The sequence below is a fragment of the Meriones unguiculatus genome, chromosome 10, assembly GCF_030254825.1.
Source record: "Meriones unguiculatus strain TT.TT164.6M chromosome 10, Bangor_MerUng_6.1, whole genome shotgun sequence".
NCBI classification, from domain to species: domain Eukaryota; kingdom Metazoa; phylum Chordata; class Mammalia; order Rodentia; family Muridae; genus Meriones; species Meriones unguiculatus.
This window is the reverse complement of record NC_083358.1, coordinates 32,515,354-32,774,389: the sequence shown is the minus strand read 5'-3', so window position 1 is coordinate 32,774,389 and position 259,036 is coordinate 32,515,354. Positions and strand designations below refer to the sequence as shown.

The window sequence follows — 259,036 nt, the reverse complement described above, 5'->3', positions numbered from 1 at the left end:
ACCACACTTTGGCCAGGACTGCATGCTTATGCATACCTCTTTCTATCTGTTTAAACCTAAACCTCATGTCAGTACCTTGAAGATAGACTTTGTTCTATCTTCTATCTTCCAGAGGAACAAACTGGACTTTGTTCCTCTTCCCAATGTGGTCACACTGAATGGATCTTTCCGGCTTCACTATTACCTGTTTCTTTCACTGCCCTGCTGAGTAAAAATGACTGAGTCAAGCTTCTTAGGGTTGCCAAGACCCAGATGTTGACTCTCAATATGCTAGTAACTGTTTTGGCAAGCTGAGTTGGGAGAAAAGACATGTTTTAGGTGTCAGCCACCCAGCGGCAGGAACTTTTCTTTCTAGAAACTTTTCTTGTCTTTCTACTTTCTAATTCTATCTCATGACACAGAGAAGGGAGTGTTTTAACTATTATTGGAGACTTGGAGGAAATATGATCAGCTTTGCCTTTTTCTGATCCCAAGGGTTTTGTGGTTTATGCCAGGGTCCAAGAAGCAAGATCAGGATAAAGGGATTGTGGGCATATAATGGATTGACCTTTTGGAATAAGGAGAGCTAACTGAACATACTCTGAAAAGGCAGCAGGCTGTAGGGTAACTAGAATAATGAGCTATGATGCTCCATTTAGAAGAAGTACTTTTCAGTTAAGGTGAGTTTCATGGTATGTGGGTGTGTGGGTGTGTGTGTGTTTCTGGCATGTAATGTATTCCAGATGGTCTGGGATACAGTTCAGAGAGGTTAATATGTGTTTCTGTGTGTGTAATCTCCATTCATACAATCTCTTCAATGTAAGTATGGGCCATAGAAATCAGGAGCATGCAAATAAGGGTGGTCTTGGCTAGTCAGTTCAGAGCAAGTGTGGGTAAGGAGGGTATGCCTCTGCGGTGTCAGGTTGCAGCATCTCTTGTCTGGTTTTGCTATTCCTGGGTCAAAACTGTCAAAAGTTTGGTGGAAAGAGGGTGGGACTGGAGATGTGGCTCAGAAGCTAAAAGCATTAGCCAAATTCTACAGAATGTAAACACCCAGTTTGACATCTTGGTGCAGCCATTAGTCTCCAACTCCAGTTCTAGGAGATCCAGTGCCCTCTTCTGGCCTCCCGTAGAACTAGGTAAACATGGGGTACGCAGAAATGAATGCAGGCAAAAACACCCATACACACACATATTTTTTTAATATTTAAAATATTAAAAGTATTTTAACTCCATTATCTGGTCTATTATTAATGGTCTTCCTTCCATCGCTCTTTTGAGCTCTTTGGGCTCTGTTGGACAATTTGAGCTGTTATGCCATTTGTAGTTTTTTTTGAACTATTTGAATGACAAGGAAGGTTTAAGTGTGTTGATCTTTGGGGCTTTTTGGCATCCTTAGGGTTCTGTGAACCATTTGGGACACAGGGGAACGAGATTGTTGGATATGTCTGTATTGTAATTTGAATAAACCATTAAAAATATTAAGCCAGGTGTGGTGGCACACAACTTTAATCCCTGAGCTTGCAAAGTGGAGGCAGGAGGATTGCTGTAAATTTGAGGGCAATCTGAACCACATAATGAGTTACAGGTCAGCCAGGGCTACATAGAGAAATCCTCTCTGAAGACAAAGGTAAAAGAACAAACTAAAATTTTAAGTCTGTAATGCTCGGTGGTCCCTTGGGAGAATTCTAGCTGAGTAGTGTTTTGTAAACTCGCCTTTATGTAGTCTGAACCAACAGAATGATGTGGAGTGACCAGGAGAATCCTGCTCTAGTGGACACTTGCCATTGTCTCCTTTTCAAAGTTAATCCAGCGGAGGGTGGTGGTGGGTGCCTTTGATCTTAGCCCTTGGAAGGTTAGATCTCTGAGGCAGTGTAAAGAGACAGGAGGTAGAAAGAGACCAAAGTCTGACCTCAACAGACAATTCTGTGTTAATTAGCACATTAAAGAGCAGCCTCTCTCGGCCAGGGTAAAAAGCTAGCCGTGGTCCTTTACAGGGGCATGAGGGGCTTGAGAGTAAGGACGTTGTTGCAGCCATAGGGGGCTCTTTGTCTCCCTTGCAGTCTCTCCTTCCTAAAATTGTTTGCCCAAGGCAGGACACACCATCAGACATTCCTCTCTGGAATGACCAATAAGGGCTGAGCAGGCTCAGCTGTAATCTCACAGGAATCCTATTTTCACATTTTATCAGGAGGCAGTGGCTAGCCTGGTCTACCTAGCAAGACTACATAGTGAGGGGGGAAAAAAAAGAGTTAATCCAGTTGGGTAAAGTCAATCACTTTGCTGTTTAAGCCATGCTAAAGAGATAGAAGGAATAATTGGCCCTTTAACGAAATAATTTTATTTTATAGAATTCCTTCTCCTTAACAGTCTCTTCAAGTCATTCTGTTGGGCCTGCCTACCTTTCTGAGTCCTGACTCAGACAATCATAGTTGTCCTTTGCTTCTCCCCTGTCGTTTCTTTCAAACGGTGGCCAGAATCTAAGCATGCCTTCTCTGATACTTTGGGCTTCCTTACTCTTTCTCCAAAGCTCCCCTTCCTGCAGTACGACTACTTGTCCACCATGTGGCTGACCTCCGTGCCAGCTAAACTCGGTTGCCATGGCTTTCTCTCTTCAGCTTCTTTCTGCACTTAGCTGCACAGATTTACAGACTGCCTGCCCTAGGGGTTTTCTTTTAAAGGCTAATAAAATTACCCTCAAGTTTCTTGAGTCCATTGTTTTCTTATTTGTTTCATTCTGGTTTTGTTTGTTTGTTTTTGAGACAGGGGCTCACTGTGTAGCCCTGTCTAACCTGGAACTCAATATGTAGACCATGCTGACTTCAAATTCATAGTGACCTTTCTACCTCTGCGCCCTTACCCTGAGTGCTAGGGCCGATACCCCACACGTGGCCCAAATTCTTTTATTAGTTAGGCTACGGACCTCAAGAAGGAACCTCAATTTGCTCAGTAACATGTGATGACCATGAAGGAACTCCTCCAAATTTCTATTAACAATTGCTTTGTGCCATTTCGTACCTAAAGCAGCCTATCTCTAACACCCCTGAAAACTGCACTGCAAATTTCCAGTCATTTCACTTTTTAATCTTTTTAAAACTTACTAAATTTCAAATTACATTTTTGCCACACCTAATTTAAAGTGTGTGTGTGTGTGTGTGTGTGTGTGTGTGTGTGTGTTTCAGGGACAATTTTTTGAACTACATTAATATACAGGAGCTTTTGTTTTTTCCTCTCATCCTTTGAAAATGCAGTTAGCTAAAAATAAAGGAATTAACTGTAGGATATTTGGGACTGAAGATATTGAATAGTTAATTTTGAACTTCCTTCCCAGTAGAATGGTTTTGAGTCTGGCACTTTCAAATGTTAATTCTAGAAATAAGCCGAGGAGAAAATCTTGGTACAGGATTTACAAGAACGGTAACAACATAATTTACCGAGAAAGTTTAAAATAAAAGCAGGTGACGTTACGTGTGTCGGGGGTAGAGTTTAGATTTAACTACGTGTTAAGAGACCCGATAAATAAAAGCCACCTGTTACAGTTTGGCTTCTATTGCTGTGATAAAAGACCAACCTTGGGGGAGAAGGGTTTGATTTGTCTTACACACCCCAAGCACAGTCCATCACAGCGGGAAGTCAGAGCAGGAATTCAAGACAGGAACCTAGAGGCAGGAGCTGAAGCAGGGATCACAGAGGCCTTCTGCTAACTAGCCTGCTCCCCGTGGCTTGCTCCTCCAGCTTGTTTATACATCCCAGGACCACCTGCTCAGGGGTGGTACGCTGCCCACAGTGGGCTGGCCCTCTCACGTCAATCATTAGTCAAGAAAATGCTCACAGACCTGACTACAGGCCACTCTGATGGAGGCCATTTCCTCTTGTCTTTTTAGTTGTGAGGCTAGCCTTTAAATCTATCCATCGAGGCCATTTTCTCAACAGAGATTTCCTCCTCCCAGATGGCTCCAGCTTGCGTCAAGCTGACAAAAACGAACCAGCAGAGCTTCTAAGAAGAAGCTCTTCTTAGACGCAAAGTTTAGGAGAAGATGTTACCAAGCTGGTGTCCTCAAACCAGAATTCTTTTTTTTTTTTTTTTATAATTTATTTAATTTTCATTTTATGTGCGTTAGTGTGAAGGTGTCAGATCCCTTGGAATTTGTGTTACGGACAGTTGTGAGCTGTCATGTGGGTGCTGGGAATTGAACCCGGGTCCTTTGGAAGAGCAGACAGTGCTCTTAACCACTGAGCCATCTCTCCAGCCCCTCAAACCAGAATTCTTAATGGTGGTAATCTAAGGCCTGTTGTAATGGTGAATTTGGTTGTCCACTTGACTTTATCTGGAATTGACAAAAACCCCAAAATGGCTGGGCAGACCTATGAGGGATTTTTTCTTTTTCTTTCTTTTTTTTTTTTATTTTTTTATTTTGGCTTAATTAAATAATTTGAATTGGGATCTTTGAGGTGGAAAGATCCACCTCTGATCTGGGCCCCACCTTCTGCTGGAAGCCTATCTAAAGACCATGAATAAAGGAAGCCTCTCTCCTTGCCTGCTTGTTCTTACCCTCACCAGAAAGTCCATTTCTTCACTGGCATCAGAGCCTCCTCCTTTGGGATTCTGGTATATACTGAAGACTAGCTGAGGCATCCAGCCTTGTGGATTGAACCACGACTGGATTCTTGGACCTTCTGTTCATAGGCAGCTGTTGCTGGATTAGCTGGATGGCAGCCTCTAAGTCATCCTAACAAATCCCCTTCACACACACACACAGACACACACACACACACACGAATGAATGAATATGTGTATATTCATATACAAATATATGTATTCATATATATACATACATATTCATATATATATACATATATATTCATTCTGTAAGTTCTGTTACTCAAGAGAACCCTGACTAATACATCTGCATTTATGTGTCCCTAATTGAATTATTGTGGAGAACATTGCCAGTGAGCTGTGAGGCACTTGGCAATAGGATATCCCACAAGATTTGTCTTCGAATAAACTTGGCTTATTCACGCAAATATTCTTTATAACACTGTTGGAATTGGAATGAAAATGTACCCAATAGTCTTATATATTCGAATGCTTGGCTCCCAGTTGGTGAACTTTTAGGAAGGATTAGGACGTGTGGCCTTGTTGGATGGGATTGAGGTTTCAAAAGCCTGTGCTGGGTCTAGTCCCTCTCTCTTCCTTTCTCTCCCCTCTCCCTCCATCTCTTTCCTCTCCTCTTTCTCTCTCCCCCTGTAGATCAGGATGTAGAGCTCTCAGCTGTTACTCTAGGACCACACCTTCCTGTCTGCCACCATCCTTCCTGCCATGACAATGACGGACTCTCTCTGAAATTGTAAGCAAGCCCGTAATTAAATGCTTTCCTTTATAAGAATTGTCTTATGCTGTTTTGTTGTCTTTTCTTTTAATTAGGACTCTTTTCCTTTTTAGTATAGTTTTAATATTAAAAATTTTTTAATTTAAATATATTTTGATCATATTCTTCTCCTCTCCCAAGTCTTCCCAGTTACTCTTCCCCTCCCTACTCACCTAATTTAAGTCCTTTCTCAAGAAGAAAAAGCAATAACCCAATACAACAACTCCTCTCCCCCCCAAAAAAAAGAAAAGAAAACCACATGAAAAACAACAAAAAACTCTTCCCAAATAAAAACACACAAAAAAAAAAAAAAAAAAAAAAAAAGAATTGTCTTGGCTGTCGGGCTTCAGATGAGATGAGCAGCTGAGGTGCCTTTTTAACCAAATCAGACCTGGCCTCCAGGTTCTCCTAGCTTCCCTCAGCCCCTACTTGTCACAGGGCGTGGCTGTCATACTCTACCTTCTTCCCTGAACTTTCCAGCCTAGGGGCTTGGTTTCCCTATGTAATTCAGACATTTTTTGGTTTTCTCTCTCTGCATTTCCCCCTCTCTCTGATTCTCTCTCTCTCCCCCAATCCCAGCTCTTCTGTCTTCCTCTGCACGGCAACTTCCCTGGCCCCATTCCTAGGGCACTGGTGAGCCCTAGTGAGAACTGCTTCCAAGAAACCTGCATTTATAAACTCTAACTCGGCTTGACTTGGCTCATTTCATCAGGTGGAAAGATTATTATTAGTCATGGTGTCTCTTCATAGCAATAGAATAGTGACTAAGACAAATGCTACCTCACCAAATGGAGACCAGGCACTTGGGCAGAAAGCACTACGCAGGCTCCGCTGGGGTATCTTTAGTGAGGAAGCTTCAGAAGCTTGGCAGGCTCAACACGTGTCCACCTTGGTGTCCCTCAGCTGTGGCAGGCCAGGAGGACGGCACTGGGGAGGACCAGGAGGTCCCGGAGAGGATCAGCCAGCAGCTAGTGCTGACGGGTGGGCACGTGTGAGCTCATCTACACTGCCAGAGTTCAGTGGGCACTGGAGCCAGGGCCACACAGTCGGTCACCAGTCTCAAAGTCTTCTTCACGAAGGGCCTCAGCACAGAGGCTGGAGAAGCCATGTCTCAGGAGCACAGCATTTCCATCCTAGGGGCTGCCTCCAGAGTCCTAATTTTTGTCTCATTTCATTGGGTAGCTTTGCACTATCGGGGCTCACAGTTTAAGTGGGGCTGGTTTGCTATCGTATCAGTGCCATCTTGGAGTCAGTCCATTAGCATATTAAGGCCCATCTTGCCTTTGCCTCCTATCTGAGCTGCCTTGGGGTGGGTCCATGAACACATCAGAGCTTGCCCCTGGGGCATCAGAGCTGTCTGGTGGCAAGCTCCCAGCTTACAGGCACTACATTATTCCAAGTCACACAGATGGTTTTTAAGTTACACAAAATGGTTTCACTTACGTTCCTAACAATTATAATTACACGCCCTCACCCTCCCAGGCGTTAGACTTCCGAGGCAGCGTAGAGTTACAGAAGGCAAAAAGAGACAGGAGTCTGACCTTCGGCAGACAGAACTGTGTCTGTCAGTGCACAGAGCGAGGGGCAGCCTCTCTCCCGTAGGAAACTGAGTGGTCTCCCAGGGGCAAAAGCTTAGCCGTGACCCTTTATAGGGGTGGGGAGAGGGGCTTGGGAGTGAGAAAGCTCTTCCAGCTGTAGCCTATTTCTCCTTCCTGAAATTGCTTGCCTAAGGCACTACAGACCGTCTCTGCAGATACCGCTTTCTGTGCTGACCAACAGGGCTGAGCGAGGTCATCTGGGATCTCAGAGGAATCCCTTCCTGCGGAGGCACTCACACCAGCAGAGACCTGCCTGCCTCTGCCTCCGAGTGCTGGCATTAAAGTCCTGGCTGGCATAACTTCTCCTGAAGTAGGACAATTAAACATGCCCCAGCGCTGTGTCCAGGTGGTGCCTCCTAATTATTAGAAGGACACTGGTCACATTAGAAGCACATCTGTAAGCAAATACCTAACTTTCAAGCCATTTAAACGGCCGTTCATTTTCATGCGTGAAACTGTTTAACTATTGTCTGTGGTAACATTCTGCAGTCTTATAAATTCTTATTCTTTTTTTTTTTTCTTTTCTTTCTTCCTTTTCAGGATTTCACCGTGTATTCTTGTCTGGCCTGGAATTTGCTATTGAGATCAGGCTGGTCTATAACTCAAAGAGATACACCTGCTTCTACCTCCTGAATGTTGGATTAGGCTCACCTCAAATTCATAGAGATACTCCTGCCTCTGCCTCCCACGGGCTGGGATTAAAGATGGTTGCCCAGATAAAAAATATAACTTCTAACAAAAGAACTTAAACAGTGCTTTTGAGAGATTATGACACACCCACAGGACAGACACATTTAATTTTTATTTATATTTATTTTATATGTACGGGTGTTTTGCTGATTGTATGTCAGTACATCATAGGCTGATGGCCACAGAGGCCAGAAGAGGGCATCAATCTAACGGACTATGTTAGATTGGCTTGATGGAGGCCATGTGAAAATAAAAGAGGAGTCAGACCTCCACAGAAGCAGGTGGTTCTTCACTGGAACAATGACAGTCTCCTCACAGGAGTGGAGACTTTTCACAGGGCAGAAAAATGGACCTGTTAGTGTGGAAGAGTCCATCTGCAGACATGCTCCCTTGCAATCTCACAGCCATAGACACCAGTGAGGGTGATATGTTGACATTCTTGTCAGGCGCTAACTTGCCAGCTCCCAACTTCCTGCAGTTGTTATCAATATCTCAATTCTTCTGTTTCTTGGCCCCCTGGAGGGTTTTAGGTCACTAACCCTTCAGAGAGTGTCATGTGGGTGCCGGCAATTGAATCTGGGTCCTCTAGAAAGGTAGCCAGAGTTCTTAACCATTAAGTCAACTCTGCAGCCTTCAGGACAAACAGGATTAAATGGATTCCATGTTAGCCTGGCTTTAGAGTAACTCCTATACTTCTTAAATTAATTAAAGTTGGCCGTAAAGTGTTTTAATTACACTAATGTCTTTGCGTCTATCACCCTTCCAGGATGGGATCAGACTCATTCAGCAGTGACAATTGGCAGTCAAAATTAGATGGCCAGATTAATTGATGTCTTCAGAGAAATTTGTTCAGAGAAAAGAGATGATATTTTTAGAATCAAAGTAGAATTCCCCTGGCACATGGTGCTTGCTTTCATCCTAACATTTATTAGGTTATTGAGGGAAGATCATAAGCTTGGTTCTAGCCTCGGCTTCATAAAGAAACCTTGTCTTGAAGCCAATAAAAATGGAGTCACTTGTGCCAGCTTTCCCAAAAAGAACTAGAGCTGAGCGTGGTGGCTCACACCTTTAATCCCAGTACTTGTGAGGCACAGGCTAGTTGATCTCTACGAGTTCAAAGTAAGTTCTAAGTCAGCCAGGAATTCTTAGTTAGATCCCAACCCCCCAAAACAAATAAAACAAAAACAAAACCCAATGACAATAGCAACAAATAACTAAAGCCAAGAGGTCATGGAAAAATAGTTCTTCTGCATGGCTCCCTGCCACTAACTGAAGGTCCTCCGCCTTGGCTTCTTGCTTCTGTTTATGCTGTTTGATTCCGGCACAGGCATATCTCAGGAAATCTCACACCAAATGCCTCAAGATCTAAGTCTGAAAATAGGACTGTAACTTATCCTGGCCAACCTATTCTGGAAAAAAAACGAAACAAAACAACAAGCCCCAAAATTCAATTACCACATTGTTGAGACAACAGACCCCAAAGAACAGGACTTCCCTCAGGAATCTCAGGCTGTAGCAGGAAAAGGCTGAAGCTTGGTGCCAGACAAAGAGCAATCTGTCTCCCAGGAAGAGAGTTCAAACAGTTCTGACAGCTTGTCAAATGCCTTGCAGGACAGGCTGCAGCACAGACACTGAGGGTCAAGAATGGACTGGTGGATGGACCGGTGGGACTGTCACACCTTGACAGCACTACATAGCTCTTGCCCTCTATTTCTTTATTTGTTTGTTTATGTATTATGTTTACAATGTTCTGTCTGCTTATACACCTCCCTGCCAGAAGACGGCAACAGATCTCTCATTCCAGATGGTTGTGAGCCACCATGTGGTTGCTGGAAATTGAACTCAGGACCTCTGGAAAAGCAGACAGTGCTCTTAACCACTGAACCATCTCTCCAGCCCCAGCCCCCTTGCCCTCTATTTAAACCTGAATCCTATGTTCAATATCATCTAAGGAGAGGGATCACTGAACCTCTCCATTGGCTCTTCTATCCAATATGGCCACCTAGAAGAAATTTTTCTCTGCTTTCAATTATTCTCTGTCTCCATAATTGGCCTACTGCAGATGGGTGGTGGGACCTAGTCTGGGTTTGTCCTAGGGACTTTAGGAGAAAAGGTAGACATTGTTTATATCTTCCTTGGGAGGGACTTTTTGCAACAACTCCCATATATAAAAGGACTTAAAGATGTTGATAAAGAACATTCAGGGCTCCAGAGATGGTTCTTGCAGTGGACCTGGGTTCAATTCCCAGCACCCACATGGGCTCACAACCATCTGTAACCCCTGATCCAGGGAATCAGGTACCCTCTTCTAATTTATACAGGCACCAGCTAAGGCCATGTGACCAGTTGCAGAAATGAGCACTATAATTGACATGAGTGTTTCTGTCATGTTTTGTTAAGAATGTGTTTGTACATACACTTGTGTTTTCTTTTGTTGATTTCCTCAGTATGAAATAGGCAATCAATTGCTGTAATATTAGTGTTTATCCTCTTTAAGTTATGAGTCACTAAAAAAATAATCCTTCAAGCAATATTACCACCTATTCTAAAATATATAATGCATTTTCAGTTATAACTGGAATAGTTATATCATGTTAAGTATAAGCATGACCTGGTTATTGCATTCATGTGTAGCTTAAGCATTGAAGTAAGGAGATATGACTGTGTGTCAAGTTGAAAAGGGTGGACTTATGATGTCTATTCTTGGATGTCAACTTGACTAAATCTGGAGCTAACGAATACCCAAGCAGCTGGGCACACGTGTGAGGGATTTTTCTTGATTGGATCATTTGATATTGAAAGCCCCTCCCTAACTCTGGGCCATGGCTTCTCGAGGCAGCTGACATACAGTGTGTGTTAGAAAGGAGCTTTTTCTTTTTGACTGCTTACCCTCACTCTCACTGGCAAGTTCACAAACCTGCTGCAGAGGCCTTCCTTGGCTGGCATTTGAGCCAACTTCATTGGGATTCTGATGTAGGCTGAAGACCAGCTGAGACATCCAGCCTCATGGACTGAACAACTATTGGATTCTTGGATGTTCTCTTGGGAGACAGCCATTGTTGGACTAGCTGAATGATAACCTATAAGCCACTCCAATAAATTACAGATATATTCATTCTCTCAGTTCTATTCCTCTTCCTCAGCGGCTCTCAACCTTCCTAATACTGTGACCCTTTAGTACAGTTTCTCATGTTGTGGTGACCCCCAACCAGAAAATCATTTTGGTTGCTACTTCATAACTGTAATTTTGCTATTGTTATGAATCATAATGCAAGTATCTGTGTTTTCCAGTGGTCTCAGGCAACCCTGTGAAAGAGTTGTTCCACGCTAGAAGGAGCTGCAATCCCCAGGTTTAGAGCTGGTGTTCTAGAGATCCCTAACATACAGCCGCTGACAACTCACCTCTAGCGCTGGTTTTCCTACTTAATCCTCTATGGCTTCTAGGAACATCTGTTTTTACCTTTGTGAACTCTTTAACATTTACAGACTGAAGCTATTGTAAATTTTTCTCAATCACCCTGGTGTGTAAGAGTTGACATTGTGGCTGCAGCTCAGCCATGGCCTCTCCATACACCACTACTGGCTGCTAAGAGAGGCCCCGGCTGGGAAGACCATCTCTACCCACTGGGTTAGCCTTTTGCCTAATCTAATGGAATAATTGCTCACCTCTGGGACAGGCTTGATTTCTATATAAGAAACATTGAACATTTCCTATCAAATACTATAAAATTTGTGTTTGAGACAAGAGATTATTTTTTTTAATCTTCTCCACCCTATAAGGCTTTTATGTAAATGTTTTAATCCTTCCTACCTGGTAAAGCCTTTGTTTACACAAAGGCGTTTTTACATCTGGATTACAGTGGCTTTCCCCTTCTTTCCTGTGTGCCTGTTCTCTTAAGATCCCAGACAAAAGTCGGAAAAGACAGTTACCACCTGCATTAGAATAGAAGCCAATTGCACTTCCTGTTGCTGTATGTTTGCTTTCCTCAGCCCACCCCAGTCTTGATCAAGAGTAAAAATTCTCCAGTGGGATGGTACAAACCTTTAATCCCAGAAACAGAGAAACCTTGCCTAAATAAATACATAAATAAATGATTGCCTTGTCCAGATTGACAATTAGGGAAACACAGAGAAACCTTGTCCAAATAAATAATTAATTAAATTATTGCCTTGCCCAGGTGTTTCAGTTGGAATGATGATCTCTTTCTTTGTGACCCCAAATTTATTTTCAACAATTATTTTTTAAAAAGATTTATTTATTTATTATGTACATGTCTGCATGTACACCTGCACGCCAGAAGAGGGCACTAGATCTCATATAGATGGTTGGGAGCCACCATGTGGTTGCTGGGAATTGAACTCAGGACCTCTGGAAGAGCATCCAGTGCTGTTAACCTCTGAGCTTCAGGACCTCTGGAAGAGCATCCAGTGCTGTGAACCTCTGAGCCATCTCTCCAGCCTCCTAACTATTCTTATCACGATGCCTCCTGTGAACTACTCCTCATCCATTAACACAGAATTTGCTTTTCTGTCAATGTTTATCTCAGGAATTTAAGCTTGAAGCAAATCTTGTCACATTGGCCTTTAAGTAACCCAGAGACCCCTTCCTCTGCTTTGCCTCTCTTATGTCTAGGCTACTTTTATACTTTACAGATTCTTCCCATGCTGGCTGTGATGGTTTTACTAGGAACGGCCCCCCAGTGCTTGGCCCAATGCAAGCGGCACTATTAGGAGGTGTGGCCTTGATGGAGAAAGTGTGTCACTGTGGAGGCAGGCTCGGAGGTCATATATGCTCAAGCTATGACCAGTGTGGCATGCAGTCTCTTTCTGCTCCCTGTGGATCAAGATGTAGAACTCTCGTTTGCTTCTCCAGCACCATGTCTGCCTGCACACTGCCATGCTTCCCGCCATCATGACAATGGAATAAACCTCTGAAACTGTAAGATATTTAACTTCCTTTATAAGAGTTGTCATGGTCATGGTGTCTCTTCACATCAATAAAACCTTAACTAAGACAAAGAACTAAGACCCATAGATTCCCCCAAAGCCTCTTCTACCTCATAAAGACCCTGCCCCATCAGCAGAGCTGCTGATGCTCCATGATGGTCACAGGTCCTCGTTGACTGCCGTCCCCATTACGTCTCTGCTGAACACCATCCTATTGGGCCCTGTGAACTGGGCATTAAGCAAGGTACAGTGAAACCATCAAACTCACCCACTCCATGGGCAGAAAGATCAGCTTGTTGGGGGGCAAACTGCCAGGCTGCCCCAGAGACCAGAGAACAGAATCCACTGGGAAAAGCTTTACCAGTTTTATGAGGAAGGTGGTGGTGGGAGGGGTCGTGTGGCCTAGAATAGCCTGGGGGTTAGCATGGAGACTTTGATCTGTTGCAGGCTGTTTGGGAATCATGAACTAGATGCATTTGTCCAAGGTAGTTGACCATGAAGGTGAATGAGGGAGGTGATGGCTTTCCTGGTAAGCAAAAACCCACCTTGCAGATGCCTGAGGAATGCTGAGTCTAGTTTTCTGTTTGTCCTTCTGTTTATCTGGTCAGAGTTCTGCCTGGATCAGGCCCAGGCTGTCATCCCAGGATACTCTTAGCAGCACAACCATTTCCGGGGCCGGCTTTGGATGTAACGTTCTAAACTTTTGATGGTATGATGGCTGATCGTAAAAGGTGCTGGTAGTCCTCTGGCTGCTTCCTGCTGAGTTGGGGCTTGAGAAGGGAGGTCTGGAATGCTGGTCTAAAGCAGGGGCTCAGGCCTGCAGGCGATGCTAGGAGACCTGAGGAGATTCTGTCAGAAACATCTAGTTTACTGAGCATCAAGTTATTTCACTAATTCTCTTCTGAAAAAAACCTGAAAAGACAGGAAGCAAGATGGGAAGGATGGGTAGGAGCCAAGGCCCCAGAGAGGACCATATGGAAAATTCCACGTTGGAATTGACCCCTGGAGGCAATAGTTTGTGTAAGTTTTTAATACTCTCTTCCACTTGGGAAGACTGGTTCACACAGTAGCAACATTCCTCATTGAGGAAGAGGCAAGTGCCCCCTTAATGGCAGTTAGCAAGTCCATGGCTCCTCGGTAGGGCCACGGAGGCTAGGGAGGTGAGCTGGTTTTGGATTAGTTGCAGGGATGAGGTTGATTCTTGGATCTGCCAGCTGGGTAGAAAACTGCTGAGATAAAAATAGACAGTGACCTGACCTGCCTGTGGCCAAACAGCAGCCACTGAGGCAGACAAATTGATCCCAATCATGATGGGGAGAGCCATGGTCCAGGTGAGTCAGAGGAGAATGTAGAACTTTCCCTCAGGGTATGGGGTGAGTTGGGGAAGGAGCAGAGTGGGGAAACAGGGACCATGAGTGGATTTGTCTATACACTGGGAAAACCTGATGGGACACCAGAAGAGGGTTTCTTCTGGAACCAGCAAGGTTCCTGAAATTGAGATATTTGTTCATACTGATGGAGGACAGGACTGAGAAAGGTTGTTGAAGGGGCAATCACCTGGTATTTCCAGAGTGGGGAGGTACTGGTGGTGATAAGGGAGAAGAAATGGGTTGGGGTTTGCCGAGCACAGAGTTTAGGGTTATATGGGTAAACGGGATTATTGCAGGGGTGTACAAAAAAAGCACGAGCTTGCAGTAAGGTATCCATTGCCACTGCCATAGGTGCAGAGAAGACTCAGATCTAGCCAGCCCAAGCATTGCAGGTAGGGAATGTGAAAATGCCACAGCATTCCTAAGGTCCTTGAAACTAACTGAGGGACTGTAGAGATTAATATTGGGTCATTATCTGATTCTAGAAATCAGATCTAGATAGGACATAGACCTAGGAAACCCAGATCTTGGTAAAATCCCATTCATGGGATGGGAACAGACCACTTCTGAAGTCTCAGCTGTAGAAGGGAAAACTTCCACCCGTTCTGAGAACATGTCTACCATAGTAAGAAGACATTTACGTTTCTTATTAAGAGGCATGTTTGTTAAATCTATCTGTCAGTCCTCCCCTGGAAAATTACCCCCACATTGATGTAGCTTAAAGGAAGGGGGGGGGTCTCAAGGAGGTTTGGGTGCGGGTTCAGAAGGGGGAAAGGCTGGGGTGGAAGACAAGAGGCTGAAGGAAGCAGTAGAGAGGTCAAAATGGGATGGGAAAGAAAGGCTCTGACTGAGCATCCGTGGAGACTGTACCTGTCCTGTAGAGGGATCCAGCCCTGAAGGCCTGTGACATCTCCCATAGCCTGGAGGGCCTGTTGACTCAGAGTTGGTAGGAGTTGGGCTTGGGGGGAGCCAAGAGGAGAATAGAAGAAGAATAGAAATGTTGGCTGGCTCCTTAGCATTCTTGTCAGCGAAAGCACTTCCCAAAGCTATATCATTAGGGGCCTGGTGAGCTCCACAGAGAAGAGCTGCTGCCTGGCCTGCTTTGATAAAAAGAGGCTTATAGCAGCATTGGGATTGGTAATGGATGGACCCTTGGTGGTGAGGAAGCCCTTTCCTGATAAATGGAGGCATGTGGAGGTGGTGTAGGAGGTGGAATGCATATTTAGAATCTCTGTGTGTGTGTGTGTGTGTTTGTGTGTGTGTGTGTGTGTGTATGTTTATATTAGTCAGGGTTCTCTAGAATAACAACTTATAGACTTAATCTCTCTGTATATATAGAAAGGGGATTTATTAGAATGACTCAGGCTGTGGTTCAGCTAGTCTGATAAAAAAAATTCTTATATGGCAGTTATTTATTTTCAGTGCACTTCAATCATTTCCATATCTCTAGACTTAGTAATTGAGGAATTATGGTCTCTTGGGAGCATTGCATTTGCCTTGAAGGTTTGCAATCCGTTGTTTGGATGGACTATCTCTTTACTTAGTGAGTAGCCTACTCCTGAGGGCTCTGTCAGAAGTACCAGAGACAAAAAAGACAAACTGGTAAACCAGCACCACATTGAACGAGGTAGGGAAATAGGCTCAGAATCAGTTAGCCCCAGTGCATACACCACAATGCCCATAGGACAAAAAAAAAAAAACAGTAGCATAGAACATGCCACGAAGTCTAAAATTTGGAAAGAGTGTTGAGGGGGCTCTTCCCTCAGAAGGTGTAAGAGAGAGTTCTGGAAGCCAAACATGCGTGATGGAAGCTCTGGAACATGGAGCTAGGTTAGCCTGGGTCGCATGTCCCACAGGAAGCAGGTTCTGGAGACTTTATAGAAGCAGACAGAGAGATTTATAAATCAAGGAAAAATTAAAATACTTTGGTGTGCACATCAGAGAAGCAGGGTACCGTCAGGCGGTGAGGCCTCGGTGTTATCTGATAGGTAATGTCTATTCACAGGTGTCTCCTAGTCTCACAGGGTTTTGTTACATTCCAAAGATTTTTTTTTAATCTGTTTATCAGGATGTTAGATCTGACACAGAGGTAGGCAGAGAAAGGTGGCTGGGTAGGTTAAAGATCCCCAAGATAAACTATGAATTAGTCTCTGAATTGCAACACTCCAGCCTCTCCACATTAATTCAGCCTTCCACGCACAGCTGCTTTCCAGCAATTTTCCTTCACAGTAAAAATAGCGACTGAATGAAACAAAGGAAGGGGACAAGAAAGGAAAAGCATAGCAAAGCTTAGAAAGGATAAAGAAAAATATTATAAAGAGGGAGAGAGAAGGCCAAGGGGTTAAGAGCTAAGGAGATGGCTCAGCAGTTGAAAGTGTTTTCTGCTCTTGCAGAGACCTGGGTTTATTCCCAGCACCCACAGCAGATGGCTCACAACCCCTGTAGCTACGGCTCCATGATAACCAGCACCTCTCCTGGCCTCTGTGTGTACGCATACGCACGCACGCATGCGCGCGCGCACACACACACACACACACACACACACACAATAAATCTTTTATTTTTAAAGACTGCCCCATCATGAAAAATGCGCGACCAAGATAAATGTAAGAAGGGGAATAAAGAGTAAAAAATGTTTTTTGTTTGTTTGTTGGGTTTTTGGTTTTTCGAGACAGGGTTTCTCTGTGGAGCCTTGGTTGTCCTGGACTCGCTTTGCAGACTAGGCTGGCTTGAAACTCACAGAGATCCGCCTGCCTCTGCCTCCCTGAGAGCTGGGATTACAGGCGTGCGCCACTGATCCCGGCATAAAAAAAATGTTTTAAAAATAAAAGCAAAGTAAATTTAAAAGTATAGTGAAAAGGCTATTACTGTAAAAAGAAAAAATGTGAAATGTTGTGTGCACAAAGTGTGTTTACTAAGAAAACTTTTTTTGTTACAAGGAGGAAGCAGAATAAAGCACTTGAGTGGGTTCCCTCTGGGTCCTCTAAAATTGCAATCTGCTGGGGCGGGGCGGGGCGGGGGTGGGGAGAGGCAGGTGGGGAAGGGTGACAGACGTCACTCTAGCGGTTTCCCTTCTTCGTGGATTATCAGCCTCTGCTGGCTACACTTGGTATTGCAGTCCATGGGCTGGGCGGGTTCCCTCACCGTCTGGAGATAACCCAGCCTCCCCGCTCCCTCCAAAGGGCTAAGACGTTTGAGCAGGGGATGTCCCCCCAAGTGGAGTGCTCTGATATTTGGAGAAGCAAACACAGCTGAGCTCGGTGTGGGAGAACCAGTCTCTAGATCTTCAGAATCCACCCAGCATTAAATCTGCCTCTGGACGGATGGTCGCCGAAGCTTCAGAGAGCTGGTTCCCTATCTGGAACCTCACGGGAGGTCCCGCTCTAGAGGCTGATCCACCCCAGACCTCAGGCTCATAGCTTTCTCTCTGTCTTAGTCACTGTTCTGGTGCTGGGAAGAGGCATCATGACCAAGGCAATTCTTGCAAACAAAATTGGAAGCCTGCTTACAGTTTTACAGGGTTATGGCAGGAAGACACAGGCATGGTGCTGGAGCAACAGCTATCCTGATCTGCAGGCAGCAGACTGAGAGAGCAGGCCACTGGGCCTGGAGGGGGCTTTTGAAACCCCCAAGCCCACTGCCGGTGACACACCTTCTTCAAGGCCACACCTCCCAATCCTCCCAACCCTTCTGGAACAGTTCACCAAGTGGAGATAAAGCAGGCAAATACAGGAGCCTGTGGGGGCCGTTCTCATTCAAACCCTCCACACGCGCTCTCCTGTGCTCAGCAGGAAATCACTCAGCTCTTAGCCACTCAAGGGCGTGTTCACAGTGTCCTTCACTACAAAGCTGGGCCTCCTGCACCTGAATTTTCCATCCTGTCAAGGACTGGCTCTTCCCGTCTCCATGACAGGCTCCTTGTGGCTGCAGTGAGGGGAAGGTTGGTCACAACCTTCCTAACTTGTGACTGTTCCTTGTCATCAGGCCTGTAGGGCCTGTGTTTTTTGAGACAGGGTTTCTCTGTGTAGCCCTGTCTGTCCTGGAGCTCGCTCTGTAGACTAGGCTGGCCTATAACTCAGAGTTCTGCCTGTCTCTGCCTCCCAAGTGCTGAGATTAAAGGCCTGTGCCGCCACTGCGTGGCTTGGAAGTTTGGTCTTAAATATCAGGTTCCATTTCAAAACGCTGGCCAGCCACAACCGTCCTTGGAGAGTAGCAAAATGGATACTGATCCCTCCCTCAGGAGGACAAGGTGTCTCACTAGAACTCCCAGCTGGTGTTTGAAGCCTTCAAGACCCTGAGATCATTCTGCAGTCAGGTTTACCAGCTGCTTTTCACCAGGGCCATCCTGCTTACCTTTAGGATGAGGGAAATTCCACATGCCCCTTGTTTCTCCTTCCTCTCTCTGGAGTCTTATGTAGTAGAGCAGGTTGACCCTGAACTCTGAATCCTCCTGTTTCAGTCTCCCAAGTGCTAGGTATACAGGTATATGCCACCAAGCCAGACTTGTGATTTTTCATTTGTCTGGTTTTGTTGGTGGTGGTTGAGACAAGGTTCCACATACCCAGCTGGCCTCAATAGCAGCTGAAGCTGGCCTTGAACTCCACCCCCCTCCTATTTCTACTTCTGAAGTGTTGGGGTTACAGGTGTGCACCATCATACCCGGTCCCAATTTCCGGCTTTAAAAATGAGTTCACAACCCAGGAACGTTTGTCTAAATGCTTTAATTGAGATTCTCTGTACGGTGAAAGCCAGTGTGTACATATTCATGCTTGCTGAGAAAACAGCTTAGACTAGTTCTGGTGGATGAGCGTGTTTTGATAATGAAATTTTATACAGCTTCTTGGTTGTATTTCTATTTAAAGTATCTGTGTAGTTTTAAAAAGATGCTATGTTATTCATTGTCAGCCAAAATGCAAGACACACTGAGGAGATTAAAAGAGGATAGTCATCAGCCACACACCTCTGTTCTGTTCTGACCTCAGGGCTACAATCTCTGAGCTGTGTCATTCATGCCCCAGTGGCCGGCCAGTCCGACTCAGCTTGGAGAATAATGCCCATCTCGAACTCGGTCTACCCAGTATCTTGTTTCTGGGAGTGTCGCCCTAAGTGAGACAGCTCAGTGAAATTAAGACACTGTCAATCTCATTTTAAAATTAACGTTCTTTCCAGGAACCACAAGGACCTCTGGCTTTACATAATAAGCAGTATTTGTTTTTTCAAGGACTAGCATCTAAAAGAGTAGGTGCGTTCACAGAAAGCAGATTCTGCATGAAGCAGGGTCTCGCCGTGGAGGGGCCAGGGAAACGTTCTGCTGAAGGGCTGCGTGTTTGTTTACCTTACAAAAACACCGGAAACATCTGCTGCGCGTTTTAGAACACCCGCCGAGGCTTTAGAATCTGGGGTGCAGCCATGAGAATGACACATAAGGGTGCTAGGGTTAAAAATAATCTGACTGGATTCTTAGACCACCTCCCCTCCCACCCCCCACCCCCCACCCCGCTTAAAAAAATAAGGTGTACCAGTGAGATTAGGGTTTTTTGCGATTCTTTCTTTTGGTATTGAGGATCAAAACCAAGGCCTCAAATAGGGCAAGCGAGCAAGCCAAACTCCATTCTGTACACGATTTTATTATTGTGAGCTCTCGTGTGTGTGTGTGTGTGTGTGTGTGTGTGTGTGTAGACAACTTCATGGTGCCAATTCTTTCCACCTTCACATGGATTTCAAAGATTTCACTTAGGTCAGGCTTGCACGGTGGGGTGGCCAGGGCCTTTACGGACTGAGCCCTCTCAGTGGCCCTGTGATTTTTCTAAAATTTACTTACGTATATGAGCACTCTATTTGCATGTGTGCTTGCATGACAGAAGAGCGCATCAGACACATGGTTGTGAGCCACTGTATGGGTGCTGGGAACTGAACTCAGGACCTCTGGAAGAGCAGCCAGTGCTCTTAACCACTGAGCCATCTCTCCAGCCCACGGTGTTACTCTTAATAGTGTGAGATTAGAAGCGATCCGAATGCTCACTGATGAGCAGTGCCGAGGTGTCGGCGCATCTGAACAAGGGGCTCTGCTGCCATCACCAATGGACCGCTCCTTCCCCAGCCCCCTTTCCCTTTTTGAGATAGGATATTGTTATAAAGCCCAGGCTGACTTCAAACTTGTCATCCTCCTGCCTCAGCTTCTAGTGCCACACGGTGCCTAGCTACAAGCATACCCTCTAAATGCTGACGGAGAACTACCGGTTGTTTTCATAGCTGCTACTTTAGGCTTGTGAGTGGTCAGGGAGAATGGGTGCTAGGCGCAGCATGCAGGGCTTTTAAATCATTACCTACTAAAGTAAGGTAAGAACGCCGGTCACCGTGGCCTGCGGTGGATAGGCCGCCGGGTCACCCGCCCTGCCGTCGGCTAGATGACGGTGTGTGCTGCTCTGGGATCTGCGGATGCTCAGAGCAGTGGTCCTCAACCTTCCTTGCTGCCTTCCTTACCTTGTCGGGATCCCCAGCCATTGTTTCCATTGCTACTACGTAACTGTAATTTTGCTGCCATTACGAATTATAATGTAAATATCTGATATTTCTGGTGGTCTTAGGCGACCCTTATGAAAGGGTCGCTAGACCCCAAAGGGATCACAGCCCCCAGGTTGAGAGCCACTGGCTGAGAGGCGCTTGGGAACTCCCAAGCTGTTTGGCTATCGGTGTCTTCAGGCAGACTCTCACTAAGTAGCCCTGGCTGACTTTGAACTCAGGACCCTCCCGACTCAGCCTCCCCAATGCTGGGTTTGCAAGTGCGCTCCCCCAGTTCAGCTCTTCCCTATCATTTAAACAAAAGGTGGGTACTGGTGGGGACTTTGCCATATCACCAATCCTTGATTTTTTTAGTAGAGCTGTCCTTGATGCCGAACTCTCTTCTATTCCCTCCTTTAAAAATCTTAAAAGTGCAAGGCAGTTTTCTTGAGAACAGCAGCTGTGGGAGGGAGGCAGGGTGCTCCAGGGATGGTAGGAGTTCAAGTCCACCACCAACATCTGATGAAATTTGAGGGTTTCCACAGCAAGCCTGTGGGGAGGTACCCGTGGGCTAGGAAGCTTGGCGAGGCAGGCAGCTCCACCGCTGGGCGCCCACTGGGGGATGGGATCATAGGGTTCCTGGGGCGCTGAATGTACCTCACTCAGCCTCCTCCTTCTTCTCCGCCAGCATCTCCACCGACAGCGTCTGCTCCCCGGGCTCCGGGCCCGGGCTCACACGGATCTTCACGGAGGGCTCCGAGGGCCCAGCTGCCTCCTCCGTGCCTCCCTCAGGCTTCTCCGGGGCTGGCGGGGGAGAGCTCGGGGCTGGGGGCTCCTTGGGCTCTGGAGGTTCCTGGGGCGCGGGTTGGTCTGCGGCTCCGGAGCCCTCCTCTCCCCCGGCTTCCTGAGCGCTCTTGGCCTGAAACCCGGAGAGCATGATGTGAGAGCATGCCGCTCCACGGGGACAGAGAGGGATCTTGCAAGCCACCTCATCCCCACCTCCTGGGACTTCCAGAGGACAGTGGCTCCAGACAGTGCCTGGCAAAGCGGTATCACCGTTGTGTAGGAGAAACAACATAATATCGGGAAGTTTAAACTTAAAGATGAGAGGCTGGCATGTTTTGGGCAAAGTCTTGGGGATGTAGCTCAGACTGACCCTAAATTTGGTGTGAAGCACAAGTTGGCCTCAAACTTACGATCCTCCTCCCTCAGCCTCTTTGGTGCTGAGATTGCTGGTGTGGGCGGCCATGCCCCACTCTTAGGGATAGTTTAGACTATTATGGGCTGGAAGCCTGTTAAGTTGTACATTCCAGGACAGGTCCATCCCTGACTTGTCTGGGGAGCTGGTAACCATAGGGTTCTCCTCTTGAAGAGCTGAGTCATCCTGACACCCACTCTTCTTATTAGTAATGGATGGTTTTGGGGTGAGAAAAACTAGGAGAGCATAGATAAAGCTGAGGTAGGCAGGAGCACCTGTGGTCCGAACACCTTTCTGGAAGGTTCTAAAAGTTACAGCTCTTACAGGAAGAAAGGAGTGGGATACAGAACAATTAGGCTGAGGTGACCCTGTGTCGAGGGGCTTGGTGGGCAGCTGCAGTCCCTAACTTGTCCTTTCTCCATGAGTGTTGACCACCAGTAAGAATTAAGGAAAAGGCAAGCTTTTGTTTTGTTATGTTCATTTTTTTTTTTTTAATCCCTGGGTCCTCTCCTGCTTGCTCTCTCACCCTAGTTCTGCAAGGAAAGCAGCAGGAGAGGGACCAGCCCTAGAAGGTGATGCCAGCAGCGTGCTCAGCAGGCCAAGACCCAAGGGAGAGCACCCCCTGTGCTCGTGTGGAGCAGAGACCCCTGACATTTGCACAAGCCATAGGTATTAAAGGGGGGGGGGTGTCAGGACGCTTCTAGAACCCAAAGCAGCTCTGGAGACCTGCTGCTTCCTCCATGTTTCTGCGTGTCTTCCTACACTTGCCTGCCCTACCTTGTGCATCCTAAATTCTCAAGGCACCACCCCCCACCCCGGGCAGAGTGTTCAGACGCAACACCTGAAGCTAAGAGCTACAGACCGTAAGGGGAGAATCATGAGAAGGCTGCTCCCATGCTGTGCCATGTTCCAGGAACTTTGAAAGGGAGCCACCGCCTCATCTTTGCAGGAGCAAGAAACCTGTCCTAGCTGAAGCCTTTCAAGGCTGTCAGAGCATCCTTGTGCATAGCTATTGGATTGGGGGGGGGGGGTTCCAAATCATTTAAATGGTCACAGACGCTGTATTAAATAGAACATCACTGTCATCCGGGAGGGGAGATTCCCAGCCTACACCCACTCCTTCCACCAGCACCAAAACCTTCCTCCAAAGAACCTTCTCACAATTCCAGTCCAAGAGTGGGCAGGTGTGGGACAGACACGGTTGTAGTTCCACCGGCAGTGGCTCAATAATTGGCATGTGGCCCAGCCCTGACTGATGATAATGAGTCCTGGGGACTTTGGCTTGACTCTCTGGGGAAGATGTACTTTCTGACTGGGTTGCCACATGAAAGGATGTGGAGCCATCAGCTAAGAAAAGAGAGATGGAAAGCCCAGTCCGGCGGCTTAAATCTAGCCATATTTGAACTTGTCAATTAGCATTTTCCTAGTCTATCAATGTAATATCTCATTCAGTGGTTGTTTGAGAAAGGGCCTCGTAGTGTAGCTCAGACTGCCTTGAAACTCCCTGTGTAGCGCAAGCTGACCTAGAAATCGTAGGAATCCTGTCATGGCTTCTCACCCTTGTGAAATGCCATGCAGGGTTCTCGATCTGGCTTAAACCTGCTTCTGTCACTTGCGACCCAACAAAGGCCGCTGCTGTAAAGGAGACAGAAAGCCCCACCACCAAGAGGGTGGCCAGCTCTTGGAGGTCCCAGGCCCTCTCGAAACAAACCTGCTGAGGGAGAAGGGCCAGGTCCCAGCCACCTTACCTGTTCCAGCAGCTGCTGCTGTCGAGCGGCTGCCTCCAGCGCAGCCAGTTCCTTGAGCCTGGCTCTCAGGTGGGCCAGCTTGCCGCCCTTGGCCCCCTTGGCACCCATCTTTCCTGCTGCAGCGAGGGCTGCATTGAAGAGCTTCGGGGTGCCTGCCCTCGGGGGCAGGATGAGCACACTCTTCTCCTCCTTCGGCCTGTTGTTGTTTCTCAGCATGCGCCTGAAAGAGAGCCACACCCACTTCCATGTGCGCCTGCCTAGAACCCTTTGCTCGGAGCTGGTGGCGTTGGTGCTGCCTTTGGCTGCTGGTTTCAGGGGGGTTGTGCTGGGGCAAGCATGGCTGAGGGTTTATGCATGGACGGATGATTAGGACCGCCATGAATAGGTGGAGCTTACTGTCCGTACTATAGGGAGGAGAGGTTGATGAACTCGCCTGAGGTCACACTGGACATACTGCAGGGCACAGCTATAGTTTGGACGTGGTTTGTGGGTATCTCCAAAGGTTCGTAGACTCGTGGTGTAATTGGGAGGGAGGCAGCATGGTACCTTGGAAAGGCAACGCCTGTTGGGAATTCTTTAGGGTGTTGAAAATTTTTATCTAGTTCTTCTGGGACCCCGGTTAGTTCTCACCAAAGAAGTTGTTATAAAAGTCACCCTCTCTGCTTTACCTGGAAAAGGCTGGGATTATTGTGCCCCTGAAAATGGGGGAAACTGAGGCTCAGAGTAGGGGCTGGGAGAGGCGCTCCAGGTGGCCTGGACCACAAGCCGTCTCGGGTGGGACCCAGGACCCTGTTTGACTAAGTGATAGAATTTTCCATCAACCAGAACCTTCACCTTTACTAGGAAATGTTTATGCTATGAACATGTGATGAACAGCTTGGCTCAAGAACAAATGAATTTTGCCTTCAATCTAGTGGGTGAGACTGCTAACTGGCAAATTCATTCATCAGGGTGCCAGCTTGACTTGTTTGCTTTTTTTTTTTTTTTTAATGAGACTGCTGCCGGCTGCTTATCTAATTAGAGCCAATGGGCTTCGATGGTGTGTTGGTGATATTAATCGACGGAGATTTGCATTTCTCCCTGGGCTTTCCCAGGAGACGCAAGCCTGCATAGTCATCCAGCAGAAGCCTTGGCAGCAGGCTCGCCAGCAGCCCGAGCACTGTCACCTATATCGTGTGAGTCCATAACTCATAGGTGACAGGCAGCAGGAAGGCTCAGTGTGGCGCTGGATGACAAAGAGGAATGCGGGGGACAGCTGCTGGCAGCTGCAGGCGGCTTCTCTTTGAGTCAGTGCAGGAAGACTGTGTCCACAGGAGCAGGATTCTCCGTGATCCAGGCCTCTGCTCTGGAAAGTGCATGAGGCAGGAGAGGAGAGAATAGAGACAGAATATACAGGCGGGGGGGAAAAAACCCCACTGACAAAGAGGTGTCTTTGGGAGTATTGCTTTGAAGAAGAGCTGAGGTTCCAGTCTCTCTGTCTGCCCCTTCTCTCTGTCTGTCTGTCTGTCTGTCTCTCTTTTCCTCACCACAACAAGGTCCTCAGCAAAGGCCAGTTCAAAGCAGCCAGGTCCGGCAACTATGGACTGAAACTTTTGAAGCCAAGAATCAAAACCAAACCAAACCAAAATTTTCCTCCTTTGCACTGATTGTATTAGAGACAGGGTGCCACCTCACTTGCCACCAGCTACAACACACACTAGGACACAGTCTATGGCCACCCTGTGCAAGTCTGTGGGTGACCACAGGAGTCTGCAGTTAGAACCTGGGCTGCTGCTCAGACCACGCCCACCTGCCGCAGCCGCTTTCTTTTGGAATAGAAACAGCAAACCCTTTACCAAGAGCCTGTTTGTGAATCTTTAACCCCTCTTAATGATTGCCCAGGTGCCTGGATTTCAGGAGAATGAGAGGAGCTATTGTCACTTCCCCAAAGACTCAGGTAAGTTCAGCCTCTTGGCTTGAAATCTCCCTAGAGCTCCTGCCATGCTGCTGTCTGCCTGTCTGTCCATGGTGCTAATAACCCTTCTAATAAGTTTTACTCAAAGGACAATCTGCCTCAGTGTCCTCCTTTAACCACAGGCTGGAAAAGTCTACCCGTGAGCACTGATCTCGAAGAAATATTAGCAAGAGGAGGTCTGCAAATACAGAGCCTGGGCTGGATGAGGATTTTCAAGCACTCAGGAGGGAGACACAGGAGGAGCAGGCATTCAAGGCAGGTCTCTGCTATATACAGAGTAAGTTAGAAGATAGCCTGAGCTACGAGATCAAACACTAAAGCGTGTGTGCTACCACGCCCTGTTCAGACTATCTCACTTAATCTCCACAGCAAAGTAGGGGATGGTTACTTTTATTTTACAGATGCAAAAAGTGAAGTAAGTTTTGCAAATTCACCCAGCCAGGACCTCACAGGGAAGGGATTTGGGTGTCACCTGCCTCCCATGCCTCCTGCGGGTTTCCATACCAGAGCGTGCTTCCTTCGCCATTCGGCCTGAAACCTCATCTGAAGGGCTGGAAAGCAGAAGTCGGCTTTTCTACAAATAAAACAACCTATTCCCCAAAACAAGACACAGCCCACATGCACGTACACCTGCATTGCTATTCATAGCCGCGAAGCATCGGCACCGAGTGCTCACTCTGGAGGGAGGGAGGTGCTCTGTGACTACAGCTGACTCTCCAGTATGCTGCCATTCACGTAACAGGAAGTAAGAAAGCAGCTGTGGCCTTGCTGTTAAAAAAAAAGGAACCACAAGACGGAAAATGTATTGCCCAATGAGGTAGGCCAGACTGGGTGGCACAGGCCTGTGAACACTGCTACTTAGGAAGCTGAGGTAGGGGGCAGATGAAGATGGCTGTGCTACCTGGACTACAAAACAACAGGAATGCTAGCCTGGCCAGTCGAACAAGATCCTGCCCCAAGTACAATAAACTTAAAGGCTGGAGGTTAAGTTCAGTGGTAGAGCATTTGCCTCATATGCTCAAGGCCCTGGGTACTAAAGAAAGAAAGAATAAAAATATCCTCCAGACAAACCTAATGCAGGTAGCCCCTTATAGGGCAAGTGACAAGCTCAGGAGGGCTTGTGACACTCTCCTGAACATACAGGAGAGTATTCAGTACTTTGGGAGTCCTGTTAATCTTTCGTATTCTCAAAACAACAATTCTTGCCAATCTCAGCAGCACATCCCACAGGAAGCTGAGACAGGCTGTTCAATGCTAGCCAGGCATGGCGGCACAGGCCTCCAATTCCGGCACTGGAGAGGCAGGTGGGCCTCTGACTTCCAGACCAGGTAGGGCTACACAGTGAGACTCTACCACAAAAACAACATCAATTACGGTCAAGTGGGTTGAGCCTTAGGATAGAATGCAAGCCCAGCAAATCAGCCAGTGCACTGCAGGAGAACTAATCAAATGTCTGCCCGCTCCCACGCTGGGGAGTCCCAGGCACACTAGCCAAGGGCTTTGTCGCTGAGCAATCTTCCAGCCCTTAACCCAAATAACTTCAAACACGGGTTTACCATAGCTACTCTAGCCAACGACGACAGAAAGCACTGTCTGCTCCTTGAAGGCTTGCTTTCTCACAGGGGAGAGCTGGAGCTTGGGAAAGTCTTGGGCATGCTGTAACAATCCCTGTGAGTTAAAAATGGGTCAGAAATTCTGAAACGTTGTATCGTAGGACCTAACAAATGAATATTTATTAGCATAGATAAAGGCGGCCGAATGTTCTCAGTGTTGAGAAGTGTAGAAAGGGAGACAGACTCTAGGGTTGCTCCAGAATTGTTTTATAGACCTACCAATTCATCACTATCTCCAGAAAAACCAGTGTTGACATGTATGTGCACACATACGTGGAAATCCACCTATTGATATACACAGATGGGGTTTTCCTTATGCAGAAACCTAATAGCAGACCCATAGCAGTGAGTTCTCCTGAGGTTCAGATCTTGTTTCAATTTTATTTTTACTTCATTACTTTGGGAAAGGGTTCCACAACATAGCCCTGGCTGGCGTGGAACTTGTGGCACAGACCTGATTGGTCTTGAATTTACAGCAATCCTGCCTCTGCCTCTGGGATTATAAGCACGAGACACCATTTTTTGGTTTGCTTTTTTGTTTTGGTTTGGTTTTTGAGAGAGGGTTTCTGTGTAGCCTTGGCTATCCTGGATTTACTTTGTAGCCCAGGCTGGCCATGAATTTACAGAGATCCACCTGCCTCTGCCTTCCTGAGTGCTGGGATTAAAGTCATGCACCACCACACCTGGCTTAGATCTTGGTTTCTGAAAAAAACCAATGGTGGGCTGGAGCTAGTTACCTCAGTGGTAAAGCACACATGCCTAGCATGGATAAGGTCCTGGGCTCCAGCCCCAGCCCATCCCCCATGAAACTCCTCAAAACACTTCCCACTAGAAGAAATCTGGTTCCTTGGAGAATTTGCTATTTCCAGGAGGGCAGCAGCGTTGGGGTGGTGGTGGTGAGGGAGCCTAGGTTAGCCAGGCTGTCTATTTCTTCCCTGCAGACACAAGGAGATGCTGAATTGTAATGGGGCATCAGCTTGAAGAGGTCCTACTGGACAGGGCAACTGGAGCCTCAGCGTAACTGTAATAGGTGTTCATAAAGTGAACTAATGCCTGCTCCTAGAACAAACAAACAAACAAACAAATAAATAAACGCTCTTCCTTATAGGTGAGCCACGGGAGTGGGAGGCAGGAGGAGGTTAGGCAGTGCGGGCTCAGACCACTGAGGAGCGGAGGGCAGACTAGTATCCACCGAACAGCGGGCGTGAGCGGGCAGGAACGGGAATGTCTGTGTGGTTCCGAAGGGATCCCCCCTAATTGCTCGTCAAGTACAAAGAAACAGTAAGTGTGTAATACCGAAGCTGTGGATTTCGGTGAACTCATTACCTGGGTAGAACCCAGACCTTGTGTCCCTATATGCTGCTTTGAGGGACTCATTCACCCCAGGTCCCATCATCAAAAACCACCAGACATACCTAATCCAAGGAGCATTCTAAAACTTAGCTGCTGTTGGCTGCAAAGAGGTCAAAGCCATTAGTGATAACTATCATAAGGAACTGTCCCAGGTCAGAGGGGACAGGACACTGGGCACCTTAATACAGGGCAGGGCCTTTGACTTGATCCAGGAAGGAAAAGAAGGCTACCAGACACTCAGCACAACCTGAACATGGATTAGAGAAGACAAATGCCCTGATGTTCACAATGTTATTACAGCGATGAGAGAGCACCTGCTTCTCCCAGGCATTGCTCAAAACCTGAAAAGAAGACTAGAAGGGATTCCGTACCTGGCCTTCTTCCGGAGCAACTTCTGAGATTCAGGATAATGCACCAAAATTTCATTCAAGTCCTTCTTGTCCAGAATGAAGAGGTTGGTGAATCCGTGGGCCACCACGTTGGCCGTGCGCCGGTTCCCGCCCCCGACAGCCAGCAAGCTGGAGCAGAAAAGGGAGGGAGATGAGGCCCTTTGGAGGCTGTGGTTTTAGAGAAGTTGTTTTTGGTGTCTGTTTTTTGTTGTTTTCTTTTGAGACAGGATCTCACTAGGCAGTCCTGGCTGTCCTGGAGTTCAGGCTGGCCTTGAACTCTCAGAGATCTGCCTCCTCTGTGCTGGGATTAAAGGTTTGCCTTGGCATTGTTTAGGTTTTCAAATAGAATGTTACTGTTTGTTTCAGGCTGATTCCCTCCCAGCCTCGGTAGTAACTGGGACTACAGGTGTGTGCCACCTAGTGGCTTACGTTTTGTTTACGTTCATTCAAGTCCGCATTTTCCCACTCCCTTCCTGGTGCGCCATGGTTGCTCCCATCCTACACATTCTGGCGGTAATGCTTACAACCCTCAGCCTATCCCCAGGGTACACTGACCTTATCTCTCCAAACACGGACCCGGCTTTGAGTGTCACCAGTACAGCCTTTCCGTCTGGGCCACCCAGCACCTGCACCTGCCCGGCCTGGATAATATACATCTCTCGGCCAATCTCCCCCTGGAAGAGAAGAGGGTTAAGTCCCACACCCCATGGCCACTGAGGCTGCCCCAGCCCTACACCACCAGATCGTGTGGTGAGGTTTTGTTGCTTTCCTGTTGGCCTCCATCATTTCTTTCTTCTCTCCCTCTCTCTGTTTTTTGAGACAGGGTTTCTCTGTGTAACAGAGGCTTGGCTGTCCCGGACTCACTTTGTAGACCAGGCTGGTCTTGAACTCACAGAGATCTGCCTGCCTCTACCTCCTGAGTGCTGGGCCAGTAGCGCCACCATGTGCGGCCATCTTTTCTTCTGAATGTTGGGTACACGATGCTATTTGGCAGTTTCCACTTGTACCCTGTGGTCCACACCTGAATAAGAGTCTATGCCCAGTGCCTCAGGATCCTGGCCAGTGTTTGCAGAGACAGGAGTGATAATAACAGGCTCTACCAAGATCGTGATGCAAGGTCAAACCAGGACTGGGATTTGAAGCCAAACAGCTAGACTCCAGGGTGCATGGTGGCCATGGTTAACCTCTGTCCCCAAACCCAGGCTCTGTCTGCTGACACTCTAACGCCCAAGTCCTCCCAATATTCATTTACTTGGCTGCTTAACCTGCTTAAATTCTATAGACCCTCTGTTGAGAGCTACTTTAGTTCTTGGCATAACCACAGCTCCTCTGTTAACACCTGCTGCTGCCTTTAGCGTATCAGAAGCCATTTTGCCTCCAAGTCTCCATTTTGACTATAAGGTGAAATTAAGTTCAAGTTCTCAGGCCCTACAAGCCTGAGACTGGGACTACAATTCAATAGTCCAACACTTGCTGCTTAGAACAAAATAATAGATGATAAATGCATGTTCTGCCTGAGTTAAAGATAAATGTATGTTCTGTTAGAGTTAAGACCACAGCATCCTGCTATGTTCCTTACTCTCAGAAAGCTGGAAAGCCTCCAAGAGCTCCCCTACCCTAAATCCCAGCCAGTCAGCTTAAAGTGCTTTGTCTAGCTACCTAGATACAATACAATACACTCGGAGCAAAATCGATTATGTTTAGCTGGTCATAATGATGTAATGCTGCCCCCTACTCCCTGCCCCCCATCCCATCCCCTGCTTCCCACACCTGGTTACCTGGTTGTTAGCTGGTTATTTTTTGTTGCATAAAGAGCCTGCCTTAAAAACAGAACGGTGTCATAGTCCGGTTCCCAAGTCCAGATTACGGCCCTAACTGGTCAGTTTTTGTTCATCATTCAATAAGCTTCCATCAGCCTGAGTCAGTGTGCGACTATTCCTGAACCCATAACACGGCAATAAGATCTTGCAGATGTAATTCAATGAAGATGGCCTACTGGAGTAAGTTGTCCCTAGTCCAACTGGGATTCTGACAGAAAACGGTATAGGGCACAGGTATAGGTAGAAGAGAGCCAAAGAGAAGATGTGCGTTGTGCTGCCTGAGGAAATGGGTCATTCAGTTGGTCTGCCGGCATTCACACACAGTGGCCTGAATCCCGGGCTAAGCCCAAGGAGCAAGAAAGGAACAAATGAATGAGGGACTAGACGAATGACTAAGGGAGTGGATGAACGTATAGGCACTCAATCAGAAACAGTAACCTGCCACACGTCTTCCAATCCCCATGCCTTCCAGACCTTGCCATGGAGGCCACCTGCCAGTCACGATTAAAAGGGGTGACAGTAAGACGGTTACACTTTGAACACACACACACACACACACACACACACACACAGCGTTCCCTTCTCTGTTCAGGGTCTCGGAGAGTCACGGCGGAATCAACAGCAGAGGGCGCTGCCTGCACTGCTCTCCAAAGCCTGAGTCACCCGATGTAAACCCTACACCACTACACAGCAAACTGTGATAGCAACTGTGCCACCCCTGAGGGAGGCGCCACTGGTACCTACACTTCATCCAAGAGGAGAACAAGACTCAGAGAGGGCAAGCCAGCCACCCAGTGCTGCCACGAGGAAGTGTCTCTATGGCTCCCAAACTTCTCCCAGCCCCTAAGGCAGCAGCTTTAAGCGCTCAGCCTGCTAAATTTCCTTCTCGTCCCTTGGCTCAGCAATTCACTTCCTGAAATGTTATTGTTGCACAGCATACTGCCCAGCAGACATGCCCAACCTGCAGCTCTCGGAGCTGCATTTGGCCAGGGAGAGCTATGGGTGTGACCCAACACAGATCTTTGGGCTGAACTGGAGGGATGGCTCAGCAGGTAAAGGCATTTGTTGTCCATCTTGGTGAGCAGAGTTTGACCCCCAGAACCTACATGGTGGAAGGAGAGAACCAGATCCCTCAAGCTGTCCTCTGGCTTCGTTCGACATGCTCGTCATGGTATAGCCTTCCCACATACTGCTCTTCCAGAGGACCACACATAAGTAAAAAGAAAATCCTTAACACACACACACACATACACACAGCCAGGCATAGTGGCATACATCTTTAATCCCTGCACTCAAAAAACAGAGGCAGGCAGATTTCTGTGAGTTCAAGGCCAGTCTGGTCTACACAGTGAGTTCTAGGACTGCCATGACTGTCTAGAGAGACCCTGTCTCAAAACCAATAAATAATAATAATTTCTTTAAATGGCTGAATCCATCTGACAGGTTCTAACATACACGTTTCCTATGTGACTCAGAGCAATGAAGGTTGCTGGTGTGGGTGGCACAGAGTGCCGGGGCCTGTGGCATCCGACAGGGTGGGCATCCCCCATCTGTGCCCTTAGAGACAACCCCTGCTCCTCTCAGGCCCACTCTTGCTATTGTAAAAAAGTGGGGCCCGGAGCTAGCCAATGTTCCGTTTCCTCCAGACATTTCAATTTTGCTGTGAGATCTTCCAGCTTTTAAACATGACGAATTAATGCCGCTTAAGTGAATTCACCAAACCACGTCGGGGCTGTAAGCTGCCCATGGGTCACCGGGAGCAGCTGTTAACCTGGCCTGGCCCTTCGCTCACCCTCCTGAGGGGAAGACCAAGACTCCAGCGGTGGTTTCGGGGCTTGGAGCCCCTCCACCCCCTCCTGCCAGGCGGCTCCTCTGTGTGAACAGGGCTTTGGAAGCACTTGGCCGAGCCCAGGGCCCCTCCCCCCCCCCGACCCCGGCCCCGCGGTATGGCGGCTGTGCTAGGCGAGCCGACACCCTCACAGGGGCTCCCTGACCCCAGCCCCGGGGTATGGCGGCTGTGCTAGGCGAGCCGACACCCTCACAGGGGCTCCCTGACCCCAGCCCCGCGGTATGGCGGCTGTGCTAGGCGAGCCGACACCCTCACGGGCCCCCGCAGGCACACCTTCCCCACCACGCTCACCTTCTTGCACACGTAGTCGTTGGGCAGGTAGACGACGGAGCGAAGGCGCTTGAGCATGTCGAAGATCATCTGGCGGTCACAGCCCTGCCCGGACAGAGGGGTCAGAGGGAGGCAGGGGCTTTGCCCCCGACCCCCCAGCGGGAGGGCACCGGTGGGCGGGGTACCTGGAAGAGCGCCACTTTGCTGACAATACTGTAGTTCACGTCAATGGCCAGGTCCAGTCGCATCTTGTCTGGAAGCTGCACCATCAGCTCTGACTCGTCTGGGAAGGAGACCCGGCAGGGGTCAGAGTTCAGACCAGGCCTGCCCCTCCCACGCCCACACACCATCTTGTGGGGCCGTGCCCTGGCTCAGCCAGCTCAGCTCCCCTGCCATAGGGCGCTGCTCCAGACTCCCCCCTGTCAGGAACACCATGGTTCCCCTCCTTTCCAAACTCCTACTCATCCGTCGAAACCAAGGACTAATGCCACTTCCTCCAGGAAGCCTCTGCAGCTTTTGCATGAGTAATCTCTATGCCGTAGCGCTTGCTATCCCTTCTTCAATTTTTTTTTTTTTCAGTGTGTGCATAGGCACACACGCGCTGGACCACGGTGCACATACAGAGGTCAGAGGACAACCTGTGAAGGTCAGTTCTCTCCTACCGTTTGGGTCCGAGGGGTTGAGCTTGAGTCATCAGGCTTTGCAGCAAGCACCCCCGTTGGCTGCGCCATCTCACTGGCCCGCCCACCACTTTATTCATTTGGAGAGGAGGTCTAGCTATGTAGTCTAGCCTTGGCTCAGACTGAAAGCAGCCCTCCTAAGTACTGGGATCCTAGGCCTGGGCTGCCATGATGCTGGCTGCTTCCGTGGTGGAAGCTGCTTCCACCTTGGATAGAAGTTCGTATCTCAAGGTAGATGGAGCAAGAGGAGAGTGGCTGTCCAGAAGCCCCTTAGGTCTTCCGGTCTCCTCGCTGGCCTCAAGAGGTTCCTCTGACATCTATGCCGGGGATGCAACCACAACAGACCCCTCAGGACACAGCTCAAGGGAAGCGCTGGCCAGTCAGGGAAGTGGACGGAGGATAGGTGGGCGAGGTGGTGGGGGGCAGCTAGGGGCTTGGCCAGCCTTACCCAGCATGCCTTGTGAGTGCCAGGTGTACTCGTACCAGGTCTTGACGCGGTTCTGCACAGACCTGGGGATCCTGTAGAAGTTCATGTACTTCACGGTGCTGTCCATGCAGCTTCGGTAGTAGGTCTGCCCCGCTGTGGCAGCTCCCACCACGTCTCTCATCTGGAACAAGACAGCAGTGGGGGGAGGTCAAGGAAGGGGCGGACCCAGCAGGGTGGGTGTGCAGCAGAACTCAGGTCAGGGACCTGTGCTTGTGGGCGAGACACGTAGACGGCCACACGTGCAGCGTGGGCACTAGAAGCAGGAGGAAGGCTGTCAGCCTCCTCCCCGGTCCATCTCAGGTCCCGGGCACAGTGCTGGGGTGGATGTCTCGCTGGGATAAGCTGGGTCTTGGATGCAGCCACTCTCCCCAGGGAAGAACATGTTTCTCACATTGTTTCTCAGAACGGGACCCTTCCAAGGGCCTCGTGCCCTGACTAGAACGCAAGTTACACATCGCATCAAAGGCTGTTACAGCGAACAGCCCGGGTCCCCATCCTTTGAAAAAGCCACGTAGCCACTTGGCTTACTGTGTTCCCCAAAGGAAAGGCCTCGGGCAGTCCTGGGACACAGACATCCTCTGGTCTCACGTGGCCTGAGTCCTCAAGACCACAACACGCAGAGAAGTTTGCAGCGTGGGGTTGGGGGTGTGTGAGCGCAGTGGCCTACCTGCCCAATCATCACGGAGAAAGCGAAGACGCCTGTGAAATAGTTCAGTAGCTGGAAGACAATTTCAAAGAGTGTCTGGGGGTCAGGCAGCCCTCCGATGGTGATGAGGGTTTTCACAGCCCAGTAGTAGCATCGGATGTAACTGGGAGGAGGTGGAAAGGGGACCTTGGTCATTACAGGAGCTGCTCGGCTGACCCCACCATCCTGGTTCAGACGTGCGCAGGGGCCCCACACAGCCACAGGGGCAAGAGAACGCCCCCACCTCCAGCAGTGCGGCACTCTCAAGTGCTACCTGGGTCAAAGCCCTGTGAGAACACGCCATCCCTGGCCGTGGATGCGGAACTGAGCTTCCAGGAGGCACCTGGCCCCGACTCCAGGCTGAGTGCTCCCAGAGTTCAGCAAAGGGGAGGCCGGCAGGGCCAAGCAACCGCACTGACTTCCCTGCCCCACCCCCCTTCACCTGCTGCTTATGCCAGATACTGGCCAAAGCGCAGGCCCCAGGGCCACTTTGTAGACAGTCTGCCTCCTGGGCGCAGCAGGAGAGCATTCTTCACAGGCAATTGTGAGGGTGAAGTGAGTTGCCGGAAGAGTGATCAGGCCCTCGGTCAGCCATCAAGGTCTGTACCAGCGCCTGTGCCTGCCAGGAGCTGCAGTGGGGAACAGGGCAGACTGGCCCAGGTCTTCCAGATGCTTCCTAGAGGAACAAGCATCCAAAGTGCCCTCATGCTGGGAGGGAGCAGAGGCTGCAGAGTAGTAGCGGTGCGTGTGCGCGTGTGTGTGTGTCTGCACAAGCGCTTCAGACAAGCTGTGTTGCCAGTTAGTTGTCAGGACTTCTGAGGACAACTTACCAGTCTGCCTTGACAACCCCTACCATACCAGTACTGGTCACCAGGGGGCGCATGAAGCAACTTAGGCGGAACTGAGCAGCCAGGGACCGCCTTCCCACCGTCCAGCCAACCAAACAGCTCAGGGAGCTGAGAGTTCATGCAGCTGGGCAGCGAACCACAAAAGCAGTGTCCTCAAAGCTCCGGCTTTTTCCTAAATGCTTCTAGTTGGAGTAATCCCCCCTTGACACGGTACATATTGGGACCTCCTGGAGCGGTCGTGTGTGTGTGTGTGTGTGTGTGTGTGTGTGTGTGTCCGTCCCGCTCTGTGCTGCAGGCTGGGATAGAACCCAGTGGACTGCCATAGGCACAAATTGGTTTTCCAAGGCTCTTTGCTCCAGTACACAGCAGAGGGTGATGGCTGATTTTTAGTTTATTTATAGCTATTTGTAATGTATACTAAAACTTATTTATGAACTATAAAAGAGTTATTTATAGTTATAATAATTTATAGCTATTGTTTGTGCTATTGAACTTCTTGAAGAATTTTCTGTCACTGTGTTTTGTTCACGTATTCGGGGTCTCCGGAGCACTCCCCTGGGGAAGAAAGTGTGTCAGCAAGCAGGCCTAGACCCCTGGGTCTTTGGAAGAAGCTCCCAGAGCACAGCCGACCTCTCTCCCTCCAGCACTGCCAGCTTGGCCTGTCACCAAGAAGGGGGTTCTTAGATTATGGGCACAGAGTGCTTTGAGAATTGAAGGAAAGCCAGAAAACTACCTAAAAAAGCTAAAGAATTTAGCTTTTGTTGCTAGGCTGAGGCCGTCAGCGTTCCCGGGAGCCAGGTTCTGAACTCTTTCCCGGCACGCTGGCTTTCACAGCAGGGGCAGGCGCTGGCCAGGCATGCAGGCACCAGCAGAACACTCACATTAATTGTTTTGTTTTGTTCCTCACAAGAATCCTTAGGAGCATTCTAGCAGTTAGGAAGCTAGTCAGGATAGAAAGTTCAAAGCCAACATGAGCTACAGAGTGAATTCAAGGCCCGCCTGGGCAACTTAGAGAGACTGTCTTAAAAATGATTAATTAACCACACAGAAGACCCTGGTTCTGCTGCCAGAAAAAAAAATTAAAAAAAAAATATATATATATAATGAAGCAATGAAAGCAGAGGTCAGAGATTCATGTACAATGATGTAGTGTGTATGAATGTGCGAATCATGCACAAGACTTGAAAGGTGTAAGAGGAAGCACGCCACTGTCTAGTCAACTACCTGTCACTCATGCTTAACACAGCAACTGCATGTAGAGGTGATAATTTTGTCATTGGAATTAAGCAGACACGTTACTAAAATTAATTTCACCTCCTTTTGTGTTTATACGGTAGCTATTAAAGCATTTCAGGCGGCTTGGATGAGTCACACTATGTTGTAATTGCTGAGCCCGGCTTTAGGCAGTGGGAACCCAGCTAAGGTTTTCTGTTTGCTGTCCCTCATATTGGGTATATGTGAATGCATAACACCATATTTAATTCTTTACTGACTCTAAGATAAAAAAACAAACAAACAAACAAAAAAAAAAACCAAAAACCAGGAACACCCACCAGGCTCGGAGGTGCACACTGGTAATCCCAGCACTTGGGGAAGCAGACACAGTCAGATCTCTGTGAGTTTGAGGCCAGCCTGGCCTACAAAGCGAGTCCAGGCCAGCCAAGGCTACACAGAGAAACCCTGTCTCGGAGGGAAAGAAAAAAACAAAACAGGAAAACTCTACTCTCTACTGTTATATTTCTTCAGTTCTAAAATGCAGTAATTGCATAGCACACCAGTAAGTCAATTCAGCTTTTTTTTGGGGGGGAGGGAGGGGTGCTGGAGATTGAGCCCAGAGCTGTGCGTGCTGAGAAGGGCTCTCCCACTGAGCTGCACTGTCACCATAAATTCAGCTTTCTGTACAAAAATAAATATCATGTTTAGGTATCCACACGGATTATCCATAGACCTCAAATTTAGAAATGTTAAAATCTGCAAAAGTAGGTCTCTCACAGGGAGGAGGGAAAAAACCACAATATCACATAGATGCTCCGAAACCGTGCCACTTCCGCCGGCAATCCTCTTTCATTGGTCCCGAGGTCTGTTTCTATTTTTTCCATATGACAAATGGCATGATGGGGAACATCTTTATCCACAAGTCCTGGTCCCCTGCCCTGAATATTTCCTCACACTGAAGTCCATGTAGTGTATTTGCCAACCCTACAGGACTAGGGGATTTGGAAAAGATCTTTCTAGCACAGAGGTTCTCAACGTGTGGGTTCTGACCACTGTGTGTGTGGGTGACATATCAGATATCCTGCATATCATATATTTAGATTTTGATTCATAACAGTAGGGGCTGGAGAGTTGGCTCCGTGTTTAAGAGCACTGACTGCTTTTCCAGAGGACCCGAGCAAGCCTCTGGGAGCAAAGCTCTCTTGGTAACACAATAGCCATGTGACACCTTTCTAGGAACCTCCTTGTTGTGAAGATCAAGGACAAAAATCCCACCCATGTGATGCCCTGGGGGAAGCCTGGCTCACCTGTTCCCCACGCCATCGTAAACCCAGTGAGTGGACCCGATGCCCTGGAAGGCTGATGCCCAGTAATAAAGACAGGAGTTGAGGTGCAAGCTGTACAGCAGGTAGGCAGTGGTCCTGATGACCCTGCGGAGGAAGAGAGTGTGACACAGCCATGGAGGTGACCCTTGCCCCAGGGGCGGGGCTTCGGAAAACTAGAGCTCATCTCCCCCAAAGCCCACCTCATAGGTTTGTTTCTGCTGGAGCCTCACAGCCCTACCTAGCCACCCAAACAGTGGATACCAGGTCCCAGCCATCCAGTCAGAGGATACCTGGTCCCAGCCATCCAAACAGTGGATACCAGGTCCCAACTACCAAATCAGTAGATGCCTAGTCATTTTCTCCTCTCTCTCCCCTCTGCTGGATTCCTTTACTTCTAAGGTGTAGTTAGTTGTATGACACACCATTGATTCAATTCAGGTTTTTCTTGGGAGTTGGGAGGTTGGAATCAAATGCCCTTGACTGGAGCCTTGTCAAACTGCAAGGCTGGAATCAACCTAGCTGTGGCAGAGAAACCTGTATACCTCTGAAATCTGCATACAGATGAATGCTGTGAAAGGTGAGGGGCCAAAGGGGAAACAGCTTGAGGATGGAGCAGGGAGGATTCAGCTGTTCAAAAAGAAATGAACAAGGAGCCTTGCCCTCCAAGCATGGCCTAGTTGGCCTGGTCCACACCTTGAACATCTGTTTTTGCACCCACTGTGTTCTTACAAATTGTCCCTTCTGTTAGAGCTAGGGTGCCGGCTGTCACTGAGTCAGCCTGTGAGTGTCCTTGACACAATGGGTGGGGGAGGGGGCATTTAATAAGACATTCCTGGTTCTATATAGCACCAATCAACCAACCAACCAAATATCCTTTCAGAGAAGAAGTTGGACCAGGAACAGGTCTGGCTTCTGGAGGCCATGGGGACTGGGGAGAATGGCTGAAAAGGGAAGGCTAGAGAGTGTGGTCTGTGTGTGTGTGTGTGTGTGTGTGTGTGTGTGTGTGTGCACTGACATATATATATACACATGTGTGCATGGGAGGTCTTACCTGTAAACGTAGGCTTTGCTGAGGATGGCTTCCAGGCGATTATTAAACTCAAAGAAGGCCATGTACTAGGAGGGAGGAGAAGGTATCAGGACAGCCCTGTGCCTGCTGGGGGCATGGCCCACAGCTCTTGCCTTCCACTCTACCCCATCGTTACCAGTCTCCTTTGCCCTCTTTCTCCAGGTCACCTTGGTTACCCATGTTAGTGATTTTCCGTTTACTGTCTTTGGAAAAGGGCACCAATATCATGTAAGGGGAACAGTAAGTTGAATTGGTTGGCTGGAAAAGTCTGTTTAGGGGATCCTGAGTGCTCTGCACGGCTGCCTACCCGGATCACATTCACTGGCACTTGTCAGATCTCCACCCTGCATCAAGCAGATCCTTCCAGGACCCTGGGTCCAGCCAGCAAAAACATAACAAAACAAAATAAAACAAAAACAACGGATGTACTGATAAAATGGTGCTGTGTGTTCAGCTCTGTCCTTGGCACACTTTTATGTTTGTTCCCTTGGGCAAGTCACCCAGCCACCCCAAGGACCAATTTTCCCATCTTTTGAATGGAGTCCATTATAAAGCAGAAGCTCCTTCCCTGAGAAGCTCTGTAGGGATGGAGTTGGAGGCAGATTGCCTACATCCAAATCCAGACTTCACTCCTGCCTATCTATGTGACGCTGGACAAGTTCCTTAGCTTCTCTGTGCCCCCTTCCTCATTTCTAAGATGGTAAGAACAGCATTCGTGTCCCGGAGTTGAAAAACCAACATCAGTAAAGAGTGTGGATCAGAGACTGACAAGAATTGGCCCCAGATGACCAGCGATTATAGGAAACTTCTTAGTAAGACAAGCTTAGAGGGCACGCACCTCCCCTGGGCCTCCTCTTGGGGAGACACCTTCCCTTCCCCAGTGGCAGTGCCCATGTCAAGCACAGAGGAGCCAAAGTCCTTTGGACCTGCCGATCTTACCTTCAGGCAGCGGGGCAGGCGAAGGAGGGGGTTCACACCAAATTTCAAGTAGAGGAAGTCCAGGGGCAGCAGGCAGATCAGGTCCATCTGAAATCCCAACGGGGCACCATGGGGGCCGAGACACAGAACCCCAGGGGTAGGGGGGGCTCAGGGGCACGACTCTGTCCGCCATCATGGGTCAGAATGCTAGGGGTAGTGTCAGCTGGGAGGGCACAAGGCTTCCCACCAACCCACCCCAGTGTGGCCTCATAGTCCCGGCCAGCACAGCAGTTCCCAACCAACATAAGGAGCCCTGTGCAGCCGCCTCAGAAGTGGAGGCACAGACACAGGAAGGTGTTCTGTGAGGCCACCCAGCCTGGACTGTCCTGGAAAACTTGTGACCTAATGGACACTCCCACAAGGAGATGGGACCAGGCTCTCCTTATGCCACAGAAACCACGTGACGGAGGCGCCAAAAATACCCAGGGACAAGGGCCCGTCCCCACCAGTGTCTACCTTAAACCGGCGAGACTTCAGGTAGTTGTCACGCATCTCCTTTTTGTCTGTCTGGAAGAGGGAGGCACAGAGATGGAAAATGGTGTTAGATTAAGCTATGACCGGAGAGAGACAGTGTCTTCACAGGCGCATGCAGCTGCCCCGCAGGCTTCGGGGGAGGGGAAGGGGGACTAGCCATGGGAACGAGCCTTGCTGGGGTCACCAGCCAGACTCTGATCTCACAGCTGGAGGAAAGTGGGGGCCTATTCTCTCAATGCCTGGCTCTGATGGTGCTAGGGAGGAGGCTGGCCGAGGACTCCTCACTTTTGTCGATGCTTCCATTTTTGGCATTTGCTGTCTGGGGTTAACATAGGCTCCTTAAGCATTTTAGATGCACGTTACACTTGAATTCATGCTACCTGTTGTTATGATAGCATTTGCAGCCTGTGAAACAGCTGTTGGCATAGCATCATCTGCTATGTCTTCCAACACGTATGGTACAATGTCCAAAATTTTAACTGCTAGAACGTTAGATTTTATTTTTGCCAACTGTTATACTGATCCCCTTAACGTGGTACTAAAAAACCTGGACCATGGACTAATTTTACTTCACACAGCTTAATAATTAGCCTCACAAGACTATTGCTTTTCTTTCTTCCGTTCTTTCTTCCTTCCTTCCTTCCTTCCTTCCTTCCTTCCTTTCTTTCTTTCTTTCTTTCTTTCTCTTTCTTTCCTTCTTTCTTTTTCTGTATTGATTTATTATTTTTACTAAAAAGAGTTATTTTTTTCTTCATGTGTATTTGCCTGTGTGTGTGTGCTGGTCCCTACAGAGGCCAGAAGAGGGCATTGGATCCCCTGTAGCTACCCTATGTGGGTGTTGGGAACTGAACTTGCAGGAAGTAAATGTACTGCTGAGCCATCTCTCCAGAGCCCTTAAGCCCTACATTAAGACAGAGGTTGACTACTCGGTTCTACCTCCTGAGTGCTGGGGTTATTGGCTTGGATCAGACTACCAGCATCACAGTTAGGGCTGTGGTTTTATCACAGGTTGGCTCAGGCTGTTCCACATAGCAGATCATCACCATGCCGTCTGCGGGACACACTCAGCTCCCAGAGCCCCCACTCTTCATGCATCATCTAGTTCTTGCAATATTCGCATCATGGCGCTGAAGCTCAGACAGGGGGTTCGGCTAGAATTTGAAGCAGGTGCACCTGCCCCAGAGGCCATTCTCTGGACCACTTCTCCTTTAACTCTATCAGATGGTCTGAGAACCAGTTCATTTAGGAATGGTATCTAATATATATAATTTAAACACATGCAAGGGGTGCAAAAAAAAAAAAATCACAGCTGCTCCCAGGACTTCCTTGCTTATTCTGTCAGTCCCCCGAAGGCCCTGGCAATAGTGTCTTCCCTGGTCACCCCTCCTCCACCACCGGCCTGTGACTCACAATGATGTCCCCGCCTTTGACAAACTGCAGGCGCATCTGGAACACAGTGATGTCCAGGAGGTAGATGAAGTCGCACAGGTAGTCCATAAATAGCCAGAGGTGGATGTTGTCTGGCTGCTGGTACGGGAAGGCCCAGCGCACGGGGATCAGCCAGCAGTTCCAGTTCCAGGCCATCACCACAAAGAACAGCCACAGGATGTACATGAGGTCTGAGGAGGACAGGGGTGGGCTTGAAGGCCAGCAAGAGAGGGCCCTTCGCCCGGGCAACTGGGTGTGATTTCATCACGTGGAAGACAGACAGATGGACAGGGAGGTGGATGAGTAGATGAATGGATTGATGGACATGATAGACAAACAGACAGGCAGGTGAATGAGTAGATGAATGGATAGGTGGATGTGGAGGCCCCTGATAGGCCCTGAAAGATCAAGTCTTCTAAGGAGAGGGTGTGGTGACATTATCAGATAATGACAGTTAAGTAGTGACCCCCTTTTGCTTTCCTTCTTTCTGAAATTAAAAAAAAAAATCATTGCATTCATTTATGGGGAGTGGGGCATATGGGTACTGCAGAGCATTTTGGAGGTCAAAGGTTAACTCTTGGGGGTTAATTCTTTCCTTTCATCATGTGGGTCCTGGGGATAGAACTTGGACTGCCATATCGAATTTGCCCACTGATCTCACCAGCCCACGAACAGGGCTTGACAATATAGTTTCCATCCTAGGAAATCCAGAGCAGTAAATGACACGTGGGGAGTGGACGGATGGCTGGACAAGCAGGTGGGTGGATCACTCGGTATCAGTAGAGATCACTTGGTATGTTAGGAACCTAGTGGCCACCAGGGTTAGAGTCCTGCCCCTGGGAGCCTCCCTGTTTAACTCTGAGGAACTTCCTCTTTGGCGCCTTGGTCTTCTCAAAGCCACAGGAATTTGCCAGCTGAGAAGGCCAGGAACTCAGTGTAAACTCGAAGTGTGGTGAACAGCAGGAGGGCCCTAGGCCGGAGGACTACGGAATGGGCTTACAGAGACTCTGCAGAACTCTGCCCTGCCTTCGCTCAGAGCTGGGGCTCCAGGAAGGAAGACTTGGCCAAGGTCAAGGGGAGGAGTCTAGCTGGCGGCTTCTGAAGGTAGTACACATTCCTCTGTGCCTCGACTTTGTTGTCTCTAAGATGGGTGTGGCCTGTGCTCTAGTCCAGGGATTTGTGTTGAAGACTCGGGCAAGGACTGGTGGAGTTGTTTGGAGAGCACCTGGAGTCATGGACCACAGTCCGTGGTGTTGAGCCCTGCCTCCCCATCTCAGGTTCCCCAGGGAACTCACTGGTCAGCGGGTCGATGCTCTGCGGGAACCGGTACGTCTTCCAGGGCCTGCGCTTGAACTTGCAGCAAAGCATGTCACAGTAGTGCTCCTCCTCTGCCGCCTCTGCCTCCACGGGCTTCGGGGCTGGGGCTGCTTCTGGGGCCTTCTTGGCTGGGGCTGAGGGGTGACATCAGTGACTTACTCAGAATGCTGAAGGACTCAACCAACTTGGGGACCTGCTGATTCAGACTTTTTAGAGTAGGACTCCGCTCTGTCATTATCTGGCTGGCACTCCTCCTCCTGTGGCCCTGTGACATTTGGTGACAGAAGCCATGGCTCCTGGGGCTCCAACACAGCCGTGTGTCTAGTGTTAGGTATGTGACGTCAGGCTCTGCTAACCTGTCATGGGCATTTGAGTCCCAGTACATGACCCTTATCAGAAAAACCTAGAAAACATCCCTGGGAAAAAAAAAAGCTTGTTCACTGGGCTCGCAGGAGGCAGAAGCAGGTGAATCTCAGTGAGTTCTAGACCAGCCTGGTCTACAAAGTGAGTTACAGGCTGGGAAGGGCTACACAATAAGACCCTGTTTTTAAAAGAAAATGTGTTCATTTTTTTTTTCTCTGTCTCTGTTTCTGATAGCATCTCACTATGTAACCCAGGCTGGCCCCAGACTTGTGATCCTCCAGCCTCAGACTCTCAAGTGCTAGGGACTCCAGGCATTTGTCACCTTGCCTGGTGACTCCTTAAAGAAAGGAGAGGTTAGGCCATCTCACACCTGTAATTCCAGCCTGTGGGAGGGATTGCCATGAGTTCCAGGCCAACCTGGGGCTATTGGGTGAATTCAGAACAGCTGGGGCTATAGAGTGAGATCCGGTCTCAAAACAAACAAACAAAAACCAAACAAATAAACAAAACTTGTTCAGGTGGCCCCGGCAAGGCATGGATGTCCCTGAACATTAGTACCACCTGTTTTCCAGAGCAGCTGAGCTATCCCTGAGAGCAAGACTGAGATAGACAAACCAGCTGCTGTGCCCTGTGGGAGAAGGTAGGAGAGTCTATCAACCACCGGCTTGCGGGAAGGCCAAGTTCGCCTTGAAAACCTTCTTCCTCTCCTGAGCACACATATAAGCTCCAAATTCAGAGTTTGGGGGTCTGGGCTTTTCTCATACACCCCCAAACATATGCTTATGTCATGCCTCCCCAGCAGGAGTTGATGGCATTTCTTGAATACCCCACCCTCCTTAGCTGTGGCCACCTCCATCTCCACTCACAGGGCTTGGGGCTCTCCTCATCAGAGGTGACATCAGGGTCAATGAGCTTCTCCTTGACCTTCTCTGTCCGCTCCTTGAACATCTTCACCAGCTCCTGGAGACGGTCATTGATGATGGCGCTGTTCTGGCTGGCTGTGGAGGCTGCACGGTCCTGGTCGCTGTGGAAACACAGCTGAGGATGAATACAGGTCGGGAAGGGTCCCCAGGATCCCAGCCCTATGCTGGGAAACATTCATGCCTCCTCTTCTAGCAGAGCCCAAGGGAGGTCAATCCATTCCTTCTGACAATGTCAGACCCTGTCCACTCTCGGTCCACTCTCTTAGCTTCTGGAGCAACTGAGAGTATAGGCCACCATGCATAGCTCAAGATTTCTCTTTCTAATCTTAGTCATAACATCTACATAGACTACAGCAGAGCCACTGTCACTTGGGTCCCTAAAACTTGCAGGAAACAGAGCCTTTTGCTGACCTGAAATACACAAGTAGTTGACTGAGACTCTCACACATGAGAGCCCAGCTATCAGAATGCGATGAAAATGCATGCAGGATCCCAGGACCACTGTCCAGGGCTGTGTGGAGCCTGGGAATCTGATTTAACAAGCTCCCAGGTAGGAACCTACAGCAGATCCTATGGTTTTATTCTACCTACTGACTTATTTGGGGTTCAGTGCCAAGGTCTTTGGTGGGGAAGGGGAGGCATTCCTTGGTCTCTGACCCCTGCTGAAATGAGCACATCTGGCCTAGAGTCCACCCTACTAAGTCTGTAGCACCCCTGGGCCAACCTGGAAAGTCCTGGGCAGGAGAGCTGGCCCTGCCTCGCTGCTCCAGAACATGAAGTTCACCTTGTGTGGGGTTCTGAAAGCACCCCGGTTCCTGCCCCTCTCATCCTGCTCATCCCAAGCCAGTCTCTGAGACCGGGGGGTGGGGGGGAAGGCTCCACTTACTCGGCCTCCTGTGGGGTGGTTGGGTCTGACCAGGCAACCACTGGGGACTCAGCTGGTGACAGGGCCTTGAGCTCTTCAGCTTCATCATCCTGAGAAGGTAGCTTCTTCCTGTAGAGACCCAGACAGGTAAGGGGCCTTCAGAGAAGGCAGGCTAAGGGAGGTAAATGGCTGCCTTTGAGCTGGTTCCAGGGAGGCAAGATGGCCTCAGTGTGCATAACTCTCAGTGGTCTGGTCCGAGGTGAACAGCATGGGCTTGTATCATGTGTGTGCACTTGGAGTCTGATCTCGGCACAACACCTTAAGCCACCTCCATCTCTTCCTCTGTAAATGGCACTGAAGCTACCCAATGAAATAAAGAAGTATTTGTCCCTCAGTCAAGTCTCTGCCTAAGTGTCCTTCTGCCTCCTGCTTCTGATCTGAAGTCCGCCCCCCCATCATGCCATCCTCCATCTGTGAGACAAAGCCATGGAGTGCAATCCCCACCTCATAGTGTGACCTTGAACAACTCCCCTGCTCTTTAACGCTAGGCTCCCTAACTCGAGAACAAAGCCTATCTGAGGGAGCCCTGTCATCCAGGAAGCCACAGGCTGTTGTTTTTGGAGCCACCAGTAACTTGTCTGATTAGGGCTGAAGGTCCACAGGTCAGAGCCTGTGGGTGGCATGAGCTTGGCACTATCTGACATTGCTCTCTGAGGGCTAAATCTCTGGATTGTCCCAGCCTCTTCCTCAAGAATGGGGATGAGTTGCTTTACGGAAAACTCCAAAGACCTGGGAAAGAGAGAAAGACAGACATTTCTTAACACTACCAAGAGAGCCATCCCCGGGCTCAGAGAAAGAACGGCTTAGGGTGGCATATAGTAAGTCAATACAGAATCATAATGATGGTATCTGCAAGTCAGGCCAGCGTCTAGGAATGATTCTTCTGGGCCTCTAGGGATCTCTGTATGTGTCTGTTTGTGCCTGTGTGTGAGTATGCCCCTGTTTCTCTCTTGTTTTCTTTTTCTTTTTTAAACAGGATCCCTGTCATGTGGCCTGAGATGGTTTCAAACTTGTGATCCTCTTGCCTTAACCTTCTGAGTGCTGAGGTTAGATGCATGTGCGATCCGAGTGCGGCTTAGAAACAAACATTTTATGTTTAACAAATGTAGGAGAGAAGATTGGCCATTTCCTAAAGACTTGTCTAATCATGTAAACACAAAGTACCCAGCTTTAACATATGGAGCCAAGAGTCTAGGGACATAGATAGGCATGCTAGCACATGGAGGCAACACATTAGCCTGTCAAATGAGGATCAGAAGAGCAGAGAAGAAGAAGATGAGGGCTTAGGACTTAAACTTGAGTGAACCCCAAATGGGAATAACATGGCAATGCACATGGATGGGCCCACAGAGGAGGCACAACCTTTTGGATAAAAAAAAAAAAAAATGTTATGATAGGTGTGATGGTATAGCCCCAAAGTCCCAGCACTTTGCAGGGGGTGGATAACAGAGCAGGAAGCTTATGAGGTCAAAGCAAGCCTGGACTCTGCGGTCAGACACTGACTCAAAAAAAGAAAGGAAGGAAGGAAAAAAGGAAAGAGGAGAAAAGACAGAAGAAGAGTGTCGGGACAGAGTGTGGCTACAGCGTTTGCCCTGCGGTGAGGACTGGGTGCAGGGTGCTGAACTCAGTGCTCTGTGATCAGCTAGGGGCACACAGGCTGGTCCAGCTGTGGCCTTTAACCATGACACTGTGGCAACCCAGTGAAGCACTTTGGTGGGTAGATGGAGAGAATCAGTGGCCCAAAGTTGTCTTCTGACCCCTCACATGGGCATGCCACGACACATACACAAGCTAAATAAGTAAATAAGTAGATGTAATAAAAACCTATTCTTGATTAGGATGTGAGATGCTGAACTAACTACAAAAAAAATTAAGAGAGGAAAAATAAACAAGACCCAGCACTCTGGCAACTGATAATCACATAAACAGTTGTGCTGTCAAAATGTAAAATAAAGCAAAATAAGTGGTGGGGCACAGAGGGGCTGGAGAGATGGCTCAGCAGTTAGGAACACCGGCTGCTCTTCCAGAGGACCAGGGTCCAATTCCCAGCATCCACAAGGCAGCTCGAAACTGTCTGTAACTCCAGTCCCAGTGGGTCTGACACCCTCACACAGATGTACATGCAGTCAAACCACCAATGTAAATAAAAGTTAATAAAATTATATAAAAAAAGAGGGGGCAGAAGTTATTTGTCACATTTTGTGTCTATGTAGATGTTAGCATTTACTGCAGTAGCATTCCTCTGTGTCCACACCCAAGAGTGTCTGGGATCGGTCTCCTCTAAGAATGCTTCTTCTGACCATCAGCAGAGGAGGTCTCAGTCCCGCTGTTTCCCATCTCTAACAGCTGCCAAATGGGCTAGAGGCACAGCTGGGACAAGAGAGCAAGCAAAGCATCCTGGGTAACCTTTGGGCGGCTGCGGCAGAGCCCGGAACAGCGAGGGTGTCGGTTTGGCCAGGAGCCGGCGGTGGTCTCTCCGGTGAAGGGAACTTCTCCTCTGGGATGAGGGGCCCACTGTCAGCATCTGTGTCTTCCACCTGGAGCTCTGGGTGCTCTTTCGTGGCTGGTACTGGGGAGAGCGAGGAGGGGAGAGTGAGAGGGAGAAGCCTGATCCTCGGACTCACCGGAGGGTCTCTGGTCGCTTTGCCTCCCTGTGGGCCCCTCAGTCAAGCGCCATGCACCACGAGGCCCTCTGTGTGTCACTACCACCCCAGCCCCAAACCAGGAGCTGGAAAATCCGACCCAATGCCCCAGAACTCTCTCTCTCTTTGCTCTCCAGCACGGAAAACAGCAGCGACCTGGGGAGGCTGGGACCTAAGTGTCACACTGACAAGTCCATCTGCTTCCCTCTCAAGGTAGGAGAAACCGGTCTCCTAAGCCTAGAGGAGCCACGGCCTTGGATTCTTGAAGAGACTCCAATTCAGATGTATTTGCTGTCTTGGCCATGTGTTGACCTGGGGATCAGCTTTGCGGGGTGTTTGCATCTATACCAGGAGCCCCCCAGAAGTCGCCTGCTGCCTAACTGGACCTCTAAAAAGCCTGGGCCTTCTTCCTCAGAATCAGGTACTTCCTGGGGAGCCTGGGCATGGAGGACTCCGGATGCTGGAAGGCTGGCTATTGCAGGGAGCCTTAGAGGCAGCAAGCCACAGGCCTGCTCCACAGTGAGGCAGGAAAGATACTCTGAAATAGGTGTCCCTGGGCTGTTTCTGTTTGTGGCCACCATGAGAAATCCCAAGCATAGCTCACTGCTATACAATGGGAAGGAAAGGGAACCTCAGAACTGGGTGTCATAAGCCCCCTTGGAGTAGGACAGCAAGAATGGGGAAGTTTTTTGTTTGTTTGTTTTTAACTGAGGCAGATGGTTTGCTCGATTGACAAGAGGTGCTCCAGGTTGAGGGGGAAAAGGAGGTCTCACCTACTGCCCACTAGTCCCCATGGGAACAGAAGAGGAAGGACCCTAAAGGTTAGACCTCAGGCTCTCAGTACTGACCCCAGCATGGGATGCTACTCCACTTCACCTGCCCTGCTACCCACCACTACCATCTGAGAGGAGAAAGAACCAGCTGGCAGAGGGCAGTTCAGATGAGACAGGTTTATAGTATATTGATTTCTAGACTAATAATACTAGAAACAGAAACGTTACTGAAACACTGAGAGAGTGTTTGCTCTTGAGCACTTTCAACGTGCTTGTAAGTCAGCATTCCCTTCCTCCCTCTTCTCTTTCGAAATTTAAAAAAATTACATTTATTAAGCCAGGCATTGTGAGGCATGCCTTTAAACCCAGCTCAGGAGGCGAAGACAGGTGAGTATTTTGAGTTCGAGGCCAGTTCCAGAACAGACAGAACTAAACAGAGAAACCCTGTCAGGAAAGGAAATTACGTTTATTATGTGTGGGGTAGAAGCATATACCATAGCTTGTGTTCTCTGTGTGTGTATGTCTGGAAGTATATGTGTGTGTGTGTGTGTGTGTGTGTGTGTGTGTGTGTGTGTGTGTGTAGGTTACAGGACAACTTGTAGAAGTTGGCTCGCCCCTTCCATCATGTGGATTCTGGGGATTGATCTCAGGGCACCAGGCTTGGTGCCAAGCACCTTGGCCCATTGAGTCATCTTGCTAGCCATCCTGCCTTCCCTTTCCCCTTTCCTTCCCTTCGCTTCCTTCCAGGGTCTCACTATGTAGCCCAGGTTGGCATTGAATTCCCAATCTTCCTGCCTCAGTCTACCGTGCTTGTTTACAGGGGCTTCCTGGACCTCCCTTTGTAGCCCAGGCTGGCCTGGGATTCGGAGCTCGGCCTGCCTCTGCCTCCCGAGTGCCGAGGTTAAAGGCGTGCGCCACCACCCGGCTTCTGGTACCCGCTTTTAAATGCCGAGTGTTCACATCTATTCTCTTCCGCCACAGCCCCCGAAATGGGGTCTTGCTGTGTTGGTTTGAGCTGGCTGTGTGTTCCGGGCTCAGTCGGTGTTCTTGGCCGAGCTTCCTGAGAGTCTGGGGCTGTAGGTTCTCAGTACGTCAGGGTGTGTTAACCTCCCAGCAGCTGTGTGGGGCAGTGGTCGCTCTGCTTCCATTTTGTCCATAAGGGAACTGAAAGGTAGGAAAGTTCAGAAACCTGCTGCACATTTAGACCCAGCGCAGATGGGCTAAGGCTGACAAACCAATTGCGAGTTTTGCTGTTCTCCTTTTATTTGGAGGCAGGGTCCTGCTATGTACCCCAGGCTAGCCTCAAACTCGAGATCTTCCTCCTTCAGCCTCCCAAGTGCTGGGATCACAGACGGGCACCGCCACACCCAGAGCAGGAACAACATTCTTGCTGCACCTCTTGGTTTCCACCTGTAGCACCTATAGTCCTTGTGCTGTGGCTGTGGCATTGCTGTGTTAGCCACGTCCTCGTGGCGCTGCTGGGGGTGTTTCCCAGCTGGAGTCCCCAGTGTCCGGGGAGGACATAGGCGATTTGAGACACACAGACCAGAAAAGGGAGACAGAGAATGAGACCGTGACACTACTGTCACTCTCCTTCTTCTTGAGCGTTGAGAGGGCCAGTTTGGTCAGTGCTTCTGTGGCCTTGTCAATGCCTCTTGGGCACAGAGGAATTCCCTCCGGGCTCCAAGCCTTCAGTGAACTCTGTATCTCATGAAAATTTTAGCTCCATTTTTCCCCTGTGTGTTTGTGGTTGCTCCTACTGAGGCTTTCTGCTTCTGTTTCTGTTCCTGGGATTCGTTTCTTTTTCTTTTTCTTTTTCTTTTTTTTTTTATTTTGAAGTAGTCTTGATTTATAGCCCAGGCAGGCATTGAACTCAGGCTCCTCCTGCTTCAGCCTTCCTGAGGGCTGGGATAGGCCTAGCCTCCTAGTTAGCTTTACCTGTCGACCGGACACAGCCCAGAGTCATGTGAGAGTTTCTGGTGGGAGTTGCCTCCATCAGATTAGCCTGTTGGGCATACCTGAGAAACATTTTCTTAATTGCTAACTGATGTGCGGGAAATCTAGCCAAGCCAGGGGGAGCGAGCCAGTAAGCAGCACTCCTCCGTGGTTTCTGCTCCAGGTTCCTGCCTTGAGCTACTCCTGACTTGGTTTCCTTCAGTGATGGACTGGGATCCAGAAGTGTAAGCTAAAATAAACCCTTTTATTCAGTACTTTATCACTGCACACAGAAGCAAACTGTTGACCCCTTCTGTCTAAGGCAAACCATGGAGCAGTAGTGCTGAGACCAGCTACCAGCAGACAGAGCCCAGGTGTCACCCCTCATTGCAGGCATGAGCTCACCCCATTCTGTGCCCACTGTGAGCCAGGAAGAGGAGACAAGGACAACCGGGGCCCTTTCTTATGGAGTGTCCTGTTCCTGCTACTGCTCTGACCTTCAGAGGCAGCCTGGCTCAGTGTCAGCACAAATGCCAGTCACATTAAAAGGGCAGACAGGCTTAAATCAAGGCAGAAAGGGACAGAGGTTACCCTGGAGCACCTGTACTCCCCAAGCACTTTGTCATTAGCCAGTGAGCAGTAGCAGCCCAGGGACTAATTGGAACAGGCCCTCAATCTACGCCAAACCCCAAGAAGCCCTTCTCCTGGCCTGCCTGCACGTGCTTCCTTCTGCCTGCACCTGCCTGTAACTGCCCACTTCTTCTGCCTGCACCTGCCTGCTTCCAATTTTTCTACAACAGGAGCTATGAATGGCCCTCAGAAAGTGCAGTAGACTCTCATGGTCATGCAAGTCTATTTACAATGGACCCCACATCACTCTGCCGTCTGATTTTTCCTCCTTCCATGGCCTCTGGCCATTCTTTGAAAGTATTTTTATTAATTCTTGAGGATTTCATACAATGTATCTTCATCACATTCATTCCCAACTCCTCCCATATCCATCCCGCCACCTCCCTAACTCCCCCAAACTTCATGTTCTTTTTAAATTTTTAGAATAAGCCATCAACTCCAATTTGGGCTGCCCATATAAACTTCTGGGTAGGAGGCCATCCGATGGAGCATCATTGACCAACCAGAAGCCATATACTTAAAGAGAACTGACTCCCTTCCTCCCAGAAGCTATCAACTGTCCATAACACTGCAATTGGGGGTGGGGGTGACTCTTGCCCATTGAAGCGGCATTCCCCCCAGCTTCATGGTCTAGAGAGCTGATTTTTTTTTTAATTAGAGTGGGAATGGCTGCCCATATAAAATGATGTATATGTAGTCGAGGGCCTAAATTGCTAATTGTGAAATTTTAGGCATATTGAAAGAAAAGCACCCCCCCCTCCAGTCACTACAAAGCAGGAGGAAGGTCTGTAGAGGAAGGGGGGTTCCATGAGCACAAAGTATATTCCCACAGCATTGCACACAGGTGGGAAGACAGCCCAAGCCATGCAGAAAACCCTACTATGCCATGTCCCAAGCATGCTGGGGCAAGATCACACTACCCAGGCGACGGATGGAGCTCCTGATCTCCTTGGTGAAGTTGGAGTTTGACAAGGCTGTCCTCCGGGAGACGAGGACAGGGATGCGGGTGACTGTGGGACGGTAGCTGGGCACATTGGGGAGGTGCTCGGCTGGGTTTTGGAGGCCAGGTCTGGGGCCCTCCTGGCCAGGTGGCTGGTCCTGAACCAGGTGATTCAGCTCCATGTTCAGGCCTGGTTTAGCCATGGTACTGAGTCCCGAAGGTGGCAGGCAGAGGCGTGACCCTGGGGGCTGTAATCAGGAGCCAAGTTGAGGGATGGGGTACAGACGGGGCTCCTCCCCATCAGGGACACAGACCAGCCTAACACCTGTCTGCTGTGGCAGCAGTGATGCTCAGTTATGAAGCACCCACTCCTGTCCACAACACTCAACATTAAGAGCATCCCCGAGTTGCTAGGATGGTTCATCCAGTAGCTTCTAGACACTTCCCGGAGCCCTGAGTCTGCTTATCAACCACAGGTGCAAAAGATGCCGGAGATGGAACTTCAGAACCCAGGCTCCAACACGCTGAGCTCAGTGTGATCTTCCCGTTCAAAGAAACCCTGTAGCCAATTCACCATCCTTCCAACCAAAGACAGACAGCTGTGCGAGGGCCCTGGGGTCCACGGGTTGCATTCTAGAATCACTAGAGGATGCTTATGTGGTCCTGACACCCAGCCTTGCTCCAGCTATCAGAGAAGTGGGCCTCAAAGTTATTGCCTCAAATGCTAACACGAAGACAAATCACCAGGAATTAAGCAGGCTCTACAGGGCTTGGTAGAACCTGAATTCTGCATTCCTAACCAGTTTCCAGGGACACTGAAGCTGTCGGCTTTTGAGTAAGGAAGAACTACTTTCCCAGACTACTTGGGAAAGGGGACAAAACCAGCTTGACTACTTCTGTTTGGTCCTAGCTTTCACATCTCTGTAGATGCCCAGTGTCCAGCCTGGACACCAAAGGGCCTTTCCGATGAGTGTTGATGTCGATAGAGAAAACTTTTGAATGACAGGCTGCACCATCATTCAGCCTGTGTGGGAGGTCCTAGCATTGCTGCATTCTGAGAGATCTAGCTCTGGGTCCCCAGCAAGGAGGAGCTAGAAGCAAAGGTAGCCTGTGCCATCACTTTTTGCTTACACTGGGACACAGCATGCCTCAGTTTTGTTATCTGTAAGATAATCTGTTGGCCTCACCAGGCAACTCAAGGGCCAGTAGCTTGAAGAACAGAATGTGGGGGTCCATAAGTAATGCAGCCCTGCAGACCAGGATGTCTTTGTCCAGGGGTGATGGCCAGCCTCCTCCTCCTCCTGGTGATGCACCCAGTCCTTGGGGTTCCTGGGTATGGTGGTTTGAATGAAAATAGCCACCCATAGGCTCATAGGAAGTGGCACCATGAGGAGGTGTGGTCTTGTTGGAGGAAGTATGGCCTTGTTGGAGGAAATATGTCACTGGAGGTGGGCTTTGAGATTTCAAATGCTCAAGTCAGGCCCAGTATCTCTCTCTTTCTTCCTGCTGTCTGCCCATCAAGATGTGGAACTCTCAGCTCCTCTCCAGCACCATGTCTGCTTGTGTGCCACCGTGCTTCCCTCTATGATGATAATGGACTAAACCTCTGAACCTGTAAGCCAGCCCCAATTAAGTGTTTTTCTTTATAAGAATTGGCATGGTCATAGTGTCTTTTCACAGCAATGAAACACTGACAAGATAACAGGCCTGGTTTTGGGGTGGTAGAGAAGACCACAGTAAAAAGCTGGGTATAACTGGAGCTCCCCACCTAGGACATGCACAAAAAGATGAGAGTGTGGCCACAGAGATGGGGCATGGTCACACCATTTACAGGCTCTGCGTCCTCCACCCTCAGGGTCTCTGCACAGGAAATGTTGCATTTTCCCTGAGAGGAGGTGGTATGAGGGACTGGCAGGACAATGCCCCCAACACTCTGGGAGTCATTTATCCAGTATCTTTGGGTGACATCATCCATTTGAAATAATGTGGCTCCAAGACACAGAGGAGGGTCTTTGCCCAGGACAGGATGGTGGGGCCCTAGGCAGGAAGGAGATGGAGGATATAAAAGAGGGCCGCCCACCCTGAGCTGCCACTGGCCTTCAAGTCCTAGAGCATCCTTGTACAGCCTCACTCCTACCTGCTGAGTTCGTGGCCTCCTCCTCCTGCTTCTGCTCCTCCTCCTCCTCCTGCTTCTCCTCCTCCTCCTGCTTCTCCTCCTCCTGCTCCTCTTCCTCCTGCTTTTCTTCCTCCTGCTTCTCGTCCTCCTTCTCCTCCTGCTGCTTCTCCTCTTCCTCCTCCTCCTCCTCTTCCTTCTCCTCCTCTTCCTTCTCCTCCTCCTCCTCCTCCTGCTTTTCTTCCTCCTCCTCCTGCTGCTTCTCCTCCTCCTCTGGCAACTCCTGCAGCAACACATAGAGAGGACAGTGGGTACCCCACTGGGTTCCCCTCAACTCCTATCCCAGTACCAACCAGGGCAGCCATCTTCTGGGCCCTCCAACGAAGTGGCTTATTTCCTGCAGAGGGCAATATGCCTAGGAGCCCAAGGCCCTAAACCCAGGGATATATATATATTTCTAGAATTAAATATATTATAATATATACAATATATTATATAATAATATACAATATATTATTATTATATATAATATATCAATAGTATATATATAATTGAGAGGACCCCCATGAAGCCCTGTTTGTGAGGACAAAGCCACCCCAGGGGCCACATCTCCCTTAGTATGTCAGCCCCTTGGGGTCCCCCTATGATTTCAGCCCCATTCCCACCCCTTCATCAACAGCCCCGGGTTCCCTGGGCTTTGAACACTCTACCTGGAGTGATTCTATCTGTGGCTGAGTCCTGCTTAGCAGGCACTGGTCCTCATCAGCCTGTACCACCAAACAGCTATCCAGCAGGACACTGGAATCCAACAGAGGAAAGAGCCAGGGTTAGCGGAGGTTGGCATTTCCAAAAACCGCTGAAGGTCAACTCTGACCAGGAACAGGGACACAGATGTCAGAGATTACATCACATCCACACTGACAATCTATTGTCCGAAGCAGGGGGCTGCAGTAAAGGCCATGGTTATGCAAGCAAAGGGGCTTTCCCAAGGAAGTGGCTTATGTACTGGGCCTCAAAGATGGCTTCAGACATGGGGAGAGGGCCGGTCCAGAAAGAGGATGCCATAGTGGATGCCCAAGGGAGCATCTCTGGGGTGAAGCCCATTCAGAATATTTACCCTGGGTTTCCCCAGATCTGATAGAAACCTTAGTGGCTGCAAGCAAGGAAAAGAATGTAAGAAAAGCAAGGGCTGGTGGCCCTGGGTTCCATCCCCAGTATGGCGTGGGGTGTGGAGAGAGGTGAAGTGACCCAACCAAAATCACAAACCTTAACCCAAGGCACTCCTTCCCCATGAGCGCAGTGCCAACAGTGCAACGCTGAGGGCTTCTGACGTCACTGGCTCAGATGAGAAGTATACATGAGTGACAGGGCTGGGAATAGGGGAGGCCTGGGGAAGGTCATGAGGAGACTGTGGCAAACAGGGGAACTCTTGTCTGTGCGAACGGGGCCCCACTCTGTTTGGAATGAGGAGCTAGGGATATCAGATCTCCTCACTTTCCACAGAAATCTGAACCAGGTTTTTCTGGTGGAATGTCCTGACATCTGAATCCAGAAGAACTGAGCAATCCCAGGACCCAGGAAGTCAAAGCGGGAGGATCAGAAGTAAAAGACCAGCCTTGGTTTTATATCAAGTTTGAAGCTGAGCTACATAAGAACCTAACTCCAATACCCCATGTCACCCCTGCCTGCCTGCATGCACACGCAAGATTCAGCCTCTAGGCAGAATTGTGTGTGTGTGTGTGTGTGTGTGTGTGTGTGTGTGTGTGTGTGTGCGTGCTCGAACAGGGATATTGTCCAGACCAGTCTAGAACTTGCCATGTATTGGAGGCTGGCCTAGAACTTGTGATCCTTCTGTCTCCGCTTCTCTGGTGCTGGGATCCCAAGCATGCACTGCCAAGGATGGACTCTAACGTGACTTCTGTAGTTAGAACTAGGCTTTGCTTCCTAACGGCCCCACCTGGCCCTCCAGGCCCTATCTCCTCCCAATCACAGCGGATGGTCCAAGGTGTCATGTCTACCCGGGGGCTATGCCTCAGCTCTCCCAAGGTGGGTAAGCAGGGGCTGGGACAGGGTGTGGAGGAGTCTGTGTGAAGCCTGCTGCCAGGGACTGTGAGTGAGCCTGAAATCACACGGCAGCGTCCTTGACTGTGTGCCAAGTCCTGTGCCGAGCTCCTTGCAACATTATCATCTCTCTGCTTCTTTACCCAAACACTCCCTACCAGGGTTGTGCTGAGTTGGTTTCAGTGTTTCAGCTTAAAAAACACAGGCTCAGCCTTCACAAGGTGAGTCCAGCCACGGGCACTTGCTCCGATACCCTGCAGTCACCCTGGATGTCTACACTGCCACCGCCTCACGTCAGATTTTGACCATGTCCTGGGACATTAACCTTCATGGGTCTCTTTGCGCCTAAAAATATGTTAAAATTACTTCACAACAGCATTTGATACAACAGTGTTAATTTGTATCTTGCAATGTGTTCTTGTGTCCAAAATTCTTTTGGTCTGTTTTTAAGAGAAATTAAAAGTTTCTTAGGTTGGAGAGCTTGCCTCTTGCCTAACAGCACAAGGCCTTAGATTCAGCCAAAGAAATGTTCAGTGTTCCCTGGGACCTCTCACATATTTCGGTGCTGTGCCTCCTGCCATCAGCAGAAGCAGGCCTCATGAAGATGGCCTCCTGCGCTAAGGGCCTGAGTGGATTCTTCTAAAAACAGCCACTTCCTCCCAGGGTCAGGGGTCTGTGGCCTTGGGCACCTGGAACCCTGGGGATACCCATGTCTATTTTGGTGTCAAAACAAACAAACAAACAAGCAACAACAACAAAAACAAGGCCTTTTGTGGGCTGCTTGAGGTCAGAGGGTCAGGGGGCTGGAAAAGAATGCCAGATGCCATCCCAGGATTCTTCTCTCTAAACACAGTGAGATGCTGTGGCTTTGTCTGCATTTCGCTTCGGAGGAGCCAGACTTAGCCCCGCACTTCCTGGCGGGGCAGCCAAAAACACCGCTCTGCACCTCAAAGTGCCTGTCTGTGAGGTGGGCGCAGTAACGGACCTGCCACGCCTGCCGTCTCAGCAGTGACTAGCAGCTCTTTTTATAACTGCTCGAATCACTCTTCCAGCTAACCCCAGAGGCGGCAGGTTAGGGCACCACAGACATGTTCTGATAAACAACCTCGGCTAGCAAACAACTTACTGGTGCAACAGTGGCCCTGACCACATTGCCAGAAGCTGCTGAGGGCTCTCTACCGAAGCCATGCTGCTCCTACTCCACAGTGTGCCCCATACTTCTCGTGGCTCCCTCTTGTCTAAGCAGGCGCCCCCTCAACTTCTAGAAGGTTCCCAAGTGCCAGGGATCTCTGAGCAGAAGAGGTCTGGGCTGAGGTAGGCATCTCGCAGGCCTCTGACTCCTGGATTAAGGATTATGGTTCCACCGTGCAGTCTTCTCCTCCCCGCCCCCACTGCCACAGGCCGTGCCCCCCAGGTCACCTTCAGCATGCTTCTCCTCTGAAATCCCAGCTCAGAAGGAAGAGAGGCCAAGAGCCCAGAGACAGGAGCAGCCACCTACTTGGGTCTTTCGGGCTCTGCTGGTCGGGAGGCCCATGCTGCAGTAGGTCAGTTTGGGGCCGTGACAGTCACACCAAGCCTGGGACTGGAGCATACGAGTGGAGCCGGGAAGAGTGCTGGGTCAGCCAGGACAGCAGTGGCTGTGATGCTGTGATTGGCTCGGCATGGAGCCACTGGCCCTTCCTGGTTCCAGCCACACCAAGGGGCTATGCAGGGAACTGCAGGAAGGCCCCAGGGAGGGCAGGTAGGGACCATGGGCCAAGGTTGCTAGGAAAAGCAGAGCTATTGCCTGCAGAGACAGGGTTGCTAGGCGACTGTCTGTGTTACCGGGGCCTTCACGTCATCACTAACCTGTGTCTCTGCAAAGCTGGCCAAGGGCATCCCTCCCTAGAGAGTAACAGCCCAGCCCAGCCTGTCCCCAGCCTCACATCTTCTGAGTGTGTACCTGGGACCACTGACTGTCAGCAAAGCGCTGTTCTTCCCTGAGCCCAGGCCCAAAAGCTCTCTGACTTTAAAACTGCGGGTGACCACTCGTGTGGGTATATGTGTGCTCAAGGTGTCTGGGCTCTGTGGACACATGCCAACACATACATGGGTACCTCTATGCACACATGTGAGCCTGTGTGATGATGCATGTGTGTAAATGTGTATGTGAGTGTGTGTGTATATGTGTGATACACAGACACAGGCATGCTCAGCTATACGTGGTGTTTGAGCGCACATGTATAGCTGTATGAACATTTGGGTAGGCCTGTATGGCCACTGGCCTTTGAAGGTGTCTCAGTTCAAAAGCAGGACATATTCTAGAATTTTCAGACACACAGGGGTCAGTGGGGGAGCGACCCAGAGACAGCACTCTGCACAGAGCTGGGTGGAAGGCAGAACACACACCAGGCTGCACAGTGGAAGAGGCCATCTCTGGCACTCCCACCTGGCTCTGGTGTGAGGGGAAGACCCAGAGGGCAGAAATGGGCGGCACACACTTACCTTTCCCAACAGAAAGACTTTCTCAGTGCTAGGGATGGGATGGAAAGGTTTCAAAAAATTTTTTGCATATGTATGTGTGTGGTGTGTGTGCACATATGTAAGCATGTGTACACATGTGTGGTATGTTGAGGCATGTACTCTCCCTCCATCACCCTCCACTGTATTCATTAAGATTCTCTCAATTGAACCCAGAGCTAATCTAACTGACTAGTCTAGCTAGCCAGCTTGCTCTGGGAACCTCATTTCTACCCTTCAAGGGTTAAATTACAGGCAGGCTACCATGTCAGTTGACATTTATGTGGATTCTGGAGATCTGAGCTGCCTGTCCAGTCCCTAGAGAGACAGCTCTTGAGAGGAGATGAGGCAGACACTGAAGAAGATGGAGGCAGACAAGGAGACAGTGGGGTTTTCTGTCAAGGTTGGGAAGACAGAGTGTAAACTGAGCAAGAGACCAGAGAACTGATGCTGACCCATAGAATTCTACCTCAGCTGCTAAGCTGGGCTCACGGTTAACTGTTTCTTGCCTGGGGATGAAGTATGCCTTAGTGGGAACAGAACATTAGTCACCGTGGGCCCTTACTCCAGACAGACTCCGCAGCACCCACTGACTACTGTCTCTGTGGCCCCTCTGCAAAGGCTGCTGCTGTCGGCCCCCTACAGCTGCGGGGGCGGACACTGGAGAGGGAAGCCAATCGCCAGGGAACCCTGATGACAGGCATGGTGCCATTTCTGGAGCGAGGCTGTGCTCTGAACGCTGTGGTGTTGCCCAGCCTCGAGCTCTGGCCAGTGAAGCAATGCAGGGATTGCAGGCCTGGGTCTGGTGTTGTGACGGTGGGAGGCGTGGCAAATACAGGGACTGAGGCAAGGGGTCAGAGTAGGGGACAGATCGGTTTCCTCTGCCCACAGCTGCTTCCTGCTCTCCTGCTCACAATCTTAAACGATCCCTGTGGCCTTTGGGAAACTGGGCCCAAGGCTGGCACAACCTGCTTCAGAGACAGCCCGCTTTGAACACTGGCTGTGTGGGGGCTCTTCTCACCCTGTGCCCCTTCACTGGTGAGTCCTCCAGACCCTCCTCATTGCCCATCTCTGCTTGTGTGCTTGCTTGGCCCGTGCCCTCTCCTCACTCACTCCCTGCTTTCTCCCAGCCCACAGCCCCCTGCTCTGTCAAATCTTACCCCAAGTCTCTAGCTCCTAACTAGATCAGGGATCTGCCTGCCATTTTTAAATCTTTATTCAAAAATGCACTGGTTGGACTTTAACGCTGCCTCCATGTGGATGTGGAAATCCAGCATTACTGGAGAACAGAGCAGAATCCAGGGCAGCTGTACACACTGTCAGAGAACATCACGGGACCACTGGAGTATATGTGTGTACATGTGTGTACAAACATGGGTGTGGACATGTGTGTATACACATATGTGTATGGACATCTGTGTATGTATCTGTGTATGTGTGTGTGTGCATGCATATGTAGGGGAGACCTTAGCTGTGCTGTTAAGAGAGAAGTGATGTGAGCTCAATACGTGTGTTCACTAATGTATCTATGCATGCCATTAATTTTATATTTATTTAATGCCTACTGTATACTAGGCACTGTTCCCAATTCTGGGATTCGGTAGTGAAAACAGCAGGCTCAAGTCTCAGGTTTCACAGGGGTGTACTTGTGTGAGTTGGAAGGGGACTATCGGGCAGTGGGTTCCTTTTGAGCACAGTGGGGACCCCAGCTTTCCAATTCCTTTGGTCAATGCCAACAGTGTTCAGCACAGAACAAAGGCCAAAAGCACCCCACCCCCTGAGCCCTAATCCCACTACCCAAGACTAGTTACTCACACAGGCTCCTTTTCCTCCTCCTCCTCCTCTTCCTCCTCTTCTTCCTCCTCCTCTTCCTCCTCCTCTTCTCTCTCCTCTTCAATCAGCGGCATCTCCCTGAGTCAGGGCCAGAGCAGAGATCTGAGCCCTCCATGGCTGCTCCAGCCCTCCTTACCCTGTCTCAGGCTTCCCAGCAAAGCTCCACCTGAAGCTCATGCCAGCGGCCCCAGGCTCTCTCTAGCCACAGCCTTTCTACACTGTCCTGATGGTGACTCCAGGACAGCTCTGAGCTTCAGTGAGCCTCGGTTTCCCCTTATGTATTTCTTAGCAATGCAGGCCAGAAACTAGAATTGCTCATCATAACAGCCCCCTCTTTTTCCGCATGCTTCCCTGACTTGAAGTCAATCATTTTGCTCAACCGTCATGCCTCAACACGGGCCCAAGAGCCACGGGACCACTGCCCATGGACTGAAATTCCAAAGCTGCGAGCTGAAACAAACCTTCTTTCTTTATAAGCTGGTGACCCTGAGTATCTGATTGCAACAGAAAGCTAACACGCTTAAAACTAAATGTCACCAGTGGTCCAAGAAGGGAGTCATGTGAGGAAAATCCTGAGTGCTTGTGAGAAAACTCTAAGAACACAGGACAGGAGTCCTAAGACCTGTCTCTTCAAAAACATGGAATTGATTGATCTTGAAGAGTGCTTTTGTGCCCCTCCCTGGTGTAGCACATAGGAATGAGTCCGTTTTGGATTATTCATTACAACTGGCTATTGTTATTTGTTTGTATGCCTCCACTGAAAAATATGTTTTTGCCACGCGTGGCTTGTCCTTGCAATTGTACGCTTTGCTCAGGTGACTCTTCTTAACCCTCAGAGTAGAAACTGTCTGATGCTCTGCATAAAGCTGGCTATGGCGTGAGACTTCAGTCTGTCTCAGTTTCAGGCCCTGTTCTCCCAGGTTTGCTACCAACTACCAACCAGAAGTAAACAGTGGAGGACTTGCTGAGGCTGGGCTCAGTGACACACACCTTTAATCCCGGCACTTGGGAGGCAGAGGCCTGGTCTACATAGTGAGTTCCAGGCCAGCCAAGACTACATAGTGAGACCTTGTCTAAAAACAAACAAAAATGGTGCTATAGCCATATAACAGAATACTGTACAACTATGAACACACTGAGGATGATTTCCACCTAGAGAATTATGGGAAGCTTCACGGTATATTATTGACCAAATATAACAAAGGGCAGATAGGGGCACATGATATGCCATCTTTTGTACAAACAGAGAGGGGTTGTCCTGGTTAGCCTTAATTGCCAACTTGGCACAGCCTAGAGTTGTCTGAGAGGAGGAGCCTCAAGAACTGTCTAGACCAAACTGGTCTTTGGGTATGTCTGTGGGAGATTGTCTTGATTACACAGGCAGGCCTGGCCCACTGTGGGCGGTGCCATTCCCACAGTGGTCTTGGGCTACATAAAAAGCTAGCTAAACATAAGCCTGGGGGGCAAGCCAGCAAACAGCATTCCTCCATGGTTTCTGCTCCAAGTTCCTGACTGACTTCCCTCAAACATGAACTATGACCTGGAAGTATAAGCAGAAATGAACTCTTTCCTCCCCATATTTTGCTTTGAATCAGTCTTTCATCACAGCAACAGAATCAAACTAGAACAGGGTGTTCCCCAGATTTTCTCTGAAACAGGACCTGGTAGCCATGTGCCCAGAGGCTGAGCGCAGGTACTGAGGGTGGACAGGCAGGTAGGGTCCTTCACTGGGCCCTTTCAGGCCTTTAGGATTCCCCACTGTGTAGCTGGCACCCCCTCAAGCACTGACTCTTTTTCCCAGGGCTTCTCTGTTTCCCACCTGGGCGTCTCCACCATGGCCTCACTCTCTTCTTCATAAACCAGAACCATCTCTGTCTCCTGCAGGCTGGCACTGTCTTCCTGCTGGGTGTCCTCCCAGCAAGGGTCCACCTCCTCCAGTATAAGATCTTGCTCCACCTGTTCCACAGGGAGGATGCTGACTGCAGAGGATAAAGAGGAGCCATTTGTGGGGGAAGAAAGGTAGCTTGGACCCCTGAGTCCTGGGGGGGAGGGGTATCTATCCTGGGGGTCATACCCCAGCAGTGTCTTGGTCCCTATCTGGCTGTGTTACCACAGGATCATAAGCGGCCAGCTCAATGCCCCAACGACAGCCTCAAACAACAAGGCCCGTCTTTCTGCCTCCTCCTATGATGCTCCTCCACCTTTTCCCTCTTGGGTTCAAGTTCTGGTTACAGCTGACCAAACTCGCTTCTCATCAGGGCTTTCCTTGTTAGAGGGTTGGTTCAAAGCAGAAAGAATATTCTATTCACAGCGTCACAGATGATGTCAAAGGACCCAGACTAAACACTTCGAAACCCCCAGGGACAGGGAGCCCTGGATTGTCCCAAGAGGTGCAGAGAAAGCCTGCTCCTTGCCTATTTCCTGGGACCATCTCTTGGTGACAGCATGTCTGCGAGCTCAGCCCCTGCTTCTGGGGACCTTGTCCATCTACCTAGAATCGCCACTCTTTAAGACAGCATGACTTTTTGGGGGTGGGGGAGGGGACATGGAAAATAATTACAGATGCCTGTGACTTTTTTACTTCTTCCATTTCTCCGTGTATCCCTCCCCTGAGTCGAAAGTGGTCTGAATCTGTGCCCTTGGCAGAAGTAGATTTACACAGCTAGTGTGGTGACTCACACCAGCACATGAGAAGCAGAAGCAAGGAGATTTCAACGGGGAGGACCGAGATATGGTGAGTCCTTTTAGATGCTCTGAGCATGAGTGTTGGCCCCTCAAGAGCATTTCCTCTCTTCATCCCTGTAGCAGGGCTACAAAGTGCCTTAGAATATTTCTGTTTACAGATAAATATGCCACAACTCTGGGTCCAGTCACCAACCAAGAAAAGTGATGGTGGGGTATAGCTGACATATACCCATGATGGCAGGGAGGAATGGGGGGCTTGAGGGATGGCAGGCCCCTGGGAGAAGAAGCTGCCTCTAATGCTCCAGCCCCAGTCTGCTTCTTGTTCTCCAGAGCCGACCTAGGAGTCCAGTGCTGGCCAGCCCGTGTTTAAATTTCACTGCTGGAGTCTTTCATGGACATGCTACCTTCCAGTCAGCCATCTGTTGCCTCCAGAGCCATTGCATGAGATTCTGACCCCTGTCAGTGGCAGCCAGCTGCACCCATGAGATAGAAGCTCCTGTTCTCGGGGCCAGCTGTAAGGGCATCTGGGCACATAGGCTCTCGCCAGACCAGATGCTCTGGCCTCAGGTGTCCTGAAAGCCAGTGCCCAGGCTTCAATCTATCCTCTGTAGCAAGCATGGCTCATGTCTTCCCTTCCCTCTAGCCCAGGCTACATCTCCTCTGGCTTACTCTGCTCTGCAGCGCAGACCCTCCCTCACCACACACATCTCTGAAGGTATGGTCTAGCACTCCCATCACCAAAATCACGTGCGGAGGCAGGAGCCTCTCAGAAAGGCAGATTCCCAGGATGCCCATACCCGAGTCATGAGGTCTGGAGGTAGGCCATTCTTCATAATTGAGCCCGGTCATGTGAGATGGGCTCCTGCCTAGAGTACATCCCCCGCCTGCAGGATTTGCTCAGCCCCAGCATAATCTGTGTAAAGCCAGTCCCTGCTCAGCCACTTTCAGGGCCTAGAGCCTCGTCCTTGCAGGTTTAGTTAAACTGCTGGTTTTGACTTCACCATCAAGGACTCAGGATCCCAGGTAGCTGACCTGCCCGAGGTTCTCCAGCCCCGTGCCCCTCACCTCCAGGCATTTCCCACGTTATTCTCTGTGCAAGACTGCCCTTTCTCACTGCCAGCTCAAGGCATTGGGTTGAGCTGGCAACCCAATGCCTACTCAAATTCAGATGGTAGATAAGAATGAGGCGACAAGGACCGTCTGCCTGCAGGTGACAGGTGCTATTTAGACCGTTTTCATGAGCACAGCATGGACCACCACAGCCACACAATTTCCAGTTTCTGTCAGAACTCAGACCCTTCTGTGGAAAGCTGAAGTTTATCTATCTATTATTTATTTATTTATTTATTTATTTATTGAGACAAGGATTCTCTGGATAGGCCTGGCTGTCCTGGAACTTGCTTTATAGACCAGGCTGGCCATTAAAGATCTGCCTGCCTCTACCTTCTGAGTGCTGGGACTACAGGTGCACACTACCATGTCTGGTCTGAATGCTGATTTTTTTTAAAGGTTATTTTTTTACTAGCTGCAGGGTCCTCCCCAGACCTAGCAGGGGACAATGCAGGGAAGAGGACATTTCCAGCCTAGGAAAACAAATATTCTGTTTAAGAATCAATCAAAATAAAGACAAATAGGGGCATCTGACACCTCAGGGTCCCTGACAAATTCCTCCATCCTACAACCTCAGTACCATAGGCAATGCCTATTCAACCCACCTCTCTTTAATGCCTAAGTATTACAGGGCTCAGGGGGTATACTTGCAATTCCAACAACTGGAGGCTGAGGCAGGAGGATGGAGAGTTGGAAATCGGCAAGAACCTATCTAAATAAAGAAAACATAAGACTTCTTTCAGACTTGTCCTGAGTATATCATGCAGCCACAGGTTTGAGGTACAAAGTCACGCTCTTTAATGTCAATTACAATGTCACAGTCTGTGGTGGTTCCTGACTCTTAGGAGAGAGAACTAGGGTAGGCCTTGGGGGAACCGTTTGTAGGGAAACTGTGTCTTGTGGCAGTGTGGATAGTGCCAGGTACCCCTGTGCGATCATGCTCAGACATTGGACACTGAAGCCTCAATAGGAATTTCCATAGTCTCCCACCAGGACGTCCTCCTCCTTGCCCTTGTCTGATATGGATGCTGCCCCTTGGCCTAGAGCCCCAAGAGGAAGCTCTGGGGTTGCACTTAACAACTCTGGCTTCCTCTATCCTGCCTGGGGGTGCAGAGGGCTGGGGGGGTTGAAGGAGTGTGGAGATTAGCAGTCACTGCCTCCTAAAAGGTCTTCTCTTGAGGCATCCTTCTGTCCTTCATCCATCCGTCCATTTGTCCATTGGCTCCCCAGGTCCCCTCTCCTTTGTTTCAGAGGCCTCCAGCTGCTGTCACCCCTGAAACAAAGGAGGTGATAGAAATATGGGCACCTGAGTGGACAGAGGATGGATGGATAGATGGATGGAAGGATGGATAAGTATCTAAGTGGCCAAGCAGAGGATGGGTGGATGGATGGATGGATGGATGGATGGATGGATGGATGGACAAGCATCTGAGTGACCAAGCAGAAGATGGTTGGATGGGGAGGCTAGGGGGCAGAGCAGAGGAAGGAAATAAACATTTGTCCCCTGACCCTTAGCCACCCCATGTAGTAAGTTCAACAGTGTCCCTGAAAAAGACATGCTCAGGTTCTATCCTAGTCTATGTAAATGTTACTTTATTTGGAAATAGGGTCTTTGAAAACATGATTGACCTCAAGATCTCAAAGCAAGAGCCTCCTGAGTTTAGGAAGCTGCTTTCTACTCAGCAACAGATGCCTGTCCAAGGGAGAGATGAGCAGAGAGGACAGGGAGCAGAAATAAGGGCAGCTAGAAGCTAAGGAGGCCTAAGGTGGTCAGGAGAGCTGCAAGGATGCCCCGTTCCTAGAGTCTCAAAGGACTCCAGGACCCTGTCAGCACCTCAACTGTGGACCTATGCACATCTGTCCTGGCAGCCACATGGGACAAACCTACACACACTCCTGGTCTGTGTGCTAAGCCTGTACCTATTCAGGCCCGGTGTCCACCAAAGACCTGCCCTTTCCTGGATCTGTGGGTACCTGAGTGCAGCCAGCTGAGAATGCCACACCCTTCCAGAGAGCAAAGAGGAAGTCAGGAGGACCTGGCTTCCACTGGAGCCCTTTGCAGTGTACAGACGCTCCCTGCTTCGGAAAATTTTGGCCCTTGAACTTCAGACTGACTGAGTAATCACCTGCCTGGCCAAATGGGGCCTCGTCTCTGCTTACTGACTTAGTGAACCAGGTGCCTCTGGTTCTCCAAGGTTTGCCCTTTGACCATGGTCTCCAGGAGCATTCTGAAACTGCTCTAATAGCCACAAGGTCCCCGAATCTTCTAGGATGGGCAGGATTCCCAGAAGAAAGTGAGCGTGCCCCCACCTAGAAGCTGGCCAGCTTTCTTCCTCCCACTGAGTGTTGTTCTAGTTACTGTCAACTCTCTCACCTCCATGGCCTGGGCTGCTTGTCTGTGTTCCTGGCCACTGTGGTCACTCAGTTTCAGAATGCTCTTGGAGGTGGCAGCAAACACCCCACCTTGACTAGCCATGTCCTGGCCCCATGTGCTCGCACACGTATGCAGATAGATGTCAGGTACTTTCCTCTATCTCTGCCTTGTTCCTTTGAGGCGGGGTCTCTCCCTAAACTTGAGATGTTGGATGTATGAATGAATGACTGTCTACCACCTGCCAGTATATTATCCACTTCCAGTGGTACTGTCCCCGCCTAGCCTCAGCCTTCTGTCTTCCAATGGTGCTATCACATACCTTCCAACTCATCACAGGGGAGGGAATCCTGACGCAAGGGCCCTGGAGTCCCTAGAGTCTGTTTCCCAAGAAAATCCCATTCCTCACCTCTTCCCCAAACACACCCACACACCCAGCTTCCAGAGTCCAGTCCCCAGTTCTGGGCAGTTGCCAACAGGAAAGGGGTGTGGACTTGGCTTCACAGTTGTTTTCCTGACGAAGGCTGGAAGCCAGGGAGGAAACGCTGTAGCCACCAGCTCTGTTCCTGTTATCCAAAGGAACCCAGCACTAGCGGGCTCTCTCAGCTCCAGGTTAGGAGACCCTAGCTGTGCCTCCGACTCAGACCTAAGTATGTCGAGCCGTCCTCCCTGAAATGAACATGGTACCTGTTGCGCACGGTACTTACTAGTCTGCACATCACACGTATCAGGGCATCCAGGCTCCTACGTGGGGAGAAAAGAGTAGATCTGCAGTGGCTGCCTCGCCTGCTCCCTCCAGTGTGTATATTTCCCTTTCCCACTGGGACCTGCAGAGGATCCATTGTCTCAGCTCCCTGCTCCCACTTGCTCTCCTGAGGTCGCTCTGGTCCCTTCTCCCTCCAGGACCACAGCTTGCTCCTGACTTCTGCTCAGGCTGGACTGCCTCTCTTCTGCTTGCTCTATGAAATGGCCACCCTCTCCTTCCAACACCTGGAAGTCTTTTCCATACCTTCCCTGCTTCCCCTGCTGCCCTGGTCCTCAGGGTCCATTGTCGGCAAAGCTTCTTTATTAGCTAATGGTTCCTGCCCTCCAGCCCTTTTTATGCTTGAAAAATCTCTGAAGCCAGAGAGCTCTCTGTACCATCAAAGACAGCATGATGAAGGGTATGAAACATAAGCCTGCCTTCCAGTACCTCTGCTCGGCCTCTCTCAGCCAGCTAGGAGGGGAGGGATGTGTAGAACTGGGTGTGGACCCAGGATGTCTGGCTCCTGGCTCACCTCCCATGAAACAGAGAAGGAAATCTCTGCTGGGCCTAGAGCCAATGAGGGAAGAATGGGGTACTTGGCTCCATGAGACGCCCTGAAACAGCTACAGTGAAGTGCCTGCTCAGAGGTGTTGGGACCCAGAGGCCCTGGGCCACTCCAGGCCCACCTCTCTCTGGCTGAAACTTCTTACTCTCAGAGATCTTTCCTTTGTTTTTTCACAAGCTGGGCGGTAGCAGAATTGTTCACCTATTTCTCAGGGGGATAAAGTAAGGACCGGGTCAAATGACATTTGCCCTGGGATATTATCCCCCTGAGAAATAGGTGAACAATTCTGCTAAGCCTGAGAATAGGCTTCCCACTTCCCAGGTCTAGATGCTTCTGTGGAGACGTGAGTCATTCCCCCAGAAAAGAAAATTAGGCCCTAGAATTTTGATGAAAAAAAGAAAAAAGAAAGATGATCAAAGCCCTGGTTCCCCATCACCCATGTTTGGGTCCTAAGCTGCCAGGAGACAGTGAGCTTCCTGGGATCCTGGAACTTTCCTGCTCTCTGAATCCTTGTGCATCCTTGGGGTCACTTCCACTGGCAAGCTTTCCTTGATGCTCTGGGAGGCTCTATCTCTGCGCTCCTATACTCCTGTCAAAGTCCCTAGCCTGTAAGCTCCTGGCTGATGGCCCAGCCCTGTGGCTGCAGTGCCTGAGCAAATGTGTGCACAACAGGCAGGCTTCAAGGCTGAGCTAGCATTGACGCCTCCCTTCTTGCTGGGTCCCCAGCCCCAGGAACACAGGCCAACCATCCAACCCTTATCTGAGCTTCCAAGACCCCTCCCTCGCTACCCCCCAGCCAGGGCCTCGTCTCCCTGGCTGTCTACTCACTTGCTCCGTGGCTTTCCCATGGAACACGGGCTGTGGCAGGGCCATCTCCAGCCTGTGTAGGAGCCACTCGATCAGCCTGTAGAGGAGAGAGGAGCCCAGTCCAGGTGAGAAGACTTGGGGTGAGGAATTGGGGCAAATAACAAGCCTGCCCATGAGGCAGGTCATGTCAGAAGCCAACTGTGGGTCTCTAACGCTGAGGGCCCCTTCCTTCCCCCCTCCCCATCTTTCCCAGGCAGCCGTAGCAGGTAGGTCATCTCAGCTCTCATCTGCAACTCACTTCACGTATGCATTTCCAGTCTCTCTCACACACACACACACCCCGGGGTATGAGCACTGGGCAGCACCCATCTCGACTTTAAAATGCATGTAGCCTTTGGTCCACGAACCCCACAGGTTTACTCCTTGCCACCCAATAGGGCATGTACAAGGTTTTTGGTTGCAGGAAAAATGTGAAAGGATTCTAAACGCTCCTGTGTGGTTAAGTAAATGAAGCATCATGTAGCTCTTTGCAGTGACTGAGAGAATGAAGTAGAACCGGTATAGAAAACCACCTCTGAAGCCGGGTGTGGTGGTGCATGCCTGCAATCCCAGCACCCTGGGGGGCAGAAGCAGGTGGATTCCTGTGAGTTCGAGGTCGGCCTGGTCTACAAATTGAGTCTAGGACAGCCAAGAAACCCTGTCTTGAAACAAACAAACAAACAAATAAAAAACACCTCTGAGGGCTTTGTAAAAAGTGTATGTATGCGTGTGCAGTTTATATACATAAATAGGTGTGTGTGCGTCTGTGCAAGGGTACAGACACCAGCGAAGGACGTCAGGTACCTTCCTCTATCTCTGTCTTGTTCCTTTGAGGCAGGGTCTCTCCCTAAACTTGAGGCAGAGTGTCTGCCTAACCTAGAGCTCAAGTCTTTTCAGCAGGGTGGTAGCCAGCAAGCAATCGTCCTTCCTCTATCCCCAGCCTCCGGGCTGGGCTTGCAGGCCTGCACAGGACCACAGCCACTTTGACTTGGATGCTGGGATCTGAATTCTGGCCCTCAAGCTCATGAAGTGAGCTTATACAGCAAATACTCCTAATCACTGAGCCATCTCTCCAGAGCCTGAGGGACTGTGTGTGTGTGTGTGTGTGTGTGTGTGTGTGTGTGTGTAAAAAGAAGATGTAAAAGAATACATGTAATTTGTTTTTGATAGAGGTATATGTGTATGTTTCCCTTGTTTTGAGGCAAGAGCTGTCTATAAAGTTCAAGTTGGCCTTGAACTTATGACGTTCCTGCTGCCTAGCTTCCCGAGATTACAGGTGGGCACTTAGTACATACTTAAAAAAAAAAAAAAAAAAGCATACTCCCCCAGTCTGACTGATGGAGAAATGGAGAAAGATGCTGATTAGGTTGTGTTTCCACCCAAGTGGATGTTTTTAACTTTCTAACTTAGCAAATTAGTGCCGGACTAGAGCAAAGCACTGAGCCTGCCCTTGTAGGGGTGTGGCTTTTAGAGGGCTCACCTGACAGGGTCCCCAGGTGGTGGCAGGGAAGAGACTTGGAAGCTAGGCTGGAGCTCTGCTGCAGGCTCCTCCTCAGGTTCCAGGATTCCAGGATTAGGCTGGGAGGAGCTCTCGGTGGGCTCTATCTCCAGTGGGGGTTCTGGAGGATCTGAATGGTAGGAGAGCCAGCACTAAAGACCCCTTAGCAGGGCTTTATCCAACCCCTCCTGGGTATAAAGGGCCAGATCGGGATAACTGACATGGATGGGTAAACAGCCCCTTCCGGACCCCTCTAACATCAAACGGCCCAGGAAGGGAAAGGGGCGGGACATATCCAAGCTTGTGAAGTCCAGCTCACTCAAGTTACTGGAGTCCCATATCTGACTGAGGAGGTATTAGCAAGGCGTGAACTCTCCCCTTGCCTGGCTGACAGCTAAAGCTTCCCTGAGATCACACACGTGCGCACACACACACACACACACACACACACACACACACACACTTTTTCTCTGTCTCTCTCTCTCAGGCTCCCCCTGGAGCCCACCCTCTGACCACTTAGAAAGCCCCTCCACTCCTTCTCTATACCTGGGTCCAAGACAACAGCCTCGGGTTCAGCTTTCCAGGCCTGGGTGACAGAGATGGGACATGGTCAAAGCCAGCCCTGCATGTACCCCACCTTGACTAGCCATGTCCTGGCCCCATGTGCTCACACACGTAGACATGTGTGCATACACACGTGCGTGATGCTGGTGGCTGGGTTACGATGGTCAATCTCCTTTGTTAACCTGATTCAGGGTCACCTAGAAGACACACCTCTGGGCGGGTCTTTTAGGTTTAACTGAGGAGGGGTGACTCGCTCTGAATGTGGGCGGCACCATCCCCTGAGCTGGGGTTCCAGACAAAACAAAAATGTTTAAGAAAGAGACAGAGAGACAGACAGACAGACACCCATCATCATTCACTTCTGCCTGCTTCCTGACTGCAGATGCAATGTGACGTGTTGCCATGGTTTCCCACCATGATAGATGATGCCCACTTTAACCCATGAGCTAATATAAACTCTTTAAACATCTTTCATCAGGAATTTTGTCTCATCTCCAAGAAAAGTGATTACTGCAGTGGCTCTGTTTTGCTCCCGAATGTTCCTAGGCCCTAGTCAGTCACTCTTCCCATGAAGGACACTGCAAGGAAAAGATCTACCCTCAAGTGGATGTTGGGGATTGGCCAACTGAAATGGGCAGCTCTCTGGGCCCCAAGCCTCCCCAGTGGTCAGCTACCCACCCCCAACTCATCACTTACCTGAGAGGGTGTAGGGGGCTGAGGCAGCACTTTCTCCAGGTTCTGCTCAAGCCACCTGAGCAGCCACAGGCTTGGCCTATAGAAGGGTCAGCGGTCAGCAAGTGGGTAGCCTGAAATCAGGTCCATCAGAGCTATCTTGGCTAATCACCAGGGTCTAGGGCTAGCCAGCCTCCTCCGCCTGGGGAAGGAGCCAACGGTCTAAGGAGTGAGTGAGCGAAGGGCTGGATGGAAGGAGGTGGTTGGGCGGAAGGTGTGAGTCTGGGTTTCTTGCAGAAATCACAGAATGGTTCTTCGGGCTGATTAGGGACATAGCAACCTGGAAACTTAAAAACTGGCAATAGGTACTTTTTAAGGACTTTATAACAAATCCTTGGTTTCTAGACTTTGGCTTTATTTTTATTTATTTAAAATAAATTATTAATTACACTTTATTCACTTTGTATCCTCTCTGTAGCTCCCTCCTGGCTTTATTTTTATTTGTTTGTTTTTGTTTTGCTTTTGGGACAGGGTCTAGCTATGAAGCCCCAACTGGGTTCAAATTCATGACTCCCCAACCTCAGCCCTCCAGTTCTGGCATTATAGGTCACAGCTATGTGCCCTGTGTCCAGTGTGATCTGTGGCTTTTCTTAAAACACAGGAGGCTCCACAGTTAGACCAGGCAAAAAAGTGGCTGAAACTGGGCAGGGCCCCTCCCTGAGCACACTCCTCAGTGTGCCATTGTCCCCACCTGGCCTGACACTCTCACTGACAAGGCAGCTTCTTTTGAGAAGTCATAGGCTGTGACACCGAGGCAACCAAGTTCACATGCCCCCCATCCCGTCCTGTAGGGGTCCAAGCCATCCTGTTTCAGATGCCTCATCACCCCCATACTCCCAGAAGTCTGTCGACACAGAGCTCATCCAGGCTCCCTTTCCTTCTCAGAGGTGGCCCTGTACAGTCCCAAGCAAACAGCAGAAAGCATGGGCAGCCCAAGACAGCACCCCATGCTACAGATAAAAAAAGCAAGATCGAAAAGAGGGAAGGGACACCCTTCAGGACACACAGGCCATAGATGCTCTCAGCTCTATGCACGCTGCTTGGCCTGCTACAGACAACAGTGACTCTTGCTGGCAAGAACTTACTCAGTGTCTGGAGCTTCATCTGAGCCATCAGCCGACCCTGCAGAGCCAGGAAATAAAGGACAGAGAGGCAGGATAAGGAAAGGTTGCTCAGTGGGTCCAAAACTGCACTTAGAGACTGTCCTGGCTGCAGAGAGACAGCAACTGCAAATCTCAAAATCTAGAGGAAAGGCTGGCGGTTTTCACCAGGAAGACATGAGACATACCTGAGGAAATAGGTAGGGTTTATCCTGATTACAAAAGCATTTGAATAATGAAACATACATTGGTAGCAATTAAAATGCACGATATTTTGCTTTATATGTGAACAGATTGAAAAATATCCATGAAGTCAATGGAGAAAGAGGAGGCAAGGTAGGAAAAAGAAAAAGGGAGCAGAGAGGAAGGGGAAGAGGAGAAAGTGAGGGGAAATGAAGAGAAGGAGAAAGAAGGGAGGGAAGAGGGCAAACATCTGCCTGGAGCAGCACTGACCACTCAGCTCTGGCTGCCCAAGGCCCGTGGGTGAGCCACTCCCATGGACCATGGAAATTCTTCCCACTGCTGGTCCCATCCCAGTAGCCCCTTGGAGGTTCCCACCCCTGGAAAGCCATCTGCCTTTTTTACTTACCTGGGTTCCCAGTGCCACAGGGCCCCCGGATCTGTGCTCCACCCTGCTGAGACAGGCAGACATTACAGAGAGTCCAAGGAGCAGCCTCCCTAGGCTCTACAATCCCCTGCTGACCCTAACCCCACCCTCGGGTCGACCTGCCCTTGCACCTGATCCGGGTCTCCCACGCCGCCGCTACAGACGGGCTGTGGCACAACCTTCTCCATGCCCTTCCAGAACCAGCTCAGCATCCAGGCCCTGGGGCTGCCAAGGGATGAGGGACATGAGTCTGCTCTCAACCCCTCACTCCATCAGAGTGACTGTCCACAGTATCACAAAGGATTTGACATGAATCAGTCTCTCCATGGTGAGTCTCTAAAACCTCAGTCCCTCTCTGAAAAACACAAGGTACCCTCCAATCCCTAGCCAAAAAGGCCAGGAAGACCTTTGGGACCTGCCCTCCAGTTGCTCCAAACAGCACAAGCAGTCTCTCTCTACATATACCCCAATTAGCTTGTCCCTGCCAGCATCCTCACGTTTGGTACTCCAAAAGGATTCCCTGACAGCAGTGGTTCTGTGGGTCACGACCCTCAAGGCTCACAGGACCCTTTCAAGAGAGTTGCCTAAGACCATTGGAAAACATAGATATTTACATTATGATTCATAACAGTAGAAAAATTACAGTCATAAAGTAGCAACAAAAACAATTTTATGGATGGGGGGGTTCACCGCAACATGAGGAACTGTATTACACAGTCTCGGCACTAGGGAGGTTGAGAAGCACTGCCTTAGGGTATCTCTGGAGGCAGAGGCAGAAGCTGATCAGTTCCTGTGGGGATCCTAAGTCCTGGCCTCTCATTAGCCCCAGCCCAAGATCTGCTTTGCTGAACAAACTCTGCAGACGAGAATGGCTGACCATGAGGACCACGGGCTTCACTGGGAAATCAGCAGCTCCAGCACTAACTGGTGCACCCCATCATTGGTACCATTCTGGCTCCCCCACATTACCGTGGCCTCCCCGCCCACATTTCCATGGCCGTCATCCCCACAGTGCTCAGAACACTTCCAACCTCCATAAAAGCTCCCCCGCCCATTTCCTGATGCTCCGGGCCTCTACTGACCAGCCACAGACCTGACTCACAGCTGTCCTCTCCATGCTAGTGCTCCCTGAAGGGGGCAGTTGGGAGGGGAGAGGGTGATACGGTACCTGTTCACCGTGGCAACATCAGTCTGGGTCTGGAAGGTGGGCTGAGGAGGGTCAGCTTCCTGGGCCTCTGGCAAAAAAAAAAAAAAAAAAAAAAAAAAAAAAGAAGTCTCCATATTTCTCACTTGCTAGGGAGATCAAGAAGTCAGAGACAGGGCAGAAAGAGGGCACCAAGAGTTAAGGGGTGAGCTTCTCAGCCCAGCTCACTCCAAGCCTCCCCGAGGCTCTACTTCATCATCTGTGAAGTGAGCTGCTGCCAGGCTCTGAGAGGAGACCCCTAGCCCCTGCCCAGCCAGCTTGGGTCCCAGCACTCACCTTGAAGGCTAGGACCTGTCTCAACCACGTCGTCCCCTTTCACTGGCTCCTCAGGTGGCTGTAGGGTTCAAACGGGAATTAAGCCTTGATGAGGCTGGTGCAGAAAGCACAGCTCTGCATCGTTCTAGGGCCCTGCAGCCCCAAAATTGAATGACGTGTTTCAGGATCATCTCCGAACCCCTGCTGGCCTCACCCTCCACCAGGGCCCTTCCTTCCTCACACCTCAGGGGTCCTGCACCCAGGCTGGGGCCTCACCTTCCCCCAAGGAGCTGTTCCACGTTAGTGGCCTGAGACGAGGGAAGAGCCACGGGGCAGACTGAGGAACAGAGGCCCACAGGTGCTCCCGGGTCAGGCCTCTTCCTCCTGGTGCCCAAACTTTCCTTCCTGCCTCTGCTGTTTGCCTCTCCCCTGCCCCACCACCACCTCTTCTCCCGCACACGGTGTGCAGTCATAGGCAACTGCACATGGGCCTCCACGAGGACACCCACAGGTGTATACTCATACCTGGGCCTGGAGGACACTGGGAAGAGAAGAGACAGATTTCTGGGCCTCTGGAAAAGAGCCCCATACTTCAGATCTGGTCTCCCAAGAGGCCCACTTCTCCCCGAGGTCATAATTATGTCTATGCACATAGAGACGTGAGCATGCAAATCTTACTATTGCGCACACGCAGTGGTATACATGTCTGCACACATATAGAAAACCAGTGCATTCATACACATATACGTGTATCTACTTGCACACATACATGTCAGCAATACAGCTATGTTCATATACACACATGCATGCACACACATGTGCCTAGATGTGTCAGTGTGCACACATGGACATGCGTGCATACAGATACATTTTCATAGGTATAAAGACAGAAATTCGCATATATACATGTACGTGTGTGCTCAGTCACATAAACAGGCATTTGCACAATTATGTAAGCACATGTACATGCACACGTATAGAAATATGTACACATCTAAAATATACACAAGTGTACTTGTGGCGTATAAAATATGGATGTATACAGACATGCGCAAATGCATGATCAGACAAATAGATGCAGAAACACAGAAGCTCACACTCAGAAATATGCACCTACACATGGAATCATGTGCACACATATGCGTGTACCTGCATACAAATACACACCCATGGGCATCCATACCCAGTAAAAACTTTCTTTTTTCATCCAGAAATGCCTTCCCTCCGCAGCCCCTCAGTTAAAACCCCACCACCAGCCTCCGTGTCTAGGGAGCATGCCTCACCAGCTTCCAACTTCACAGGCGAAATGACCCTGGCTCGTGAGCTCCCGCAAGCGCTGTGAGAGCAGGGCTGGAGCTGGGTCCCTTCCTAGCCCTGCCTCCCCGCAGAAGGAGCTCGACTGTGTGCCGACCCCCGGGGCAACGCCTGATTGATTCCTCTTTGTGCCTTTTGCTCTAAGCTCGGGGGGGTCCAGCATCAATTAGAAGCTAAGTGAAATCTGCTTAATTGAGCTGCTAAATTAGTTGTCGCCAGGCCCAAGAAGAGATGAGATGTGGAGCTGGCAAGTGCTGATATGCTTGACCGAACATTCTAGAAAAAACGCTCCTCAATATGTGGCACGTGGACCCATGCCAGCCTGCAGACTGCTAACTGGCCCATGGTGATTGAACAGTTTGGATCAAAAATCAAGAGTTGGTGGATGGCGCTGTGGGTAAAAGCGTGTGCTGTCGACCTGAGGACAGGTCTCACAGAAGAGTTACCCTCCGACCCCCACACACGCATACACAATAAGCAAATGTAATAAACTATTAAAAAGTCCATCTCCTGTCTCAAAGTGTATATACTCAGTGGAACGCTAATCTTTTTAAAAGTTGTTTGTTTGTTTGTTGGCTTTTTGAGACAGGGTTTCTCTGTGTGGCCCTGGCTGTCCTGGAACTCTCTCTGTAGACCAGGCTGGCCTGGAACTCCAAGACCTGACTGCCTCAGCCTCCTGAGTGTGCTCTCATTGCTGGGCTTTTTTTTTTTTTTAAAGATAATATAACTATAAAATTTCTTCCTTCCCTTTCCTTCCTCCAAACCTTTCTATAGACCTCTCCTTGCTCTTTTTTCAAATTCATGACTTCTTTATTCATTGATTGTTGTCATATACATATATGTATATGTGTATACCTACACGTTCCTAAATTCACAAATGCAACCTGCTCAGTCTGTATAGTGTTGCTTGTATGCATGTTTTCAGGGCTGACCCTTTGGTAGTAGAGAACCAGTTGGTGTGCTCTTGGGAAATATTAAATTTCCCTGCTCTCAGAATTCCTTAGTTGCCTGTAATTCTGTGTTAGGGTTGAAACCTCCCCACCCTTGTCCATTTTAGCATGTCTATTGTCCCAGCACCCATCAGGCAGCTCACAGCTATGTCCGGGAATCTGATGTCCTCTTCTGGTCTCTGCGCACACACACACACACACACACACACACACACACACACACACACACGTATAATATCTAAAATGAATCTTTTAAAAATACTGTTTCTTAAAAGCTATATTAATTTTCTACTTCCTGTATTGAGAAAGTCTTTCTATAGAAGAAGTACCACCTAAAGGAAGTGGGTTACGCCTATTCTGAAGCTTTTTCTGAATCTCCTCACGGGCTGGAGACAAGTGGATCGTGGACCGGAGTCTAGAGGGTCTCTTCTCTAGACTCAGAGGCTGGCAATCCGGTCAGAGGCTACTCAGAGCCTGTTGCTGGTATTATAAATAGTGTGTGTTACCCAATGCAAGCTGGTATTTGATGTGTGCACGTTCTTGGGGAGTGTGGTCCCGTGTACCACGCCTATGTTAAGAGGTCAACCTCAGGTGGCTGTCCTTGTACCTCCCGCCTTGTCTCTTTGCGCGTTTTCAATGTGTTAGCCAGGCTAGCCCGCCCGGGAGCATCCAGAGAGCCGCCTCTCTGCATCCACCTCCCTGGAGAAGCGCTGGGAATACAGATGCTTGTGTGACTGCGTCCAGATTTTACATAGATTCTGGGGATTTCAACTTAGGTCTTGGTGCTTCGCGGTAAATGCTCTTACCCTCTGCGCCACCTCTCCAGCCCCGTGAATGAATTTGGTCGGCACACAGCCGTGCTCTCATTTGTTACGCCTTCTATACAGCTGTGCTCATGCTCTAGACGGCAGGGCTGAGCAGCCGAGATGGCGTGGCCCGCAAAGCCTGTCTCACCTTGCACGGAAACAGCCTTGAGCAAGCCTTGTGTGGACCTGTGCGGCTTCGTTAAGATGTGCCCTGAGCCAGTGGCCACATTTCCCGGCTGGCTCCCATGTTCTCTCTTGAGAAACCCCGTGGGGAGCAAGTGGCCCAAGCTGATGAGTCCCTGGGCAGCAAGGCCAACCTGCTCTCCTCACCCTCTCCCCTCACCAGGCTCTGGACCTCTGGCGCAGCCTCTTCAGGGGCTGTTTCAGGTTCCGGCTCTGGTTCCGGCTCAGGCTCCGGCTCAGGTTCTGGTTTTGCTTCAGGTTCCGGCTCTGGTTCTGGCTGTGGTCCTGCTCCCTCGTCAGTCTTCTGAGGGGGCCCCGGAGGCTGAGGCAGCACCTTCTGGACCCAGCTCAACATCCTGACACCTGTAAGTGACAGAATCTTTAAGCCACCGCAGTGCTCACAGGAACTCTCCTCATTCACTGCCAGCCACTTCGTGCGTTGTGCATGCCCTTTGCCGCGCCTCATCTTTAACAATCATTTCAGCAGTATGCAGTGGCTGCTGAGGGTAAGAGCACTTGCTGCTCTTCCAGAGGATGCACACTTGTTTCTTAGCACCCATGTCAAGCAGCTTATTAAGCACCTGTAACTCTAGTTACAGGAGGTCCAATACTTTCCTTTGGCCTCTGTGAATACCCACACATACCTGGAATACAGAAGCGTACAGAATAAAAATAAATATTTTTCAAGGTTTCTGAAATTATGTGCTGCCCTTTTTCCACCCCGGCCCCAGACACGCATAACTGCTCCCCGCCCCTGCATTCTGGATTCTCGAATGTGACAAATTTCTGTATCATGTGTGACCTTTGAGCATGACTTCTTTCAGTTAGCCTATGCATCTGAGATTCCTTTGTAAGTGTTCCTGTCACTAATTCGTTTGTTTCTATTATGGAGTAGTATTCTCTGATATGGATCTTGCATACTTTGCATATCCGTTTCCAAGCTGAGGAAACAGTTGTTTTGTTGTTTTTTTTTTTTTTTTGGGGGGGGGTGTTTCAAATGAATCATACATAAATTTTAAAAAAGTATTTCTTCAAAAGCTCTCAGAGGCTAGCCATTGAAAAGAATCTGAACGTTCCTTGTGGGTGAAGTCTGTAGTAAGTAAACCGTAATGCAGCCAATAATGGGATATATGGAACTGCTAAAAAGAAGCACATTCGTCTGGACAGGCGATGCACATGCTCCAGTTGTGGTCATGAGCAGATCATTTAGACTCCCCGAGTCTCTGTTTGCCTATCTGCAAAGTGGGGGCACTGAAGCCAGGCATGGTAGTGCCCACTTAGACTCTAGCACTTGAGCAGTGGAGGCAGAAGAAACTAGGCCAGCCTGAACTAAAAACAAAGCAAAACAAAAACAGGAGATATTTCTAGTCCCTACCTTGTGGGCAGAGTGTGAGAATACAATCCATTAAGAAAGTCAGTCATGGTGGCACATGTCTTTGGTCCCAGCATTTGGGAGGGAGGGGCAGGCAGACCTCTTGCAAGTCCCAGGCCAGCTGGGTACACAGTGAAACCGTATCTCAAAGCAAACCAAAACTAAACAAGGAAAAATTGATAAAGGCAACATTCTCAGAACAATAACAGAGCCCCCACTTAATTTTGAGTTATCTGTTCAGATATCAGCTGCTAGCCAGTGATCGGCCCATGCTGAGGGCTAACGGCTGGTCGAGGCCACAGGGATAGGTACTGAGTGTGAACACCGATTGTGGAACGCCATGTACCGCCGAAGCCGACGACAGAGAAGTAACACCAGGGGCTTATTAATGGGAAGTCTGTATTGTCAAGATAACATTAGCCGGATGATGTAATCTCAGCTCCCAGGAGGCAGAGGCAGGCAGATTTCTGTGAATTTAAAGCCAGCTTGGTCTACATAGCGAGTTCCAGCTAGACAGAGCTACACAGTGAGACTTCTCTCCAAAATAAATTAAAAAAAAAAAATAACAGCACTTATCATTTTTTAACTTTGAAGATAAAATGCCTCTGTCATAGTTGATGATGACATTTCAACCAATCTCGGTGAGACTGAATTCTTGCAGGGTGGCCTGGCTCAGTCAGCATCAAAGCTGGCAAGGCTGGCACAAGGCCACCCAGGACACAGGCCTACCCAAGGTTATACCTCCCTGCCTGTCTCTGCCAAGACCCTTGAAAAAAAGTAGCCCCATGGCCAGGGATCCCTGCCCCAGTCCAGCTTTCCAGAACCCACTGCCAGGCTGCTTGACTGACCCAAAACCTTGACCTCTGCCCCAGCTCTGGCTCAGCTTCTCCCAGGACAGCCTCTGTGGGGGCAGAGCTTAAGTTGCGGAGGCAGATCGGCCTGCAGAGAAGAAACTGGGGACAGATACAACCACTGAGTTCTTCTAGTTCCCTGCTGGCTGCGGGGTGTGGACGCAGTGACGCTCCTCCCAAGGTCATGGCAGAACACACAGACCCCAGCCGCTGGCCAACAGCCCTGAGAACCAGACCCGAAGAAAGCCCTCCCTAACACCTAGTTCCTACACCCCTCTGATACCACTCATTCTCCGGACCATCTTGCCCCTCTCCTACTCCCTGTAAAGGGGTTATCCATCCCTCGGGCCAACAGACTTGCCTAAGGTGATTCTGGCCAAGATGAACTTACTCTCAGATCTGCCCTGAGCCCTGACTGCCTTCTCTTGACCTTCCACTGTCGGACCAGGGGGTAACAATCCTGGCTTACATTTCTGAACTGTCTGGAGGCCATCTAGGGAAGCAGCCCACTAGCCCAGTTTTCCTCTGGATGGGAATTTGGAGGCCCATCTTGCTAGCCTCCCACTTTGAAAGGGGAGCCTGAAGCAGGAAGAAGACTTAGAGGTAACCACCCCAAAAATCTGTAGTGTGGACCACCAGCATTCTGATAATATTCTGAAGGATCTACAGAAAACACAGATTCCTAGGTTCCCCCAAGACCCTCTTAGGGTGTCAAATCCACATTTCTCAGGGTGCCCTGAAGATAGCAACGTCTAAGCCACAGGATAGACTATGCGTGCGGAGGGGACACCATAGCTCTCGTGCCTGGTCTGTTTCAGCACCTCAATGCCTTGCTCTAAGCTGAGTATGGGGACCCCCCCATGGAGTCCCACGGAGCTCCCACTTCTTTCTGAGTTACCTGTTCAGATGTCAGCTGCTAGCCAGGAATCACCTTCTCAATGCCCCTCGGCAGCTCAGACGCAGCCTGTCAGACACAGCCAGGATTAATTGGCACTAGATGGGCGGGTGCAAAGGATTAGCATGTGTAGCAGGGGATGGGGGCAGGGTAGAAAGATGGCTGGTGCCCAGAGGAGCCAGCAGCCACCCAAGTGTCCAGCAGGGTCCTAGATACAAGGCTTCGAGCCCTGTGAGTTGCTAGGGAACCTGCCCCAGTGCTAGGGCCTGGCTTCCCGAATGCTCTGACAAAGCCAGAGAGAGGCTGCAGGACAAGCAATAGCCTGGATACCTGTGTGATGCTGGAAGACAATCTCAAGATGACAGGAGCCCAGCAGCTCAGTCAGGGAGACAAGAGTGTGTCCTTGATCTCCAGCCCTGGTGCTGGGACTCAGCAGGATCTCTATGGCGGAGAGTCTTTAACAGCTTGAGCCTTACCACCCAAACCCTGGCCCAGGACAAGGCTTTAACCAAAGTCTGTATTTATCAGCGTTGCCGGAGAAACAGAACCAAGAGAGTATGAAGTCTCAGGACCAGAAGATCCTGGGATATACTCCCTGTTAGAGGTCCCAGGCCTCAGCATCCCTGAAGAATGGCTGGTGCAAGAAACAGCATCCAAAGTGGCCAAAGGACCCAGAGTCTGAGGTCCAAGGCCAGCAGCAGCAGGAAGAACCGCACCCTGCTAAGGAAAATGAGTTTCTTCTCTTTCCACTTTCCTGTTACTTCCCAAACACTAGCCAAGTGGATTTTTCCAACCCACACTGAGTCTTCAGTTTTTATGGCCTCCATGACAGTTTGCCTGTAACCACATTCCCAGATACACCCATAAGTCATGCTTCACCAATGATCTAGTTCCTAATCAGCCAAGTTATACCCAAAATTAACAGTCTTGACCATTACAGATTCCAAGACCTGGCTTATAACTAACTGCATTGGTAAACTGAGGCTGGACTCTCAGGAGAGATACCAACCCAGGAGGTAGAGGAGATGCAAAGGGCAGTGGCCCAGGGGAGGGGGGCTCCGTGATATAGCAGCACCTGGGTCATTTCTAGGGTCATGAGATGTTCAGTGAGGGGCAGAGATTTAACCTGACCATCTGGAGCTCTTACTGTGTGCCTAGCTGTGGGCCAACCCTTAGCATGTTGAATGAAACTGGCTTCGAGCTTCCTCCACAGCCCATTGTCCCAAGGCATACTGTAATAGAACACCTTAAACCCAGCAGTTACAAGCAACAAAAAAGTACTGTTCACTGCTGCAGAGAAGAGGCCTGTTCTCTTCTGGGAAGCACCTGTTGGTCCTAGGTGGTGATGTCTGTCTGACTCCCAGCCATGGGCACCAAGCTTTTTTCCACCTTGCACTGTAAACCACATTGCTCTGAGCGTCTGCATGCAAGGCTTTATGGCACCTGTTCACCGAAGTTCATTCTGAGGGACCAGTGAGGTCATCAGGCTTACTTACAGAGCATGGGTGAGGGCTATATTTCTGGAACGTGGGTGCTCCTCCCCCAAGAATCTACACCAGAAAGTCTTTACCCAGCAGGAATGAAGACTTTCTTTTAGTTGCACAGATGGAGGTGCATGGCTGCCCCACCTGATGGGGTCTTCCTTCATCTTAGCCCCTCCAAGGCCACATTTAGTTAGACCAGAGTTGTCTATGTCAGGTGGTAGGGGGTGGCTGCACACCACACACACACACACACACACACACACACACACACACACACACGAGAGAGAGAGAGAGAGAGAGAGAGAGAGAGAGAGAGAGAGTGCCTTATGACTCTCTCCACCCTTCAGGGGATGCAAACTGCCAACAAGCCCAGCTGGCATGATCTTTTGCAAGTTGGCACAGCAGAACTCCCCCAGATGGCAGCTGTTTGTCTTGGATACAGCCGTGTACAACACAGGGTCACGCAGCATGTACCCATGGCTAGATTTGAACTCAGCCTCTGGAGTCTAGGATTAGAGCTGTATGCCAGCATGCCTAGTTCATATTCCATTTTTAAGATACCACTAAACACTTTTTTTAAAGATTTATTTATTTGGTTGTTTGTTTCATATAAAGTGTTTTGTCTGCATGTGTGCCTGCACACCAGATCTCATTATAGATAGTTGTGAGCAGCCATGTAGTTGCTGGGAATTGAACTCAGGACCTCTAGAAGAGCAGGCAGTGCTCCTAACCTACAGCCCAAGATATTGTTTCTAAATAAACTTGCTTGGCATAAGGCATGTCGCAGGCCATGTTGGTGTCTGAGGTCTGTGCTGCCGCTGGAGGCCATGCTGGTATTCGTGGTCTGGCTGGCACCTCATGCCATGCCAGTGTCCATGGTTCTTGCTGCCACCCGACCATGTGGATGTCCCCAGTCTGCACTGCCACCACAAGCCACGCCAGTGTTTATGACCCATGCTGCTGCTGGAGGCCATGCCGATGCAGCACTTGCTTGCTGCCACTGCAGGCTATGCCACATAGCCTGTGGTCCTCGCTGCCCCCGGAGGTTGGTGTTCATAGTCTGTGCTGCTGTGGCTGCCATGGGTAAGGAAGCTTCCCTGGCCATGGTATCGATGACTACATCTCTGACTCACGGCAACTTCGGGTGAAATCTCCTTTTCCAGCTTCTCAGGCTTCTGCTCCCTCCTGTGCTTCTCATGTTACCTGTGTCCTGCGTGCCCTGTACCTATAGCCTGCAGGATGGGCACAGGGCACAGCAGGAACAGGACTGGACATGAGCGGTAGGGATTTTTTTGGCACCTGTGTTAAAGGCAGCTTCTGTAAGACCCCCAGAAAATGGCACGTGGTAGTGTGCTCAGAGTGACAGGGGCTGCTGCACTACAGGGTTGGGGTAGGTCTCAATGCAGAAATTACTAAATTACGGGTTTATATACTTTCTGTATTTTTTTTTAATTTGGCCTTTTGAAACAGGGTCACTCTATGTATGCCTGGCAGCCCTGAAACTCACTCTGTAGACCAGGCTGGTTTTGAACTCAGAGATCCCCCTGCATCTGCCTCTCGAGTACTGGGATTAAAGATGTGTGCCACTATGCTCAGTTATTGTCTAACTTTAAAAAGAGTTTGGCCTTGCCAGGCAGTAGTGGCACATGCCTTTAAATCAGCACTCGGGATATCTGAGTTTGAGGCCAGCCTGGTCTACAAAGTGAGTTCCAGGACAGCCAAGGCTACACAGAGAAACCCTGTCTTGGAAACAAAACAAAACAAAACAAACAAACAGGCGTTGGACCTTAGGTTGGGATAGGATAAGCACTGGGCAAGTTTCTTTAAAAAAACTTAGGGTGTTTTCTTAAGTTCCTGGATCCCTATAGAAGAGCAGCACCCAAATATTACAGGAGCCTAACCACAGGGAATTTAAATGGCAGGTTTAGCATTTATGCAAAATGCTAAATTTATGCAGGTAGATGCAAATCATATGCCAATATATGCAAAAGAATAGGCAGCCCAAGATTCCAAACCCTGGGACGTCTTGCTCAAATTTCAGGGCTTCAGTATTCTGGGTTAGGGTACCCATAGCCTGGCTTTCCTGGGAGGGAGGGAGGCTGCAGCTCCCCAGGTGGTGGGGTGGGGTAGAATGGGGGTGGGGTGGAGTATCACCTGCTAATCCCTGGCCTGCTGAGGCCACCACTCTGCCTGATCCCTCCCCTGACCTCACAGCCTGGCTAATCTCTACCCGCAAAGACCAAAGACAGTATGGCCTCCTCTTCCCTGAGATTCACAGGACAGGGGTCCCTCCAGGCTTCCAAGCAGCCCTGTTGCAGAGCCTAAGGTACCTGCTTAACACCAACAGTACTCTTGAGGTCCAGAGAGAGTCAGCAGTAACTAGAACATCATTGCTGTGATGAAACACTATGACCAAAGCAAGTTGGAGAGGAAAGGGTTTATTCGGCTAATACTTCCTTGTCACTGTGATCACTGAAGGAAGTCAGGACAGAAACTCAAACAGGACAGGAACCTGGAGGCAGGAGCTGATGCAGAAGCCAGGAAGGAGTGCTGCTTACTTATTTGCTCCACTTAGCTTGCTCAGCCTTTCTTATAGAACCCAGGACCACCAGCCCAGGACAGCACCACCCACCCTGGGCTGGGTCCTCCACCAATCACTAATTAAGAAAAGGCCCTACAGGCTTGCCTATAGCTGATCTTATGGAGGCATTTCTCAGTTGGGGCTCCCTCCTCTCAGATGACTATAGCTTGTGTCAGCACAGTGACACAGGTCACCTCCACAGAGCCCCAGTTCTGACATTTTCCAAGATGGAGACCCCAGGCTTCAGGGAATGGGTGTCCAATGCCTGGGGATCCTGGCAGCCTGTGTTGCCCAGGGTTACCAGAGAACTGTGCCCTCACAATCAGGCTGTTATGAGCATCGTCTCCGTGGTGTTCCTTGTTCCAAAGTTGCCCTCAAGGCCTGCCTACCTCCTTTCCTCTGCCCACTGAGCAGCTGAGTAGAAGGTTCTTACCTGCCTGTGCACGTGGGCCAGTGCCCTGCAGATGAGGTAGTGGATTTGAGTAGATGGCAGCAGGGAGCTCTCTCTTCCTCTCTCTCCCTGTTCTACCACTATCTTTCCTCATGTATTTTGGTCTCTCAGACAGCTTTCCCATACTTTATCATAATGCCCCTTCCTGATCCTCCATAGTCACGTTCCTCTCTCTTCCTGCCTACCTAGCCCCCATCTCTATTTATCACCTTTAACTTGGAGTTTCGGAAGTAGAATCAACAAATTCTCACTAAATGACTGAAAAGCGGGGGAGGGGCGGGGCGGGGCCAGCCTCCAGGGAATATCTGCTTTTTAAAAAGAGAAGTCCTGGGTAACCATCCATCTTTTTCTAAATCAGATCTGTCATGTTTCTCTCCTTTCTTTAAAATGGTCTCATCTGTCTGTAGCGTTTGTGGCAAATGCTAGGTTTAGTCTAGGAAAATCCAGAGTAGGCTATCTAGCATTATAAGCCACACAGCACCCTAAGCTACATTCTAAATGGCTTTGCTGTTGCCTTTTCCTGTTCAATATTTAAGTTTCACTTCATGTAGAGAGTTCCTCGAGCATCTCCGGTCCTCCTGATCCACACACACTCTGTCCTGACCTACCTCACAGCCCCGGGGGCAGTGTGTGGGGTGGGGAGGTTGCATGTGCACACACACGCAGCACACACATTATCTGTCGTTCGGATGTCCCTGCTGCCCCATGGGGAAACTTCTGAAAAGCCAGCCTGCACACAGAAGATAATAAATGCTTGATGGATAGTTAAAGCAATGTAGGCCAAGGGTGTGTGCCTGTATGGAAGGGTACCTGACTCAGCCCCTCTGCTCCCCAGCCATGGCCCACATCATTGACCTATCACCCTGTGATGATGGCTCCCCAGCCATGCTGTTCCGGAGAGAGCTCGCCTGTCGCCCTCTCGCTGGTGTGAAGCACCAGCTCTACCACCCGGCCCTGCCCACACTTCGTCGCATGGACATGGACACTGTCAAGTGCTGCCTCCCAGACGAGCACTGTCAAACTTCAACCTACTGCTCCAAAGGTCAGGCCATGTCACCCCCAGCAGCCAAGAGTCTTTTGTTTGCCTTTGGAGCAAGGGTGCCTGGCAAAATGGAGATCTTGGAAGAAAAGGCTGGGGACAAGTGGGAGATGAAAAAATGAGGGAGGGCAGTCCAGCTTCCGGAAAGATCCTCCAAGGTCTGGCCTCTACTTCCTGAGCAGAAAAATGGGGACAGGGACAGGGCCTGCCTCCCCTGACAATGTGAGGCAATATGAAGGATGAGGAGCAAGGTACCTGGCGCTGCATGACCCATCAACAGATTTATTTCCTTTAGGCTTAACAAAATAAGATTTCCTTGGCATGCAGTTGTGGTCCCAACATGTAGCCCAGGCTGGCCTTAAACTGTGCTTGCTCTTCCTGTCTCCGATCATGCCTGATCATACTGGTCTAAGTCATGTGGTGGAAGAGTGCTCATGTGGGGGGGGGGGGTGTGCGCGCGCACATAGAGTTCAGAGAATAACCTCTAGTGGTGTTTTCAGTTCCTGTTCACCATGGTTTTTGAGATAGTGTCTCATTCTAGCCTGGAGTTCACCAGGTAGAATAGGCTGACTGGCCAGCAAAACCCCATGATCCTCCTGCCTTCTCCCCATACTAGGTTGGTGCTGGCACCAGACCTTGGGTCCTGTGCTTACACAGCGAGACCCTTACTGACTGAGTTATCTCCCCTGCACCACCATTTCCTTGAGACTTGCTACGTTGTCCTGGCTGACCTTGAACTCCTGGGCTGGAGCTATCCTCCCTGCTAACCTCCGGATGAGTGGGGATGGGTGGCCCAACCACCACGCTCAATACAGACACAATCCTTTTGCTCCTGGGCTTTCTATGAAGAGATTTTCAAGTGGAAAAGAGTTTGAAGGGTAGCGATGTGAGCACCCTCTCCCACCGCCCACCCAAAGTCTGTTTCAGCATGCTTGTGTTTACACGCCATCTCTCTTGTTCTCTTCCCTGGCTTTATCTTTCTCTTTCCCTGCTCTCTTTTAACCCCCTTTCCTCCTCCTCCTCCTCCTCCTCCTCCTCCTCCTCCTCCTCTTTCTTTTCTCCTTTCTCTCTTCCTTCATATTCACACATATGTTCATGCAAAACTTTGCCAGGTAGCTCCCAATGACAAGGTTAGCCGCCTACATGACATGATACCGTATCTAGGAAAGTAAACGATAATCCACAACATCTAATGACCAACACACCTTAAAATCTCCCCTGTCTCCAAGTATGTCTTTTATAGCTTGAAATGGAAAGGGGATTGAATCTAGGTTTAGGCATAAGTTGTTAAGTCTTGAGCCTTATTAGCATAAAAAATTTCCATCTATTTCCATTTCTTCCTGTATATTGACTTTTTATTATAATTTATTTAAGATTGAGATTACATTTTCCCCCTTCACTTTTCTCCCTTCAAATCCTCCCATGTACTTCCCTTTGCTCTCTCTAAAACTCGTGACCTCTTTTTCTTGTTGCTACATACATACATATTTCTAAATACAATGTGCTCAGTCAGTATACTGTTATACAGATGTATGTTTTCAGGCCTGACCACTCAGTATTGGATAACCAGGTGTGTGCTCTTCCCTGGAAAGACTTTGCTCCCACTCTCAGCATTTCTTACTTGCCTGTAGTTCTTTGTCTATGGTTGAGGCCTTGTGACCTTTCCTGCTTCTATGTCTATTGGTGTCATCCTTGTTCAGGTCATGTATAGGCAGCCATATTGGTGAGCTTTATATTCAGCTTCTTTGAATACAAATATACATATATATTTTTATACAATGACTTACATGTATTATAAATATTTTTTATGTAGTTAAATAATAGTATGATTCCTTATGCCTTTCCAGGCATCCTTACTGTTATTTTACAACACTCTCCCTCCTCCTTCTGTATTTTATCTTTTTCCCCCTCCCTAATTAATGTTCCTCTATTTTTCCCATTTCCTCCCCTATTGTCCCCCACCATCCTGTGGTCTCTTTTTGTTTCCCTGGTTTCTGCAGTTACTCCAGGTTACATACTCACAACCAAAGACTTCAAGTTAGAAACCTCGGGTGAGAGAGAATTGTGACATTTGCCTTTCTGGGTTTTGGTTACCTCACTCAACATGATCCTTCCTAGTTCCATCTGTCTACCCAACCAGACCCTGAAAAAGAATGTACTATTGACTTTTTAAAGGGGTCCGAACAGCAGTGCCGTAGACTGTTCTATGCGGTGAGTCTCAGCAATCGTTTCCGGGGTATTCTTTATGTTGTTGTTTTTGTTTTTCTGAACAGGGTTTCTCTGTGTGGCCTTGGCTGTCTTGGACTCACTTTGTAGACCAGGCAGGTCTCAAACTCACAGAGATCTGACTGCCTATCTCTCCCTGGAATCACAGGCAGGCGGCTCTATGGTGTTCTTCACTTTGTTAAACAAAAGCTGGGTCTAAAGCGGGGTTACCCATGGTCAGACTTTCACCAGTGACCTAATACTGTAAGAGGGGCATGAAATACCTTTGTTGTTGTCGTTCTGGGGATTGAAGACAAGGTCTTAGACAAGCTAGGCAAGTTCTGTACCATGGAGCTATACCCCAGCTCACTATACGGTCCACACTAGTCTCAAACACACAATCCTCCTGCCTTGGCTCTAAGTGCTAGAATTAAAGATAGGCACCACAACACCCTGCTTTCAAGTTATTCTCAGCAGTTCCCTCGTGCAAATGGAGTTCGGTGCGTTTGGTTCAATGACAGACACTTGCATTCTTTTCCTGTTACAGAAATGAAAATAGGTCACCTTCTTATAACATCATTTGTGCAATGCTAGACTGTGGGGTCAAAGAACATGTATATATTCATAATTATGCTAAGTCTGTAGGCTCTCGTCAGTTCACACAGCTTCTGTTGATGTATGTTGAGGAACCTATCTCTTAAAGCTGTACTGACTTTTGCATTGTTCCCAATCTGGCCTAATAAGTGGAAGAAATATCTTTTTGTTGCTTTGTTTTGTTTTTTGAGAGAGAGTTTCTCTGTGTAGCCTTGGCTATCCTGGACTGGGAGAAATATCTTAATGTAGTTTAAATGTGCATTTATCTTGTCAATGAAACTGGGTGTCTTTTCATATGTTTAGGAGCCATGAAGCCCAGGGAGACAGGGTTTCTCTGTATAATAGCCCTGGCTGACCTGGACTCACTTTGTAGCCCAGGCTGGCCTTGAACTCACAGAGATCCACCTGCCTCTGCCTCCTGAGTGCTGGGATTAAAGGCGTGTGCCACCACGGCTGACTCTATATCTAGTATTTGTGCATGAACTTCTTAAACATGTGGTTTATCCATGTTTCTTTACTTTTTTATTTATTTATTTTTTTGGTCTTGATTTCTAGGAGCCCCTCCAACATTAAGGAAATTGCTTCATCCTCATCTGTAAAATCAGTAGAAATATTTCCCCTTTGTCTTTTGATTCCTTTTGTGCTTACTTTTTATCTTATTCACACACACACACACACACACGCAGGCTGGCAGGCCACGGTTCATTCTTGGAGGTTCTTGGAGGTTCAAGGACAACTCTCAGGAGTCAGTTCTCTCCTTCCATCATGTGGGGAGCAGGTATCAAACTCAGATCATCGGGACCAGCAGACAAGTGCCTTTTACCCACTGATCTTTCTTGCTAGCCTGTTAGCATACTTCTAAAATCTTTTCATTGGGATTCTTATGCCTCTTCCTCCCTACTCCACCCCAGTACCTTCCAATACCCCAACACCCCAGGAGAAGAAACAAGTTAAAGGGGAAGGGAGACACAGACCTCTTTAAACTTAGTTCTTGTTGGTTAGGATCATTGAGTTCCTCGGGGAAAGTCTAATTTTTGTTTCAAGATTGGCCTTAAACTTACAGAGATCTATCTATTTTTGCCTCCTGAGTGCTGGGAGTAAAGGCATGTGGTATCACACCTAGCAAAACATTTTTCCTCTTAAGGTGTATAGTGTGGTCCAGGCCTCTAGCGTGGGCCTGCCTGTAGGGCTCCAAAGGGATACCTTTATCTTCTTTCAACAGATGACTTTAACAAGGCCAGCTTCACACTTCTAGGGATCCCCAACAAACCCCTGCATTGCCTGGTGAGTTGAGTGTCCTTTGTCCCCAGCCTAGGATGGGCACAGTAGCAGCGTCTATGCAAGGCCCAGGCACCTCTGGTCCAAGGTTCTACTGCCTGAGCATATCCCCAGCTGCCAACCTGGGATCCCACCCCCAACCGGATCCAGGCCCTAGTTTCCTGCACCCCCTCAGTCTAATAGGCCTAATGCCAACCCAGGCCTAGGAAAGATTTTACATCAGCCATTACGGTCCATCAGTTCATCAATCCGTAGGACTTGTCAGGAACTGGACAGAAGCTCTGTCACAAGTACCGTGAGGGAAAGATGGTGCCCATCGTGCCAGGCATCAACCGGGTTGACTGGCCCTGCTTCACACATGCCATTGAAGACTGGTCTAAATTCGTGTCCAAGTCTGACGAGTTCAAGCTGCCTTGTACCAACAAGAGGGGTTAGTCTACCAACTGCAAAGGATGCTCTAAGGAGGGGGAAATCTCCCGTAGTTTGGTGGCACATCTAAATCTGGGAGTGAAAGCCATTGGCCCAGGGACCAGCAGCGCAGGCACAGGGACAGGGAAGGGAGGAGAGGGGAGGGCCCCTGATGTAATTCCACGTAGGGAAGTCACTGGGGTTGGGGCTTGAGTCAAGCAGTGCACGGGCAGGGGGCTTCCTTCAGGGGCGGGGCTTAGATGAGGGCGGACTGGGTTTGTTCGGATATTGGTCCCCAAGGCAGGTTCTCTCCACAGTGGAGGGTTTCAGTGGCTACGCTGTGCGGCACTTGAAGCCGGAGGTGACCCAGAACTGGCGGGTAGGGAAAGATGCACGCAGACGGGGCCTGGGTGGCTGGGAGGGAGCAGCTGCTGGGTTCCTCGCCTCGCAGGCTTACGGGCCCCCATCCCTGCGGTCCACCACAGTTCTGCCTCAACCAGAACCCAAGCCTGGACCGCTATGGACAGATGCCCCTGCCTTTCGACTCGCTGTAAGTGACACTATGCGGAACCCCTTAAAGACCCCCACCCCTGAGCAGAGGAAGGGGAACGTAGCTGTAGGACAGATAATGAATTCCTGCGGGTGCCTGGCACCCCCACGCTCTGGGAGCCGGGGTTCAGCAATATTTTTCTTTCGCAGGAACGCGTTCCGGCGCTTTGGCTCCCACTACAGGTAGAGAATGGCCCCGCCCTGACCGCAGCATGCCACGCCCCCCGAGGAGGCGCGCTTCAGGATGCTGCTGGTGCTCCACACCCAGCTTAATGGGCATGGGCTAGGGATGCATTTCCCACCAGGATTGGCCAAGAGGAGGCCGGAAGGGGGGTACCTGGGAGGGTGGAGGAGGAAGGACCTGCCATCTGCTCCCCTAGCAGGGTAACCCTGGATTAAAGGCTCCCTGCAAGGTGGAAGTGCTGATAGACACTGAGGTGTCTCTCCAGCCAGGCCCTGTGCGAATTGGCAATGCCAAACTCTGTGGTGCGACACCTCCCACTGGCACAGCCAAACACCCTACCTCTTCCTACAGCAAACACTACTGCTTCACCTCTAGCGCATAGCATCCAGGGGGTTGCCTTCTCCAGCCCATATGCGGGAAAACTTTGGTTTTTGTTAGTGTGATGCTAGAGTAGGTTCATACACAACTGCAAACCCAGGAAGCAGTTATCATTGGGGAGGCAGCGAGAAATACTATGAGGTAATTTGGAGGTGAAGAGAATTGCCAAAAATATACAAGAGGAAATAGGGAACCGTCTAAGGTTCTTGGGCACAGACTGGATGGGAACTGTTTCCAGAGCCCTGAGGGTAGAGACGTGGGCTTTGGGGTAGGGAGTGGGAGTGAAGCTAGGGAAAGAAAATTTAATTTTTCTTGCCTCTTTCTCTTTACAGTCGCATCAACTATCTGACACCCTGGCGTTAATCTTTGTGGGGGAAATAGCTGATTCTATTGCTGGACTGTGCCACTTCAAGTCCCCTAGCAGGGCAGAAGGAATATGGTGGCACCTTCCATCTCCTCAGGAGTTCAGTTCAAGAAATAAACCCAATGCTTCCTCAGAGAAGCCCTAGGCCTCTGTGTGAGAGAGTCCTGGAGAGGGAGGGGGAGCCAGAGATGGGGGTCAGGACCACAGATGACAGTTTACCCTTGCCTGCTGTTTGGCAATTCCTAAGGAACGGGAGAGGGTGTGTAGGGGCTGGTGAGGGATGTTTTATGGACTTGGGTAGAGCAACAAGGCCTGAGTCTCAAGCCTAGCTGGGACTGAGGCACAAGGGCAGGCTGGGATCTGGGTTTCCCTAATGGTCCCACCTCTTGCTTGCAAATCCTAACCAAGATCCTGAATTTCTAACTTCCACCTGAGTTTGAGCACTGAGGAAAGGAAGGGTTGAGAGAGGCATCTGACACCTTCAGGAACCCTTACCATACTAGTGTATTTGGGGGGTTTTCCGATACCCAGAGCTTCCCCGAAGGGAAGTGAATAGTTAGTTTTGGGCCCTCTATTTCCCATGAAGCAACAGATTTCAAATATAAACCAGGTAGGGTTGCTTGAAAACATCCTGGGCTCCTCAATGTGCTGCCCTTTTGTGATGGTGAACATGATGGCCTAGGTGCAGGGGAACCCCGGTGAAGAGGGTCTCATAGCCTGGTGCAATGTTAGGACAGCTCTTGGGTCTTCCATTGGTATACATCTAATACCAAGTTCATAAATATGAGATATAAAAACTGTGCCTGAGAATAAAGGGAGTAGAAAGCATAAGCAAAAGCAATTGAGTGTATCCATTTTATTAAGTTTTCAAGTGCTTCACAGGCCCCATGAGGTAAGCCGTTTAAATCCATTTTTATAGCTGGTTAAATAAATGGACTTGGGGGTGAAGAGATGGCTCAGAGGTTGAATGCTGGCTGCTTTTCCAGAGAACCCAGGTTCAGTTCTCAGCACCCACATGGAGGCTCAGAACCATCTTAACTCCAGTTCCTAGGGATGTAACATCCTTTTCTGACCTACAGGTGCACCAGGCACACAGGTGGTGCATCTATCTATATCTATCTACCTGTCTAGATAGATATAGATGCAGGCAAAACACTCATTTGCATAAATCTAAATAAATAGGCTAGAGGGAGTTGTGATTAGCCCTAGATTAGACAGCCGCTGACCAGCAAGGCTGGGATTTGAAGGCAGTTGAGACTGTGACCGTCACATCTACTTCTTTCCTGCTCTGAGGAACACACCAAGAGTGGAGAGGAAAGCAGAGTGTCTTGCTGGGGCTGGAGACATAGGTCTGGCTCTTAGAAGGAAGAGATGTCCCATTAGAAAACTAAGAAGCCAAGACTGGTGGCATACACTGGATGATATGGAGACTGAGGCATGACTGACACCCCAGGAGTTTGAGACTAGCCTGGGAAACAGACACAGAACACTCTCAGATGTACTAGTGGCGGCCACTATCTCATGGTAGCTGTGTTCCTCCCACTCAGCCCCGGGTTACACTGTAGGTGCTGGCTATCTCACGCCTGGGCAGCAGGCACTGAGCCTACCCCTCAGCCCATACTCACTTCTTACGAAGCCCTTTCAACTCACTCATCTGAAGTTGTCTTAAGTCTGGCAGGTGCTCGGTTATGGTCAGGGAGGAAGGAAAGGCAGGAATACAGAGCCAGGGTGGGGCGAGGTCATAGTGAAGAGGGAGATCCCACACCCCTGCCACCGCACACAGACTGACTTTTACCGGATACTACAGCATCTACCTTTGGAGAAAGACTGACAGCAGCCAAGGCTCTTCCTGTGGAGGGGTGGGGGTGACCACTCGCTTGAGGGTGGGATGCAGGTCTTGTCACCAGGCTGAGGGCTTGGGTAGATTCCCATAGGATGGGATGAGGACTGCTCTGGAGAAGTGCAGATTGGAGATGACCTTTCATGACAGTGCTAGGATGCGCAAGCCGTTAAGGACCTACCTCTCTCTCTTCCTGCATGGGAAGGTAGACATCAGCTTGGATAGAGGGGCTGAGTACCCGCTGGGGTCAGGGGGGGGGTTGTTGCCTTGATTCCCTGGCCAGACTGGGTGCCAGAACAGTCCTGACCAGAAAAGTGACCTGGAGCCAGACTGTCAGGGATGTCCTGGCCACACTGTCTTTCATATGTGTGCAGCTCTAGGCCACTTAGCACTGTGTGTCTTAGACAATCCCTCAGACTCCAAATGGTATGGACAAAGGCTGTTCAGGCCTACCCTGCCCACCAAGTGGAGTTTTATCCAGGCCACACAACTAGAAAATAAGTTGGCCCTTGAAACTGGCACAGATAAAAAGGTCCCCTGCTCTTGGCTGCTGAGTGCTAGCAGCCTATGGGAAGGAATCTTCTGGATTCTCAGGAGCCATATAGAGAATGGGAGAAGCATGGGGTCCAGTCACAATTTTAAGAACATTTGTCATATGGGCAGCTCCATGTCCTTTGAACTTTCTAATCTTATCTAGAACAGGGTGTCCTTGGTTCTCAAATGCCAGGCTGAGGACCATTTTTCCGTCTCTTCAGCCTCACTCTGGCCTTTGAGAAGTGGAAAGCATGTGAGTTTCAGATGGACTGCGGGAGGGGGGGAGCAAGGATGGAGTACGTAGAAATGTATGGAAGGACTGAGGTAAAGGGTACTGGGCTTGGTCTACAGAGGGGGATCACCGTAGGGCAGACCAAATGGATAAGTGGGCCAGCCAGGCTAAGGGGATCCACCACTATTGCAGAGAGCACCAGAGTAAAAAAAAAAAAAAATTTTTTTTTTTTTTGGCCACCTCCAGCTTCTGGCCTTTCATGAGCTGCTGATCTCTCACAGTCCAGCTCCCTCCTCAAGAGCTACTGCTAAACCTTAAAATCAGGTGGAGTGAGGTATATTGCTTTGGTGCCTGTCAGCCTGTCAACAGCTTCTCCCCAGAGTCCCTACGATGAGTCCATGCAATTCTCCCAACAGCTAGATAAGTTAACCACCCACTAAGTTTTTTGACAGATGAGGCGACTGACCCAAAGAGGTTAAGTGACCAGGCCAAGGTCACACAGCCCAGAAGCCTCAAAGCTCAGGATTCAAGCCTAGACCCAATCTGGTACTCTGGTCTGTATCACTCTCAGCCTCTGCACCTCCCATCATTCCCTCTGGAAAGAACGAGTGAAGAGCTGGGGGCTGCACTGTCAATGTCTTTACTTTTAGAGCACACATCAAGCTCACTGTAGAGTAACATCAAAAGTGGCTGCCTAAAATGGAGTCATTCTTTTTAAATTCCAAACTCATATTTATATATGATCCAAAATGACATGAAATTAAGCTATACAATGTTATGAATAGTATAACAAATTGCTTTTAGAATGTAAAATGGAAGGAAAAAAATAGCAGTTAGGACTGAGTTCCAGTCTTTTGAGGCTTTTGTGACCAAGAGTCAGCCCAAGGTAAATGCTAACCTGTCTCTGTGGACACAGGACAGAACCTGGGAGACAGAGCAGGTGCATGTGGCCAGCTGGACTTTTTAAGATAAGAGGTGAGGTGATGTACTCCTAGCCATCAGGCCCTTGGTTTGGGTCCTGGTCAGTCTTCTTTCAAGACTCATGGATAGGGAGAGGGGGCTGGCTAAAAAGGGCATGGTCAGGGCTGGGTTCAGAACGATGACTTTGACAACAAAGGTCCCCCAGGCTCTTGAGGTGGCTCTAGCTGTCAAGTGATGGTGGCTGACCATGTGCCCGCCAAGAATGCTGCCTACTAGGCTCCTCTATCCTTGTATCTCCACGCTTGCTATTAGAGGCAGGTTGTCAGCAGTCAAAGACCTAGGGGTACTCTAGGACTCTAAGGACAGAAGGTTGTTTTGGCAACAGAAGATCCTTAGGGCCCAAGCCCACAGCCAGACTGACGGCTCAGGGTTACCAGACTGGGCTAGAGGGGCTCTGTGGGGTCAGAGGCCATTCCTCATCCTGGGCACCCAGGACTCTATATGGCCCTTAGGCAGGACTGGAACAAACTGAGGCTATGACTCTGAGCCCCAGACACCTAGGATCACACAATTTGGGAAGAAGGGACCTGCTCTTATCTGCTGGAGAAATCGTGGGCTTGGTCCTCTTTCCCCATCCCAGGGATGGGGTACAAGGGGGACCAACAGTCCTATCCCTCCACAGCAGCAGCTCTACTAAGGGCACATTCATCCCTGCACCTACTCACAGGCAGGAGGGGGGAGGGGCTTCCACCGACCCAGGACTGCTCTTAGCACGCAGCTGCTTGGCCCTTTCCCTGTGGACAGCACTGGATGAGCTGAGGGTGCTGTTAAGTGTTTCTGCTTCCCCTACCCTGACTGGGTCCCTAGTCCCCAAGCAGACCCAGCCCAAAGACTCCTATCCTATATATCCAACCACCAGAAACTCGGAATCAAGGAACATCGGTCCTAGCTGGGCAGTCAGAGGATTGTAGCTCATGGTCTAAATTCTAAGTCCCCAGAACTGACACAAAACTGGCCCTCCCTCCCCCACCCCCAGAAAAAAGCACTGGAGGAGAAACCCTGCTTCTCCTTCCCAAGCCACCTGACTTCTCACTAGGCTGTAAGATTTGGGAAAACCGGTTGACATCCCCCATACCTGGGGCAGAGAGGCACCTAGTAACAGGTGGGATTCAAGTTCCCTATAGATAAGGGGTACAGCAGGCTCTCAGAAAGCAAGTCCTGTCACGGAGAAGAGGTTAATGCAATCGGGGTCTGGCCACAGCAGTTTGGCTTCCCCACAGCCGGGCTGGTGCTAGGAGTACTAAACATGGGCACCCTCTACCTGCCCAGAACCCTTTGGTCCTCACTCCAGAGAGGAGAGCTGGTTGACAGGCTTGCGGCCATGTAGCTGCAAGCCAGCGAGACTAGGCAGGGCCGGAGGTGGCGCGGAGGCCCTAGGGCAAACAGGCCGCCACCTGGTAGGCACCCTCCGCGGCTGCAGCAGCAGCGCTGTGCTGGGCACTGTGCTCCTGGAGAAGCGCCACATCCAGGAAGCGTTCGCCACACCACACGCACTTGAACTGCTGCTCACGGGCATGTACTCCCTGGTGCTTGTTGAGGTGCTCGCGCTGCTTGAAGGCTTTATCGCAGTTGGGGCACTTGTAGGGCTTCTCACCCGTGTGCACCCGCCGGTGGCGCTGCAGGTCGGAAGCGTACTTGAAGCGCTTCTCACAGTCCGGACACTTGAGCGGCTTCTCCCGGGTAGGGTCGCAGCGGTGCTGCACGAACTCCGAGGAGGAGAAAAAGCGGCGCTCACACAGGGTACAGCGCAGGGGCTTCTCGGCTGCGGCGCAGTGCGACAGCTGGTGCTTCTGCAGGGCAGATGCCCGCTTGTAGGCCTTGTTACACACCGGGCACTTGAAGGGCCGCTCGGTAGAGTTGGGCAGGCACTTGTGCCGCAGCAGCTCAGCCGACTGGTCGAAGCCCTTCTGGCACACCGGGCACTTGAAGAGAGTCTCCAGGGTGTGGACGTGCTGGTGGTAGAGGAGGTGGCTGGGCTGCCCGAAGCCCTTCTCGCACAGGCCGCACTTGAAGGGCTCCTCCGTCTTGTGCGTGCGCCGGTGCCGCATCAGTGCGTACTGCTGCTTGAAGCCCATGGGGCACAGGTCGCACTTGAAGGGGCGCTCGGCACTGTGCGTGCGCTCGTGCTGCCGCAGGTCCGAGGGCCGCTTGAAGGCCTTCTGGCACTCGCCGCAGCGAAAGGGCCGCTCCCCGCTCGGGGTGCAGGGGTGCTGCAGCAGCTCTGACGACTCTTTGAAATGCAGTTCACACACGTTGCATCGGAACAGATGGTGCTCGCCGGAATGCGCGTACATGTGCCGCACCAGGTGGGAGCGGTGCTTGAAGGTCTTCTCGCAGACAGCGCACTTGTAGGGCCGCTCAGAGCTGTGTGTCCGCTTGTGGTGCACGAGGTGTGAGGACTGACTGAAACTCTTGTCGCACAGCGTGCACTTGTACGGCTTCTCTCCCGTGTGGATCCGCTCGTGCCTTGAGAGCTCCGACAGGTGCTTGAAGGGCTTCTGGCAAATGGTACAGCTATAGGGCTTTTCCGGTTGTTCTGAGGGGGCTACAGTAGTAGTCGGGGGTGCTGGGGGCAGCGATGGGGCAGTAGTGGTGGCTGGCTCAGCAGCCTCGGCTGGCTTGTAGGTCTTATCACAGATGGAGCACTTCACCATGCCAGTGTGGGAGCTGTGGTGCTGGGCCAGAGAGGTGAGCAGCGAGAAGCCCATCTTGCAAACACCGCAGACAAAAGGCTTCTGCTCCGCCTGCACACACTGGTGCTCCAGCAGGTCGGTGGCCTGATGGAATATCTTGAGACACTGTGTGCACTGGAAGGAGCGGTCATGGCCTGCCAGGCACTGGTGCTCGTTTGGGCTGGAGAGGTGTGCCAGATCATGGCCACATACACCACACTTGGGGCCTGGCTCCCCTGCTTGCAGGGGAGCATGCTGTGGGGGTTGCAGTCCCGGGTCAGGTTGCAAGAGTATGCCATAGACAGCACAGCCCAGTGGGTTCTCAGCAGTGCCTGGGGGCAGCGTGTGTTCAGCCAGGGCTGGCGGGGGCTCTGCATGGTGCTGAGGCTGTGGTTGCTGTGGCTGTTGTGGCTGAGTCTGTGGTGGCTGTTGCCAGCTTTCCGACATACTTGGAAAGATGAAACTGGGTTTGGACAGTAACGGCTTCAGTTTCCCAGCTTAAGGTGAACCCAACCCTGAGAAAGAAGCTACCGGCTCTCAGGAACAGACAAGAACCTCACACAAGGCACAGAGGACTGGTCAGATAGCCCTCGTCATTAGGCAAGAAGATAGCCTACAGGACAGGGGGCTCTTCGAGACAGGCTCCCAGCAATGCCAAAAAGGCTCTGCCTTCCCCAGTAATCGGTTCTGTAGGGAAGAGAGACACAGTGAACTTGAGGCAGGAACAAGTGGGCCCTTCCCTTATCTCTCCCCGTGCTGCCCGCAGTCACTGCATGGACACATGATGCTTTAGGCGAGGGAGATGCTCACGGCTAGACCTGCTCCCTTCACATGTTATCAGAGGTATGCTGGCAGCTCCACTCCTCCAGGCAAACAGGAAGGGAGTTATTTCCACACCCATGTTCTTCAGTTCCCCAATCCTTGGGCAGAGCATCTCCATCTAGTTTCCATACGGCCTACTCAGTCAGATGTCTCACAGGGTCTGGGCTGAACTGTCCCTCAAGCCTGCCAGCCCCTTTTACACTGACATGAGAATAGCACTGCTTATGGACCAGAGGATCCTCCAGGAGCAGAAGGAAGCCGCTCCCCCGAGGTATGAGTCCTCGGGCAGAAGGACTCTGGAAGCTACTATTAAGACAATATTAAGGACCACCTAAACCTCCTCTCCTTTGAGGGACTGGTCTACACTCCTCTTCACCCATACTCCAGGCCTTTCCCAGGGCACACATCTCTAGATATTAACAGGGTGAATGGCCTTGCAGGGACCTGAACTCCTGGCACAAAGGGTTAAATGACAGGTTTATAGACACCCCCCCCCACCATGGTACAGCTCCTCCAAGCTGAATTTCTGCCTTCTAGTCGGCTCCCAGAGGAACACAAACAGAAACCCCACATCCTCTGAGTCTTTTGCTGTCAAGTCAAGAAACTGTACTGTTTGCCGGAGTTAAACAGGAGAAAGCACGCCACAGGGTGTTTCTCCTCCAGGTCCAAACATTCACAATAATTAATGCAAAGCAAAGCCCACCCAACCCCAGCAAATCTCTAAGTCACCATTTTGAGGCAGCATAAAATAATCCCAGAGAAAGGGAGAAACTTTTGGAATTTAAAGCAACCCTTGCCAGGTTCTCAGCTCATCTGCCTCTTAGATTTAAAAGTTTGCAAGTTTTCTCTCTAGGAGGAAGAAGGCAGAGAATGCCCTCACATGCCAGCCTGCCTTTTAGCTCTTCCGCTAGAGAAACCTAAGACTCACGCTAAAAGTTGTCATCCTCAGCATCTTCTGGGAGGGGAGGGAACAAGGGGGCTGCTGCTTTGGTGACCAAACAGCTACAGCTGGTCATTTTAGCGTTCCTAAGGCACACAGGAAAGGTGGACTGCTCTATACTCTGTCTGGTCTAGTTGTACCAATCCAACTGTGTTATTTTCCTGGTATGAATGGCTGCCAGCCCCAGCGGCCACCCCCACTCCCACCTCCTGGAGCAACCCCACCGTCTACCCTGAGCTTCCTCCAGGAAGGTGAAGCCCCAGGAGCACTCTCAGATCACTCCGCAAAGGGCAGGAGAGTAGTGGAGGCAAGGCAAGGAGAACCCCCCAACCTGCGCCCCACCCCAGCCTTTCTTCCTCTCCGGGTAACTGAATGAAAACTGATCATCTCCCATCAGGCCCGGTTGGGCTGCCTCCTGTCAGCTCTTGCTCCCGATGGCCCAGCTGCTGAGTCCCGAGAAAGGGTGGTTCGGGCCGAGGAAGGCCCCGAAGCCTCCAACCGTGCCGGGGCAGCAACTATGTTTCCAGGCCCAGCCTGAGCCGCCACAGAGCTCAGGAGGTTCTCCCGGAGTGCAGTAGGCATGGGAGTGGCTCTCAGATGCAGTCCCGGGCGCCCTGCCGCTCACCTGCTCCAGGCCGCCCGTGGGGTCAGGCGCGGGGCGAGCAGAGACCAGCTGCTTTCTCCGCCGCCTCTTTATTCCGGCTCCATCCGCCGCGACGCGGCCTACGCTCCCTGCCAATCCCCAGCCTCGCGTAGCAGAGCAGGGCTGCCCGGGGTCGGGAGACAGGTTTGTGGTGGCCGGAACCGACGAACAGACTCGCGCACTCGGGCTAGCGGAACCGGGGCAGCGGACGGACGGGCGAGCGGACAGACTGACGGTCTTGCAGAGACCGGCGGATAGGCGGGCGGCGCGAGGCCGGGGAGGCGGGGCCGGGGAGGAGGAGCGGCCGCCCGGGCGGAGGCTGCCGACGAGTCCGCTGCGCAGAGCGAGGCCGCCCCCTGGCGGGGACCCTGCGCCCCCGCGGCTCGAGCCTGTGAGTACGGAGGGGCGGGGCTGGAACCTCCGGACGCGCTCGCCGCAGCCCACGGAGCCGAGGCGCCGAGTCCGGCCCCGCCCCTGCTCGCCCGAGCCCCACCCGGCTCTCCGGTCTCCGGCGGCCAACGTGCCGCTCGGCTCGCTCTCCGGAGGGATCCTGGAACTCCAACTTTGTGCACGTCTGGCAAGCGGACCCGCAGACCTGTGGAACCCGCGCCGGGGCCCTGGGGCTCCAAAGGGCTCCGGGGAGCCACCCGCGGCACTTACCGCACGGCCGACGGGCTCCGTTTGCGCGACCGTCCAGCGGGTTCCGCCCCCCGGGTCGCTGGGCCCCGGCCCCGAGGTGGAGCTCCTGTAGGTCCCGCCCCACAGAGCACTTCCGGCTCAGCGGAACTCGGAGCACCGGCTGAGGTTGCCTGCGGACCTGACTTGCGGTCAGAGCCCCATGAGCGCGGCGCCCCTGGTGGGCTACAGCAGCAGCGGCTCGGAGGATGAGGCGGAGGCCGCCGCCGTGGGACGGACCAAAGCGGGGTCTGGGGGCCGCCGTTGGTGAGGAGCGAGGAAGTTTCTCTCGCGAGGGCGCGATTCTTTTGAGATCCCAGTGGGAGCCTCGCCTCCGGGGTAACCGGGAGGGTGGGTCGGTTCCCCGGGAAGGAAAAAAAGGACGCCGAAGGAAAGGGTTCAGAAAACACTCTAGAAAAGCCATGGAATGACAGACGACATCCCCCCCCTTCGCCCCCGGCCACCCCTTACCCCTAGCCTAGGCAGAGTTGGGAGTGAGGACACGGGTTCAAGTCCAGCCCTGTCCCTGTCCGCTGGTGCATTTTTCTCCCTTGGTGTGCAAGCTTGTTTCTTCCAAGATCCGTTTCTTCATTTGAACACAATGCAATAATAACCAAAGCTTTTCACTCATCTAGTAAATACTCGATGAACAGCCACTGGGAGCCACACTGGAGAATGAACAGTCCAGACTGCCACAAAACCCATGAGCATCATATATTTTACGGGCCTCAGGTTCTTAAATACCAGTCTTTACGGATTGCAGTATGTCAGATCATGGCATAAGAGCTCTGACAAATACAAATGTGCTTTACACACGAGGAAATTACTGTAAGCCAGGATCACAGAGCTCTTCAGTTCAGGCCTGTCCGGCATGGTAATAAGGACATCCAAGTCACACTGGTTTCCCATGGGGACCAAACGCCCCACTAAGTTCTGCCTCAGAACTTAGTGGCACACTTCAGTAGTTCTAGAAACCTATTGCCGCCTAGATGAAGGTCAAACACCACACTCAGCCCCTGGCTGAGGGAAGGGAATCAAGTTCGAGGCCAGCCTGGACTACATGCCAGGCTGCTGTAGAAAGAAGCACTGTGCCTAAGGGCTTAGCACTTCTGTTGTACGTGCTAAAGGGAGACAATGCGAAGAGAATAAATACTTGCCCGTTCTTGGTTTGCAGTGGCCAGAGCCCCCTTCCCAGTCAGAGGTTTCCAGTGCCTGACAGTGTGCTGAACATGTTCTCCAGCACGGAGGAGGGACCTGAGGATGACAGCGCAAAGCACGGAGGGCGCATTCGCACCTTTCCCCATGAGCGGGGCAACTGGGCCACCCACATTTACATACCATGTGAGTCACTAACTAAAGGCGAATGGTCAAAAACAAGTATCTCCTAGCTGTGGTTAGGAGAAAGTAACTGGGGCTGGCCTCCTATCCCATCCCAGCCCTGAGGAGGTGAAAGACCCCTCACTGCTGAATCAGACCTCACTGCACAGCACTGGGTGTTCTGTAAGTTACTAGGCATCTCAGGGTCTTCATTTCTGCACCTCTGAAGTGGGAGTGAAATATCTATCTCTTTGGATGATTAAATCAGATAATCTATGTTAAGTTCTTAGCACGGTACACCTGCACCAAGTGATGGCTCTAATTTTGTGTAGACTTTCCCATTATCAACATCCACCATCAGAGTGCTCACAAGACATGAACCCACTTTGTTGTTGTTGTCTTTGTGGGGTGTTTTTGTCGTTTGGTTTTCGGTTTGTTTGTTTGCTTGCTTTGTGCCAGGGTTTCTTTGTATAGTCCTAGCTGTCCTAGAACTCAGAGATCTGCCTGCCTCAGCCACCCCGGTGCTGGAATTAAAGTTATGTGCCACCGGCTTGAACCCACATTATAATCACCAGGTTTCACAGTTTGTATTATGGCTAATTCTTGATTTTGTACATTCTGTGAGTTTGGACAAACACTGTCGTAAGAATCTTTCAGGTTCAACTTAGCCATCCCCACCCTCTACCAACCGTTTCCACAAATTTGCTGCCTCCAGAATGTCACAGGATTGGGAAGCCTTTTCACATTGACTTCTTTGACATAGTAGTATGTATTCAAGGTTCCTCTGTGCCTTGTTACAACTTAATAGCTCATTTCTTTTTAGTGCTAACTAACAATCCATTGTCTGACTCTACAACAGTGTATTCATCTACTAAAGGATATTTTGGTTGTTTCATGCATAAAATTCTTTTGGCTGGCCTAGTGTGGTGGCACTTGCCTTTAATCTTAATACTTAGGAGGTAGAAGCAGGTGGATCACTTTTGAGTTTTAGGCCAGCCAGAGCTACATAGTGAGACCCTGTCTCAAAAAACAAAATAAAGCAGAATAAAATGTGTGTCCATGAATGCATGCCATAGGCCTTTGTGTGGACATGTTTCAGCAGCTCCTTTGTGTGATAAGGAATGTGACTGATAGATGGTATGACTGTGTGATAAGAGTAGGTTTACTTTTTCAAAAATCCACCAAATTTCCCCACAATGGCAATACCATTTTACATTTCCAGTAGCAATGAATAAGACTGTCTTTGTGAGCTATATTCTCCTTGCTGCCATTATTCTGCAATGGAAGAGCAGAGCTTTCTCATTGCTGACTGATGGAGTATTTTTCATATGCTTTTTAGAATCTGTCCATCTTCCTTGATAAGGTGTCTGTTAGGGTTTGGGGCCTATTTTTGTCATTTGTTTGTTTTGTTTTGTTTTTTCCAGATAGCCCTGGCTCCAGTCAGTTCCAGACAGTCCTGGAACTTACTATGTAGACAGGCTGGCCTCTAACTCAGAGATCTGCCTGCCTAAGCCTCCTGAGTACTGGGATTAAAGGCCTGCATTGGGCCTATATTTTAATAATTTATCTTTCTTTCTTTTTTTCTTTTTTGAGACAGGGTCTTATGTGCATTCCTGGATGGCCAGGAACTCACTATGTAGACCAGGCTTGGCTCAAACTCGCCAAAATCCACCTGCCTGAGCCTCCCAAGTGGCAGGATGGTGACCATCTAGCCTTAACCAGATTTTTTTAACGAGTTCTAAAGATTCTGCATTCTTTCTGGATTCCTTACCAGGTACTTCTCAGTTTGGGGCTTTGTTTGTTTTTCCTTTTGGCTGTCTTTTTTTTTTTTTTTGGCAGACATTTTTAAGTTAAATGAAGTTGATCTTATTAATCCTCATAACTAGTGGACAATCCAGTGGTCTAAATGTGGCACTCCGACGGACACTGCCCAAATACAGACCATAGCCACCCACTTCTGGTTTGTTGACTTTCTCTATCAATTTCCTTTTTCAAATTCAAGTATTTCTTCTCTAATGTTAATTGTTTCTTCTAATTTGAATGGATTTACCCTCCTTTTGTAAATTCCTAAAGTGGAAGTTTTAGGTCAGAAATTTTATTTATTTATTTTTAAATATTTACTTTGTAGGGTATGGTGTTGCCTTGAGTGCCTTTAATCCCAGCACCTGAGAGTCAGAGGCCAACACCATACATGTTTTCAGAACATCCAGGGCTACATAGAGACTGTCTCAAAAAAATTTTGTTATGTGCCAGTGTTTGCTCACTTGTGTGTAGGTACTTACAGAGGCTAAAAGACAACCTACCAGTCACTGTGGGAGCTCTTAACTGCCGAGCCACTTCTTCAAGCCTGACCATGCCTTTAATGCTGGAAGAATCCTTATAAGCTCTTCAGCTACAGCCTACAAATCTTAACAAGTTGTGTTTTCACTGAATTAAAAAATATTTACAGGGCTGGAAAGATGGCTCAGCTGTTAAGAGCACTGGCTACTCTTCCAGAGGAACTGAGTTCAATCTCCACATGGTAGCTCATAACTGTCTATAGCCACAGTTGCAGGGGATTCAACTCCCACACACACAGACATATGTATAGGCAAAACACCAATGCATGTAAAATTAACAATAATAATAATAAATTTGCAAATTGCTCCTGGGGAAGTGTCAACTCAGAGTTTCTGTTCTGGTCATGTGCACATTTCATGTGCCAAAGGCCTTGCTTCTCACAGCTCTGTGAAGAGCTTTTGCTTTTTCAGTTTGGTGAGAATTTTGCTTGTTGTGGACAACAGCTGAGTTTCCTATAGCCTGGACTAGACACCAGAAGTCCCCTGTATTCATCTTTTTAAACACTGTTTTCCTTACATTTACTTATTTATTGACTGCATGTATGTATATGGCCACATGCATGCCATGACACACATGTGGAAATCAGAAAACAACTTGGAGGAGTCAGTGGTCTCCTTATACCTGTGGTCCCAGCACAGGAGCCTTTATATGCTGAGCCATTGCAGCACTCCCTTTTTGATAATAATATTTTTGTTGATTTTTATGAGAATTTCATCCATGCATACATTTTAACCTCCTTCACCCCTTCCTCTTCTGCCTGACTGCCCTTAGACCCCCAGATACTCCCCACCCACTGTGCACTTCTTGTTAACCTAATTCTTACAATCAGTACATGTTAACACAACAGTCAGAAATTCATATTGAAGGCTGAAGAGATGGCTCAGAGGTTAAAAGCACCTATTGCTCTTGCAGAAGATCTGGGTTCAATTCCCAGCAACACATGGTAGTTTGAAACCACCAATAACTCAAGTTCCAGGGAATCTGACACCGTCTTCTGAGCTCTACAGGCACTAGTAGGCACATACATGGTACACATACATACATGCAGACAGAACACTACATCCATAAGTAATTTTTTTACTTTAATTCACAGTAAGATCTAGGTGACCAGCAGGTAAAGGTGCTTGGCATGCAAGCCTGATGACTTAGTCTGATCCCTGGAACTCAGTAAAGAGCCAGATGAATGAGGCATCCATAATCCCAGCACTCCTACCATCCAGGTGTGGCAGAGATAGGAGAAGCACAGAGATGCTCACAGGCCAGCTGTGCTGCAGCCCCACAGCAAAGACAAGAGAGGCCCTGTACCAACAAGGTACAAGGAAAGAACCAGTTCTGGAAAGTAGTGTTGTGTGAGTCCACACACATTTCATCATAGTAAGCTTGTTTGAAAGGACATTCACATGAAAATACCAGCAGGTTGTATAGACATAGGCTACTCCTGAAACCAGACTAAAGAGTTTCTCTGCTCCCTGGGCTTTTTCTCCATTTGCGACAGCTTGGCTAAGAGGGCAGTCCATCCTCCCTTCTCTTTCTCTAGATGAAGCGAAGGAGGAGTTCCTGGATCTGCTTGACTTGTTGCTGCCCCGAGCTCAGATGTTCATGCCCCGCCTGGTGCGGATGGAGGAGTTCCACCTCAGCCTGTCTCAGAGCGTGGTTCTCCGACATCACTGGATCCTCCCCTTTGTGCAGGTGCTCAAAGACCGCATGGCCTCTTTCCAAAGGTGAGTGCTTCCCTTTCCTGTCAGTTCCCCTCCTTTCCTGGGCTTTGGTGGGCTTGGAGATGGGCATGGTACAAAGCAAGCAGGAAAACCTAAAGACCTGCTGTGCTGCCCATCCAGCATGACCCTGGAAGCCAACCTTGGGACAGCTCATCACATGCGCTCCTCCATACTCTTCCACTGTGTTGAATACAGAAGGCCTGCTGTCTGTCTCTAAGCTCGCACCTAGGGTTTCCTGCACTCCTGTCACCAGTTATGTAGGAGCTTCTCCCATACTAGCACTTCCACCAACTCTACAGATCCTAACTGGGTGCCCTACAGTGTAGCGCAGTTCTAACACCAGTGTCCCAGAGTTAGGGGAGCCTCATAGCCTTCAGCCCAGCTGCCCTCTGCAGTAGATGCCAGATGCGCAGTAGGTCCCTGGATTAGCCAAGAATTCTGACTTTGTTACAGATCAGAGTTTCCTATAATCCCATGCCCATGCTCTCCTCTGGGCCGTTTGCTAGAGGGACTCACAAAATTCAGGGAAATACTTTCTAGATTTCCTACTTGTCACAAAGAATTTTATCTATTTATTGAAACAGGCAGGCTCTAGAGACCTGTCTAGCCTTGGCTTTATAGCAACCCTGCCTCAGCTTCCTGAATGAGAGATGGTGGTGGAGATAGAGAGAGATATGCTACTCAAGCATGGTGTCTTTGAACTACATCCCATCCCTTACAAAGGATAGTTTAAAAATATACATGAATAGCAACAGAAGAGACAAAGGGCAGGGTTTAGGGTTTAGAAGGTCAAACTGGCCCCACTTCAGTTTTCTCTACCAACTCAGAGCATTTCTGCACCATTTTATAAGGCTACTGAAATTCTTTGCCTACTCTTTCACCAAATCTTTTCTAGTTGTTGTCAGGATCCCTTGGTGCCAGGAATCACCTAGTCCTGCTGCTGCTTATGGCCCAATAGCTCATCCCACTCATCCTCAAATGCATACATTCCCATGCCCCTCCTCCCTTCTGGAGCCTGACTTCCTCCACCTGGGACTGTGGTTTCTCTCTGAATGCTCAGGAATTCAGGTTCTTCACTGTGTCAATAGGTGCTTGCTCAGGACACAGTTAAAGTAAAGAGGTGCTTTCTTAGGGTTCCCTTGGTTCCTGAGAACTCCCCAAATTATCTTGTTAGTAGGTTTCTGAATCTTCTTTTATCTCAGAGTCTGTCTGTTTTGGTTTTTGGTTTTTTTCAAAACAGGGTTTCTTTGTGTAGCCTTAGCTGTCCTGGACTCAGTTTGTAGACCAGGCTGGCCTTGACTCAGAGATCCACCTATCTCTGCCTCCCAGAGTTCTGAGATTACAGGCATGTGCCACTGCACCCAGCCCAGAGTCTGTCTTAGTTAGGGTTTCTATTGCTGTGAAGAGACACCACGACCAGAGCAACTCTTATAAAGGAAAACATTTAATTGGGGCTGGCTTACAGTTTCAACAGTTTTAGTCCATTGTCATCATTGTGGGAAGCATGGTGGTGTGCAGGCAGACACGGTGCTGGAGGAGGAGCTGAGAGTGCTATTATCTTGATTAGCAGACAGCAGAAGGGGACTGTAATGGGCATAGCTTGAGCATAGGAGACCTGAAAGCCCACCTCCAGCAAGGCCACACCTCCTCATAGTGCCACTCCCTGTGGGCCAAGCATTCATATGTATGAATCTATGGAGGCCATACCTATTCAAACCAGCACACAGTCTTTTTAAAAAGATTTTAATTTTTGTTGTATGAGTGTTTTGCCTGCATGTGTGTATGTGCCTGTGTTGGTGGAGGTCAGGAAAGGGCATTGGAGCATGTGAGCCACTGTGTGGGTGCTGGGAACGGAACTCCAGTCCTCTGCCAAAGCAGCCAGTGCTCTTCCATGAGCCATCTCTCCAGCCCTGTCTGTAGTCTTCCTTTATAATCACCCCATGAAGGCATGGGTAAAATGAGATAGGTGGAAATAGAAGTCTTCTAGTGAAGCCTAGCCCTCTACTTAGGAGGCCCGAGGCTTGGGAATTCTGGGGTGTGGTTCTTCCAAATGGAAAAGTTCTCCCATTTGGTTGAGGAGGAAAGAATTTGCTCCAGTGCAGACAGTTGGTGAGAAAACGAGGACTAAAGCTCATCTCAGTCTAGTCCACTGTGACTGCCACTATCAGATTTATTGAGCCAGCCGTCTGTTATCAGGGCAATCACAGGTGCCAGAACCCAACCTGAGCTGCCTTCACCCAAGGGAAATTACAGATGGGTTCAGAGATAGCCCTAGTTCATGCATGAGTAGATGGAAGTAACCAGAAGATGCTACCCAAGTCGTGATGTCTCAGCTCTGTCCCCAAGGTTGGCCTCCTTCTCTCAGTGACAGGGGAGTCACCGGTACGTGTGTATATGCATTTTCATATATGTGAAAATGAACATACATACCACAGCATACATGTTGGTCCTCACCTTCCACGTTGCTTAGATAGGATCTCTTTATTGTTTTTCTGCTCTGTGTCTCGGACTGCCTAGCCCATGAGCTTCTGGGATTCTCCTGTCTCTTTCTGTCTCCAGATGGGAGCACTGGAACTACAGATGCTTATGCTACTATGTCCAGCTTTTACGTGGGTTCCAGAGTCTTGAATTCACATTCTCACACCTGTCCGACAACTACTTTTTACCCATCGAGCTATCTCTCCCCACCTTCCAGGCTCTTTTTCAAACATGTTTATTGGGCTTGAGAGGGGATGCCTCAGCACTTAAGAGCACTGACTGTTCTTGCAGAGGACCCGGGTTCAGCTCCCAGCTCCAATTGGCAACTCAAACTGTCTGTAACTCGAGTTCCAGAGGCTCTGATGGCTCCTTCTGAACTCCATAGGCACTCCATATATTTAGTGCACAGATGTACATGCAGACAAAACATTCATACCGGAAAAAAAAATTTAAAGTGTGTATGTGTGTGCGCGCGTGCATATACATGCTTATGTGTGTGAGGGTCTGTGTCTTCGTGTGCATGTGGATGCCAAAAAACAAAAACAAAAAAACAAGGTATCAGCTGTCTTCTATCATTCTCTGCTTATTCCTTTGAGGCAGGACCTTTTCCAAACCTGAAGCTCGTTTTCTTGGCTAGGCTTGGAAGCCTGAAAGTCCCAGCAATCTCCTGTCTCTGCCCTACTTATAGCTGAGCTTACAAGTGTTCACAGGATGCCCAACTTGTTAGATGGGTCCTGGTGTCAGAACTCCAGTCCTTATGGTTGCATTGATCACTGAGCCAATGCCCAGGTTTTTGTTTTGTTTTAATAGTTTTAGTTTAGTCGTGGGAATGACTTTGGTTAGTCTGACCCTGTTTGCATGCTCCTCTTGTAAGCAAAAAGTAGGAAAGCCCTTTCCCTTTATTCTAGAGAATGCTGCCCTTGTCTTACTGGAGCTCTGTTTCCTGGACAAACTGGCATTCAGGTGGGTGATCAGCAGCACTATCATGGTAACAGTTGACAGGTGTACTGTAGGCATGCTGCATGAAGGTGAGACATGAGTGCACGAGAATTAATGAGTGAGGTCTGGGCAGAAGCTACTCCTGGGCCTCCTGGTGGGTACTAACTAGTTCTTTAATAGAGCAGGCACCTTGCCGGGTGCTGAAAACTGCCCAGTCATTGAAAGTAGTGTCAGTCTGTGTGGGACATGTGTGTCGTCTGTTGCCCTGTTCACTTGAGGACGAGAGCGCAGCCCCTGCCTGTGGATTGCTGTCCTTGCTCCATTCTCTGCCCTGTGTCCTCAGTGAAGCTGGGCCAGCTGCAAACTCGGTTTGTGTGTGTGTGTTGAGGTGACAAAGAATGGGCAGTACAGCCTTGACTCCAGTCCCTGAGTGAGTGGGGTTTTTGCCTTACTTTCTGAAAACTGAGACCCACATCACCAAAGCTTTTTAGATGAGAGCAAGAGCTTTGTAATCAAATGGACTAAGCCTTAACTCCTGCCTCACCAAATTCATCCTCATCAGGGTTCCATTTTCTTTTCTATAATTGTAGGGTTTGCCTCGCAGAGTCATATATACTATCTGTTACCAACCACATCATGAGTGACTTTTCCAGGTGCACTGCAGGGCATGCGCTACCTAGTACAGAGGTGAAGCTAGTGGTCAGTAAAGTTGGTGGCTTCAAGTTGTTTCTTTGGATGAACTTCTCCCAGCAAAGCAAACATTTTTGCTGTTATCTGGACACTGCCACATGCTGCAAGGGTGGTTTAGGGGTCCTGTTTAACCATAGGATTTTATTTAGTTCACTTTCCATTTAAATCATAGGGTAACAATATTGATTGTAAAATGAGATAATATATATACATATATGTTTATATGTGAGTGTTTGCGTGTGTGTATATATGTATGTGTGTGTGTGCATGTGGTTTGGTTTGGTTTTCAAGATATGGTTTCTCTGTGTAGCCTTGGCTATCCTGGACTCACTTTGTAGAACAGGCTGGCCTCACAGAGATCGGCCTGCCTCTGCCTCCCTGAGTGCTGAGATTACAGGCGTGAGCCACTGTGCCTGGCTGTAATTATATTTTTAAAGTGCTTTTGGGAGTAAATATTTAGAGGATTGATGTTGTTTGTTTGTTTGTTTATTTGAGACAGACTTTTACTATTAATTGAGATCTTCTGTCTTGGCCTCCTGAGCACAAGACTACAAACATCCATCACCATCCCCAGTGAAAATGTTGGTTTTAAAAACCTGAACTATTGTTGTTGTTTTTCTTGAAATATCTTTCTTCTATTAAATTTCAGGTTCTTCTTTTCTGCCAACCGGGTTAAGATTTACACCAATCAGGAGAAAACCAGGTGGGTCCCAACTTGAGTCACCAGAAGATTTTCTATTGCCAAGATAGAAGGGGTGCATTTTGTTTTCACCTATATCTCTGGGGCCTCTGTTCCCAAACCCAAACTTTTTCAGAAGAAGAACTGAGGGGGTTCAGGAGTGGCGCATATGTAAGAAAACCGTCTTGGTGTAGAGGGGGCTATGAAAGTGGAGACTTGTTCCTATCTAGCTCCCTCCCTTCTTCACCATCTCTCTCTTCCCCTTACTCATCCACTGCCAAATGAACCAGTGAGGTCTGAAAAATTCCAAGAACTAAAGCATTAAGTGACCATAACAAGGCATTTTATATGCAGGGCCTCCCTGTCCAGTCCATCCACCAAGCCACCCCTCTTAGCTGCTCTGAAAGGGTTCACTCCTCCGTTTGGTGTAGGCTAAGAACCCTATAAGCTGAAGGGTTTCCAGAAGTAGGTGGTCGACTGTGTCTGATATTGCCAAGCAAGGAAAGGATGTATGGCTTTGCTAACAGAGATCATTATAATCCCTGGCCACTTTGACAAGAGCGTTTCTGAGGACGGTTGGAGGTGGGAAACAGACAGAAGAAGATAGAAGGCCACCTTGTGTACCACGTCTCACTGAGAATATGGTGAGGGCTGGAGACGCAGCTTCAGGGGAGGGCTTCATTACTAAAGACAGCAGCTCTCATGACCTGCAGGGGAAAGTGGGTGCCAGAGAGCCAGGCTTTGAAAGGGCGATGAGTCCATGGGGTCTGCCACAGAGTGGAGGGGCCAAGAGGGCAAAGTATGCAGTGGTAGATGAAGGCTGCCCTGCAAGGATTCACACCTAATGAAAACAAGGATTTCGGTCAGGGAAGGAAGGGGATTAAAAGAGTTGCTTCATGGAGCAGCGGGGCATGCACAGGAAGATAGACTGAACAACCACCCAAATCCCTGGGCTTCTTGTTGGATGCCTCCTGCTCCTACTTCTATGGTTTGTACTCTCACAGGCTACATTTTGTGCTCTTCTTGTCTCTCCTGCCTTTTCCTAGGACCTTCATTGGGCTTGAGGTCAGTTCAGGGCATGCCCAGTTCCTGGACTTGGTTTCAGAGGTGGACAGAGTCATGAAGGAATTTGACCTCACTACTTTCTACCAGGTAATACACAGGGTTGAGGAAAGTGAAGAGAAATGGTTACTGTTTCTGCCACAGAGCTGCTGCTCCACTGGCCTGGAGCAGGGCAGCCTCCAAGAAGCAACCTCCAGGACTTCCCATGTGGAGCCCTGAGTGCCGACCCCAGGATTAGGGTCTGATGTGTCTACCCAAAGTCCTACATTTCAAAAATCTCTTTGTGCATCTTGAGATTTGTGCTTTCTCCTCTGGAAAGTATCCATGTTTGCCCTGTCTTTTCTAAGTGGTTGGTTGTCTCCAACATATAGTAAAATGACCCTTGAGGAGGAATTGCAGCTTCATACCCTCACCACACCTTCCTGTTGCACTCCTGGAAACTCCAAGTCCAGGTGAGTGTCACAGCTTTAAAGGCCATTGATTCTAGTCAGTGTGTTTTTCAAAACCATTCTTGGGTGTGCAATTATTTGTTTTTAACTTTGTAAACATTTATTAGTATATTTTTTAGATTATGGAACTGCCAAACTATTTTCAGAATGGTTGTACAGTCCCAGATGCCCCACCAGTCAGTCCCTAAGAGGCCTTACTGTTCTATGTCCTTACGTATCTGCCAGTGGCATGCTCAGTCTCTCCAACCTCAGGCATTCTGATAGCTATGGAGTGGCCTTTTATATGGTTTTAATTTGCATTTCTCCCAGGTACACTGAGCACCTTTCCATGTACTTATTGTCCTGCCATATATTTCTTTTGGTTGAGTGTCTATAAAAACTTTGGGGCTATTTCTTCTAATTGAGTTTTGTTGTTGTTGTTATTGTTAAAATATTTATTTATTTATTATGTATACAGTGTCCTGCCTTCATGTGCCCCTGCAGGCCAGAAGAGGGCCCCAGATCTCACTATAGATGGTTGGGAGCCACTATGTGGTTGCTGGGAATTGAACTCAGGACACTTGGAAGAGCAGCCAGTGCTCTCAACCTCTGAGCCATCTCTCCACTCCTAATTGAGTTTTAAGAGTTCATTGTACAGTGTCTATACAGGTCATCTCTCAGATATATGATATACATGATATATATATATATATGTATATGTATATGTATATAATGTATCCTCCCTCACTCTGTGGCTTGTTCTGGCTCTTTTTATTTTATTATTATTATTACAATTCAATTTGTATCCCGGCTGTGGCCCCCTCCCTTGTCTCCTCCCAGTCCCACCCTCCCTCCCTCCTCTTACCCTATGCCCCTACCCTAGTCCACTGATAGGGGAGGACCTCCTCCCCTTCTATCTGACCCTAGCCTATCAGGTTTCATTAGGACTGGTTGCCTAGTCTTCCTCTGTGGCCTGGTAAGACTGCACCCCCCAGGGGGAGGTGATCAGAGAGCCAGCCACTGAGTTCATGCCAGAGACAACCCCTGCTTCCCTTACTAGAGAATCCACTTGGAGACTGAGTCTATGGGCTACATCTGTGCAGGGGTTTAAATCCTCTCCATCCACAGTCCATGGTTGGGGTATGCAGTTACTTTTGAATAGAGATAATTACTGTTTCTTAATAATTGTTGACATTTTATTCATTAAATCTGAAAAGTATGGCCTCTGCTGAAGTGTTCTAGATGAGAGTCAGAGCTGGGCATGCTAACATACGCTTTTAAACCTGGAAGGTGGAAGTCCAAGATGAAGGTCCCTGCATAATTAGTTTCTGATGAAGGCTGTGGCTTGTAAGAGGGCTCTCCCTCACTGTACCTTTCCCTTGAGGAGGGAAAGGCACACACAGCTCTCTACCCACTCCCTTTAATTTTTAATTATTTTTGTGCTTATGGAGGTCTTGCCTGCCTGTGTGCCTGTGCATGCAGTGCCTTTGGTGGCCATAAGAGGGCATCAGATCCCCCGGACTAGTGTTATACATTCCTTACAGAGACTTGTTAAGCATCAGGTTGGGTGCTGGGCATCAAACCTCTGTCCTCTGGGAAAGCTGCCAGTGTTCTTAACCTCTGAGCCATTGTCCCTCCACATCTCTTTTCTAAAGGTGCTACCCTGTGCTCCCATCTAACCCTAATTACCTCCAAATACAATCAATTTACGGTTAGGCTTTCTCTATTTGCAAATGGGAGAGGAGCACAATTCAGTATGTAGTGAGGAGCAACACAAGCTATTGTGTCTTCAGCGCTGGGGCAGCCAGAGATCCTCCAGGTAGACCTCATAGGACTTTCACAGACCTGCTATCACGGGTGGGCCTGCCATGCTATCCATTGGTGGCCTGACTCCTGCTTGTCATCCCTAGGACCCTTCATTTCATGTCAGTCTGGCCTGGTGTGTGGGTGATGCTCGGCTCCAGCTGGAGGGACAGTGCCTGCAGGAACTACAGGTGAATTTCTAGGGCAGGGACACAGAGCACTGAGCCCCCAAAACGGTGGGATGGACAAATGACGGAAAGGGAAGGCTTGGGTACTTAAATATAAATCTGTAGGAAACTAAGTAGCATGGCAAGAAAGAGACCCTCCCCACCTCGCCCCCTTCCTGCTCGAAGACTCATTCCTGAGCTAGCAGTAGCAGCAGCATCTGGGAACTGAGTAGCAATACAGGTGTCCTGGCCCCACCCCAGACTCAGGGAAGCAGAAATTGTATTTTAGTAAAATCTCTAGGACTTTGTGGGCCCAGCCTTACAACCCTGATACATGAGGAGGCTGGAAGCCTACCCCTCAGCCCCAGCCATTTATCTGAGGTCAGAGGTTTGGGTCTGGCAGTTGTAAATGGAGAAAGAATGCCAGGTGCACAGAACCTCCAGCCCTCAGCACCTATGAGGTTTGTTTTTGAGACAGGGTCTCACAATGCCTCCTTGTCCTAAACTCACTATAGAGTAGGCTAGCCTCAAACTTGCATGTTCCTTCTATCTCGGAGTTCTGAGATTGTAGGCATATGCCACCATGACAAGCCACATTTTTATAGCATGTGAAAGAGTAACCTTCCTGCCAGTGCCCTGCAAAGAGAATTTGCAGTACACATGCACAGTGCCTGGCAGCTGTCACCCTCCCCTGACAGTGCACAAAGGCAGCCAGCAGCATGGCCTTTTGTCACTAGCATGTTTTTCTCAAGAGAGGCCAAAAACTCAGATTTTTATGTGCAGTCGTTTGATTCTCCTGTGTTGGCAACTGATCAGGATATTTTATATATATATATATATATATATATATATATATATATATATATATATACTTTGCTAGTCAAAAGTCTGTGCAGGCCATGGGCCGTCATCTCTGTAAGCACCTTGCCCTTGGCCTGATCATATGCAAGACAGCAAAGAGCTCTGATGTCTAGCTCCAGGAGACATCAGTAGAGCCCAGTCCCAAACCAAACCAAGCTTCATAGTAGTCACTACCCCCAGAGCACTATGTGTGTCCTCTTCACAAGCCGAGGCCATAGGCCCTACCTCATACATTTTAAGGTGACTGGATAAGATAATGATTGCAGAGCCTGGAGTCTGGCTCTGGGATGACTTGGGACCCTCTCAGCATTGCCTAGTTTACTGGACTGGTTTTGTTTGTGGTGTTCTGGGTCGGATTTCCCTTAACATAGCTGTCATCTCCCTGCCACTGGCTGAAGGAAATCGTGGATGAGTTCGAAGACTCTGAGATGCTGTTGCGTGTACTGGCTGAGCAGGTCCGCTGCAAGTCCGGGAACAAATTTTTCTCAATGCCTTTGAAGTGAGCCGTGTCCTCTGCCTCTCTACAAGCCGACTGAGGAGGAGGAGCCTGCTGCCATCTGTGGGATGCCCCAGTGAGAAGTCCTAGGCACACACTTAGCACTGTTGTAGTGGGCTGCTCACTCTCTCCTGGTCTTTTGGGTCCTAGGTTGGTGGTCTGTTGCTGTGGTGTGGTCATTTCCAGAAAGCACCAGTAGAGGGCAGCCCAGTCCTCTAATCCTTCCTCTGCTGGTCTTAGGAAAAGAAAATGAGCCCTGCTGGGGAGCCCACCCACACTCAGTCCCCACTGAGGTCTCTCCACTGCAGTAATCTATATCAATCCCATTGGCCATCAGCCAGTTTTAAAATCACTGCACCCTAACTCACCTCTGTCAAACTGGGGACTTCAGTGACTCTGTCACCCTCCTTTTAATCTCCTTTATTTATCACCTTTTCCTTCATCCCATCCTGAGCCAGGAGAGGTCATTTCAGGGCCAGGGCACAGGGTGCTAATTTGTGGTCAGCAGCAGTTTTCTTCATTCTGTCCTCCCACTCCCCCAGCCAGGTGCCTGGGGAGAGCCCAGCAGATGTTTCATCTTGGCCTAGCTGTGGCTGTCGGCCAGGCCTCCAACACCCATGACCCCTGCTTTCCCCCATCAGCTTTCCCGAAGGAGCATACAAGGCACCTTTCCTCCAGGCAGAGCCCTGCCTCTGTTACTGAGCATTCTTTAGGGATAGCAGTAGGAATGGGAGGTGGGGAGGGGATCAGGGAGGCATAGGAGAATTTATTTTCCATCAAGCTCTTATGGGGCAAAGAACCAATACTCTCCAGTTGTCATGGGGATTTCTAGTGATGGGTGAAGAAATTTTTTTTACAGTTTTAAATTATGTTCAACAAATAAAATCGGCCTTTTTAATGTGGTGTCTTATTTTTAACTGCTTCCCTTTAAAAAGGTGGAGGTCTCCCCTCCAGCTGTGCTTCACAGTTCAAGGGGCTCTTGGGAGGTTCTGCTATGACTTTAAAGATTTTTATGTGTTTGCTTATTTTAGTGTGTGTGTGTTGTGTGTGTGTGTGTGTAGGCACATGAGTTCCAAAAACAGCTCTCAGGAGTTAGTTCTTTCCTGCCACTCTGTACTCTGGTTGCCAATTATCAAAAAGTACTTCTTGCCAGTGAGCAACCTCATCAGCCCTCTGTTGTAACTGTCAGTTTTGAGGAAAAAATGTTAGGGTTGAGGGTGCTGGAAAGATCCCTGCTCTTTCAGAAGGCATAGATTTTATTCCCCACACCCACATGGAGCCCATAGCCATTACGACCCCTGTCCCTCTCTGGCACCAGGCTTGCATACACATACAATTTTAATTAAAAAGAAAAGAAAGTGGGAGCTGGAGAGCTTGCCCAGGCAGTAATGTTCTTGCTTTGTAAGCCTAAGCACCTGAGCTCAGTCCTCAGAACCCATCCTTACCAGACGCTTGTAATCTGCACTGCGGAGGCAGAGATACAGAAGGCTCCCTGAGCTCACTCACCAGCCAGCCTCGCCTTTTTGTCAAGTTCTAAGCTAATGAGAGACCCTGCCTCAAAAAACAAGGTGGATGGCTCCTTCGGAACAATAAACACCTAAGCTTGACCTCTGGCCTATGTGCACACCCATACACATGCATGTCTACCTCTCCTTGGGCATGTGCACGCACACACACGAGCATCCCCCTACACAAGAAAAAGAAAGATGGGGTTGCCTGTCTGCCAGGTCTTCACCAGGGAAACTACATGTAGTGCATGGAACCTGGGGTTGGACGTGTCCCGGGGATCCACCGTCCCCACTCCTCCAACAGACATTTAGACTTTGTACCCAGTGAGTTTTCTAGGGCCTTCTTCGTTGAGCCTGAGAAAAGCAAACTGGGTAGAGGTGATTGCCATGGAAGGACAGTTACGTGGCTTGCCTGGGGACATGAGAACTTAGAACCTGACTCAACCCTAGTCTCAGCTTTTGCTATGTGCTGCTCAGTGTTAGTGGCATCAAAAGTCACAATGGAGAAGAAACTAGGCATGTTTTCCAGCCTAAGGCAACATTGTAACCTTAGCTTCACAAGTCACATTACTGAAACCTGCTCACTGCCAGGGCCTGAATTGGCCCCTCGGATAGAAGCCAAGTCTGGCTCTAATAGATTTTCTCCCTTAATGACATAAGCCAATTCAAGCCAAATTAAGAGTATGAAAGCAGGATTATTGAGTGACCCCTTGGGTAGGTTCACTGGTCTCAGAGGCAGCCAGAGCAAGGGCATAGAGAGAGAGCAAGCTTGTGCACACAGGGAGAGAGCAGTGGGAGAGAGAGCGAGCAAAATGTGTGGGTTATATAGGGAAGGCGAAGGAAGCCCAGCCACGGGGCTGGAAAGTTCAGGGTATACCCTGTACCAGGTAGGGACTTCGGGATGCTGGGAGAACCCGAAGGCCAGGTCTGCTTTAATAAGTTAGCTAAATAGGTACCTCAGCTGCCTTTCCTGGGTCTGAAACCCAGCAGGCCCTCCGGGTAACCAGAGGGAAAACAGGCAAGGTGTGCTAGGTAGAATCCCCAACCCTAACCTGGTACCTGTCCAAGCCACTGAGAGCTGCTCCCCTGGGAGAGGATGTGGCTCTGCAGGTCGTCTGTGCTGAGAGTGGAGTTAAGAGTGCAGCCACTTTGAGAAATGGGCCAAGATCAATAAGCAGCTCTTCAATAGAGAATGGAGGTAGCAATGGAGGAAGGAAGTCTGAGCTTTGCTGAGGGGGATGGGCGTGTAAGCTGTGCCTGAGGAGGCTGGCAGCCTTTGCTTGGCAGGCACCCAGACATGCCGTGAGCTTCCAGAGTGGAGCGCTTTCAGCAAGCACTCCGCTGACAGTGCAGAAGCGGCTGGGGTATTTCCTTCCAAAAGAGGAGAAGTGTTCCAGAAGCCGGAGAGACGCCTGGAGATGGAACACCAGGGCGTCCACTAGGGGGCGGTGTTCTCGATGGGAAGAACTGCTCGTGATGAGGATTTTATCATGCTTGGGAGAGTACAGAATCAACACATCTGGCCCTGGCATCCTCAGATGTTCCCCTGCAGGGCTGGGAAATACTCATCTCAGGGCCTGCCTGGCTGGTTTCCACCTGGCACTAAGACCTTCTCCATTGCCTCTTTAGACCACCCCAGCTCTGTTTCCAAGAGAGAGGGAAAGCACTTTGTTTATTTCTTCTCTTGGCACCCAAAGTCCAAAAGACTCCCGTAACCAAAAGGGTCCTGTTTTGCCAGCCAGTACCAAACACTGAAGTGATAAGGTGGCCAAATGTGAGGAAGCAAGAGCTTCAAACCAGCCTTCCCAACCATAGGCTTTAGAAGTGTTTGTGTGATAAAGAAACGGGGTGGTCTGAAATAGGGGGAGGGTGACTGGAGGCAGGGAAAAGAGGCATAACACATTCTGCACTTTCAAGTCCCACCAGGGATGGGTTGGGGGGGGTGTCTATACACACGGAGGCCAGAACAGGGAGCCAGGTTCCTCTAGAGTGTGAGTCACAGGCAATTCTGACCTACCTGATGTGGGTGCTGGGAACCAAACTTATATCCTCTGAAAGATAGGCAAAAGCTCTTACTCACTGAGCCATCTCTCCAACCCATTGCAGCCCTTTTGAGCTGCCTCCAAGTCCTGAAAAACAGGCAACCTATTCTCCCATGACCCTGACAGCAGAGCTAATGGGAGTGTACCGCATAGCTACATACTTGTGAAACTGGTAGGAAAAAAAAAAAATCAGGTAATGGGGGCAGGAGCAATGGCTCAGAGGTTAAGAGCACTAGCTGTTCTTTCAGAGGACCGTGGTTCTGTTTTGATACCCTCACAGACATAGATGCAGGCAAAACACTAATGCACATAAAATAAAAAGAAATAATTTTTTTTAATCAGATAATGAAAAACAAGTGGAGCTGCAACTGGGTAGCCAGGGTACAAACATCCTGACATCCTAATTCTAGCCCACAGCAGCATCACTGAGGAAGAGAACTCACTCATCTGTGAGCTGAATCAGAACCCTCCTTTTACAAATAAGAAAGTAAACCTAGGTAGGAAACAAATTCCAGTAACGTCGACCCAGGGCAGGAACCCAGAGACCTGGCTTCAAACCCAGAGTTTTCTGTAAAACCCCTCACACTAGACTCCATTTCTACAGCTGGGCGTGGTGGTGCATACCTTTAATCCCCAGCACATGGGAGAAAGAGGCATGTAGGATTCAGATCTGTGAGTTCAAGGCCAGCCTACAGAAAGAAAGCAGAAGGAAGGAAGGAAGGAAGGAAGGAAGGAAGGAAGGAAGGAAGGAAGGAAGGAAGGAAGGATCTATTATCCTAGAGCCAGAAGTATCCACCAAAGCAACTGATCTCTCAAACCTCGTCCACCTACCTGAGTTGTATTTACTGCTAGGTAACCCCATAAACTCAGTGTTTGTTTGTTTGTTTGTTTGTTTGTATAAAAATAGTTGGGGGTAAAATTTGCAAATTCTTGCAATACACCTGAACCGAGGCTGTGGTGCACCCATTGGACATTTTTCAAAATCAAGTTTCAAGTTAGAGAATTCAGAAACCGGTTTCCCAGGTGAGGGACCCCACGGGGAGGTCCACCAGCGGAAAGGGGAGAGAATGCCTCTACCTATTCTTCAAGACCCAATCTTCTTTCCTGAGATGTTAGGCCAGGCACCAGGCATGTTTTACCTTCCTTCACACGGTGGATGGGTACAAGCCAGCCATTCCTAAGGTCCTTTGCCAGGTCCCCTATTTCTGAGAGATGGGAGCCGGCGGGAGGGAGGGGGGAGCACCCAGAGAGCCTGCTCTGAAAGGGAAGGTAAATTCCCATTTCCCTGGTCTGTGGGGGAGGTGATGAGGTTCTCTCCCTCTGCCCTGGCTCCTGTGGCCGTCAAGTGGCACCCCAGCTCCACCAGTTCACTACACTAGGGCTGACCTTGGCCTGGACCAAGTTTCCGCTGACCTTCGACCCCCTTCCGTGTCCACGCCTGGGTAAAAGTTAAAAGTCTAGCCCAAGCTTTACTGGAAGGTTTGCCATTCCAGCCAGCGTTCTGATGGGTCTCATCCATACACCGACTTTCCCAAAACAGAGACCAAATGGAGCAGCCTTTGTTTGGGGGGTGGGGAGGAAGGAAAGGGTGCATACTAGGAACCAGAATCCGCTTCCCAATTTGGAGACTCAGAAAAATCCAGTAATTTTCTCACACCCACCCGGCAGGGAAGTGGGGATGCACACTCCGAGCCTCGGTAGCCTGCGTTCTCGGTCGCACCCTGCACTCGAAGCGTCCCAGGGGCTCCCTAGGCCTTTTCTACTGAGGAAATTTGCTAAAGCGCTGAAGACACTCTGGGGTTTGTTTTTAAAATTACATTTGTGTGCGTGCGCGCGCGCCTGTGTGTGCTCGAATGCGCGCCACAGTGGCGCGGGTTTTATCTGTCCACCAAATGGGTCCTGGGGATCGAAGTCTAGCCGCCACGCTTGACCAACTCAACGGTGACCACTGACTTTACCCGCTGAGCAACGTTACTGGCCCCTTCCACTCCTTTGTTTCGGAGTCTTAGTGTCACTTTTTAAAGTTTAAAGCAGGACTTCAGGCCCTCTTCCGGACCACCTCTGTAGGCACCTCCTTACCTCCTCCCTCCGGGTGGCTGCCCGGGAATCCACAAGCTGCCATCGAAGGGAGACCACGCCTTCCTTGCGCCCTCCCTCGCCAGAGGTGCGAGTTACGGGGTCACGTCTGCTCCCCAGAAACGGAGGTGGGAGCTAAGCAGGCAAGGGGAGGTTTGCTGCCGTCAGAGTCACCCACCTGCCGGGGCAACACAGCTGGCACCTGCTGCCGAGAAGCCTCGGGTTAAGTACCGCCCCCAGCCTCCGCCAGGCTTTGCGCACGGGGAGACACTGGCCCTTTAAGAGCGGCGGCTCCCGCCGCGCACTGGGAGTAGGGCTGTGGAGCCAAACTCGCCGGGGACGCGGGGCGCTGGCTGGCTAGCTGGCTGGCTGGCTGGCTGGCTCGCTGGCGGGCACGTCGTTCTCTCGGGCCGGTTCCCTGCGCTCCTCCCGGGACTGCCTGGGGATCCGGGCCCGATTGGGCGCGGCGACAAGTGGAGTCGCCGGCGGGAGGCGCGCGCTCTGGGCAGCGCGGGGGGCCCTGGGCATGGACAGAGAGAGCAGGGCGCGCAGGGGGCGCCGCGGGACCGGGCGGCCGGAGCGCTGAGCCAGACAAAGGCTCCGGAGTTGTGCTTGCTCTCGGGGGGTCGGGGCCAGGGCGCAGCACGCCGAGGCTGCGAGAGTCTGCGGCGTGCAGCTCGGCCGGCCCCCTTCTCCCGCGGGCGAGTCCCCGCGAACCCCGACCTGCCCTACCCTCTTCTCCTCGGGTTTGGAAAATCGCAGAGGGGACCTGAGCGGCACCGGGAGCCCGAGGTCCGCCGCCCAGGGGGCGGGGAGCCGGGGAGAATCGCAAGTTTCCCAGCCGCGTGCGAGGACCCGGCGCCATCCAGCGAGCCAGCCCCGCTTGCAGCGCTCCGGACCCGGCTGGCGGCCAAAGAGCATGGGCAGCGACCAGAGCGCGCCCGGACGGCCGTGCTGCACTGGCGGCTGCCCCAGCGGCCGAGCTTGGCTGCTCCCGCTGCTACTACTGGTGCTTCTGGACTGTCTGGGCCGCGACGCAGCGTCTGAGGACGCCGAAGTGTACGCCGCTGAGGTAAGGACCTGGAGGGACGTGGTGCGAACCACGCCCGCAGCGGGGGCCTGCAGGTTGGAGAGACGCACGGGGCCTTGGGGGTGAAGGCTGATCCGGATTGGAGAGCTTGGGAAGAAAGCGGGACTGGCAGGGCTGCCACTCCCTGGCTGGAGCTCTGCAGCGCGCCTCTTCCCAGAGCCCTGGGAGCACAGGGCTCGCAGCCGCTCTGCACCCTGAAGCCGCTCTGGGCAACGACCCTCTCTAGCTTGAGTCCCTGCAGCCGCCTCCGCAGCCCCCAGCCCTGGCCTCCAGGCTTTTCGCCCGCAGGGATTCCTCGAGAGCCGGATCCGCGCACTGTGGGCTTTGAGAGTAAGGAGGGGGTGGGGTGCTGCGGGTAGTGAGAACTCAGGCGGAGCAAGAGCCCCGCAGCGCTCGCTCCTTGGCTGACACTCCTTTGGGTGACATCGTGCGTTGCCGGGCCGGCCAGGGTGGTTGGGGGATGGGTGTGAATCTCCCAGGCAGATGACCGATTGCATAGGTGCTTTGGCGACTTTCTTGCGCTGAGGTTTTCCCACGCCAGGGTGGGTTCTTTAGGACAGACCCTCTCTCCTGAAACACTTTTCCCACCAGCGCCCTTACGCCCAGGCCTGGGTGAAACAGGGTTAGACTCCACGCCTCTTTTCTCTGGAAGCCGGGCTGACGTCCATATGCTGGCCGCTCTCGGGATTGGTCCAGAGAGTGACCAGGCGCGGTCTCCAGGCACAGAGTCCCAGCCGGTACCTCCCGCTCCAGTGCATCCCCCATCGATAGCTCAGTCACCCCAGGGCGCCTTCGATCGTTCATCTCAGCCCTTGGAAAAAGGAAGACTAGGTATGGAGTCTGGAGAGAGCGCGAGTCAGGCGCTGTATCTACCCTGTAGGCTTGGGGCCTCGGTGCCCTTGGGCTGCCTAGAGCGACGGCCTGAGAGAACAGTTCGTATTTGCAGACAGCCTATACTGCCATCCCAGCCCAGAAGACTTACTCACTTTTCTAGTCTGTGTGAAAGATTTTCCCAGTAGAAGTCTGCCCTTTCCCCATCCTACTTTAATAAAAAGTTTGGGGGACCAGCTACACCTCAAGCCAATCCTCCACCCCCTTTGTCCTCTTCCCTCATCAGGTCAGAGAGTTGAGGGGACCAAATCTGCCCCAACCCAATCCACAGCCTAAGGACAGAGGTGTATAGTGAAGCTGCTAGGAAATGTTTGCCAGTCACCAAGATACTGCCACTGAAGAAGAGGCCAAAAAAATTTGAAGTCCCAGATTGCCCGGGTTTGTGGCTACACAGGCCAACCTGGAGTTTGGTGGTTGTGCATTGTGAATGAGCTTCGTGGATGGCCAGGAGCTGGGCAGTGGGGCCTGATTCCTCCAATTAAGGAAGGACAGCTGTTAGTGCCCACAGCCCACAACTCCCGCCCTGGCTAGCACTGACTCTTGAAACACAATTGTGTTGTGGCTGGAGAGGACTCTGAAATGTTTCGTGTTGGAATCCACAGTAGGTGGATGGATGGATGTCTTTCTGCACGCAGGCTGTTCTGGAAGACCCCTCAGGACTGGCCATAATTGGGCCCAAAGAGTCCCTAGGCTTTGGTGACCAGCCCATCTGTTCAGTCTAGGCCCGCCTTAATTTGTAGTGTCCGGTTGAAGGATGCATCGTTTTCAAATGCTGGTTTCTGTACCCGGAAATTGGGTTGCAGTCTGGACTTTGGCATTGTCATTATTGTAAAGCATCTTCTGTCTTGGTAGGCTGCAAACTCTGTTCTCCATCACCTACTGATTGGTCAATAAAGAGCTGAACAGCCAATAGCTGGGCAGGAGGGTTAAGGCGGGCCTTCTGATCCCAGTGGGAGGGTCTTAGGTGGGAACCAGGGAGAGGCAGGAGTTGCCGTCCGGAACTGGTGAAGAAGCAGATGCCAGAGTGAGACTAAGATGGCAGGTAATGGGCCATGTGACTGGGAAGTAGGCCAGGCCAGCATAGATGGGTTAGAATAGCTCAGTATCTGCCCAGCTATGGTGCCTGAAGCTTTTAATAAAATTAATAGGTCTCTGTGTCATTATTCAGGAGCTAGGGCACACATAGCAAGCCATGATTTTCCAGTGTCTAGGTCCCTGTTCCTTTGATAAAGACCCTGGTTCTCACCTGAGGGAGTCCACAGCTCCAGACCTGGTCAGCTCATAGCTTATGAGTACCTTGGTAACTGAGCCAAGGCCAGCACCCGCCTCCCAGGTGACAGCCATGGGAATTCGCTAGACTAAGGAACCAGAAACTGGCCTGTGCTAGAAGCTGCCACTCGCCTCCAGCCAGCACCCAGTAGCCTTCCTTCCTTGAAAAAGTTACTCCAGAACTACTCTGCCCTAGCCTCTCCCATTTTCTCCCCTGGAGCACCCCACCTGGATGAGCTGCCAGCTTGCTGTCCCATTAGGTTCTAGTCTTGCTCTGTGGCTACACTACCTGGCAACGCTAGTGCCACTGCCCGTTACTAGACAAACTTCCTCCTGCGGACCCTTCCCGCAACTTAGCACCGTCGGCCCATCCTGTGGAAGTGACTCAGGCTGCCAGAGTTCACAGGTGTGGTGATACCAGCACCAAAACCGGACAGTCCTACCCTCCCTTTATAGCATCACGAGTCTTCCTGCCCACATCCGACCACTAAGGAAGAGGAGCAAAAGGAGGCTGGGTCAACTAGAGTGTTCCCTTTGTTTGTTTGTTGAGACAGTGTTTCTTGATGTAGCCCTGGCTGTCATGGAACTCATTCTGGAGATCAAGCTGGCCTCAAACTTAGAGAGACATGCCTGCCACTGCCTCCAAGTGCTGGGATTAAAGGTGAGCACCACCACTGCCTGGCCTTTTGATCTTTAGATCTGACCGGAGTCCCTGTCTGTGTGCCCATCTTCTCTTGATGCCAATGATGGTCCCTGTAGGTCCGCTCATATTAATATTTTCCTTCTCAACTACAGAACAGAAACTGTACTGTACAGATTGCATGTCTTCCCTAAAGGAAAAGGGGTTTCGTGTTAGGCTCATAGCAGAGATGACTGCAAGACTATGTCTCCACACATTCTTGGGGGGCAGGGACAAACAGACTACACAAGGGACACGGGACACTGGTGTGATGGGCACCGCTGAGAACTGGGACTGGATGTGGGCCATCTTTCACATCAGCCCATAACATGTCCCTGTATTTGGGGTGTCCCTTGGCCCACCCATCGTTGACCTCTCCTGGGTCTGTCTTTACTGGAGCTGCATCTGGGTCTGGCCTGCCCACTGTGACCCCTGGACACACATACTTCCTATTGCCAAAGCCCAAGGAGGAAGGAGACTTCTCTAAGACACCCCTGGGTGTGGCCAGGAATCCTCACATGTCCATACCCTCTCCCCTAAAGCTTTTCTCCAAAAGCCCAGTAACCTTTAGATTCAAGTTACTCATGCCAATTCAAAATGGCATGCTGTGGGTGTGGAAAGGCCTTTTCTGCCACACACTTAGTTCTGGCTATCCCTTTGTGCCCCTTTTGTGGCTGGATCCAGGGAGTCCTTGCCATTGTTACCCTGCTGGGAATTTATTTGGCTCCTGCCTGGGGGTTCAAAGATGGCATCCTCAGTGTCACCCCAAGACTTAGGTGGACACCAAGGCAGGAACAGAACCTTGGTTTCTTTAAAAACGCAGTTATGTTATGTAAATATGTTTTTGTTTTAATCCCAAATGTGGGATTTTTTGTTTGGGCTTTAGTTTGTCCACAGTTGATAATTGCCTCCTGTGAGGCATGGTCTTTGCCAGCTGGTAAAGGCCTGCCGAGTGCAGCACCAGGAGGGGCGTGGTCTAGGACTCTGAGGGATATAAATAAATATGAGAACCCAGAAGACAAGCGTGCTGTGTAGCAGTTTGGAGAGACCAGAGACAGACATTGTGGCGACTTGGAGCAGACAGACAGAAAGAAATGTTTCAGTGTAGTGGCTTGAAGGAGACTGTTTGCTATTGACAGACATTAGTATAGCCCCAAAGAACCCATTGACCCTAAACAGCTTGGAGAAGTAAAGGAGGCTGTGGCCCCTCTCCCCATTATCCTTCTCTCTCCTACCTAGGGTTGGGGAGTTGGAAGGGAGAGGCTTTAAGGAGCCCCAAGTAAATAAGAGTTTAAAATTAGCGCAACAGAACCCTTGGTCATTTCTACTTGGGTACAGTGTTCTATGAATCAGAAGAGGGTTTGGGGACACTCTGCTTGGGTACCTCTTCCTTGCAAAGAGGATCCTGGGAGATCCAGACCCCGGGGATAGCTGAGCATTCCCAGGAACACCTTCTGGCTGGAAGAGCTCCCTGGAGAGCTTGAGTGATGGGAATGAATTAAATCATGATGGCTACAACAGGTTTTATATGAAGAGGTTTATTAGGTGGATATGAAGAGAGGGAGAGAAGAGAGAGCAGGACATATGGAGGGGAAGGGAAGGGGAGGGAGAGAAGGGGGCATCCTGATAGAGAAAGTGGAAAAGGCCAAGAGGCCAGGAGCAAGAGGGACCAAGAGAGGCCAAGAGAGAGAGAGACTACATGTTGGGTTGTCCCTTTAAGGGGCAAGGTAACCACGCCTTCCAGGTGTGGCCACCTGGCTGGCGACACATGATGACATCATAAGTTGCTAGGCAACCCAGAAGCAGGTTTTGTGCCAAAATCCTAACATTGAGAATTAGAATTCCTGAGCACTGTTCCCCAAAGGTTCTGAGAATGCCTAGGGACTAGCAATCATGCGGCTAGGCCCTCTGAGGCAAGTGTCAGGATATACAGCCCCAGGCAGGTGTGTCAGCAGACTTGGGTCTGCCAAGGGACACAAGGGGTACCTCCCCCTGAGTCCCGTATGCCTCAAAGAGACAGGAGGAAGTAAAGAGAAGACCTGGCTTGCCCTCCTCTGCTGTCAGAAGAAGTTGGCATAGGCAGATGAGGAGCCAGGTAGCAGCCATAAGCAGCTTTGGAGATGTCCCATGTTCCATAGCCACTGATGGCTGAGCCCCCAAAGCTACGCAGCCTGGAGAGCAGGATCTGGATCAGCTCTCTGACTGACCCACAGATGTGGGGTTCACTATGGAGACGTGAGGACTCCTGCTCCGAGTCTGGCACTTAGCATCACAGCCCTTGATAAAATGAATGGCATTCGTTGTTGAACCTGTCTGAACTGTGGTTTTCCTGCTCATAAGATGGGAATAGTCACAGTAACTGCTTGATAAGAGTTATGGGAAATTTTATTCTGTTTGTAGGCAGTGCTGTGAATGCTATGCTCAGCCAGCCCAAGGGCTTCACGTGTTATTTCAGTACTTTCCTTACACCGATTCTGTCCAGGAACATTCTAGAAGCATTTTCACATTTCTTCTTTTAACTCTTTGCATTTGGAGGAGGAAACTTAATTCTTCTAGGTGAGAGAAGGTACCTCAGGTTACATAGCCGGGGGACTGTAGAACTGGAGTTTGAACCCAGCACCTTCTCTCTTGGAGCCTCAGCTTGGCTAAAAGGTCAAATTACAAGGTATCACCCCTGGTGAGTTTCCATGTTCTGCTAGTAGGAGACTGATCCAGAAGGGAAGGTTTTTTCAGGGGTTCTACCAAAGCTGACCTGTTTCCTGACACTCCCACCCACACCCTGCCCTAGACAGCCCGATCTAAGAGCCATCACTTACCAGGGAAGGTCCAGGTGATACTCAAGGCCTGGTCTCCAGCCAACCTTGAAAACCCTGGCAAACAAAGGCGTCTTCCGCTCCACCCCTCCCCGCCCACAGGCCAAAGGACCCATTTGTTTTCCCCTCCAGGTTAAGGCTTGTGGGGGCAGCTTGGGCGGCTGCCTTTTTCCTGCTTCCCTGGCTGGAAGTCCCCCAGAGACATCATCATCCACAACTTTCCTGAAGACCCATAACGAAGAGGCGCTTGCTGGTACTGGCCTGCAATCTCAGATCCTTGGGAGGCTGAAGCAGGAGGATTCCAAGTTTAAGGGCTGCCTATTGCCAGCCTAGGCAACTTCATGAGACCCTTTCTTCTTTCCTTCTCTCTCTCTCTCTCTCTCTCTCTCTTTATGTAGTCCTGGCTGTCCAGGACTCGCTTTTAGACCATGCTGGCCTCGAACTCAGAGCGATTCTCCTGCCTCTGCTTTCCTGAGTGCTGGGATTACATGTGTGTGCTGCCACAACCAGCTGAGAGCATGTTTCAAAATAAAAAGTTAAAAAAAAACAAACTGGGATGGAGCTCAAGAGGTAGAGCACTCGCCTAGGGTGTTCTAGGCTCTGTGATCAATCAATCTCCAGTACCGGGGTAGGGACACTCCTGGGCCTAGAGAGTCAGAGAGGTGATGGCTCAGAGAGTGTAAGAGTGTTCTGTAGAGCACCCAGAGTTCAGTTCCCAGCATCCACATCAGGACCTCACAACTACCTACCTCTAAGGGCTTTGGCCTCCAAGAACACTGGACTCATGTTCACATGCACAAAACACACGCAAAAAAAAAAAAAAAATTTTTTTTTTTTTTTAAGATTTGTGATGGTCTAGGTATAACAGCACATGCTTACATTCCCAGGATTTGGAAATCTGAGGCAGAAGGATCTCAAGTTCATAGTGAGAAGTAGATTTGGCCCCAAATGCACGTGTCCTAGAACTGTTTAAACAGACTGTGCTACCCCCTGGGAGTTTCAGGCAACAAGAATTGAATAGTCTAGTCAGTCCCTTGTTTGTTTGTGATAGGGTCCCTCTATGTAGCCCAGATAGCCAGGAACTTACTCTGTAGACCAGGCTGGCCTCAGACTCACAGAGATCACCTACCTCTGCTTCCGAGTTCTGGGATTGAAGGCGTGCACCGCCATGCCCAGTTGGTTCCCTCTTCCTTCACTGATCTCCTGTCCAGTCATTCAAGCTCGTGTCCCTGTTCAGCATGACCCCATTTTACAGAGATGGAAACCAAAGTTCGGACTTGTCTTAGCCGCAGTCCATTTCTCACAGGCCTTTAATAGGGACAGGCAACCAGTAGCTAGTTTCTACTCAGCTTTGGGGGAGCCTTCTAATGGATCCTTGCTGGCAAAGATGGCATGAGCTGCCTACGGCAGCTGAGCACCCTGTCTCTTGCAGGGGTACCTGCTAGGTGAATCTGTGACTCTGCCACAGGGAGGTAGCTGGCTTTGGTGGCTTCGGAAACTACCACCCCAGCACTTCCCAGAGCCTGGATGCATCTTGCTAGTACAGAAGTCTTGCAGGAGACTGTTGTGGGGTCTCCATCCCAGAACTAACCGTTCAGCTTCTGTTCCTTCTGGTATGGCAGAGCAGAACCCTGCTTTGTCCCCAAGAATTCTCAGAGGCAGAGTTGGGGAGAGGGGGAACCTCACAAGATCTTGGAAGGTCTGGGGGCTGCTCCATCTCTGATGGCCCTGACAAGCTTCCCTTTGTACCTGGCTGGGCAGAACACACCTGGGGCTGCTCAGGTTACAGAGGGCATTGAGGTGAGAGAAAAAACAGAACCCTTGGAATTATCCTTATCACCTGGAGCCTGATAAGGCCTTGGGGGAAGGGCTGCTGTGCTACTGGCCAGTCCCCTTTTGTAAGCCCCTAGGAGCAATGGCTGTTGGTACAGAATGGCTCTGGCCCCAGTCCCCTTTCCCGTCTCCACTAGGAACAGCATTGTTCTAGGATCTGGGGCCTCCTTCTCAGATGAGCCCTCCCTACAGGCCTGGAGGAGGGCAGGCAGCCTGGCTCAGTGCCCAGACTCAGGCAGAGAGGTTGGGTGTGGGAAGGATTGGTGCCTTGCACAGTGCCAGGGCCCAGCATATGAGGCTAAGGAGCTGGGAACAGTACAGACACCTCCTGTACCCAGTCTATCCCAAATCAGCTGCATGACTCTGAGGAGACAGCTCCCTGCCTCTGAACCTTGCTCCCAGAACAATGAGAGTAGATGGATGTTTATCTTTCAGGAGTGGTTGTGAGCTCACAGTAAGTGGCTCACAGCAGGTTCTCAGGTGTTATGTTTACTGTCTCTACTGAGGATCAGGAATTTCTCTTGTGACCTACTGTCCCTTGTCTTCCTGCTTGGGACAAGCCAGTTAACCTGCAGATCAATAAATACTTACAGGATGGAGGCTGAAACTCAAAGCAATGGCCAGGACAGCCTTGACTCTAGAGTCTCAGAAACACCCCACATACACATCCTGCCCTAAAGATGGGAGAGACCTCATGGCCCAGTGGCCTCTTCAGAGCCCTCCTACTCTGTCATTGGACAGTGGCCCTCATGGAAAGAGTACAAAGCTTTGGGCTAGGACCCTTCCCTTCCTATGCCCAGTGCTGACCTCCATGCCTCGGTTTCCCCATTAGAGAAGCACAGCTTCACCTGCTCGGCTCACACGTGAACCTCTAGATAACAAAGGAATAGGAGGGACAGACACCATCAACAGAAACAGTGCCTTCTCTCGTTGGGACCTTGGGTACTGTTCCCACTGTCTTGAAGCAGCCAGAGTACCTTAGTTACCTGGGGCTCAGGGCTTGAGCTGCCTGTCACTGTAAGGCTGCCTCATGCACCACTAAGGGACAAGGTGTGCCTGAGCTCTCCTCCCACTAGGCTAGCTCTTAGCTAGTGTGGCTAGCCTCTGGAACTTGTCATAGTCAGTACTGTGCTGGGTGATGGGCACTTACTCCCCACACTAGGAAGGGAAGAAGCTCCAAGGTGGTGTCTGCGGCCACTTGGCAGATTTGTGGACACTTGGTGTTCAGCCACCCTGAGCACATGTTGGCCAGAGGCAGGCCGGCCTTTGGCTTTCCCTCAGGCTGGAGGCTGCACTTCTGTTCATCAGTCCCCGCCCAAGGGGTGTCACCAGCCACCTTCACCCCAGCAGTGGCTGATGGGGGAGATGGAAACTCTGCTTCCTGGGGACTTAAAAGCTTTTAACTACGAGAAGGAGGCTCACTAGGCTCCCTTGGGACCTGTCTGGCAGCTGCCCCACCCCCTCCCCCAAGCAGGCTCTGGGATGAAGCAGCTCTCCTGCCAGATCTCTGCAGATCTCTGGAGCCCTTTGCTGCATACAAGCCAGCACCCCCCTCCCCTCCCTGCCCAGGGGCCCCTCCTGAGCCTCTGTCCCCAGCATGCCCCTCTTATTAGCTCTGCAGACAGGCTAATCAGCCCCTCTGGGACTCTGATTGCTTGCACTGAAGATATTTTTACCTTATGCAAATAGGTGGTATAAAGGTGCCCTCATCTGTCTTCAGCCACTCCTCCCGGCCCCGCCCCTCTGCTCTACCGCCATACATACCTCAGCCCCATGGCTTTTGCTATTGGCCTAGTGGCCTTGCCCATTGGACCTCTCCATGAGGCTTCGGGAAAACTGTCCAGAAGGGAAGTGGTCCCGCCTCAGGAACTTTGGAGGAGGTTTGGGAAGAACTGAGCGGTATTATCATGTGGTCAGAGGGGTGAAGAGAGTCAGTAGGGAAATGATGGAGGCTCCCTCCTCTCGAAGCTGCCCTAGGGCCTGCTCTCCCCTGACCAGTCTTACCAGAAGCCTGGACCCCTCAACCCTATTGGCACAGAGTAGCCATCCAGAGCCCTGATCTCTTATCAACCATAACATTCCCAGTGCACTTTGCCAGTTGATCCTTGTAGAACCTCACCGATGAAACAGGCCCTAATCCAGCCCTGCCCCCCTCCTTTATTTTATTTTATTTTTTAATAGGCTTGGCTCTACTCTGTACAGAGCTGACACTTGGTTCTCAGCTCTGCTTGCTGCTCTACCACCCTCCAAGACCCTGGGGCCCCTGAGTAGAGCTGCACTGCCAGCCAAGCTGGGACTTGGCTGGGCAGAGCTCTCTGCCCATCAGCTTGGGCACTGATGCCCTGGGCCATGTGGGACAACATGTGTCAGTCCAAAGCATCTGCCATGCCCCGCTTGCCTTTGGGCACCTCGGCGTATAGCCTTCCCCTTCTAAAATACTCTAGAAAGTAGGTTTTCCAGGTGGCTAATTAAATGTGGGAAGGACGAGGAAGGCCCCTGCTTCCTTGCTTCTGTCTGGGTACCATCCCCTCACCACCTTGAGGGCATGAGACAGCTGGTCTTTCTTGGCATTTCTCAGAATCATTCATCAGAGTTGCTGCTTCAGATTTGCTGGTGCATTCTCGGAGTTGAGAACCGTGAAGCCCTCCTCCAAGTCAGGGCCTCCCGGGAGCCTATAAGCTCTAGACAGCCATGTCTCCCACAGCTCCCTACTGGCTTGCTCTCTGGCACAGTCAGCATGTGCAGGGACATCTGGCAGAGCGGATGATGGGTGGGTGGCTAGATGGTCAGGTGGATGGATGGGATTTGCCTGGCAAGTTCTAGAAGGGAACTGAGCACACTCTTTTTGTACTGAGAGCTTTTCCTCGGGCTGTGCCGCTCATATCTTACCCTAGTTTTCCTTGGCCCAAGCTAGAGTCATCTGAAAGGAGGAAACCTCGCTTGAGAAAATCCCTCCATGAGATCTGGCTTTAGGGGATTTTTGTAATTAACGGGAGGAGCCAGCCATGGTGGATGCTGCCACCCTGGGCTGGTGCTGCCACCCTGGGCTGGTGCTGCCACCCTGGGCTGGTGGTCCCCGGTCCTATAAGAATGCAGGCTGAACAAGCCAGGAAACAGTGCTTCTCCATGGCCTCCGCATCAGCTCCTGCCTCCAGGTTCCTGCCCTGTTTGAGCTCCTGCTCTGACTTCCTTCAGTGATGAACAGTGATATGGAAGTATAAGCCAAATAAACCCTTTCCTCCCCAGGCTGCTTCAGTCATGGTTGAAGGGACTCCAGCCAGCCTCAGCATGGCGCATGGCGCATGGCGCATGGCTCTGGCAGGCTTCGCCCTTCTCTCTATGTTCCTGCCTTGCTAAAAAAAACCAGTAGTTTACATTCCCCAAACTAGCCACCGAGGTCTATTCCCTTATTTGACCTCTTCCTCCTGCTGAGGCTGACCACCAAGATCCAGCCATCAATGCGTTGAAGTCCAGCAATCAAAAGCCCCCTTTGGCTCACCTACTTAACATCCCCAATTAAAATTAAACTCTTTATCCTAACACGGGTTTCCCCTTCTACCATAAGTTGCCATTTACCTGTGGGCCACATCTGTCTCGTCTCTATCCAGAGGCAGTCCTCTGACCCTCCAAGACAAACACCCTTCCCCTTCTCCTTCATCCTCTGTCTCCTGCCTTAGCGTCTTATTCTCTGCCCCTTTGTCCCTTTGGGTGTCTTGTGCTGAATACTGGTCCCTTTAATGGTGTTTCATCCCAGCACTCGTCACTCACTGAGGCACCCTAGAAGAGCACATTGGCCTTCATTTTGCAGATGAGGAAACATCCAGTGCAGACAGTAGGAGCTGAAGGTGTAGACCTGTTGATGGGATAGTTGCCTAGCATGCATGAGGCCCTGAGATAGAGTCCCGGCACTGCATGAAACCAGGCATGGCTGTGCACACCTGTAATCTTGGGAAGTGATGCAAGACATTGAAGAATTCAAAGTAATCCTTGCTTACATAGCAAGTTGAAGGCTAGCCTGACTAGAAACCCTGTTTCAAAATAAACAATTCATGGCAGAGCAGGCACTAGGCTTTAGGCCCTTGTCACATCCTCCTGGGGAGGGCCCACTGCGGGATCCTGTCTGCCTCCTCCCACTCCTGCAGAGGCTTTAGGACCTGCTGGCTTTCCCACCTGTTAAGCCCTCAGGAAATTCTGAACCAATGAGATGGCTCAGCGGGTAAAGGTGCTTGCCATCAGGCCTGGTGAGTGGAGTTTGATTCCTGGGACCTGTGTGGTAGAAGGAGAAAACCCACCTCCTCTGATCTTCACATGGTACCGTGGTTTGTTTGTCCACACATAGACAAATAAAGCCAGGCACGGTTGCAGCCTCCTTTAATCCCAGCTCTCTAGAGACAGAGGCAGTTTCATTTTACGAGTCTGGGGACAACCTGGTTTACATAGCAAGTTCCAGGACAGCCAGAGCTGCACAGAGAGACCTTGTCTCAAAAAAGAAAGGAAGAAAGGAAAAAGTGTGTGTGTGTGTGATTAGAAGTACTTGCTGTTCTTGCAGAGGACCTGGTTCAGATAACTCACAACTATCTGTATCTCCAGTTCTAGGGACTCTGACATTCACTTTTAACCTTTGTGGGCACAGGCACTCATGTGGTACACATACATATATGCAGACAAACACTCATACACATGAAATAAAAATAATTGGAAAGAGAAGAGAGAGAAGGCTCATGATCCAGAAATTTATAGGGCTGAACCTAGTGTCCTCATGTTAACTAGTCATGCTGTTGGACTGCCTTCTAAATATTTACATTTAAACCCATAGCGTTGTGTTGGTCATAATTTCAGTCGGAGAAGCCTCTTTGCACAGTGTGTAATGGTTAATGCAGAGACTCATAACTGGTCAAAGTGCCAAGTGTACGTAACTGAGTGTTCAGCTGTGGATGAATCATCTATATTAACAGATCAGGGATCAGTGGAAGGGTGGGAAGAAAGAATCAAGAGCTGATGGAGAGGAGGAGGAGTTGTGAAGTGACTTTCAGACAAGGAGTGGCTCATAGCGAGTGTGATGACCTGTGTAAGATCAAGCTGGTCAAAATTCCAACACGAATGGAGATATGTTTAAAAAGCATTGGGGAAAGGTAAGAATTCTTCAAAGAATGAATACAATCCATTTTAAACATGGTGCTGGAGAGAGGGCTTAGCATTTAGGAGCGTGTACTGCTCTTGCAGAGGACTTCTAAGCTCAGCTCCAGCACCATGTCACATGGCTCACGATTACCTATAATTCCATCTCCAGGAAATCCAACACCCTCTTCTGGACTCCACGAGAACCTGGGAGCACACACACAACTAAAATAATAATAATAATAATAATAATAATAATTTAAAAGGTTGTCTGAGTGGTGGTGGCACACGCCTTTAATCCTAGCACTCCAGAGGAGGCAGAGGCAGGCAGATCTCTGAATTCAAGGACAGCCAGGGCTACACAGAGAAACCCCATCTAGAAAAAAAAAAAAAAGAAGGGTTTGGGCTGGCTGTGGTGGCACACACCTTTAATCAAACAGCATTGGGGAGGCAGAGGGCAGGTGGATCTCTGAGTTTGAGGCTAGCATGATGTACAAGTTCTAAGGCTACACAGAGAAACCCTGTCAAACATCCCCCTCAAAAAAGTGGGCTTAGAGAGATGGCCCGGCAGTTAAGAACATTTGCTGCTCTTGCAGAGGACTAGAGTTAAGAACTTAAAAAGAGAGATTCTGAATACTTAAGGGTCCCCAGCAGCCTGCCTGGGGCAGAAGAGTCCCACCCAGGCAAGATGGTGCCGGGCAGCAGGAATGAGGCTGGAGATCTGAGGTGGGGTTTCGTGGTGAGGGGTTCAGAGGCCCTGGAAGAACTGGATTTCCCTCGAAGTTTGGAGGTCTTGGGGGGGGGGTCCTGAGCAGCCACTGAGTAGACCTGATTTGGCTTCCTCGCAGAACTGGCTGCGGCTCTATGGCTACCTGCCACAGCCTAGCCGGCACATGTCTACCATGCGCTCTGCCCAGATCCTGGCCTCTGCCCTTGCCGAGATGCAGCGCTTCTACGGGATCCCTGTCACCGGTGTGCTCGATGAAGAGACAAAGGCGTGAGTCCCCCCATCCGACCCCTCCGGGACCCTATCCGCCTCCTGCCCTCCAGCCTGCTCAGAGGAGCCTTTGGTATTTGGAGTTTTCAGAGGAGAGTGGCCAGGATGAGGAACTGCAAACGATTTGGTCATCAGGCTAATGCTTATTGTTTAGCATGGCTTCCTGAAGGCCTTATGTTAAGAGAGATAAGACAGGGGCTGGAGAGTTAAGATGGATGACTGCTTGTGCAGAGGACCTGGGTTCAGCTCACAACCACGTGTAACTCAGATCCAGGGGTTCTGAGAGGGCCTCAAGAAACACCTGTGTGTATGCAGGGCACAGAAGTTCATGCGGGCACACGTACATAAAAAGTAGATAAATAAAAAAAAGAGAGACGAGGTAGATGTAATCCAGCTTTGGCAGAAAGAGCATTATGTTTGATTAGTGATGTCTGCTACAGGCATGGGAACGGGAAATTTCGGTAAAGAGCCCTGGATGGGACAACCTAGCTCGGCCTTGCTCTACTCGATAGGAGCTACAAATACATTGGGGAACACAATACCTGGGACAGGAGGCCTCAAGAGCACTCATCCCATGCTTGGGTTACACTCAGGAGAAGGAGCACACATTTGAGTCATTGCTGAAAGTACAATCTCTTTACACACTATTGTGGAAGCCAAACAGTCTCCTACCTCCAGTACATCCCTGTGAGGGAGAACTGGGAAGCAAGAGGGGGTTGGAAGGAGATGGACCACCTGGAAGAGATGACCCGAAGCTGACGCCTCCATATCTGTGGTCCAGGTGGATGAAGCGGCCCCGCTGTGGGGTACCCGATCAGTTTGGAGTACGGGTGAAAGCCAACCTGCGTCGGCGGAAACGTTACACCCTGACAGGAAAGACGTGGAACAGTTACCACCTAACCTTCAGGTACGGGTCCAGCTTCGAAAGGGAGCTACCTTACCCCTCTCAGAGGGACTTTCTTTCCCACAAGCTTACCAGAAGAGGTCTGGCTAGCCGTGCTGAGCGTCCTTTCCTGGCCCCAGCTGGCTGCAGACTAGACTGGCCTGCTGTGGCCGGAGGAGCTCTTGAGTCAGTATGGCCAGTAGGCGTGGGAGTCGAGGGTCCTGCTTTCACTCAGGATCCTAGAGTAAATTCGTGGTCCACCCAGTCAGACGCCCGTTTACAGTTTATGGCATTCCGTCTGCACCAGTTGCTAAGTCTAATCCAAATCCACAGGGAGGGTGAGTTCCTCTGCTCGGGCAGGCTCTAGGCCAGTGGTTTTTCAACCTGCGGGTTGCGACCCCTCTAGGGCAACATATCAGCTATTTAGATTACTATTCATAGCGGTAGCAAGATTACAGTTATGAAGTAACAATGATGATTTTCTGGTCGGGGAGTCGCTTCTTGAGCAGCTGTACTGAAGGGTCGCAGCACAAATGAAGGCTGAGATTGCTGTTCTGGGCTGAATATTCGTGTAGTATTTCACCCACTCCTCTCGAGGGCCCCACAAAGAAAGGACTACTCCCTCCCCCTCCTGCTGCCTTTCAAATAAAGAAACTGAAACTGTCTACAGTCAAATGTCCAAGGTCACTCAGCTCACGTTAGGGCGTGCCTGGGCCTGGGGTCAACATGCAGATTGGCAGAGCTGCTTGGCCTATGTCCCAGACCTTAGCTACCCCATCCCAGGGCCACAAAGCACCTGCACTTTCATTTACTTAGTATTTTTACTACCTTTTGGATTGGGATTTGGAGTTTAGGGGCATTTGTTTACCAAGACAAGGTCAGGTCCTCTTGTAATATACCCAGGTGTGGCTGAAGCTAATCTTATACTGTCAATCCTCCTGCCTCTGCCTCCCAAGAGGTGGGATTACAGGTATGTCCATAACGCCCAGCTCCTTGTTGGGTTTCTTTTCTTTCTTTATTTTATTTTTTTTTTTTGGTTTTGTTTTTTTTTTCAAGACAGGGTCTCACTGTGTAGGCTTGGCTGTCCTAGAACTCATTCTGTAGACCAAGTTGGCCTTGAATTTAGAGAGGTCCACTTTCCTCTGCCTCCTGAGTGCTGGGATTAAAGGCATGTGACAACACCGGGCCTTACTGTCTTTTTAAATTCAAATCTGCTTGTCTTGGACCATGAAAACTTAGGGTCGGGGTTTTAATGAATTACTGGGTGTGACAGGTTGTAATTCATCTCCAGCAGTGGATAGTGTGGTGGCTTTACGTGCTCTGGGGAAGGAGGCAGCAGTGAACAGTGTCCCACAGCCCCCTGTCCATTTCTCATCTCCCCGCCCACCTGCAGCATCCAGAACTACACGGAAAAGCTGGGCTGGTACAATTCAATGGAGGCGGTGCGCAGGGCTTTCCAAGTGTGGGAGCAGGTCACGCCCCTGGTCTTCCAGGAAGTGCCCTATGATGACATTCGGCTACGAAGGCGAGAGGAGGCTGACATCATGGTACTCTTTGCCTCCCGCTTCCATGGCGACAGTTCACCGTTTGATGGCGTGGGTGGCTTTCTGGCCCACGCTTATTTCCCTGGCCCTGGTATGGGTGGGGACACCCATTTCGACGCAGATGAGCCCTGGACCTTCTCCAGCACTGACCTGCATGGTGAGGACAGCTGGCCAGGGTGGGAGTAGTCCAAGCTTGACTAGCCCCTCCAACTCAGTAGCTTCAGGCTCAGGAGGAGAGAACATCCCCTATTTATGTCTCTGGAGCCCTGTACTTAAATCTCAATCTGTTGTCCCACCAAGGGAAGGTGGGAAGAGAAGAGTAGGTTGGGCCCATTTTTTACATGGGGAAATTAAAAGCCAGAAGTCAGAGAAGCTCAGCGACACCCACAAGAGAAGCAAGGGTAGGGTCCACGGCAGCCCGGAGGGCCTAGGATGAACAGGACTGACTGTGCGTGCCCCCACCACAGGAATCAGCCTCTTTCTGGTGGCCGTGCATGAGCTGGGTCATGCCCTGGGGCTGGAGCACTCGAGCAACCCCAGCGCCATCATGGCACCATTCTATCAGTGGATGGACACTGACAACTTCCAGCTGCCCGAGGATGACCTTCGGGGTATCCAGCAGCTCTATGGTGAGTAGGCTGTGACCAGTTGGCCCTGTGAGATGGCACTACTCTGCCCCAATTCTATAGACAAGAAAACTGGGCCCAGTCACTTGCCCAGAGCCCACACTGTGGCTCCAGGCTGGATGCAGATGACCCAACCTATCTTCCTTCCATCTTCTATTCCTACTAGACTCAGGGTATTCTAAGGCCTCAGGACCTTGAGTCTGTCCCTATCACTCCACACACTTCCCAGTAGATTTGAGATTTCTGCCTACCAAGCCCAGACTCTCCCTAGCAAATCTGCAGTGGCCAGGTCTCCCCACGGCCAGCTCTTCTGGTCAAGGCCTGTGTCTCCGTGTTCATGCTGAGCCCTCCTCAGGTGGTTCCTGACAGTTGTCCCTTCCTCCATCACCAGCAGCTCAGTAATGAGTTGTGCATCAGGATAGAGTTCAAGTCACAGAAGCCAGGGCCATGCTGACCCTGCTAGCACCTTACTTCCTAAGCCCCCACTGAGTATGCCAGCACCGCCTACTGCTGTGCTGTAGGGGAGCGTCCTCAGGCAAAGCAGAGGTAGTCCGGCAGAGAGGTTAAGAAAAGGGTTGTGTGGAGGAGACCCAGCCATCCCCCAAGAATGATGATGGTGTAGAGGGAGGGGGCTACTTCGGATAGACAGGACCTATCCCTGGAGGGGCCGCCTGCTAGGGTCTCTCTGTGCTGGGAGGCTCAGGACTCCAGCATTTTGTGTAGAGGAGCCTGGCATCCAGGCTGTGTTCTTCATCTGCCCTGTCACTTCTTGCCTCCCCCATCCCCCACCTCTCTGTAGGCTCCCCAGATGGTAAGCCACAGCCCACCCGGCCTCTCCCCACTGTGAGGCCCCGGCGGCCAGGACGGCCAGACCACCAGCCACCTCGGCCTCCCCAGCCACCACATCCAGGTGGGAAGCCAGAGAGGCCCCCCAAGCCAGGGCCCCCACCCCAGCCCCGAGCCACAGAGAGGCCTGACCAGTATGGCCCCAACATCTGCGATGGCAACTTCGACACAGTGGCTGTGCTCCGTGGAGAGATGTTTGTGTTCAAGGTCTGGCCCCACCCTCCTAGTGCCGTCCTCCAGCCAACCCAGAGCCTGGCCCTGCCCCTCCCACTGCCTCTTTAAGCCTATCCAGAGCCTTGCCTGGCTCCTTCCTTGCTAACCAGCTTCTGGGTTCCTACCAGACCCTAGACCAGGAAGAAAACAAGGGACTTGTCAAGGGTCACACAGCAGTCAGGTTCCTGCTCCTCAGCCCGGAGCTCCCTCCTTGGAGCTGCTTTGGGTCTCCAGGTACTGCCTGGCTCCTCAGGGCCTCCATGACCTCTGACAGATCATCCCTGACCTGGGCAGGAGTAGTCATAAGCACAGCTCCCATCCCAAGCCCAAGGTACCTTGCACATGCTGCCATTGATACCATCCTCTTCCATAGGGCCGATGGTTCTGGCGAGTCCGGCACAACCGTGTTCTGGACAACTATCCCATGCCAATTGGCCACTTCTGGCGTGGTCTGCCCGGGAACATCAGTGCTGCCTACGAGCGCCAGGATGGACATTTTGTCTTTTTCAAAGGTAAGCCAGGATGGTGTGAGAGGGACTGGGGCAGCCTTCATGCCCTACTGGCTCCGCAGCATCTAGGAGAGAAGAGAGTCCTGCTTCTCCAATCCCCACTGTGGGCTCGCTCAACACCTGGAGGCAGCAAAGTGTGAGTGGCGAGGTACACAGAGGCTGGGGGGTTAGGCAGGCCGAGACCCTGGAGGCCGGGGCTACCTGGATTGAGGGGTGTATCCCTGTCCATCTTCTGCAGTTTAGGAACCCCAACTCACTGCTCCCACCTTGGCCTCTCGTTCTCCTGAGCATGAATCCCTATAAGAGCAAGCTGTCCTTTTTAAGAACAGGTCCCTGAGCCCAGTTAGCCAGGATCTCTGCTGTCTATCTGCAGGGAGAAAAGCTTTGGAGGGCAGTACCCCTGATCGATCAGCTGTCTTTCCTGCCCCACAGGCAGGGACTCTAATCCAGGACTGGGTTCACAGTGACATGGGAAGTCCCCAGGGACACAGCTCGCAGGCCTAGAGGAGGTGTCCTGTGGAATGCAGGGCCGTGTGGAGTGTGTGAGTGGGGCTGGGTGGTAGCGGCTGACCTGTACACAGAGAAGTGAGTATCTCACAGGTTTCCATGAGTACCCGGCATAGGTGCGCATCTGAGTATCATTCTGAGTACGTGTGGTCCTGTGTATACATGTGTGGAGCTGGGCAGTGATGGTATGAATGGATTGCGGACTCAGAAGAAAAGCATTTCTTCTGCCACGTCTTTCCCCAACCCAGGCCCCTGATCACACAGCTCACTGCTCCCCGTGCAGGTAACCGCTACTGGCTTTTCCGAGAAGCGAATCTGGAGCCCGGCTACCCCCAGCCACTGAGCAGCTACGGTACAGACATCCCCTATGACCGCATCGACACGGCCATCTGGTGGGAGCCCACAGGTCACACCTTCTTCTTTCAAGCAGACAGGTAAGCAGTTTGCTGCGCCCCTTCCCGCAAAGGAGGGAGCTCAGCCAGGCCCTCTCATGTTCAGACCTGCCCGGAAGAGGGCCTGTGGGGGAAAGGCCCGAGGCCCAAGCAGGGGCTTCTGGGTTCATAGACTTCTGGTCACAGGTACTGGCGCTTCAACGAGGAGACACAGCATGGAGACCCTGGCTACCCCAAGCCCATCAGTGTCTGGCAGGGAATCCCCAACTCTCCCAAAGGAGCCTTCCTCAGCAACGATGCAGGTACCAGGCCAGCCCCTCCCAGAGGACCCAGCACACACAGGGCACAGGGCTCGTCCAAGGTCCTGTGGCATTGTGATGGCATGGAAAGGGGACCTAGCTGTGACATCCTGCCCTCCCTGCATCATTGCTGTCCTTTTTTGGCGGACCTCCAGTCCCCACAGCTAGAGAGGCTCCTGTCCAGGTGCCTCCCGTGTCTGTTTGTGTCCAGAGCTGAAGCTGGCAATTCTTTAGGGCAGTGGGCCTGGTTCAGAGTGTTGGGCCCTCTCAGGGCGGCACTCGCCGACCTGTGAAAGAAGCCTAGTATCTGTCATTGTAACTGAGCAACAGGAATTGTGACTCCTTTAGCCCCCCAGCAGGGCCTCTGTGTGTCTGTTTCTTTATCTGGGACTCTCATGTTTAGGGCAGACCTGCCAGCTTTGCCAGTGCCCGGGCTCATCAGCTGATTCTGGCTGTGGACATGCCACTGCAGCCGCTCTGAGCTCACTGTGCTCCAATGACCCTTCCTGGTGGCGGTGGGGTGCTTGCAAGGTGCCCCAGGACAGAGAACTGATCCAGGGCAGTACTGGGTTCTGTCCAAGGTCCATGAAGGCCCAAGGCCACACAGCCATGCTGGCTCTTATGGTTGGGAATAAAGCCAGTCCTGGGATAAGCAGCAGGGATCCTTGACACCCGACCCTGAGGGCCCCTTCTGTGTCTGTCAGTGTGGCCAGGAAGCTGGGGACCCAAACCCACCAAGCCACCGTAGGGTAGCAGATTTGAGAAGACTCAGGCAAGCAGTGGGAAAAAAAGGAGGTGTTTGTTTGTTTCTTTGTTTTTCTAAGACATAGCCTTGGCTGTTCTGGAACTCACTCTATAGATCAGGCTGGCCTCGAACTCACAGAGATCCACCTGCCTCTGCCTCCCGAGCGCTGGGATTAAAGGCGTGTGCCACTACATCAGGTTCCGATTTAGAATTTTTGGACCATTTAACAAAAGCATACTTCACATCTCATTTGTATTTATTTAGGCGTGTATTTATTTATTGTTTTTAACTTTTTATTGATTCTTCGTGAAGGCGTACGCCACCACCGCCAGGAGGAAAAGAGTATGCTTTTGTTTGTGCTCTGGTTTGGTTTTGGTGCTAGGAGACCCAGGACCACTTAATATACGCCCCAAGCACTCTACCACCAAGTTATGCACCTTCCCCAGCCTGAAACCATTCTGGCCTGTCTGTTCCTATAGCCTATACCTACTTCTACAAGGGCACCAAATACTGGAAATTCAACAATGAGCGCCTGCGGATGGAACCCGGCCACCCCAAATCCATCCTGCGGGACTTCATGGGCTGCCAGGAGCATGTGGAGCCCCGACCACGATGGCCAGATGTGGCTCGTCCACCCTTCAACCCCAACGGGGGTGCGGAGCCTGAGGCGGATGGTGACAGCAAGGAAGAGGATGTGGGAGACAAGGATGAGGGCAGCCGCGTGGTAGTGCAGATGGAGGAGGTGGTTCGGACAGTGAATGTGGTGGTGGTGCTGGTCCCCTTGCTGTTGTTGCTCGGCATCCTGGGCCTGGCCTTCGCCCTGGTGCAGATGCAGCGCAAGGGTGCGCCCCGCATGCTGCTCTACTGCAAGCGCTCGCTGCAGGAGTGGGTGTGATCGCATCCCGCCCGCAGCACCCAGTGCTCAGGTCCACAGGGGGCAGGCCTGTGGTTTCCAGATGCTCCTTATGCCCGGGTGTCTGGCACCTTCTCTCGGAATTTGTTTCTGCTTTCCTCACTGGGGCCAAGAGATGCTGAGAGTTCTGAGTGGACCGCCCCACACAGGGACTAAGGGACAGAGTCTCCGGAAGGTGGCAGGGGGCTGGGAAGCTTCTTCAGCTCTGGCTCTCCTCAGCCTGAACCTCTCTCCTCCCATGACAAGAGCTGTGTTTGCCTTGAAGGAGCCCAGCTAGGGCTCTACCCTCCTGAATTTGCCTTAGGAAGAACAGAGGGCCCAAGGGCCACCCTGATTACCTGGGGGCTGGGTTCCTTCTTAGGCTGCTTCTGAGAGCCTAGAAGCCTGAGAAAGCCCTCCCCATCCTTCCCATCCAGCAGCACCCTCTTGCCCCTGGGTCTGCAGCTTCTTTCCTCTCGGAAGGGGCCCTGAACCTGTCTCACCAAGGACCAAAGGGAGCCTGCCGAGCTCCCCTCCCTAGTGCTGGTGACTGGCTTCTACTTCCTTAGGCTGCCCACATTCTCTTTCATTACACCCACAGGTCTCAGGAGGCTGAGCACTCCCCCACCCTCCAGCTTCTGCTGCCCTTGTCCCAAGCCTTGGAGAAATGGGGCTGGGAGGCACACAGACTAGGGTACCAGAAATCCCGAGACAGTGCCTGATGGTATGGATGCCCAGGATATCACAGACCAGGCTTATGGGATTCCCCACTTCCTGATCCCTATCCCTCTATGACACTACTAGGCTCAGGTCAGCAGCTTATCCCACACAGAGACTGTGGAACCCCCAGAGGAATCTACTGTGGCCTCAGAGGTCTGTCCTAAGGGTATAAAGGGGCCTCCCTTCCTCTTTTCGTTTTGGAGTCAGCAGGGAAATGGGAAATGGTACTGTACAGCTGGCTCTGTCCCCTCTGCCTCCCTAAAGCCTTGAGCAGTGAAGGGCTGTCACCCAGGATCCTTTGGGCCACCACCTCTCTCCTAGTGTTGGAGTCTCATAGCCTAGCGCTAGAGGTGGGGGAGGGTCACTCATCAGACACCCCCTCTGCAGAACCTGAGAGCCAGCGGGGGTGGGGGCGACATCCACCTCCATCATTGAGTTCTGTAAATATTCTGCACTGATTAAATGTACAGCAGGTGAGTGTGGCTGTGTTTTTATGCCCAGACTGTAGCATAGAGCAAGGAAGACCTACCTGCTAGGCAAAGGCGGAGCTAGCCTAGAGTTTGGCTGGGCTTTCTGGGCTGAGGCTGAGAACTGGGTTTATTCGGGATTTGGTGGTGATAAGAGAGGACAGCCCAGCTTCCCAAATTACTCCATGTCTAGGAGGGGTGGAAGGAGCCAGGCCACTCAGTCCTCCTCCCACCTGAACTGGGCAGCTTGAGAAGTGGCTTGAACAAGAGCGAGCCCGGATCCTAGAGAGAGTTGGATAACAGGGCCACTTTGCCTCCAGAATCTGCTTTCAGTGTTCGGAGAAAGAAACCCAGTAGGGCCTGCCGCCTTGTCTTTGCAGGGGTGGAAAAGCCCACCACAGGCCCCAAGATTCCAGGAACTGGGGTGCTATGGGCCTGGCTGTGGCTGGAGAACTGGGGCCCATCTGAAGTCCTGTGTCCACACTCAGTCCTAGGCCAAGTCAGAGCCTCCCTTCTATCACCCAGCAGGCTGGGCAGCCTAGTCATCAGCAAGGTCCCTTAACGACACTCCCTATCCAGATCCCCCACCCCCATTCCTGGCCTGCCCCTTCCCCTCTTTGTGTAGCAATGGGCTGAGAAGAATTGGAAGGGATGGCCCTCAAAGCCCAGAGCTTCCGGCTCATCTAGCTTCTCACCAGAGAGGACTCACACAGCTGGGGGTGGGGGGATCTGGGAGGGAGCCATCTTGGCTTTCCTGTATAGAATCCCCAGCCTGGGCTACCTCTGCTTGTGTTCTTGGGATGATCAGAAACCTAGAGGTAACTGGGCCGGTGGAAGGTTGTGTGGGGTTCAGAGATGAGTAAGGCCCTGTTCTTGTAGCCCTTTTTTGCTCCTCCTTACATCAAGGCCACAGGAAAGACTTGACAGAGGCCTTGGCTCAATAAACTGGTTGGTCAGCCACCCATCTCTACTCTGCTACAGCCCAAGGAATCAGGGACTCCCTCCCCCCCCTCATTCCCTCAGCATACCTTTAACATTTTACTAATTCTCAATTATTTTTTATAAAAATAAGACATCAAGAAGATACATGAGTCACTATAATCCTCCACTGAGTGTTTCCAGTCTTTACTTGTCTGTGACACTTGGAGCTGCAGACTCAGGAGCCCAGGGCTCACCCCTGACCCAAAGTTAAGGCTGCAGAGGAGTAGCATGCTCTGAAGAAGAGAGGATGGCAGGAGCCTGGGACTGGACGTGTCTGAGTGTGATCGCTTATGATCCTGGCCAGCCAGCATGCTCCATCTCAAATTTTATTCAGGAAGAAAGTGGGTCTCAGGAGAAGTGACTTGGCCAAGACCACACAGCTAGGAAGTCACCATGCCAACATCAGATGTAGGCAGACATATTTGGAAAATCCCTCTCATTCCTTTCCCACCTGGCGCTGATGAAGAATGAGACAGGGATGGGACACCCACCCACCCCCAGCCTTCTTCATTCTATGCATCCAAGATTCCAGGGCCTAGGACAGAGCCTCCTTTCAGGCTGGGATTGGACTGAGCCAGCCTGGCTGCTTCCTCTCCTCCACTTGGCAGAAAAGCCTTTTTGTTGTGGTGCACACAGAAGCCATTCTCTAGTGGAGGAGGAATGGCAGGCTTCCTGTCCACCCAGAGCCATCGGTGCCTCTGCAGGACTCTGTGTAGATCTGAGAAGAGCGGGACTTTTTTTCTGCTCATGCGTCCTTCAGTTTTGCCTCCAAAGCCCTGGCTTTGTGTCCCCACTACAAACTCAACCCAAGAAACTACAGAGGGTGGAGGAAAACAGTTATCGTTCCGCTGCTAGAGAGCCCTGGGCGTCCCAGGCTTCGGGACACTGTCAGGGGACCCCTCATAGCCCATGAAACAACTCAGACCCCAGGGAGGCCACTCATGCCATTCCAGATGTCCGAGGTTTTGTCCAAGCTGTTCCCTCCCTGAGAAAACCCTTCCCTGTCCATTTCATCCAGTCTGAACTATGTATCTTCAAGACCCAGATTAGGTCCCTTGCCTTTCCTAGATTCCTACCTATCACCCTTCAGACAGCTGAGTGTCTACCCACCTCTGGCTAACTTGGCACTTAGTCTTACCCCTTGCTTAGCCTCATGGTTACAGGCACCCAGATGCTCCCTAATTTATAAAACGGTGTCCTTGAGCAGGTCACTTCACCTCTCTGAACCCACAACCTCGATCTGTAGAATGGGACTAGCAGCCATGTCTAATTCACACAGTTATGGGTACTAGGAAAGACGAAGGAGGCTCCCTGTGGCTTGTGCTGAATACTCCCTGCGGAGAATGCTGGTATGGGGTTGGGGGTTGGGCCCTGGATAGTATTGCTTCTCAGCTGCCTCTCCAGGAGTGTTTATGGGGGTGGGGCCAAAAGTCAGAGGAGCCTGAGGACAGGTGCCTGGAGGGGGGAGGGTTCTCTGGTCCCACCCGGCTCCCAGCTGTCAGGCTCTTCTTTTGCCCCACCCCAGGCCTGCAGCAGCTTCCCAAGTGCTGGGCTCCAGCCTTAGCTCAGGTTTCTCTCTCCTACCCCCAGTGCCCAACACCTCTCACACCCACGTGTCTCCCCGTTTCAGGCTTCCAGAAATAGCTTCCACTCTCCCCGTTTCTAAGCCAACTCCCAGGCTCCTCCTGGACATCCGGTGTCATCCACACCCAGCATACCACAGCGACTGGCCGGATCCACTGAGGAGCCAATTATTCCGGGTCCCCAGACTGAGAGGGGCAGCTGCACCCCACTACCATCCACTACAAACTGTCCAGCACAGTTCTAAAACCTGTGGTCCTCAGCTACCCTCTTTGACAGATGGGGATACTGGAGTCCTGGGAAGCTTGGCTGGGGGGGGACTCCGCCCCTGAGGGTTTGCTTTGTGCTGTGTTTGAGGTAGTCTTGCCCTGTAGCCCAGGTTTGTCTCAAACTTGCAATCCTCCTCTCAGCAACCTACCTGAGTGCTGGGATTGAGTCTCTGGCCCCTTGCTGATCTTTTAAATTTGTGTGTGTGTGTGTGTGTGCGCGCGCGCGCGCGTGGTATATGCACATACGGAGAGCAGAAGAGGATTTTCCGTGTCTTCCTTTCTTCTTCCCTTGGGTCCTTAGTTTGTCACTGAACCGAAAGGCTGGCCAGCGAGGTCCCGGGTGTCTACCTCTGCACTGCTGCAGTCCCCATTCGCACACTGCAACTACAGGCATGCACAGCCACTGGCCTTTTATGTGGCTGCTGTGGGTTTGAACTTTGGTTCATGTGTTTGGACAGCAATCACTCTTACCTACTGATCTATCTCTCCAGACCATTTACTGATCTTTCAACAGGGTCTTCTGCTCTCTAGACATGACTGTGACTGTCCCCACACAGGGCTTCCTTGTACTGGGAAGAACCCAGGCCCATGACCTGGGTTCTCTAGTTGAAGGACACTTCTATGCCCAGGGGAGGAAGCACATCTCCTAAGCCAGGGGACAGAAGAACTGTGCTAGCAGACGCTCCCTCTGCCAATAGCCCCCTTCTGTCAAGGAGGACACCCCTCCCCCTCCGGGCAGAGGTTCCCAGTTCTGCTGGCATAGCCTCCTGACTGACCACACTTCTCTAGGTCTTGACAACTGTCTTTGGTTCAAGCTGTCTAGAGTGAGTTTAAACCTTGACACAGTTGCAGAAAGCCTGAGCTTCCTAAAGCCCCAGCACTGTGTGCTGTCTGTTTTCACACACATCTCCAAATTGCCCTTGCAGGCCACCCCTGAGAGGGCCTTAGGTGGGTCTTAGATGGTTCCTGGTGAGATGGGAGCATGAGGCTTCTCCACAGGACAAGCCCCTGATATGCCACCTCTGGGGTAATCACCTGGTCAGTCAGCAGCCTGGGGCATTCAATACTACCCTGGTAGTCAGGGCACTGCCAACTCCTGTCAGCAGTGCCAACCGAGACCCGCCCGGGCCACCTTCCCAGGCTCGCTCAGAGGTAGTACAGAAACTTGACAAGCGTGTTTTCACCAACCTGAGAGTTTCGGCCCCTCTCTGGGGACTGTTTGTGTTTCGGGTCATGTTATTGGCTGGCCCCACCCCCTTTTTTCTTGTGCCAAGTTGACATTCCCCAGGCCTCTAAGAAGTGGCTGTTTCCTTCCCTGAGCTGCCCATGGGAATCTTCCGGTCCTGTTCCAGGTGCTTTCATGACCTTTGTAATGTTTTACCTATTCCATGCAGTCCGGCAAATGGGAGTGTTGCCTCCATTTACTGACAGGCAGGAGAGGCCCAGCAAAGGGTAGCAATTTGCCTGATGTCACACAGCAAACAAGGGCTAAAGTGACATGAAAACTAACATCGACTCAGTAAAAACCTTTGTCCCCACTGGATGAGGATCAGGCCCTGCTAGCAGCCTTCTAGCCAGTCGTTTCATTCACTCAGCAAACACTGACCCACTGAGCACACACTGCTGGGACTGCAGACTAACACCCTCCAACCTAAGCCAGCTCCTAGCTGTTTCTATAGCACGGAGCTTGGCCGCACCCCTTCATGTCTGTGGTCTGCTGCTGTCTCTGCTACAGAGTCTAGTACCAACAGGGACTGTGTAGGTCCCAGTCTGAAATATGTGTTGTCTCTTTGAAGAAGATGCTAGAGACACCTGTATTCCCAAGTCTTTCCATTAAAAAGAATTATGAACACAATTTTAAAAGTATGAACATGTAACACACACTATCTTAGTGTTCTATTGCTGGGAAGAGACACCATGGCAACTCTTACAGAGGAAAACATTTAATTGGGGCTGGCTTAAAGTTCAGAGGTTTAGTCCATCATCATCATAGCGGGAAGCATGGCAGCATGCAGACAGACACAGTGCTGGAGAAGTCGTTGAGAGTTCTACATCCAGATCCAAGGGCAACAGGAAGAGAAAGCCACTGGGCCTGGCTTGAGCATTTGAAACCCCCAAAGCCCACCCCCAGTGACACACTTCCTCTAACAAGGTCACACCTCCTAATCCCTCTCAAGTGGTGCCACTCCCTAATGACCAAGTGTTCAGATGTATAAGCCTAAGGGGGCCATTGCTATTCATACTTCACAGAAAAGTTTAATTTTATGACTATGTTGATGTGAAAAGAAACATAACCCAGTCTAGATTGTATTCTTGTTTTTCTACTGACTAAGAAAATATGTTTTAGGGGCTGGTGAGATGATTCATCAGATAAAGGCACTTGCCACCAAGCCCAAAGATCCAAGTTTTATCTTTGGAACTCACCTGGAGGAAGACAAGAACTGACTTCTGCAATTTGTCCTCTGGCCTGCATCCCCAGCCCACACACACACACCTGCAATAAAGAGTGGTTTTATAAAAAAAAAAAAAGAAAAAAGAAAAAGAAAGAAAGAAAAAGAAAGCAGGTTTCCAAGGGTCTCTGGAAATGTTACAGGCCTGCCAGACATGCTGTGAATCGTGGAAATGTCAGTTCCGGGTCTGCCATAGGTGGGCCTTTACAGTGTCCCCAAAAGAGACAACCCTCATCCTGTGACTAGTTCCTCACCTTGGATCACCCCAATAGTAAAGAGGCAGGTAAAAGTAGTTTTCTTGTTTGGCCTGCTTCAGGTTTCTTTTTCAGAGGTCTGACTGTATAGCCCAGGCTGGCTTCACACTAAGGTTCCTCAAGCCTCAGCCTCCTGAGCATGGCTTAGATGTTTGAACGGCTTTGGTGGGGACAGTGAGGGGCTCGGAGGAAAGAGCTGTTTACGTCCCTTGGGATGATTGTTTTCTTTTCCACATTTATAGTTCAAAGTTTTTCCTTTATTTTTGTTTGTTTGTTTGTTTGTTTGTTTTAGTTTTCCAAGACAGGGTTTCTCTGTGTAGCCTTGGCTGTCCTGGACTGGATTTGTAGACCAGGCTGGTCTCGAACTCACAGAGATCTACCTGTTTCTCCCTCTCTGAGTGCTGGGATTACAGGCGTATGCCACTATGCCCAGCTCAAAGTTTTCCTTTTTTAAAAATACTATAAATACTTTATTTCAGCCAGAAAGTACACTCTTTCAGGGTTTTCATAGTTTAAAAGCTACAATCACATCATGTTGAAACGACATTTCAAAGACAACAGTGCTGTAAATGGTTTCCTTGGCTTTGGCCATATACATTTCTGCAAAACCCTTATGGAATCTGCACAAAGAAGTAACTTCTCCCCTTTCACCTCTTAATTGTTCTTGTTTGTAAGTCGCTTTCTCAAGAGTGGTGAGATGGCCAGGCCAGCCACGCAGCCAAAGTTTGCTCCAGGTGTACAGGAGATGGGCCACACCTGCCACGGCCTTTCCCATCCAGTGGAATAAAGTGCTCCAAGCCATGCTCCTATAAAAGTAGAGATCATACAATGACTGTAACTCTTATGTGATAATGAACTTCTAGAGCATACATTTGGTTTCACTACTACATACAACAGGAGACTAACAGCAGCCACAAAAGCAGAACAAGTACACAGTCAGGCCAAGAGAGTTTCCAGTATTGAGAAGTTGTCCAAGAAGAAGGATGGAATACAAATGCTTAGGGAAATTGAAATTATGCACAAACAAACAAACAAACAAACAAAATGGTATACAGAAGTCTCTGGATATCAGTATTTTTATGACTTTTTTTTGGATAGCTAACTGTCCTGCCCACCGCCTCCCAAAGTTTTCCATTTCTAATTAATTTTTTTATAGGAAATTCAGATGGATTTTTAAATGATTTGAATGATCTAGATAGCTTGCAAAGGAATTCCACTGTCCTCTGCTGTGGTCCATCTAAACAGATCACGTGAATGACAAAAAAGAGATATATTCATGACATTCTGGTCTGCCCTATCCCTATTTGGGTTTTGTTTTTTGGGGTCCGTCTCCCCCTTCAGTCTGTATTCTCCTGCATAAATTTCCCTTTCCAAAAACATTTTATTTCTTTTGTAGACTTATGTATGTGATGAGTGTCTTGCCTGCAGGCATACACGTGCCTTGGTGCGGCAGAGGTCAGGAGAGGCCACGCAGACCCTCTGAACCTGGAGCTCCGGATGTTTATAAACGATCTTTGTGCTGGGAGCTGATCCCAGGTCCTCTATAAGAGCAGCAAGTGTCCCTTACTCCTGAGCCGTTTCTCCAGACCCTTGTCTCATTTTAAAAGTGATTTTTCAGACATCCATTGGATGGATGTGCTCAAATTAGAGTATTTGGGCATTTCTAATAGTCCTTTCCCCCATGCTGGAATACTAGGCAAGCCTGTATTCTTTTTCTATCCAAAACAATTCCTTGGAGACAAGGGAGTCCCTGTCTGCCCAAGTTCTCATACAAGCACTGCCTTTACCTGATGTTTCCTGGTGCTTTATTTTAAACAAGGAAGTACTATTTGAAGAAGGCACAATAGCCTGAAATGACCTCAGCAATTTCTAATTTGGGTGCTGGTGGCAGTCACCCAGCAGAACTCCTTGGGGGGGAGGGGGAAGGAGGTAAAGTTATTTAATTCAGATTTAGTAATTTTTCCCCTCACAGGGCTGTGATTTATCAAGCACACACTGTAAGCAAACCTTCCAAGTAACTTAGAAAGTACCTAGCAATGATCACTTCTGCTTGCCAGGTGTCCCAGTAACAAGGAAAAGCAAGGTTCCAGGAGAAAATAGTAGTGTAAGACAAGCCTTGTATCTGCATATGCAATTCTGCAGAACAGTATGTAAAAAAGAGAGAGATCCTCGGGAAAGCATTCATGGATGACTTGGCCGTTACTTAGAAACATCTCGGCAGACAATAAAAAGATGAAAACACAGCCAGGTGGTGGCGGTGACACATGCCTTTAATTCTAGCACTCTGGAGGCAGAGGCAGGAGGATATCTGTGAGTTTGAGGCCAGCCTGGTCTATAGAACTAGTTCCAGAACAGCCGGAGCTACACAAAGAAACCCTGTCTCAAAACAAAACAAAAAAGGATGAAAACTCATGTCCAACTTCAAATACTAGCTTTCAGGAAAAGAGAAATTAAGACAACACAATACCATATCAATCAGTCTACTGGAATGGCCAAAGTGCAGAAGTTGACAATACTACATGTTGACGTGGGCACAGGGCAACCTGAACTCTTTACAGTGATGAGGACTGACACTGTATGACTTTGAAAAGCTAGGACCCTAGCCATTTGGCATAATTTGCCCAAACTAAATGCACGAGATACCCATGCCTGGCAGCTTTGTTTAACAAAATACATGTATCTATTCATGAAAAGACAAGCATTGGATATTCACAGTAATCATTTGGGAAAACTAAATACTGCAAACAAACCAACTGTCCATCAGTGGGGAAACTAAAACATCATGGCATGTATGTGTACACAAAGACATGCTCTACTGTCCTAAAGATGGACAGACAGCAACTTAATGTAAAGACTCAGAAGAATCTCAAACACGTGAGCAAAGGAGTGAGAGTGAAAGGGAGCCCTGGCTTCTCTACTCACAAAGCTAGTCCAGCTGTCCCTCCGGTCACAGAGGCAGCTCCTGAAATGACCTCAGAGCCTGGGGAACCTGAGGGGAGAGCACAGGACTCACAGCCCCAGATTAGAAGCCACGGGTACCACTCATTTGTAGGGCAGCCAGGGAGCATCCAAAAATCCCACTTGGACTGCACAGTAAGCAAGCCAGCGAGGCTCAAGTTTCAATCATGCAGCCTGCTATCCTACTTCATTTCAGTGGAAATATTCATGGCACCCAGCAAGCCGAGAGGGAGAGGGGTGAGGTGACCTCCTAAAGCTTCTACTGCTCAGCCCAGGCTAGGCTGAGCGCTTCAGGCTGTATCTGAGATTCAAAAGCACAGGCCAGAAGCAGCCAAAAGATGGAAACCACCCAGGTGTCCATCAACAGGCTAATGGTTAAACACAAAGGAGTCTGTCCCCGTACCAGAGAGCGGTGTTACTATTTTGTCATGGAGAGGGTGAAATCATTATCCATGCTCCAAAATGAATGAACCTTGAAAACATCATTCTAAATGACATGAGTCTCACAGGCTGAGCAAGTTCAAACAGTAGATTAAAGGTTAATAAGAGTGGGCTATGCTGATGCATGCTGATAATCCCAGAAAGTAGGACTCTGAAGAAGGAGGATTGCAAATTCAAGGCCAGACTGGAATAATAATGAGACTATCCTAAACACACACAGAGAGAGAGAGAGAGAGAGAGAGAGAGAGAGAGAGAGAGAGAGAGAGAGAGAGAGGAAGGGGTGGGAGGGAGAATTAGATCATAATTATTTAATGAAATATGACAGAATGACAAAACTACATTTCCTTTTTTAGAGATCCATTTTATTTTTTTAAAGTGTATCTGTGTATCTACACATGTGTGCAGGTATCCAAGGAAGCCAGAAGAGGGTGTTAGATTCCCTGGAGCTGGAGTTACAGATCGATGGCTTAACTGCTAAGCCATCTATCACTTCAGGCCCCCAAAACTACATCTCTAAAGTGATGTCTTACCTAATGTATGATGTTTTGGTTTTGAGACATGATCTATCGATGTAACCCTGGAACTCACTATGTAGATCAGGCTGGCCTTGAATTCACAGAGATCCACCGGCCGCTGCCTCCCGAGTGCTGGGATCAAAGGCACAAGCTGCCATGCCCAGCTCGTGTGATGTTTCAAACATGCAAACAGACCTAGTTAAGACATTTTTTTTTCATGGTTATGGAGATTTCACTCAGGGTCATGCACATGCTAAGGAAACACTCTACCCCTGAGCTAACACTCCCAACCACCATCTAAACTCTTGTTTGTTTGTTTGAGACAGGGTCTCTCTGTGTAGCCCTGGACTCACTTTGTAGACCAGGCTGGCCTAGAACTCACAGAGATCCACCTGCCTGTGCCTCCCAGGTGTTGGGATTAAAGTCCTGCAGCACTACTCTCCTGCTCCATCTAAACTCTTTTAAGAATACAGTGTGGCTCTTCACAGTTAATGGCTCCTGACAGGAGAGTAGGGAAAGGCTCCAGTTATCTTTATGGGCTGACCACTGGGAGTTTAAATGATGTTTTATAAAAATGAAAATGCCAACTATTCTATTTTACCAATAAAGACTCAGGAGCCATATGCTGGGGTGAAAACCTGCTAGTTCAGTGAGGCAGAGAAAGCATCTAGCTGACCTTCCTTCCCAGCTAAGGTTCAGATGGAGAAAACCCAAAAGGCTTACTAGCTCAACTGACAGCCCAGGAGCAAAGGCCAAAAAACCCAAGGCTGAAAGGCTTGCTAGCTCAAAGTCCAAAGAGCCAGGGAGCTGAGGAGCTGAAGCCTAAGCTAAAGCCAGAGCTTGAGCTAAAAGCTTCAAACTTGTTTTTGTTTTAATCCCAGATGTGGAACTGATTCAGCTGGTCCACAGCAGCAGACTATTTGCCTCATGTGGGCTCTGAGAGGAGCTCTTTGCCAGCTGCAGATAGTTTAAATCCGAGGACTCTGGAGAAAGAATCAATGGCAGAGCCCAAGAGTGTTGGGGAGCTCTGAGAAAGAACAAAGCTGCTGCTGCTTCCCCCCTGTGGCTCCTTGATTGACTTTATTGCAATGAGACAAGAAGTTGAAGATCTCCTGAAATGAGGATTGGACTGGCTCCAAGGAATTAAAGACCCTAACCAGCAGGAAGCAGCCAAGAGAACTGCAGCTTCTCTCCCACTGACCCTTTCTCTCTCATACCTGGTGTTGGGGTATTGGAAGGGATTGGGGTGGAGTAGCAAGAAAGAGATATAAAAAATGTAAATAAGAGTTTTTAAAAAGTACGCCAACATTTGACCATGCTCCAATGAGTATAGGAGCAACACAAATAGGACTTGGTGAATTTTTTTTCTTTTTTTTTTTTTTTTCTTTTTGCAGGGAGGGAACAAGGATGGGAAGGTGGACCCCAGGAGGAATGGGAAGCGAGTGTGATCAGAGTGCATTGTGTAAAATTCCCAAATAGTGAATAGAAATATTATGTTGGGAAAATGAAAAGAATACGGTGTGGGGGCTGGGAATGTAGCCCAGTAGTGGCAGAGCTCTTGTTAGTATTGGAAGAATACAACGTGAGGACGTTTGTATTGTACTATCATCACCACCTGTTTGTAGAACACTCTTTCTCTTTCCAAATGGAAGCTCTACTCCTAGAATGCATCCCACTTCCACTCCTCCAGCCCCTGGCAGCTACCATGCATTCTGTGATGTTTCTCTGTAAATATGATTATTCTGGGCACATCGTGTAGGTAGAATCACACCGTGTTTTCCTCTTGTGGGTGGTTCAGGTTTAGGGCTGGTGACATGATCAATGTGATTGGTTTCACAGATCAGCACGTGATCCAAGCTTGAACCTCAGAACTCAGCTGCCACTGTGGGAAGGCGCAGCTCCCTCTCTGGTGGGCTTGTGGGTCTTGAGCTAACTGCTGGGTGCCATCTCACCATTCCGGGAGGGGTCTTTGGGTGGGGACCCCATCAGAGCCACAAGGCAGGGAAAGACCAGCAGAGGTCTGATCCAATTACTGGTGTCACAGAGTCCCGGACCCGCCCTTTGGGAGATGGGCTCTGCCTCTGCCCTGCTCAGACGCTCCAGGACAGCAACTGACCCTTTTAGATTAAGCTAGTGTGAACTGAACCTTTATTGCTTGCAACCAATAGACCCAGGCCTAGTCCATGAAGGCATTTTGACAGACATCGTCACTGAGAGTGAGTGGGGGACTCCCTTGCCCCATATTTTTTGGAGGGAGTCATCAAATTTGGTCTCCTAGTAGAGGCTTAGACAGGATATTTTTCTCCAAATTACAGTTGGGGGCAGAAGCGTCACTGTGCAAGCTGGGCAACGGCCCACCCACAGACAGGAGAGGCCCTGCCTCTCTGCTCACACTCTCCTTTTCTCTCCTCCCTTTCCAGGCTCTGTCCTGTGCCCCAGCTCCCCTCCCTTCCCAGCTCAAACAGCCACTCTGTGAAGGTTTCCTGGGACAAGATCCTGAATAGAGCGACTCATCCCCTCCTCTGGGCTCCTACACTACCTCCCATTTACAGCCTTCTGCTGAGTGTGGCGTGTGCGACCACACGCTCCCTCATCTTTCTCTGCTCTAGGTTGTCTCCTCAGGTTTTGTCCAGCACTGTTTTGTTGTTGCTCATTGAGACTCCATCATGGTAAAAAATATATGATAAACTGTCTTCAGGCCAGGGGTGATATGGTGTGTGTCTTAAATTTCAGCACTCATTTGGGCAGAGACAGGCAGATTCCCAAGTTCAAGGCTGGTCTGGTCTACAAAACAAGTTCCAGGACAGCCAGAACTACATAGATAAACCCTGTCTTGAAAAACCAAATAAAATTAAATTAAAAAGTCGTCTTCGTGAAGGTTATGTTCTGGTGTAAAGGCCAACAACTGTCCCAGAAAGCAGCCAACGGCACATGTGTACCTGAGAGAGAAGCGCTATCAAAAGAACTGGGCAAGGAGAGCACGGGCGGGTGTGCACTTTGCCCGAAGTACCTGTTACCTGAAGGAGATGAAGAAGTGTAGAGGACTGAATGATGTCCCCAGAAAAATGGCCCCAGTTCCTGATGTCCCAAACGTTATTTGGCAAAGGGCTTTGGGAGATAGAGGATCTCAACTGAACCATCCTGGGTTGTCCAGTTCGCCCCCGATCCACTGACAGATGTCTTCATGAGAGCACACAGAGTGGCACAATGCCTTTCTAGTCTCCTGCCAGACATAAAGAGAAGGCAAATGAATAGAATCTAAGTTTCATGGTTGTTCAGGGGAAGAGAAACGGATTCCATTGTTCGGAAAGGAGTGAGCAGTTCGGCGCAGGTGTGGGTCCTAGGTTGCTAACAGGTTGCAAGGTGCATTGTTCAGAGGAGAATCTGTATACAGCATCTACAGAAAGGGCTGCCAGGCGCGTTAGCGTTAGGAATGTGTACAGCCCAAAGCAACCAAATCTTAGGTTACCAAGCCATTCTTTCTGCCTGCCTGCCTGCCTGCCTGCCTGCCTGCCTGCCTGCCTGCCTGCCTGCCTGCCTGCCTCAGGAAGCAGACCGTGTCCGCAGTGAACTTGTTGAGAACAGTGTTAATTGCCTATGGCCTGTCTCTCCTCACCTAGAGTGAGATGTGGGATGTAAATAGTGGACCGAGGAAGGGCCTGCTAAACGAACCGGCCTTGTGGAAGGGTGGGGGAGGGGAGAGAGCGTCTTGGCATGTCTGTTTCTGCGGAGGAGCTCCATGAAGAAATCGACTGTCAGGAACCCAGGTGCTGTAGAGGCAATGAGCAGGTGGCTGAAGAGCATAGCTCAAACTACTCAACTACCCCGAGGCTGAAGGAGATGAGCTTGACCATGAACCACCTAGCAGGGAACCTTTGCTTAGTGACTCAAGTCTCTGCCACACAAGGTTGTTACATCAGCAGAAACATTACCACCCCAGGGCAGCAAAGGATGAAGACAAAGAAAAGGCAGAAAATTCAGGAAGGCTACTTGATTCCAAAAGGTTACAGGCACCAGACACGGTGCCACACGCCTGTAACCCCAGCACTTGGGGAGGCAGAGGCAGGCGGATCTCTGTGAGTTGATTAGCCTTGGGCCTTGTGCCATAGCAATACTGCCCCCTCTGGGTGTGGGTTCTAACTGATGGTTACTTTTCCTGTCACTCTGAAGGGTTGGCTTTTGGCTCACGGCTTCAGAGGATCTCAGAATATGGTGACAGGAAAGTCATGGCAGGTGAAAGCAGAGAGAGAGCTGTCCAGAACCAAAGATTGTAACTTTCAAAGGCCCACCGCTGGTAGCAAACATCTGTCAGTGAGGCCTCACCTCCTAAAGGCTCCACAGACTTCAAAAAAGCACCACATGTATGGGAGAGATGGCTCAACCAGTAAAGGACCCAGATGTGCAAGCCTCAGTTTGATCACCGGGACTCCCATGGTGGAAGAAGAGAATTGATTCTCACAAATTATCTCCTACCCTCTACTTGCATGCTGTGGCACATACCCCCACCCTCAAAATAAGTAAGTAAATATCAATTTTTAAATTCCAAAATAGGGCTCAGCAGTTGAGGGTGTTGAGTGGCTTTTCAAAGGATACAAGTTCAGCTCCCAGCATCTACATTCAGTGGCTTACCAACACCTGTAACTCCAGTCCCAGGAAATCCAACACTGCGCTCTGGCATCTGCAGGCAACTGCACTCATGCACAGAGACATACACACACAACCATCATAAATTAACCATACTTTTTAATATCCCCAAAGAATACCACAAGCTGGGGATCAGGTGCTCAAAACATGGGCCTCTGGGGGACATACCATAGTCAAGTCTTACCAGCGAGTGGTCCCCTAGTCCTTCTATTTTCCCCTGTGGATGGAAGCATCTGTCATGTGATGTCCCGCCATCTTGGAATTTTGGAAGCAGGGAACACATCTAGGTTTCTGGGTTCATATGTGGAGAGGAATGTGCCTCAGGGTGGACTGAACCCAGATTCTCACCTATGCTTCCCATAGGTAAGGAGATTTGGGCCTTTTCTGAGAGAACAATTTCTTCTTTGGTTGGTTGGTTTTGTTTCTGTGTTTTGTGGTTTTTGATTATTTTGAAACAAAGCCTCATTCTGTAGCCCAGGCTGTCCTGCAGCTCACTATGTATGCCTGGCTGGCCTTGGACCAGTGGTGATCCTCCTGCTTCAGTCTCCCTAGTGCTGGGTTTACAGGCATGCATCATCATGCTTACTTCTGAGAAGAATATCTTTAAAGAAAAATTTGAATTTGGCTTGATGCTGCAAGGATTAAGACTCAGGGGTGATGGTACGTGGGATGAATGTATTTCCTCTAGTGGATTTTGAAGAATGAGAAAGTAGAGTGTAGTGACCTGAATGATGGCCTCCTCACATCTGCCCCTAGAGCCTGTGTAAAACAGATGGGGAAAAGTTCTTGCAGATGTCATTAAGTATCGGAGAAGGGGTCATCCCTGATTATCCAGGTGGGTCCCAAATACAGCAAATGTCCTCATAAGACTAGCATAAAGGAGAGCTGGGGATGTGACTTAGGAGCAGGTAGAGTGTGTGCACATTCAAACAAAGGGAAGGAGGGAAAGAGGAAGGGATGGAGGCACGGACAGAAAGTTATGTGAAGACAGAGACAGCCATGAGGCAAGAAATAATACCAAGAGCGACCAGACTTTGGAAAACACTGGAGTTTTCTCTCAGGGCCTGTGGCCAGTGAATAAACATAGCCAGACATAAACATAGGCACACTATTTAACCTCACTGGTGATGTCCCCATACTGTAAGTTTCTGAGGTTCATGTTCTGTAGCATAGTAGCGTTTGTCATATTCTGTCAGGTGATCACACTTAAGATCACAGTATTATCATATGTAAAATTTACTCAGGAAGGGACAAGAAGAAACCAGAAAGAAATCTTGAACTCTAGTTAATGCGATGCTGTGTTTAGAGATGAAGTATTCTGGGAGGCTGAAACTGGCTTTGACAGGAATGCAAACATAAGCATAACAGATACTCGCTAAAGGAAGTCTTGGGAAACCTCTAAGCCAGCCGGTGTTCACACTCATTCTCTCGACATTACCGGGTACTATAAGAAGACTCAGTCAAGAATGTGGCGATGACAATAAGATTCTCTCTGGCGGTCACGGAATTGCCAGAAGTGCTGGGACTGCCTGGTATACCCGGAAAGGGGACTGTCCTGTAGCTGACAGGGCCTCTATGACATCAGCATTTCCTTCCGAGCCCCGTCTCACGATCCCTTTACATGCAATGTACACAGCTCTGTATCCTGTTTTTCCAGCAGCCTCCTAGCCACAGTTCCCCACTCACTTAAAAGCTCACGCTAAAGGTATAAAATATCTTCTGGAATAGGGCATGGGTATTCCTGTTTTGTTTTTATTTTTTTATGACTACAAAGTTCACTGTAGGGGGAAAAAAGCGCAGAAAAACAACAACAAAGAAAAGTCCCTAACATCCTGACATCCTGACGTTTTGTGGACCCCATCTGACTTTCTGTGTCCTTCTGGTTCACACTGGCACATATATGTCCGTGGGCGTTTTAGACCTATTTACCTATTCATCTAGTGTGTGGACGCTAAATGAACACGTGTGCACCCCCCCCACACATGAATACAGCATGCACACGGAGGTCACAAGACAACTTGTGAGAATTGACTCTTTCCTCTCTCTATGTGGTTTCTGGGACCCAAACTCAGTTTGCTGGACTCTTGACAGTCGTCACCCTTATCGACTGAGCCATCTCCTGCCCTCGTGTGTGACACTGAGGTCCTATAGGATGCTGAGTTTTGTTGTCTGCTTTAGGATTTTTCTGGATCAATAATTTTCAGAGTGCCTGATTTCCTAATGAGGGGCCAGATCCCTGTCCACCATCATGGTGGAGGGTCAGCCTGACTTTCCTGTATCCTTTGGGTATCTGAGGAGAAAACTGAAGGTGTACAAGTTAGTGTAGTTAGTGGGCCTGGCAGAAGTACCCAGGGATCCCTGGCCAGGCCTGGCTGCCCCATCAGCTCCTACCATTGGCTGCTCCTGGAGCCTCTTGCTGTTCCACGGCCTGGCCTAGCTTCGCATGGCCTGTCCTGAGCTGCCCTTGGGGTAAGATTGAGTCTTGAGTGTCCCTAAAGGCTGAGGTAAGAGTATATGTCTGTGGCCAGCAATCAGGGAGTGCTTACTTCAGGGAGAGAGGCTCTTGGCCCCAGTTGCATCCTCAGACCAGCCCTGCACTTAGAGGAAGCCCCTGTGCACTGGGCCTCATTGTGTTTCAGGATTTCCCGTTTCCTGACTGTCTAACCTATTTATGGGCCACAATAGTTCCTTCCCCAGGGAGCTCTACTGTATTGGACCCAACTGATGGAGGCTCTGGACAGGTCCAGCCTGGGCTTGGCCCAGGGAAAGGACAATAATGGATTTAACTTATTTTACACGCTACATTATAGAGCCAGCCAGGGTGTGAGTTTGTTGATTTTGAATACAGCAGTCCCTCAGAGACTATGTGTGCAAGACAGCCTCACAGATGCCCAGCACTTGGCTCAAGGCTTCATGACAGGCACTCTACTTTGGCACCAAATTCCTTTCTCTTCTCATCACCTACCTCCCTACCCACTTCCTGGAACATGCCCAGGACCTTTGCTTTTGCCATTCTAAGGACGTGCCTAACACATCCTTTAACCCACCCTCAGTAATTCAATCTAGCAAGACTCATACAGTGAGGAGACACAGCTGTAGTTGGACAGTTCTTACGTAGCCTTCAAGACTCATATCGAATGTCATTTCTCCTGGGCCTTGATCCTGGTCCACATCCAACCCAGTTCTGACATCATTGAGAAGATACCAGGCAAATGCTGTGGGTTGTTTTAGGTCAGGTTTCCCAGAAGCAGAGCCTGGAATGGGAACTCCTGGGCTTTGAGAGTCTCAGGATCCCAGAAAGAAAGCAAGGGAGTCTGATGGGGCAGGAAAATGGCTAAACAAATCCATGATTCTGGGGAAATATATATATATTTTAAGATTTATTATGTAAATACAGTATTCTGCCTGCATGTACACCTTCATGCCAGAAGAGGGCCCCAGATCTTATTATAGATGGTTGTGAGCCACCATGTGGTTGCTGGGAATTGAACTCAGGACCTTTGGAAGAGCAGTCGGTGCTTTTAACCTCTGGTTATCTCTCCAGCCCCGATTCTGGAGAAATCTTATCTAATATGACTTTGTGGTGGACGTCCAGAGACCATTAAAGTTGTGGTAGTTAAAGGTCAGGGAACAGGGAAACTCTGCCCCATCCTTCAGCTTCACCCAGGACCTCCCTCATATAACAAGGGAACGTGGCTTTTTTTGTCCCAGGGCATGCCTTTGCAAACAACATTAGGGAAGGGTACTGACCATCTTGGGGACCCCAGGAGACAAGAACAACATTTGCCATAAACAGTGTCCAAACCCTGAGCCGGGCATGGTGGAGCATGCCTTTAATCCCAGAACTCAGGGAGGCAGAGGCAGGCAGATCTTTGTGAGTTCCAGGACAGCCTGGTCTACAAAGCAAATCCAGGACAGCCAAGGCTACACTGAGAAACCCTGTCTTGAAAAGAAGAAAAAGAGGAGGAGGAACAGGAAGAGAAGGAAGGCTCCTTGGAACAGGCACAGCCACCCAGGCACCAGGCTGTGATGACCATGCTGGCTCATCATAGCCTATGTCAGGTAGCAGCAGAAATGTCCAACAGTCCCCTGCTGCCCATAGCATGGTGTGGGTTGCTCGCTACAGGTTGGAGGGGAAATGACTGTTGAGAGACTGCATGCAACTAGGCCAACTATTGGCTAAAACATTGCTTTCTGAGCTTATTTGAAGTCAAGTGCTCTAAAGTTCAGAAATATGAATAATCCCAAAATAGGGACTAGATAACAGATCTGCTCTTCGTGAACTACAAAGAGGCCCTGGCATCCTTTCCAGGGCTTGGCACTTAGCACACATCAGTGGATGGATGATGGATAGGTAGGTGGAATGGAGGCTAAATAGATGGTGGATAAGAGGTAAATAGCTAGATGGATAAATCAAACAATGAATAGATGGGTGGATGGATGGACACATTAGCGACTTGATGGAAGGATAGATGTCAGATGAACTAAAGGATGGGTAAACGGGTGGAAGAACTAGTGGGTAGCTAAATGTATGAATGAATGAACGATGTAAGTGAATTCATTAGTGCATGTTTGATTTTATTTATTTATTTAGAGACAGGGTTTCTCTGTATAGCCCTGGCTATCCTGGCACTTTTACTGTGGGCTGACCTCGAACTCAGAATCCACCTGCCTCTCTGGCTTTCAGAGTGCTGGGATTATAGACCTGCGCTACCATGCCTGGCTTTAAGTGCATAACTTTATATGTGAAAAAACTGAGGTTTCAAGAGGCAGAAATCACAGGGAAGTGTGGTTCGTGCTCAAAGTAATAAATAAACAAATAAATAAATGTGGCAGAACAAAGATTTCAGTTTACTTACCTCAGAGCTGAAAAAATGAAGAGACAAAAATCAGTAGATTCAGATCCTTGTTTCTACAACACCTTCGTCCCTCAAGATAAGTCCTAAATGGATGAATGGGTAACAGAGAGGCAGAGAGGTAGAATCCCCTAAGAAGATGAGAGGAAAATCCTCTGGAGAGTAAGAGTGTGGCTCCTCAGAGAAGGAGCCCTGCTCTTGCTGCTTTGTAGCATCTGCTGGTGGCACCAGGGCAGTCTTCAGCTTGATCAATAGGGGCCTAGGTCAATCAGACGCCAGGCAAGTGTTTACATAGGGGAGGAAGTAGGCAGAAAGTAGAGACAGGTATGGAGAAGGGCCACATTCCTTTGACCAAACTTAGATGGAAGTAATCATTTGTAGAAATGGACTAGGAAGAGGGAGAATGTTCAGAAGTCCCAGTTTCCCCATGTGTCTGAGCCCTTCTCTGAGGCAGGCAGGGAAACTGTGGTGAGTTATGAAGCTGGTGAAAAAGAGAAAGGAAGGGAGGGTGTCTGGCTACTAGTGCCCATTGCCTGGACACATAGACAGGAAGCTGGAATCCCAACCTCATTTATATATTTTTAAATAATTTCTTTATTTTTATTCCACGTACACTGATGTTTGGACTGCATGTTTGCCTGTGTGAGTGTGTCGGATCCCTTGGAACAAGAGTTACAGACAGTTGTGAGCTGCCGTGTGGGTGCTGGAAGTTGAACCCGGGTCCTCTGGAAGAGCAGCCAGTGCTCTCAATCACTGAGCCATCTCTCCAGGCCCCTACCTATATGTATTTTGCAACCTTAATCCATGTGCCTTCATCCTAGCACCTCAAGCTCCCCAAACAAATGACAAAGGTCTGGCCAGATGTCTATGGGGATATTTTGGGTTTGCATGAAGTGCAGAACATGCCCAGTTAAGAAAGGACCGTAGCCCTCATAGGTTCAGAGAGGCTGCGGATCGGAGTCCTCAGAGGGAGGAGGTTCTGCGCTGTCTCTGTGTGATCTTTGTGACCTTGAACTGGAGAAGCTGCCTGAAGCTTTGTCATAAATCACCTAGACCAGGTTGGCCAGTGGACAGATGTGGGGCAGTTGACATTCTGGAGGCTGAGGCTCCTCTTGGGGGACAATCACAGCCCCTGCCTGGAGAGTGTAACAAGTCACCAGGGACCCTGGGACATGTGCCAGCTCTTCCTGCCTTGCTTCCCTGTGACACTAACATCAGCCTTCAGGAAGCAGGCAAGTGCTGTCCTCATATTGCAGATGAAAAAGCAGGCTCCAAGCCCATGCAGGGGTACATACTGACCTTCCCAACTGCTCAGGGGGTTGAGGATGGCTGAAGCCTGAGAGCTGTAAAGCAGCCTGAGCAATGTGACATGACCCTGTCTCAAAAACTCAATAGCTCCTTAAAAAAAAAAAAAAAAAAAAAATCCTGGCCCCAAATAACAAACCCAGCACCTCAGATATTCAATTTAGTCCTGCTTCCGTCTCAACCGTGGCACTGATGACGATGGCCAGCCTGCCTCCATTTGTCCCAAGCACCTAGGGCCTGTCAGCTGCAGCAGTGTTTGTACGTTTGTTTACGAGCACACCAGCATTCACTGGTGCACAAGCGCACCTGTGCTTGCATGCTCACATCACATTTGAACATGTATGTGGCACATTCCTATGCCAATATGTGTGTACACACGGTTTTACACTCACATGTGTGTGATCACTCTGCACTAACTCCTGAACATACTTGCGTGCCTGCCCTACCTACTGGCATCCAGGGCCCATGGCCCTGGGTCGTTGCTACAGGGAGGACCAGGGTTTGTCCCGGATGCTAGCAGTAGAGGGAAGAAGAGGAGCAGGGATGGAGATGAGGTGGTTAGGCGTGGAGGAGGAATGGGCAGGGAGGGGCAGCAGTTAGCTGCCTGTTCCACAGAGGGTCAGATTTTCCCTGGAAACACCCGGGCAGCTCCTGTCCTCTGCCCCTCTTCTCCAGTGGCCTTTTCCTGATTTTCTTGGAACAAAGGATGTGATAAGGCTCCACCTGTGGACAGGCACACTTTGCCCTCACCATTCAGCTTAGCTGAAGAGCCCCTGCCCTACCTGCCGTGGGAGAAACTGAGCTGGGTGCTGCCAGCCACAGAAGAAGGCCATAGCCTTCGAAGAGTCATGGTGGCTAGTCCCCGGCCTGGAGGAGGAGACTGTCTAACTGAATCCTTTTGTGTGGCTCCTCCTATGTCCTCCAACAGCCTGGCTTTGTGTCTCCTCCAGCCATCAGGGCTGGGTGGGTCAGGACAAGCTGGAAGATTCAGGCAGCTCCTGCGCAGGCCCGGTTTCCATCTGTGGCTCCTGCTTGGACTTCCTGCCCCCACCCCCACCTTGTCTCTGCTTTTCCTCCCCATCCTCCTCTCCTTTCATTTCCCTTCTCCACCCCCACCCTTTTACCCGGACTCCCAACCCCTCACCAGGCCTCCTGGGCTTTCTCCTTCCTTTCCTGCCCTTGTTGCTTTCAGGCTCTCTGTCCTTTCTTCCCCTCCCTCCCCAGACTCCCTGAGCCACCCTTCTCCCCCAGTGGTGGCTCCTGAAGCTCCCACCTGGCTGTGACCTGAATTGGTCCCCATCACTCCCACTGTGTTACCTTCCTTCCACTTCTGGGGTGGGGGTGAGGTGGGGGGGGTACCGACTGATGATGTAGTTGCTGCTCTAGAGACAGACTTGCAACCCTCTCTACTGACGTTTGCAAATCTCAGTTACCGGTCCCTGCCTGCCTCCACTCCATCCCCACCCAGGCCTTTGCGGGTACTCCTCCCCACCCCCACCCCTGCCCATGAGTATCAATAGGGCCCTACCCAGTGTCCACTCTCTGTAAAGTCAACAGCCTCACATCCCTTCTTAATCATTGTTATTACCACTACTATTATTATTTAATAATTTCATACATGAATATAATGAATTTTGGTCATTTCACCCATTACCCTCGCTCACTTTCCTCCCCCCCCCACGTTGATGTCTATTTGGGTGTATTGAGGAAGAGCCACTGAATTCAATTAGGGTTGCCTGTGTGAACACCCATGGGGGTTATTTACTGACAAATTATCAGTAGGCAGCTTATCAGTGGCTACATCACTAAAGAAAATGACACCCCTCCCCCAGTCACCATTAACTGCCAATAGTTCCTCAGGAAGGGGTGGGGGCCGCACCAGCCCCTCCTTCATCCTTGATGAAATGTTTCCAGGGCTAGTTAGCAGGAAAGGATTCTCAGATTCAGTAATCAGGCTACCTTACCCACTGTGCCTTCCTAACAAGGGCTTTTCATTATCGCGTCATGACCAGACTCCCCCCAGCCACTGGGTGGACCCCTCTGTGCGCCCTACTTCCTGCCCACCCCCTCTAAAAGCAGCTCTGCCCAGCCCAGAATGCAGCAGCTGCGTTGAAGGATTTGGACTGGGTTGGGGTGAGACATCCAGGCCAACTCTTCAGAGGCCAGCCCTTGGGGGTTGCCTACCGGAAGGCAGAGCTGAGGAGGCCTCTGACACCACAAACCTGACCCCTTTTCTTCAGTACGGAGGAGTCCAGCTCCCATTCAGGGGTTGTGTGCTAGATAGGAACCCACACCTTGGTGCAAGGCTCTCTGCTTGTGGGGAGGGTTCACTGGAGCAGAAGGCTGCCCCGATTACTGCCACCCCAGCAGCCACCCAGCACCACAGACTGTAAGTCATAGCTGTTGTCTGGCTTGGCCTGTCTGCACACACTTTGAAAGGAAAGGACAGAATCTTGCTGCTCCCACCAGCCCAGAAGTTGGTGTAGTCAAAGAGAAAGGGGTCTTTATGCCCACAGGCAAGAGGGCACTACGTCCCCTGTCAGTCCCCATACAATACCCTCTGGTGAAAGGGCCTTTTGTGATGCTCCTGAGACTAGCCAGGACAGGCTTGGCACCCTCCCCATTTAGGAGGCAGTGGTCACTAGATCAGGGGCCCTGCCCCGGGGTGGGGGAGGGTCACAAGCCACAGTCAGAGAAACCTTGGACCTAAGAACTCTGGAAAGAGGCCATCTGAGGCTGGAGATGTGTAAGGACACAAATGGCAGCTGGAGGGGGTGGGGATGGAGTCCCCGTGTTGGTGTTCAGTGTCCACACAGCCTGTACTTCCACAGCTGCCTGAGACCCTTCCCAAAGGGACTGTGGGAAGGAGGCCACGCCCATCCCCAGAGTAATGGCTTGATTGCCACACCTTCTCTCCACACCCCTCCCCAGCACATGCCACCCCAACACAAGCTGTCCCCTCCACCCAGGATGCTGGTCCCTGAGACACCTAGCTCCATGTCACCCCTGCGAAGAAGGGGTCCACAGTCTTGGCTGGTTTCCTCACACCGCACTATGATAACCGCATCTAAACCTGTTATTGGTCTTCCCAGCTAAGACAGAAGATCAGCGAGAGAATTTACAATCACTTCCTTCAGGGCCTGTTCCTAACACCCAGTAGGTTCACAGCAGCGATTTGTGAGAGCAAAGAGATGGTCGGTCCTTTGCTCAGTCTTTCTCCCGCCCTGCATTTATTGACGAAGTCTCCGGGAACTGGAGAAGGTTTCCCTAGCTGTGTGGACAGGCGGAGGGAGGACTGTTTGCAGACTCATTCATTCTCTTCTCCAGCATGTTCTGTGGTGTTGCCACATGCCCCACTGCATCCCCGCACAGCCTGGCTGGCTGGCTAGCGCTTTGGACATGTGTTTGAGGGTGCATGGATCCATCCCTTGCATGCTGGATGAAACCCTCCATGCCAACTCCTCATGCCCCACACTGGAGAGGCATCCTTTGCCAAGTTCCCCTCCCACATCAACCCCCCAAACACCTCCCCTAAAGGCTGACCCCCACAGAGCTTTGCACCATCAGGTAAGCTTTTTAATAAACCCCAACCTCAGCACCCTGCTGGTAATGTGCAGTCACCCCCACCCGGCAAGTTTGTCTGTAGGGAAAGGACTCTTGGGACCTGAACCACAAACCATAGATGGAAATGAGGCCCTCAGCCCTCTGAGTAAGGACATAAGGACCACAGAGTCTGACTCAGTCCTCCCGCCTCCATTTAGGAAGGGGTGGCCCATGGCCGTCATCCTCCCGGAGTAAGGCAGAAGGGCAGGAGATGAGAAGGCAGGACCTCCTTCATGGGAGAAGGGTCTTGTACTGAGAAGTTTGGTTTCTTTAAAAACAAAACAAAACAAAACAAAACCCAGTTATGTGATGTGAATGTGTTTGTTTTAATCCCAGCTGTGGGATGTGGGGCAGCTTCAGTTTGTCCACAGCCCTTACCTATGATTGTCTCCTGCTCTTGGAGGGTCATGATTTTGCTTTTTGCCAGTTGCAGATAGTTAAATTCTGGGGACTCTAGAGAGGGTATGGATGGGAGAGGCCAGAGAGGACCTGTGATGGCTGCTGCTCCCTGCTCTTGCTGCTGCCCTCTTCCAGGACCCTCTTTCACCGCTGCTGGCTCCTACTGCTGTGTTTGCTATTGCTGGATTGCTATTCGGAGATATTCTGAAGATTAGACTTGCTCCTAGGGACCGGATCTCCCTAATCAGCAGGAAGTAGTCTAAAGAAGTCTATGTCCCCTTTCCCCTCTAGTCTTCTTTCTCTCCTGTTGTGGGGTCACAAGGGATTAGGGCAGAATAAGGATTGGAAGGGTGGTAGATATAAGAACCACATAAGCCCAAAAAGTTGCCTACAGGGTGTCTTCAGAGGAAGCCACCATTCAACCAGAAACCAAGTAGACTCCATCTTTTCTGAGCCTAAGAGGTCTTGTGTATCAGCAGCTTCCATCTGGACAGTGCTGGGGAGTGGGAAAGACATTCCCTTACAAAAGCCAATCCTCCTCTTCCTCAGTCCCGACATTTGCCTCAGATTCCTGGTCTTGCCCCATCCATCCTGCCACCCTCGCCCCTGGTGGCTGGACGGGGTTCTCTAGAAGCAAGCTGGCCCCTCACTGTGCAGGTGGGGCCTGAGATTGGTAGCAGCAGAGTCACATATGGTCAGAGGGGAGAGCTATTCGCAGCCTCAGGCTGGAGTGAGCTTAGACCGGGACCCCCACCCTGTGTCCCTCTAACCCCACCACTCCCGTTCTTTAAGTGCTTTTACACACTGGTCAGGGCCTGTCCAGCCTTCAGGTTAATACTACTCCTCCTGCCTAGAAGCCTCTCCTCTCCCGGGTCAGCTTTCATTGTTCCTCAATGCAGACAACGCACATCCCAAAGAGAGCTTCCTTTTCCTGTCCACCCACTGGCCCCTCTCTGGACTCTTTGTTATGTAGGCCACTCTGTAGAGCTGTAGCATGGCCTACAGTGGCATGGCTGGTACGCCAAGGGTCTCCAGATGCTCAGGGAGAGGCCTGTGGCCAGAATGAGCTCTTGGAAGGTGCATGAGGAAACATGTCCTCCTCCCCCTCCCCCCCTCCTCGAAGCTTGCAAGAGGGAAGCCAGTGGAGGCTTCTGTTTTGGAAGGGCTAATGAGGGTCCTGCAGCCCTATTTTCTTCTACTTCTTTGTTCAAACTCCAGAGTCACTAGATGGCTGCATCCTGCTGGTTGCCCAGTCTAGGACTGCACTAGAGCTTAGGGCATGTCCCCATTCCAGGGATCCATCCTTTGTTTATCCACTCATTCATTCATTCACCCATTTACTCATCAGATTCACTCAGTGCCAGGTAGTTCAGGAGCTGGCCCTGCTCTCTCGGTGTACATGGTCCAGGGTGTTCTTCCTGGTCCCTAACGCCTTTCTTGAGTGCCCTCCTGGTAAGGCTGTCAGCATTCCCGATACTACAAGGCCCCTCCATGTAACTCTATGAGAATAGTCAAGGCCCAAGAGCGGTGCCAACCACCACAATATCCAGTGACAGCTGTGGTTACCATGACAACACAGGATGAATGGATCTAAGCCTACCCAGTCCCAGGAGGTGCGTGTTGCTCCCATGCCTCCCATTTCTGCAAGGGAAGGCTCAGTGAGGTAGCCCGTGGGTCTTGAGGGAAAAAGAGGTGGGATTCAAGTCCAGGTTGACCTAAGTGGTCTTACCAGGCCCGGAGGCTCATGTCCACAGGCAGCAGTGTTAGACACCTATGAAGGTTATGAAGCCCCCCACAGTCTACTTGCTTCCTGACAGGGGAAGCCTTGCCTAGAAGGAAGGATTGTTTCTCCTGTGGTCCCGACTGCCCAGACCCCTACAAGGAGAGATACCATCCCTTTTCCAGCAGCACTCATCTTGGCCATTGGGACTTCCTTCTTTACTTTTGCCAGGATCACAGGGACTGAATCCATCTCTATCCCCGTTCCTCCCACCAACCTCACAGTTCATTCAGACGGCACTCACAACTCCAGCCCCATCTTCTGAACCCCTCTTCTGGCCTGCTTCCTCCTGGCCCAGCTCTTTCCTACACAGCCTGGGCCACCATATGCTGAACCTGGCTCTGGCCCTGCTTGTCTACCCCATTGCCAGGCCTTGACTCAGCCATTCATGTTTCCTGGTTGGAAGCCAGTGGCCCACTCAAAATAACTAGTCCCTTTCCCTGGGGCAGAGAACAGCTGCAAGGGATTAGGATAGAGGACCGGAACAAGATAACCCCCACCCACAGCCCCACTCCCACAGAGCTGCAGCAGGTGGCTGGGCCTGTGGATAAGAAGGCTGCCCTGAGTCCCGAAAAGCCTTGCTTCCAACAAGGCCTTCTCTTGTCTGGATAGAGAAGATGGAAAGAGACTATGTATGAAGAATGTCCTCTCGCCCCCAGCACCTGAGCCTGTCCACCTGTGGCTCCCGCTAGGTGGAGCCTAGCAGGAGCCACATGCCTGGGGCTGCAGCTCAGAAATCCAATGTCAAGGGTTAGTCTGGTCTGCCAAAAAGAAAAAAGATGTCTCTGCCCCTTCAGCCTATCTGCTATTGCTGTTCTGCTATTGTCTACCATTCTCCACACCCTGGGTTTGCGTAGCCTATATTGTCAGAGGCCTCCTTCACAAAGCCTTCCTCTTATCTGTAACCTTTGGCCCAACTTTGGCCCAACATACATCATCTTTAGCCATCATTTTTTTTGTTGTTGTTGTTGTTGGTTTTTAAAGATTTATTTATCCCCACAAGGAGACCAAAGATCTGAGCCCAGGGGCTCCTGCAGAGACCGATGCGCCAAAGGAAGACGACGCATGGAGAGGACCTAGACCCCCTGCTCAGATGTGGCTGACTGGCAGCTCAGTCTCCTCGTGGATCTCTGAGTGAGGGGAGCAGGGGCTGCCTCTATCATGAACTCAGTTGACTGCTCTCTGATCACTCGCCCCTGATGATGCAGCCTTGCCAGGCCACTGAGGAAGAGGATCCAAGCGGTCCTGATGAGACTCAACAAGCTATGGACAGATGGCAATAGTGGAGAACTCCCTTTTCAGTGGACTAGGGGAAGGGGAGGAGGGGAAGAGGGAGGGAGAGCAGGACTCGGGGACTTGAGGGAGGGCTTCAATTGGTATATATAATGAATAATTATGAGGAAAAAATAAAAATTTTAAAAAATTTAAAAAAATTTAAAAAAATGGAAGGAAGAAAAAATTAAAACTCTATAAAACTAAAAAGATATTTATTATTATTTATACAGTATTCTACCTGCATGTGGGCCTACAGGCCAGAAGGAGGCACCAGAGCTCATTATAGATGGTTATGAGCCACCATGTGGTTGCTGGGAATTAAACTCAGGACCTTTGGAAGAACAGCCAGTGCTCTTAACCTCTGATCCGTCTCTCTAGCCTGCTAGCCATCATAGTTTGTGAGGAATCAGATGACACTTCTCTTTCCAGGGCCATCACTGCTTTCACACTCAATTCAGCAAGAACTCAGACACACCAAGAAGACTTGAAGCAAGCGGCATGCCCACATGGACCTGCACACATCTGGGGCCTGGCCTTCCTCTAGCCTTTTCCCTCCCTCTTCTTTTCAGCTTTGAAGATATTCTTACATCATGTGTGGTTTAGCTGAGCTCCCTCATACCCTTTTTTGGAACTGAGATGAAAACATTTCAGGCTTTCTCAGGACCAGGACCGCAGGTGCTGGTGTGACCTGGAAGCTTATGGGGAATGCACTCTAGTTTTGAGCCCCTGACCTGCCCAGTCAACTTGCATTTTAACAAGATTGCCAGGTGGTTTATGTATATGCATAGTGACTCTCACACCAGATCAGTTTACTAAAGGCACGATTGTATGGTGGTGGACATTTTTTGTTGTTGTTGTTGATGACACAGCTTTATTTTGTTCAGTGCAAGAATTTACAGCAGCACTGTCCAGTGGAGACTGCAGTGTGGCTGCTGTGAGCCACGCTGGAGACGCTGGGCAAGTCACCCTGCGTGCTGAAAGCCAAACACTGCAACTGAGAGTTTTGCAAAAGCTCATGCCTTCATTTATTTGTGACAGAGCCCTGAGTACAAATGGAGAGCTGTCTGGACCCCTCTCCTCAGGACAGCTGCTTCCTGGAAAATGTGACTGAAGCTTATGAGGCAGTTGACAGTCTGTGCATGCAAAATCAGGCTTTCCCAGCCCACATGACGACCCATAGGCCAAAGATATTGGCTATTCCTCTGTGATTAGTGATTTCTTTCTATTTTTAAATTTAAGTTATTGTTTATTTATTTAATTTTTGAGACAGGGTCTCAATGTTACACTAGGCTGGCCTTGAACTTAGAGATCCACCTGTCTCTGTGTCTTGAGTACTGGGATTAAAGGTGTATACCATCACATTCAGCTTTTTTTAAAGACAGTTATTGGGGCTGGAGAGATGGCTCAGAGGTTAAGAGCTTCTAGAGGTCCGGAGTTCAATTCCCAGCAACCACATGGTGGCTCACAACCATCTATAGTGATATCTGGGGCCCTCTTCTGGTGTGAAGGCACACATGTAGACAGGGTATTGTATACATAATAAATAAATCAAAAAGAACAAAAGAAAAAGAAGACATTTTCTCACATACCCTAGGTTGGCTTCAAACTTGATGCGGAGCTAAAGGTGACTAAGAATTCCTGATCCTCTGCCACCACTTTTCCAATGCTGAAATTATGAGTAGGCATGAGCCACTGTGCTGGCTAGTGTTATATTGCCTTGACACAAACTAGAATCATCAGAGAGCGAGCCTCAATTGAGAAAATGCCTCCCTAAGGCTGAGCTGTAGACAAGCCTGTAAAGCATCTTTCTCTGTATCTTTCTCCCACCCACAACCCCCCTTGGATTTTCAAGACAGGGTTTCTGTGTAGACCAGGCTGGCCTCAGACTCAGAGATCTGCCTGCCTCTGCCTCCGAGTGCTGAGATTAAAGTCGTATGCTATCACTGCCCAACACATTTTCCTAATTAATGATTGATGGGGAGGACCTGCTCAGAGAGGCAGAGAAAGCACCCAGCCAACCTTCCTTTTCAGCTCACGTCCAGATGGAAAAAGCCCAAGAGGCTCACTGGCTTAGCTGACAGGGCAGGAGGAAAAGGCCAAGCAAACAAAAAAACCAAGGCCAAAGAATTGCTAGGCCCCAAAGCCCCAAAAGTCAGAGAGCTAAAGCACCAAAGAACCAATGCTCAAAAAGCTCCTTCTTTTCCATTCTCAAACTCCTCAACTCAAAGTCCCTCCTATTCTTTAATTCTAGTTAGCTGGTTTCTTGCTCCGCCTCTTGACCTAGTGTTAACTTTATTAATCCCTATGTACAGAAAGCTTTTGGGTTGAAGGTGTGTGCTACAGATGGTTGAACCACACCATAATTACCTGTTTACAATAAACAGAAAGTTCTTGGATTAACGGTGTGTGATAGGGCTGAACCACACCAAAGAAACAGGGTTTTACAGTTCACAATTTTGGGGTTTGTAATGGGATCAAATATCCTGCAACACATTGTGGGTACCGTCCCTGGGTTGGTTGTCCTGGGTCCTATAAGAAAACAGACTGCCCAAGCCATGTGAAGCAAGCAATCTTACTTCTCTACCTTCCTTCCAACCCCCCTCCCCCCCGCCGACCCTAGGTAAGAGACAGAAAACGTTAGAAGGGACAGGGATGTAGACCTCTTTAGACTTAGTTCCTTGGGGCAAGTCCAAGCTCCACAGTCAGGACATGCAGAAGCCCAGCTAACCAGCAAACAGCAGTTGCCTTCTTCCTTCTTGGAGTGTCCTGTCCCATTAGGTGTCCTCTTCCTCTCCCTGGGCTCTGGTATTGATTCCCTCTCTAAGCCCACAGAATTAAATTCTCTGAAGCTGGCAAAGACCACGACCCCACACGAGCCACTTAAAGTTATCAGCGGTGGATAAACTGAGGCAGCCCCATATCCCACACCTGGGAGTAAAACAAAAACATGTTTACATAACATGACTGAGTTTTTTGTTTGTTTGTTTTAGTTTTTTTTTTTTTTTTTCAAAGACTTTTATTTTTGCCGTTGTTTATTCACGAGACAGGGCCTATGGAGCTCTGGCTGTCCTAGAGCTCACTCTCTAGAGCAGGCTGGCCTCGAACTCACAGAGAGCTGCCTGCTTCTGTCTCCCAAGTGCAGGGATTACAGGCTTGCGCCAGTACCCCCCATGACTGAGTTTTTAAAGAAACCACGACCCCTCCCCAGGCTGCTTTTGGCCATGGTGTTCCATCACAGTAATGGCAATCTTGACTCAGATAAACCACCAGGCCTGCTTCAGACCAGTGATTCTGAACTCGACTCAAAGCCAGTAACTGAGAGCAGGTAAAGCGGGTTGGTCAGCTTCGAGTATTCAGGTATCCCCCAGTTTTAGGAGCCCTTGAAATTTCACTCATGTGATAAGAACTGAAAAATTAATTTGATTTTTTAAAAACAAGAACAGTTTTTATTTCAGTCATCACATGGAGTCCTTGGACAGGGCAGACATGAGACACCCTTGGTTTTCTAATGTCCCGCAAATCTAGATAACTGTCGCTAGCCTGGCCTTCTGTCCCCAAGAGGGTCAGCACAGCCCTGGTGTCCTTGTTATGTGTCATTTCACAGAGAGGCCCCGGGCACACTTTACTGGGAAGGTGGGATGCCAACATGGGGTCCTCCGGGTGAGCTTCAACTCCCGGGCACCTCTGGCTCTGGAGCTCACTCTGGCTTCAACGGTGGGTGCAGGGGGCACACCCGGAAATATGGTGCACAGTCAGGCGAGGAGGGTGCCAGGCAAAGCTGGCGCCAGCTGCCCAGCCCATCCAGGGCTCGGCTGCCATGAGAGGCCCAACTCCTTCACCTCCCTTCCTAGAGGCTGCTGGGATCTGCAGGTGGGTGGGCGCATGGGGGAGAGGTTGGTCCTGAGGCACCCCCACTCCTGCCCTCTTCAGTGCCATGACCAGTGACCACAGCTTTCTGAGATGAACCTTTACCCCCTCGTAATTAGTAAACGGTCTCAGAAATCCTGATCATTAACAAAACGGGGCAAGTTTGAAACTAGTGCCTGGCCAGAGAGGCTTGCACAGAACTCTCTCTGCCCCCATTTTATACACAGGAAAACAAAGGCATAGGATTAACGCGCCCCAGGCCATACAATAAGCCTCCTAGCGGTGGAAGCAAACGTCAAACTCGGGCTATGTCTCTCAGCTTTGATGTGCTGGATCCTCCTCAATATTACCCTATTGATAAAACAGGAAACTGGGAGAAACAGCTCCGAAGGATGGATTACAGCACACGTGCTATCTATATGTAGTGAAATACTACACAGCACTGAAAAGAAACAGGCGGCAGCTAGGTGCAGCAACCATGGGGAGCCTCATAGCTAAAGTGCAGAGTGAAAAGCATAGGCCATACTGTAGCATGGGCGACTCTGTTTATACAGTTATAAAAACAGGCAAAACAGCCTATTGTAGGATGGAGGCAGGGAACTGGGAATGTTCAAATTGGGTATGAGGATCTCTGTGAGTTCAAGTCTAGCCTGGCCTGCACAGAGTGGACATTCTAGGACAGCCAGAACTGAATAGAGAGACCTTGTCTCAAAAAATAAAAAAATAAAAAAATTAAAAAGAAAGATTTAAAGCCAGGTAGAGTGGCCTTCAATCCCAGCACTTGTGAGGCAGAGGCAGGTAGATCTCTGTGAGTTCAAGGCCAACCTGGTTTACAGAGTGAGCTCCAGGAGAGCTACATAATGAGGCATTGTCTCAAAACAAAACCTCAAAAAGATAGCTAGATAAATCTCCAGAATACTCTACCTGAAGGTAGTGGTGAGGGGCGAGGTCATGAACCCTGGGAGAAAATACTTCAGGAGTGCTACAAATCAGCAGTGGTATTTTTGTTCCTTTGGGTTTTTCAAGACAGGGTTTCTCTGTGTAGCCCTGGCTGTCCTTGACTTACTCTGTAGACCACGCTGGCCTGGAATGCACAGAGATCTGCCTGCCTCTTCCTCCCAGTGTGCTGGGATTACAGATGTGTGCCACCACACCTGGCTTCAGCAGTGCTGTTCTTAACCTGAGTTGTGTTCACATGTGGATTTTTAAAAGTTATTCTACTTACAACCACATTTAATATAGTCTTTTGGCAAGATTTCTTAATTTAAAAGATAAAATTTGAGGCTAAGGGTGTTTGCTGTAAAAGCATGAAGAACATGAGTTCAAATCCCCAGTATTCAAGTTAAAGAGAGAAAGTGAGAAAGAGAGAGAGAGAGAGAGAGAGAGAGAGAGACAGAAAGACAGACAAGGGGCTGGAGGAATGGCTCAGCAGTTTAAGAGCACTGGCTGCTCTTCCAGAGGTCCTGAGTTTGAATCCCAGCAAACACATGGTGGCTCACAACCATCTATAATGAGATCTGATGCCTTCTTCTGGCATGCAGATAGAGTACTCAAATAATAAAAATAAATAAATAAATCTTAAAAAAAGAGGACAAGCCAGTTACTGGGGTTTCTGGTCACCAGCCTAGCCTCAGGTTTAGTGAGATATCTTGTCTCAAAGGAAAGAGGCAGAGAGAGAGAAGGAGACCTCACATCCTCTGGCCTATGTGTTTACAGGCAGGTCCATGTGCGCGCGTGTGCGCACACACACACACACACATCAAAATTCCTTGGCTCTGGCTTATTCAAATACAGATTTTTAGGGCGCAGCTTGTTCAAATGAAGATTAACTGTCCTTTATCTCAAGAGATAGATTTATATTCTCTCTCCCTCTTCCTCCCTCCCTGTCTCCCAGCTTCCCCAGCTTCTGTCCCTTTCTGATCCAGCCTGGGGGAAGCAGGCTGATGTAGCGCTTGGAGATGTAAAGAAAGAAGCAGAGGACACTGGGAAAGTAGAGGCGTGTGAAGCGCCTGCTCCTGGGCTCCCTCAGCCCCCTTCACATCAGCCCTAGCTTACATCCCGATGCCTTTTCTACAGCCTGGAGGTGCAGGCCACTGGGAAGCAGCCAGCTCATGCCTCTGGGCTGTGATGAAGACTCAAAATTATAAATCTACGAGGCGCTGAACATCTGGATGGAGCATGAACCTTGGAAAAATCGTGCCTGTTGGTATCCATGGTGTCTGAAGCTAAGCAAAACAGTGCAAGGGGTGGGATGTGGAAAAGACCAACAATTTCTTTATTAAGTGTCACACTGTTTCACTGCATGGCAGTCACGCACGTTCCCAAACGCCTTCATGGGTTTCTCCCGCTCTTGCTTCCACAAAGTGAAGCTGTGAGCCTTCCTGGCATCTGGACAGAATTCTGTCTGTAAGCTAGCAACCGCTCACTCCTAAGAAGATGTGAGTCCAGTGTTCGAAAGGCTGAGGCAGGGGGATTGTGAGTTGGAGACCATCCTGGGCTACATCGCAAGACACCATCTCAAGAAACAGAAGACTCAGTCCGTCAATACAGTAGCCTTCAGGTTCTAAGGCTCGTTCCTCAGCTTCCTCTTGAACCCAAGGCATCCTTTGAGCCAGAAATCTTTTTGCTGTTAGAACCTTCCTGAGCCTCAGGTGCTGAGCAGGGGAGATTTGGAGTCTTTCCCTGAAAACTGACAGGCACCATGCCACACAGGAAGCAAAGCTGAGGCCACAGTAGAAATTCTCTGGGGTATGTAGACAGCTCTGTGTCACCTGTCCCCAGAACCCCTAGAAGGTCCCTTGGCTTCCTCCTGGGGTGCTTTTGGCAGCTCTGGGCTGTGAGCGCCCAGGATCCACGAGAGAAAGCAGGATGCATGGAAATCTGATGGAGAGGGCTGCAGGTCCTAGAGCATGAGCCATCCTAAATTGCCTCGGCTCACCACCTATTCCTTTCTGAGCTGGGCTGTGTGGCTGCCTGTGTATCTACCAACAGCCACTAGGAAAGCTTGCAAGACATAGGAAGCTCAGAAAGTTACAAAGTTCACAAGGCCCCTCCCATGCAAGAAGAGAGGTTGTTCATCCAGGCTAGAGCCCTCTCAATAGCCAGCTGTGCCCAGTGGAGAGGCCACAGTGCCAGCCCAGAGCCTGTCAGACCTGGGGAGCTGCCACAGGGGCATGGGGTAGGAACATGACCTGACTCTCCCTTGGCCCAGAGCCAGGCTGGGCAGTGCAAACTGACCTCAGAGACAATGGGGGCAACGGAGAGTGATGCTCCCTGACCCCGGTGGCCTAGGATGAGGAGGCTGGATGGGTTATGACTGTGGATTCTGGTGGGGCAGCATGCCCCAGCCATGTTGCCAACCCAGCATTGTCCTGACAAAACAATTGTTACAGCAAGGCAATCTTTTCCTAACAAATTGGACCTGGTTGATATCTTTATCTATTATTTATGTCTTTATTTATTTTTGAGGCAGAATCTCACTATGGAGCCCAAATGGTCTGGAACTCACTATGAAGACCTGACTAACCTTGAACTCTCAGAGATCCATCTGCCTCTGCCTTCCAAGTGTTGGGATTTAAAGGTGTATACCATCACGCTTGCCCCTCCTGAGGCTTTTTTATATCTCCTTAGTTGATGGACCCTAAAAGCAATTGGCATTTGCTTGCACTGGTCAGCGGTGGCTTTCAGAGATGCTGTTCACTTTCCATGGAAAACTTACATTCCATGGAGATCATAACAACAAACCTTGACTGTCTTACAGATGTTTTTTAAAGAGGTGAGAACAGAAAAGCAATAGTGAAGACATTTAAAAGGATGTATACGGGGGCTGGAAAGATGGCTCAGTGAGGTGCTTGTCTTGCAAAAACACAAGGACCTGAGTTGAGGCCCAGAATCCAGATAAAAAGCTGGGTGTGGTGGCGGCACATACTTGGGATCCCAGCCCTGGGGAGGGGAAGACAGGCAAAGCTCTAAACTCTCTGGCCAGCTAGCCAAGCAAGTCCCAGATTAGTGAGAGACGGTGCCTTAAAAAACAACAACAAAAAGTAGGTGGCACTTAAGGAACAACACTGAAGATTGTGTTCTGCAGTCTACATGCACTGCATGTGCACATACAGACTTGCACATGCGCACACGCAGAGATCCAAAGAGACTGTCCTGCGTAAACGGAAAGTACTCCTGGGAGCTTCCGAAGGTCCAGAGGTGGGCTGTCTCCCTGGACGTTGTTGGCCAGTGAATCTACAAGTCATGCAGGCTACTGCTGCTGGTGTCGGTGCATCCCGGAACTAAACGGTGAGACATCAGACACTTGGGATGCAGAACACAGAGAAATCAGCCTGGGGTTGAGCTAAAGCTCCTCCGCTACTGGCTAGCTTCCATCTTCCTGGAAGGGTTATTCAGGTTGTTAAGGTGAGATAGATTCTTTATTCCACACTTCCAACATGATAGGCCAAGATGTGACTCTCATGCAATACTGGCACAACCGTTATGGGAACAACCAACCGCTTTCTAATTGAATCTTAAGAACTGTTCTACAAGAGGGAACTCACATCTGGTACTGTAAGTCTGGGCAAAAGCTGGGAGATCACAGGCCCCTAAGAAGAAGCAACTACCATTGTTCTGTTAAATACATGTGACATGCCCATCAAATTGCCTTGAGATCATTTGTGTCTATAGCCATAAACTTGCTGCTGTTGGCTTCTATCCTGGAAGGAAACCTGGTTGAGTTTTTTGTTTTGTTTTTGTGTTTTGCAGTAGGTAGTGATTACTACAGAGACTACCAACATACTCAGTTAAGGTGCAAAGAAAAAAAGCAAGATTCTTGCTATGGTGTAGTGCTCAGTCATGAAATGAAAAACAAAACAAAACAAAAAACCTCAAACATCTGTATCACCCCCTCAAGGCCCAGGGGACATTATAGAAGATGGGGTGCAAAGACTGTAAGAGTCAGAGACAGAAGAGAGGAGTGTTGTGTGGCTACTTCTGTTATATAGAAGCATGCCTATCAAAGGAGGAAGGCTACAATTGCTGGGGCCTGGGGCGACTTCCTGGCGCCATACCCAGTGGGCCTTTCAGGGCTGCAGGCTGCCTTTGAGTCATCTCAGTTCCTGCAACCCCTCACCCATACCCCTGTGAGTCATCCCAGTAAACCTAGTGGTTCACCAAGCCAGACTTCAGGGAATCATTTCTTCAAGCTGTTGTCAGTTCCCAATAGAAGATCAATAGATGTTCTCATCTCTCCAGAGTCACTCACACCACAGAGCAACACACACTTCTAAGTGGCCAGGACAAGGACCAGCAATAGGCCCTGACATATGACCAGGACTGTATGTTCCTGAAGGAAAGACACGGTCACTTTCTATTGTGGTTCCCCTATATCTTTTCCTTTTTTTCTTTTTTTAAGGCTTTATTTGCTCTATCTGCATTGTATGCCTGCCTGCCACAGAAGGCATCACATTCCAGTTGTGAGCCACCGTGTGGTTGCCGGGAATTGAACTCAGGACCTGTGGAAGAGTAGACAGTGCTCTTACCAGCTGGGCCATCTCTCTGGCCCCCGTGTGTCTACTCTCGATGCTCTGTGAGCAGGTATCTGAAGTGACTTCTGGTTAGCAGGCTCTGTCTGACCTTCCGGCAGGAAGCTTCAGACTTCATTCCTGCCCTGGCCAGGAGAGCCACACAGCCTTTGTGAGTCATTTGACTTCTGTAGAGGTCTCTGGATTGGGGTAGCCCCCACCTTTGTCCTTTTATATACTTCTGAAGATACCCCTGAAAAGCTATGAAAGCCATGTTGTGGTGAGGGGTGGAGAGATAGCTCAGCAGATAAGAGCACTGGCAGCTCTTCCAGAGGACCCAGGTTTGATTCCCAACACTCAAATGGCAGCCCATAACCATCCATAATTCCAGGGAAATCTGATGCTCTTTGAGATATACACATAGGCAAAACACCTAAACACCTAAGATTAAAAGACAAAAAAGCATGTTGTGGCCGAAGGCTCTCCCCTCCGTCCTGTACTATCTGTGCTACTCTGGGGTTCAGGATTTGTCCCATCCTAGGTGAGCCATACAGCTCACTGTGACCTTGGGAGTTCTAGCCCTCGGGTTTCCCCCTCCAGAGGACTGGGATTATTAGGATTCACTATGTGGCTTGTTTTTTTTTAAGATTTATTTATCTACCATTTTATATAATATCCTGCCTACATGTGTGCCTGCAGGCAGGCTAGGAGGCACCAGGTGGTTGCTGGAAGTTGAACTCAGGACCCTTGGAAGCACAGCCAGAGCTCTTAACCATCTCTCAGCCCGTGGCTTGGTTTTATGTGGTGCTGTGTCTCAAACCCAAGGCTTCATGCAGGCTAGACAGACTCTACGGACCTGTATGTCCCCAGCCCCTGCTCACCACCTGAGAACTGCCCCAGCTCCAAGCCTCTTAAACCCCAGGGAGGAGCAATGACAGTGGGAATCTGAGTAGGCTTTTGCTGCTGTCAGGCCAGGCACAGAGTGTGCAACCATCTTACGTGTCTGAATACAAGAATGGGGACCAAGTGTGCATCCTGCTCCTAGTGTGAATTCGCCCCAGCACACACCCCTTTAGGATCCACAAACTTCTACGCCTCAGCTTTCTACCTTCAGCCTCAGAGTTCAGGTAGCATGTGGCCACGTGGTAACTGACCAACTGCCTTCACTGCCAAGGCCAAGCCAAGTCCAGTCCATGAGGCAGGGGAAACAGCAACACAAGGCCAGGTGTGGCAAAGGACTTTCACTGGGCGAACTGGGTACTCACACCTCTCTGTCACTATCAGGGTGGCATCAATGTCTCCATCAATAAAGCAGGAGTGCAGGTGTTTTTTTCTGTGACTCCAAGAAGTTTTGGCTAAATCCACTGCCTGTCTAGGGAAACTGTTCGAATCCCTGGAAGTGCCTCAGGAAGTCTGGTCTGGTGCCAGCCAGCTTCTGGGCTGACTACGATGAAGCAGTCACTGGACTAGCTGCTAATGGGGCATGATGGATCTCTGATGCCCAGAATGAGCCACCGAGATGGCTGCATGTCGATTAATAAACTGTCACTCGGAAGGCAGCTTTTCTTAGAGCACAGCAGGCACTACACAGCGCAGCCCTACCTGCCACCAGTGACCCTAGACGCGGTCTGTCCTTCCTCCGGCTTCTCAGTAATTGCCTGTTATCTTCCTTCTGAGTTGGAAACCAGAGCCAAGGGGCATGCTGTAGTTGCAGCCACTGTTCTGCTGGCCTAAGTCCAGCCTAGATAATATCCGTTTTCCTAGGCACCCCCATCCCCACTTCCTCTCAGATGGGAATGTAGAGCATCAGGGAAGTCCGCAGCTGCCTGCAGCCACCCTTTACAGGCTGGTGAGGTAATGCCCGGTCCGGCTGACAAGAGCCTCAGGGTGAAAGGGGCTCTGTGTGTAGAGGAGAGAGTCTTACTGTTTTCTCTCAGCCTCCTGGAGCACTTCCCTGGTGTCCTGGCACCAAGAGCAGAAGAAAGGTTACCCCGGACTTCCTCGCCTCCACAAAAGCATCTTTCACTCCACAGCAGACAGACTGCAACGAAGATCTCAGCACAGTGGCGGGCAGGAAGTGAGGTCACTGACCACCTCACTTCCACCTTACTTCATGAAAAAAAAAAAAAACAAAAAACAAAAAACACAAAAAACCAACAACAAAAAAGCCAGACAAACAAACTGGGAATGCTGGCTAACTCTGCTGTCACTCCAGGTGAGGGCTGCTCAAGATGCTGAGCTGTCAAGAGATTTTCAGGACCAGGTAACAGCTGTGGACGGTAGCTCTGCCTGACTTGGTAGCTCAAAGAGGAAGGTCACAGAATTAACAGGTGAGTGTACCTGGACCTGACAACTGCGGGAGAAAAGGAACACAGTGACAGTCATGTAAGGTAGCAATGGAGTATCCCTTGCTCCCTGCCCTCCTCAGGTTTGATAGTGCTTGCTCAGAACATTTTGGAGGCCAAGGATGTTGGTGATGGGTGTTCCCTACCTTTTAATTTCTCAGAAAGCAGAAACTGAAATGAGATATCTCAGAATCTGTGTTTTCACCTTCAACCAAAATCCTGAGTCAGGGAATGAAACCAAATCCAGAGGAATGGAGAAGAGTGTGTGGGGTGGCTTGGACACTTTTCTTACAGATGTACTGCCTTCAGAACTGTCTGGCATTAAAAAGCAGACAAGCCACCCAGAAGCTACCTCTGGAAGTCACCAAGGTATGTCTGCGCACTGACATCCCAAGTGCCACATATAGAGTGAGGCAGAACTGTGCTCCCATCTGAGGTAGTGAGATCACTCAGTGGTGAAAGGCTGACTTGAGTTCCATCCTGAGAACTCATGGTGGAAGGAGAACTAACTCCCCAAAATGGTCCTGAGAGGCCCACGTGCAACACTATGTCATGACACATATCACATACAGTAATATTACAATTTGGGAGGGGGGGTTTCAAGATAGGGCTTCTCTGCGCAGTCCTGGCACCTGCTCTATAGACCAGGCTGTGCTAGAACTCCGAGGTCTGCCTGTCCCTGCCTCCCTCTGAGTGCTGGGATTAAAGGTGTGCACCTTAAAAGAAAAGGTTCTTTCAGGAGATGGCTCAGCAGCAGACACTTGCTGCCAAGCCTGCCTCCTTGAATTCCCTCTCCAGGACCCACAAGGAGGAAGGAGAGAGCTGACTCCTGAAAGTTGTCCTCTGACTTCTAAATGTACCCCCTCCTCTAAACAATAAATGCAATTTTCAAAAAAGTTATTTTGTTAGCAGTAGCAGGCGGCCACCTTTAATCCCAGCACCGGGAAGGCAGAGGCAGGCTAATCTGTGAGCTCCAGGTGAGCCTGGTCTAGTGAGTGCCATGGCAGACAGTGGAGGGAGACCTTTTCTCAAACCAAAAAACCCAAACAAACAGCAGCATCAACAAAAGAGTTCCACGACAAACTTAACTACCTGTGCCTGGCCAAACAAAGCTGTGGCCTCAAGGCCATTCCACAGACTACAGGAATGCAAGAAGGGATCTGGCAAGTTCTTCCTCTGAGGACCTGCTCCAGATCGGGAGACTCTAACTTTGAACCACAAAGGGCTCTATGGCACCTTCAAAGGTGTGTAGGAACAACTTAGGTTAGGTGTCATTTTGTGTTAAGCTCGACTCACGGCCCCCCACCACCATTAGGCGGCTTTCCTGGTGACACCCTGGCTATATTCTTTCTCCTAGCTCATCTGGAAGTCTGTCCAGCCTGTGCATACAGGCCTGCTGTCGCACTGCAAATGGTTGTACTGTCATAGCAAAGAGGAAAGAGAAACTAACCATACAAAGAAGTCAAGTAGAGATAAATTTATAAACCAAGAATATAGCATTTTATTCATTTCCAGATTATGCATATTACACAACATATACATATATTTAGGTAATATATAAAAGAAAGAATAAACTATAGGAAGAAATATTGGTCTGGATCTGCCTTGGAGGATGTCTTTAATTCCGTGCATTTGTTGCGTGTGTCTCTCACATGCCAGGGCAGGCAGCACAGGAAACCCCAGCACTTGTGTGTCACTCAAAGCTCTGCTTTGCTCCACTGAACTTAGAATGCAAGTAACAGAACTGTGGCATGGTCACTGGTGTCCGCGACAAGGACTTGAAGTAGTAAGTGAGCCATAGCACAGTTGATTATTTAAATGTTTTTGCATCGCCTCCATGTAGTTTCCTTTTTAAACTAAGAGTCATGTCCAGAGTCTGTCCCCCTTAGTTGCCATCCAGTTATTGCTGAAGGAGAAAAGCAGAAAAGAACAATCAGCTTCAGCTATTAGAAAATTCAAGGTCGGTGCCACAGTCTCCTATTTCTGGTGAAAGCCTAGTGGACACTGGGCCACGGGGACACAAACATGGCTAGAATTGGCATACATGCAGTACACTGCTTGCTTTGAGGCTGACAAAGGATCAGATGGAGGGCATTCTTCCAAGAGCTGCGAGCAGGAAATGAGCCCTGATGGGAAGGGAGATGCACTGTGGTGGGGGAGGCAGCAGCAACAAAACAGTCCACAGCTCATCTCTCACTTGGGGCTGCCATGCTGGAAGGAGGACTGAGAGGTAATGGCCCTCCAATGACAACCCAGGCAGGCTAGCAGCCCACCTTTTGGTCAAGGGCATGTCCTAGGTCATGGCTCCCCACGCCCACGCTCCTGGCTTCCTTAAGGAAGGATGTCTTACTTTGGCCTTGTTCTGAACTGGGAGATACAGTTTGAACTCTGCTGGCAGCTCATCTTCTGAGTAGAGTCTGTCTGAGAAGTAAACCCTTCGGATACGACAGTTTGCATGGATCTACGAAGACAAGACTCATTTAGACAGGCTAAACAGAACTGTTTCCTCTTCTTCCGATTCGCCCAGAAGCCCTCTTATGGTACTCCCATTAGCAAACTGGCTTTTCTTTGGGGTGGATTCCAATAAAAGGGAAATTCAGGGCTGGAGAGATGGCTCATTGGTTAAGATAACTTGTTCTTGCAGAGAGAAGACCTGGGTTAGAGTCCCAGCATCCACACCATAGCTTACAACTATCTGTAACTCCAGTTTTAGAAGATCTGATGCCTTCTTCTGACCTCCTCAGGTACCAGACATACAAGTGGTACACATATATACATACATATATACAGGCAAAATATCATATACTAAAATAATCTAAAAAAAAAACCTCAAAGGGCTGGAGAGTTGGCTCAGTGGTAAGAGCACTTGCTGTTCTTGCAAAGGATCCAGGTTCATTTCCTGGCACCCACACGCTAGCTCAAACAACCCCTAACTCCCGGGGAATGTTTTCTGGGGATCCAATAGCTTTTTCTGGCTTTCTAGAGCACCAGACATGAACATGAACAGATACTTGTAGGCAAAACATTCATACACATAAAATAAATTTTTAAAAATTTAGGGGGGGAAAAAGGATTTTGCAGCTGGGCATGGTGGCGCACACCTGAAATTCCAGCACTCAGGGAGGCAAAGGCAGGTAAATCTCTGTGAGTTCAAGGGCAGCCTGGTCTACAAAGCGAGTCGAAGACAGTCAAGGTTACATAGAGAAATCCATTCTCGAAAAACAAAACAAAAAAGGATTTTGCTTGTAGAATTTACCTTATGTTTGAGTAGACCTCAGATTATTTTCTGGATTTTTTTGAGACCAAAATCCCTTGGATGGTGCCTTGGGAACTTTGGGTAGAAGCCCCACGTTGTTCTCCCACACGGACCTTAAGCCAGCCATCGTGTGTTCAAAAGCCCCAGTGTGGGACTCCATCTGTGGAAGGTGCGGTACCTGTACTCTCAGGGTCTCGATGTAGTTTGTGCCATATGCCCGACGGGTGAAATCAGACAAGTTGAACTGAATCTGGTTCCAGCCATCATCCAGCCTCATGGGCATGGTACAGATGAAGGGCTTGACGCGAGTGGTACTCTGGTAGTTACTTGCTCGAAACCGCCGACGAACATTTTTGTCATCTAGCACCTGCGGCACGCAGGGGAGGGCCACACTAGTTCCCTGTTCTCAGGCTCAGAGGAACCGTTAAGAAAAGACCGTGAGACTCCACTTCCTGATTCCCAAGGCCAAACCCCAGGGAGAATAAACAGGCCAGAGACAGATCACAACTGCTCACAGATGGTCCAGAAGTAGCAAGTTTATCTTATTTGTTGTCAAGACAACATAGCAGCTGCTATGACATATGACATAGCTAGCAGGCTCTCAGACCATACAGTGACTTCATATTTCTTCCCTCTAAAATACTAGGTACTAGTATTTTAAGATACTAAAACAAAGCAGTAACTCAATATTAAATATTTACTCCCCAAATGGACATGTTACTCTTTAAGCTTTAAAATCTTGTAAGTATTGATTTGATTTTTCTGGGTGCTATTTTTTTCAAAACCCCATGTTAAAACTGGCTTTGAACTCTCTAATGAGAGTTGCACTGAACTTTACAGAAGCGAGAAAGAGCACACGAAGGATAACATGCAGTCTGGGGTCATGTGCTCCTGCACTCACCTGTACTTCAAAGGTAAAATACTTCTTCAGATTCTTGATGATCATGACAAGGAAAGGCAGTTTGATTCCCAGTGTCTTCTTAGGGTCTGCAGGACAGGTGATGTATGTGGTGCTGCCAGCAGAAACACCCAGGGAATAGATTACTTGTCTTTCTTCCTTTGTGGTGTATACAAAACCACATGGTCCAAAACTAAAAACTAGAAAACAGATCTAAGGGACTTAATGATGACCTCATAGTTCAGTTAGTGAAATTTTTACAAATGTCAGGGCTGGCATAATAGATCAGTGAGTAAAGGAACTTGCTGCCAAACGTGGTGATCAGTTTGATCCCTGGAACCACATGGCAGGAGGAAAGAGCTCTAATCTCCAAACACAGACCATGGCATGAGCACCACTCTCCATTCCCCATATACACATACAAAGTAAGTAAAATAAAAACTTAAAATGTCAAGTGTAGTGAACTGCAGGACTGTTGGAGGCCAGGAGATCGAGGGCAGCTTGGGCAATATAAAAAGAACTTATCTTAAGAAAAAAACAAAATCAGTTAGGTGTGAAAAAAGAAAAAAACTCTTTTTTCTTTTTTTTTTTAAGATTTATTTATAATTTATACAATATTGTGTCTGCGTGTGCAGAAAAGGGCACCAGATCTCATACACGGTTATGAGCCTCCACATGGTTGCTGGGAATTGAACTCAGGACCTTTCAATGAACAGCCAGTGTTCTTAACCTCTGAGCCATCTCTCCAGCCCTGACACTGCACATCTTTAAACCTAGCACTTGAAAGGCAGAGGCAGCGGATCTCTGTGAGGCCAGCCTGGTCCACATAGTGAGTTTGAGGAAGAGCTACATAGTGAGACCCTGTCTTGAAAGAAACCAGAAACCAAAAACCAAAAATAAACAAGCAAACAAAAAAACCCAAACTGGGTCTGGCGAGATGGCTCGGCAGTTAGGAACATTGGCTGCTCACAACTGTCTGTAGCTCCAGTTCCAGGGGATCTGACATCCTCACACAGACATACATACAGGCATACATACACTGATGCACATAAACAAAATAATAAACAAAACTTAAAAAGCAAAAAACAAACAACAACAAAACCCCCTAAGCTTAAGTCTAACAATAAAGTATCTGAAAAACAAAGCCTAGGAAGTTCTGCAGTAAAAGAAAACTTTAATTCTTGTCTAAGGTAAATATGAAATGATAGATAAAAAAACTGGGGTATGAAAGCCACCACAGCTACAGCTGAGTGGTCAGAACAGTTCTTCTATCCTCTGGTTGAACAGCAATTTCACAGCTAACTGCTTTCTAAATAAGGCACGGTTCTAAAGGCGCTAACTTCGAACTAACCCTTCAGGAAACAACCCAATCTTGCAGACGAGGAAACTAAAGCTGGAATAAAGCAAGTTGCCTAAAATAAGCTGTAAGCAGTGTAGGGAATCCACAACAGACCTGTTCTGTTAACACTGTAGTGCCCTGCCCTTCTGATGAAGAAGGTCTAGAGAACAGAGCTGGTGACCTACCTGACATTTGTCCCTTCAATCTCTAGCACCAGGGACTGGATGTCATTGTCAGTGATTCTTTTGATGTGGCCATTCCGTACCTATAAGGAAGAAAATTCATCAGTGTTGCAGTTTATGGCAACAGCCTTATAAAAACTTGGAAGGTTGAATGAGTCCACTTGAGGAAAAATGGCCCAAGGCACATGACATACAAGCTGGCAACAACAGTTCAAAGCCTATGAATAGGCAGTATGCTTTCCTCTCTACCTGGCGTTTGGAATAAATTACCTCCTGATTTAGATTCAGCTAACTAACATTTACTCTCTACTCCAGTAATAGCAAAGTTCATATATATTATTATTCAACCCCCCAGCAGCAGCAGCAACAACAAAACGTAAGGTAAAGTGGCAAAAGTCCCATTCACAGTATGAATGTGGTACCCAAGGACTGTAAATGGCAGGGCCAATAGGACACTGGGTTTCCTAGACCTTCCGCTAACCATAGCTTCTTTGTCCACAAAGATTAATAAACTACTGTCTTTGGGGCATGATGGTGCATGCCTTTGATCCCAGCATTCAGAGACAGAGATAGGTGGATCCCTGTGAGTTAGAAGCCAGCTGGTCTATACAGTGAGTTCCAAGACAGCCAAGGCTATGTAGAGAGACCCTGTCTCAAACACAAAAATACAACCAAAAGGTCACTGGTCGCTAGGAAAGAAGGTACCAGGTGAAGAGCAAAAGCAGTATTCCCAGCCTCGCCTGTCACTGCACACCTCTAACTACTAGTAAGCTAAGGTAAGAGATCGCTGTGATTTACAGGGCAGCCTGGGCTACACAAAGACCTTGTCTCATAGAAAATGTGTGTGTCCCTTGAGTTCATTCCTACTTTTTCCTTTACCTTCTTTTATAGAATTTTACACCTTTCTCAAGTATGAGTTCAGGTTCTTTCTATACATGTATATATATATTCATTTTCAGCCAAGAGATCTCTCTCTTTTTTGATCTTCTTTCTTGGTTGATGTCGTTTAGAGGGTATAATTCAGCACTTCATACATAAACATATTTATTGCACAGAATATAAGGAGGAACCCACATTAAATATGAATTCCTTTTCTCAAAGCAATTAGAAACAATCAAGCATTCTGAGCACTACACCCAGAAGCAGTTAATATGCACAGGTCACCGGGCTGAATGTTCTAACACTAAAAGACCAATCAGGTGTAGGAGAGGCTACAGGAAAAAGAAAAGATGCCTTATGGGTACTATGAAAATGGCAGTGTGGCTGCATAATCAATGACTCAACCTCAATGACTAAAGCTCCTTGCTCATTAATCAGTCTGCTGATTACAAATTTATTTTCTATTAATTTCCATATAGGGAGAGGGCACTGTGGGTCTGACAGTACTTTCCAACACAGAATATTAAAAACACTGCTCTGGGGCTGGAGAGATGGCTCAGAGGTTAAGAACACTGGCTGTTCTTCCAAAGGTCCTGAGTTTAATTTCCAGGAACCACATGGCAGCTCACAACCATCTATAGTGAGATCTGGTGCCCTCTTCTGGTGTGCAGGCAGAATGCTATAAAAAAATAACAAATCTTTAAAAAAAAAAAAAAAAAGAAAGAAAATAAAAACACTGCTCTGTGCTTTACCATCAGTATGCTCTGTGCTTTACCATCAGTATGCTGTCACTGATCCAATCTACCGTCACTTGTGTGGTGTTCCCCAGGTGACATCTGTGAAGCTCAGCCAGCAACAGGATCAAGTGTTACTCACCCTTAGGATCCTCTTCAGTGCTCAGCTCTGTGTGAGCTAAGTATTCAAATATGTGCTGACTCTGGAATCTGTCACCCTAAGAGCTGGGACATCTGAATAGGTTCAAGAAGGGTTTTAAACATTCCTGGATAACATATCGACAGTGGACTATTATAGGAAGCTGAGATCACGGGAGTGTCACAAAGCACGTGAAACTAATGGCATAAAGAATGCTTCTTACAAACACCCTTCGGTGTCATTTTCAGGCACTGAACGCTGGGCTAGATGGGCCTCCCCTCTCGTCCAGTGGAGCAGTTCTTGGGTTGTCGAGATACAAATGTCACATTGAAATGCTTCTCAAACAAAGCTGGCCACACTCAGTGCCCTCCTGCTTTCAGCTCTGGGCTACTTTCCAACAGAGATTAAGAGACAAAGGCTCAAGTCTGTAGAGCATGCCAGCACTGCCCACCTCCTTTCCCAACGCTCCCAACCAAAGTAGCAATATTTCTACTGTATTTTCTGTGGAAAATCAGGCAACTTGTTGAAGGAAGAATCTGTTAAGAATTATTCCCAAATAATACGCTAAAGCTCCACTGATAAGAGCTGGGAACATTCCAACAAGACCCGATATTAATTTTACAACACACCACTAGCTACTACCAATAACGTACACATTCCTTCTTAAAAAGGTAGCTACAACGGCAGTGAAATTCAAGGGACTAAGAAGTAACCAGGGTCTCAAGTCTACTCTGGCTAAGACGTAACGCGTTGCTATTCATCCACCACCGTCTGAAACCATGCCTCAATCCTGACATTTCCGAAAAGCTCTCCATCCAGAGTCAACAAGCGGTCTTCCAGCAGGAGCTCACGGTGTGTGTGTGTGTGTGTGTGTGTGTGTGTGTGTGTGACGAAATGGGCTTTCTGCCCTTCTAAGTTTACAGCTTGCAAATCTGACCCACTCAAGCCCTTACAAAGGGAACAATGCCTTCCAAAGCATGCAGAGGCCAACAGTGGGAAGCAGAATGGACTCTAGTATTCCTAGGCCTCTCCTCGCCCAGAGGCAAGCCAACCTGATTTGTTAATGAATTATCATTTTCCCCCTTATAGCATGCCTTCCAAAAGGCTGAGAATACAAACTCACTGAAAAAAGGAATGGGGCAGATCATGAATGGGGATGTGAGCATTCAAGAACAGGAGACTTCCCAAAGCGTCTTCTCTAAGGCTCTGAAGGGAGGTTCTTGGGGCAAGGTATCCACCCCTCCCCTCCTGGAAATGACTACATTAAGTTACACAGGCTGAGCTGGGGTGTGGGAGTACACTCCTGTAAACCTAGTACTTGCAAACTAGGATGATCTCAGTAAGTCTTGAGGCTAGCCAAATGTACACAGCAAATTTCAGGCTAGCCAGGGCTATACAGTAAAACCCTGTCTCCAACAAAAACAAACAGACACAGGCCGTCACCCCCTTTGATTGTGCAGGCCTTCCAGGAAGTAGCCCCATCCTCTGAGTGGCTTCTCAGGAGCACACTTGGTAAGATGTATGTCCCCAGAAAGTGTCAACTTCCTTTCCTTAGCTCAGAGTTCACTGGGCAGGCCTGGCCTTCGGATGAAGACACAATGCATTCGCTGGCATTTAGTGCTCAGGGGGGAAGCAGCTTTCACTTGACTTCCTTTAATCAGTGCACACTGCTTCTGACATTGACTCTTTTATCCACGACACACTCTCAGAGTGCGGCCTACGAGTATTTTCTTGCTTTACTATCCTTTCATTAATACTTAAAATTATGGACTAAAGAGATGGCTCAGCGGTTAAGAGAACTGGCTGTTCTTCCAGAGGTCCTGGGTTCAATTCCCAGCGACCACACAGCAGCTCACAATTGTCTGTAATTCCAGTTCCAGGGAATCTGGCACCCTCACACAGATACACCTATGCACATAAAACAAAAATAAATTTTAAAAATTATTGCAAAAATTATTTTTAAAAAGATGAATGCAAGTGTCAAAATTCCCTGCTCACTGATTCCTGGTCTTCACGGGCGTCGAGCCTCAGTCGCACATTCCTGCTACCATGAACTTGGCCGTACCTTTCTTCCTAATATGAGCTATCTCCTCCTTACACCAAAACCTAACTTTCACACCTTAAGTTGTTCTGTCACAGCAACAAAAACCTTAATATCACCCTGCAAAGTGCCAGATTTAACCAGGTACAGCGGCTGCACTTGGCAGACTGAGGCTAACTCCAGGCCGGCCTGAGCTGTGCTGTGAAGACCTTGTCTTATATGAAGACCTGAGTTTGAATCCCCAACACTCACATGAAAGCTGGGCATGGTAAGGTACTGCCTATAAACCCAGCACTGGGAGGTGGGGGTGGGCAGACAGGCAGATCTGGATTCAATGGCTAGGCAGCTTAGAAGACACCGAATGTCTACCTATAGCCTCCACAAGCAAACACATCTGCACATAGGCTACCCATAAGCACTGGAAAAAGGAAAAAAAAATTAACGGATTTCATGGCATATGTAAATGTCACATTTTATTCTTATTCATCCCTGTGAACCCTGCCCCTGTCATCCTACAGATAGAGTGAGTGAAGGCTTTTGAACCCGCGTTATTGGCAATTACAGATGCGACTGATCCTCAGTATTACAAACACCACAGGAACAAACCTTAAGCTCATCTCATAGTCCTTCTCCCAGGGTTTTCATGGTTGCTGGGCAACTAATAAAGAACATTGATTCTCACCGCGCCCCCCCCCCTCAGTGTAAGCCCCAGGGAGGAGGGTCAAGACGAGAGAAAAATAATACGACAGGCTAGGGAGGAAGCTGGCCAATCTCCACAATTCCACAGTGATTCAAAAAGAACATATTAGCTGTACCATTCCCCTCCCTCCCCCCACTTTCATTTTCTGGCTCCACTCATTCTGGCAGGCAGCTGAACCCTCAGCCATCTGGCATGTCCTCTTAGTGACACATGTCCCAATTTACATTAAGCCCTTAGAGCTGTCCACCACAGCAGGAAAGTGTCTGCCCAAGGCCAGGGGCCTGGCTCCAAGTCAGAAAACAGGCAGAGGGAGCCCTCTGTGGGAAACTGTGGTCATAGCTCAGACTCAAGGGACCTTGGGCCACCCTCCACTTGCAGTCTTTTTAGAACTACTTACACAGCAGACAGGCAACTCTAGACAGATGCAAATGATCTCTCTCTCTCCCTCTCCCAACAGGGTTTCTCTGTGTAGCCCTGGCTGTCCTAGACTCACTCTGTAGATCAGGCTGCCTTGAACTTAAGAGATCCACCTGCCTCTGCCTGCCAAGTGCTGGACCACCTGGTATTTCTTGAAAGGGAACAAGTAAACAGAACTCATGATCTTTTCATCCATTTACAGTAAAAGCTATTATTCATAAAAATAAAGACTGACCCTGGGAAAGTGAAAACCGCTTTACTCTTTCTATCCAAAGGCACTCAATTTCACTCGTGGAGGCCAGACAGATTTAGCACATCAGCAAGGTTTGCCAAGTCAAAAGCCAGAGTCTAGGGCTGGAGAGATGGCTCAGCACTGGCTGCTCATCCAGAGGTCCTGAGTTCAATTCCCACCAATCACATGGTGGTTAGCAAACATCTACAATGGGATTTGATGCTCTCTTTCTGTCTGATGCTCTCTTCTGTCATGCAGGCAGAATAGAGTACTCATAATATACATAAATAAATAAATCTTAAGAAAAAAGAAAGTCAGGGTCTAGGGCCAGCAAGTAGCTTAGCAGATAAGTCTATTGCAGCAAAGCCTGATGTCCTGAGTTCAATTTTGGACCCACATGGTGAAAGGAAAGAACTGACTCCTACAAGTTGTCCTTTGACTTTCATGGGCACAGGCAAGAATATGCACTCATGCACACACACAACAAATAAACAAAAATGTACTGTTTTGTTTTTTTTTTTAATTTTGGAAGAGACTTTCTCCACCCTTAAAGTGAGAAATGGGGACCCAGTTGTCATGGCTGTTCAACAACAACATCAATAAAACAATTTGGTGAAGTCACACTCCATGGAGAAAGAGAAGAAACAGCAGCAGCTGAGAGGAAGAGAAAGTGGGAAGGAGGGAGGAGCGAGCAGGACGCACAGACCAGTCAATCCCATGGGCTTCTAGCACAATTCACAAAGCAGTCCCATGAGTTTGCAGTGCAACAGCAAAAAGGACTGAAACTCATGCAGCACTGCGCAGGATGAAGAACACTTTTATTTTTTGAGACAAGATCTCACTATATCACACTGGCTGGCCTCGAATTTGCTATATTCATCAGGCTGGACTCAAACTCACAGAAATTCACCTGCCTCTGCCTCCTGAGTCCTGGGATTAAAGTTATACCTACCGAACACTAAGATTCTTAATAAAGATAGTCACATCTGTTGGTTCCAGACGTTAAGGAACATAAAGAACCTGTTGATTTTTTTTCTAAGCTCTTGGTCTGAAAACCTACAAAGATCTGTCTTAGGAAGTGTAGTGTAGCCAGATCTTAGTTCAAGTGTGACAAGAAGGAAGCAGAGGTTCAGAGCTGGTAATAGACTAACTGAGCCTGCAGGGTCAGGGCAAGCATCAGAGGTACTGCCTCCTCCCAACTGTGACCCAAAAACTAAGGAAGATATGGCGGACTCGGGGTGAAGGCCAGGGCCAGCAAGAGCAGAATGTTTTAGGTTGAAGAGACCAGCCTTCATGGAGCAGGAGTCTGTTTCTAAGGAGGGGAACTGATGAGCCAGCTTGGAGAACTAGTTAAGCAGGTGCAGACTACCTGCCTAGGCCTCACTAGAATTTGGGAGAGGAAAAGCCAATGGACAATGACTACATTATCTTAGTTTCAAAAACCTAAGCAGATGCTATACCTAATCTTTCAAGATTGTTTTTCATAGAAACCAAATAGGCATTCTCTCTGGGCACAATCTCAAAAGTCAGACAGTAAATATTTGTGATATCAAAATAAGAACTCAAAATAGTCATCAGTTAGTGTGTACCGACTACTGGCAAAGGTAATCTACCTCCACCCCACAACCAGACTCTTATTACAGCTCTTATTTCCCAAAAGGAGGAGGATTTCCCTTTCTTTCCTCTCCTCCTCTTGCCTCAGATGAAGAAAACCTCCCTTAAACACTATTCTGTCTAAGCCAAATAAGAGTTGGCAACATGTAATTCATTCCTTTTATATCATGAAGATTTGGCTCAAAACAAGTGTTCTGGAGTTTTCATTGCCAAAATGTCTGTTTAATTTGCGCCATGTAAACTCTGCTTTAACAATGTTTCATATGTGTTTAAGTCATCAGGGTACCATCAGACCTCTAGTGGCGTTGTTAAGGGACACAGTGCACCATGGTTACTCTGCTTTCATATGCCATGTGTAAACATGTTGCCTGGTCAAAAAGCTGTGCTTGAAAAAAAAAACAAAACACATCGCAGATCAAAATTGGGGGTGTGTGTTAAATGAATCCCTCTGATAAAAGCTTCGCCATGCCCCTCCAGCCACAATCCAGCATATTCTCTGGACCTGCTCTGACTGCTTTATACCAACACCCCATAGCTCAGTTTCCAAGTTCAAGCCTGCTCTCTCCATGCCCTCTGACTGTTCATACTAGGCAAGGTCTCAAGGCCAGTGAGCAGCATCCTCCCTGAATTGCCAGGTGGGCTGACTCTGCATTCTCTTTGCAGAGGTCTAATTTTAAGAGCTCCTGATGTTTCATTTCAAAGTGAAGGAACGCTCAGGAGCACAGGGGTTGAAGTTTAAGGGCCTGCCTCCTATGCAATACTCTTGACATAACTCTAGCTATGAACTACTTGAAAGAGAAGGTCAGACAGCTCACGTATCAAGGGTTGGATCTCGTTGAGCTCTCAATGCTCTTAACCAAATGACATGATAGTCCAAACAATGCTTCTCTCAAAGCTGTCCTCAGAACACACAACTGCCTAGCAGCGACAAGCAGAAGGCAGCGCAGGTACTTTCTCAACCTCTGTGTGGCCCAAAGTTCTCCTCTGCAAATAAGACAAGACACTGTAACATTCTCGTTCCACTACCAATAAACGTGGCTTATTTTACCCATTCTATACACACCTCTATAAACACCCCACTAGGCATATCACCTCTCTCCATCTTGCCCCGAGGAGGGCAGAACTAAAGATCTTCCCTAAATCACCTAGCTTCCGCATTAGAGTGCCCATCTTATACTCAAAAAAATGGCCCAGGTAATAAATGCAGACCAACCCACATTCAGCTAGATTTTAGCTTCTCCAAAAGCGGCCAGGGAGGGCCACCATCTCATGTGGCAGGCGAAAATACCATCCATTCTAGAGGACGCCTGGATAAAATTTCGGAGGCTTGACCCTGGGTCTGCATTTACGGCTCCCGAGACGCCTCTAACAATCACCCTTCTGCAGTTTTCCCGACGGAGAGAGCCGGTACAGGAGGAACAGTGTGGACTCCAAGTCACAGAGAGCTCGCAGCAGGTTCCAAAGGTTAGTCTGTAGGAAGGAGCTCACGAATGAGACCTGAACACGTCTGGCTTGGCCCGTCTGCCTCTGCTCAGGACGCCCGGGGGAAGAGGCATCCTGGAGAGCGGCACAGCGCCTGGCACCAACGAACACGCGCCTGCCTTCCATCACACGGCGGTGGGCACTCCGCACCCATTCCACCGACCGGGAAGCCTCGGCCGCGGCGAGGGCCGTCGGGTTGGCCCCGCCCCCGCCCCGCCCCGCCGCTCACCTTTTTGTCCCAGATCTGCAGGGGCTTGCTGCCGATGCTGTAGAGGATGGAGAGGAAGCCGCTCTGGAACGTGTTCTTGAACATCTCGCCAGCCGCGGCCCCGCAGCAGCAGCCCTAGGCCCGGGACTGGAAGTCGGCACCGAGTGGCGAATAGGAGAGAGGGTGCCGCCGGTCCGGGGGAAGGACGCTGGGCTGCAGCCGCTGACGGCGGGAAGCGGCGGCGCGACGCGGATCCGCAAGCCTCGGTACGCGCCGAAGCCACCTGAGCACCGAAGCCACAGCAACTGCCGCCCGCGCCGCCGAGCCCGCCGGAGAGGAGGCGGAGCGCCGCCGCGGCCCGCCACGGATCCCTCCGCACGCTTGGGCCCGCCTCCCGGGGGCGCGTCGCCCAGTCCTGCCCCAGGAAGAGCGGCTTCCGGCTCCTTCCGCCCTCAGGCCCGCCCCTTCCTGCTCCCTCTGGAGTCGAACTCGGTTGCCAGGGGACTATTTGCCTCACCTCCCAGTGCTTCACAGACTTGGTTTGTAACGGCGGAAGGAGACGGTAAGCCAATCACACGTGTTGACAGTGACTGCGTGGTGTCATGGGAACCGGGAGGTGTGTGGAGGGGTGGAGTCACGGCAGGCCCACCCCGAGGGCGGGAAGACTGAGCGAGGTGGCTCTCTGAAAGACAGATAAATATTCCTGAGCGTGGTGGCGCCAGACTTTGATTCCAGCGCCAGGTTTAATCCCAGCAGAGGCAAAGTATCTCTTAATTCGAGGCCAGCCTGGTCTACATAAGGAGCTCCAGGACAGCCAGGACTCATAGAGAGAGACCCTGTCTCAAAAAAATAAGTGTTGGTTGGCCCAGGACAAGAGAACGTGTAAATGAATGAACCAGTATTGAGTGCCTTATTTACATCATCACCTCTAATTATCAGGTCACGGTGAATGAGAAGCTGTCAGAGCAATACCCTGGGGAGAATCGTAACGCTTTAAATGCATTGATCAGGAAACAAGAAAGCCTGAACATTAAGATAAAATTAATAAAATTAAACAAAATTGGATTGGGTGAGTTGAACCAACAGCTGGTTTTTTGTTTTGTTTTGTTTTGTTTTTTAAGAAATGCGTCAATGCCTGGAACATTCTAGGAAAGACATAAGCTTTTGGTATTTCAAGTAGAAGGAAATCTCAAATGTGGGAGACTTGCACCAGTCGCTGAACATCTTCCTAAAATGGTGTCCCCTCCGGTCTATGTTACATGTTCTGGCACACAGAAAAGTTTGCAGCAAAGGCAATCATTTTAGCAATTTTTATCATCTTCGTTGCAAATCTTACTCGTTTACTATGTGACAGGTATATGCAATACCTTACCCTGTATTAACTCACTCAATCCTCATATCAAAGCTTGAGTACTCCAGGCAGACTTTCTAGATACCATGAAAAGCATATGAATCTTACTACTTTATTTATAAAAACAAAATCTTTATTTATAAAAAATAAAACTTGTTATATGGAATTTATCGTTGCATGATATCTGGAGATTATGTATGCAAAGCCAGTGAATAATTTACACCTTGATTTTTTTTTTCAGTTGTTCAAAATATCCTCAGGAAGAAAAAGATTCAATGTAAGAAAGAAATAGTGCTATATGAGTTCTGATAGTGCTTTAAATACTGTGTATAACTAACCACTTGACATCTTACAGAAAGGAAGTTATTTCTAGAAATGATTCACCAGTACTAAGTCTGGAAATAGAAAACTGAATGGCTAATAGACACCTAAGTGATAACTGGGTCCCTCAGAGGTTCTGAGCCCTGTTTTATGTCTTTTTTTTTATCTTGATTAATGTAATCTAGATCATTGAGGAAACTTTCAAGAGTAACCTGCAGTCATTTATACTCTGACCATCCAGAACTAATTGTATGCCCCCGCATATTGTCTTCATGTGTGCCTGCTCTGTCCTCCCTATCTGTCCCACCCAGTATTACTACACACAGGCAGCCACAGGAGCTGCCTCTGCCCTCAACAGACAAGAGTGAACACAGCATCCATCACTGTGGTTGCTAAGAGCCATCCTCTGAGCCTTTGTGTGTGGAACCCATCAACCGCATGGATCTGTTCCCAGATCAATAACAGTCGTCTTTATACATAGCCCCTTGGAAACCCAGATGAGAATTTCTTTGGCTTGCCACGTCTGGCTCAAGAATGACTAGGTCTCAGTATATGCATGTGCTCAGTTGACTGAATGACTCTTGCAAATCATGTGGCCATACACACTCCCGTGGACTATGCATACAGTGTCAACTTCCGTTAGTCTACTTCCTAAGAACTTCAGGTCTGAAATGTTGATTTGGCTTATTTATCATTTCTGACTACTAATACGCTGGCCCAGCTCTTCATAGGCATTTAAAAACTATCATAAAGTCACTTAGTTCTATTCTTTTATTATAAGTGCATGGGTGCTTTTGCTGCATGTGTGCTTGTGCACCACCCGTGTGTCTGGTGACTGTAGAAGGCAGAAGAGGGCCTGGAACTGGAGTTGCAGAGGATTAGTGAGCTGCCATGTGGGAGCTGGACATCGAACCCTGGTTTAACAATGTAGAATAGCCAGTACTCCTAACCACTGAGCCATCTCTCCCGCCCCTCTTCATGGGTACTTAAATTGCTTTTATTTTGGACTGCCTGGTGGCTTAGGCAACTCCCACCAAGCCTGGTGATCTGATTCACATGGTGGAAGGAGATGACTGACTGCCACACGTTGTTCTTTAATCTCTCTACAAGTGCGCGTGTGCTCCCCAACACACTAAATAAATAAACTGCTTTATTTTTTAATTGCTTGTTTGGATTTTTCCCCCCAAGTCTCCACTGAGGCTCTTTATATTTTATTGATTTGTGAGACTCATTGTTCACTGTTGAGGGTTAGCTGGTGCTATGTATTTAAATGCTGATTTCAGTGCCTTGAGATCTGGTTACTGCCCGGGCATGAGCATTGTTATTAATGTTGAACTAGCTCCTATAGCTACATATCCAGGTGATAAGAAGGAATGTTCCTCATTTATCCCTGATTGGCTGATTAAAAGGCCTTACATCAGGGCAGCAAGGAGGTGGGTGTGGCTAGTTTGGGGAGAGGTGGGGCTTTGGGGAAAAAAAGATCATGGGAAGGAGACAAGTACAGGAGAAGGGAGAAGGAAGAGGTACGCTGCTGTGGCTTAGCGTGGAAAAGAAACACACAGCTGGGTCTGGTGTGGATGGAGGAAGCGGCCCAGATGAATAAGTATTTATGGAATTATGGATGGGAGGTGGCCTGGGATGGGGCTGGGAGGTAGAGTTAGTTTAGAGGGTTAATATCTCCCTGTTCCAGGTGAAATAAGGCTATACGAAAATCTATCAGGTGTCTGTGACTTTTATTGATTGTGATAGTGGGTTAGATATACTACCATAATAACAGGCTATTAATAAACACTATCTGACCACATCTTGAAATTAATCAAACAGTTGGCTGCACCAGCTCTTTGTCCCTAAGCGGCAAATACAGCCTTGTATTTCTTTTTAGGCTACCCAGTTATGTCAATGACACACATGAATTCTTTTTTTCTCAGTGGTTTTCAAGGCTACTTTTGTGTATATTAAGTTCCCATATATACATGTACCTTTTTCTGAGCTCTCTCTTTTAGTCTCCTGGTCTATTTAAAGTTCTTATACAAAAAAGCAGGTACACTCAGGTGGCAGAGGCAAGCAGATCTCTGAGTTTGAGGCCAGCCTGGTTTACATAGTACTTCCAGGACTGCCAGGGCTACACAGAGAAAGTTTGTCTCGAAAAACCCGAAGGGAGAAAAGTTCTTATGCAAATACAGCCCATACTTTCATTAGTGTTGTGAGGTGCTTTAATATCTAACAGGGAGAGCTTTATCTTTTTTCCAAAGCTAGTCTATCTAATATTCATGGGGTTTTATTTTTCCATTCAGATTTTACAATGAATTTCTTGAATCACTTAATTTTGATTAGTGTTAGACTATTATAAGTATCTTGCTTAGTTTGGTGGAGCACACCTTTTATCCCAGGACTCAGGAGGCAGAGGTAGGTGGATCTCTGTGATTTCGAGGCCAGCCTGGTTTACAAAGCGAGTTCCAGGACAGCCAAAGCTAAAACAGAGAAACCCTTTCTTGAAAAACAAAAAACAAAAAAAAAAAAAAAAGAAAGAAAAATATCTTTTTAGTATTGTGACCTCTTCCAAAAATATGTTATGCTTATTTCTTTTTATCTAGGTCTTTAGTCCTTTAAAATGTTTCCATAATGGCTTACATTTCTTTTTCGATATTTTCTCATATCTATATCTTCTTAGACAAGGTATATCTTGGGTATTGGGATTTTTTGTTAATTTTGTTGTTTTAATTTCATTTTTATGCATATTGGTGTATTTCTGTGCACCATTCACATGCCCTTGAAATTCAGAAGAGGACAGCAGAGCCTCTGGGACTTGTTACAGGTGGTTGTGAACCATCATGTAGGTGCTGGGAACCCAGATCTTATGGAGAAGCAGCAAGTGCTCTTAGCCACTGAGCCATTTCTCCAGCCTTTTTGTTCTTTTGATCCAGGGTCTCCTGTAGCCCAGGCTGTTTTAGACTTGCTATGTACCCAAGGATAGCCTTGAACTTTTGATCCTCCTGCCTCTACTTCCTCAGTGCAGGGGGGGGGGTTGCAGGTGTGTGCCACCATGCATGTCTTCTGTTGATATTTTGAACATTTCTTTTAAGTTATTATTTCTTGTTTGCTGATGTCCTCAGTTTTTCAGTTCACTTTCTATGCAGTATCACGTTGAGATTTTTTTCCCCTTAAAACCAAATATATGAAATCTTTTAAGTTGGAAATAAACAAGTCTAATGTTGAATATTGAAAAATTATTGCTTATGTTGAGATGTCTATAAAGATAATCATACCATTTGCATAAAAATTGCATCTTTTTTCTTCCAATGCTAAGACCTCTGTTTTGTCCCACTGAGTCCACAGGCAAATGCCCTACTTCTTGCTGTGGAAGTGTGACAGGCACTCTGATCTTAAGCTTTCTAGGACTCGTTCACAGTCACTTCCTTCCCACCCTGTGTCCTGTGGACATCTGCTCCCCGTAGGCCTGCTTATTTTAGTAGTTACCAACTTGATTCCTTGTGCGGACCAAACCTGTGAAGTCAGCCTTGGCTTGCAATATAGTTTTCCCTGCTGAACATTTCCCCAGTTTAACCAAAACTGCGCTATAGGCACCACCTTGGTCTAGGCTGTCAGTCGCTCCTCATAAACCCCACTGCCAGTGTCACCTAGCACCTCAGTGTCCCTTTGCCTCCAGCGGGGCGTCCCTTACTCGATTTAGAACTCCGCTTTCAACTGGGTGTCAGTGATGCATGCCTTTAATACCAGCAGAGGCAGGTGGATCTCTGAGTTCAAGGCCAGCCTGGTCTACAGAGTGAACAAAGTGATTCCAGGAAGGAAGGACAAGGCTACGGAGAGAAACCGTTTCAAAAAAAAAAAAAAGGAAAGAAAAACACAAACTTCACTTTCGTGCGTCCTTTGCTACCATGGCAAATGATGCCATACCACATCCCCAGTGACCCAAAACAACAAAACTTTCTTCTTTCATGGTTCTGGAGGAGGGGTGTCCAAAATTAGAGTTGTCTGTCACTCACCTTTGAAGGTGTTCAGGGGAAAAAAAAAATCTTGGCCTGAGGCATTTTCTTGGCTGGTGGCAATGGATATACATTTTCACATGGCTGCCTTCTTCTGTGTGCCTTCTCTTCTCTAACTAGTCACTGGATTTAAGGCCCACCTGAATCCAGTACATCATCTTGAGATCCTTAACTATGGTCTTAGTCACTGTTCTATTGCTGTGAAGAGACACCATGATGGAGGCAGCTTACAAAAGAAAGCATTTAATTGGGGGTCTTGCTTATAGTTTCAGAGAGTTAGTTCAGGACCATCACGCTGGTGAGCGTGGTGGCAGGCATGGCGCTGGAGCAGCAGATACCAGCTTATATCCTAACCCAACAGGCAGCAGGCAGAGAGAGAACAGGACTGAGCTTGGCACGGGCCTCTGAAACCTCAAAGTTCAACCCCAGTGACACACATCCTCCAACAGGGCCATACTGCCCATGGGATAGTCACCACAGAAGACTGCTCTGGCATGGGTTTAAGCTAACCGAACATCTCTATTAGCCAACCCGTGACTAGGCTGGGTATTTGGAATCTCACTGTAGCCGAGAGCCTTTCTCAGGGTGAGCTTTTAAGCACAAAAACCATGTTCTGGGTTGACATAACAACAGTTAGCAAGAACAGTTAGCCAGAAGTGAAACTACAGAAGCAAAAAAGCAAGTACATTTTGAGACTTTCCCAGAACTATGGACTTTGATGGGTTAGTTTTCGTTTTGGCAGGCCGTGCTGTTTACACACTGAGTTTTGCGGCCTGAATGGCCCTTTCCGTCATGGGGTCGTTGTGCTAAGGTCTGGGGACCTGTTGCCACCTGATCCTCCTCAATCAGTTCGTTAACTAGGAACCAAACATTCAAATATATGAGCCTGTGGGGTCCATTCTCATTCAAACCACAACTACATATACGAATGCACCTCTTTCCAAACAGGTTATATTCCAAACAGGCTCCAAACATTTCCAAACAGGTTCCAGGTGGATATGAATTTGCGGTGAATGTTAGTAATTTGCTACTGTACTTTTGAGAGGTGATTTGTCTGCTGCACCCTGCTGCGACCCCCGACCCCCCCATCCCCTAACTACCCTTGACTTATTTGCTCATCACTTGACAGTTTAGGCAGTAATTCACTCATCATTCATTTCCTTCCCTTGCCCCTCAGTTTTGAACTTCTTGAGGAATGAATTTGGTCTGTCTGGCTCGCAGAGGCATTCCCAGGGTTAAACCAAATGCCCACAGTTTGAAGTAGCTCTGTAGTAAGTATGTGTCAAGTCAGCGACTCTGTCTTGGACTTGGGGCTCCAGTGCACAGTGGAACCACTACTGTCTCTGTCCCTCCTCCTCTCTGCAGGTCTGAACTCACTCAGGTGATGGACCTGCTCAGAATCAGGGTGACCTGTGCCATTCACCTGCCTATAAAAGCTCTATAAAGTGTCTTTTTCTTTCTCTGTGTGTGTATGGACTACATACATGCGTGCATGTGTAGGTTCTCATTTGGGAAGACAGACAAGGACATTAGATATCTTGTTCTGTCACTCTCTTTTACACACTGTTCCTAACACTGGGACTAGGCCAGCAGCCAGCAAAAACCAGTAGCCCTCCGGTCTCCACTCCCCATAGTTCTGGGGTTACAGGTGCCCTCAGCCGTGCCTAGCCTTTGTAACGGGCCCTGGAAATTCCCACACTTGCGCAGTGAGTACTCTTACCCACTGAGCTACTCTCTAACCCTTTCAGAGCCTCCTATTGTACCAGGTTTGTTTGCAGTTTTCTCAGTTAAAATACCATTGGCATTTGTGACCTTAAGAGCTTTGGCAATTAATAAACATTGGGATAGAGGAAAGTGTTGTTTCTCCAAGCTACTTATCTTCAGTAAGTATCTATGTGGGCTGTGTTTTGTCTCCCTTTATATTGAGGTTTGCTGCTTTTGATAATAAACTTTTATATGTAAAGGAGAGTGAATAAACCCTTCCTCCTCAAGGTTATGGCCATCATAGCAATAGTTATGATCACAGCTTTGGCTCCAATTAAGCCCATATAGCCAGAGGCAGGGAGAATGTAGGTAAATGGGCTTGGTTTTGGCATATTCCCTTCAGGGATGGACTGTGCTTTGCTCTGTTCATGTATCCTAGGCCCTTCCAGTTTCACTACTATGGCAGGCACTTTCACTAGGCCCTTTCACGACTATGGTAGGCACTCAGTAAAGGAATGAATAGTTGGATGGCTGGATAGATAAAATGAGAACCAAATGGTCACTTCTGTCACTTACATTCACTTCAAAGGCAAAGCAGACCAAACTGAAAATCAGGCCTTTCGCAAATCGACACATTAAATGCTGTCATTCTTGTTTTCCAGCTGCCTTTAACACTGTAGCTCTTATATTTCTACTTTATAGCCTTCAACACAGTGTAGGAAACCTTGCTGATAAGTGGATATTATCAATGACTAACACAGTTAAAATGTAGTCAGATAAAGGGACAATCAACAGCCATGCCTGGTGCTTCAGGCCTATAATCTTAGCTACTTAGGAAAAAGGAGGATCAATTAAGGCCAGCCTGGGTACAAAGTGAATTTAAGATCACAATGGGCAACTCAGTGAGATCCTGTCTCAAAATAAAACAAAAAGGCAGGAGGGCTGGGGTGTGTCTTAGTGGCAGAGTGCTTTCCTTACATGCCACAGACCCTGGGTCCAGGCCCTGGCACCACAAAAAAAGAGGCAATCAACGAGAAAAGAAACTGCAGTAAGTATAGAAGCAGAGTGAATGCAAACCAGGCAGCAGGCACAAAAGCTCACAAATGCCAATCTGTGTCACAGGCTGTGCCTGGCAATGCCAACACAGGCTTCGCTTGTTACCTCGAATTTCCGTCTGGCCTAGAATCTCTAACCATTAATCTATTGTAGACCAGCACTGAGGCAGACCATATCCATGTCCTTGATGCAGTTGGATACCATAAACCCATCTCCTTGTTTGTCTGCACTAATGCCAAACCTCCTTGTTCAGTTGTGTGCAATAAATCCCTATTCAACTGTATATAATAAATCAACTGTATATAATAAACATGCTGAGCTTTGAGGTGATATGGTTTCTCCAGCAGAGAGCCTGGTCCACCCAATCCCAGCTTTCTGTCTGTGTTTAATCATTTCTTCTTTCCCTCAATACCCTAGTCAGGTCCAAGTCCCTAATTAAAGGCTTATTTGCAGTTGAACAGAATCTCCTTATGTACCCCAGGCTGGCCTCAAACTGTCTTTTTTTTTTTTAAAGATTTATTTATTATGTATGTATATAGTGTTCTGCCTGCATGTACACCTACATGCCAGAAGAGGGCACCAGATCTCATTATAAATGGTTGTGAGCCACCATGTGGTTGCTGGGAATTGAACTAAGGACCTTTGGAAGAGCAGCCAGTGCTCTTAACCTCTGAGCCATCTCTTTACTCCTCTCTCAATCTTTTTGTATCAACCCCCTGACTGCTAGAACTACATTTGTGTACCACCATGCTCTACACACCCATTACGTTTTTTGGTGGTAGTGGTTTTTGTTTTTGTTTTTAAAGACGGGCTGTCCTGGAACTCACTATATAGACCAGGCTGGCCTGGATCTCAAAAGATCCACCTGCCTCTGCCTCCTGAATGCTGGGATTAAAACATCTGACACCCATTACGTTTTTAATTTATTGACCCATGAACATTTATGAAAAGGTGTTAGTATCAGCTGGTTTGTAGCTGTAAAGGAAGAATTATAACTGGCAGAGGCAGGTGGATTACTGAGTTCTAGAAGAGCCTGGTCTACAAAGTTAGTCCAGGACAGCCAAGGCTACAGAGAAACCCTGTCTCAAAAAAAAAAAAAAAATTATAATTGATGATAAAGACACAATTTAGAGGGCTGGGGAGATGGCTCAGTTGGTAAAGTGTTTTCCACACAAGTTTAAGGGCTTGAGTTTGATCCCCTAGAACTCACATTAGAGAAGAGCTGGGTTTTAGTGGGGTACACATGTAATTCCAGCAGGGTGGTGGAGGCAGGAGGATCCCTGAGGCTTGCAGGTCAGCCAGTGTAGCCAAGTAAGGAAGCTCTGGGTTCAATGAGAGAACCTGTGCCAATAATAATAATAATAATGATGTTGCGAGTGCCCGAGGAAGATGCTGTATGCTGACCTCCACACATGCACTGATGCGTGTGTATACCTGAACACCTGACACAGACTGAAGTTTAAGTGTTCAGACTGATTAACCAAGGCACCACGTAAAGCACTAGTGACTGTAAGCATCTCTTCTAGTGCACAAGGCTACATTCAGGTCTATGAAGCCTAGAAAGCCACCCAGAGCACCAGCCTTGGGACGCACGGGGGTCATCACACACCAGAACAGAGAGCTTTCCCCATCTCTCTCCGGTACAGTTGTGGGATGAAAAGGCATGTCCTGTAGCCAGAGCAGAGCCAGGGGAGTGCCCTCAACACAGAAAGCCTTCAGCTGGCAGATGAAGGATGGGGACCCGGGCCACTGCAGAGGCTCCTGCTAAGCTGAGACAGACAGGTGGGACTCTTGGGCCCCTGCAGATGATGATTTCTTAAAAATACTTTCAAGATAATTTTCAGGAAGATGGGCTCTTTTTGGTGGATAGGTCTGGCAAAGGCAGCAAGTAAACCTCACATTTATGCTACAAGCACCCCCAAAGCATGTCATGCTCATACCCTGGAGCCATACTTCACTCAGGCAACTGATCTACTCTCTACCCTCCTTAACAGCGTTATTCAGAACACAGCCATTTAAGTGTGGCTTCTCAGCACAATGCATACTAGAGGCACCTTGTATTAACAGCTCCGGAGGAAGAACCACCCATCCTCTTCACTTCCTGGTTCCCTGGCCACATTTGTATCCCCCCCTACTCCCTCCCCCACATCCATTATATGCTGTGTGTACATCATAATAATAAAAACTTTGAAAGGAAAAGTTGATCTATAGCCTTTTAAAAAGGAATTTTTATCCTAGATACACATCCATCTACAAACATGGAGCAGATTTGTTCATTCAGCAATGAACAAACGTTAAAGCCTAGAAACAGCCCAGCATTTCTGAAGGAATTGCTTTAACTGTGGCACATTACAGGGAGAAATGCTGTGCAGCCATGGAAACAGGTGAGGCAGATGTATACATGCTGACTCAAGAGTTTCACTCTCAACTGAAACATTTTAGGAAAAGAATGTATTATTATTATTTACATTTTTATCATCATAAAAGTCACTGTAAATGTAGATTATAATAAAAGGTGTATGGAAACAAACAAAAAAGCCAGGTCAAACTGAACAATAGTTGATATGGCTTGGAGGAGCTTTAACTTTTGATAACAATTGGATTTTTTACTACGAGCATAGTAACTCAGAAAGGGCATACAGGACTCCTGAAGATGTAAGGGTTTTTCGTAAGACCCATGTGTGTTGTGGATGGGCCACATGGGTGCTCAGGCTCCATATGTTCTTCTCAAAGTCAAAACCGAAGTGCAACCTCCTCCTTCCCTTTCCTCTCCAACCACCCATAAAACCCAAATACTGATAGGTCCTGGGTTTCTGAAAAGCAAGACTTCCACGCTGGGAAATGAAGGGGAGCTGGGCCCAGAAAGCTGGAGAAACCAAGGACTAAGCTGTTTCCCAGCTGTTTATGAGTCTATGCCCCTACCCACGATCTGTTCAGCAGAGACCCACCAAGTCCACACAGAGTGTTAACTGCCTGTGGAGGCGGAACATACCCACTGTGTCCGTCCATAAGAGCATGTGAATGAGCTACAGATGCTGGAATACCAATGGAACTTCTAGCGCCTTGACCGAAAAGGAGACAGCTTGAAAACATGAGGCCAATAGTGGCCTTAGAAACAAGGCAAGGTCAAGCAGTGGTGGCACACACCTTTAGTCCAAGGCAGAGGCAGGCAGATCTCTGGGAGTTTGAGGCCAGCCTAGTCTACAGAGTGAGTTCCAGGACAGCCCAGGCTACACAGAGTACCTATCTCAAAAAACCAAGAGACAGACAGACACACACACAGAAAGAAAGATAGGAGAAACAGACCAAGGCATGGCCAGTGATCTGGAGGACACTTCCTGCTGGCAAGGTAGGGTAGGGTGTGCTAAGTTCTCACAGCCTGTGGACTGACTGGATCTGACATAAATGGGTCCAAAGGACACTAACACAATAGTGGCCACGAAAGGGCCTGTTAATGAAAGCTCCCACGTAATCACTTTAGGACCGAGTGTTCACACTTAGATTCACATGGCCCTTGTGAAGAGCAAACTGGTACCCCAAACTTCTTGCCTGCCTCAAACCTTCCTGTGTCTCCGTGCTCTATAAGCAGTGCAAGAATGGCTGGTGGCCAGACACCAGGCTAGGGTTTACCAGCGGTTTACTTCCCTGAACAGGTGTGCAGGCGTCAATGGTCTGAGGACATTGAAAAAGCACTGTAAACTGGCTGTTTCCTGTTAAAAATGGCTACTTCCACTGCTGCCTCTTCGTGTGTGTATGTGTGTATGTGTGTGTGTACACATGCACACGCGCAGGTTGCTTTTCCTACTTTTCCCGGTGTGTGTGTGTTGCTTTCCCTACCTTTCCTGGGAGACCCAGGACAGGATGAGAAGTATCTTTGGACTTGGTCCCTTCCCTCTCATTGGATAGCTGATTCAATCTGCCTCCAGGACTGAGGCATTTCTTCAGAAGGGAGTGGGCCTGACTGGGTGATAGAATAAAATGTTGAGGTGTGGGCAAAGAAACAGCAAGGGTAGCTTACAGCATTTTTCTCACGTCACCATGAGGGCATTTACTCCCTCAAATACTGAGCCACTCCTCTTCTGGAAGAGGTAAGGGTGGACAAGTGATGGGAATGCGGTCAAAGTAATGCCTGGCTCTCCCAGCCTATGTAGCAACTCAGGCGCCTCATGCCACTCTGCCTGACACATGCCACCCTGGCCCTGCTTCTCTCCTGTTAAGAGCCTGGCACAAGCGCACTGGCTACACAGTCCTCTCTTGTCAAAGGTCTTGGTCAATGGTCCCTTTCATACTGAAAACTCTCCATCCACTTCTTTTAAAACATTTTATTCAATAATATATACTTTTAAAATAATAATATGTAACTGCCCATCATGCCATTCGCTGCCCCCATCCCATCTACGGAGTCTGTGTTCAGCTAGTCCTTGGGGTTTGCTGGAGCAACAGGCAGCCATGGGATGGGTCAAGGGCACGGGGAGCAACAGTAACCAACAACCATTTTTTGCATACCCTTCACATTTCCCATGCTTTCTGGGTCGGGAGGAAGTCAACAGGAAGCCAAAGGCATGTGAACCTTTTACATTCGGAAGTGAGGTCTGATTTACGGTGGTGGGCTGCCCTTCGGGTGGTCTAGTTCGTGCTCGCCAAGCCTGCCACCATTTTGTGTCTGCTCTCGGGACGTGATCTCGCTACACGCGTTAAGACGTTTGATTTGGTTCTTGTTCTGCTTATGGAAAAGTGGGAGGAACCGCAACAGACCTGGGGAGAGATGGGAGGAGGGGAAAGAGGGCATTAATCAATCTGAGCCAGAGAGAGGCAGGCCACCTGGGACAGGGTGCAAGCTTGTCTTTTCCACGCCACTTGATGGGACACTCGCTGCACGAGCCCAGGCCTCGAAGCATCCTCTTCCTGTTGTTTGACCCCAACAGAGGCAGCCATTGGCCTGGCCTTCTGGGAGGAACTCTGGCCTCATGTCACAATCAATCCTCCTGCCCTGTCCTTCAGGTCCAGTTGCTGAGTCAGATGCCTTGTGACCATCCAGCAAGCCAGACAACAGGTCCAGCCCCAGGGTCTCTCAGACCTGACCCATTTGCTGAGGATGGCTTTGTCTAGGAATCAGATGACTTAGCACTTAATCAGGGAAAGGGCTAACTTCGACATCACTGAAGGGCAGCAAGTGGGCTGAAATTTTCAACCTGCCTCTGCAAATATGGAAGGAAGCATCATGGCCTCCTTCCATAGCTATCATGGTAAAGCAGGTGGTTGAGAGGCCAGTGTGACTGGACTGGAGACCACAGTGTGGAAAGCACTCAGCATCCAGTAAGCTGTCTCAGTCGCCCGGTGGAAACTTCCCATGGGGAAAGGGTACTCATCTTAAGAGATGAGAAAGGCTGCCCACACCCACACGTGTTAAGAAATTAGAGTGCTTCCAAGCTCTTCAGCTGTTAATTCAAGGGTCCAATCCAAAAAAATTAGTGAGGGGGAAAAAGGCACATGCATGTAAGACCCTTACTATCAGCCAAATGACAGTACAGGCCCATATTCACATGTGTTGTGCTGCAAGGGGTAGTGGTGGGGAGATTTTCACAAATGCCCAAGCCTGGATCACAGGTTATAGTCATGTAACAAAACAAGCCAGTTCTGAGAAGCAGCGGTCTTGAGTAAAAAAAAAAAAAAAAAAAAAAAAAAAAAAAAAATCTCCACATCAAGGTGATAGCATGAGCTACCACACAGGTCTTCGAAGTTCCAGGTTTAGGCCCAGCCCTACCTCTGAATGCAAGCTCAGGTCCCCAGCAACTGTTTGTCTCCTAGTTGGGAAGGTCAGGCATTGTCCACATTAATTTTTATTTAGGACAACGGGATCTGACACCATACATCAGTCATCCAGGGCTAAATGGAGGAACTGGGTTTGTAGGGTTCACTTGGAAAAGACCACAACTCAGGCAGTGTTGTTTTCCCATAAACAGAAGGCTCCTTGGTTCTTGAAGATTATCCAAGCTTGCCACTGGATAGCAAGATTCTGTCCCAAAGTCACCATTTACAGCAAGAAGAGCCAGCAAGTGAAAAACTGTTAATTTATTGATTCAAAGTTTGTTTCTGTTTTGTTTTTTTAAAAATCCCCAATACATGCAGTTCAGGGTTAGGTGTCACATTTGTAGCACATTGTTGAGTCTTGACACAAAAGTATGCATCAGCTGCATAATCCAACCTTGCCAGCTTCTACAACAAAGACCACCCACCGCACAAAAGCAAGCACTCTTGCCACCTCCATCCCCATGGCGGGGCTCTTTTTTTTTTTTTTTAATAATTTAATTTAATGTGCATTGGTCTGAGGGTGTCAAAACACCTTGAACTGGAGTTACAGACAGTTGTGTGCTGTCATGTGGGTGCTGGGAGTTGAACCTGGGTCCTTTGGAAGAACAGATCGTGCTCTTAACCACTGGGCCATCTCTCCAGCCCCACGGGACTCATTTTTTAAAGGAAGGACACACTTCAGTTTTAGTTTATTAAGCTCCCTGACAAACTCAGGTTCTTGGGTGCTCAAGAGACCTGCTTGCTTTTGCTTTTAGAAGGGCTGGCATTCTGCACTACCTCTCCCTGGCTCCGATCTGCTAACTCCTGTGCAGGAGGGAGACTGCCCTTCTCTGTGGTGTGTGGAAACCTAGAGTTAAAGGAAACACTTAACTGGGCTCCTGCGTCTATCTCAAAGCACATATAAGCTCTCCCCATCATCCCCAAGTAGCTCTGCTGACACATCAGCATGCTCCCGGGGAACCTAGATTGTTTCCCTGAGTAGGCACAGACCCTGAGGTCCTTGGCAACTATCTCTCAAAGGCCACTGGACCCAAGCCAGGGGCAGTGTCCTGTCTAGGAGCTTAGCATCCTCTAAGTTTCATCCTCTGCAAGTGCAAGCTCTTTAAGGCCCACCTTTCCAACACTGTTCTTACTGAAAGATCTTTTTCTTTCACCTTCTCTAAGCCTTGGGGACTCCTGGCTCTTCTCTCTTCTAGCAAGGAAGACACATGCTCTAAGAATGGACATTAGAGGAGGCCTGGCTGGGCACTCTGCTCTTCCAGGTCAAGCGTCAGTAAGAGGTGCCCTCATTACACAGGCAATGGCTTCTACCCAGCCACCTACAACAGGGACAGGAACAGGTCAGCTGACTGGAGCCTGGAAGAACAAATTGCTACCAATACACATCTTAGTAGCATTCTCAGCATGGCTTTTAGCCCAGGCAACCTTGAGGCCATGCTCCCTGTGGATGCCAAGGGGAGACACGGATCTGGACTCAGCCCTGGAGCTGCTTCTCAGCACAGCAGGTGCACGTTCTTGAACACAGCAGGCATACCTGAGATGACAGTGCAACACTACCCTGTTCCCCACAGGTTGTAATTTATTTATTTTTTGCTTTTCAACAGGAAATAATTAAGTCCTTGTCATAGGCACTTTTAACCTGTTATAAGGTAATGAAACAAACGAGATGAGTTTAAAACAAATATATTCACTGAAAAGATTACTGGGTGGGTAAATTTACCAGTTTAGTCTGAATATAAGACTAGACTCCCACCTCTACTCATACACACTCTTTAAAACTCTCCAAACCCAGGTATATCTCCAGGGGGCTGGAACCAGGTATACCTGGACCCAAGGCAGATTTGGAGACAAGTAAAAGAGGTCTACTAGACACTGCAATTTGGGAAGACCAGCCTAGGCATCGAGTCTAGATGCAGAGGGAGCAAGCCTTTCAAGGCCAAGGGGTAAGAGAGGTAAAGTGCAGGCACTGCTGTATACAAAGGACACGCCCTGCTGAATTGTCACTCAAGGACCACCCCCCAGAGCATGCCAAAGGGGAGGGGCAGGGGAACATGGCCAACTCTCTCCCCACTGTTTCTGGAATGCCCTGGGCAAAGAGTTGGGATTACTGCTCAATTTAGGCCCTCCAGGAGGCTTTTGAACAACTTAAAAAGTGAGAGAAAAGAAAGAGAAGCATAGGTGATCAAGGAGATGGGGTTAGAGAACAGGAAAGGCGTACAGTGACACACGCCCTGAAAACCAAAGACCCAGGCTGCCTGTGAGGGCCCATGGCAGGCCCCAATGCTTGAGGTTTGCCACTTGACATGTTAACACACGTTCAGTCACAGCCATGTATGTCATGTTTCCAATTCTCAGAAAAAACAAATGTATACACTGATACACAGAAGGTGCAATGCAGGGAGGCAAGACCTTAATTGAATAGAAGTCTTGGCTTCATAAAGGATCTTAAAGAGGATTTTTAAAACTTTATTTATTGTGTGTGTGTGTGTTTACATGCCACAGCGCAGGTGTGGGAAGAGGACAAATCATGGGTGTACATTCTCCCTCTTCCACGTAGGTTTTGGGGACTGAACTCAGGTCACCAGTCTTGGCAGGATATGCCTTTACCTGCATGTCACTGGCGCAAGATCTTATTTTTTAATCTATAAACTCAACTCCATACTATCAAGAGAAGAGTTACATTTGCCTTTTAAGTTCCCATAGACCAAATGACAAAATAGAATCTGCATTTAGAAATGGACCTGCTATCAATACCAATACAAGTTTATTGGAATATGGAATGTAAACAGATGTTTCAAACAAACAATCTAACCTTATAAAAAATGTATGGCATTATTAAATAGTTAATAAAGAAACCCTAAGTGTGATGTGGTAGATACCTCAAGCATGTTAGGTCCCCAGAGCTGAGGCATGGCATTGTAGCCAAGGAGAGGGGACTAGTTGGCAAACCATGTCAGAGACCAATCCCCCAAATAAAATCAGCCCTATTTAAAAAAAAAAAAAAAAAAAAAAAAAGCAAAACAAAATCTAGCCTTTTGCTAACAGGAAGGTTAGCACAGTGGATCTATAAAGCTTTGACATTTGCTCCAGGAGCCCCACTTCCTCCCCCAACTCCCCCAAGCCCCGGCCATCCTTCTCCAGCCAGTGCAGGAGTCACAGGACAGCCTTGCCCACGGGCCAGCACCTGCATGCCAGAGACTTCTTTGTCATCACATTTATGCATGACCTATCAGAGCTGCAAATGCCCATCACCCTGATTGCAGCCAGACCTGTTTGTCACAGGGTTAAAAAAAGGGAAGATGAGTGGTATGCCTTTGTATCCGTCAGATCTTCCCTGAATAAATCCTAACAGAACATTTCCCTCCTCTTTGACCTGCCTGAAGACCAGCTTTCCAGCTGTAGTTACGGTTGTGAACAAAAATAGTCTTTGTTTTAGAGTGGTGCATTAAAGTAGGTGCCCACAAAAAGATGTGCTCAGAAATGGTGAGGTTTTTCTTACAAGGCCAGGAATAAAAAAGCTAAAAAGAAAAAAGGCAACAAGATTCAATAGTTAGGCAAATCAATAAAGGTGAGCCCCAAGTTATGCACACAGCATAGAACTTCTAATGAGACTGGGACCTGTTCATGGCATCTCAAGATTTACAGTGCCATCTTCTGACACCAAGGAGGACGTGGTGAGTGACTACAGCTTGCTTCCAAATGAATACACTTAGAAGAAAACTGCAGGAATGAGGTACATTTCCTGGAGAGCTCATGTCATAAAAAAATACATAACACATGAATTTGTAAAAGAGCTTAAAAAAAATACTGTCACTGTTTTAATCCTTTTTTTTTCTTTTTTGTAAATGAGGCTGGTGTGTCAGAATAGACTGCTGACTTTTGCTAAAACTTGAGCCTGAATTCTCACAGAAGAAAACCAGAGCACAATGGAATAGATAGGAAGTCAGATATTCAGAGCTTGTTGACCGACAGGTTAGTTCAACAGTGGTACCCTGTTAAACGCAGGTGCGTGTACAACAACTCCAAGCTTCTCATCTCCCATGCATTCCAAAGGGAGAGTCCCCTCAATCCTGAACTATGCGCTCTGCCACACTGCACAGTGCGGCTCCCTGCAGACTAGTACTGGGGAGTTTCTTGCTTTTACAGACTTTAGGTCTTTACTCTTCTTTGCCTTTAGAAGGAATGATTAGAATTTCTTTTTATCACACTGTAGTTTCCTTCAAGTTTTTGTTTGTTTGGTTGGTTTTATTGGCAAGCATCAGTGCCGCATTACCGTCGATTCCCCAGGCTTCATCGTGCTGCGGTGAGACCACTGGAAAGCACGGCGTTCTCTGCACAAGGCTGGGGCTGCTCCTTCACTACCGGGTCTGCAAGAGAGAGGAGCACAGGTTCCCCAGGTCAGCATCAGCACGGAGGGCACAGGGGGAATGCTCAGCCAACCTGCCTTTCCTCTTCTACATGCACCAAGACATTTCTGTGGGCCTCAGGTTACATAAAAGCCAGGCACTGGGACAAGATATGGAAACAACTCCTTACTTTTTGCCTTCAAATCAGGGGACAGAACCCATATTCTCACACATGCTAGGCAATCAATCTACCACTAAGCTATTTCTTTAACTCCTACTGAAAATTCTATTTTTTGGTAAAGTTTTATTAAGTTGCTCAATCTAGCCCTGAACTCTCAACTCTTCTTCAGCCTTAGCCTACAGCTCAACCAGTAGGGAATTTTTTTTGGACAAAATTCTTCTACTTCTTTAGAATAGAGACCCAACTGCTGAAAAGCACAGAAAGCCTAACTTAATATTGTTAAAAATCAACACCAATTTGTTCTTTGAGTACCAACATCACACTCAGCCCCTAAATTCTTTAAGCCACATACAACTATAGGCAGGTTATGAATGGGTAAATAAAAGAGCTAGTGGAAGTCTATCAATTTTAAGCAGCAGTGAACTATGAAGCTTATTTAGAAAAGTAATCAAATAAAATCAAATTATGTGATATATTCATTCATTAGGCTGTTTCTATTATTATTTCTGAGACAAAATCTTACTATGCACCCTCAATGGCCTCAAATTTGCAACCCTTACACATTTGCCTCATGAATTTGCACCAATAATGCTTTTTGAGTGTTTTGTTTTTTGAGACAGTGTCTCTCAGTATAGCCCCAGCTGTTTGTGTTGGAACTCACTCTGTAGTCCATACTGGCCTTGAACTCGGGGAACCATTTGTCTCTGCATTCTGAGTCCTGGGATGAGCACACCTGGCTCATTCTTTTTTTTTCTTTGTAACCCAGGTTGGCCTTGAAAGTCTGACTACCTCTGCCTCCTGTGTGGTTGGTTTAAAGGTGTGTGCTATCACTTTGGGCTATACTAGTACTCCTAAAGTGGCCTACCCTACATGGTAAAAACAGCTTTCTGTGTTGGAAATTAGAGAGCAGACAACTGAATGTCACCTGTCTTAGGCAAAGAACACGGAAAAACTCTTTACATTTTTGTCACCTTAAACATCTGCCCTAAGTTCAAGACTACAACAATATATCCTTTGTATTAGTTAATATTATTAACTAATTAAACTCCAGAGGTAAAAAGGAAGAGAACACACTGGTCAAAAAACAGACAAAAACTTTCTGGGACACAGTTCATCTTGATTCAAAGTGAAGAGTCAAGTCACTGCCCAATTTCTTCCTTTCCCAGCTCTTCCCTGACTAAACTAAAGCACCCCTTCAATGACATGGATAAAGCGTATATGAAACTTTCAGTGGGAGGACTTCGGCAACTCAAACCACCAGCAAGTACAGAAGGCACACACACATGCTTTGTGGGAGATGCCAGAAGTCAGAATCCAGCTGCCATATCTACCTGCTCCCTTGCCTCAGATCCCTCTCATCTATATATTGCTTCCCTTAAAAACACATTAGGGTGATCTAACTACTTTTTACTATTTGTTTTTTAATATTTTATGTTTATTTATTTTAATCTTAAGACAGAGGGTTTCTCTGTGTAACAGAGCCCTGGCTGTCCTGGATGCACTCCGTAGACCAGACTGGCCTTAAACTCCTTAAGGGATTGGCCTGTTTCTGCCTACCAAAGGCTGGGATGTCCTGCCACACCCGGCCTTACTAATTTTTTAAAGGGGAAAAAAATAATTGATTAGATTTTCACAACTTTTGCACTTGAAAAATCTTAAGATGTCTTCAGTTTACAAGCTCAGGATGATGGGAGTGGGAGTGTGGGTGATGGGTCAGCCTGGCCTCAGAGGTACTACCACCAGTGAATAAACAATCACCTTGGGGAACTAAGAAAATCAACTGTCAACTGGCCTCAGTGATCTAGAATGAATAAAATTTAAAGGCAAATATCTCGTGTTCTGACTGACTTTAAAGATAAATGGTGATAGTTCTGCCTTTTAATACTTACAGAAGTATGGGTGCTCCATGGCCTCTTTGGCAGTCAATCTCTGTTGATGGTCATACCGCAGGAGCTTGTCAAGAAGATCTAGGGCCTCAGGGCTGATAAGGTGTCTGTTCTCACTATGGATAAAGTTTTCCCAGCGCTTCCGTGAATGTCTAAGAAAAACAGTGAATCATTGGTATTCTAAGACTAAACAACAAGAAAAATTCTCTACTAGACCCAAAGTCAACGACCCCTTAGAATAGTGTACTTAGTGAAGCAGCTGAAGCTCATTTTTATTAGTACCCACTTTAAACAGGCTAGCACACCCTGTCACCCCCAGTTATAACCAAGGCATACTGACACAGAAAACACTCAACCATTAGATAAGCAGAATCTGTTCAAAACAACTACTGTTCAGTCTTTCTGGATCATTGTTATGCCTCAGTCTTTCCACCAATTACAAGGCCTGGTGGTGACTAAGTTATGATGAGTCAGCAGGTATATTTAGAGGGCTGGCTTTAGAAACAAGTCGTTTCATAAAACAGTGTTTGAAGACCACCACCCAAACATTTACTTTAGCATACCATGCTGAAACTGGACATGGTGGTGCACACCTAAAATCCTAGCGCTCAGGTTGAGTGCCACAGCTACACAGTAAGACCTTGTCAAACCAACAAACAAACCCAATCCCTAAACCATAAAAACCTGCACCTGCACTGTACCCGAAAATTCAGTATGCCTCAATATTTATTATAAAACTTACTTGAGAAAAGAAACAACTCCTTTTTTTTTTTTTAAGCTATTCATTATTTTTGTTTTTCAAGACAGAATGTCTCTATGTAGCCTTGGCTGTCCTGGACTTGCTTTGTAGACCAAGCTGGTCTCAAACTCACAGAGATCCACCTGCCTTTTGCCTACCCAAATGCTGGGATTATAGATGAGAGCAACCATGCCTGGCTTTTTCACTTCTTAAAGCGGCATAGCTTTCCAAGATTTGTCATCAAAATAAGTATATGCAGGGCTGGGGAGATGGCTCAGTGGTTAAGAGCACCAGCTGCTCTTGCAGGGAATACATGTTCAGTTTTCAGCACCCACATGGTGGCTCTTAACCATCTGTAACTCTAGTTTCAGAGGACCTCTTTTCTGGCTCTGCAGACACTGAGCATACACACACAGTGTGTATACATGCACATATGTAAAACATGCTAACATATAAACTAAAAAGAAATTTAAAAAAATTAGGCACATGCTTATTTTTTGTTGTTTTTCGAAACAAAACAAAACAGTATGATTTGGTTGTTTTTCATTTACTTCCAAAGGATCTCATGATTGCCAGGCTGGCTTCAAATTCAATGATCGTCCAGCCTCAGCCTTCCAGGTGTTGTGATTAGTGACATGCATGTCCACAGATGGCTTGTTTTCCATTTTCTACAGATAAATAAAAGTCCTAGCACTTAGGAAGTCAAGGCAGGTAGATCTCCAAGGTCAAGACCAGCCCTGGTCTACATAGCAAGTGAGACCCTGTCTTAATAAACAAACATTGATGTTAGAAAAGGGAAAAAAAAATTGGACTTTGTCTAACCTTCCAATTAGAGCAAGTCTATTTGCTTCCAATAGAGCAAAGTGTACCCCTCCCTCCCCCATCTCTTTCTTACTTACTGTCCCAGGATATCATTGAAGTGTGGATCTAGGTCTATGTGGTACTTCTTCAGATACCCATACAGCTCATCTGTCCCCAGAACTTTGGCAATTCGAACAAGCTGAAACACAAAACAAACTGACCAAACCACCAAGCACAGAGCTTCCTGTGAACCTGTGAGGACACTGCACTAGACCTGGGAATCAGGAGATTCATGCCACTCAACTCTTTAGGGACTGAGTCTAAGATAAAGAGACTTAAAGACATAGGGCTCAAATGCAAAGCTTCTAAACTGCTCTTATAGGGTTACCATAATTTAGATGCTAACATTTTTGGGAACACTCATCAAATGACTAGAATCTGATTTTGTCAGACAGAGAGGCACCTTACTTCTTAGCCCCATCTTAAAAGTTCAGCACACACACACAAAAAAAGTTCAGCACAGGAAGCATTATCTGTATCTGCATGCTTAAGAACCTCAAGACCACAGAGATAATTCTGAACAATTCTTCAGCTTACATACAGCCTATGTGCAGTGAATGACACTCCATGGCTCATGGAGAGAATTCCTGTCTCAGATGCTATTTCCCTGGCATTTGTGACAAATAACACAGGCCAAATCTGCTCACCTGGTCATAGTTGTCCTGCCCATGGAAAAATGGCTCCTTTCGGAAGATCATGCTTGCCAACATACAACCCAAGCTCCACATATCCAAGCTGTAATCATACATCTGAGGGCAGTAAAGATGGTCAGTCAGTCAAGGATGTGTAGAAACCCTTTTTATTGGTCAAGTTTCCAGCACTTAGGACTTCTGAAGGTCAGCCCTTATTTTTGACGCACTAGGGCCTTAATACACATTAGGCAGGCACACCACTACCAAGTGTCATTCCAACCTTTACACCTCAGTCACCCCTTTCCCTTAAAAGAAAAAAGAAAAGAAAAGAGGCAGCAAGAGGCTCAGCTGGTAAACTAAGTGTGGAAGGACTGCCAACCCTAATAATCTAACCTTCATCCCGATCCCAAGAACCAATATGGCAGAGAGGACAAACTCCTGTAAGCTGTCTGCTGACTCTCACTTGCGGGCTGTGGCTTATACATACATACATACAAAAAATAATAAAAATGTAGCTGAGAAAAACCTCTAGTGTAGAATTAATAGCTGGGTTTTTAATGTATCCAAATTGGCTACACAGCAAACCAGGAAAATCCCTAAGAAAATAGAAAAATAGCTCAAAGCTTCACTGACATACTTACCTGATAGTCCACAAGGAGCTCTGGTCCCTTGAAGTACCTCGAGGCCACTCGAACATTGTACTCCTGAGCAGGATGATAAAACTCCGCCAGACCCCAATCAATCAGTCGGAGCTGTGAGAAAGACAACACAAAACAGAACATGAAATGTGCCCTTCTAGATGCCCATGCCTATGACAAGGCCATACCATACTTCTACAACAGGCATTTGACCACATACAGTGTACTCACGGAAGACTACACTTTGGAAACTGCAGATGAGGTCATTTTTGGAGCAAAGTACTTGGAATGTTTCTGACTCTTTTCCTTTTAAGTTACCCTTGTCTTTTATTCTCTCCAGATCAACAGAGCTCAACCTTTTTTCTGCCTCCATCGTAGCCCTTTACATGAGCAACAGGAAATACTGAAGGACAAATGTATGCCCACTCTAGAATAGAAGCATTGCTCTAACTGGTCATTAACCTAACACTGGCTGTGACAGCCAGAGTTGGAGAGACCGAAGTATACTTTTTTAGGGGGTAGTCGGACTAGTCTAATGGTCATGAAGAAGTGAAGTAGAAACCACTGTTGTAGTTTCTTCCTGAGGCCCTCTGAACACTTAAACCAAAGTAAAACCAGTGACCACAGTCAAGGTCACTATGTACTTTCCTGATAGAAACCAGTACTGGAGACTAGAAAAGTTACAGTAACAGTCTGCTGAAGGAATCAGCATGGTCTACAGGCACTGCAACCCTACTGGACAATGTTTAGGTTTTTCCTAAGCCTTCAGCAAAGGTCTGGTGCTGCCTGGCCGGATTGGTACCTTTTTTTGTTGGTGATCTATCATGACATTGTGAGGTTTCACATCCCTGTGCATGATTCCCTTGCTGTGGCAGTAATCCAGAGCCTAGTAGGTAAGAAAGCACAGAGAACAGTAAGCAAACCCTCTACCACCCCCAACGCAAACACAGACTTATTATTTGTGACACCTTAACTTGATTAGTCTTAAAAAGGGCAGCTTACTGCCTTTAAAGAAAAGAGGAAAACATGCTCTCTGTATACACTACAGCTGGCAGCCAGGAGAATGGTGGCTGTTGATGGTCATGCTGAAAGTTAATTTAAAAAGAGGGAAAGAGAAGCCAGAGTGCGGGACCTCAGAACACATATGGGTATGAAGAATGACATCCGAACCTATCTCTTTTAACAAGACAGACTTTTTTTTTTTTTTTTTTGAGACAGAGTTTCTCTGTGTAACCTTGGCTGTCCTGGACTCACTTTGTAGACCAGGGTGGTCTCGAACTCAAATCAATCTGCTTGTCTCTGTCTCCACAAGTGATGGGATTATAGGCATGCGCCACCACACTTGGCTTTAACAAGGCAGATTTAAGCATGTGAGTTTTCTAGATTAAGAAGCATTTACATTTTCCTTAAATATAAGGCCTGAGAGGAATTATTATTCCGAGAGAAAAATCGCTTCCTGTAACAAAATCAAGAGGCCTTGATGTGCTGAAAGCGAATGATCTTTAGTAAACTAAAAACTCTGTAACCATTACCACCATACCTTAGAACTCTTTAAGATCTAATGCCCATGCCAAGGGACTGCCAGCCATTGGTGGATCTGCTATCTGTTTTAGAGATTTTTTTTTCCCTGCTGGACATTCCTAACAGCATAGTCCTTTGCCCACTTTTTTCACTGAGCTTATTTTTGAAATTGAATCATTTCATGAACTTATTAGTTTATTGCAATTGGCTTGTTTCTACTTTTGGTTATTGAGAAAAATGTTGCAATGAACAATCATGTGGAAGTCTTTTGGGGGATATGCATCTATTTATCTTGGGTAGATTTTAGGGGCAGAATGCCTTGATGTACAGTATATACTTTGCAAGGAAGTGCTTGTTTTCTCAAGGCCAATACATGATGGTTCTAGTTTCTCTACATTCTTGCCAACACTTGTCAATGTTTCTTCTTAAAATTACTGCTATTCAGATAGGTTAAACTGGTATTTCAATATGTTTCTGAATTTTATTTCCTTATTAGTGATGAAACAAATTATCTGTCTTGTGTTTATTGGTTATCTATATTGCCTTTGAAGAAATGTTGATTTAAATCTTTTATCTTTAAATTTGTATTAGTAAGCCTTTTTCGTTTTTATTGTTATTTAGTTTAGTCAGGTTGCTCTCTAGTCTCTCTCTACCCAGACTGGCCTCAAAGTGGATATCCTCCTGCCTCAGACTCCCGAGTGTTGGGATTACAGGCATGCTCACCATATCCAGCTTTTCATAATATACAGATACACAGATGCATGCACACACACAAACACGCACACACACATAAACACACACAGATGGATCACTTTTGTGAATCCCAAAGTTAGAACCTTTGGCTTAAAAAGCACTGAAAAGCTCCAAGAGATCAGAAAATTCTTCATGTGGAGGCTATCTTGTATTGAAGAATATTTAGCAGAATACCTAACACCTAACTACTGGGTATCAGTTGTACCACTCCAGCTTTAAAAACAAAAAATAATACTAGATCCAAAGTACTTCCTGGTAAGCAGTATCTGCTGAATGTGCATTTAAACAGAGGATGATCAGCATGCCAAAAATATGCTCTCCTGGTCTGTAGCAACAACAGACAAGGTGTGATATTTTAAACTGAATTTGGAAAATGTGTAATAGAAAACCTGGGGACAGAGGTGAGATATAATCTCCCAAGGAGGAAATACTGGAGGGAAAGGGCATGAGAGCACTTTCTGGACATCTATATTTTTTCTACCAGCCTTGTCCATTATTTTTGCAGCAAAGGTAACAATTTATGGTTGTGCTGTGTAGTACAGTAGCTACCAGCTATGCAAGGCCACTAAGCACTTGGTATGTGACCAGTATCTCATGGATAGAGAACAGAATTCTCAGTTTTGTTTTATTCCAACAGCTACTATAAACCTAACGACAACTGGCTGGAGGTTTTACACATGCAAAAACCAATACCATGGAGACATGAGATTTACTTATTTTACTTGTGTTCTACCTGCATTCTGTTTTGTTTTACAACAGTTGTAGCAATATTCCAATGTGCTTTTGTGCCTCCTTTCAGCTGGTTATTCGTTTAAACAGCATTTCATAGTTCCCACCCAAATCTCATCTCTGCAGTTTTCTTATGAAACAAGAGTCCAAGAGGGCACACCCCCTTAAATCTGAATCAGATCAGACAAAGCCTGAGGGCAGAGTGGTCACTGAGCAGTCACACATGGCCTTCAGCCTCAGATTCTTCTACATTTTCAGTGAGGTTTCCTGTTTCTTACTTTGATTTTTTTTTTTTTTCTGTAAGAGAAAATGTTGATTTCTGCCATTTTACCTAGTCTTTGTCAAAGATCTAATTCAGATAATACCGGGATGTAAAAAATACATGATGAAACCAAAGGCTGAGACAAAAATATAGACAGGCAGATAGATACATAGTAGTGATAAATTCTTGGTGGGATCCACTGGCCAGACACCCTGTGGGGTTACTAACATGTCTTTGGCATAAAAGAGTATTTTCAAGTGTCAACTGGGACTCTTTGCCTCAAAAGCAAAAAGAGACAAATCACTGCTACTACTAGACAGCAGCATGGCCACCAGTACTGAGTGCAGATTAAGTGCCAGGTTTTTCCACCTAGCTGGTGCTGGCTAAAAAATACAAGATCTGAACACTGACTTAAATGAGTGCGCCCTTGTGAGAAGTAGACAATGGTTCTCACTGTGCACACAGGGGCTTTCTCAGCAAGACCTCTAGAACAAGAACAGCCTGAGGTCCACAGGACTGCACACTTTTAGTCTGGAGAAGACACAGGAATGGTGGGCCACATCAAGTCTAGTCTGTCCTTACCAACACAAAGGAAGCTCAACAGACGTGAGTGAATTCGAAGCCTACCACTTTGGCTCTAGAGACAGGCAGATCACTCAAGTAACAATTCTAAATAAAGCATTCATTTCATGGAGCCCATTCTCAAAACTTCCACTCCCTAAGTCTAGCCTTGATTCAGCCTAGTATTTAGTAATGTTTCACAGTTCCCATACAAACCCCATTTTGGCAATATTCTTAACTGAGGTCCACAAGCACTAACCCCTACCCCAAGGTTTTGTAATACTCTGAACTCACACATCTACCTCCCTGTGGATCTGCTATTTCACAGTGCTGGGATTAAAGTTATGTGCATATCATGTCCGGGCAAATACGTATTTATGATGCATTTCTTGGGGAAGTTCACAGTTGTGAAGTTCTTAGTGATCCGTGGCCCTAAAAGGTACATGCGGCTGTTTTAGAAAGCTTTACTGAAGTGTTCACCAACACAAATGAAAACATCCCTCCGTCAATTGATAATGCTTCCATTTTTATAGTACTTGGTATTTGTTAAGTCACTTAGAAGGTCCACCGGTCACTTTGCCCTGGATTAAACTGGTCAGTGTTTGGGGTGAGAGGTAGCTATTCTCATACAAGAAAGGGATGATAAAAGACAGTTTGAAAAAAAAAAGAAGGGGTGGCTGCAAATGCCTGCCAATTATGTACAGACCCCTCTACGTGAGTTTCCCACCAAGAAATAATAACTGGGCTGGAGAGATAGTTCAGCGGTTATAGGGCACTGGCTGCTCTTCCAGAGGTTCCAAGTTCAAGTCCCAGCAACTACATGGTGGCTCACAATTACCTGTAATGAGCTATGATTTCCCCTTTTGATGTGCATGAAGACAGAGCACTCATTATACATAAAACACATGAGTTCCAGGCCAGCCAGAGCTACTCTTAAAAAAAAAAATGAAAGAGAGAGAGAGAGAAAGAATGAAAAAAAAGAAAGAAAGAAAATAACCATCTTATACTCTGAAGTAAAGGGCAAGCTGTGGGACTGACTTTGGCAAACCAGCATATACCAGGTTGCAGTGTTTACACACGTTATTCGGAAGACAGGACCTCAACTATTACAGCAGGCCCAGCCTACATCACAGATACCTGAATGAGGCCAAACCAGACTATCTTGTCTCAGTCAGGCAGATCTGAATCTAAAAAAACTTACCAGGCTAACTCATGAAATAATAAGAAATAAAAAGCCATTTTTAGAAAGTCTATGTCTGAGGTTACTTATTACAGAGAAGACTAGGATTATTAACTGGCAAAGAAAAAAAAAATCCAATTGCCAACAAGAGCCACAAGAGGCTGTGGGCTTTGTATAATGGCCCTGTAACCCTCGTTTGGCCGGTTTTCTCAGTTCTGTGATGTCTCACAATAGAATTCTCACCAGAAGTTAAGTCTCACTCTCTGGGTGTTAAGAAATATTCTGCATAAATTCCCTATATTTTAAAAAACTTCTTTAAGGAAAGAGCCTGAAAAAAAAAACAAAACAAAAACAAAAACAAAACAACAACAACAAAATGCACCATCAACAAATACTACTTACTTTAAGTAGTTCATACATATAAAACCGGATATCAAAGTCAGTCAGGATCTGGTAGAGTTGCTGAAACAGATTTCAGAAAACAGAAAGTTAATTCAGTCTGGTTATATTTTGCTATTCTAAACCTTGGCCTTCCTCTGCAAATGTAGCGCTTAAGTTCCCATAGACACCCATGACTTCACTGCCTGACCTGGAATAGCAAAAATGAGGAGCCCAACACTTCCACCTAAAAAGGAAGGAGTTCTGGGAGAGGGAAACACTTCAACTGGCTCTGATCTTTGATACTTAATGTTCCAACACACTAATTAACCAAAGTCACACTGCTGCCCATGCTGTGTTAACTTCCATATTCTACTGCACATCACGATGAGCCCACTCACCACCCAGAGGATGTGGACTATTATGGAAATGAAACACTTTGTAAAAGAAACAGAAGGAAAGTGAGGCAAGACTATCCACTTGAAGATACAAGAGACTTTCCAAGAGAAATCTATGCCCTCGGTTTTCCACCAAATACTTCCAGGCTGAAAAAAGATTTCACGGGCAAAAACTGATTTTATTTTTAAAGGATTAATGGAATAGGGCACTACAAAATAAAAAGACAACAGTCAAACATGACCACAAGCCAAGGTAATTAACTCATGTAAACTTTCATTACTGATAATCCAGATATCCATCTCATGGGAGTTTGAAATTTCATGGGAGTTTCAATTTCTTGGAGCAGAGTACCAGGATAGCACCACAAACCCAGCTAGATACTATGCCCTGCCTTTGACAGTTAATCAAGTAAGTCTCTTTCCCTATCAATCTAGGTTGGTAGCACTTTCTGTAATAAAGTTAGCTGAAACGGCTTTAAGCTTTTTCTCTATTAGAAGACTCACACATGCTTCAAGGAGCACAGAATATATATAACACATTCTATGAAGAGGAAATAAAGCTGCTTGTCTGCAAAAATGACAAAGAAACTAATAAAAAGTAGTTTCCAAGAAGAGTTACAAGAAGAGGCCACACCCTCCCTTCCCCCTTTAGGGAAGAATAACTTGCCTTTCCAGCTTAGTAGGAATATGTAGCTCTATCAGCTTCAGAGAGCTGCTACTATGTTGCTAAGGGTTCAACCCCGGGCTGATGACCAGCTCTTGAAGGGCTGGGCTAGACTTAAGCAGACTCACTCACTGTTTCTGCATAACGACCAAACCCCAGACTTCTGCCTTCCTAGCCCTCTGCTTCAAAGCAGGTCTTATCTAGTATTTGGTCACAACTGTTAGCCAAAGTGTACAGGTCTAAGCTTTAGATACCAACTTGGGTGTGAGAGATCAATTATAAAGGTTGTGCTAAACTGAACCATGAGGTCAATAAATAGCCCAGAACAGAGAAAAGACCAAATTCTCAAACCCTCAAGAGTGCTAGGATTTTTATTTCCAGAAAACCAATACAGGCTATTTTATTTGAACCTTTAATCTGTAAAAGGCTTTTTCTCTGATATCATGTACTATCTATATCAATCATCGTATAAAGGGCCTAAGGCATAAAAATAAATGTCCTTGGGTTGTCAACAAATTATTTCTGACTATTTAAACCAATACCAATTTTACTGAATGTGAAATATGTAACCTGCACAACAGCACTTGGACCTATTCCATTACAATCCCAAATGGCTGGCCACCACTCACCCTGACCTCCTTTTTTCCAAGAGTTTTTGGTGGGAGAAGATTAAACTACATCTGGGCCAACTAACCTCCTGGGCTTATAACTAAGGCCTCTCCAGGGGCCAACCTGGCTGCCTTTAATAGTTGTTGCTACAATCTCCAGAGCAGGTTCTTGGAATAACCCTCTCAGAGACACCAACATGTATCTGGCCCTCCACTGTCCCTTTCCAGTGTTTCTCTCACAAACCATGCCATCTACATAGAAACAGGGGTCACTCCCTTTTGTGAACCAAAGGACATGCTTTCCCTCTAAGGCAGTGGTTCTCAACCTTCCTAGTGATGTGGCCCTTTAATATAGTTTCTCATGTTGTGGTGACCTCCAACCATAGCATTACTTCATTGCTACTTTGTAACTGTAATTTTGCTAGTTATGAGTTATAGTGTAAACACCTGACATGCAACCCCCTATGTTGCAACCCACAAGTTGAGAAAGAAATGCTGCTCTATGGTGAGAGTACAGTCAGATTCTCAGTGGCCTTAGAACTAGCAGTGATTTAGAGTTCTAGGAGTAAATCCTTACTGTTGTAAACATGAACCTTCCTCCTGCATAAAGTTCCATGTCAGTGTTGCCTGAGTACCTGTGGCTATGTACATATGATGAAGTAAACAGGTGCCCTCAAGTTGATGATAGTCACAACCATGGTGATTCAGGATCTCTGAACTTTTCCCATCTTCTCAAGTATGTCATAGATCCAATGCACAGGCATAACCCACACCCATTTTTCTCCATCCAACTCTCAAGCCAAGTCCTAATACAGCAGGACAGCGTGTCTGTCTCCTTCACACTTGCTTTTAAAATGCTTACCAGTTAGTGGAACAGAACAGAAGCTATCTTCCAAGAAGTAACAGCCCATTTGAAATTAGAAAGGGAAACTTCGTGAGAACCATACTTTCCCTCCAGCTATGCTGAGAATATTATTAACCAAGCAAGTGTACAATGTTGGCAGGAAGTAAGCTTTGCGCACATCTGAATAAAGAGACTTATCAAAAACAAACCAAGTCTATGCTTCCCGGAAGATTATGGGCTCCCAAGTAAAGGCACTTGCTGCCACTCCCAATGACCTGAGTAAGATCCCTAGGACCCACGATACAAAAAAGGACTGACTGTTACAAGTCTGATTTCCACACACACATCATGGCATATGTGTACATGTACACACACACACCACACAAAATGTACTAAAATAAAGTGAAGGCAGTAAGGAAGAAACCACTTACCCATTCCAGTTCAGCTGCAAAGCTTCAACCACACTGATGTTTCCCTAGAAATCATTTCTACTGCAGGAGTAATCTAAGGAGCCTGGTTTAGCTCTTGGGCTTTTAAAATAACCCCTAAAATGTCTGAAGAAGAGAATGAAAGACACTGCAACTTGATAACCAGGCTTGAGGTCTCCTATCCTAAGTCACAAACATCGAAGGAATGGCCACAGTGGACCTCACTTGCTCCTACTGCACACATGCTCAACTTCCAAGACACTGGGGCATACTGTATATCACAGCCAGACAGACTCCATACACGAGCCTATGCCCAATGGCTACTATTCAAGAGGACTCTGATCCAGCACACGAGCGCAGGAAGTATGAAAACACAGAGTGAGCATACACAGCTCAGGGCTTAAATGGAGGAAGACCAATAAAGAGGGAATATAAAGTAAAAGACAAGTTATAGCTGTAGCCACCAATTTAGATGCAGCTAATACGTAACCTTCAAGACATAAAGTAAAAGTTTTTCTGGAGATTTAAGGAACCAAACACATTTTTAATCTAGTATAAAAATACTACAACCTGAAAATGGCACTTACAAGTCTTACAAAGAAATGATAAACTGTTAATAACACCTAAATGTAGTCTACTTGTTTCTCTAATGAGAAACCATCCAGTCTATACGCCCCACAGGTCAGGCCAGCAGAGGGCTACTAGTCGAAAGAATCAAGGTGAATCTACCACCTTCTCAGGATGGAGCTCAATTCAGCCTTAACCAACATTCAATGTTCAAATTATGTCTTTTACTTAAAACTCATGTGCATTTTAATTTATAGTATTAAGCTGACACATATCAGCAGATACTTTTTCCTTTACACTTGTTCTGAGACATGGTCCTCCTATGCAGCTCAAGCTGACCTAGAACACTTTATGTAGCCCAGGTTGGCCTTGAACTTAAGACTTCTTCTATTTCAGTTTCCCAAACACCAGAATTACATGTGCGTGCCACCATATTCAACTCTCATTTAAGAACTTTCAAGTTGAGGAGTATACTGTTGAGTGGTCACTCTTAGGAGATGACATTGCCATTTTTAAGTTTTGTTTTTTAAAGACAACTATGTTTTCTTTTACTGTTTAGCTTTGACATATAGGAAACAGCTGGTGGTTTTAAAGGAGAACTGACCAAACTAGCTCTACCATGAGGTGAAACAACAGGGAAAAATGAGTAAGGCCACAGAGAACTAACCACCATGGTTTAAAACATGACCCACATTAGAATCACAAAGCAAACATCAACAAGTTCTCAATACTCAGCACTACACCGAGCTAGTTGGGACCAAAACTGTTTCTATGTCAGGCAATTTTCAGGTTTTAGAATATATGTATATATACAATGAAGTATCTTGGTTATTAGACCCAAGCCTAAAGATAAAATTCATTCAAGGTTTTGTTTTGGGGATATTTTCTGTTCTATTTTAAGTAGGGTTTCATATAGTCCAGGTTAATCTCAAACTCCTCATCCCTTGGCTTCTGCCTTCTTAGAGCTGTGATTAGAAGCCCTAGCCACCACCATCTAGGAAACAATCCAAAATCCAAAATCCACAGACCACAAACCTAAGTTCGTACCTTTTTTTCTTTTCTTTTCTTTTTGGGGGCAGGGTCTTACTATGTAGTCTGGAATGGCCTCAAACTCACAGATCCACCTGTATCTCCCAAGTGATGAGATTATTTTCTTCAAGATTTTAAACAATTAAAAAAAATTAGTTTAAAACCTTTCAAGGTGTGGTTCCCATTTTCTACTTTGTGGGGTGATGCTGATATTATGAAGCATTTCACTGCTTGAGATTTTTTAGACTAGGGATGCACAACCTGGAGAGATCATATTCTCTGGACACAAGTACAATAGAATTAGGAATTAACAATAATGAAAAGTCCAGTTGATCTTGAACCATATACTCACAAAAATATAGCTCTAAAAGACATTATGGTGACAACAGTTACCAAGAAAGTTCTGAAGAAACCATGATAGTAGATGAATTACACTGTAAATAACTAAACTTCTTAGATACTGTGGCTACATGGGGAAATGCTCAGGTTCCATTAACAGCACATTCAAGAACCAAGTATGACAATGTCCAACTACAAGATGACTCAGGAAAAAAAAAAAAGTTAGCACTGATAGGAAAAGACAGACGTAACAGCAAAGGCATCAAAACACTGACTGGCCCATCTAGCCAACAGGGCTAATAGGTGGCCACTGCACAGAAAGTCTGGGGGTAAAAACCTATGACCCACAAGTTCAAAATTTGCATTTTGAATTTTAAAAAAACTGTCTAATTGACTAACATTAACAAGAAAGAAGTCAGGAGGAGAGCCACCCAGATTCATATACTGCATATACACTCGCAGGACACTACAATGAGGAAAAGCTGCCCAAGCTTACTTTACAGAGGTAATAAAACCTAGGTATCAAAATGAGACATCTCTGTAATGAAAGGAAACTTAAGATCAAAGCTGATCATCGACTGGTCCCATAAAATCACTGCACAGCATGTGTACAATACACCGCTGCTTTTGTTTTGTTGTGCAGTTCTGGTGATAGAACCCAGGCCTTGTGCATGCTAGGGAAGTACTACGTGAACACCCATCACTGAACAACAATATAAGCCATGTCACTGTTGCCTCATCCTGACATTCAGCCAGGACACTCTTTTGATAGTTCCTTAAAGCCAGTTATTAATACACTTCACACTAAAAGGGAAAAGGAAAAATCAGACCTTTCCATTAAGGCAAATACAGGACAAAATAAAAATTCCTTAAGGACATAAAGACCAACAGACTGCCAATTTGTGGCCCGTCATCCTCTCTAGGAGAGCCATCATTATTCACCCTCCTAAAGCACACATGCTACCTGATAGATATTTAATGTTCTTTTAGGCTGACCAAAATAGTATGGCTCAGTGTTCAAAAGGGATTCCCAACCTTCCGCTTCACCTGAAAGTCCTCTCAAGTTACAGGCCTGATAGGGATGAACTCCAGAACTGAGAGTGAGAGTCAACAGTTTGAAGCCAGAAAACATGTTCACAGATTTAACGGACTGAGAAAGCTAGAAATTCTGCCAAATAGCACACAGCTTCCAACTAAGAAGCACAGAAAAGCCTAGAAATGGACAGACCCAGCTTTGTCTGAAAGAGACAGCTGATAACAAAGAAGCTGTGAGCTTGCACCCCCAACATCACTTAGATCTGCATGAGACCCTACAGCACTCAACTGAAGACAAGGTGTCCTCAAGACAGGAGGTGACTGCCTTTCAGCGCAGTACTCCAAAACAGTAGCAGCAACTATCAGAGAAATCAAACAAAATCGTGAAAAATAGATGAAAGGCATGGAGACAAAATGCAACCATCTCTATGAGAAAACAGATGACATTACATAAAGCATAAGAGGACACTAGTTTTAAAAATTCAGAGACTGAAATGGACTTCTAAAGTACAAAGTCTAACATTTGAATTATATTCTAGACAGTGAGAACAAGCGGTGAGAAATCAAAGAACATTGATACAATGAAAATATGGAAAGCCAGGAGCTTTCAGATAGAAAAAGGCCAGCAAGAATCCAGAACAAAAGATGAAAAGAACCCACAGGAAGGCACATGTCTGAACATTCAGAAGACTGGGAATGAAGAGAAATTCCTAAATACTTCCAGATAAAGAAAATAACAAGATGTAAGATCAAACAGGAATGGTTCCAGGGCTGACACTGGTACAAACTCTTCAAAACAGAGGAAATCATAAATTTCAATATAGAAGAAATAAGTTAAGAGGATAAAAGATGTTTTCAAATATGCAACTTTCAGAAACTACTGATTTGTACAACTGCTTTAAAAACACCCTTTAGAGAGCTTCCATGTCTTCAGAACACCTCCTTTAAGGGTTCAGACCCCAGAAAAACAGGTTTCCCATGACATTAAGAACCTCGCAGATACCACCTTTGAGAAACACAAAATGCTAAAGTCACACTGATTTTTCCTGTTAAGGGAGTTATATTACATAGAAAACTGAATATTTCATTGTAAGTCAATGTATTTTTTTTTCCTAAGTTTTCATCAGATACCTAAGAAAATTACATGTGCAAATAAAGCTCTTTCATTTTACCCGCAGCGTGGATGCCAGAATCTTCAACTGACAAGATGGTTTTATCTCTAGCTTCTAGCTCACCAACTCACAAGTGTCTGATTTCCTTGCTAGAGAGTTGTAATCACCCACAAGTATTCTCAGACCCCTAGAAACCAGTATCACTATTTTATTTTTTACATTGTTTTCCCTGTGCTCTAAATACAGGTTTTCCTTTCATCTGTCTTAACACCAAAAGCCTTATTTGTAGATTCATGTTTTTAGTTACAATAAAACATATCCATGAACCATATTTAAAGCTGCACATGGGTTTTATAATCCCAGCACTCAGGAGACTGAGGCAGAGAAGCCATGATGAATTCCAGGAAAGCCTGGGATCAAGTATCTTAAATACCAGACAATGTTTAAAACATTTTCTTAAAAGAATGCTTCAGCTGGGCACAGTGGCACACACTTGTAATCTCAGTGCTCAGTAGGCTGAGGCAGGAGGATAAAAGTCTGAGTTGGCACCTGAGTTAAATGAGACACTATTTGCAACCCCCCCCAAAAAAAAAAACAACCAAACACACGTTAGTATATACATAGCCAGACAGTGGTGGCACATGCCTTTAATCCCAGCACTTGGGAGGCAGAGGCAGGGGGGATCTCTCAAGGCCAGCCCGGTCTACAGAGCAAATTCCAGGACAGCCAGGGCTACAAAGAGAAACCTTGTCTCAGAAACAGAACAACAACAACAAAAAAAACCTCAACAGCAACAACAACAAAACCCAACCCAAACAACCAAATAAAAGACTTTAGTATACCCTGATCAATATAAACCCAGTTCAGGGTTTGACAACAGCAACTCTCAGTAGGTTTTTGGAATCAACTGCTTTGGACATGGTGTATATGAATACATGCTTAGCAGCATCAACCCAATGATTCCCTTCCCAGAAGCTCTGTATCCACTTATCTTTTCCCATCAGCAATGGCAGATCTCATGAAAACCAAAATTAATGTCCACTACAACTATGCTGTAGATAACAGGTGTTACAAATGAGGCATTAAACCTCCTGTTACAGATGAGAACCCCAACCATGGTCTGCACTATTTGGGATCCAAGCTGTCATCTGACACACCGACATCCACGACTGTTTGGATTTGGAATTCAAGCAGAACCTTAGCCACCCCTCCCACCCCCCATTAACCCCATGCCAGAAAGAAGCATACACACCTTAAAATCTGTATTATTGATATATTCAAATACCAAAGCTGGTGTCTTTGACTGAAAGAGAGAACAGTGATTCTTTTTAGATATTCAGACAGTAATAAATGCAATTTGCAACGGCCCACCCTCAAACCTCAAAGATGAAAAGGAGATTCTCTCATCAGAGACAGCCTAGGTTTTCTTGTTGTTTTTTTCTAGATTTGTTAGTGTGTGCCCATCTCCAAAGAGACCAGAAGAAGGTATTGGATCCCCTGGAGGTGGAGTAGGCAACTGTGAGCCATCTGAGTGTTGGGATCCAAGCTCAGACCCTCTGAAAAGCACCATGTACTCATATGCTGAGCAACCTCTCCAGCTCCAAAAAACTTTTTTAAAAAATATATTTATGATGTCTGGATTGCTTCAAAATAACTGGGCAAAGTAGGAGGAGGGAGGAGCCAGGGTCATAGGTTAGCATGAAGCTGATACTGCTCAAGTTTAGCCACGCTCAGAAAGCTCAGTGTACACTGTTTACTTCTGTGTATATGTAAAGTTTTTAAAAGGAAGATATTTCCCTGAATGATCCAATAGCAGCCCTGAGTAACCCATTGGTGATTTTATTAAGGTTTACACTAGCACCATCACAAGTCACCACCCGTATCAGGAGCTGCACACTTTCATCTTGGTCTAGCAAGCAAGATGCATCTGACAGTTTTTCAAATCTTCTAAGTATTTTTTTAGGCTCCTAAAAGATCATTGGGGCTCAGAGGTCTATAATCACACTTAAAAGCACTAAAGTTGAAGAATTGGTTCAGTGGGTTAAAAGAACCTGCTGTGAAAGCAAGAAGACCTGAGCCCAAATCCCCAGTACCCATGCAAAGGCTGGGCACTGTAATCACCAGTATGTGGAGACAGGAGGATCCCAAAAGCTCAATGGGTAGTCAGCTCCCCCTCTCTTCCACATATGCACAAAGTATCATTGCACACAAAACTTACAGTCACCATAGTCTTTAATGAAATAAGGGAAGTGTCCAGTCCAATACTTCCTTATAGAAATCTACAGCTTCAAACTTCAGATTTACTCAGGAGAAATAAAATCATGCTAATTGGCAGAAATGTGTCAAAATGGAGAAAAACAGGGGTTTTAAGGTTACAGAAACAAAAACCTCATCTCAAAAATTTTTACTCTTGAGAACTTTATTTCAAGGTTTTTAGGGAGTGAGCCATAGTACACACACAGGTCTTTACCTGGGCAACATAGAGACCATGAATAAATGGTTCTAACATTTTCATCAAGAACCAGACCTTTCTATAGATTCAAGTAAGCCTTATCCTCTCAAATTCAGGGATTAGGGCTTCCCTTTCCACTTCCACCAATTTAAAAAGAAAACTTATTTTTATTATTTTTAATTATGTACATATGTGTGTGTTCACTTTGTGCAGATGAGTACAGGTATCCACAGAGGCCAAGTGTCCGATTCCTCTAGAACTAGAATTACAGATGGCTCTTGGACATTGACATGGGTGCTGAGAATAAAACTCAGGTACTCTGGAAAACAACATGTGCTCTCAAGCTTTACTTTATTTATTTATTTTTGTTTAACTCATGAATTATACTCACATGTTAACAAGTTACAAGTATTAAGCCAGGTGTCAGTAAGTTCAGTTAACTGAGAGAGGGAGAGAAGGGGCAAGGGGAAAGGAAGAGAGAAAAAGGATATGTGTTGTGGGGATGAACTTACATACCATGTACTCACACTTGTCTACCTTAGGTCTAGTTCCTACTATCATCTTCTTAAGTTTTGGGGGTTTGTGCATGTGTGTGTGTGTGTATGAGAGAGAGAGAGAGAGGGATGGGGAAGGAGAGAGGACACAGAGAGAGAGATGAGGAGAGAGAGAGAAAGGGATCTCTGGTTTAGAGTGGTCTTAAATCCCCTATGTAGTTGAGAATGGCCTTGAATTTCTGACCATCCTGCTTCCATTTTCTGTGTGCTGAGATTATAGGCACACATCACCTTGCTTAGGTTATGCAGTTCTAGCCATCAAACCCAGGACACATTTAGGCTAGCAGATACACTACTAACTCAGCTATACCCCCAAATTCACATTTTCTACATATGGGGTATATATGTGTGTTCTTTAAGTGAAAAATATCCATTTTTATCTCAAACATTAAAAATATATATGTACCTATTTATGTACATATCCTTTGTACATATGTATATCTATGTACATATCCTTTTTTAAGTGGATAAACCCATTTTAACCTCAAACATTATGTAGTTCAAGGCTGGTCATCAATCTGAACTATGCAGGATAGCATATATATTTATTGACAATCAGTTATAAACTGGTATATAACAGCCCCTTCTCAGGTTTGACCAGGGTCCAAAAGAAATATCTTTTCTCATCCCATACTACTGTGCATTGGGCAAATTACTTAACCTTTGTAGATTTTTGTTTTCTTACAGTACAATGTTGACAACAGCAGTACTGGTCCCCTGGATCACCATGGGGATTAAATGGTGGGATGCAGCTAAGCATTCAGCCCAATGCCTGGCCTACAGCAGGCACTCAGGCTAGCCAGTACAGTGTAAGGATATCCTCAGCATACAGAAGCAAAGACTTGCTTCTTAGATAAGCTTATGTGAAACTCTCATAGACAACAGAGAAATAATCAGGTGGAGCAGGTGGATAACAGCCACAGGACAGAAGTGGCACCACGATAGGTTTTGCAAGGATCAATGCTTAGGCAATCAAATACTGCTGTTTTTCCTTAGGGGAAGGAACAAAAGTGAACAGCACCCTAGAATAGGTCAAAATTAAGCATATTATTTTATGATTTTTAAAAAGATTTTATTATTGTGTATATGTATGTACATGTGTGTATGTTGGCACATGTACCATGGCACACATATGGAAGTCAGAGGAAAACTTTGTGGAATAGGTCCTCTCTAGCCTGAAATGGTTTCCAGGGATCAAACTCTAGTCACCAGGCCTGTGTGGCAAATGCCTTATCTACGGAGCCACCTTGCCCCAAATTTAGTAATTTAGTTCTAAAAGTAGTATATGTTTAGTTGTTGATATACATCATGAGGCGCCCTGTGGTGGATGGAGAACTAAAGACTAGCATAGGAAACAGCAAGGCTTCTTTCTCAAAGGATTGGTGATCTGGTTCTCTACAGTAGACTTAACTTAGTTCTCTACAGTAGACTCAACACAGAGATTCCCAGTATCCAGCTTACTAGGGTGAGGTAAGATAATGTAAACTAGTAGTGAGAAGATTTCAAAAACAGAACAAAAGCAGAGCTTCATGGGCTATCTAGCAAACTTCTGTGGGCTAAATCAAAGACACTGGTAATAACACTTAACAAATTTGGGGCAGGGTTGGTCTCTGAACATATTTAGATTCCATTTAGTAGTGGTGGCTGGCTCATCATTGGGCCGCAACTGCTCTGTTTTTTAAACCCATTTAGTAGTAAATAACAGTGTCATCAGCCCATTATACAGCACCACACAGGCCCTGGGTGTTAACAACAGCCTACCCCGATCCACTAGCACACTCCCCAGCCACCAGGCACCTACCACAGGGTCCTTTACAGTGTCAATCAGCTTAATGATATTTGTTCCACCACGAAGGTTCTCCAGAATCTTAACCTCTCGTTTTATCTTCTTTTTCTTCACTGGCTTAAATACACAAGAGTAATCAGAAGTGAGACTCCTTTTGAAGTTAACATAATAAATACAATTTTAAATAATGTTAAGGCAACAGCATGGATCATTTTGCTGTGCACTGTGTTGTGTTAAGGAATACACTTAAATTAGAAGACAAAAAGTGAGCTTACCAATAGTAATCTTTTAGGTTAAACATTTTATAGTTTCTAGCTTATGCGGCAATATCTTTTAAGTAGTTACAATCAGGGCATTGAGCAAACTTGAATATCCATGTAGTATTTTAAAAACAAGTGCATGCTTACTGGATTACTGCCAAATGTGTTACAGCTCTGAACAGGTGTAGATCATGGACAAATGGAAAAAACTGAAACAAAGTGGCCAGACACCCACTCTTTCAATGATTTACATGTAATTGTGTTTCAGGGGCAAAAACTAGTTCACTGACATCACGTTACAAACTTGTTTCCAAGCTCTTGGTTCCCATTTCCTGTTGCCACTAACACTTCCTTAAGATTTAGAATCACATCAGTTCAGAGCCAGTAATTCTCCCAACAGATCTCATTCCTAGAGAGAGAAAGCTGTTGGATCAGCAAATAGAAAGCTGATCTCATCCAGCAGTGACTACTGACTGCTAAGCCACCAACCTACACGACAGAAAATTAAAGGCCTTCTTGGAAACACTCCCATTATGTGCATCATTTCCTGTCTGAAGTCAACAAATAAAAGCAGTTCTGAAAAGGCAAGTGTGTCATAATCGATGATTTATAAGTCACTCAGGACAGTGACAGAGACAATGGCGGTCATGCAGCACATGCTAACTCTCTGACCTTCACCTACTGACTTAGGAGGAAGGCCATTTACCCTGACAAAGCCTCTACGTAGGAGGGTCAGCAGTAGAGGTGCTGTTCACCCAAAGTCACAGCTAACAAGGGCAGAAGCAGGAGTCAGGCCTAGCAACCCGACTGCCTAGCAGCACCCTCTTCACCTCTGGGTTTTTCTCCCAAGTGTGACACGGGAGAAACTGAGCTAAGGAAAAGGACTACTCTATTGTTAAAGCACTGTTATTGTAACAACAAGGTAAGAGAGGCCCATGGACTTACCATAAAATGATAAAACAAGATCTAAAAAACCTTAGGTTGGGTGGGTGGTGAGATAGTCCAATAAGTAAGAGTGCTTGCTGTCAAGCCTGATGACCTGAATTCAATCCCTGGATCCCACAAGGTTGGAGAGACCCACTCTCAACTATTTGTCCTCTGACTTTTGCATGGTGTGTGTTCTCCCTCTGTTCAATATATACGATATATGTGCACCCACATACACATACATAGATTTTATATACACACACACACACACACACACACAATGTTTTTAAAGCTCAGAGATGATAATCTCTTGGTTCCTGAAACATACCTCTGAGGAAGAGCAGGGAAGGTGGACTGGCTGGAGAAATGGCTCAGTAGACAAGAGCTGTGTAAGCATAAGGGCCTATGTTCAGATCCCCTACATAAAAAAGCCAGGCATGACTGTAACTTGTTAGTTGGTCAGCCTAGCATAATAAACAGTGAGTTCTAGGTTCAATGAGAGGGTCTGTCTTAAGAGAGTTAAGGAGAACGATAGACCAGAGCTTCAACATTGTCCTCTCACCTCCTCCAGGATACACAACACAACACATATAAGGCAGGAGGAGAAAGACTGGAAGCAGAGCACAGCACCACCTCCAACAGTGCCCACCTGGGCCACATTCGTAGCTCTGTACTTGCAGAGCAGCTGCCGCAATACTTCTCCACTCTGCCAGAGTTCCCAGTAGAGATATGGCTACAGTGCTCTTTGCCATCTCTTCTAGGAACCTTACCTTCCTTGTCCCTGTAATTACAGACCTCAATGTATGGGGGAAATCAAGTGCCACACAACCCAAATAAAAACAGCCAGGAAAGGACACATAAATGACAAGTTTTGTCTAAGTCTAAAAAATGCCACCATTGTGAAAGATATGGAGCAACTAGTTCAGATTCAAAGAGAAAACAGCTGAACGTAACACACAAGCTGAAATTTTTCTTTATAGTAAAGGAAACTAGCAAATGTGAATTAAAAATCACAGCCTAGGTACCAGCACTGGATTAATGCTGAGTCTCATTTTTGAACAAGATACTACAGAACCATGTGAGAAATACTGTTTTAAAGAAAATACTAAAGTACTAAGGGATGACTGCTTTACTGTCAGACATGTCAGAAAAAAATATGTTAAGTATACTCTATTCATGTATACACATCTGAAAACATACACTATTTACGTAAGTGTGACATATATACATACATATATCCATATATGTATAGATGTGTGTGGTATATTTATGTGAGAAAAACTGAGAGTAGAATAAAACTATGAATATTTGAAAAATGTAGTGAAAGATATTTAGAGTTCTTTTTGTTGTTCTTAATTTATATATTTTTGAGACAGTCTCTTTATATAGCCCTGGCTATCCTGGAATTCACTATGTACATCAGGATGGCCCCCCAAACTACAGAGCCCTACCTGCTTCTGCTCCTCAGTGTTGGGATTAAGGCTATGTGGTGATTCTTATCACTCTTTTGTAATTCTGAAATTATGTTAAAAAACAAAAGCTGGCTATCTCTCCATCTCAACTCAGGTAATGCCACTCCTGTTTAAAAAAAAAAAGCCTGCAGCCAGAACCTGTTCAAAGCAAGCTCTTCTGCGCCAACAACACCCCTCATAGGGACAGCCAGTCCACAACATGCTTTTTATGCCACTGCCACTTTCTCCAGCCTTGCGTTGCTCCTCAGCTCCCCAGCAACAAAGGAGTGCAGCTCGTGAAACCCAGAAAGACTGACCAGTTCTTCACTGTGTCTAAAGGGACGTTATGGTGTAGCTGAAGTACATTCTGATGCCCCAAACTACCCAGGCATTGACTGCTGGGCAACTCTGAAATGGCCCAGTGGAGCCCATAGCAGTTGGAGTTCTCAGACGCTGCCAAATACCAAGAAGGCTCTAAAGAGAAAGTGACACACAGGCCAAGACACACCTCTCCAAAGCAAAAGCGCCAGGCAGTAAGTAGCTCCATCAGCCCCCATATGCTGCTCTGAGTCTGAGAAAGAGTCCAGAAGCTAACTAATAAAGAGCTTGGTGAGTAAAACAGAGCCTTTGGTTCTACAAATGGATCCAGTGAAGACAACAGTACTGTTTAGGGAGCTTCACCAACACCTTTAAGAGCTTCACAAGTTTTATAGAAATACAGATGCTCTCTCTTGTACAGAGTGCATTCCCACTGGCCACCAGTTACACAGCATGCAGAAATCACCGAGCATGCTATCAGGGCTCTCACACATTTACCTAATTCAGATGACATCTGTTTCAAAGACTCAAATAGCACTGACTTAGCTGTTTTCCAAACTGAATTTTTTTAAATTTTTAATTTTTTAAAAAAAATTTAAAGTAGATAAAGCAGAAAAAAAAAATAATAATTTAACTTGCCATCTTCCTGCCAAAGCCCCTAGAACACTGAGATTACAGATATGTACCATCACATATGTTGAGAAAATACTTAAAGGAAAGAAAACATTAAGTTTTAACTACAAAAACTTGTTTTAAGATTTATAATGTTTTAGATGTACCCTCAGAAAATGAAGAGGGCAAAGTATTCAGACAGTTTCTCACATGTGCAGGGCAGTGCTGGCCATCTGGAAGACCCTTGTTTAAAGTGGCCCTAGGGTAAAGTATGTCATTCCTACTTACCCAGATCTAAAACAAAACAAAACAAAACAAAACGAAACAAAACACCCAAAATATAGGCTTGTGACGCACCGCAGAAAAGAAGTTGACAAAACCCATCACGTTCCTAATTAGCTCAGAGCTTTACTCCTTCAGAGGCAGTGCTGTGGATTTCAATGACAGTATTAATTGCAATTCAGCTTGTCAACTTCTGCTTATCAACAGCATAGGAATCAGGACCTTAATCCATTCCAGACAGTACCAAAGGCAAAGCCCTTTTAAAATTTCTTTCCAAGTTAAACTAGATTGATAAACTTAGTAGTAATGCCACAAATTTCTAAACTGTCATCCCACTGTATCAAACCAATGACTGCTAAACTAATGTGTTAACCCATCATTTGCAATGAGGAATTATGGTCAACAAAGGGTGCCAGGAAGGAAGAATGATGAAGGAGGGGGAAAAAGTTTAGCCAGGCTGACACTTATTTCCTTACATCTTTGAAAACTACTGCATTTGACCTATATAAAAATATTAGCCAAACAACGTTATCCACAGCAACTTTTCCTCTAATCTTTCAAGTCTTATCATTCTAATTACACTATCAATTCCTTGAGGAATCATTCTCACAACTAGAGAAGAAAAAATAATGCAAAAACGCAAAGCAAAAAACCCCAATGACAACAAGATACCATTAAGAAAACTAATTAAAAATAAAATAAAAAGATTAGCTAGTGTGATGGTACATGCCTGTAATCCAGACAGCTAAAAGGCCGGTGCAAGGCAAATTTTAAGTGCAAAGCCAGCCTGGGCTAGTTGGTGACACCTTATCTCAAAAAAGAAAACAACAGAACATACTGATGAAGACAAAGAACCCTCACATACTGCTGTTGGCATTATAAAACGGATCAGCTACAAGTTCCTCAAAATGAGAAACAGAGTCAGCTATGGTGACATAGGAACCCAGGAGGCTGAGGCAGAAGAGTCATTAGTTTGAGGCCAGCCTGGGCAACTTATAGAGATTCCATCTATATATAAATAAGGAGATAAATTACCATTAAATCACCAAATGGAATGCTGAATATATGCACAAAAGCAGCAAGGCATAGGCTCCAAGACGCATTTGCACGCTTTGCTCAAAGCAGCTCTGGTCACAACAGTGAACACATGGAAGAAGCTTAGTTCTGGCCATGGACGAATGGGTAGATAAAGCCTATTACTTATTCTCTAAAAGGAAGAAAATTATTATTATTTTTTGTTTTGTTTTCTTTGAAACAAGGTTTTATACTGAAGCCTAGGTTTGCCTTGAACTTAAGGTAATCTCCCATCTCAGCTTCCCAAGTACTGGGATTACAGGCATGCCTAGCAAAATATAAACTATCATGTATAAATACATTTGTAGACAGCATGTTAAGTCAAATAAGCCAGCCCTAAAACAGGCTTTATGATTTCACTTATGAGATACCCGAGTAGTCCAAATAACAAATGGTGGTTGCTAAGAGCTGGGAAGATAGGGGATTGGGAAACAATCGTTTAATGGGTATAGTTTTAGTTTTACAAGATAAAAAGAGCAACGTAGATAGATGGTTGTCCTAACAGCATTTATGAATGCATTTAATGCCACAAACCGCATGCTTAAAAATGGCTATGATGGTAAGTTTTACGATATACGCATGATACAAAATAAAAGGGTGTGTGTGCAAAACTTAGAGCCTTTTAACCTCACTATAATGTTACAACCCCTCTAACCATTGGCTCATATTACTCTCTCAGCACCAAGCTTATTAATAAGCACATTTAATCTTCTGAGGTGAAATAATTCTCTTCTTAAAGTTTACCCAAACCACAGAATGTCATAGAGCTAAGTATCAGATATGACCTCTAAATTCAGTCTACTCTTTAGGCATACTCTGGAAAGAAACACTATGGAGTATGACAATAATATCAGCTACATACCCTTTTATCTTTATTTCAGATAATCCTATTTTACAGATGATGAAAAAAAAAAAAAAAAAAAAAAAAGAGCCAAAGGTCATAAATGAACAATCTGGAACTCAAGTCTTTTGTCCTCTTTTTCACATGGCTAACAACCACATAGATTACGAAGTGTAAGTCCAGAAATTAGGTTGCAAATGCCACGTGGAACATGTTAGTGGCAGTTTCGAGCCTCGAGCCATACATAAGGATGGGTACTCACTATCACTGTATACTTTTAATACACAGTTCACACTCAGATTATCTCATATATTAAATGGGCTAAACTATATACCCCCAAATCTGGCAAATAATTATGAGAAAAAGGTCTAAAGCAGTGGAGAGCAACCTGTGGGTCAAATGATCCTTTCACAGGGGTCACCTAAGACCATTGCAAAACACAGATATTTACATTATGATTTATAATTGTAGCAAAATGACAGTTATGAAGTAGCAACAAAAATAATTTTATGGCTGGAGGTTATCACAACATGAGGAACTGCATTAAAGGGTCTCAGCATTAGGAAGGTTGAGAACCACTGACCTAAAGTAACTGGTAAGAGGGCAGTAAGGTATCTCAGCAGGCAGAAGCACTGGCTGTTAAGCCCAGCCCCTTGAGTTCAACCCTGGGCCCACAGTATGGAAGGAGAGATCCACACCAGCAAGCCATCCTTGGACTCCATACATGAACCACGTCTCCTCACACAGGAACAAACACACACGTGATTTTTAAAACAACACATGAACCGTATCTCCACACACAAACAAACAAATAAATGTGATTTTTGAAAGTAAAGACCAAGCTGGGTGCGGTGGTACATGCCTGTAATCACAGCACACAGAAAAGCTGGGGAAGGCGAATCTGTAAGTTCAAGGCCAGCCTGGTTTACAGAGTGAGTCTAGGACAGCCAAAGCTACAGAGAAGCCCTGTCATTTTGAAGATTTTAGAATACAACTTTCTTTTATACTTAAAACAAAACAAAACAAAACAAAAATCTGTGTAGCTTAAAAAAAATTATGAAGTACTCAGGGAGGCAGAGGTAGGCAGACTGCTGTGAGTTCAAAGCCAGCCTGGTCTACAAAGCAAGTCCAGGACAGCCAAGGCTACCCTATCTCCAAAAAACAGAAGTAAAAACTAGACACAACAAAAGTATAGGCAAAAACACTGTCCCGGCTTCAAAACAAGAAAGCAAAGCAAGCAGCAAGGCTGTACTTGTAAGCATGCTCCTGTGGCACTAACACAAACTCAGTCTCCATCTAGTTCAATCCAAGCCATTCCCTTCAGAAGAGTATCTCAAACATCAGAAATTATTTCCTTTTACATCCAGTGAGTGCCCTTCCACTCTTTCATGACAATGTAGTATGACCTAGAAGTCAACTAGCCAACACTCCTCAATCTCCTCTGACACAGATTCCTATTCACAGTGCCTGCACTCACTATGTGACCTTAAAGAAATCACTTTCTTTCTCTAGGGGCTGCTTCTAATGGATTCTAAGTAAGTACATTTTATAATTCTGCCTACCACAGGTCAGCCATACTCTACACTTATGTCCCTACAATGTCAGTTTTACAAACAGCTCTGGCCAGTTTACACAGAATTTCTAACAATTTTTAATGTTCCTAATATTCCAACACTTTTAATAACTACTCATATATCATGAAACATTTGCTAAAACTAGAATTCACAAAAAGTGAAACTGCCACTAACATGCTTCTTTAGGAAGATGCATTGGTATATAGGCCTAAATGGAGGGTAAGAGACCTACCCTCAGACAAAGGAGGCCTACAGGAGGAGGCATTTCATCACATGAAGACACCACCATCTGGATACAACTAAAGCCACCAGGCCACCACTATATCACTAACAAAAAGCTGTAACTAATACCAACCTTCCTTTTAAGAATCTAAAATTTTAATATTCTATTTTGTTTGGAGGTGGGAGAAGGGTGGCAAGGACTGGATCCAGTACCTCAAGCTTGCCAGGCTAGTGCTCTATCACAGAGCACCCACCCAAGTCCTACCAATACTCAAAACAAACAAACAAAGCAAGAACCTATGAATATGCTAAACACGTCTGACAAATTCTAATACCATCATTGCCTTAATCAAGAATTAGTTTTGAGGGAGGGGCAGTGGGCAGCCAAGCTGTTTACAATACAAAGTAACACTGTTAACAGGAAGCCTTATATGAGAATTTCTAAGCCACTGAAGTACTGGTTCAAAACACTTTGGTTGTTTTGTAAAAAAAAAAAAAAAAAAAAATTAGTGTTGCTCTCAGGAAACAACAGTTTAATTGAAAGCTCTCAAGGCCCACCAACGCTTTTATTTTACTCTGTATACACCTTTGTAAGCGCTACAAAAGAACTGAACAATTGACTGTTTACAATCAAGATGAAACTTCTGTCACTAAAGAAGCCTTCTGCCTTGTTGCATAAACTTTTTAAGAAAATCATTTCCCCCTTCTCCTTAATAGCCCCTTCCCAAGAAGGAATAAAAGATGACTTCATTCACTTTCTCACACAGACACATTAAATAAATCTTCAGTGAGAGTATTACCTTATAAAAACCATAAAACTTTCACTAGCAGCTTTATAAATTTGTAAAGCCAATAGCCTCAATGTACCTTAACCAGTAACGTACTTAGAACTCTTACATGCAAGTTAAATAACCCTCCATGATCATTCTGCATCCAACTGTTGTGACAAAATGACAAAGACTGACACGAAGTGTTACTGAGTGTATGTGCCTTGTATCTCAGTCACCTCATGTACACTAAGTTCCTTCCTGTAGACTAAATAGAGCAGGCTTATGTGAAAAGTGGACCTTTCCTACTCTGCCCTATACTGCTGAGGACTTAATTTCCATGACCAAATATCACAACAGTCGGTATTATTCATAACTTCAACTTATTTGAGTAATAAGCATAACTCTGAATAAAGACCCTGTTCTTTTTGAAAAATAATACTTCGAACCCATTATAAAAACAAAACCACAATATTAGTGGTGTCTTACTCTATCCTTCAAATAAGAATAAAACCTACACAGAATTGCCACAGGGCTTTGCCAAAGGAATATAAGGTTATTCAGGCTGCCCTGAGAAAAACCAAACACCTCAGGAACTAGGGCATCAAAAGGGTCCCCCAAATCTCATGCTTAAACCCTAAAACTTGTTCAATGGTAAGATCCTACAACCCAATTCTGAAATGAACAGTCAGAGGCATGAAGAAATAGAAAAGAAGCATTCTGGTGAAGGGCCATTTCAACATAGCAATGTCAGGTACATTTCTTTGTGCCTCCTGCCATTTGTAAAAATAACCTGAAGCAGCTGGACATGATAAATATATGGGAAGACTCTTTAGAGCAGAAGAAAACTATCAACCAACTAACCTCTGAAGTTCTTCACAAGAACAATCAAAAATCAGTAATATGCTTCCCTAAACACACACATTGGGATTCACATACATGCCTGAGTGTGGTTCCCTTCAAAACACACCACAGAAAACTGTATGTATTCTAAAAATGCTGTTGCACAGCATTTACACATTTCCCTGGGAATGTGTAATTCAATCCTCCAACTGTACAGCAATGGAACGTGGATATTCCTAACATTTGTTTTGCTTACTCCTTACAGTTATGTTTGTGTATATAATGAAACTGTATGGTTTTCTCCAACAAGATCCTTGAAGGAAGCACTTCTCTGCTTAAAACACACCCCTTCCGTAACTACAGACCTTCTGTACAACTCATATTTAGTGGGGCTAAACTCCCTACTTTTGTCATCCTCATTTCTCAACCCAGTGTCCTGGGCAGCAGAGATAGCATCGCCTGCCTCTACAGCAATTCTGCTCCTTTATCACTAGGCTAGGATGGTAAAGAGCAATAGTAGCAGCGATTTACAAAATATAAAATCTAAACTACTCTACTGCCCCAAGGCACAAGCTTTTCAACCCCACATTTTTGTTCACAGAACCTCCTCTGGGCCACTGTGAAAATCAAGTTCGTGGGAAGCACTACCACTCCCCAGCATTCTCAGTCTTTCACTTTTGACACACATACTTGTTAAACGAACTGACAGCACAAAGAACTGCCCAGGTCCTATGATGACATGCACACTCATTAAATAATCTGACAACCATGAAGAACTGCTCAGATCCTAAGGATCACTTTCGCATACAACCTATAAAACGTTACTTAATCTTCAATCACTTGTACAGAAACTTGGCCAACTCTTTATGCTCATTAAGATCATGTCTTCATTTGAGTGATAACAAAAACCCTATCATTATGAAAGTGAGACAGCTAGTCCTGCCACTGAGACAGTTTTGTTTCAGTTACTATTTCAGTGGCTAGAATGTACTCTTCTTTTGCCCCAAATCTCTTTTAGCAGCTTGCTATATCCAGCTCACCTGAAACTTTACTGCTCAACGAAATGGGAGTATCAGCTAGGAAAGCTCCCTTGTATTTTTGGCTTTAAACTTATCTCGGAAAAGACTCCAGTTCTGTTTTGTTTTTTGAACAACTTTCTGAAGTAATTTGGAGCAGAGAGTTGACAAGTACAATAATAAAGGAGCCCTATACTGATTCTCGATGCAAAGGCTTTTCTTTCTTGTGAATGCCTATTTATTCTGCATCATATACAGCCCTTCTCACAAGTTTTGTTTGAGAAACCCAGAGTATTACACTTTAAATGTTCCTAACCTACCAAACTCAAGAGTTGATACCAGTTTGCACATTTTCTCAAAAGTTCACAAGAAAATGTGGTAGGAGTGCTACAGGAGCATCCTCCAGGGGATACATAAGAGCTTGAATGGCTTATTGTAGAATAGCTGGTCCTTTTGCCCTGTGGGGGAAAATATTAATATGCCAGTCATAGGACACTCACCTTGAGAATTTTTACAACCACCCTCTCATTGTTGGTGATGTTAATGGCCTCAAATACTTCACTATACTTGCCCCGACCAAGTTTTCGAACGAGTTGGTAATCATCTTGATTACTGTGGAAGGCAAGAGACACACATAAATGCCAGGATTTGAGATTAAGCAAGCCTATGTCCACTATACATTGTGTCCCCACCTCACACCTAAAAAAAAAAAAAGGGATACAGAGGCTTAGCTTCCTTCAATCTGCAGAGCTCCTAACTGACTCCTAACCTGAGGAGAAGGGGCAGCTAAGGGGCCTTATGGGCCACATTAAGGGGACTGGGCTAAGCACCCCATTGTCCCCGGCTCCACAGCACCTACCTCCCATTTCACACCCTCCAAGGAGCCAATGCCTGCTTTAGAGAATCTGTCCATGTCCAAAACGTTCCTCCCACCCAGCCTCATTTCAGAGAAGTAAAAGGTAGAGATTTTAACAGCTCAAGAAGCCAGCCAAGGTTCCCATCCCACAGGAATCCTAAAGTGCGAGGAGGAAGGGCCGTCCCAACCCCTGACCCCACGATTCTCCCCACCGGCTGCTGAGCCGGGGGCTGGGCCCGGGCGGGCAGGAGAGGCCGGGGACACGTGCGGCCGGGGCCGGGCCTCCCTGCCAGCCCCGAGGCCGAGCGGCCGGCCGGGTGCGGTTCGCGCGGGGGGCGGCCGGCGGCAGCTTTACCCCCAGCTCGGGACGTGGGCTTCGTAGTCCCAGTACTCGCGGCTCCTCAGGCTGTTCACCTCGGCGTAGACCCGGGCCCGACTGCCCGCGGCCGGGCCGGGCATGGCGGGCGGGACCGGGGGGCGCCGCGGGGCGCCGAGGGCGGCGGCGGCGGCGCGGCGCGGGGCGCGGGGCGGCAGGCGCGAGAGGCGGCAGGCCGCGGGCCGCCCGAGCAGGAGGAGGAGCGCGGCGGCGGCGGGCGTCCGCGCCAGGCCGGGCCCGCGGGGGCGGGCGGGCGGACGCTCGGGCCGGGGGCGCGGGGGGCGCCGGCCGAGCCGGCCCGGGGCCTTCGGCGACCGGCGAGACGGCGGGGCTCGTGCTCCGCGGCGGCCTCCGCTCGGCTCGCGGCCCCCAGAGGCGGCGGCGGCGGCAGCGGCAGCGACAGCCACCGGCCGGGAGAGGGGCAGCGGCGGCGGCGGCGGCGACGAAGAGGGAGGAGGAGGAGGCGGAGGAAACCCGGAAAAGGGGCCGCACTCGCCAGGAGCGGCCGCAGCCCAGCCCAGGCCCGCTCCAGCCAACAGCGCCCCCTGCAGCGCGGGGGGACTGCGGCCGGCGCCCGCCCCCTCAGCGACCTCGCCACCCGCCAAGCGCTGTAGCCGTCCGCCAGCCCACCTGCAGGCCACCGCCCAGGAGCCTTCGTCCTGGGCTCCCGCCGCTTTCAGCACAGCCCCCTAGTCCACCCACCACGACCTCCCATACTGGCCCCGGGCTGACCTTCCTGTCACCTAGCTGTTTCCCCTTCTCTTTGGTGACTTGCCCAAGAAACCCTCACTCTTTCTCTTCGACTTCTGGACCCCGCCCTGCCATCCACAGTCCTCTTCAGCCCCAAGACTTCTCATTCTCTCCGTGGAGGACCAGCCTAGTCCTAGACCTACCCTTTCTTCCCAGTTCCCCTCCAGGTCCCTCCCTGAGAGCCCACTGAGTCATCTTGTGGGCCACTTGGTTAAACTAGAGTCCGCCAGATGGTTTCCCGGTAAAGTTACTATTTTCTCCTTTTGTATTGAACCGGTAATTTGTGGGAGACACTTTGAGACTGTAAATATCTATTTTTTTGTTTAAGAGGAGGAAGAGCTGGGGAGTGAGGAGTCCTGCCTGGAAGGAGAAGCTAGGGGTTGGGTATGGCTGGCTAGGTGGGCACCCGAGTCTCCAATACTCTTTTCTCTTTGATCCCCAGGGGTTCCTGGCCATCTTGCTTTCCTGTCTATCAACAAGAATCTCCTCTCCCAGCCCCTAGGTTCGAGTCCCAGTTCTGCAGCTTACAAGTGATATAGGTTTGAGCCAATGGCTCAACATCTCTGAATTATTGTGCTCAGATTTTGTAGCATAAACCTGTTTCACAGAGCCTTGCAGTGACTTAAACTATGCAAAACAATTTGGACTGTTCAATGTTAAGACTCTCCGTGCTCATGCAGTTATTAAACTCTACCTCCTTTCCTTCCCTGAGACCTGCACATGTCTGTCTTTCAGTTCCTTCTTTCCTCTAAGCTTGGCCAGTGGGTACCTCTGCCTTCCCACAAATGACCTGGCTTTCCTTTTCAAGTCTCCCCTTAACGACCACTTTCTCTGAAGTCGATACTTCACTCAGTGACGTGTCCATGTCCTTCATAAAACTGCAGCTTGACATGAGTGCTCTCCTGGTTCACCATCTGTCCCCATCCTGTAAAAACAACGTGAAAGCATGGTGGGGGGGCTGGGCGCCCACCACCAGGTCTCGTAGTGTCTGCCATAGCTGTAGGCCTTCAGTGGAATCCACACAGATCCCACTCCGGTTACAAAAGGGGACCCTGAAGGTCACATTACCCACGGGGCCAACTGGCCCCCTGCTTGAGGCACTGAGAAAGGATACATCACTCATAATTACTCCTGTCAAAAAGGCTCACCCAGCATCCAACCAGATAAAGCCAAACTGAGGGGTTAGTTAGCAAAAAAAAAAAAAGTGTCATAGCATAATGAAAACTTGGGGTGCTGCTCTAGATTAAAGGAGGCTGAGGGCCACCCCTGAGGCTGCACACTGTAATCCTTCCTAAGGGGTAGACTGTGGGTTCAAAGACAGCCTGGGCTACATACTAAGATCTTGTTTGGTTTTTTTTTTTCGGATACAGCCAGGTGCACTGGTCACATTTCTGTAACCTCTGTACTTGAGAGGTTAAGGCAGGCAGATCAGCATGGATTTGGATCTGGTCTATGGAGTTTGACCTGTCCAAGGGCAAAAATAACACAAACCACACACATTTTATTGCTCAAAAGCCTTGAGAGACACAGCATTTCTACTACCCTCATCACTCAGAATTAGCAATAAAAGAACATCCAAAATAAATGGATCAAGTCAGGTACAGGTACAGGTACAGGAGTGCATGACTGTTATCCTAGCACTTGGAGGCTAAGGCAAGAGCAGAGCTTAGGTTCTGTAATGTGTCCAGGCCAGCGTGGGTCAAATAGACCCTATTTCAAAAACAAAAGAGGACAGAAAAAAAAGCAGGAAGTGTGTGTGCATGCGTGTGTGTGTGTGTGTGTGTGTGTGTGTGCGTGACAGAGGGCTAAGAATACAGAAAACAGGACTCTCACTGGGGTAATTTTAATATGGAAGTATATTGCATAATACTAATATTTTAATGTTAAATTGGAAAGTATAAGCTTCATATTGGGGTTAAATAAGAAAAGCCCTTTGATTTTAAGAATTTCAAGTGTTAAGGAATGAACTGAGGGATGAATAATTTCCACAATGTATTCTCAAGTGGTCCCATAGGAAAACAACAAATAACAAAACCCATGGACTCCCAAAAACATGACCATCCATGGAAAGACGGAACCACTGGCTGACAATGAAATAAACAAAATACCTGAAAGCCTGCGTGATGATTCCAGCATTCTAATTCCAGCCCTCTGGAGGTGGAAAGGTAGGAGAATAAAGAGTTTGAAGCCTACCTGGATTTCATAGCAAGACCTGGTCATAAAAGAAACAAACAAACAAACAAACAAACAAAAAAAACAGAAAAAACCCGCAAGAAGGCCACAAGTTTGCAACTTTGTGCAAATTCAAACATCTTCAAAACAAAAACTGGAGGCTAGAGAGAGTGGCACAGTGGTTAAGAACACTGGCTGGTCTTCCAGAGGACCCAAGTTCAATTCCCAGCACCTACATGGCAGCTCACTACTGTCTGTAACTCCAGTTCCAGGGGATCCAACAAGTTTCACACAGACACACATGCAGGCAAAACACCAATGAACATAAAATAAAAAATTAGATTAAAAAACTGGAAGCAGCCAGAAGTGCATGGCTGTAATCCCAGCGCTCAGGGAGGCAGAGGCAGGTGGATCTCTGTGAGTCCAAGGCCAGCCTGGTCTAAAATTAACTCCAGACCAGCCAGAGTTACACAGGAAAACCCTGTCTTAAAAAAACCAAATACCAGACTAACAGACAAAACAAAACCCATTTAGAGAACAAATGGACTTTGACCTTTGATTTCAAACATTTCAGGCCCACTCAGTCTCTTATTTAACAAATTCTCAAAATCTTAATGCTACTCTAAGGTTTATTTTGTTTTGTTTCTCAGAATTCCCAATGTACTTGTCCAGACCAGTACATCGTAATCCTAACCCTTGGATGGGCTTCCTCAGCTCTAGAAAGCCCCTGATATTGTGCAGAAATTGTAGCTCTTTTGAGACTATGCTCTTTCCTCTGCTTGCATCAGATTCTCAAAGGAGGCTGTGACCTGTAGAGGATTCTAAGCCACTGCCATTGATCTGAGGACGATGCCCAAGCCCAGCCAGGGCCCTATTCTTTGCCTCCTCCACCCTTGCCCACCTCTGGCCCCACCCACTCTCCCAGTTCCTGCACCTCATCCTTCACCACCTAGCCCACACCCATGTCTCATAACCTGATCCCACACCTGCGGCTGCCTGAGGATTCTCCCACTCATAGCTCTGACGCAACATACTCTGCATTTGGCTAATACTTCATTGGCTCAGCCCTTAAACCTGCAGCCAGCCCTCCCACAGCCAAATAGAAGGTGTTTTTATGGCTTGTTGCAAAGTAGGATGGGTGCCCCACAGAACTGGCAAAGACCCACTGTTTTGTTTTGTCTTTTTCTTTATATGGCCAGCTTGGCAAGTGTTGACAGGAGGTGGTACTCTGGCAGGCTAAGCTGAAGGAATCTGCCTTGGGTTTGTGAAGGAGCAAGCAGGTAGTTCTGCATAAGTAGGGGGAAGGGCAGGGAGAGCCCAGTGTTGACTTTTCTTGTTTACTTGAGTGCTGTTTACCAGTAAGTGTTATCAGAGTCAGAGAAAAGGGACTGCAAGGTGACAGCCTTGAATCAAATCATCCAGCGTCCCCCACCAACTCCTCCTCTAGACTACAATTCTATCCTAACACTAAAACTCTTCCCCAAACAAAACTGAATACATTTTGAGGATCTTAGAGCATTTTCTGTTTATTTTTTCCTGGTCCCCAGGGGCCAAATCTAGAGCCCTCATTCACGTGCCTTGTAAGGTCTATTTTCAAAACATTTGATTTGAGAAGTCTACAGGCTTTTCACCTTCCATTATTTCTTCTTAAAAACCTACCTTAGGAGTCAGAGGTGAGTTGTGTACCGGTACTTCTCAATAGCCCAGAGGCTTAGGCAAGAAGCTTGAGCTGAGGAGCTCAGGACAAGCCCACGTAATATAGAAGACCTCATCTCAAAAACAGAACTAGACAAAACAGAAACCTAGCTTAAAAACAGGAAGATTATGAATAATAGTGACGATAGTTTCTTTATCCTTCATAGTTGAATTTTACAAACACACACACACACACACACACACACACATGCACGCACCCCAGCAAAAACCAACAAACTGAACAAAAACAGAAAACAAAACAACAACAGAAAAACAAACCCACAAAGCAAACATCATTTAGTTTCTTCTTTAAATGAGTGGACTGCATGATGTACAAATTCCATCTCAATGAAACTATTAAAAACAAAATCTATAGTTGAGCCAGGTTGGTGGCGCACACCATTAATCCCAGCACAGTCCATGGTGCAGACAACGCCATATCTTTTCTTTCATGTGAAGAAATGAAAATACGTATGTTTGTGAGTTTAAATATGTGTTTGTAGATCACAGAACTAGAAAACCATAAGGGGCGGGGAAAGAAGAGTTTTTTTTTTTTTTAATTTATTTTGTGTAATGGGGTGGGGCGGGGTGGGGCATGTGCCTCGGTCTTTGTATTGGAGGCCAGAGGACAACTTTCAGGGGCCCACTGTGTGCATTCAGGGATCAAACTCAGGGGGCCAGGCTTGGGGGTAAGTGCCCTTTACCTTTGAGCACCTCCACAGCCTGAGAGAAGAACTCAGGGGCACTGGGAAATAGAGGGATGGAGTCTGTGTACTGGGAAAGCTCAAAGGAAGACTGAAAGAAGAAAGGGGACCATGTGGAGGGAGCGTGGGGGAAGGCAGTGAGGAAGGTAACAGACTGAGAGCGAGTGTAGTGGCACATTTGAAGATGTCATGATGAAACCCAATGCTTTTGATTTCTAAAGATATATATATATATATATATATATATATATATATATATATATATCTTATATCTGAGTACTCTATGTGTGCCAGAAGAAGGCATTAGATCCCAGTACCTCAGCACCACACGGTTGCTGAGAATTGAACTCAGGACCTCTGGAAGAGCAGACAATGCTCTTAACCACTGAGCCATCTCTCCAGCCCCCTACTTTTGTATTCTAACCTAAAGAAATCAATATTCTGGACGTTAGAGAGATGGCTCCTTGGTTAAGAGCACTGGCTGTTCTTCTAGAGGACCCAGGTTCGATTCCCAACACTCACATGGCAGCTTACAACTGTCCGCAGCTCTAGTTCCAGAGGGCATTCAATGCCCTCTTCTGACCTCCCCGGACACACACATACTAAATAAGTAAAGAAATAAAAAATAATTTTAAAAAATTAAATAATTAATTAAAAATTAAGTGCTGTGGAGATAGCTCAGCAAGTCAAAGTGCTTGCTGTGCAAGCATGAAGACCTGAGTTCAAACCCCCAGTATCTTACATACCTGTGAGCGCCTATAACCCGGTGCTGTAGGGATGGGTATGGCAGGATTACTGGGGCTTAGTGAGAAACTGTCTCAACATAATTAGGTACGGGGTGATGGAGCAGGGCACCCGACAGCCCCCTTCAATCTCTACACACACACACACACACACACACACGCACGTGCACCACACACATCTGACACAACAACATCAATAAGAAGACTCTCCACCCTCCCCACCCCCCTTTTGGAGCTTTGCTGTGAGGACTTCCTTTTGTGCAGGCGAGGAAGCCAAGACCCCAATGTCATGGATTAGGGCGGTCAGCACCCGAACTCTCAAAGTTATTTTCCTAACCGCTTTCAAGTTTAGCAACTACCCTTCGAAAGAAATTCATCATGAAAGTCATTGTTTATTATGCTGGGAGTATAAAACCACTTATGTGCCCCAGGCTAGGAAACCAGTCAAAAGAACTGTGGTACCTTCCTATAGCGAAATATTAGGCACTATTAGAAATGATGCTTGCAAGGAATTTTTAGTGATGAGAGGCGTTTTATGAAAGAGGTCTTTTTTATTATTATTGTTACAAAAAAGTTGCACAAATAATCGTGGTGAAAAGGATGACAAGGGGCAGTGAATGAAGCGCCTGCCACACAAGCCTTACAGAACCCATGTAAAGGTGGGAGACAACCAGCTTCACAAAGCTGCCCTCTGACGCCCTCACTCATGTGGTAGCATGTACATACCTAGACACACATCATACACACCTAATAATAAAATAATGAAATTTAGTAAGGAAATAAGCCAGGAGTGGTGCCATGGCCTAACATTAATATATATATATATATATTAGAAACAGGGTTTCTGTTTCTCTGTATTGGCTGTGGCTGTCCTGGAACTTGCTCTGTCAACCAGGCTGGCCTTGAACTTAGAAATTCACCTGCCTCTAAGATAAAATTCAAAAAGAAAAGCGATCATATCCACTTCCTGCTTTCCAGCTTCTGTTCATACGTCACTATACATGGGAAAGGAGATATTGTAAGTGGCTGAAGTAAAGCCTTTGGGACTGAAAGATTGTCCAGTGTCACCCAGGTACACTCAGTGTCATCACAACCTCCTTACAAGGGAAGGAGGGAGGCAGGACATAAAGAGGGGCAGGTGTGTTGATGGAAGCAGTAACCAGAACAGTGGGATGCTGGCTTAGAAGATGCAGAGGGCTCTGGACCAGCAGACGTATGCATGTTCTCCTGAAGTTGGAAAGGCCTCCAAAGTAAAAATGCAGCCTCATGAGCACCTTGGTTACCAAGGAGACCATTTCAAATCAAGCTGTGTTCTGTTGTTTGAGGTCATTTGTCAAAGCAGTAATTGGAAACTCTCTGACCAAAATTTGAATCTGCTTCTGAGTCCCTTCTGACTAGCCTGGTCAGCAGCTCCCCTCTCTGTCCTTGCTG

At 48.1% G+C, this 259,036-nt stretch overlaps 7 protein-coding genes across 10 annotated transcripts; 3 read left to right on the top strand and 4 right to left on the bottom strand.

Moving 5' to 3' along the window:
* Positions 1 to 19,460: 19,460 nt before the first annotated feature.
* Positions 19,461 to 78,684, bottom strand: Cngb1 (cyclic nucleotide gated channel subunit beta 1). Of its 2 annotated transcripts, XM_021641604.2 has the most exons (33): positions 78,490 to 78,684; positions 75,098 to 75,155; positions 74,786 to 74,852; positions 73,725 to 73,842; positions 73,600 to 73,645; positions 72,996 to 73,032; positions 71,875 to 71,950; positions 71,161 to 71,200; positions 70,597 to 70,744; positions 69,099 to 69,174; positions 67,668 to 67,704; positions 62,614 to 62,773; positions 60,777 to 60,872; positions 58,419 to 58,441; positions 57,882 to 57,899; positions 54,426 to 54,674; positions 47,775 to 47,937; positions 45,330 to 45,437; positions 44,387 to 44,544; positions 43,136 to 43,291; positions 41,823 to 42,031; positions 40,395 to 40,445; positions 39,900 to 39,986; positions 38,943 to 39,007; positions 37,874 to 37,996; positions 34,486 to 34,627; positions 33,780 to 33,939; positions 32,837 to 32,934; positions 32,673 to 32,756; positions 29,268 to 29,386; positions 28,695 to 28,841; positions 23,404 to 23,623; positions 19,461 to 21,376 (listed from the first exon to the last, which is right to left on the bottom strand). In XM_021641604.2, exons 1-33 carry the CDS (start codon positions 78,682 to 78,684, stop codon positions 21,116 to 21,118), a joined length of 3,795 nt encoding a protein of 1,264 aa, XP_021497279.1. In that variant the 3' UTR covers positions 19,461 to 21,115. The 2 variants fall into 2 exon arrangements, with proteins under 2 accessions (XP_021497279.1, XP_021497280.1); XM_021641605.2 differs by lacking the exons at positions 19,461 to 21,376; positions 23,404 to 23,623; positions 28,695 to 28,841; ... (17 more) ...; positions 60,777 to 60,872; positions 62,614 to 62,773 and adding an exon at positions 65,419 to 65,862.
* A 7,970-nt stretch (positions 78,685 to 86,654) lies between these two features.
* Positions 86,655 to 92,126, top strand: Spmip8 (sperm microtubule inner protein 8). Its single transcript, XM_060392160.1, is given in 5 exon segments — positions 86,655 to 87,005; positions 91,024 to 91,085; positions 91,335 to 91,509; positions 91,805 to 91,922; positions 91,924 to 92,126. Coding segments are annotated over 5 exon segments (717 nt in total). The 5' UTR covers positions 86,655 to 86,761; the 3' UTR covers positions 92,042 to 92,126.
* Positions 92,127 to 93,803: 1,677 nt separating this feature from the next.
* On the bottom strand, positions 93,804 to 101,891 carry Znf319 (zinc finger protein 319). Its single transcript, XM_021641587.2, has 2 exons — positions 101,609 to 101,891; positions 93,804 to 99,908 (listed from the first exon to the last, which is right to left on the bottom strand). Exon 2 carries the CDS (start codon positions 99,666 to 99,668, stop codon positions 97,923 to 97,925), a length of 1,746 nt encoding a protein of 581 aa, XP_021497262.1. The 5' UTR covers positions 99,669 to 99,908; positions 101,609 to 101,891; the 3' UTR covers positions 93,804 to 97,922.
* Positions 101,892 to 102,311: 420 nt separating this feature from the next.
* Usb1 (U6 snRNA biogenesis phosphodiesterase 1) lies at positions 102,312 to 118,177 on the top strand. The gene is made up of 7 exons (XM_021641608.2): positions 102,312 to 102,568; positions 103,476 to 103,642; positions 107,496 to 107,679; positions 112,433 to 112,486; positions 113,509 to 113,614; positions 115,863 to 115,946; positions 117,182 to 118,177. Exons 1-7 carry the CDS (start codon positions 102,465 to 102,467, stop codon positions 117,284 to 117,286), a joined length of 804 nt encoding a protein of 267 aa, XP_021497283.1. The 5' UTR covers positions 102,312 to 102,464; the 3' UTR covers positions 117,287 to 118,177.
* A 5,592-nt stretch (positions 118,178 to 123,769) lies between these two features.
* Mmp15 (matrix metallopeptidase 15) lies at positions 123,770 to 146,248 on the top strand. The gene is made up of 10 exons (XM_021641580.2): positions 123,770 to 123,977; positions 137,447 to 137,595; positions 138,377 to 138,502; positions 139,872 to 140,179; positions 140,490 to 140,651; positions 141,448 to 141,701; positions 142,081 to 142,219; positions 143,007 to 143,157; positions 143,302 to 143,417; positions 144,639 to 146,248. Exons 1-10 carry the CDS (start codon positions 123,825 to 123,827, stop codon positions 145,052 to 145,054), a joined length of 1,974 nt encoding a protein of 657 aa, XP_021497255.1. The 5' UTR covers positions 123,770 to 123,824; the 3' UTR covers positions 145,055 to 146,248.
* A 40,500-nt stretch (positions 146,249 to 186,748) lies between these two features.
* Cfap20 (cilia and flagella associated protein 20) lies at positions 186,749 to 199,796 on the bottom strand. The gene is made up of 6 exons (XM_021641584.2): positions 199,414 to 199,796; positions 190,950 to 191,029; positions 189,429 to 189,540; positions 188,706 to 188,894; positions 187,622 to 187,732; positions 186,749 to 187,177 (listed from the first exon to the last, which is right to left on the bottom strand). Exons 1-6 carry the CDS (start codon positions 199,495 to 199,497, stop codon positions 187,172 to 187,174), a joined length of 582 nt encoding a protein of 193 aa, XP_021497259.1. The 5' UTR covers positions 199,498 to 199,796; the 3' UTR covers positions 186,749 to 187,171.
* A 12,339-nt stretch (positions 199,797 to 212,135) lies between these two features.
* Csnk2a2 (casein kinase 2 alpha 2) lies at positions 212,136 to 251,997 on the bottom strand. Of its 3 annotated transcripts, XM_021641577.2 has the most exons (12): positions 251,521 to 251,997; positions 250,810 to 250,921; positions 240,138 to 240,239; positions 236,583 to 236,633; positions 228,331 to 228,390; positions 223,725 to 223,808; positions 222,926 to 223,036; positions 222,300 to 222,401; positions 221,691 to 221,791; positions 220,056 to 220,204; positions 217,913 to 218,006; positions 212,136 to 212,583 (listed from the first exon to the last, which is right to left on the bottom strand). In XM_021641577.2, the coding sequence occupies exons 1-11, from the start codon at positions 251,622 to 251,624 to the stop codon at positions 217,930 to 217,932; spliced, it is 1,053 nt and encodes a 350-aa protein (XP_021497252.1). In that variant the 5' UTR covers positions 251,625 to 251,997; the 3' UTR covers positions 212,136 to 212,583; positions 217,913 to 217,929. The 3 variants fall into 3 exon arrangements, with proteins under 3 accessions (XP_021497252.1, XP_060248141.1, XP_060248142.1); XM_060392158.1 differs by lacking the exon at positions 223,725 to 223,808 and having other exon boundaries at positions 251,521 to 251,679; XM_060392159.1 differs by lacking the exons at positions 236,583 to 236,633; positions 240,138 to 240,239 and having other exon boundaries at positions 251,521 to 251,679.
* Between the last annotated feature and the right edge of the window lie 7,039 nt (positions 251,998 to 259,036).

What these genes read in the sequence shown, in the direction of transcription:
- Cngb1 (XM_021641604.2), bottom strand. Translation starts at nt 78,684, where the DNA reads ATGTTGAGCTGGGTCCAGAAGGTGCTGCCTCAGCCTCCGGGGCCCCCT. An exon ending in TACGTGTGATGTGCAGACTA is followed by an intron (nt 62,774 to 67,667) that starts GTAAGTACCGTG and finishes TATCCTCTGCAG; the next exon opens with TCAGCATCCTCCCTGTGGAA. An exon ending in GGAGGCCACGAACTCAGCAG is followed by an intron (nt 47,938 to 54,425) that starts GTAGGAGTGAGG and finishes CGCTCTCCCCAG; the next exon opens with TACCAGCCACGAAAGAGCAC.
- Znf319 (XM_021641587.2), bottom strand. Translation starts at nt 99,668, where the DNA reads ATGTCGGAAAGCTGGCAACAGCCACCACAGACTCAGCCACAACAGCCA.
- Usb1 (XM_021641608.2), top strand. Translation starts at nt 102,465, where the DNA reads ATGAGCGCGGCGCCCCTGGTGGGCTACAGCAGCAGCGGCTCGGAGGAT. An exon ending in GGGTCTGGGGGCCGCCGTTG is followed by an intron (nt 102,569 to 103,475) that starts GTGAGGAGCGAG and finishes CTTGGTTTGCAG; the next exon opens with TGGCCAGAGCCCCCTTCCCA. An exon ending in ACCAATCAGGAGAAAACCAG is followed by an intron (nt 112,487 to 113,508) that starts GTGGGTCCCAAC and finishes GCCTTTTCCTAG; the next exon opens with GACCTTCATTGGGCTTGAGG.
- Mmp15 (XM_021641580.2), top strand. Translation starts at nt 123,825, where the DNA reads ATGGGCAGCGACCAGAGCGCGCCCGGACGGCCGTGCTGCACTGGCGGC. An exon ending in CCGAAGTGTACGCCGCTGAG is followed by an intron (nt 123,978 to 137,446) that starts GTAAGGACCTGG and finishes GCTTCCTCGCAG; the next exon opens with AACTGGCTGCGGCTCTATGG. An exon ending in CTCCAGCACTGACCTGCATG is followed by an intron (nt 140,180 to 140,489) that starts GTGAGGACAGCT and finishes CCCCCACCACAG; the next exon opens with GAATCAGCCTCTTTCTGGTG.
- Cfap20 (XM_021641584.2), bottom strand. Translation starts at nt 199,497, where the DNA reads ATGTTCAAGAACACGTTCCAGAGCGGCTTCCTCTCCATCCTCTACAGC. An exon ending in ATTGAAGGGACAAATGTCAG is followed by an intron (nt 189,541 to 190,949) that starts GTAGGTCACCAG and finishes TTCTGCTGGCAG; the next exon opens with CACCACATACATCACCTGTC. An exon ending in ATTTTACCTTTGAAGTACAG is followed by an intron (nt 188,895 to 189,428) that starts GTGAGTGCAGGA and finishes TGCGTGCCGCAG; the next exon opens with GTGCTAGATGACAAAAATGT.
- Csnk2a2 (XM_021641577.2), bottom strand. Translation starts at nt 251,624, where the DNA reads ATGCCCGGCCCGGCCGCGGGCAGTCGGGCCCGGGTCTACGCCGAGGTG. An exon ending in ATATGTATGAACTACTTAAA is followed by an intron (nt 223,809 to 228,330) that starts GTAAGTAGTATT and finishes CTTACCTACTAG; the next exon opens with GCTCTGGATTACTGCCACAG. An exon ending in GGCAGGACAACTATGACCAG is followed by an intron (nt 221,792 to 222,299) that starts GTGAGCAGATTT and finishes TTTGTGTTTCAG; the next exon opens with CTTGTTCGAATTGCCAAAGT.